At 43.5% G+C, this 288,358-nt stretch overlaps 1 protein-coding gene across 1 annotated transcript; it reads right to left on the bottom strand.

The window, feature by feature from the left end:
* Positions 1-103,052: 103,052 nt before the first annotated feature.
* On the bottom strand, positions 103,053-273,588 carry STXBP6 (syntaxin binding protein 6). Its single transcript, XM_084844330.1, has 6 exons — positions 273,370-273,588; positions 234,973-235,160; positions 135,970-136,100; positions 134,846-135,011; positions 113,864-114,021; positions 103,053-108,671 (listed from the first exon to the last, which is right to left on the bottom strand). The coding sequence occupies exons 2-6, from the start codon at positions 235,124-235,126 to the stop codon at positions 108,648-108,650; spliced, it is 633 nt and encodes a 210-aa protein (XP_084700456.1). The 5' UTR covers positions 235,127-235,160; positions 273,370-273,588; the 3' UTR covers positions 103,053-108,647.
* Between the last annotated feature and the right edge of the window lie 14,770 nt (positions 273,589-288,358).

The raw sequence follows: 288,358 nt of genomic DNA, 5'->3' as shown, positions 1-288,358 counted from the left end.
GTTTGTGTGTACCACTGTATATCAAGACAAGTTAAAGCACAATCCAAATTCTATGGTATTTAGGCAGATTAGACAAATATTAGGTGTAAATATAGAATTGCCTTATTTGAAGAATGCATTATTGAACCCAAAAGCAGAATTAATCTAAAAAGACACCAGTTACTATAAAGAATGCAGTAAATGCACCTTAAGAACAATCCCATTACACAAATACAGTGGGCTTATCCATGTGCTTTAAGAACTTATTGGGTCACTTACCACCTTGACCAGGAAATGGGAGTGGGAGGAGAGGGTAATTCGTCATGGATTCATTTGAATGTGTACCCCCTTGGCAACTGTCCTTATCTAGCATCATGGCTAAGCTGTTTAATAAACAAACAAACTATGGATGTTTGTTCCCAATATGGACAGATCAGGAGTAGCAACAACAATTGGGCCCCTTTAACCAGCAGTTGGCAATACAAAATGAAGAAGCATGTGCATACTGTAAATGAACTTCTCTTTGAAAAGTTCAAATAAAGAATGTAGAAGCATCATGTCTGCTTCTACGATGTGCAGTCATCAACACATTTCAGAACGTCCACTTCTGTTGGTGTTTATTTCTAGTGGTGTTTATTTTTGCAGTACCCCAGACTTTTTCAGCTATTGCACAAGAGATGGAAAAATGTAAGAGTTCTAGCATCATGCTAATGCCATTTCTGCAGCATCTTAAATGTGTTTACAATAAAATGTTGGTCGCTTCGAAAATTTTTAAAAAGCAGAGCCAGAGCATCCATTTTCTATTTCTGCCCTGCCATTTTATGAATGTGGACTCTCATCCTCACATGCACCAGCCAATGTGCCGCTGTGTAAGAGTGGAAGGGCCGTAGCTCTGTGATAGCTCACATGCTTTGTGTGCAGAAGTTCCCATGTTCAGCCCCTGGCATATGTCAATCCCTGGACAGAATGTAATATTTATTTATTTATTTATTTATTGCATTTATACCCTGCCTTTCTCCCTCTCGCAAGGAACTCAAGGCAGCTTACATTATCCTCCTCCTCACCATTGTATCCTCACAACAACAACCCTGTGAGGTAGGTTGGGCTGAGAGTCTGTGACTGGCCCAAAGTCACACAGTGAGCTTCCATGGCCAAGTGGGGACTAGAACCCGGATCTCCCGGCTCCCAGTCCGTCACTCTCACCACTACACTACACTGGCTCTGAAATACAGCCCAAACTTTCTGGAAGAGCTTTACAACCCAGTTGTGCAAGCGGTAACGAGATGCACAAGTGCGGGCGGCAGTGAGACACAGTAGTGGAGCTTGTGCAAGCAGCAACAAGATGCACTAACAGAGCTTGCGCAAGCAGAGCCCATTGCTCAAGTGGAGCACATTGTACTAGTGGAATGTGCTATAGTGCAAAGCAGAACTGAGATGAACTAGCAGAGCATGCACAAGCAGAACTGCAATTTGTTAGTGGTGTGGTTGTGCAAGCAAATCCACAATCAGGTATTGGAACAGTCGCACAAGCAGAACCACAATTTGTTAGTGGGGTAGTTGCGTAAGCATAGCTTTAGTTGGATTCCCCCTTGTGCATAGTTGCGCACTTAGCTCACCTGAGCTAGCAGAATGACATCACTGGATACTGCCCAATAATGGCTGAAGCGGCTGGTCATGAAATGTGATCTGAATTCTGAAAATTCACTAAGCAGAAACAGCTTTTAATTCGTTGATATATTCCCAGTTATGCTATGAGAACACTTCACTTTATGCATTTGTTTGCCACCAGGACACGTCTTGGGGATCATTCACACATGGGACTTAAAGCTTCAGCCTGGCTTTTAATACAAAATTAACATCTACAATGATCAGAATGCTCATTTGCATCACAAATGTGTCCCCTCTGCTTTCTCTTCTGCATGGACCAGACATAGTCATAAATAGTTTGAGAGAGGCTCAAAGACGATGTAAGCCTCACATATGTAAAATAAATAAATAAATAAATAAATCCTTAGATACTATGATCCTTAATGATGGCAGCTGTGGAGGTGAAATATATCAGCAATAAATAACTGGTATTTCATGGTTATACTCATGTTTCCCTGAAAGCTTTAAAGAATAATGAAAATGAGTGAAGAGCAATTAAAAACAAATGGCATTTTGAAAAATATATTCAGTTTGGCTAATGAGGTTTTTTCCCCGTGAATATATGAGGACATGCACAGGATTTGTAAACGATACAAGAACAGTATAACTAGCAGAAAAATATTCTCAGCTACTGATGATATCTGGAAATAGGACAAGAACAGAACGTAAGTAGTTACGGTAGAGGGCGTGCTGCTGCTGGTAAGCAGCTATTCGAATATCTGTTTTATGAATGGCAGCTAGAAGACAACTGTACAAAATAAACCTTGTATAAGATTCTGAGCAGCCTTTGTAAATACACTTGCAAAGAATGGGTACAGCCTTACCAGGCCTCCAAAAACAGCATGCTTTGAATTTACAGAAGGGACGTGGCCTAAAATCTCTGTGCTGCCACTGACAAAGGAACATGAAGGTGGCTGGCTATTATGAGGTTGGACACATGTGTAGCCTACATGAAAATATTTAGGGAGTGGTTAAGAAAAACTTCCATTGGGGTTACTGCATTCAGCACCAGGATCAGATCAGGTTTTCGCTCTCCAAGAGCTTCCCACATCCTAGGTTTTATGGAAGCAGGACCATTAATAATATTATAACAATAGTGTCACAGTATAATACAGAAGGGGATTATCACCCAGAAGGCCAGCTATAATACAGAAGGGAATTATCTATAACTAAGAAGGGAATTAGAAAATTCAAGAAAATTCAAGAAATTGCAAGTAGATAAATAGGTACCGCTTCGGCGGGAAAGGTAACAGCATTCTGTGCACCTCGGTGTTCAGTCACGCCGGCCACATGACCACGGAAGCGTCTTCGGACAGCGCTGGCTCTTCGGCTTAGAAATGGAGATGAGCACCACACCCTTGAGTCGGACACGACTGGTTGGGGACACCTTTACCATTACCACCTTTAAGAAGGGAATTAACTATAACTCAGAGGTGTACACTTTAATAAAATATGAAATTGTTAGAATAGTATGAGTCCTGTTTCTCACATCTTTACACGAGGAGCAATTTCTCAAATATTATTTCGCAAACCAAAAATATATTCGTGTTATAGAAAAACACACATGTGAAATTTAGAGGCAATGTAGAAGAATTTGAGTAATGACCCTAAGGCTCAGGATACTAGAATTACAGAAAGCTCAGCAACATCAGCAAGTCAATTTACCTCAGAAAATTCAGAAGTAAATGTATCAATCAATCAATCAATCAATCAATATTCTCTAAGGGCAATTCTACATCCATACCACTTGTATTTCAGGTTGTCTGTGTTCATTTCTGCTTGTTCTGGAACAACTCTGGTTAGGGCGGCCCCGTCTCCTATTTAACAGAGGACAGCTTCTCTATTTGAAGGCATACTCTATTTGAAGGTCTATCCAGTCCACTGAGGTTTAAATATTTTTTTCTAAGTTTGCATCTATGTGTATAGATTAGCATATGCATATTTTATGCAAATCTGTGCACACTTTTATCCTTTTTGGGGGGTGATGTTTAAGTGGCCAGCCTCATGATTTGTTTCCCGTATGTACAGGCAAAGACTGCAATCAGGAGGGCCCACTGCTGCCTCCAGTGGGTGATCCAGAGAGCCCTGCTAGCTTCATGGCATTTGCCACAGTGAGAGAGTGGCTAGTGAGGCTCTCTGGAGTAGCTGCTGCCCACCTTCTATTTTGCTCTGAGCCACCCACCCACCCTCTGGCTTGCACTGAGAATCCTCTCAGCATGATCTAGATGGTGGGCAGGCTCTCTGGAGAAAGCAGCTCTTCAGAGAACCAGCCAGCCAGGCCAAAATCCCTGGCTCTATGGGGGTCCTCCCTCAGAGCATGGCATTGTGGGAGGGATGTCACAGCACCTGCATGGGTGATCTGCTGGGATACTCCTCCTACAATATCTTGCTCTGAGGAAGGGCCCCCTCAGAGCCAGGCATTCTGGTCAGCTCTCTGAAGAATCGTACTGGCCTCTTCCTCTGGCTGACATGGCTCTCCAGAGGCCCCACCTGTCCTCTGTCTTGCACAGTGGCAATAAGAGCGTGGGAGGCACAATGCAGCAGTGGCAGTAAGTGTGTGGGGATGGGGCTGTGACACACTGGTAGTGTGTCACTGGTAGTACCAGGGTGATCGTGACATGGTGTTGGTGCATATGATCTCCTGCCTCAGGTGATGGGGCAGCTTGTGCCTGGGCTGCTTTGTAGTGAAATACCAGCTTTCATGGTACAAAACTTAAGTATGGAGCCTAATCAGATGCAAAACTTGACATATTGCATCAGCTATTTACTGGACATGTTTAGCCTTGAGAAGAGAAGACTGAGGGGGAGATATAATAGCGCTGTTCAAGTACTTGAAAGGTTGTCACAGACAGGAAGGCCAGGATCTCTTCTCTATCATCCCACAGTACAGGACACGGAATAATGGGCTCAAGTTACAGGAAGCCAGATTCTGGCTGAACATCAGGAAAAACATCCTGACTGTTAGAGCAATACGACAGTGGAACCAATTATCTGGGGGTGTGGGCCTCTCCCACACTGGAGGCATTCAAGATGAGGCTGGACAGACATCTGTCAGGGATGCTTTGACTTAGATTCTTGCACTGAGCAGGGGGTTGGACTCGATGGTCTTATAGGCCTAGGGATGTACGAAAATCACTTACCTTTCGGGGATTATGCTGATGGTGGTGGGGGGAGGCGTTCTGTCCCTCCCCCCAGAATCCTCGCAGGAGGGGAAGGCGCTCCGTTCCTCCCCCCCCCCCCGGAATCCTGGCCGGCCGCTGTGCTCTGCAGTGATTCTGCGGAGCCGCCGGCCGGCTCCGCCAGCAGCTGGACATCCAGCCGCTGGCTAGCAGGGACGCAAATGGCGGCGGCCGTAGCCGCCGCCGTTTGTGTCCCTGCAGTCAGCCATGAAAGCCTATCATAGCTGATTTTAAAAACAACAACACGCGTACGCAAATGGCGGCGGCCAAGGCCGCCGCCATTTGCATTCCTTATTTTGGCACGTCTTAGTCTACGTAAACATTTACGTAGACTAAGACGGCGAAAATAAGGGGAACGCAAATAGCGTAGCATCTACACTATTTGTGTTCCCCTTATTTTCGCCGTCTTAGTCTACGTAAATGTTTACGTAGACTAAGACGTGCCAAAATAAGGAACGCAAATGGCGGCGGCCATGGCCGCCGCCATTTGTGTACACATTTTTTTTGTGTTTTTTTTAAAGTCAGCCGTGATAGGCTACGTAAACATTTACGTAGCCTATCACAGTGTTTTTTTAAAATCTAGCCATGATAGGCTACGTAAATCTTTACGTAGCCTATCACGTTTTTTGTTTTTTGTTTTTTTTTAACCTGGAAATGGCGGTGGCGGCGGCCGGTCAGAAGACCGGCCGCCGTACCGCCACCAGAGCCATCGCCAGCAGGAAGATCCGCCCAAGGTAAGTCCCGTCCTGGGGGCGCAGGGCGGGCCGTTCCACCACCGATTTCGGGGGGCCGAATGCGCGGGCAGTTGGCCTCCCCAAGATCCGTGGCGGAACTTTCGTACATCCCTATATAGGCCCCTTCCAGCCCTACTATTCTATGATTCTATTATTCTATGGATATTTGAGGGCAGATCTTTTAACTAACAGCTGGTGCGGACAGACCTTTAAATACTGTGGATATGAAAATCACAATTTTTGTACCTTTTACTGTAAAAAATTTAAATTACATAATCCCAAAATTAAAAGATGATGACATAGATAGTCCTCATATATCTGATGTAAAGATGGAACAATAGGTAATTACTATTACTGTTTTAAAGCACCATCCTGCCTTTGTGTTCATTACTATTTCAGTTTTCTTAAAATAGAGCCATTATGTTACCATATGCATCATAACATAAGCCAATTGTCTGTTTCATCAGATATTGTTGTCATCCCATGTTCATCATATCAATGGGCCAAACAGCCCTGATACTAATGAATGAGTAAACATAGACTCGTGGACACACACTGCCCTATTTATGCGCAGATTTATTTTTAGAGGGGGAAATGACCAGTTCCTTTGGCTGTTTGTATGTTCCGTTAGTGCCCTCTGCAGTATTTTGCAAGAAAATACAAAATTTAACAAGCCCTAAACCTTTAAGGATACTGCCTATAAGACATGTATTCATCATAAAGCTGTACTACTTACTGTAACCTGATTCACATTATATTAGATTAGTATGTATAAGCAGCTCTTTTTTTATATGACTACATCCCTGTGGAAGTTTATTGGGACCAACACATAGGATATTAGTTCAAATAAATATAAGTGGTGTTCAAATGAACCCCCTACACATGCATACGGCACAGAGGAGTTAGTGGAATGTGCCCACTGGTACCACCTCCAACCAGCAGTGTAGTGGCAAATTCAGAAATACAGGGTCCCTTCGTGACAGTCACAGCCACGCCTCCTTCTAAGATTGTACAACCTTGTAAGATATACAGCCTTCAACTGGGATCCAAAAACAGTGCAGCTGAGAGTAAGGCAGGGGTATTTCTATTGGACGTCTGAGAAAAATGCAGGGGTGTTAAAAACTTTTTCACCCACTCACTCACTCAAACACAAACATTTTAGGTTTTTAAAATATGATACTCTACGGAAGTTTCACCCTCTAAACTCAGCCCTCATGGATGGATCCCTTCTCATTTAAACAGCCCCCTTGCACACTCCCTTAGCGCCCCAACAATACCCATTGGCCTTCCCTAAGCTCCTTCATTATATCTCCCCCCTCCCCCTCCAACAGAAATGTCCACACACCCAGCTGGATTGAAACACACACACACACACACACACACACACTGGTGTAGTGGTACATTTGGAAATGCAGGTGTTCATTGTGACAGTTTCCAAGGGCAGTCCAAAAATTTCAGGCAGCTGTGTCAATGTATATCAACAAACCAGGTCTAGGGGTTTTCATCTCCACCAGGAGCACATCTTTGGTAAAGCGAATAGGTCTTAATTGCCCATTCCAGACCACGTCATCCCAAATACTCTGCATTCCAACATGGAACCATATATTGTGGCTTGGAATATTCATTCCCCCCACAGCTACAGTGAAGATCACAGCTAAGCTCAGAGGGAACAGGGAATTCTGAGTGGGGTGGCAGGTGACATCGGAGTTCCTGCTAATGAAAAAGTGCCGGGGCTGCGTCCCTGCAAGCCCTGCCTCCAGTACACCACTGCCTCCAACCATTGGCCTCACCCCTGAAGACAGCTGTGTCTTCAGTGTGACTTCTGAAAGGGGGCACCTATACGCATGTTGCTGGTGTGCAGGGAACCCTCATCATGCAGGATTCCCATTTGTGCAGACAGCTTACATTCATACAACTTTATGTACATAGATTCCCCTGTCAGACAATGTGCCAAATGCATGGATATTGGGGATGAGGGCGGGGTGGTGGTGTGAGGCAGACATTTTTGGTAGGGCCAAATAGCATGGTTCACATCTTGAGTTTACATGTTCAGGGGTTTGTTTGAACACCCCTACAATTACAGCTCAATCCCAAGTTGGTTTGGATGGATGGATGGATGGATGGATGGATGGATGGATGGATTACATGTCTGTACCTCTCAATAGCTGAAGCTCTCTGGGTGGTTCAAAAAATTTAAACCACAAAGTACAGCATAAAACAATATGAAATATAAAAACTTAAAACTACAATATAAAAGTACATCCAGAATAAAACCTATCAGCAACACAGAGATTTAAAATACAGATTTAAGACAGCAGAGCTAAAGCGCTAGAATGTTAAAATGCCTGGAAAAAGAGTAAAACGTAGGTGCCAGGAAAACTTCTCTAGGGAGCTCATTCCACAACCTGGGTGCCACAGTAGAAAAGGCCCTCTTCTTGGTAGCCACCCACATCACTTTCTTTGGCAGGGGGTCCCATAGAAGGACACCTAAAGATGACCTTAGGGTCCAGGCAGGTACATATGGGAGAAGATTATCCTTCAGGTAACCTGGCCCCAAGCCATTTAGGCTTTAATGTTAATACCAGCACTTTGAATCAGGCCCAGAGATGGACTGGTAGGCAGTGCAGCTAGAAAAGTACTGGCCTAATATGATCACATTGGCCAGTCCCTGTTAATAATCTCATGGCCCTGTTTTAGACCAGCTGAAGTTTCCACACTGTTTTCAAAGGCAGCCCCACGTATAACACATTGCAGTAATCCAGATGAGAAGTTATCAGAGCATGTAACTAGGCTATCTCTGTCCAGATAAAGATGTAGTTTGTATATCAGCCTAAGATGATAAAAGGTGCTCCATGCCACCGAGTCCACCTGTGCCTCAAGTGACAGTTCTGGGTCCGAGAACACCCTCAAACTACAAACCTGATCCTTTAGAGGGAGTGCAACCCCCTCCAGAACATGTTGAACATCACCTAGCCGGGCAGACGAACCACCCACTAACAGTACCTCCATCTTGTCTTGCTTTAGTCTTGGTTTACTGGCCCTCATCCAGTCCATTACCATGCCCAGGCCCTGATTCAGAACAGCCACTGCCTCACCTGGATTTGTTGAAAAAGAGAGGTAGAGCTGGGTGTCATCTCCATATTGATGGCACCTCAGCCCACACCTCTGGATAACCTCCCCCAGCAGTTTCATGTAGATGTGAAACAGCATGGGGGATAAAATAGAGCCCTGTGGAACCCCATGGCATAGTTGCCAAGGCACAGACTAATAATCCCCCAGCACCACGTTCTGGAATCAGCCATCCAAGTAGGAGCGGAACCACTGCAGTGCAGTGCCTCCAACTCCCAACCCAGACAACCTATCCAGAAGGATACCTGATGGCATGGTGTTTGGTGGCATTTTAGGATATTCGGTCCTGCTTTTAATGGGATGATTGTTTTACAGCATGATCCTATGCATGTCCAGTCACAAGGAAGCTGTCTTGAGGCATATGCCAAAGGTGGGATATAAATTCCTTAAATACTTGAAACACATTGGATGGTATATCCCCATGAGAACCCATATTAACCTGCGGTAGCTGACAGAAAGGGGTTCTACTTCTATTACAGTAATTTCTATAATAAGAATAAGAATACATAGTACCATCCATGTAGATGTCATGCAGAGTATCATAAGGGAAAAAAACAGATAGGTCTCTGGTACAAAGAACTTACAATCTAAGTGTTGAGAATGGTGAAACAACAGAGATGGGAGAGCAATGGGAGAGGTAAATGTAACAAGGAAAAGGCCTGGAGCAAATGGGTCACACACGGCTAGGCTTTGTTTTTGCTGGAGATAAGGAAGAAAAGGTTAAGCAAAAGTTAACATGGAAGAGGTGGTATGAGTAAATTGTTGTTGTTGTTCAGTCGTTCAGTCGTGTCCGACTCTTCGTGACCCCATGGACCATAGCATGCCAGGCCTTCCTGTCCTGCGCTCTCTCCCGGAGTGTGCTCAAGTTCATATTCATTGCATCCGTGATGCTATCTAGCCATCTCATCCTCTGCCGTCCCCTTCTCCTTTTGCCTTCAGTCTTTCCCAGCATCAGGGTCTTTTCCAGGGAGTTTTCTCTTCGCATTAGGTGGCCAAAATATTGGAGCTTCAGCTTCATTATCTGTCCTTCCAATGAGCAGTCAGGGTTGATTTCCTTTAGGATGGACTGATTTGACCTCCTTGCAGTCCAGGGGACTCGTAAGAGTCTTCTCTAGCACCACAGTTCGAAAGCATCAATTCTTCGGCGCTCAGCCTTCCCTATAGTCCAGCTCTCACAGCCATACATTACTACTGGGAAAACCATAGCTTTGATTAGACGGACCTTTGTCGGCAAGGTGATGTCTCTGCTTCTTACTATGCTGTCTAGGTTGGCCATAGCTTTCCTCCCAAGGAGCAAGCGTCTTTTAATTTCATGGCTACAGTCACCGTCTGCGGTGATCTTGGAACCCAAGAAAGTAAAATCTGTCACTGCTTCCATTTCTTCCCCTTCTCTATGCCAGGAAGTGATGGGGCCAGATGCCATGATCTTCGTTTTTTTAATGTTGAGTTTCAAACCAGCTTTTGCACTCTCCTCTTTCACCCTCAACAAGAGGCTCTTTAGATCCTCTTCGCTTTCTGCCATTAGGGTGGTATCGTCTGCATATCGGAGGTTGTTGATAATTCTCCCAGCAATCTTAATTCCGACCTCTGATTCATCCAACCCAGCATTTCTCATGATGTACTCTGCATATAAGTTAAATAAGCAGGGTGACAATATGCAGCCTTGTCGTACTCCTTTCCCAATTTTGAACCAATCGGTTGTTCCATGTATGGTTCTGACTGTTGCTTCTTGACCCTCGTACAGGTTTCTCAGGAGACAGGTAAGGTGGTCTGGTACTCCCATCACTTTAAGAATTTGCCACAGTTTGTTGTGATCCACACAATCAAAGGCTTTAGCGTAGTCAATGAAGCAGAAATAGACGTTTTTCTGGAATTCTCTTGCTTTCTCCATGATCCAGCGAACGTTGGCGATTTGATCTCTAGTTCCTCTGCCTCTTCGAAACCCAGCTAGTACTTCCGGTAGTTCTCGGTTCACATACTGCTGAAGCCTAGCTTGTAGGATTTTGAGCATCACCTTGCTGGCATGTGAAATGAGCGCAATTGTGCGGTAGTTTGAACACTCTTTGGCGTTGCCCTTCTTTGGAATTGGAATGTAAACTGAGCTTTTTCAGTCTTGTGGCCACTGTTGAGTGTTCCAGATTTGTTGGCATATTGAATGCAGCACTTTAACAGCATCATCTTTTAGGATTTTAAATAGCTCAGCTGGAATACTGTCATCTCCGCTAGCTTTGTTGTTACTAATGCTTCCTAAGGCCCACTTGACTTCACTCTCTAGGATGTCCGGCTCAAGTTCAGTGACCGCACTATCATGGCTATCAGGGACATTCAGATCTTTCCTGTATAGTTCTTCTGTGTATTCTTGCCACCTCTTCTTAATCTCATCTGCTTCTGTTAGGTCCCTGCCTTCTTTGTCCTTTATCATGCCCGTCTTTGCACAAAACGTTCCCTTGAGATCTCCAATTTTCTTGAAGAGATCTCTAGTCTTTCCCATTCTGTTGTTTTCCTCGATTTCTTGGCATTGTTCATTGAAGAAGGCCTTCTTGTCTCTCCTTGCTATTCTCTGGAACTCTGCATTCAGTTGGGTATATCTTCCCCTTTCTCCCTTGCTTTTCGCTTCCCTTCTTTCCTCAGCTACTTGTAAAGCCTCATCAGACAGCCACTTGGCTTTCTTGCATTTCTTTTTCTTTGGGATGGATTTTGTTGCTGCCTCCTGAACAATGTTACGGACCTCCGTCCATAGTTCCTCAGGCACTCTGTCTATCAGGTCTAATCCCTGAAATCTATTCCTCACCTCCACTGTATATTCATCAGGGATATGATTTAGGTCATACCTGAACGGTTTAGTGGTTTTCCCGACGTTCTTCAATTTCAGCCGAAATTTTGCAAGAAGCAGCTCATGATCTGAGCCACAGTCAGCTCCAGGTCTTGTTTTGACTGACTGTATGGAGCTTCTCCATCGTTGGCTGCAAAGGACATAATCAATCTGATTTCGATATTGACCATCTGGTGACGTCCATGTGTAGAGTCGCCTCTTGTGCTGTTGGAAAAGAGTGTTTGCTATGATCAGCATGTTCTCTTGGCAAAACTCTATTAGCTTTTGTCCTGCTTCATTTTGTACACCAAGGCCATGCCTGCCTGTTATCCCGGTGATTTCTTGACTTCCTACTTTAGCATTCCAATCCCCTATGATGAAGAGGACATCTTTTTTTGGTGTTAGTTCTAGAAGGTGTTGTAGGTCTTCATAGAACCGATCAACCTCAGCTTCTTCGGCCTCAGTGGTTGGGGCATAGACTTGAATTACTGTGATGTTGAATGGTTTGCCTTGGATTCGTACTGAGATCATTCTATCATTTTTAAGATTGTACCCCAATACTGCTTTTCCCACCCTTTTGTTGACTATGAGTGCTACTCCATTTCTTCTAAGGGATTCTTGCCCACAATAGTAGATATGATGGTCACCTGAATTAAATTCGCCCATGCCTGTCCATTTTAGTTCGCTGATTCCCAAGATGTCGATGTTCAATCTTGCCATCTCATGTTTGACCACCTCCAGCTTACCTTGATTCATTGATCTGACATTCCAGGTTCCTAAACAATATTGTTCTTTACAGCATCGGACTTTCTTTTCACCACCAGACACATCCACAGCTGAGTGTCCTTTCGGGTTTGGCCCAGCCGCTTCACTCTTTCTGGCGCTACTTGGAAATACCCTCTGCTCTTCCCCAGTAGCATATTGGACACCTTCCGACCTGAGGGGCTCATCTTCCGGCGTCATCTCTTTTAGCCTTGTGATACATTCCATGGGGTTTTCTTGGCAAGACTACTGGAGTGGGTTGCCATTTCCTTCTCCAGTGGACCACATTTTGTCAGAACTCTCTGCCATGACCTGTCCGTCTTGGGTGGCCCTGCACGGCATAGCTTATGGCTTCACTGAGTTACGCAAGCCCCTTCGCCACAACAAGGCAGTGATCCATGAAGGGGATGAGTAAATACTTGAGAATAATTTAATTTTTATTTATTAACACTGATTCACATTCAAAGATGATGAGCTGATGGGGGAAAGGGAAAAATAAACAGCATCTTCCCTGTTGGCAGTCATTCTAGAGAGTCTGGTTTATTTTCTTATTTTGAAATGGAAATAATTGCCAATCCAAAGCAGCTGTTATGTAGATCCTACTTCCCTGAGCAGTTAAAAGTCCCAGGGACAGCACCGCCAGGTTTAGATTCACTTGGCTGAGAGAGCACTGAGGTCTTAAGGTGCCTCTGTAATAATTGTTTTATTTACAAATATAGAAGCAGAGCATAAGGGGAGGCAAACATGTACTCTTACTGCAGACAGCAGAAAAGTAAAGTAGCCAGTGCCTTTCCCCAACCTCAGTGGTACAGTTAGGTAACTGTATTGTTACTAGACTTACCATTAATGGTCTTACCACCACCACCACCACCACCTGGACTTAATTATCTTACATTAGATAAGATAACTTTAGATAATCTTTACTTTGTTGTTGTTCAGTCGTTCAGTCGTGTCCGACTCTTCATGACCCCATGGACCATAGCACGCCAGGCCTTCCTGTCCTCCGCTCTCTCCCAGAGCATGCTCAAGTCCATAATCTTTACTTTAGATCATCTTAATTATCTAAAACCTCTTTAAATGGTTTGAATGTACTTCAAAAGATGGTAAGCCAGCCCTGCTGCACCTGGGGGATCTCCTGCTCATCTGCTGAGTGGGGCCCTGGATGATTGCCCCAAAGTCCTGCCCTTAGGGCACCACTGCCCCATGCCAGGCTGCACCTCCAGTTAACTGCAACTAGAAATCCAGGGGCCGCGGTGGCTTAGTGGTTAAGACGCTGAACTGCAGACTGGAAGGTCGGCAGATCAGCAGTTCGAGACCCGAGTGCTGCGTGACGGAATGTGCTCCCGTCTTCAGTCCCAGCTTCTGCCAACCTAGCAGTTTGAAAGCAAGAATTTGCAAGTAGAGAAATAGGTACCGCCTCGGCGGGAAAGGTAACAGCGTTCCGTGTTCCTCGGTGTTCAGTCATGCCGGCCACATGACCACGGAAGCGTCTTCGGACAGCGCTGGCTCTTCAGGGATGAGCACCGCACCCTAGAGTCGGACACGACTGGTTGGGGACACCTTTACCTTTTTTTTTTTAGAAATCCATAGCTCTCTTTCTCTGCCCCTGGCTGTCATTAACACCAAAACTGCTTCTCTCTCTCTCTCTCTCTCTCTCTCTCTCTCTCATACACACACACACACACACACACACACTTCCAAGCCACTGATCAAAGACCCCACTGTACAAGTGATTTAGGGCACAATCCTATGTATTTTTAGACAGAGAAAGTCCTATAACTCCCAGCATTCCCCAGCCAGCCATGCTTCTCTCTCTCTCTCTCTCTCTCTCTCTCCCCGTTATGACCTACCTTTCACAATAAAAATCCTTCCAAGGCAATTTAAAAGTAATATCAAAATATATTAATAAGGTCACAGTAAACAATATTAACATATAAAAAGTCATAAGGTTCCATCCCACAGGGCAATTGATGGTGGATGGTCCTGTGCGTAGAGTCCAGCTGGAACAGGTGCAGATACCTGGGGTCTTCTTTACCTGCCTGCCTCTTTGTCCTAGAACCTTTCCCACAGGGCAGTGTTACCAAGTGTCCCTTTTGATGTGTATGTATGCCTGAGTGTATGTCTTCAGACATGAAACCCTGAGCTTTTCTACACAAGGCTGTTTATTGGCTGTTAATCTGCTGCATTGTCACAGAACTGAGATCCAAGCACTGCAGGAGGAGCATTTCCTTTCCTACTTTTCTGCTATATAACCTCTAGGCGGCACTGTGGCATAGTTTCAAATACACAAATAAAAAAGTGTTTTCTTTCACTTTCACGATTAAATGCTGCATTGTTCCTGCTCTAAAAAAAATCATCCGAAGTGCTCTTTAGACACTGAAGCGAAACTGGAGGGTTATGTCATTGTCTAAAGAACCTGTAAACTACTTTAAGTAGGGAATGATAGGCACATTATGAATGCCTCATGTAGAAAAGCCCCTTTATGTTTGGAGGGATGTTTTAACAGCTTTGAGACATTAAACCTTGACACTTGGAGGGATGCTTTATTTATTTATTTATTTAAATTTACTACTCACCCATCTGGCTGGTCACCCAGCCACTCTGGGCAATGTACAGCATATAATATAATGGCACAAGCTCATTAAAGAGGGGGCATGACAGAGTTCCTTAGGGAGGGAGTTCCACAGAGTGGGGGCCACCACAGAAAAGGCCCTCTCCCTTGTCCCCACCAGTCTAGCTGTCCTGGCTGATGGGACAGAGAGAAGGCCATCCAAGGCTGATCTTGCTGAGCAGGCTGTCTGGTGCTGCTGGAGGCGCTCCTGGAGATAGGCTGGGCTGGAACCATATAGGGTTTTAAAGGTCAAAACCAACACCTTGAATTTGGCCCGGAAAACAACTGGTAACCAGTGCAACTCTTTCAGCACTGGAGTGATGTGATCTCGCCGGCGGCTGCCTTTAATCAGGCGAGCCGCCGCATTCTGTACCAGCTGCAGCCGTCTTCAAGGGTAACCCCACATAGAGTGCATTACAGTAGTCTAAATGAGAGGAGACCAGGGCATGTACTACCAATGGGAGCAGATGGTCGGGAAGGAAGGGGCGCAGCCGCCGTATCAGATGGAGTTGATACAGCACTGTCGGGCTCACAGCTGACACCTGAGCCTCCATGGACAGCTGGGAGTCCAAAATGACCCCCAGGCTGCGGACCTGGTCTTTCAAGGGTAGCCGCACCCCATTCAACACCAGGTCAGCATCCCCCAGCCTCCTCTTGTCTCCCACCAAAAGTACCTCGGTCTTGTCAGGGTTCAGCTTCAGCTTATTCCTCCCCATCCAGCCACTCACCGTCTCCAGACATTTGGACAGGGATTCTACGGCCAACCTTGGTGAAGATTTGAACGAGAGGTAGAGCTGTGTGTCATGCGTGACATGCTAAATGTCTTTAGCATTGATCCTGAATTTCCCAAACCTTGGCTCCTTAAAGGTTTATGGGTTTTTGGAGATTAAAGACATAGCTGCTTAATTCAGGTGTAATTTACTGAAAAGAATTAAAACATACATTCAAAGCATCAGACTCATGCAATGAGCATTCTAGAGGGTTAAATTTCATTCAAACAAACTGATGATTCTTATTATCAAGACAGACACATTCAGAGTAGTGGTTTAATTTAATTGACTTTGAGGTTGTAGTGGGTGGAGGGAAAAGAAGCCCTGGCAGTGGCGGAAAGGAGGAGGGATATGTATGTGGGGAATGACAAGGGAGGGGGAAGAAAACAGGTAAGGAACAGATCTGAGAATGGCCCTAGCAAAGAGAGGTAGCTAGGAAGCTGCTTACTTCCCTGGAGAGACACAAACTTGGGGAAGCAATAAAAAAAGGAGCAGGGAATGACTATGTTCCCCAGAAAAGTGGGGTTAGTGAAGAGAAGGGGGCAAATTAATGGACTTGCTGGGGAGAGGTAGTAAAACAGGAAGTTGTATTTCCATTCCATATCTACACAGTTTCGGGTACAATGAAGCTGGAGGCAATGGGATGCCTCTTCAGCAATGCAGAAAGAGGGGAAAAGGGGCAGGGAAGGGTGGGTTTCCACAAGATTCCTCTTGTGAGAGAGAGGGAGGGTTTTTGGAGTCAAAGGGTCCTAAATATTGGGCTTTCAGGGTGCTACTTATGTTCCCAAAATGTGAGTTAAATTATTAAAACTCAAACACTGTCAAAAAATATATTCCTGTCTCTACTGGCTCATCAAAATTAAGGTATGTAGTAGTCTGGAGAGTAAACTGACCATCTTTCCTTCCTCCCAGCTTAAACAGGAAGGTAAAAATTAACAGGCTGCTGAGTAGATTTTGTTGTTGTTCAGTCGTTCAGTCGTGTCCGACTCTTCGTGACCCCATGGACCATAGCACGCCAGGCCTTCCTGTCCTGCACTCTCTCCCGGAGCATGCTCAAGTTCATATTCATTGCATCGGTGATGCTATCTAGCCATCTCATCCTCTGCCGTCCCCTTCTCCTTTTGCCTTCAGTCTTTCCCAGCATCAGGGTCTTTTCCAGAGAGTTTTATCTTCGCATTAGGTGGCCAAAATATTGGAGCTTCAGCTTCAGTATCTGTCCTTCCAATGAGCAGTCAGGGTTGATTTCCTTTAGGATTGACTGATTTGACCTCCTTGCAGTCCAGGGGACTCGTAACAGTCTTCTCCAGCACCACAGTTCGAAAGCATCAATTCTTCAGCGCTCAGCCTTCCTTATAGTCCAGCTCTCACAGCCATACATTACTACTGGGAAAACCATAGCTTTGATTAGACGGACCTTTGTCGGCAAGGTGATGTCTCTGCTTCTTACTAGGCTGTCTAGGTTGGCCATAGCTTTCCTCCCAAGGAGCAAGCGTCTTTTAATTTCATGGCTACAGTCACCGTCTGCGGTGATCTTGGAACCCAAGAAAGTAAAATCTGTCACTGCTTCCATTTCTTCCCCTTCTATATGCCAGGAAGTGATGGGGCCAGATGCCATGATCTTAGTTTTTTTAATGTTGAGTTTCAAACCAGCTTTTGCACTCTCCTCTTTCACCCTCACAAGAGGCTCTTTAGATCCTCTTTGCTTTCTGCCATTAGGGTGGTATCATCTGCATATTGGAGGTTGTTGATAATTCTCCCGGCAATCTTAATTCCGACCTGTGATTCATCCAACCTGGCGTTTCTCATGATGTACTCTGCATATAAGTTAAATAACCAGGGTGACAATATGCAGCCTTGTCGTACTCCTTTCCCAATTTGGAACCAATCGCTTGTTCCTTGTCTGGTTCTTACTGTTGCTTCTTGACCCTCGTACAGGTTTCTCAGGAGACAGGTAAGGTGGTCTGGTACTCCCATCACTTTAAGAATTTGCCACAGTTTGTTGTGATCCACACAATCAAAGGCTTTAGCGTAGTCAATGAAGCAGAAATAGACGTTTTTCTGGAATTCTCTTGCTTTCTCCATGATCCAGCGAACGTTGGCGATTTGATCTCTAGTTCCTCTGCCTCTTCGAAACCCAGCTAGTACTTCCGGTAGTTCTCGGTTCGCATACTGCTGAAGCCTAGCTTGTAGGATTTTGAGCATCACCTTGCTGGCATGTGAAATGAGCGCAATTGTGCGGTAGTTTGAACACTCTTTGGCATTGCCCTTCTTTGGAATTGGAATGTAAACTGACCTTTTCCAGTCTTGCGGCCACTGTTGAGTGTTCCAAATTTGTTGGCATATTGAGTGCAGCACTTTAACAGCATCATCTTTTAGGATTTTAAATAGCTCAGCTGGAATACTGTCATCTCCGCTAGCTCTGTTGTTGCTAATGCTTCCTAAGGCCCACTTGACTTCACTCTCGAGGATGACCGGCTCAAGTTCAGTGACCGCACTATCATGGCTATCAGGGACATTCAGATCTCTCCTGTATAGTTCTTCTGTGTATTCTTTCCGCCTCTTCTTAATCTCATCTGCTTCTGTTATGTCCCTGCCTTCTTTGTCCTTTATCATGCCCGTCTTTGCACAAAACGTTCCCTTGAGATCTCCAATTTTCTTGAAGAGATCTCTAGTCTTTCCCATTCTGTTGTTTTCCTTGATTTCTTTGCATTGTTCATTTAAGAAGGCCTTCTTGTCTCTCCTTGCTATTTTCTGGAACTCTGCATTCAGTTGGATATAACTTCCCCTTTCTCCCTTGCTTTTCGCTTCCCTTCTTTCCTCAGCTCCTTGTAAAGCCTCATCAGACAGCCACTTGGCTTTCTTGCATTTCTTTTTCTTTGGGATGGATTTCGTTGCTGCCTCCTGAACAATGTTACGGACCTCCGTCCATAGTTCCTCAGGCACTCTGTCTATCAGGTCTAATCCCTGAAATCTATTCCTCACCTCCACTGTATATTCATCAGGGATATGATTTATGTCATACCTGAATGGTTTAGTGGTTTTCCCTACGTTCTTCAATTTCAGCCGAAATTTTGCAAGAAGCAGCTCATGATCTGAGCCACAGTCAGCTCCAGGTCTTGTTTTTACTGACTGTATAGAGCTTCTCCATCTTTGGCTGCAAAGGACATAATCAATCTGATTTCGATATTGACCATCTGGTGATGTCCATGTGTAGAGTCGCCTCTTGTGCTGTTGGAAAAGAGTGTTTGCTATGATCAGCATGTTCTCTTGGCAAAACTCTATTAGCTTTTGTCCTGCTTCATTTTGTACACTAAAGCCATGCTTGCCTGTTATCCCAGTGATTTCGTGACTTCCTACTTTAGCATTCCAATCCCCTATGATGAAGAGGACATCTTTTTTTGGTGTTAGTTCTAGAAGGTGTTGTAGGTCTTCATAGAACCGATCAACCTCAGCTTCTTCGGCCTCAGTGGTTGGGGAATAGACTTGAATTACTGTGATGTTGAATGGTTTGCCTTGGATTCGTACTGAGATCATTCTGTCGTTTTTGAGATTGTACCCCAGTACTGCTTTTCCCACCCTTTTGTTGACTATGAGTGCTACTCCATTTCTCCTAAGGGATTCTTGCCCACAGTAGTAGATATGATGGTCACCTGAATTAAATTCGTCCATGCCTGTCCATTTTAGTTCACTGATTCCCAAGATGTCGATGTTCAGTCTTACCATCTCATGTTTGACCACCTCCAGCTTACCTTGATTCATTTACCTGTTGACTTTTCTGGGCTGGTGTTTGGAGTCTCATTGTAAATAATTGCAAATTTAGAAATGATCTCTAAGGAGGGGGAAAAGGCAAGGGAGTGAGTTTCGAAATAATGGTCATGCCAGGGGGCGATGGCTTTGTTTCACATACATTCTGCTTTGAGTGTCAGTCCTGGCTTTTAAGATAGCAGACTTCTATTCTTTCCGAAGAAGGAATGAAGCTTCCTTTTCCATGTCAAAAATAGCAGAATACCAAAAATAGCACTAACATGTCTAGCAACAGCAGTTAGTGACAGGTGACATAGGGTGGGGAAGTCCGGGCGGAGTAGGCCCCAAGGTCTTCTTTGCCTGCCTTCCTCTTTCTCCTGGAGTTTCTGGAATTTCCCAGTCCATCCACAGTCATTATAGGAACTTTCCCCAGAAGGATTGATCTATCGCAGCAAAAACAACAGCATTTTGTGGCACCTTAAATGCTAACAGATTTATTATGGCATAAGCTTTCATGGATTACAGCCCGCTTCACCAGACACACGAATGATCATTGCCTGTATTTCTGCCTTTCAGTTACTCTGACCTCAGTGTTTATAATCTCCCATCATGTGTGTATATCTGCTTATAACACAGGATAACAGTTCATGAATATGATGAAATGGGTTGTAGTCCATGAAAGCTTGTGCCACGATAAAGGTGTTAGTCTTTAAGGTGCCTCTAGACTCTGTTCTTTTTAAAGGAACATCGAGGTTCTTTTGCCTGGGTGGCTAAGCCACAGTGGTGATAACAGCAGTAGGAGCAGCAGCGGCAAAGGCAGCGTGAAGAAACTGGGCCATCACACAAGACCTGCTGAACAGCTTGGCTTCTACCAGCCAGTCTGACTGCCAGTCCAAGCATTGCCCACAGCAGAGGAGGAACTGCAGCTTATTGGGGGATCTGTGCATGCATGTGAGTGTGTGTGTAAGAGAGAGAGAGAGAGAGAGAGAGACGGACAGACAGAACACACTATGAAGTACTCTGCTGAGAATAAGAAGCAACATTTCCTGAAATACACTTTTTGAGCTACCTCTGATTTCCAAAACAAAAACAAAAACTCCACTGATTCTTTTGATCAGGCAGATTCCACAGCTTTGCAACAAACTCTAGAATTTATACCTAGACAGTCAAACCATGGTACCTTCAGGGAGGGGGCCATAGCTTAGTGTGACCTGCTTTGCATGCACAAGGTCCCAGGTTTAATCCCTGGCTTCTCCGGGTAGAGTGAGGGAAGAATCCTGCCTGAAACCCTTGAGAGCCACTGCCAGTCGCTGTCAACAATACTTGGCTAGATGGACCAATGGGTTGACTCAGTATAAGGCAGCTTCCTATGTTCCTATGTTCTAGTTGCATGATAGCTTCAGTTGCATAGAATAGGCAGTGTCTGTTCCAGTGAACAGACAAATAGGCAGTGTTTATTCCAGTGTCCAACTAATAGGCAGTGCATTCCACTGTCTATTTAATAGGCAGTGTCCATTCCAGTGAACAGACATATCTGGGACTTAGGTCCACCACTATGCCACTGACAGCCACCCAGCTCCAAGGTGAAGCTGGAACTAGCCACAGCATAGGATACCATACTATGTCCATCATACCTAAGTAAAACAACCGTTAAGGGCCTGGCCCTTAACAGCGGTCAGTTCCCAGCCTTTTGGAGCTTGAGCGAACATGGTAAACTCTTAACAAAACACGTTAAACCAAAAGGTTGTTTGTGAATTGAATCTGATTATGTTTGACAAGGCTATGCCTCTAATGTTCTGATCTGGCAAAACTGAAATTGAAAAATGAGAAGCAATGGGAAGAGAAAGGAAGAAATAACATAATAAGATATAACACACCATTTAGAAAGGTAAGAATTGACAAAGAGGCATTTTAACATACATTTTTAAAACACACATTTATTCCAACAAATAAATATCACAATGCATATATTTTAAAATAAACTGGTAAATATCATTTCAGGAAATTTAGCACTATTCTAAAAATAGCCAGAATTCTGAAAGAATACTTATCGTACTGGCATAAAATATGCTGGAAAATTGCATTTTTAATTAAAAAAAAATACAAATATGTTATGTGACTACTAGGGCACAGCACATACTAGACCTTCGCCCTGACATGAAACAACAAATCATTCCCTAAAATATGCTGTACAAAAAGAGCAATCAGCCCAGCAAAGGCTGTGAAAAGAAAACAGACAAAACCTGTCAGACAGCTGGAAGTCACTCATCAAACTTTAATCTCCCATGAATAAGCCATTTCTTACCCTTTCTGTCTCAAAATCAGCACAGACCATCCTCAAACCAACCTCTTCTATACTGCTACATTTCAGATCAATCATCTGAGCTGTTTTATTAATATAATCCATAAAACCTATTGCCTCCCACATTTCTGGGTATAATGGTAGAATGCAATTCATCTGACTCAGCCTTAACATAGGGCCATAACTGGGGACCTATAATATTGTTGACTCTTTCATGGAAAGCCCTTAACAAAACATGGTAAAACAAAATGTTTTTGTTGTTGTTCTTGTTAACTGAATATTTAATCCTTAGTTCACAAGCTTCGAAATCTCAAACTAATCTAGAAATCTAGACCCATTTCAGTCGGGCTTCAGGCCTGGGCATGGGACAGAAACGGCCTTGGTCGCCTTGGTGGATGATATGAGGAGGGTTCTGGATAGGGGTGAATGCTCCTTCCTTGTTCTCCTCGACCTCTCAGCGGCTTTTGATACCGTTGACCACGGTATCCTCCTGGACCGCCTGGAGGGGTTGGGCATTGGAAACACTGTATTGCGGTGGTTCCGGTCCTTCCTGTCCGGCAGGTACCAGAGGGTAGCACTGGGAGAGGAGGTTTCGGACCCGTGGCCACTTACTTGTGGGGTGCCACAGGGTTCCATCCTCTCCCCGATGCTATTTAACATCTATGTGAAGCCACTGGGGGCTATCATCAGGAGGTTTGGGGTGCAGTGTCATCAATATGCGGATGACACTCAGCTCTACCTCTCATTCAAATCTTCACCAAGGTTGGCCGTAGAATCCCTGTCCAAATGTCTGGAGACGGTGAGTGGCTGGATGGGGAGGAATAAGCTGAAGCTCAACCCTGACAAGACCGAGGTACTTTTGGTGGGAGACAAGAGGAGGCTGGGGGATGTTGACCTGGTGTTGAATGGGGTACAGCTACCCTTGAAAGACCAGGTCCGCAGCCTGGGGGTCATTTTGGACTCCCAGCTGTCCATGGAGGCTCAGGTGTCAGCTGTGAGCCAGACAGCGCTGTATCAACTCCATCTGATACGGCGGCTGCGCCCCTACCTTCCCGACCATCTGCTCCCATCGGTAGTACATGCCCTGGTCTCCTCTCGTTTAGACTACTGTAATGCGCTCTACGTGGGGTTACCCTTGAAGACGGTTCGGAAACTGCAGCTGGTACAGAACGCAGCGGCTCGCCTGATTAAAGGCAGCCGCCCGCGAGATCACATCACTCCAGTGCTGAAGGAGTTGCACTGGTTACCAGTTGTTTTCCGGGCCAAATTCAAGGTGTTGGTTTTGACCTTTAAAACCCTATATGGTTCCGGCCCAGCCTATCTTAAGGAGCGCCTCCAGCAACACCAGACAGGCCGCTTAACAAGATCAGCCTCGGATGGCCTTCTCTCTGTCCCATCAGCCAGGACAGCTAGACTGGTGGGGACGAGGGAGAGGGCCTTCTCTGTGGTGGCCCCCACTCTGTGGAACTCCCTCCCTAGGGAACTCCGTCATGCCCCCTCTTTAATGAGCTTCCGTCGTGCATTAAAAACGTGGTTGTTCAGGCAGGCATTTGGGGTGGGTTAGGGTATTTTTTTTAAAAAAAATTTATGGTAAAATTTTATTGTTTTAAATTGTTTATGGTGGGTTGTACATCGCCCAGAGTGGCTGGGTGACCAGTCAGATGGGCGATTAATAAATTTAATAAATAAATAAATAAATAAATAAATAAACTCTGATATCATCATGCTTTCTGATGAGCTGATGGACCTCATTGATTGTTTTGTCAGTACATAAATGCCAAACATTTTAGGACTGGGTCGCTGTTCCCCGGTTTAGGGTGTTGATTTGATTTGTTTGCTGCTATATTGAAGTCATAGAGTCTGAGAGTTCCATGCTTGTGAACCACCTAAGCGGATAGTGTGGGATAACAATGGATAGGATCATTATTTCGATCATAATGTGCATATTTCAGCCTAAGGGGGATGTGGAGCAGGCTGAGTCTATGTAAGGAATCCTAAAGGTATTATCTAGAGTGTACGGATTTTGTAAAATCCATTTTGTCTGCATTTTGCTTATTGTCGGGTGCCTTTTGTTCCATTGTCCGCTCATTGATGGAATTAGATTTTTTTCAATTTCCCAAATTTGCACAAATTTGCACTTGCAAAAATGCAGAGATCCACCCCCATGCACATTTTCCATGCTTTTGCCTGTGGGGGAAAGATGCATTTTTGGCCGATGTTTTTTATTTTACATATTTTTCTATAACTAAATTTGCATAACAATTCTAGAATTTGTTTGTTTTTGTTTTTTTAAAAAAGGTCCGCAAGTCCACAGAATCCGCTGCAGCATCCACCGGTCAGTTTCATAGAAATACAAACGGATTCCATGGCAGACATGTCCAACATCTCTATTACTAACTTCTGCTGAAATTGTGGGATGGAGTGCTGCTAAAAATGATACAATTTTAAAAGAGCATGTTTCCATACCGAGATATCCCTCCTCCCAGCAGTATACCTCAGTCATGTAGTACTTTGGGCAACACATGAAGAAGACTTGTTGTGTGACTTCACTGACATGTACATGTTTCACAAGTCAACCAGCCTTGCCAAGCTACCATGTGCTGGGACTGTGTAGCCAGTTGCATAAGCTAGGTACCACTTATTTGCAGTTCTGTTCCAGAAACCCCTATCTTGACATTAAGAATACAGAAGAGCAAGTATAGTATGAAATGTTGTACTTCGTTTGGGGAAATCTGGGTTCAGATCCCTGTGCCATTGTGAATGGATTACCTTCAGCAAGTCTAACCTCCAACACAGGGTTGCTGTAAGAATAAGATAGGATAAGCCCATATACAGCACCCTGAACTCCATGGAGGAGAACATGAGATTGGAACATAATGAATATATAAGCTGGGTTGGAGCTTTCACTTCCAGCACTGAATGTAATATGTTACCTGGTTGCTAGGTGACCTCATGGTGGTGGCTTATCCAAAGGTATGAAGTGTTTCAGCTTGTCTCTTCTGGAATGGCTGTCCTTTGGAGGGTTCATGTCAGATCGAGGCTCTTAATTTTATGAATAATACTTCCATAATTTTAATTCAATACAGAATTATTGCTCTAAAATATATCATGGTGAAATAGTGTGTTAATATGGAGCTTAGCATCCTATTTATGACACCTCAATGAGAATTCCATAATTCAGCATTAATTAGGTAACAGGGCATGGCAGGATGTGAGCTATGGTATAATTATTTATGTTTACTGAAGCTCAGCCTCATGCCATCTTTCTGCAACCAAACATGAGTAATTAAACTATAAATCAAGCCTTCTTTCAATAACGTATTTTGAATGCAGTCATAGGGGGGAAATATGCATTGGGCTGCTATTTCCTTAGTAATATTATCAAATTTACTATCTAGATGTTTAGTGTATGTGGTAACTGATCCTCGAATGTAGAACAAAGACAGAGAGTTTGAAATGCAAAATGTAAACAACACCCTTATTTCCACTGAACATGAGAATAGCATTACTTGGATAGACTCTCCAGCATTCTGTTATGGTAATTTGTAGCATATGGCATCATTTAGTAGTGACCCCTTGCGTCAAGTCTGTTGAAACTCAGACCTGATGGGGTGCACCCATCTGAGCAGGGCAACAGTTTATTCTTAGAGGATCAGCAGTGTGGCCTGCAGGCTGTTTTTGCAGGCCCAGTGGGGGGAAAGGACTAAGTTCAGGCTTGCCCCTTTACCATGGCAGAGTTGTACAGCAAAAGATAAACAGGCAATCTCTGCTGAGCTCCCAGAGGTGCCTTTATGATGAAAGGTTGATTCCCAGACTTGTCCTGTGGGTTGTGGGACCCAGGGATGGGAAGGGAACAGCCTTTGCGGCCTGCCCGTGGTCAGATGGACTCAAGTCATCAATTATGGCTTCTGGGGTGGCTCATCCCTAACCCCTGCCCCGTGCATTCCTGCACAGTTTTGTAGACTTCACTGGGGACCAATTATTCTGAACAGTGAAGTAAATTGTGGCCCCCATTTCCTCCAACACCTGTGCCTTGCCTCTTTATTCCGGATGTGTGCATGCAGTAGCATTTCTTGGATAGACTAGAACGTAAGAACATAACAACATAAGAAGAGCCATGCTGGATCAGACCAAGGGTCCATCTAGTCCAGCATTCTGTTCACACAGTGCCAACGAGCTGTCGACCAGGAAACCACAAGCAGGGCATGAGCACAACAGCACCCTCCCACCCATGTTCCCCAGCAACTGGTGTACATAGGCTAACTGCCTCTAGTCCTGGAGGTAGCACATAGCCATCAGGACTAGTAGCCATTGATAGCCTTTTCCTCCAGGAATTTGTCCAACCCCCTTTAAAGCCATCCAAATTGGTGGCCATCACTACATCCTATGGTAGCAAATTCCATAGTTTAACTATGTGCTGTGTGAAGAAGTACTTCCTTTTATCTGTCCTGAATCTCCCACCAATCAGCTTCATAGGATGACCCTGGGTTCTTGTATTTTGAGAGAGGGAGAAAAATGTCTCGCTATCCAGCCCCTTGAAAATTTTAGTTGCCCTTGTTCTGCACCTTTTCTAGCTCCACAATATCTTTTTTAAGGCGTGGTGACCAGAACTGTACACAGTATTCCAAGTGCAGTCACACCATAGATTTGTATAGGGGCAGTATGATATTGGCAGTTTTATTCTCAATTCCTTTTCTAATTACACCTAACATGCAGTTTGCCTTTTTTTACAGTGGCTGCACACTGGGTTGACATTTTTATCAAGCTGTCCACCACAACCCCAAGGTCTCTTTCTTGGTCAGTCACCGCTAGCTCAGATCCCACCAGGCTATACTTGATGCTGGGATTTTTTGCCCCAACGTGCATCACTTTACACTTGCTTACATTGAACTGTATTTGACATTTAGTTGCCCATTCTCCCATCCTTTTGGATCTCACAATCCCTTTTTGTTTTAAGCACCTACTGTATATCGCCCCGGCCGTGGACATTGAACTCTTAGGTTAGAGGTGCCAAGATAGCCATAAATCAGATTCAAAGGTTTACTTACAAGGATACTTTATTGGGTAACTTACAGCACACAGGCATATGCAATGTTTGGATCAGATGGCTTCTCTGAACCACAAGCCATTGGGTCAAATGGGTTTTGTACCATACATGTCAGCAATGAGGCAGCACGACACTATCAGGCACCCCTAGCGTTCATTCCCAGCATAGGCTAGAAGTGTTTGGTTCTCAAGCACAGCTATCTGTAGACAAACCTCGCTTCCCAGGCAGAGTGCTTGATAACACTCTCACTCATTAGTATGGAATATGCTAGGCCGCGCTATCGGCCCTTTGAATCATCCTCACATGGTCAGAGGCTTGCTAGCAAGGGAATTGCAACAATAATGAACTTAAGTGAGCATTTTGGATCTCTAGGCCCCTCTGTCACTACAAATGACTTGGCTACACTCCTGGGGCCAATACAGCACCCTAAATCATTTGGTGTCATCTGCAAACTTGGCCACTTCACTGCTCACTCCTAAGTCCAGATCATTTATGAACAGGCTGAAAAGCATTGGTTCTGTTTTGGTGCTTTGTGGCTACTGAACATCATCATTCAGTAGTGATCTCCTGCTGCATCATGTCTGTTGAAACATCTAAAAATATAAATGGAAATCCCTGAGAAATCAATGGCAGATTTAGTAAAGGGCAAAACTGAACCAAGCCAGTAAAAAAAAACTGAGATCATTTTAATATGCCCTGCATTTCCTTTATTATTATTAATACTAATACTAATACTGGGTAGAATATTGGGATTCCTTACAATTGAAAAAGAAATACTTTCTTCCAGTTGTACATTACCACTTTCCCTTTTCACATTTTATAGTCCTCTATTGTGAATCCCATTTGTTTGAGGTGCAATTTACACAGCCTTCTTTGACATGGAAAAATCATGACAACAGATGTTTTCCATTACATTTTTTATATGGTAATACTTCTGAATGTGCCACTATCTGTTGAGAACTATGATTACCACATCCTGGAAAAAGTTAGTTTTCAATTGTTTTAAAAATATAATGAAAAATAAAAGCTTTGGGGTTATAGCTAGAACCATGTACTACAAGAAAATAAAAGAAGCTGCCAAGTTTCTAGCACTATATGAATTCTAATGCAAGATGTATGTTGGCCTAGAAAGGGTCAGAATGACTGTTTTTCAGAATGCAATTCAAATACCCAGATTAAATGGGAATAAACATGTGCATCAGGCTTGTGTCCCATTTGCAGTTACATATCCTCTTGTTTGAGGGAGTGAATGTGTCTCTCCTTAACTTATGGCGATTGCACTCCTGGCTGAGGCATGCTGGGAGTTTTAGGACTTTTTTCTGTCAAAAGATGCATAGGATTGAGCCCTTAGGTTATTTTTTGGTTCACCTAGTAACAAAGGTTTTCTATGCAGCTTACAAAGTAGAGTTGAAAATTAAAATATCACAAGTACAACAAAAATACAATAAAACACAACAAATAAAACCTGACAATAGCTCAAAATGCATCACTTAAAAACAGAGAAGAGAGGGGGGAGAACACATGACACTAAACCAATTTAAAATAGAGAGCAAAGGAGTAAAATCTACTAAAACAATGTGAGAACTGCATCATAATTTATCAGGCTGGGCTGGGCTGGGCTGGGCTGGGGGAAGTATTTTGTTGTTGTTGTTCAGTCGTTAAGTCATGTCCGACTCTTCGTGACCCCATGGACCATTGCACACCAGGCCTTCCTGTCCTCTGCTCTCTCCCCGAGCGTGCTCAAGTTCATATTCATTGCATCGGTGATGCTATCTAGCCATCTCATCCTCTGCCGTCCCCTTCTCCTTTTGCCTTCAATCTTTCCCACCATCAGGGTCTTTTCCAGAGAGTTTTCTCTTCGCATTAGGTGGCCAAAATATTTGAGCTTCAGCTTCAGTATCTGTCCTTCCAATGAGCACTCAGGGTTGATTTCCTTTAGGATTGACTGATTTGACCTCCTTACAGTCCAGGGGACTCGTAACAGTCTTCTCCAGCATCACAGTTCGAAAGCATCAATTCTTCGGCGCTCAGCCTTCCTTATAGTCCAGCTCTCATAGCCATACATTACTACTGGGAAAACCATAAGCTTTGATTATACGAACCTTTGTCGGCAAGGTGATGTCTCTGCTTCTTACTATGCTGTCTAGGTGTGCCATAGATTTCCTCCCAAGGAGCAAGCGTCTTTTAATTTCATGGCTACAGTCACCGTCTGCGGTGATCTTGGAGCCCAAGAAAGTAAAATCTGTCACTGCTTCCATTTCTTCCCCTTCTCTATGCCAGGAAGTGATGGGACCAGATGCCATGATCTTAGTTTTTTTTAATGTTGAGTTTCAAACCAACTTTTGCACTCTCCTCTTTCGCCCCCAACAAGAGGCTCTTTAGATCCTCTTCGCTTTCTGCCATTAGGGTGGTATCGTCTGCGTATCTGAGGTTGTTGATAATTCTCCCGGCAATCTTAATTCCGACCTGTGATTTATCCAACCCGGCGTTTCTCATGATGTACTCTGCATATAAATTAAACAGGGCAACAATATACAGCCTTGTCGTACTCCTTTCCCAATTTGGAACCAATCGGTTGTTCCATGTCTGGTTCTTACTGTTGCTTCTTGACCCTCGTACAGGTTTCTCAGGAGACAGGTAAGGTGGTCTGGTACTCCCATCTCTTTAAGAATTTGCCACAGTTTGTTGTGATCCACACAATCAAGGGCTTTAGCGTAGTCAATGAAGCAGAAATAGACGTTTTACTGGAATTCTCTTGCTTTCTCCATGATCCAGCAAATGTTGGTGATTTGATCTCTCGTTCCTCTGCCTCTTCGAAATCCAGCTTGTACTTCCGGCAGTTCTCAGTTCACATGCTGCTGAAGCCTAGCTTGTAGGATTTTGAGCATCACCTTGCTGGCATGTGAAATGAGCGCAATTGTGCGGTAGTTTGAACACTCTTTGGCATTGCCCTTCTTTGGAATTGGAATGTAAACTGACCTTTTCCAGTTTTGCGGCCACTGTTGAGCGTTCCAAATTTGTTGGCATATTGAGTGCAGCACTTTAACAGCATCATCTTTTAGGATTTTAAATAGCTCAGCTGGAATACTGTCCTCTCCGCTAGCTTTGTTGTTACTAATGCTTCCTAAGGCCCACTTGACTTCACTCGCTAGGATGTCCGGCTCAAGTTCAGTGACCGCACTATCATGGCTATCAGGGACATTCAGATCTTTCCTGTATAGTTCTTCTGTGTATTCTTTCCACCTCTTCTTAATCTCATCTGCCTCTGTTAGGTCCCTGCCTTCTTTGTCCTTTATCATGCCCGTCTTTGCACAAAACGTTCCCTTGAGATCTCCAATTTTCTTGAAAAGATCTCTGGTCTTTCCCATTCTATTGTTTTCCTCGATTTCTTTGCATTGTTCATTTAAGAAGGCCCTCTTGTCTCTCCTTGCTATTCTCTGGAACTCTGCATTCAGTTGGATATATCTTCCCTTTTCTCCCTTGCTTTTTGCTTCCCTTCTTTCTTCAGCTCCTTGTAAAGCCTCCTCAGACAGCCACTTTGTTTTCTTGCATTTCTTTTTCTTTGGGATGGATGGAGTTGCTGCCTCCTGAACAATGTTATGGACCTCCATCCATAGTTCCTCAGGCACTCTGTCTATCAGGTCTAATCCCTTAAATCTATTCCTCACCTCCACTGTATATTCATCAGGGATATGATTTAGGTCATACCTGAATGGTTTAGGTTTTCCCTGCGTTCTTCAATTTAAGCCAAAATTTTGCAATAAGAAGCTCATGATCTGAGCCACAGTCAGCTCCAGGTCTTGTTTTTACTGACTGTATAGAGCTTTTCCATCTTTGGCTGCAAAGGACATAATCAATCTGATTTTGATGTTCACCATCTGGTGATGTCCATGTGTAGAGTCGCCTCTTGTGCTGTTGGAAAAGAGTGTTTGCTATAATCAGCGTGTTCTCTGGGCAAAACTCTATTAGCCTTTGTCCTGCTTCATTTTGTACACCAAGGCCATGCGTGCCTGTTATCCCGGTGATTTCTTTACTTCCTACTTTAGCATTCCAATCCCCTATGATGAAGAGGACATCTTTTTTTGGTGTTAGCTCTAGAAGGTGTTGTAGGTCTTCATAGAACCGATCAACCTCAGCTTCTTCGGCCTCAGTGGTTGGGGCATAGACTTGAATTACTGTGATGTTGAATGGTTTGCCTTGGATTTGTACTGAGATCATTCTATCGTTTTTGAGATTGTACCCCAATACTGCTTTTCCCACTCTCTTGTTGACTATGAGTGCTACTCCATTTCTTCTAAGGGATTCTTGCCCACAGTAGTAGATATGATGGTCACCTGAATTAAATTCGCCCATGCCTGTCCATTTTAGTTCACTGATTCCCAAGATGTCGATGTTCAATCTTGCCATCTCATGTTTGACCACCTCCAGCTTACCTTGATTCATTGATCTTACAATCCAGGTTCCTAAACAATATTGTTCTTTACAGCATCGGATTTTCTTTTCACCACCAGACACATCCACAGCTGAGTGTCCTTTCAGCTTTGGCCCAGCTGCTTCACTCTTTCTGGCTCTGCTTGGAAATTCCCTCTGCTCTTCCTCAGTAGTATATTGGACACCTTCTGAACTGAGGGGCTCATCTACCGGTGTCATCTCTTTTAGCCTTGTGATACGTTCCATGGGGTTTTCTTGGCCAAAATACTGGAGTGGGTTGCCATTTCCTTCTCCAGTGGACCACATTTTGTCAGAACTCTTTGCCATGACTTGCCCGTCTTGGGTGGCCCTGCACAGCATAGCTTATGGCTTCACTGAGTTACTCAAGTCCCTTCGCCACAACCAAAATGACGTTAAGGTATGTGCCAGGCAGGCCTCCCTGGGGAAGGCATTCCACAACCAGGGACCACCACTGAGAAGGCCCTTTCACTCTCTGGCACCTACCATACTTCACTAGGACTTCACATGATGACCTGTGCCTTAGGTCCTAATAGATTGTATAGGTACTTGTGGAAAAAGGGATCCTTCAGGTATTAAGGTCCCAAGCTGTGAAGGTCTTTAAAGGGCAAAAAGTACACTTTTAAAAAGACAATATGATCTTGAGTTGACAAATGTTAAAGTTGTTACTCTTTGTTAGCACAGTATATTTTAGGACTGGACAATAAATATCGTATATGATTCTCTCCTCGCCCCTCCCTTTTATATATCTTTTCTCTAAACCTTCTATATATCTTTATTCAACCGACATTTCTACCTCTTGCTCCCCCATCACATTTTTTTTTTACACTAGAATGTATTTTGTGTGTGGAATATTCATGTTTTGCTATCTATTACAGCCATAGCTTCAGCCTTCAGAGCTATGCAATGGAAGCACAAGAGGGCAGTATTTCACAGGAGAAACCGGCCTGCTTGATTGATATAAAGCGTCATGGTCATGGAGGATGCTAGCACAAGCTTTTCCACAGAAACAAATGGTTCACTGATTACATCAGGCCAAATATTTTAAATCCATTCATTCAGCCAATTTAATGGGTCCAGGAAACTGAGCAAATTAAGAACATCTTTTCCTGGGTTTCCAGTCTTCTTTTTCTACAACTTTTGTAGGCAATGTTGCAAGTTAAAGTAAAGAGCGAATTCTGCCCGCAACGACAAGAGCATAACATCATTGCAAGCTGCAGCCAATATTTGATCAGGGCAACAATTGACTCAGCACCATGTACCGGCTTTTATTCTTCAAGGTCACCTTCAGGCATCAGTAGCAGAATTTCTAACCATGCTCAAAGAATTGATGCAGGGCTTCCTTCCCCATATGATTTTTAAAAATGGTTTAAAAAGACATTGTACGCAAATATTGCAATATAATTTTGGAACTTTACTGATATGAAATATTTTCATGCTGTTTGGCAACACAGTTTCTACAGTGTGATTAACCCAACGTGCCCTATAATTGCCATCAAAGTGCCAATGGAATATCCTTTGTAAATGTTGGGTTAACTTTTTAATGGAAAATTATTTTTTTCCTATTAAAATGCACATGGAGAAAGGAGGAGAAGGAATAAGTATTTGATGAAGGGGTGTGTGTGTGATAATTAGATCCCATGTTTACATTCAAAATCCAGGTTCTAATATTTTCTTAGGTCACAATTAAATAGGGGTGCAGGTTATATTATATCTGACTTCCAGTGTTCCGGCTAATGAGTTCAAAGGCACTGGAATGTGTGACAAGCCATTGGGCGATTTTATTGAATTATATAAGTTACATTATATTGAATTATATAAGGTATACATTATATACCTTCAAAGGTGTTTGGAATCTTGTTGTAAGATTTAGGAACCAATGATACCTCATCCATAAGGTCAAATCATTTGTTTTATCAATATTATGAGTCATGATTTGTAATTTCTGGCTGCATATTTTTATGTATGTGTCATATTTATACTCTTCTATTTTGTACTTTTTTCTGTTCAGTGCTTTGTCTTGCTTGTACTTGCCTTTTTCCTTCTATGTAACAGACAGAAAAAATAATTTTAAACACATGCAGCTACTTTTATTTATCTGTGCACTGTTTCACATTACATTATAATGGCCCCCAGGATACCCGTAGGCTCCCCACCCAAACATATTAGGCTAGGGGTTGTTTAGGAGCCAGATTTAAAAATGGACAGTGAAGGAATGTGCAAATTATGCAGAAAGTTTTCCAAGATCACAGATGAGATTGTCAAAGTAGGGTAGGGAATGTGCAATTGTTAAGGTAGGGAATGTGCAATCAGTGCCAGTTCCAGGCCCTTGGGCAAGGCACCCTCAATGCCCCCCCCCCTCCATCAGTGAGTCTATCTTCTCACCACCATTGTCACCTGCTGCTGTTGCTCCTCTTCCACTTTCTCATCATTACTATCAGTATCACTTGCTTGTTTGACAAGCAGAAAGCCAATGAGCAATTAGGCAGTGGCATCTCCTCCTCCTCCTCCTCCCCGCCACTGTTTGGGCAAAAGGCAGGTGAACAAGCAGGTTACAATGGTGAAGACAAGGAACAAATCCAGGGGGCTTTCATCAGTGGGCCACTGCAGGGATCTGGGCCCTCGGCAGGTTCCAGACCATGCCTACCATCGACACCAGCCCTGTGTGCAATACATAGAGAATACTTGGCCAACTTAAAAGGAAAATAATGAACTGGAATCATGGCCCAGGCTATTAAATCTCCCAACATTTTGAGTTGTTAACTATTCTCACCATGATTTATTTATTATTATTATTAAATTTATTAATCGCCCATCTGGCTGGTCACCCAGCCACTCTGGGTGATGTACAGCGTATAATAAAACAGTTTAAAACAATAAAATTTTACAATAAAAACGTTTTCTAAAATACCCTAACCCACCCCAAATGCCTGCCTGAACAACCACGTTTTTAATGCACGACGGAAGCTCATTAAAGAGGGGGCATAAAATTTGATGAATTTCAAAGCTGCCCACGAATAGTGCAAAATGATCATTGACGCATGGCAGAGCATGACTGTACCATGATGATTTTGGCAGCTTAGAAAAGCTGGCTGTTTTGAAGCGAGAGATGATGCATGCCAGAAACTTTTGCCTGCTATCAACAAAGTGGCCTCTAGTCAGTGTGACTATATCTGGGATGAATGATATGGCACAGTGAGAACAGGCATCTATTTTGAACGGCAAAGATATACGTTAAGTGTCCTGCACGGAGGTAATTATCCCTCTCCACAGCTGCGTGCACAGCTGTCCTTTTCTCCCAGTTTCCACTTCAGCAGCTTTCTCCAGCCGATCATCAGGCCACTCCTTAACTTCACAACACATGCATGACCCTGAGTTTAAAATGTAGTCTGACAGTTCTGGAAGGGGCAGGAAGAGGACCAGCACAATATGCAAAGAAAATGATTAAACTTGGAGCTGGACTGTGGCTAATGGGATGAGGAACCATCATAACCCAAAAGACCAGGACAGGAACCATCGCTCAGTGGTAGAGCACATGCTTTGCTTGCACAAGGTCTTCCAGGGATCTTCATTTACAAGGATCAGGTAGCAGGTGATGGAGAAGACCATTGCCTGGGACCTGGGAGAGCTGCCCTCAGTGACTGTGGATGATACCGGGCTAGATGGACAAAGAGTCTGAGGCAACTTACACCTCTGGTGTAGGATTACAAAATCCTAACTTTTAAAATGTTGTAGAGTTGGCAGATAGAACAGGGACTGGGAAAAGCTTAGGCATAGAACAGTGCAAGCCGGTGGAGGCTGGTGGCTCCCATTTCAATGGGGGCTGTCAATCCCCTCTAGGTTTCAGTCAGAGCCAATCAGAACTCTAAAGGAGCTAGCCAAGGTGCTGAACTCATTTTGGAGACTGGGTTCAACACCTTGGATAGCTCCTTTAGAGTTCTGACCAGTTCTGACTGAAACCCAGAGCGGATTCACAGCCCCATTGCAATCGAAACCACCAGCCTCCACTGGCTTGCACTGTTCTATGCCTAAGCTTTTCCCAGTCCCTGTTCTATCTGCCAACTCTACAACATTTTAAAAGTTAGGATTTTGCAGAGGGGTTCAAGGTCTAGATGTTAATGCCATTCTTTTTTTTCTTTTTCTTTTTTAAAACTCTGTCCCCATGAACACTGAAGATGCTACCCAATTTAAAGGGGATATAAGACATCTCTCCACAGGTTGTCTCATTTCTTCAGTGCTAAATTCATCTCCCAGTGCAGGGCATCAGTAGCAGGACATTCAAGGCAATCCTGCATGATTTAATGGCATGGCCGTTGACCTCTAATTCTGAATATTGGCTCTTTCTGGATGGATGCTCATAAACTTTGCAGAGAGAAGGACAGTCCCCCCATTCAGTTCAATGGGACTTACCCCCAAGTAAGTGTGCATAGGATTGCAGCTTATATTCTTTCATCTTCTGCCATTGGTGTCAGAGAACTCAAATGTTTCCCCATGATCTTTCAAGTCTGTCTTGCCTCCACTTGTTATATATCTTCATGCTACACACGGTAACAGAAAGTGACAAATTGACCCAGTTTGCATGTAACAGTGGCAAATTGTGGGTTAATTCCATGGCCATTTTGAATAGTCAACCCCCAATTGGGTTAATTGGGGGTTGCTATGTGATGACTGAACTCAGACACTATACATTAATTGTGGGTTAAACAATCCACAGTTAACTTACAATTAATAGTTGCATCCAAGTGGAAATTCTATTGGGTTGGCTCTAGACTACCTGTCAGCAAAAGTCCACACATGGGACATGACATGGAAGAATGGGAAGTATTCTGATTTGCCTCTGCAGACCTCTGAAAAGCTGCTTTAGAGGGTTGGGGAACCTTCTGGAACAGTGTGGGCAGTGGTGCTGGGGGATGAAGAAAGAAGGGGGAATCTGTAAAAAACACCTCCTCTGCTTCCTCCAGCGAGGTGCCTCCACTGGATCGTGATCCCTTCCATTTGCAGAAGGGCAAGTCTGGATCGAACCAATTGTATGCATTGCTTAGACAAAGCCTGATTTAACTAGTGCTGTCTTCGTACTAGTTACAGAAGTGTCTGTACAGACGTGACACAGTGCTTGCTGGGAGATGTACTCCAACTGCATAGGAAACAGGAAATAAAAGCTGAAGATTAGACTCAGGTCTGTTTCCTGGTTTCCTGCAGGTTTTGCTTGGAATGTCCCTGGGCCAATCAGGGTTCTTTGCAAGGAAGAGCTGTATGGCCGTAGGGTCCTTTTGCATTAATAATAAACGTATGGCCACTGGGGCATTTGTGTCCAGCAGGTGCATCAGTATTTTGGCGTGGGGGTGGCCAGCAGCCATCAACCTGCTTTCCCCACATAGCTTTGCTGTACATGTGTGTGTGGGGGGGACATCTACACACCCCTAATCTGCAAACAAAATATCTGCAGAAACTATGCCCAGCACCCCATCCCAGTTTAGGATCAGCAACTTGAGATACAGACAGTCATGGCTAAAAGGGGTAGGACAGAAAGTTTTTATACATGGACTTGGGCTGAATCTACACATAGTAGTTTTACCATTATCATTTGTTGTTCAGTCGTTAAGTCATGTCCGACTCTTCGTGACCCCATGGACCATAGCATGCCAGGCCTTCCTGTCCTCCGCCCTCTCTCGGAGCGTGCTCAAGTTCATATTCATTGCATTGGTGATGCTATCTAGCCATCTCATCCTCTGCCGTCCCCTTCTCCTTTTGCCTTCAATCTTTCCCAGCATCAGGGTCTTTCCCAGTAACTTTTCTCTTTGCATTAGGTGGCCAAAATATTTGAGCTTCAGCATCAGTATCTGTCCTTCCAATGAGCACTCAGGGTTGATTTCCTTTAGAACTGACTGATTTGACCTCCTTGAAGTCCAGGGGAATCGTAACAGTCTTCTCCAGCACCACAGTTCGAAAGCATCAATTCTTCGGCGCTCAGCCTTCCTTATAGTCCAGCTCTCACAGCCATACATTACTACTGGGAAAACCATAAGCTTTGATTATGCGGACCTTTGTTGGCAAGGTGATGTCTCTGCTTCTTACTATGCTGTCTAGGTTTGCCATAGCTTTCCTCCCAAGGAGCAAGCGTCTTTTAATTTCATGGCTACGGTCACCGTCTGCCGTGATCTTGGAGCCCAAGAAAATAAAATCTGTCACTGCTTCCATTTTTTCCCCTTCTCTATGCCAGGAAGTGATGGGGCCAGATGCCATGATCTTCGTTTTTTTTAATGTTGAGTTTCAAACCAGCTTTTGCACTCTCCACTTTCACCCGCAACAAGAGGCTCTTTAGATCCTCTTCACTTTCTGCCATTAGGGTGGTATTGTCTGCGTAGCTGAGGTTGTTGATAATTCTCCCGGCAATCTTAATTCCGACCTGTGATTCCTCCAACCTGACGTTTCTCATGATGTCTCCTGCATATAAGTTAAATAAGCAGGGCGACAATATGCAGCCTTGTCATACTCCTTTCCCAATTTTGAACCAATTGGTTGTTCCATGTCTGGTTCTTACTGTTGCTTCTTGACCCTCGTACAGGTTTCTCAGGAGACAGGTAAGGTGGTCTGGTACTCCCATCTCTTTAAGAATATGCTAGAGTTGGTTGTGATCTACACAATCAAAGGCTTTAGCGTAGTCAATGAAGCAGAAATAGACGTTTTTCTGGAATTCTCTTGCTTTCTCCATGATCCAGCAAATGCTGGCGATTTGATCTCTAGTTCCTCTGCCTCTTCGAAACCCCGCTTGTACTTCCGGTAGTTCTCAGTTCACATACTGCTGAAGCCTAGCTTGTAGGATTTTGAGCATAACCTTGCTGGCATGTGAAATGAGCACAATTGTATGGTAGTTTGAACACTTTTTGGCATTGCCCTTCTTTGGAACTGGAATGTAAACTGACCTTTTCCAGTCTTGTGGCCACTGTTGAGTATTCCAAATTTGTTGGCATATTGAGTGCAGCACTTTAACAGCATCATCTTTTAGGATCTTAAATAGCTCAGCTGGAATACTGTCATCTCCACTAGCTTTGTTGTTAGTAATACTTTCTAAGGCCCACTTGACTTCACTTTCTAGGATGTCCAGCTCAAGTTCAGTGACCGCACTATCATGGCTATCAGGGACATTCAGATCTTTCCTGTATAGTTCTTCTGTGTATTCTTTCCACCTCTTCTTAATCTCATCTGCCTCTGTTAGGTCCCTGCCTTCTTTGTCCTTTATCATGCCCGTCTTTGCACAAAACGTTCCCTTGAGATCTCCAATTTTCTTGAAGAGATCTCTAGTCTTTCCCATTCTATTGTTTTCTTCAATTTCTTTGCATTGTTCATTTAAGAAGGCCCTCTTGTCTCTTCTTGCTATTCTCTGGAACTCTGCATTCAGTTGGATATAACTTCCCCTTTCTCCCTTGCTTTTTGCTTCCCTTCTTTCCTCAGCTTCTTGTAAAGCCTCATCAGACAGCCACTTGGCTTTCTTGCATTTCTTTTTCTTTGGGATGGATTGAGTTGCTGCCTCTTGAACAATGTTACGGACCTCCATCCATAGTTCCTCAGGCACTCTGTCTATCAGGTCTAATCCCTTAAATCTATTCCTCACCTCCACTATATATTCATAAGGGATATGATTTAGGTCATACCTGAATGGTTTAGTGGTTTTCCCTACGTTCTTCAATTTCAGCCGAAATTTTGCAAGAAGCAGCTCATGATCTGAGCCACGGTCAGCTCCAGGTCTTGTTTTTACTGACTGTATACAGCTTTTCCATCTTTGGCTGCAAAGGACATAATCAATCTGATTTTGATGTTGACCATCTGGTGAAGTCCATGTGTAGAGTCGCCTCTTGTGCTGTTGGAAAAGAGTGTTTGCTATGATCAGCGTGTTCTCTTGACAAAATTCTATTAGCCTTTGTCCTGCTTCATTTTGTACACCAAGGCCATGCCTGCCTGTTATCCCAGTGATTTCTTTACTTCCTGCTTTAGCATTCCAGTCCCCTATGATGAAGACATCTTTTTTTTGGTGTTAGTTCTAGAAGGTGTTGGAGGTCTTCATAGAACCGATCAACCTCAGCTTCTTCGGCATCAGTGGTTGGGGCATAGACTTGAATTACTGTGATGTTGAATGGTTTGCCTTGGATTCGTACTGAGATCATTCTATCATTTTTAAGAAGGTGTTGTAGGTTAGATGAGATTAAGAAGAGGTGGAAGGAATACACAGAAGAACTATACAGGAAAGTAAATTAGATGATATTAAGAAGAGGTGGAAAGAATACACAGAAGAACTATACAGGAAAGTTCTTAATGTCCCTGATAGCCATGATAGTGCGGTCACTGAACTTGAGCCGGACATCCTAGAGAGTGAAGTCAAGTGGGCCTTAGGAAGCATTACTAATAACAAAACTAGCAGAGATGACAGTATTCCAGCTGAATACTGATACTGAATACAGATACTGAAGCTGAAGCTCAAATATTTTGGCCATCTAATGTTAAGAGAAAACTCTCTGGAAAAAAACCCTGATGCTGGGAAAGACTGAAGGCAAAAGGAGAAGGGGACGGCAGAGAATGAGATGGCTAGATAGCATCACTGATGCAATGAATATGAACTTGAGCACGCTCCGGGATAGGGCGGAGGACAGGAAGGCCTGGCGTGCTATGGTCCATGGGGTCACGAAGAGTCGGACATGACTTAAGGACTGAACAACAAATGAGCTATCAAATTACCCTGTTGTGTTCCACTTGAATTTCCTCTGTCAAAAGAGTTAAAGCTGCAAGAAGAGGCGTGAGATCAATGACAAATAATAGAAGACTCAGATAAGCGGCAGGGAGGAGGGGGAAAGGGGGAGGGAAAAAGGAAGCACATGCAAAGGGAGTCAGTTGTGATCCTGCATTTAAAATGGAAGCAGAAAGTCCCATTTTAGATGCAGGATTTTATGCTGGTGTAGAAATGCCCAAAAATAAAGAAAGGAAGAAGCAAGGGTAACATTTTGTTTGTTCTTAATCATGCTTTAGGAAGAGAGGAAATTACAATGGAGCCTTCTGAATCCACTTTTGCAGGAAACAAAATAAAAAGGCAGGGCAGAGGGTGGCTCATGAATTTCAAAGAGGAGCTCATGAATGTGCAAATGTGCCTGTCAAGCACAGATAGCAGATACGCCTCCTCAGCCACCAGTTGGTATAATGCGCTTCAACACGGTTGCTCAAGAGGTAGTAAATGAACTACGGTCCTTGTCCAGAATGTTTGATCACGAAGAAGCAGGCACAGCTGTGCCAAGTTTAATTCATAAAAAAGTGGCCTCGAGGAAATTAAGGAAAGCGTATCTGCTTTCTAATAGGATTTTCTGAATTGCAGCAAAAGTGCAATCATTTGCAGGGCAAATAACCCAAACAGAAACCCACTTTGTGGGAGGGGGAATAACTAGTAGAGTTTCTATTGTTTCCAAAAACTGGCTGCAATTTACAAAATTTTGTACATAATGTTTAATCAGGCTGAAGATATATATGAGTGGCTAGCACTTAAGACCTCTTTTCACAAAAAAACCCAAGGTGAAAAGCCTTGTTTATCTTCTGGCTGGCTTTATTCAGGATATTTGTGCTTTAAAGTATGCAACAATGGTTTTGCATGCTATTCCAATGCCATATGTTACCTTTAAACTGGACAGATAAGCTGTGCAAGGATCTCTGAAAGCTAGAAGGTAAACTGGAAATGAAAAGGGTCAGGAGCTGCAGAGAAGATGAAGGGTGAAGTGCCAGTATTGATTTGAAATAACTATTAGCTTTGGCTGCAGTTTTATGGGTCCTTAAGGACTTAATACATTTATTATGGTGTATCTACAGTCCTGGCAGTGGGAGTATTTGTGTCCCAAATACTGCCCAAAATGAAATTGATGTACTTCAATTTAAATTGCTTTGGTGCTGTTTATTTCAGTGGGATTGAATCACCTCAAATCTAAATACATTGTTTACTTTGCAGCTTGCCCTGATGTTTGATGCTGCAAGCTAAAGCCAGCCGCAACCTACAATCTTATTACACTTGAGTTAAGCTTATTTAAGGCCACTTATTTCTATGGATTTAAGACCCTATTTAACTCTGTTTGGAATTGTGCCTAATGGCATGACTGGCTTGGGTTGCCAGCGTATACACAATTTATATGATTTCAGTCTTCAGAACTACACCTGCCTTGGAAATTGGTTCGACTGAATTTACTTTAAATGCCAGCGTTAAGGAACAGAGTGCTAGTTTCTACAATAGCAGAACCTGTGGTAAATCGCCAGAGCATGTATACGTGTATACTGTTGTCCTAACCACTATATATTTATTTCTTTGTTTGTTACACTTATAGCTTGCCTTTCCTCCAAGAAGCCCAAGTAGACAGTAGCCTACTGTCATCACAACAACCGTATGAGGGAGGTTAGACCCAGTGACTGGCGCAAAGTTATCCAGTGATGCCAGAGTGGAGACCAGAACCCAGGTCTCCCCAGTCCTAGTCTAACACTCTAACCACTACACCACAATGGCTCTCTTTCACCTCACGTTGTGGTGAAATGGGGAACTGTTGTTTTTATTAAAGTTCAGCAGCTTATATTTATTGCTGGGATTGGCTGTAGTGGTGGTAGAACTCCATGTTGATTGGGCTCCTTCACTGAGCTGGGATTGGTCAGTGGATTTCCCAGAGCAGTTATGATGTTGGAAGCTGGTGAGTGAGGGGCAAAGGACTTAGATGTATTTGTGGGTGCTGGTTTATTATTTTACTTGGCTTTGAAGAGTGTGAATTGCTGTTACTGTTACTTAATAAGAAAATAAACACATTGTTTATCTTTTATGGCTTAGTGGAGGCCAGTAGCCATGTGAACTGGAGCTGGCAGTTTATATGGCAGCAACATAGGTGCCCTGTTATTCTTGATGGTACTAAATGTAAAGAAAATTCCTGAAGTGGTGGTAGCGATAGACTTCTTATTTCTACAGAGTGAGGCATCATACATGTAACTTGGAAAATAAGTTAATGTAAATTCACTGAAGATATGTCTATGCAAATGTGTTTAGGAAAAGAACATCTGATAAATGAGGAAATGGAACATCCCCAGTAATTATGCTGGTTATTTCTCCCCCGTCTGTCTTTACTTTGAAACTGATGTGTGCTCATTTCTGTGTAGATCACATTTAAGGGCAACCCAAACCAAAATGTGTATTGAGCTCTAAAGCTGGAAACCCCCAATGTTAATGTTTTTGTACTCTAGCACTAAACTGGATGCCAATTAAATAGAAAATGCAGGTACTTTTTTCTCATGCACTGACTGGGTTCACATAATTAAGGAGGGAAAATAAGCCACTGTGGCTTATTCTCCCACCCTGCGCATGCCAGTTGCAAGCCATGTAATTACCCTTGCCAGGTGCGGGTCATCATGACGTCTGAACCTGATGAGGGTGAGTGGCGGGGATGATTTACAAACCACCCTGAAACCCCAGAACAACCATGGGTTCTGAGGTAGTTTGTAAACCACCCTTGCTGGGTTCAGACATCATAACAACCCACACCCACCAAGAGTAATTATCATTGGAGGCTGCTGGCTCTGATGTCAGTAGGCAGTGAAACTGCCCTGGATTTCAGTCAGAACTCTAAAGGAGCTATCGAAGGTGCAGAGCAAGGTGCTTTTCTGTGTGGAGTGGATTTTTTTGTCTGGGAGAGCATTTAATCACTACCTGTAGTCTGAAGTGCTATAGCTCAGTCACAGCTTTACTACCCCAGTGAGACCTAGGCCACCAGATGCCCTACCCCACATCCAGCTTGCCTGGCCGCAGGGGGGCTGTTGCGGGTGGGAGACGGGGGTGGCCACTGTTGGTGGATGCCAGTGGCACCACCAGGGGTGGGAGGGGACCGGAAGGCGCTCTTAGCTCTCTGGTGCCCCTCCTCAACACCTCTTTGCAGCGTGGCTTCACGGAGAGCGGCACGTGCTCCTGCAGCCAAGAGAGAGGTGGTGTCTTTTCTTTAGCACAAGGAGCAGCATCAGCGATGGGGAGCAGCTCCTGTGGCCACCACGGAGAAGGCATCGGCCTATGTGCCAGCCTTTCAAGCGGTGGAGGCGTCGGCCGGCAAGCTGCAAGATTTTCAGCCTGACGGCTGCTTGAGCAGCAGCGGCATTCCGTCTGCCAAGTGCCTCCCGGCTGGGCAGCCGCTTCTCAGCCTGGGTCTTGCTGCAGCTGCAGCAGCAGTGAGAGCAGCAGCTCCCAGCGATGGTTTTGGGGTGGTAGGGTGTCAACAGCGCTCCTGCTGCCTGACCCCCAGCTGGGGCTGGTGCGTGTGTGTGTGTGTGCGTGTGTGTGTGTGTGCTGGAGCACAAATAGGAGCTGCTGCGGCTATTTCAGCTCCTTCAGTGTTCTGGGTTGCCCCCCCCTTCCTTGAAGGAGCAGGGAGGGTGAATCTCGGCCTGTGCCACGTTTTGTAGAGGCCTGGCTGCCCAAAGTTTGGAGACTAGGGCATTTGAGCACCTCAAAGAGTCCCTGCTTTGTTTACAGAAGGTCCCAGTTTCGATCCCCGGCTTCCCTGGGTAGGGCAAGGAGTGAATCCTCTCTGAAACCCTGGAGAGCCATTGCCACCCCTCTGTGGAGAGACTGGTAGCCCTGGGGGTGGGGGTTCTTTTGGTGTCACACCTCTTGGGCAGTCTAGAGAGCCAGCATGGTGCAGTGGTTAGAGTACTGGACTGGGTCTTGGGACATTTGGGTTCTAGTCCCCACTCGGCCATGAAGCTCACTGGGCAACTTTGGGGCCAGTTACTGGCCCGCTGCCTAACTTGCCTCACAGGGTTGTTGTGAAGGCTTGTTCCTCTATTCATTTTGCTAGGCAGGGGCTTTGACATTTCCTCTGAGGGCACCGTCTGAAGGAACATGAGGCTTCTGTTTTGCTGAAGCTAAGCAGGGTTGGGTCTGGTCAGTGTTTGGAGGGGTGACCTGAGAATCCCATATATATATATATATATATATATATATATATATATATACACACACACACATACATACATATATACATATACATACACACACACACACACACACACACACACATGTATATAGTTCCATTTTCTGCTTGGACTTGAAGGGGTTATCAGGTGGCAAGGCCTGAACTGAGACCCCCCTTCCTTTTGTTTCTGTATTCCATTACCTTTGTGATGTGTGGGTTGTCCTATGGGGCCAAGTCACCCATCGTTTGTATAGGATGCCCCCCAAGAAAGGGCAAGGAGGAGAACGACAAAGCACCCTTCCCACTTGCCAAAAGGCCTTGGAGGAGGCGTTATTCTTCCTCTGAAGATGAGGCCCAGCTGGACTTACCTTAAACTAGGCTAGATTGGAGGTGGTAGAGAAAGACAAAGGGATTGTGCCCGCCCCTCTGTCCATTTCGATTGTGGTGGGAGGTTCCTGGCCCAAAACAAACTTGGAGACAGACCCACCGTAGCTTACGATTTTCTGTTACAGCATGCTTGGATGTGATCAAAGCTTCCTCCAGCATGACTCCGCCACAGGTTATTGGCCCAGTTCCTTCTGCTGCTGTTGAAGGATCAAGCCATCCTGTGCATTCAGATCAAGCGTCTGGATCAGCAACATCTGTGCTGGCTTGTGAGCATTCTATGTTAGGAATCCCAGACTCGGTGCTTGGACATGCTTCCAGCATGGCTCTGCCTTGGGCTCAGTTCCTTCTGCAGCTCTCGAAGGATCAAGCCATCTGGTGTCATTAGGTATAGTATCTGGGTCAGGGATATCTACGCCAGCTTTCTAGACCTCTATGTCAGTAATTATGGTCTCAGTGCACCTTGTAATATTAAAACTTTTTATAGTTTTGTATTACCTAGTGCTGTCAGCTTCAGTGTTAGTACCTGTAGGATCAACTCTCTCCCCCGCACCTCCCCAGTCATCTCTCAGGAGTCTGTAGTGGAGGAACCATGCCAGGCTATTTATGCTATTGCCACAGTAACTTAGGATTGAGGTGAGAAAGGTCACATGCTTGCATGACCTGGAGCTGATGTGGCCTGTACTCCACCTGGGGTGTATTACAGGGGGCTGTGGTCTAACAGAGGTGGATGTGCCCTGGACCAGTAGCACAATCCCACTCAACCTTAGGGAGGGAAGACCTGTATGTTAAGGTTGATAAAGATGCAATTCCAACTGTCAGTACTTCCACCTATGTGATGCTACTTACCACCAGCTATCTGAGAAGTTACGGAGGGGGGGAGTTGGTAGATGTACTTCTCCCTCTTTCTATGAAGAGGTATTGATGGGTAACCAGGCTGGAGGATGGTGGACAGGATAAGGTGAGACACAAGATGGTGTCACACAGGGACTACTTGATGTTCTCCAACAGAACTTTCTGTAGAGGGGTTGGATTGGCCTTGGACCCCTTCATTCAATAGTATCCTGCCTCAGCTGGGGACTTCATTTATGGGCTTCTTGTGCCCAGACCTGCTTATTATACTAAGAAGGCTCAAGAGGAAGTGAATTATATTCTTGCCCCAGTGGTCCCCAAGATTTAAGGGTTGCAGGGCCTTAGTTTGGATAGGGGGGCAGGAAGGCTGGCATGGGGCAATAGCCCTATCCAAAGGGGCCCTCCCCAGTTTGAACTGAGCCCCCCATGTGATTGTTGTGGTGTCCTGTGGAAGGAGGATGCAGTGTGCTTTGAACCGGGCATTCTGGAAGGGTTCTGGGATTCACTCCAAGGCCCACTTTTCTCTGAATCAGAAATGTATCAACAGCAGGTACATTTGTTAAATTAATATTGATAGGTAGGTGCAGCATGCTGGATTCTATGCCTGTTCGCGGCCTTGTCTGTTCTAAATCTTGAGAGTATCTTCCTGTGCGACAGTGCCTAAAGGGCGCCTATGGGGACGCAAATTAACTTATGATCCTTTTGACTCAGCAGTGGGCACCTTTCGAATGGGGGTGAGAGTCAGGATGGGCTTGCAGGGTATGGTCCATAATTCAGATGAGTTTTCTGTTACGGGCCCTGCAGGTTGCTGCCCAGTCTTTTCGTTTAATCTAAATGTTCTGAACAAGTGACCAAGGATCAGATGACCAAAGGCCCACCAGCCATTTTAATGTCCCTTGGTGATTGTCCTGGACTCTATTAATCAGTGCCATAAATTCCCATGGGGTAAGATCCAGGCTTCGAGTGAGAAGAGATTGGGGATCAGGTGCTCTCGTAACATCTCACTTCATGCCCTCTAGGAAGTGATGGACTCCTATTTCGCCGGCAGAGCTGTTGTCCCAGGCCGGCCTTTCAGTGGAGGCTGTGCTGTGCCACACAAGGGTTTTGGCTCCGGCGTCATCAAGTTAGAGTTTTTCCCTGCCCTAAGTGAGGATTTCTGCTTGGGCCAGAATTTTTTTGAACCCAGCATTTTCTTTCCAGAAACATGAGTTCGTGATCGAAGTGGAGCTGCAGGTATACTCTGATGCCACTAGTGGGCTGGGTCTTAGGATCAGTTAGCAGGATTGTTGTGTGCGGAGTGGCAGGCCCAAGGGTTGGCCCTCTTATCTTTCAGGATCCCAGTTACTGGAACTTCTCCTATACTTGGCAGCACTTATATGGGCCAATTTAATGCCCGATTCTTAAATTCTTTTGTGCGTGAACAGAAAGCCTCCATTCATGTCTTTATAGCAGTCCTCCTGCAATCCAAAAGTTATGGCTCTGGTTGTAGCGTTTAGTTTGCACTGCCTCCTGCACAATATCTGGTTTCTCTTGAGGCAAATAACTGACTGGGACAATGCCAGTGCTGGCGTTTTGTTGCATGGCTAGATGCAAATGTTATGGTAAAGGGGGCTCCCTGGGTGCTGGCACTTCCAGAGACCATGCCAGGGGTTCTCATGGAGAGTGGTGAATTTAAGCTGGGCAGGCCGTGGCACACCCCATAGCTCACAGTACAAGGTCCTCCTATACCTGGGTAGATATACAGCCCTTGGCATTTGGCCTGACAGTGGTGATCTGCATCTTGGTAGTTTACTGTTATAGTCCCTTGTCCATTCCTGGAGTGTAGGACTCCCGGATGGGACTATTGGCAGCGAGCTGGCTGCATTTGTCTTCTGGTCAAGTCTGAGGGTGGCTTGACATACACCACAGAGTTTAGGGTCCAGTGCACCCTACAGAGTTTGACCAGTGTGTGGCCTGCAGATCTTATTTAGGATACCTTGATCCCCACCCCCACCCCTGTATTTCATCACATTTGTGGAGTCAGCAACCCTCAGTGCAATTCCCTTTATGATCCGTTTTATCCCCTGCTGCAGAATTGACAGTTTTCTTGGGGTGGCCTATCTTTCCTAATTAGTGGCGGCAGCCAGAGACAATGTGTTGGAATGGGTCTTTTAGTTGGAACATCCAGTTCTCTCAAGAGGTCACACATGTCTGGCTCTGTTGGCCCAGGATCAACCTGTGGGGTACAGGTATAAGAGTGTCCTTTTTACCCATCCAGGTTATGGAATTGTGCACAGTGGAGGCTGTGGTGGCTTTCGTTTGTGTTATGGGGTGGGGACATCCCCCCTTTTTTCCTCACAACGGTTCCCCCCTTAACTGAAGTATTCATTTTGGTGATCATGAGGGTGACCTGGGAGGTGGGAGGCTTTGGAGCCTTTGCATTCCTTTCGTATCTGGACCACTTCCTCAGCCATCTCTCTTGGTTCATACTGGACAAGGTTCAGGAGGGGCAGGTGGTGCTCCAAGGCCTTTCAATTTTTACATGCAGTCATTCCCATAGTACTAAAGATGCAACGTAATGTAGTGTTCAGGCTCACCTGTTGTTGTCTTCCCTTAGATCATTGGATTGTTGGAACCAGTGCGTGTGCTCATACATGGGCAAAGCAGTATGTTTTGGGCCGGAAAGGGCATTTCCAGGTCAAGCTGAGGAGCCATTGTGGATGCAGATGGTGCCAACATTCAGTTGTTGGGCAGACACACAGTGGGGCCGGAGAGAGGGCTTCCAGGTCAAGCTGTGGTGTCAGCCTTGACTTTGCTGGTGCGCCAACAATCAAGTGTTGGGTGGACGTGGCGTGTGGTGGAAGAGCCTTCAGCCCAGTTTGCTTCCCAGAGTGGAATGGAAGAATGGCTGGGGCCAGCTGGCCTCGGAGCAGGCTCTGCAGGAAGGCCAACCAGGAAATAGCCATGGGACTATATCTGCATGGGGATGTGTGTATCCCTCTTCTGTAGATTTACGGACATGGAGGGAGCTTTACAGACAGGTTGGGTTCACTTGTCCAACATAGGTATTGACCGGTTCTTGTTCGATCTGCAAGGGGGCCTGTGGGAATTAATTCAGCGCAGGTGGGGGGGGGGGTTGACTAAGCATTAGGCTTGTCGACCCCTCTGTGGCTGTCAGGGATGGGCAATGGGAGGAGAACAGGGATGGTGAGCATTCAAGGGCACCATTTTTGTGACAGGTGATGCCTGGGGCTTCCTGCTCTGGGTTTCGTGGCCCATCGGGGGATAAGGGTTACCTGTGAGGCCAAATCCCCTCACCCACCTGGTGTTTTGTGGCCGGGAGGGGGTGACAGGGGAAGGCCTACCTCCCCCCAAAGGGGTAGTCCTGCGGGTGGCGATCCCTTTGACACCGCTCAGCAGGCTTTGAATGTTTTGTCCGATATAGTGCCTAGCTAGTGGCTGGCACAAATTCATTGCCTGTCCAGGTCTCCCCCTTTGCAGATCAATAAATAAATGTGGCCCAGTTTGACTTGTCTCGTCTCTTCATTTCCACCTTTACGCTTGCAATTAGGCTGCATCTAATTTCAAAATGCAAGCATCATTTGTGATTATATATGGGTGGCAAGCAAAGAGTGCTTCGTGCTCCTTCCCTCCGTCCCTGAAAAGGCCAAAGCAGACCACAGCAGAAGCTTTTGCTGTTACCCCTTGCAAGAATACACAAAAGCAAATTTAGCAGACGATTCTACCTTTTTAGAAATGGGTTGAAGGGGGACTAGGTAAGGAGGACACAGCCATGCCAGTATAATCAGTGATCCATTTCAGCTGGATTGGCCCAGGCCATGCTCCTAGAACCACAATGACCCTCATTTTCAAATTAATTTCAAGGCAATTTGACATGCATGTGCACTTAGCAGAGGCAGAGCAGAGGTCAACTCCATCACTCAAAGTTGTCCATGCTAGTCACAAATATACCTCGGTCTCTTTCACTGGGTAGGTCATCTTAGACTGCTGTGAACAGCATTCTAATGTTATCTTTTACGAACAAATTCTGGCAATGAAAAACTGAAAACAAATATATTAGAGGCTAATCTTGCACTATCTTAAACTGAAAATAAACAACAAGAAACCCAAACACATTCATTGGAACAAAGGCAAGAAGCCAACATGATGCAGATTTCCACCAAAAATAGCAACCCAATGTCTCCGTCTTCCCTATCCCCTGAAATGTCTAAGGATACCCAACGCAAGATATGACATCATAGTGCTGCACACTAGCAATCCAATTAAGTTGAGTAAGTGTGGGGGAACTGGCAGTATGATGACATCATGCCACAGGCTGAGTATCCCGGACTAAGTGCACTTCTGGAAAGAGAAGGAGACACAAGGCGTCTGTTTTCGGCAGGAGCACTATATCTGCTGCCATAATGTCCAATTTCTTGCTAATATTCTTCTGGAAAAAGGAAAAGGAGATGCAAGCCTTCTGTTTTTGGCAGTAGCCTTGCATCTGCTGTAACATCTAGTTTCCTTGCTAATATTATTGAAACATCTTAAGAAAAGTTAAGCACCACATTATCTTGGAATAGACTTAAATCCACTAGTATGACAGGGCTTTCTCCCTTTCTCCTCCCCCCTTGCTGTCTTCCACATTGCTTGAAAATATGTTCCAGAGGGTTTCTCAGCAGTCCAGAATGGATGTTGAGGGTGGTGCACAGGCGGCTGCAGGAGAAAGGGGGAATTGCTCCCCTTCTGGTTCTGCTGACTATGTCAGTTCCACTAAATGGTAATGCTAAACACTCCCTTCCAGTATGGCCATGAGGAGGGGAGCAGAAATTTTTGATTCCATTTTCAGTTAAACATGGTTTATCATTATGTCTGAAGCAGAAGCTCTGGTTCATCCTAACTATGTTTAGAGAAACAAGCCAGAATCTTACACCACAGTTTGAAGATGTCTTGTTTCCCTAAACCGTAGTGAAGACTAATCACAGTTTTCCTGCAACCACACATAACACTAAATTGTGGTTAGTTCAAAATGGAAGCAAAAGCTTCCAATCTCCACTTCGTGGATGCACAGCAGGAGGATGGGAGTGAATAAGCCTGTCCATATAATACTAAATTATAGTTCTGGGTTGCGTGGAGGCCTCCGTGGATACAGGAGGCTCTCCTCTCCAGAAACTCACTCTCCATGAGTGGAGGGCAAAAAATGTGATGGAGGACAAGGGTGGGACTGGAGTGCTGCTTCTCCTCACCTGTTTGTCCTATTCAGGTAGAGAATGCCTGAATAAGGCAGTTGTGACTGCTTATCCTGTTTTGATGGATAGATTTCAGGTTATTTAATCTGAGTAGATAGACAAGTTACTTGGGTGGCTCAGGCTGGCTACGTGTCGTCTCTATCTTTGCCCTTCCTGGCTAATCAAGGATGCCTGAAGAGGACTGGGTCGTCAGGTGGTGAGGACTGTAAATGCTTTCTTGAGGGAGAGTAAGGTTCCAGCTATGTTGTGGGAAGCATTTATAAGACTATTTTTGTTGTTGTGGGTGGGGGAACCCACCTTGGACTCCACCCTGCTTTTTTTTCTGGAGTATACCAATTTTTTTTGGTAAATGAATAGATCATTGATCTTGAATTCATAAAAATATGATAGAAGATTATGGTCTTTTGAGCCCATTTAAAACAAGACAAAATACTCCCACAAGAGCAACAATCCATTAATCTGGGCAGTTTACTGTAAAATTGATATCCAAAGATTTCTCTTGTCTGAGGAAAAAATGCGGACATCTAGCTGAAAGGCACTGGTGATCACTCACATGGGGATGAAGTGGGAAGGTCTGTTTGTTTCTCATCTATAGTTTGTATTGTTCTCATGTGCTACTGATAGGAAAATCAATGAATGCTTTTGTTACAATTATAGGGGTATTGACACTTCAGAAAGCTTGTGGCTTTGATGGAGGCACAGAACATTCGTACGAGATAGTTATAAAATAAACCATTGCCCATGGAAGATCACAGTAAGTTGCACTTCACATCTGAAAGATGACTGAAGCCCCATATACTATTTTTAATTTCCTCTGTCATCTGAGATTTCTTTCAATAGCTTTCCTTACATCTGGAGGTGGGGGGAGAAAAAAAAAAAGAGGAATCTCTCAAAGAGCGTTTGTAAAGGGAAGTTGATTTTTGTCAGAGATGTGTGAGATGCAGCACTGAACAGATATTATAATTAATTACTTCTATCATGCCCATCAATGACCAGGGCACTTCTGAGAATCCCATAGCAAAAGAGGCAGTCCCCTGCCAAAGAAGTTCACTAATAATTTCAACAGTGGGAGAGACAGCAGAGGGAAAGAATGGGAGAAAAGAAAGGTGAGACAAGGATAATAGGATGGATATGCAGTATGGAAATGCAGTGACACATGCTTGGGCTTACGTTTGATTGAGAGAAGGTGACAACTGAAGATTGCATGAATGTGTGTGTGTGTGTTGTCTGTTTATATATTTGTATGCATTTTTTAAATATTATGTTCAACATTGTATTTTTGAGGTTTTTAATCTTCGTAAACCGCCCAGAGAGCTTGGCTATTGGGCAGTTGTTGTTGTTGTTATTGTTGTTGTTGTTCAGTCGTTCAGTCGTGTCCGACCCTTCGTGACCCATGGACCATAGCACACCAGGCCTTCCTGTCCTGCGCTCTCTCCCGGAGCGTGCTCAGGTCCATATTCATTGCATCTGTGATGCTATCTAGCCATCTCATCCTCTGCCGTCCCCTTCTGCTTTTGCCTTCAGTCTTTCCCAGCATCAGGGTCTTTTCCAGAGAGTTTTCTCTTCGCATTAGGTGGCCAAAATATTGGAGCTTCAGCTTCAGTATCTGTCCTTCCAATGGGCAGTCAGGGTTGATTTTCTTTAGGATTGACTGATTTGACCTCCTTGCAGTCCAGGGGACTCGTAAGGGTCTTCTCCAGCACCACAGTTGGAAAGCATCAATTCTTCGGCGCTCAGCCTTCCTTATAGTCCAGCTCTCACAGCCATACATTACTACTGGGAAAAGCATAGCTTTGATTATACGAACCTTTGTCGGCAAGGTGATGTCTCTGCTTCTTACTATGCTGTCTAGGTTTGCCATAGCTTTCCTCCCAAGGAGCAAGCGTCTTTTAATTTCATGGCTACAGTCAGCATCTGCGGTGATCTTGGAGCCCAAGAAAGTAAAATCTGTCACTGCTTCCATTTCTTCCCCTTCTATATGCCAGGAAGTGATAGGGCCAGATGCCATGATCTTAGTTTTTTTAATGTTTAATTTTTTAATGTTTATTGGGCAGTATAAAAACGCAATAAATGAAATTTAAGTCAAAAGCTTCATGAACGAGGTGGGCTTTGATGAAAGAGATGGAGGTGGCAACACGCAGGTGCTCAGGAGGGAGTTCAAACCATTCTCAGGGAGCTGGAAGGTAGAGCCACTGAAGGAGTTGAAGTCATGGGTGGGATATTACGGGTTGAAATATAGTGGCAGGGGAGTAAATGAGAGCTTTTATTCTGTATGTTGCCCTGAGAGCTTCTGCTATAGGGTGACAAATTCATCAAATTCATAAATTTGATGAATTAATGAATAAATAAATCATTTAAAAAGTAAGAGACTGAGTTCTTTGAGAGTGTGAACAAGCATGACTGGGTGATCCAGCAGTCATTGGTTACTTAGACTTTCAAAAGGGTTTTGACAAAGTCCCTCACCAAAGACTCCTGAGCAAACTTAGTAGTAATGGGATAAGAGGACTGGTCCTGTTATGGATCAGTAACTGGTTAAAGAACAGAAAGCAGAGAGTAGGAATAAATGGTCAATTCATTGGAGTTATGTAAACAGTGTGGTCCCTCAAGGATCTGCATTGGGACTGGTGCTTTTTAACTTGTTCATAAATGATCTGGTGTTAAGGGTGAGCGGTGATGTGGCCACATTTGCTGATGACACAAAATTATTTAGGGTGGTGGTTGAAACAAAAAGGGACAGTGAAAAGCTCCAAAAGGATTTCCCCAGACTAACGGAATGAACATAAAAATGTCAAATGTAGTTCAATGTAAGCAAGTGTAAAGTGATCACATTGGAGAAAAAATATACACTGATGGCACACTGCCCCTACACACAACATTGTGACTCAAAGCACCTGTTATCAACTTTGGTTGATATACCAGCTGCAATCTAACATGGTGGAGATGGCCTGGCCACAATTACCATTGCCATTAGCCAAGGTGGCTGGGGATAATGGGGGCTGTGATCCAAAACATCTGGAGGGCACCAGGTTGGGGAAGTCTGACTTAGACTTTGTTGTTTCAGTTTATGATACACATTTCTGTTAGAAATTTTCTTAAAACAAGTCATTACAATGTAGAATTAAACAGAGAGAGAGAGAGAGAGAGAGAGATCAAACTCATTTTTCCAGGAGAAAAGGTAGTGTATGATTATGTAAGCTGTAAAAAAGAAGACAGGACATTGTAGTAAATAAACCAAGACTGTCAATTAATATATATAACAGAATCATTAATGAACAGAAGAGGTCAGCACCCAAGCTCTCTTTTCTTGAAGTGGCGTATTTATTACCACTTAATAGCGACCGCTTCAATACTTTCTTAACCACAGCCACTGAAACAATATAGTGGTAACAAAACCTTAAAATACAGAGCATGAGTAGGGAACAATGACGTTAATTTTTTGCTTTAAATCTAACCTACATTTTGTGGGATATCAGTATGATGTTTTGTTCTACTAAAAGTTGTTGTTGTTGTTGTTCTTTTAATGGGGAGGAATGGGTGGCTGTGGGTGGCTGACCTGTCAGGGAGAGGTGACAATGAGAGGAAGAAGCTGCCTGTTGGAAATCAGAACCTGCAAGTCACTACATAGCGCATTTCCAGAATACACGTTCACATAATGAATTCCATCCCTTAATCAAAGTATTGATCCAACAGTGGTACACATATACAGTAGATCCTTTTCACCCTGCCCCCAACCAGGGTGAATACTGCAACCAGGTGGGCAAAATGAATTACATTTTTTCCTCACCTGATTGACACCATGCCTGATATTATTTACTTCACACGAACTGGAACTGAGTTTTACCTAGAGCTTAATATGTGCCGTGGCTCACAGAGATCATTTCTGTACTTACTTATTTACTTACTGCCTAAAGCTTTCTAGGTGATGTAGAACAAGGGTGGGCAAAATTTAGATTTCCAGATTTCTTTGACTTCAACTCTCAGAAGCCACAGCCAGCATGGCCAATTGTCAGGAATGTTGGGAATTGAAGTCCAAAACATCTGGAGAGCTACTTTTGGCCCATCCTTGCTGTAGAATGGCTAAAAACAACTACAACACAGTCCCTGAACACAGGCTTCCAATCAAATAGACATGACACACAAGAGAAAAGGGATGAGGAGAGAACAGGAAAACAAGCAAATTCAGGCACTAATTCTTCACATAGCCCTGAAACTCTTTTCAGTGTCACTTTCTGACCCCACTAAGGAAGCACAAGCACTCCTACACATCTATGATTTGGTTTACACATGGCCCCAGAGTGTAGTTGTCCATGTAGCAGGGCAAGGAGAATGTGGGCATAGACAATGCGGTGTTTTATGCGTCCTCCCCCATCACATGTAGAACTAATGCTACTTGAACCTATGCATGTTACTAAGTCCCATGGTGTTCAATAAAGTTGCTCTCAAGTAAGCTTCCATAGGACTGCAGCCTTAAACAATGTAACCAAAGCATATACAGTGCGATGAAGCTACCAAAAAGCTTAATGATATTTCAGGTTGCATTAATAGAACCATACTGCAGTATCCAATTTGGCAATAGCACTAATGTAAATACATTGCACTAGCGTAAGCAACCTCTAGCGCAATGCCAATAGCTGGAGGATGCTTACGATATTGCAATGTAATTTATATTAGTGCTAGTGCTGAACTGGATACTGACCTTTGTTCCAAGTCATGGGTAGTAATAGTTCCACTTTATTCTGCCTCATATGGAGTAATCAGTAGTATCCTATTATGCCCATGCTCCCATGGGAGCGACTTCTAAAAATAACCTAAAATGGGCAGAAAAGCACATTTCTGGAATGGGGCAGGTCAGTGGAGCTACCTGAAGGAAAGTGTTTCCACTCATTTCTGGGGTTATCTTTAGAAGTGTGAAGGCCCCATTGTGGAAGTGGTCACTCCTGCGAGCACAATGGAACCAGCAGAGGTTGACTGGCCCTGTTGGATACTGCCCGCTGTGTCCAGCTTGGACCTTACATTTGAAGAAGGATGTGGACAAACTGGAACAGATTCTGAGGAGAACAATGAAAATGACCATCGTTATAGAAAATAAGTCTTATGAAGAAAGGTTGAAAGAACTGCACATGTTTAGCCTGGAGAAAAGAAGGCTGAGGGCCAAACTACACATTCTATTAATCATGTTGCTGAAGTCCAGCCTGCTTTTTTCCCTTTACATTTGTGTAAATGCATGTGGTCCCAATCCAGATCAGAACAATGGCTTTGGGTTTAAGCTTCCCCACCTGTTTTTAACCACCGGGGTGGGGTGGTTGGGGTGGGGTAGGGAATTAAAAAGAAGAACAAAAAATCTCCATTGGAAGAAGGGGTAGTTTGGCCCTGAGGGGAAAGAAACACCTGAAGGGCTGTCGCATGGAAGAGGACAAAGACTCATTCTTTGCTGCCCCAAGGGCAGGACTAGATCTAATGGCATACATTACGACAATGTAGATTTGGGCTGAATATTAGGAGAAATATCTTAATGGCATGAGCAAATCGACAATGGAACCAATTACCTAGAGGGGAGGTGGGCTCTCCCTTGCTGGAGGTCTTCAATCAGAGGCTGGACAGCCATCTGTCAGGGATACAGGGAGGGCCATAGCTCAGTGGCAGAGAACCTGCTTTGCATGCAGAAGGTCCCAGGTTCAATCCCTGGCATCTCCAGGTAGGGCTGGAAAAACTCCTGTCTGAAACTTTGAAGAGCTGCTGCCAGTTGGGACAGGGGGGTTAAAACAGGTGAGGAAGCTTAAACCCTCCATTCCAGAAGCCGTTGTCCTGAACTGGATTGGGACTGCATACATTTACACAAATGTAAAGAAAAATACATTCTATTGTACGGCAGGGTTGTATACTCTCACCCTACCTATTCAACCTGTACGCAGAACACATCATGCGACGTGCTGGGCTTGATGAAGCCAAGGCTGGAGTTAAAATTGCTGGAAGAAACATTAACAATCTCAGATATGCAGATGATACCACTTTGATGGCTGAAAGCGAGGAGGAGCTGAGGAACCTTATGACAAAGGTGAAAGAAGAAAGTGCAAAAGCTGGGTTGCAGTTCAACCTCAAAAAAACCAAGATTATGGCAACCCGCTTGATTGATAACTGGCAAATAGAGGGAGAAAACGTGGAGGCAGTGACAGACTTTGTCTTTCTAGGCACAAAGATTACTGCAGACACTGACTGCAGCCAGGAAATCAGAAGACGTTTACTTCTTGGGAGGACAGCAATGACAAATCTTGATAAAATAGTGAAGAGCAGAGACATCACACTGACAACAAAGGTCCACATAGTTAAAGCAATGGTATTCCCCATAGTAACCTATGGCTGTGAGAGCTGGACCATAAGGAAGGCTGAGCGAAGGAAGATAGATGCTTTTGAACTGTGGTGCTGGAGGAAAATTCTGAGAGTGCCTTGGACTGCAAGAAGATCAAACCTGTCCATACTCCAGGAAGTAAAGCCAGACTGCTCACTTGAGGGAATGATATTAAAGGCAAAACTGAAGTACTTTGGCCACATAATGAGAAGACAGGATACCCTGGAGAAGATGCTGATGCTAGGGAAAGTGGAAGGCAAAAGGAAGAGGGGCCGACCAAGGGCAAGATGGATGGATGATATTCTGGAGTTGATGGACTCGACCTTGGGGGAGCTGGGGGTGGCGACGGCCGACAGGAAGCTCTGGCGTGGGCTGGTCCATGAAGTCACGAAGAATCGGAAATGACTGACCGAATAAACAACAACAACAAAAGAAAAATATCAGGCTGAACTTCAGCAACACGATTAATAGAATGTGTAGTTTGGCCCTCAGCCTTCTTTTCTCCAGGCTAAACATATGCAGTTCTTTCAACCTTTTCTCACAAGACTTGTTTTCCATACTGACAATACTGGATGGATGGACCAATAGGCAGTTTCCTATGTTCCTATGATATTCTAGCTCTGGATTTCCTACATCAAGCAGTGGGGTGGATTGGATGGCCTACAAGACCCCCTCCAGATCTGTGATTCTAAGACGGCCCCTCTCAAGTTATTAGCAGGATCTACTCAGACAGGCGTTTCCATGTGTTAGCCCCAGATCACACATAAGGTTCTAGGCATGGTGGGAGAGAACACACAAGTGTGCTCCTGTGCTCTGCTGGATAGCTGGCCCACATTTTGGGTACATGTGTAAAATGGTCCTAACATTAAGGGAGGAAGACTTCAACGCCAGAAGAGGTTTTGTGTTGTTGTTGTTGTTGTTGTTGTTGAGCAACAACAAAGGCAACTGAGTCAGAAGGTCTGGAGTAGTAACTGGGGATTAAGAGCAAGGCAGCAAAATGTCAAGCAGTATTTCAAATCCTCACATGCTTAACTCAGCATAATGTCTTTTTGCCCTTAACTGAGACTCTCTCTCTCTCTCTCTCTCTCTCTCTCTCTCTCTCTCTCTCTTTAACGCCTAATGTCTCCTGAGGGTCTCCTCAAACATTTTTAGATAGAGCTTCCTAAAATATATATTAAAAATTGGCCAGGAGGCTGTGGTCTTTAATTTTTTATCTCTGCTTTATCACTTCCTTTATCAGAAGGAGGCAGATCTTTTAAAAATATATATTCTGAATACCTGATGGAATAGTGGGTGCCTTGAGAATAGATCATGGGTCCAAAGAAGACCCTGCCCAGATGCTAAGGTCATCGCCATATGCTTTGCTCTGTCAAATGTGCAAACCAAGTTGAAATGTGTTGCAAAGTGCATCATTTTAATCTACACAGTTTAGCTCTGAGAAGCCCAAAATCCCACAGCTAAAATGTCTCCCATCATATTATTACAGTGAAGTGAAACTGCATCTGCTGGACGTTGCTCAGGTTAACAGCTCTTACAGTACAATACTGTGCATTTCTACTCAAATGTAAGGCCATTGAATTCAGCGGGCCTTTACTTCCAGGTAAGCGTGTATAGGATTGCAGCCTTAAAGGACAGAAAGTATCCCTCCCCATTGTAGAATCTACTCTTACTGCTTTGAAAAGGTTGCTGTGTATTTATCTCTAGTCCTAACTCAATCTTTTTGGTTGTGTGTTTTAATTCTGCTTAAATGAGTGATGGGGGGAAAAATTAAGAGGTGTGTTAAAACCCCTTCAAAACCAGATTTGACTAGATAAGCAAAATATGGCTGTTTTGGTAAGGATTAACAGAACAACCATTTCCAGTTTCCTACATGCCTTCCAGGAAACCAGCTTGAGGCTTGCAAGCCTCAACTGAACATTACAGACTATTATAAGGATGAATTTTTAATGCCAGATAGTTCTCTGCCTTTTCATTGGTAGCAGTGAACAGCAAACAACATCACCAGCTACTCGGTTATCTTTCCTTGCCAGGGAATCTGTAGTCATGCAAGTATTTCTTGGCTCGAGACAATATTATTGCAACCAGTTCTCTGCTTCGGAGCATTAACCTCCCTTGTACATTCACCAAATTGCTGCATTTTTTGTTTGCTGACATAGAAAAATAACACTTCCCAACAGCACAACACCAGATGGTTATTGCATTCTAATAATAGAACAAAATAGTGAGATCGCCTCCTATTTAGTTGTGCTTTAACTGATACGACAGCAGAAAGTCAGGCACCTGGTAAATACGGTGAGAGGAACAGGATTTGAAAAAGCACAGCCCACCAGTTTAGAAACAAACAAGCAAGTGGCAGGGTGGCATTCAATGCATGAGCTGAAAGTGATACTGAGGAGCTTTTGAGCATGCAGGGCAGGTTCGCACCTGCATGTCCATCACTTGATGGGTGCAACATTAAGTGATGCTTGCATACATGAATGAGCCATCGCAGTTCAAGCAATACAGAACCTGCATGTCACCCCAAACATGCAGTCTTCAGTGCAGTCTGTTCACACAATGGCTGGGTTTGCACAACGCACTAACCCACCCACAGTGGTTGAGTTTGGGTTGTTGTTGAACTATGGGTTGTTTGTTGAACCGTAGGTTAGCATATTGTCTGAACCCAGGACATTTTCCACAGGATGGCTTGTTAACCTTGCAGTGTGGCTTATTTTTCTTCAACTAGCCACTTTGAGAATCCATGGTTTGTTGTTGGGTTGGTCAGGGTAGGCCCTGAACCAGGTGGACCCTGAGTCTGTTTCTGCCCCTGCCAAACAAATGGGTACTTAGGCGGGGCTGTCAGAGGCAGCGCCTCGGCATCGCTCCAAGTGCGACACTAAGTGCTCACTTAGCGTCGCACTTGGAGATGCATGGAGGATCATATGAAGGTCTACCCACCACCTCTCCAGAGATATCAGCAGCCAGAGATACCAGCAGCAAATAGCAGCAGCAGAGGGCAGCAGCATTAAAGACCAGAAAGAAAAGAGCAAACACAGATTCTACCTGCTCCTTTTTAGCTGCTGCTCTCTTTTATATATTTTTATACTCTTTTATATTTTACATCTTAACATTTTAATATGTGCCTGGGAGGTCCATTGAGCAACTCAGGGGGTCAGGGAAGTGCCACCAGCACTCTGGTCACGAGTAGGGGGAGGTATCGCATTGGGGGATTAACAGGCCAGATGAGGAGAAGAGGGGCTAGACACCTTACAGCTGTCCCCTTTTCTGGTTCTTCCCCCAACCTGATGGTTCCTGGCAGCCTTACCGGCTTGCCCTCAGGTCTGGTGCTGCTGCTGCTGAATGCCAGGTTGGCCCAAAATAAAATCTCCCTCATCCATGACTTGATTGTGGATGAGGGGGCTGACCTGGTATGTGGTACTGAGACCTGGGTGGGGGAACTGGGAGGGGTCACTCTCTCCTGAGTACTCAGTGCAGCACCAACACCGACTCAAGGGTTGGGGGGGGGGTTGCCATGGTCTATAGGAATTCAATCCGTCTCTCCGGGCTTCCTGCTCATTCAAGTGCAGATCTTGAGTGCTTGTACCTTGTGTTGGGTGCCTGGGACAGATTGGGGATTCTGTTGGTGTACCGCCCACCCCGCTGCCCATCAGACTCCCTGCTTGAGCTGACGGAGGTGGTCTCGGACTTGGTGTTGAGGACCCCTAGGATGATGGTCCTGGGGGATCTCAACTTCCATGCCGAGGCCGCTGTATCCGGGGCAGCTCAGGACTTCATGGCTGCCATGCCAACCATGGGGCTGTCCCAACATGTCATCAACCCAATGCATATAAAAGGACAGATGCTTCATCTGGTTTTCTTGACTAGGCAGGAGGATGGTGATCTGAAAGTGGAGGAATTAACATCTGTCCCTTTGTCATGGTCAGATCACTTCCTGTTGAGGTTTAGACTCCTGGCAGCCTTCCCCCTCTGCAAGGGTGGGGGACTTATTAAAATGGTCTGCCTCTGGAGGCTAATGGATTCCAATGGATTCCAGAGGGCTCTGGGGGATCTTCCTGCAGGTATGGCTGGTGCTCCTGTTAAAGCCCAGGTCACTCTTGTGAAATGCAGAGATGACTCGGGCGGTTGACACGATCGTGTCCAAGCGCCCTCTCCCTCTGAGCAGAGCCCAGCCAGCTCCTTGGTATACACCTGAGGGCAATGAAGCAAGAGGGGAGCTGAGGGCAATGAAGCAAGAGGGGAGACAGCTTGAACGCAGGTGGAGGAAAACTTGTACTGAGTCTGACCAAACACAGGTGAGAGCTCACTATCGAGCCTACTCTGTGGCAGTGAGGGTGGCAAAGAGACAGTTCTTTTCCACCAGCATTTCATCTTCTCAGTGTCGTCCACTGGAGCTTTTCCAAGTGGTTTGCGGCCTGTTACATTCTGGGCCAGGGAGAGAGACTGTGGAACCCTTGGTTGCACATTGTGATGAGTTTGCATGGCACTTTGAAGACAAAGTTGCTCAGATTTGCCATTAATTGGACACCATGATTAATGCAGTTCCATTGGTAGAGGCATTCAGAGCACCGTCTGGTCCAGTTTTATTGGATGAGTTTCAGCTATTGAGGCCTGAGGATGTGGACAAGGTGCTTGGCCAAGTCCGATCGACCACCTGTGTGCTTGACCCTTGCCCTTCATGGCTTATTAAATCAAACAAGGAAGGGATGTCTAGCTGGGTCCAGGAGGTTGTAAATTCCTCCTTGAGAGAGGGAGTGGTGCCGGCCACTTTAAAAGAGGTGGTAAGCAGACCACTCCTGAAAAAGCCTAACTTGGACCCGGAAGATGTTAACAATTATAGGCCAGTGGCCAATATCCCCTTCTTGGGCAAGGTGCTTGAACAGGTGGTTGCAGGACAGCTCCAGGCACTCTTGAATGAAATGGATTATATAGATCCCTTTCAATCAGGCTTCAGGCCTAGTTTTGGAACGGAAACTGCCTTGGTTGCCCTGTGGGATGACCTCTGCCGGGAGAGGGACAGGGGGAGTGCGACCCTGTTGATTCTCCTGGACCTCTCAGGAGCTTTCGATACCATCTACCATGGTATCCTTCTGGATAGGTTGTCTGGGCTGGGAGTTGGAGGCACTGCACTGCAGTGGTTCCGCTCCTACTTGGATGGCCGACTCCAGAAGGTAGTGCTGGGGGATTATTGCTCTGTGCCATGGCAATTATGCCATAGGGTTCCACAGGACTCTATTTTATCCCCCATGCTGTTTCACATCTACATGAAACCGCTGGGGGAGTTTATCCGGAGGTGTGGGCTGAGGTGCCATCAATATGCGGATGATACCCAGCTCTACCTCTCTTTCTCATCAAACCCAAGTGAGGCAGTGGCTGTTCTGAATCAGTACCTTGGCATGGTAATGGACTGGATTAGGGCCAATAAAATGAAACTCAATCCAGACAAGATGGAGGTACTGTTAGTGGGTGGTTCGTCTGCCTGGCTAGGTGATGTTCAACCTGTTCTGGAGGGGGTTGCACTCCCTCTAAAGGATCAGGTTCGTAGTTTGGGGGTGCTCTTGGACCCAGAACTGTCACTTGAGGCACAGGTGAACTTAGTCGCACGGAGCACTTTTTATCCGCTTAGGCTGGTATACCAACTACACCCTTATCTGGACAGAGATAGCCTAGCTACAGTTATCCATGCTCTGATAACTTCTCGTCTGGATTACTGCAATGTGTTATACATGGGGCTGCCTTTGAAAACAGTCCGGAAACTTCAGCTGGTCCAAAATGGGGCAGAAAGATTGTTGACAGGGTCTGGCCAACAAGCTCATATTATGCCAGTACTTTTCCAGCTGCACTGGCTGCCAGTCCATTTCCGGGCCCGATTCAAAGTGCTAGTATTAACATTCAAAGCCCTTAACGGCTTGGGGCCAGGTTATCTGAAGGATCGCCTCCTCCAATATGTGCCTGCCCGGACCTTAAGATCATCGTCAGCGGCCCTTCTCCGTGAGCCCCTGCCAAAGGAAGTGAGCTAGGAGGCTACTAGGAGGAGGAGGGCTTTTCCTGCTGTGGCACCCCGGCTGTGGAATGAGCTCCCTAGTGAGGTTCTCCTGGCACCTACATTGTATTCTTTCTGGCACCAGGTGAAAACCTTTTTATTTTCCCAGGCATTTTAGCTTTCTAGACTTTTAGCTTTGCTGTTTTAAATCTGTATTTTAAATCCCTGCATTGTTGCTAGGTTTTACTCTGGTTTTATTCTGATTGTATTGTTATACTGTGGTTTTAATGTTGTATATATTTTATATTGTTTTATTGTGTGCTCTTTGGTTTTAATTTTTGTGAACCGCCCAGAGAGCTTCGGCTATTGGGTGGTATAGAAATGACATGAATGAATGAATGAATGAATGAATGAATAATTCATGATGGTTAATAAGCCACACTACATGGTTAAGAAACTACCCCGCTGAAAATGTCTTGGGTTCAGACATCACGCAAACCCACGGTTCAACAAACAACCCATGGTTCAACAACCATCCATACTCAACCACTGAATGTGGGTTAGTGTGTTGTGTGAACAGCCCCATTCAGCTGTCTGACATCAAAGCCCTGTGCAGGCATTCTTTTGGTTATTTTTGAGTGCATGGAGGAGGGATTGCAATCATACCAATGGGCTTCATCCTCTCTACACTTTGCTTAGAATATCTGCATAAGGGGCTATGTGTGTTGACTACTGTGACTCAGTCAATCTACCCAGTCTTTCTGGTGTCCAAATCATGTGATATACCACTATGCATAGAGAGCCCTACACAGATGTCCCCACCAAAACATGAAGGACAAGTGCTCTGAGATGAGAGACATCTTGATCCTAACCTTGGCATGTACAAAAACTACCAAAAGTATATCTACACAAAGCTCATATATTAGGGAAACACACAATGACAAATCAAGCATTTCACATGCAAGTGTGAATCTGCCCTTGTTGTTCAGTCGTTCAGTCGTGTCTGACTCTTCGTGACCCCATGGACCATAGCACGCCAGGCTTTCCTGTCCTGCGCTCTCTCCCGGAGCGTGCTCAAGTCCATATTCATTGCATCAGTGATGCTTTCTAGCCATCTCCTCCTCTGCCGTCCCCTTCTCCTTTTGCCTTCAGTCTTTCCCAGCATCAGGGTCTTTTCCAGAGAGTTTGCTCTTCGCATTAGGTGGCCAAAATATTTGAACTTCAGCTTCAGTATCTGTCCTTCCAATGAGCAGTCAGGGTTGATTTCCTTTAGAATTGACTGGACCTCCTTGCAGTCCAGGGGACTCGTAAGAGTCTTCTCTAGCACCACAGTTGGAAAGCATCAATTCTTCGGCACTCAGCCTTCCTTACAGTCCAGCTCTCACAGCCATACGTTACTACTGGGAAAAGGGAATCTGCCCTTAGACAAATCTAATTTAAGGCCAGTTCAGGGCTGGTCCTACCATTAGGCAAGGTGAGGGCACCTTGGCAGATGCTGTGAGAGCAGCAACGAGGTTGGAGGATGGAGCTATGGATGTTATGCTGCCTACCCTGCACCTCCTAAGCTACTTTGCTGTCATCAGGTATGGTGGAGGATGCTGTCCATAGGGATGTCAGAGAAATCCTCAACAGAAACAAATGAGTTTGGATCTCAGGGGACCGGCTTTTCCCAAATCACATCGATTCTGTGGACTTGCAGACCATTTTTTTTTAACTTTCTGGAATTTTATGCAAATTCAGTTATAAAAAATAAAATAAAATAGCGAGCCAAAAATGTGCTTTTCCCCCATAGGCTAAAGCATGAAAATGTGCACTGGGGGGAGAGGTGGTGGTGTATTTGAGCATTTTCGCAAATGCGAATTTGCACAGATTTGGGAAACTGGAAAAAATCCAATTCCATCAATGCATGGACAATGGAACAAAAGGCCCCTGACCATCCACAAAACCCAACAGAGCAGATTTTCACAACATCCATTCATCACCTCTTTCCCATCACCAGCGTTGAAGTAAGATTCTGCTGTCACTGTGGTCAACTTCTGTGGTCCATTTCTGTATGTGAAATGGAGGGTGGGGGGAAATGCCACTTCCGTCACCTCAGGCAGCAGAAGCCTTGGGTTGGCCCTGGGTCTGTCAACACTTCAGATTCAATCACTTGGAGGCTGTTGTTACACATGGTGTGTACAACCAGGATAGGCAATTTTCTCCATGATGTTGAAAAAAATCTTTTGGGTGGACATTTGCTGTCATGGGGTTTATCATGTGGTGACTTGGAGTGATTTAAAGCGGTCTCACTCTCTAATTAAGAATATAATAGTATTTCCAAAGAACTGATAAAGAATAAGCTGTAATTTAATGCTGCAGTATTCATGCATTCAGCAAGGGATGAAGCCTGCAGTACTGTTTGAGCTGCAGACTTTAAAGAAGCAACTGGAGAAGAGGTTCGGGAATTAGTTGTTTGAAAGCATGCATCACTAGGTACTTATCTAAAGTTATTTCATGCAGACCACTGAGGAAATGAGAGGCCATAACAATTGTGAGCCTGCAGAGAAACCTTGCAGATCGGGCTGCCAATAACAGAACCCACTACATTCCTATTCTGCTAGACTTATAGGCGCTGGGCTTTACAGCAGCCACAGCACACTGAGCATAGAATGCTTGATAGTAATGAGATTGTTTTTCCAATAAAGCATGGCTATACTATCCTCACTTATTTGGCAGGAGTTTACTGTTAATTAACTTCGATCTATTCTACGCTGCAGCATAACGGCATATTTTCCTTTCCTTCTATGTACTCTTTTGGTGTTCCATGAGCTTAAACTAATGCATGTGATGGGCGGGGGCAGGAGGGACTGTCTGGATGCAACTTGCTTTGTCCCCTCACCTTTCTACATGTCATCTCTAACCCCCCTTTTCGGGGGGGGGTTGTTAATTGTTAATGGAGAGGAAATAGTTGGGGGGAAAATACCCAGATAGAAGGGAGGAAAATGCCACTTCTCCCTCACTTCTGGCTGGCTGGCAGGGGCCTGGCAGGGCATGGGATTAGAGATTTGAAGGACTGGGGGGAAAACTGAGAAAACTGGGGGAAATGGTTTTTTCCCATTTTTTTTAGAGGACAGGTTTTTTTTTCCAAAAAAAATGGGGGGAGAAAGGAACAGCTTTGGGTTATGAAATAATTTCTTTTAGAATTTAAGACAAAGTGTTCATGATTTCTAAAAACTATGTAATTAGAATACTGTTATAGAAAGATGAGAGATATGCAATGTCTGGAAATAATGAAGCCATGGGGAAAATGTTTTTTTAATCCTCCCTATAAGATTCCCAGCATAGTTAATCCTACCTGTAAGATTACCAGCATAGTTAGTTATTTCATTCCTTATTAAAATTATTCATCTAAAGTATATTTTGCTGATAGATATTTAAGCTCAGTTTCCAAACATGTGAGTAGAGTTACCGTTGTGCATTCTTGACAGTAAATGTGCATCCTTGACGGTTTGGGTTTTGTTCTAGAGTCCTGTTTTTCTGATGCTCTGGCAGTCATTTAATGTAGTTCTAATCTATTCAGACAATGATTACACATTTATTAACTGTGTTTACTTTTAAAAGTTTTAAAATATAATGATAATTTTATGAGCAAACTAAGTTACACATAAAATAACTTTAAGAACAGAAAGGCTGCTTTGTGTTCTTAAAACAGCCCTCCTCAACCTGGTGCCCTCCGGATGGTTTGGACTATAGCGCCCAGCATTCTTGACCATTGGCCATGCTGCCTGAGTCTGATGGGAGCTGAAGTCCAAAATATTTGGAGGGCACCAGGCTGGGGAAGGCTGTCCTAAAGCAACAAAGTGACTTTAGATCTGTAAAGAGCACTAAAAAAATAAGTATTGCTTATTTTTTTCAATATTTATTTATTTAATTTATACCTCCCAATAGACAAAGCTTTCCCAAAATTTCCATTAAAACAACAACAACAAGAGGGAAAAACTTTTTTTCCCTCATGGCCTCAAAATTTCTAGAAATGTTACATCTCTGCGTGGGATGTCAGAAGCTCTGACTCCAGAGTGTTCTGACTCTACAGGTAGGATCTCCTGCCCTTTGTTTTATTCTTTGTGTAAACCATCCTGGGAATATGATGGAAGGGTGGAATAAAAATACATATGATCTATAATAATAAGAAAAGATGTGTGTCTCTCTGTCTATCCATCCACCGGTCCTCGCCATAGCACCAAGACCATGAAACTTAGACACCTGAACTTTGGCATGCACACTAAGGGGACCCTAGGGGAGTGCACCTTAGGGTTATTTTGTTTTTAAAAACACAGTAAGGGAGAAATCCTAGGACCCCTAGACAGAGTCTGAGGGGCCATAGGATGATTTGGATTCCTGGATCCGAGGTCAGAGACAGCGCTCTGACTGTGGATCCAGGAATCTGCGCTCCCTGCCCCCTCCCCCTCATAGCCAGTATGGAAAGAACTGCTCCAACTGCCTCTCTGCGGTCGCAAGGGTGACCTCAGAGAGAGTGTAAAAGGGGCGTACCAGTGGGCAGGGAGGGGAGGGGACTGGGGAAGCCAGGATACAATGTATCCTCAGGCTTCCCCAGCCTCTTTCCCTCCCATTCCGACACGCCCCATCTAGACAAGCGAAAAAGCCCATCTAGCCAAAATTCAGAGCAGGAGGAGCGCAGAGGCAAGGATCGCCTCCACCACTTCTCCCACTCTACTTAGGATGCCTGTAAGCCTCTGAGTTCGGAGGCATCACCATAGGATTGTGCCCTAACTAACCCTGGAGAAGATGCTGATGCTAAGGAAAGTGGAAGGCAAAAGGAAGAAGGGCCGACCAAGGGCAAGATGGATGGATGATATTCTGAAGGTGACGAACTCGACCTTGGGGAAGCTCTGGCGTGGGCTGGTCCATGGAGTCACGAAGAGTCGGAAGCGACTGAACGAACGAACAACAAAATGTGGTTGAAGCCTGCAGTAACTCCTTCAGCCACTAGGGTCAGACTTCCCTAACCAGCACATAGCTTTACAGTCAATGGAATTGGAAACCAGGGGACATTAGTAGGCCAAGGGACGGAATTTGTAAGTGGGTTTGTAAGCCCCCTTGAGGGCGGTGCAGACCAATACTTTGACAAAGAAAAAGATGGCAATCCTACATGCTACCCTAAGCAACTATTAGGAACGCATGTGTATTTTGATGGAAGGAAAGATCTGCTCAGAAATTTGTTTGGTTTTTAAGCCTTCAGCATAGTTCTCATATTTTGTTCATATTTATTTACTTTTAGTTATGTGCAATTTAGTTGTATATATGGGTTCGTGCCCCTTAAAGATTTCATCCATCAATCAATCCATCATTCTGGCCACATAAATGGACCTAGCAGGAGAAAAGAGCTCAAGGTGGTAGGGGAGATAGAAGGGGAGCAAGGAGGAAACAGAATGTCAAAATACTGAACCCAATGAAAGAAGCCCTCCCAAATATGGGGAATGATATTTCATTCCTATGAACATGGATGGGGGGAGCAGCAGGAAAAGCAACTTTTACCTGATTCAGAAGCAGGTGTCTGATGTTGTCTTCTGGCTCTCTCATCGGGGCAATTGGTCTTATGTGGCCACTGTGATAGAGGAGGTACCACAGCTCATGGTGGAGTACACCCTTTCCATGCAGAAGCTCCCAGGAATCAAATCCTGGCATCTCTAATTAAAAGGATCAGATAGGACCTCTGGGGCCAAGGCAATAAATCCCCCCCCCCATGCAGATAGCAGGCATGGGGGCCTGACCTGGATTGGGGGCCTGATCTGGGTTGGGACTGTGGTGGAGGGCAAAGGGTGAATGTCTCCCTACCCCCATGCCAGAATCCTGATCTGTATTGGGCTCTTCTGCTAGCTGTTTTATTCATTCATTCATTCATTTTTGAACCCTGCATGCAAGTCCTAAGTACCTGACATTGTCATGTCTAGTTTGGGCATTAGTCTCTGAAGAGCTACTGCCATTCAGAGTAGACAATGTTAGCTTAGATGGCAAACTCATTTTTCTCTTTTTTAAAAAATACAAGTTTCTAGCTCTCATCATGCTTACTGACATGCTTACACCTGGATCAGCTGGACTAGGAACATAAGGTAGCTTCCTATGTTCCTAGTCCAACTGATCCTGGTGTAAGCATGTCAGTAAGCATGATGAGAGCTAGAAACGTGTATTTTTTTTTTAAATGAGAAAGATACTGTAAGTCTGCTAGTTTAGCACTGCTCCATAGACATGTTTTCATTCTGTTCTCCCATCACTTGAAAAGCAAACATCACTGAGCTTGGTGTGCGTTCATCTTACCTTCAGAGTGGAAGAAAGTAAATTTCTTCATGTCATTGCATCAAAACTACAGGAAAAATGTATATGCCCTCAATCCATTATTCTGACAGGTGTGACCAAGTGGGAATGCATGTTATTGTAAATAGCTGCAAATATATAAATACGTGTTTAAAATTTCATCTCCTTTGGTGCTGCTAACCTTCTCAGCACAACTCGCAAATGGGAAGAGCTTTGTCATGAAGGCAGGCAAAGTCCTTGAAAAAAGCCTTACAATCCCCTAGAGACCTACTACCATTCACAAATAAAAAGCTTCGTATAGTGACTATAGTATATAGTCATCGTGGTGGTGTTGTGTCCAGACCAAACTCCACTCCGCCAAAATGTAGCCACTGCCACACCGCCGAGCTGTGGTTCGATCAGGTGGTAGAAGGATTAGCTGGTGCAATACACCGTTACCAGGGTACGCCCGATTGTACAACAATCTTCGAGGAGGCTCCTTCCGTGCAGTATATAGTATCTGTATGATATTGAATGTCAGAAACTCCCACAACAGAAACGCAAGAGATGGCCTCCAGTAAAATCAAATAAATGCCAAAAAATCCATTGGCAAGTCAGTGTTGTCCAGTGAATGTTGATTGTTCACTCAGGCTCCACACAGGTATTGGTATTAATACTGCATAGTTGGTCTCTTCTTCTGTTTACCACCAGCCACGGAACCTGTCTGTTTCATCCAGGATGGAGGCAGCTTTGAGTTAACAGCTGCATTTTGTGTTTTCAAAATGGAGGGCCAATGCTTTTCTGCTACTTTCCTTTTCTCCTGGGGCCACTGAGACCATCACATCACCTGGCAGAACCCAATTTGAATGTCTGCAAACCCTCCTCCTCCATATCATCTTAAGACTATGCAAACATCCAGTTAGCCTTCTCCACTCCTATTCAGCCCCCTCCCCTCAACCTGTTTTTTTGTAATATCTTGCATAATGAAGAGATCTGGAGATCTGGAAAGCTTGTACATTTTTCCCCATGATCTTTGAGCTGGCCTAATAAAGCTATTATGCTATATGGATTTAGGCACGTAACAGGGTTATATTGAACTCCCTCAGAAGGCCCTAAATACACACCTTCTGTAGGGCTTTTCCTAATTCAAAGGGAGGAGAATGGGCTGTTCTGGAGCACAGTTAGTTTACCGTGCTTGAATACAACACAGAATCTGTTTATGCAAGCTTTTGCTCAGCATTTCAGGGTACAGCCAGAAATGAAAGGTCAAATAGTTAAAATATAGATGGGGGCATACTACCCCATCTACATATATACACATTAGACATATATATGTCATACATATATACACATTACATATATACACATCTACATATATACACATATATACATATACATACTACCCCATCTATATACATTAGGTACATCTACCTAATTCTCCTTCATCTGTATATGAAAGCACACAATGGAAGGCAGATCTCTAAGCAGCAGTGTACCCAGTGCAACCTTTGAGTTACAGGCAGGTAAGGTTAAAGGAAACAGCTGATCTGATTCCCAAGTACAGTGGAGATGATAAATTAAGCCAGATGCTCAAGACCATTATTTGTCAAATGTAGTGACTGCATCTAGTCAGTGGCTCTGGCATTAATTCTACAGATTGTGGGCCACAGGGACAGCCCTTACACATGTCAATGTTTTGCATGCTCCTAGTCATGCTTAAATGTATTTACCATATGCATTGCCCATTTGAGTGTTAACAGTAGCATGGCAGTGATCGATGGCTTGGGTGAATTGGCTACTGGGTAAGTGCACTTAAATGTCACTTGGTATGCATGGAAACTTATATGGGTAAGTCTTTCTCCATGATGGCACCTTATATAAATCAAGTCTCATTAGACTATTTATTTATAGAGCACCATTATAGAGCCAGTGAGGCATAGTGGTTAGGGTTTTGGACTGGGACTTGGGAGATCTGGGTTCTAGTCCCCACCTGGCCATGCAGCTTACTGGGTGACTTTGGGCCAGACACTGACTCTCAGTCTAACCTACCTCACAGGGTTGTTGTGAGGATAAAATGGGGAGTGCCCCTGCCACTGCGATATAAATCCCACCCATCATAATGACAGGCATTTTGTTAGTACATTAGGGTCTTCCCCAACTTAATGTCCTCCAGATGTTTTGAACTTCAATTGTCATTAGCCCCAGCCAGCATGGCCAATGGTCAGAGATGTATAGGGCTCAGGTCCTATACACATGTACCTGAGAGTAAATCCCATTGAGTTCAATGGGACATATTCTTAGTAAACATGCTTTGGTTTGTGGTGTACTTGTTACAGGGCTACCTGTGGATCACATTTTGCTGGTATTGAAAAAAGGCCACAGGACTCCTAAAATAGTGGATCTGCTTGTTCAGACTGGCTTATCTATGTCGGTTTTCCTCCCACTGAGTTTCCAAAATGTTGGCTGATCTGGGTATTTTGGAGGTCACAGTGAAGTGTCAGCCAATAGTTCTGGGTTCCAGCATGACAGAATGATGATGAGATGCAGCAGGAATCCGGGAAGCATAAGCAGACGGAAACGTATATGAAAGGAGACTGTTCTCATACACCGGGCGCACATCAAAAACAGCTGCTGCAATTAAAAAGTAATTCGGGGCATACTAAATAGAGTGGAAATGCTTCAAAACGTTCTTTGGAGAACACATGGGAGCTGCTGAATGACGCAGAGCAGCAGGGAACCAGAGTTATCTCATTTCTTAAAATGCAACGATATAGTTGTAAGACAACAAACTCCATTCATAATATTCAGTGCTATGTTAAGCGCTGCTAATTTAGACACACGCACACTTGTTGAGGGGCATTTCCACTATAGCTCAGAGAAGCACGAATGCAATGAGGCAGTTCTCCAAAAGACCCCCACCCCCCCACCCCAAACACTGGACCATGAATTTTATTCATGAGGCCTGGCTGCCTGTGTTTGAGACCTCTAGTTTAAACAATAGATGTGTTCCATGAAGGAAGTGGATTTTAATCTGTGGCAGAAAAGTGAGGCTATGCTATTTCTGCTTAACCTGGCAGCGCTCTTATCCCGTGTCTCAATGAGGGTCGATCAAAGAAAAGCTTGCAGTGGTTTATAGGGAAGGACATCATGGAGGTTGCTATCGTAGCCCCTGTGGAGGCGGTGGCTCCGATGTCAGTGGGCAGTGAATCCACTCCAGGTTTCAGTCAGAATCAGTCAGAACTCTAAAGGAGTTCTGATATCCAAGGTGTGAAGCCCCTCCTCATTATCAGTGGGAGCAGCACACTGCCAAAGGTCCCATCTCAACGCACAAAGCTGGCATGGCTGCTTTCCCTCCACCAATACTTCATCATGATATTATGCTGCTTGGGAAATATTTACAAACTCTCATTCCTCTTTCAGCTCCATGGTAACCCCCATTGCCAGTGTGTGCTCAGGTCTACAGGGCTGATTAAAAAGGAAAGCAAGCAGGGAGGGGCAAGAAAAAAATGTATTCAGTTCACTGGTGTGCTAGTCTAGGCCAGCCTTTCTCCACTTGATGCCCTCCAGATATTTTGGACTCCAACATCAACTCCCATCAGCCCCAGCCAGCATGGCAAATGGTTGAGGATGCTGGGGTTTGAAGTCCAAAACATCTGGAGGGCACCAGGTTGGGAGAAGGCTGGTCTAGGGTCAAGACCAGGAAAGAGAACAGCCACAGTAGCAGAAACAGCAGAATTCTGCCACTCCCTCAGCAACCTGTCAGCAGTGGCTCCATAAACAACTGTTAGTGATTGAGGCCTAGTACAGCTACTTCTGAGTCCCTCAGTTCTGCACTGCACAGCTGGAGATAGATCTTAAGAAATAATCCTACACTGGCGGACTGCACTATAGAACTATTGGCAGGGCTGGCCGGCCCATGAGGCAGGGTGAAACCCCCTTTTTGGGTGGGAGAGCAGGAGAGGTGGTGATTTGCATGCTCCCCGCACCATGCCTCGCCCCACTCCGCCAGGAGGACCTGACACTTCTGCATTCCCTCCCTTTGTTGCTGCCGCCACCATCAGCACCACCACTGCTGTGTCTCCCTCCCCACCCACCCACCACATTGCTGCCACCACCTGCTCTTCAGATCCTCTCAGAGTAAGCCGGCAGACAACCAAGCTCTCTGAAGAGCCACCTCGGCCAGCACAGCGGCCAGCACAGCCCCTCAGCGAGGCGGCCACATCCAAATGCCTGGCTCTGAGGGCTCCTTCCTCAGAATCAGGCATTGTGGAAGGTGGGGTGTTCCTGGAGACCACCTGCAGTACTGGTAGGGGAGGAGGAGAGAGACAGGCTGGGTGGGCAGGCGGGGAGTGACACTGACATAGCAGGCAGAGTGGGACACAGATGTGGGTCTGGGGATGGGAGGAAGCGGGCAGCACCAATGGCAGCCAGCACTGTGCTTTCTCTTCTCAGGTGGCAGGAGAGTTTGTTCCAGCATTGATTATTGGGCTCCTTTCCCTCCCTGTCATCATATTAAGTCTCACTTTAAATTGTTTATTCATTTGAATGTCTGCTTTACGTCATCCCTTTCCTTCCCTGTGAAATAGATCCTAGCTCTTGTTTTATTATCCCAATAATTTGCTCGCTGGTTTTTCTTCCATCCCTTTTCAGGGAGGAGGGGTTCTGGTCACCTGGAGGCATGCATGGCCTGCTAGTTTGGGATCAGCTTCTGTCTCCCTATAACTATGTCTCCCTGCTACTGTCTGTCTCTCTGCTACTCTGTCTCTCGACTGCTGTATGAACCCAGGTCCCATGGTTTCCACCACCCCGCAGGGTTGCTGCTTGGGAAAGTGGGGTTACATATAGAAACCTGGTGACTGTAATTTGGTGCAAGAGATGAGGAGGACCTGCCTTGGACTCTAGTTCCTAGGGTTCCCTAGCCCCCTACCCAGAACTTCCCAAGGTTCCCTGGGGAAAGGGAATGGCTGTCAAATGATTTAAAGCCAGTAGTGCAGATGCCCCAACAGTGTACCTGTTAGATAAAAAGTCCTTGCTTTCGGTTTAGAAGAAAAGAATGCCAGGCAGGCAGCAGTGGATCCAACACTATTTTATTGAACGTTTTGCAAAACGGGTGCAGAGCAGTCTGGACCCCGAGACACGTGTGCAAAAGCCTTTTATATCATATCGCTTCTATTGTTCTCACCAGTAACCAATGAAACAGTTAGTACATCGGCTCACTAAGTTAATATCCAATAAACAGTCACTATCAGCTTACCAAGCCGTTAGTCATGAGTGCGTCAGTATGATTCCCTTTTTGCTCCGCCTATATTTTCCCGCCACTCGGGCTCTTACGTAACTTGAGACGCCAATGGTTATGGAGTCTCCTTTTTTTCTAACAATTCCCTCCTTTAAGTCTTTATTCACGTCTTAAAGCATTTAAAACGGAGTTTCTTTATCAGCACAATAAAGCAAGAGCATCTGTTTTGACAGAGCGGTTTCAATTAACCGCTGGGATAAGCCTCTAGGGCAGGGGATAATGCAACAACCAAATAACACTAAAACTCCTATCATCACTACAAGCGAAATAAGGATTGAGGCTGCTAGGTGTTTCCATTTTCCAAACCATCTCTCCAACCAGTCAGTCACAGGGTTGTTAATCCCTGAATTCTCGGCTAATTCTTCAGACAAGGCGGTGAGACCCTGCAAAGCCCTTGTTACCGTGCCATCTGGGGCAGTGTTGTTAGGGATGAAGGTGCAACACCGTCCACCTAGCATGACACAAACCCCTCCTTTTTCTGCTAACATCATATCAAGAACACGCCGATTTTCCCAAGCCATTTGGCTGGTGGCATCTAGCTGCTCAGCCAATCCTTTTACAGCATCTCGAGTATAGTTTATAAACCTCTGCTGATAATAATAAACGTAATTGATCCAATCTACATTTTTGTTAATGGTCACCCACCAAAACAGGGTAGATTCAAATCCTGCAGAAATTTGATTTCTTCCTTTGAACTCATCTGGCACTCCCCTTGGTACTCCTATGGAGTCAATATATATTTGATCATCAAAAGGGGTTACTGATCGTTTCTGCCGGGGTTGGCCAGTCTTCTCTGCTGGATGGTATGCAATTGAAAAGGGGACTGCCAACTGAACTAACCCACAAGCTCCGGACCAATTGGAGGGCAATACCTCATACAACTCTAGGCCACCACAATACCACCAGAGATCAGCTCGTGGGATTGAAAGGGAATTATTCCTAAAGCGGGTAGAATTAACACATCTTACTTTACTCGTCAGGTTCCCTATACGCCCCTCTGTGTCTGCAAGGTTTCGGTGTATGCATCCGGTATGGTTTCTTCTTTGCAGGAAGACTGTGGAAGGTCTGACACGATCCTTTGATTTGAGTGGGGGGTATAATTTATTGAGGGTTTGGCATTCCTCCTCTCCCCATGCATCAGGGTGTTGGAACAAACGGATCACGCAGGTGAGGAGGGAAGGAGTGTCCCATCCCAGTGGAAAGGGCAGCACCTTTGCCACAGATCTCCCTGTGGCACAAACAAAACAGTCAGACTTATTTAAAGACTTGGCTGTATACTTTATCCACTCTAACCACACATTATCAGTTTCCTCTGTTATTGGGATCCCTAACCTGGTTCTCCAGGGACGCCTCTCTTTCTCAGGGATCTGTACCAGAAGTGGTCTGAGGGGTGTTGGTGTGACATTTCGGGGTTTTATCTTAAAGCTGTCAAGCCCAAGTCCTTGAGGTATCACCATCCACGTTAATATTTCTTTAACCAACATTACCAACACCACCCACAATACTTGCTTCATATTACAAGTTTTTTGTAATTCGAACCCGAGCTTTTCCCAGATGTTGTGACTTGTATATTACAGACGATTGTGGCTCCTGGATGGCTTCTTCGCCTGTGTCCTTGGCAGCTTCCAGAGGGGTGCCAGGGAGCAAAGGACCGTTGCCTGTGTCCTCCTGTTCTTTCCAAGTGACAGAAGGAAGCGAGGGTCGCTTAAATGGCTTTATCCGGCTGCAATGTGTCCATTTACTAGAACCCACAAGCTTTACACACGAGTGGCTGGTTGGTCCCACCAAATAAGGCCCCTCCCACCCTTCCTTTAAAGCTTCTTTATTCCACTTTTTCAGCAACACCTCGTCTCCCGTCTGGAAGAGATGGATAGGTGCATCTAATGGCAGTCTCTGAAACGGAACGGAATAAGCTCGTAGCTGTGAAAGAACAGACTGTAGAGAAGTCAACTGATCCCTTAGCATCTGATCACCCACCTCCCACTTGACTTCCTCCCTCCTTCCGCAGTGTACCCGAGGCGGGAACCCAAACATCAGTTCAAAGGGGGACAATTTTATGTCCTTTCTTGGCATCCTTCGAAGCTTCGTTAAAGCTATTGGCAGAGCCTCAACCCAAGTGAGCTTCACCCCTCGTTGGAGTTCGGTTAAAGTCTCCTTGAGGCTCCGATTGATTCTTTCAACCTGTCCACTTGCCTGGGGCCTCCAGGGGCAATGTAAATGCCACTCTACTCCCAGAGCTTGTGCCAGCCCCCGTGTAATAACTGAGGTGAAATGTGAGCCCTGATCGGACTCTATAACTTCGGGCAGGGAGAACCGGGGCACCACCTCCTGTAACAATTTAGCAACAACAGTTTTAGCTTGGCAGTTCCTACATGGAAACGCCTCTACCCACCCTGTCATTTGACATACTATTACAAGCAAATACCTGTAACCCCTACATGGTGGCATCTCAGCAAAATCAATCTGCGCCCTCTGGAAAGGATAGTAGGCCCATGGTCGCCCTCCTTTTGGAGGAGGGGGTGCCCTGGGAGGTTTGGTTTTCTGGCAGACTTCACAGGTTGCGGCTAGTTGGTGGGCGCATACAGTTAAGCCAGGGGAGACAAACAGCCTCTTGCAATAGTCGATCATGGCTGATGCTCCAGGGTGTCCAAGAGAATGGTGAACTTGCTCTAGAACAACCCTCTGCAGGGTCTGTGGAAGAAGCAGTCTTCCATCTGTCATCTGGATCCATCCGTCATCGCAGGGACTTATTCCGTGTTCTTGTGCCATCCGTAACTCAGCAGGGGAGTATGTGGGGCGCTCTTTTCTTTTGGGTAGAATGAGGAATGTTCCTTGGATTCCCTCTCTGGCTGCTCTTTTTGCGGCCTCATCTGCCTTCTGGTTTCCCTATCTCCATTTTTCCTCTTTTTCTTTCCCATGGGCTCGGACGTGGACAACAGCTACTTGTGAGGGTAGCTGGAGGGCATCTAGAAGATCCACTATTAGGTCGCCATTAGCCACTGGAGATCCGTTTGCTGTAAGGAATCCCCTCTCTTTCCACAGTTGCCCATGAGCATGCACAACGGCGAAGGCATTTTTGCTATCGGTATAAATATTTACTCGCTTTCCCTTGCTGGCTTGCAGGGCTCTTGTCAGGGCTACCAGTTCAGCGGATTGGGCGGAGAAATGAGGAGGCAGCCTTTCCTCACGCACACTCTCCTCTAGAGTAACGACAGCCGCGCCTGTGTAGCGCCTTCCATCCAGCATATAGCTAGATCCATCTACAAACAGATCTCTGGCTCCCTCTATTGGTTCATCCTCAAGGTCCGGTCGGCCTTTGGTGTCCAGGTCTAATACTTCAAGGCAGTCATGATCTGGGAGTCCTGATCCGTTTGTGCCCAGTAATGTTGGCAGCAGTGTGGCGATATTAAAGCTGGAGCAAGCCTTAAAAGTGAGGTTTTCGTTTGTTAGTAAACCTATTTCATATCGGGAATGCCGGGCTGGGTTGAGAAATTTGCTTCCTCCTCCTGATCCCAAAATTTGTGGCACTCCATGCAGCACCCAAATTTCAATGGGTCCTCCCATTGTCAATTTCTCCGCTTCAGCGCAAACCAGAGCCGTTGCCGCTACTGCCCTCAGGCAACTTGGCCATCCTCGCGCTACGACATCTAGGACCTTGGAGTAATATCCCACTGGTCTCCAAGAGGGCCCTTTTCGCTGGCAAAGCACTCCCGAAGCTATGCCCTTATTTTCATGCACATAAAGTCTAAATGGCCGGCTGGGATTTGGTATGGCTAGAGCAGGTGGTGACACAAGAGCAGCTTTAAGACTGAGAAAAGACTTATTCATTTCCTTAGTCCATTTCCATTTATCCAGTCTATCTTTCTGCAGCGCCTCATACAGCGGCCACGCTGTCTCCCCATAGTTTGCTATCCATAGTCGGCAGAATCCGGTCAACCCCAGGTAGGCCCTCAATTCGCGGGGGGACTTAGGGACAGGAGTGTCACGGATGACTTCAACTCTTTCTTGCCCTAGGCTCCGAGTCCCCTTAGTTATGTGGTAGCCTAGGAATTTTACAGTTGGTTGGGCCAACTGTACTTTTTCTTTTGACACTTTATACCCCCCCCCTGCTAGATAGTTGAGGAGGGAAACCGTCCCACTCAGGCACGCATTCTTGACCTTGGCTGAAATCAGGAGGTCGTCACAGTACTGGAGGAGATGCACCTCTGAGTGCTGCTGGACCCTGGGTTCGAGATCCTTTTGGAGCTGCTGGCCAAAGACCACCGGTGAGAGATTCAGCCCCTGAGGGATGACTGTCCATGCTAATTGAACTTTTGACCCCCCCCCCTGGGCTTTCCCATTCAAAGGCGAACAAAGGCCTTGAATCAGGGTGGAGGGGGATGCTGAAAAAGGCGTCTTTTAGGTCTATGACAGTGAACCAGGCGTGCTCTTCCGGAATTCCTACAAGGAGGGTGTGTGGGTTGGGGACCACAGGATGGGGGGCCTCGATCTGCTGATTAATGAGCCGGAGGTCTTGCACTAAGCGGTAGCCCTTGCCCCCCCCTCCCCTTTTTGGCACAGCGATGATGGGCGTGTTATAGGGAGACATTATCTCAATGAGCCGGCCTTCTTCTCAGAGCTTTGTTATTACTGGTTGTAGGCCCTCCTTTCCTTGGCGGGAAAGGGGATACTGTTTCACATGAACAGGCCTTGCTCCCTCCTTGAGGGGAATTTTGTATGGTGCTGCCGACTTGGCACGAGAGGCCCCTCCAATCCCGGCCCAAGCTAGAGGGTTGACTCTGTTTTCTATTAAGCTCCAGTCCTCGGTGGCCTCTGGGATGGATTCTTCTGCAACCTTCAAAAGGGCCATTTGGTAGTTACTACTCTGCTGTTTAGGGAGCCGTATCTCCATCCTTCCGTCAGGAGTAAAAGCAATCTCAATTTGGAGTTTAGTCAATAAGTCCCTCCCTAGCAATGCCACCGGACAGGAGGGGGTACAGACAAATGCATGTTCTAGGTGTGTTTTCCCAACCTTGGTGAACAGGGGACGAGAGAGGGGCACTTGAGTTGCCCTTCCCTCGACCCCCATTATGGTGGTGAACCCCCCACCTCCCGTTGGGGGCTCACTGAGGGGGAGGACGGACAGGGCGGCCCCTGTGTCCACAAGAGCTTTGTAGGAGTGGCCCCCAACCTTTATTTTGACCATGGGGTCCCGTCTTGCCTCAGAGATGGCTAAGAGGGGGCCGGGCCCCGGTCTGTCCTAATCTCTTTCCTGTTCATACAGAACTCTCTGCGCTTCTCCCGTATTTTCCCCTCTCTCTTTCTGCTTCAAAGCCTCACAGTCACGCTTCCAGTGCCCCATTTTCTTACAAAAGGCACATTGATCTTTCCCCAGGGGAGATCCTTTCCTTCCCCCTTTCCTCCCCTTCCTAGCTCCCTCCTTGTCAGGTTTAAGAACCGCAGCAAGGAGCTTGGCCTGCCTCTTGTCTTTTTCTTTTCCTTCTTCTTCTTCTTGCCTCTCATAAACCTTTTGAGCTACTTCAACTAAAACTCCTAAGTCAGCTGCCAACCCTCCTTCAACTTTTTGCAACTTCTTTCTGATGTCCTGGCAGCTATTTCCCACGAACTGAGTCGTGAGGATCCTTAAATTATTTGGATCATTCAAGTCAATGTCAGTATATTTAGCGAAGGCTTCCCTCAGCCTTTGGAGGAACACAGCAGGAGGTTCGTTTTTGTCTTGCTTTTGAGTCAGGACTTTTTGCAAATTGGGGGCCCTTCTCGCGGCTTGCTTCATGCCTGCTAAAATGAGTCGAAAATAGTCAGCATGTAAGCGTCTATGTGCCGCTGTGGCCACCCCCCAATTGGGTCGCCCTGTGGGCAGAACCTCCACCGTCTCCTCCTCAGTTGCTTGGGGATTTTCCTCCCTATACTTGGCTCGTGCCCCCGCAAGGATGGTTGGCTTTTGGCTGAGAAAACAGGTGTTCAATAGCATTTGTGTATCGTCCCATGTGGGGTTGTGAGTAAGCCTCACATTCTCCATCAGAGACAGGAGTGGCCCGGGATCCTCTTCAAAGGAGGGGTTAAATTGTTTCCAATTATACAAATCAGATGTTGTGAATGGGACATAAACAAACATCGTCCCTTGAGGATGTTGGGCGGTAGGGTCAGGGACTTCTCTGATGGGGAAGGTGAACTTCACCGGTGGTTGGGGGTCCTTTCGCAGATTGTAGTTAGGTCCCCCTTTTGCCTCTCTCTGTAGGACCTCCAATCTTTCCTCTAGGGAATATAGACGATCTTGGAGAGTGTCCTGGCATTCAACTAGAGGGGTGGGGTCCTCCGGTACTATTTCATGAGAGGGGTCCTTCTTGGGGGCATCTAACCGCTGGGCGGGCCCCTCAGGAGAGGGTGGTGGTTGCAACGAGCGCACTGCGACGGCTGTCCCGTAGGGAAGAGGAAGCAGTAGGTCCTCCGGTGCCGTGGCCACGACCCTGGGTGGTCCTTCTTTTGGTGGTTTCCTTTTGACCACCATGGGAAGGGCAAGGGACATGCATTTAACAACCCACGGAGCAGGCCTGCCGCCAAGGGGCACACAAGTTGCCCACGAATCAATATAAGGGAACTGGTCCCAACTTCCCCTCTGTGCTACTATTGTTCGCACATCAGATACCAAGGTTGGGTCAAAAGACCCCTCGGGTGGCCATTTGGGTTCTAATATTGGCCATTCCCGGGTGCAAAAAAAGACAAGACGATCCTTTGTCATCTTAGTTCCATAATCCTGCTTAAAATGTGACCAATTGCGCAAACAACACTCCAAGGGCGTATGGGACTTCTTCGCAGACTTAGATTGGGACCCGCCCATGACGGTGGGAATTTCAGTCAGCAATTCTTGCGCTTCGCCCTCCTCTGACCTAGCCCGTCTCCGGGGTAAGGAAATGCAGATCGGGGCTCCTCACTCGCTTCGCCCGTAGGCGTCTCACACAATCACAAACACACCACCGTCCCGCGTTTATCCCTTAATGTAAGCTGTTTCACTTACCCCAAAAGCCTCTTCTGTCCCGCCCGCAGCCGCGTCCAGCTGCTTTATTGATCCACTGCCGGTGCCTAAAAGGAGTGATCACGTCTCCCTCTTCCTCTGGCGTTGGTCCCCAGGCGCTTCTGCCGCCACCGTCGTGAGGAGAAGGCAGTATAAAACAACCGCCTGTGGCCACTTCTCCTCCGCGGCCCCTCGGCTCAGCGCGAAGGGGACGCGCCCCGAAGCAGGATCCGAGTCACGGCACCAAATTGTTAGATAAAAAGTCCTTGCTTTCGGTTTAAAAGAAAAGAATGCCAGGCAGGCAGCAGTGGATCCAACACTATTTTATTGAACGTTTTGCAAAACGGGTGCAGAGCAGTCTGGACCCCGAGACACGTGTGCAAAAGCCTTTTATATCATATCGCTTCTATTGTTCTCACCAGTAACCAATGAAACAGTTAGTACATCGGCTCACTAAGTTAATATCCAATAAACAGTCACTATCAGCTTACCAAGCCGTTAGTCATGAGTGCGTCAGTATGATTCCCTTTTTGCTCCGCCTATATTTTCCCGCCACTCGGGCTCTTACGTAACTTGAGACGCCAATGGTTATGGAGTCTCCTTTTTTTCTAACATACCCCCTCTTTTTTGTTAACCTTCAATATGTAACTAGGAAAAATATCAATTTCAGATTTATTGTCTTATGGACTTATTGTGTACCTAACAGAGAGTTTTGCTGGGGAACAGATGGTTTGTTAGAGCCAATTTAGAGCAAGTGTCTCTCAGGTGGCCAGACAGGTAAGTCAGCCGATCATTTTATTTATTTATTTTTTAAATGTTTTTGCTGCCAGTCCTCAGGAGGGAGTGGAAATCAAAGTGGCCATAACCAGAAACAAGAGCTGGTTAGTCCCTCAGTGTCAATAATATAGCTGGAAGGCCAGACATTTGCTTACATGAACATCTTTAAAAGTGAGTGGAAGAATTGTTTAGATATACCTTAAAAGCAATTAAGAGAGACAATTCCATAGGAAGGGAATTTATTTTGCCTTAAATGCTCTCCCTCTCCTCTCTCAGTTTAAAGAAAGTAAATAATCTTACTTCATGGAATGACTTCTCAGCCTTCAACTTTTTTCTGATTTTTAACAGAAGGTAGGTAAAGAATTCTGAACAGAAAAGTCAGAAAAGGGGAAGTTTTGGCCAGAACCAGGCCAAAGTGCACCCATTTTTCAGAATAATTCTAAGCAGCTAGGATCTCAAGGGCATAGTAACATATTAGGTTGTACTGTATTATATCTAGTTATTGAATGGGTGAAACTCTCTCTCTCTCTCTCTCTCTCTCTCTCTCTCTCTCCCTCCCCCCCCTCTCTCACACACACACACACATACACACACTTCAAGTTCACAGAGAAAGATTAGCAAAGAAGGACCCACAAGAGTCAACACAGCCTTGTTAATAGCAACTCTTGAACTTACCCTGACAAATCTTAATGAAAATATCTACAAATGCTGATGTTTTACAAAAATAAACATCAATTAAAAATTATTAAAAGAAAAAAATCCTTTAACTTATGTGAATAATGACTTTACCAATAGCTGCCAAGCAGATACATTTTTATTATCTTTTAACTTATAAGCTATAAATAGATATCACTTACTGTGATAGTCAAATCATAAGACAGTTCCTATCTTGAAGGGTGTTCGGCATCATTAATTCTTAACCTAGATCTATAATATGTTCAGAGCTTACATCAGGTCCGAGACATTTCAGTCATTTGCCTCTGTACTTTTTAAGAGATTCCTTTGTTTCACCAACAGGAAAAGAATTTGGGATCAGATAATTTGGGGATATCATATTGCCCTTACACAAATCTATGGTGTGACCACACTCAGAAAACTGTGTACAGTTCTGCTCACCACACCTAAACATATTGTCTGGAAATATACCTGGAAAAAGTGCAGAAAGGGCAACTAAAATGATCAATGGGCTGGAGCAACGCCCCTATGAGGGAAGGTTACAACTAGGGCTGTTCACTGCTTCGATCTGAAGCCCAAATAACAAGGCAAAGCAGGCTGATTCAGAGGTGCCTTGTCTTGCTATGAAGCAGATCAGAATAGCACCGAGTCTCCCCAAACCAAAGCAGGTGACCTACGAGGCGTCTCAATCCACTTTGAATATTCGGAGCTATTCTTATGCCTTCTGAGCAGCCAAGACAGGCTGTCTCCAAAATGTATCAACTTGTGAAAAATCATGCCGGAGGTGCCAAATATATCAATTGGAGAGATATCTGGCCACCGGGAGGAGCAGAAGATGAGGAGGGAGGGGGGAAGGGGGGAGGAGGAGGAGGAGGAAGGAGTGAGCTTTGCTGTGAGTCAGCCTCCAATTGCTCATTGTGAGGGAGGTGGTGTTACAGGAGAGGAGAGGACTGCCTGAACATTATTTGTCTAGAGCAGTGGTCTCCAAAGTGGGGTGGACAAGATGATCCATTGGGGTGTACAAGCCGCCTGATAATTGAGCAGTCTCCTGCTCCCCTGACAAGCTGCCACTGTGTACAATGATGGTGATGGTGATGGTGGCGGTGGCAGCAGGATGGGATGGGAGCCAATAGGGAAGCTCCATGGCATTTCTCTATTGGCTCCAGTCCTATCCTGCCTCTGCTGCAGCCACCGAGAGCAACTGTGCCAGTCTCTGCCAGGCATGGCAGAGGAAGCCTTAACCGTTGCCACTCTCCTTTGGCAGAATGAAGCCAAGAAGAAAGCGCGTGCTATGACAGCTATGTTAGTGTCCGCCCACCCACCCCACCCTTGTATAATAGGTTTACCATTCATTCTTGTTGTTTGTTCATTTAAAAATCCATAAAATTGCACTGTAGTTGCTTATCTCCCCCCCCCGCCCTGCCACACACATACCTTTTCAATTCTCTCTCAACCTTTAGTTTGCCCTTACTTTGATTCTGTCTAGTTTTTCATATATCTACATCTACAACTACATCTGCATCTATCTGTCTGTCTGTCTGTCTATCTATTTATCTATCTATCTATCTATCATCTATCTATCTATCTATCTATCTATCTATCTATCTATCTATCTATCGTACTTTTCTTTCCTTGTTCTTGGCTCCCTTCTACCTCCCCTTCTTAATTCCTGTATTCCTCCCCTTCCCATTTTTTATCTCCTTTCCCTAAAAAAAAAAAAAAAAATTCTTTCTCATCTGTTAGGATTATAGTTAGTCATCCCCCCGCCGCCGCCCCTTGTAGTTTAGTGTTTGCTTTTCTTTTGCTTGTGTGTGTATGCTTGTGCTGTGTAGACAAGCAAACAGTGTGTGTCAAAGGAGTACACACAGTCCACATTTCCAAAAGCAGTAGGCAAAGGACTACACACATTAACAGCTATTATTTAAATAATATAATACTATACTGTGTGTTGCAAAGCAAGCAAGCCTAATATGGGACATCTTCAGGGTCTTGGCAGGGGCAGAGGTGGGCAAAGTGGTGCTGTGCTCTCCTGGAAGGTTTGCTGTGTTGCTTCCTGCCTCTGTTAGTCCAGCAGACAACTCTTGTTGCTCTTCGTTCAAGTCAACGTGCCCACCTGGCAGGGTTGCTGTATTGGTTTGCTTCCTGCGAACCAGCCAGTGTTTTCCCAGGCAATTCAGCCAAACAGACCCCGAGGTTATTGACTGCGAATAGGAAAGTAGTACTATTTGCACTTCAAAGAAACCTACCACAGAGTTTAGGGATAATGACCTCCTCACCACTTCAACACCTAACTTAATTATCCCTTTATGAACTTTGGTTTGAGTTTCCGAGAACAGCACATTTTTCCTGCACCTTGCACAAAACCTAGTGGGCCAAACTGTCTGAGATTTGACAGGTGGACACCCCTCCAGGGGGGCTGAGGGTTTCCCAAATTTCATGTATGTAGCATGAAAAATGAAAAGGCTATGGTCATTTGTGTTTTCCCATACAAGCCAGTGGGGAAATGCCAAAATGAGTGATTTGGATGTCCAAATCTCAATTTGGATTTGGATCCAAGGTGAAGCAGATGGGGTCTGAATTAGGGATGTTAGAGAAATCCACCATGGATTCAAATGAGGCCGGATTCTTTGGAATCCAGCCTCCAGAATCCGCAGCGGATCGGCCCCACTTACCTCCGCTCCAGGAGGATTCCACACAGAACGGCTCCAGCTACTTGCTCCTGGACCCATCCCATTCACCTCCATGCCGATCACCATTTAAAAAATAAAAAAGGCGATCAGCAGGATGTGCCCATAGACTTATATGCAAACTAGAGCTGTGAATCTTGTGTATAAGTCATACGCAAGGTTCACGGCTCTAGTTTGCGTATAAGTCTATTGGCACATACTACCGATCGCCTTTTTTTTAAAAAAAAATAGTGATCGGCGCAGAGGAGCAGGGGACGAGTCCAGAAGGTAAGCAGCCCTCAAGCCAGGTGGCTCTGTGGAATTCTCATGGAGCAGAGCTACTCCGGAGGATTCGGGGGGGGGGGAGGAATGGATCGCATCCCCCGCCCTGGGTGGATTCCCCACCGGAACAGATGGTGGGGAATCCATACATCCCTAGTCTGAATCAGTCCAAAGTGAAATGGGGCCACTTCAGAAGATCCGAAGCAGCATCCGAAGTGAAGTGGGGGATCCATGCACAGCCCTCCTTACAACAGCTGGCATTGTTTAGCTTGGAAGAAAGGAGAGTAAGGGGAGACATGATAGAGGTGTACAGAATTATGCATGGTGTGGATATGGAGAGATTTTTCTCCCTCTTTCATAATACTAGAACCTGGGGTCATCCCATAAAGCTGATTGGTGGGAGATTCAAGACAGATTAAAGGAAGCACTTCTTCACACAGCACATAGTTAAACTATGGGATTCACTACCACAGGATATAGTGAAGGCCACCAATTTGGATGGCTTTAAAAGGGGGTTGGACAAATTCCTGGAGGAGAAGGCTATCGATGGCTACTAGTCCTGATGGCTATGTGCCACTTCCAGTATCAGAGGCAGTATGCCGATGTACACCAATTGCTGGGGAACATGGGCGGGAGGGTGCTGTTTCACTCTGCTTTAGGTTCCCTGTCTACAGCTGGTTGGCCACTGTGCGAAGAGAATGCTGGACTAGATGGGCCCTTGGTCTGATCCAGCAGGGCTCTTATGTTCTTATGGGGACAGTGAGGTTATCTGCTAGCAGTAGATCAGCAATGGAGGCCATGCTCCTTTGAGTGAAATCAGATACAGCTGCCTCAAATTATCTTGGAGAAGCTGGATACAAATGTATTAAATAAATTATTTCAGTGGTGCAGTTTGAACTCACATTCTTCTACTCTGAAAATGAATGGCTCTGAAAGTTGTGGATGTGTGATCAAGCCACATCTCGTACAGTTTAGACCAGGTGTGCACAACCTCTGCAGCTCTAAGGGCTCCTTGTGATACTGACTTGGGGGTGCACACCCCCTCCCGAGATCTGTGTGATGATCTCTGGGATGGAGGGGCAGGGAGAATGAAGAATATAGGAGGTGGAGAATTTGGTAGTAGTGGGGGGATTAGGAGACCCTTGAAGGGCCACAGCAGAGGCCTTGCAGGGCACATGTGGCCCCCAGGCTGCAGGTTGTACACCCCTGCTTTACACTGTCTGCCTATCTTCATCTCTCCTTTACAGAGCAATTCTATGCAAGTTTAGACAGTAGAAAGTCCTACAACTCCCACATTCCCTGGCCAGCCAGCATTCCCCAGCCAGCAGTTCCTATGACAGACACTGTCCTGAGAAGGATGCCATGTTCCATCCTTGTACTCTATTTGTTGCCAGGTTAAAGCATTAAGAAAAGAAAAGAAATAAAATCAGGAAGCCCTTTTAAAATAGTATTGCTGGATGGCAGAGTCAAAGTTTTCTTAAATGTGTATTTTATTGGTTCTAAAGTGCTGCTGGTTTTATATTTTGTTTTTAAGAGACAGGTTTTAATTCTTGGCTTTATTGTATGTCCCTTTGCACATTTTATAGAGAAACAACTAAAATGTTTTACAAATAAATAGTAAATCCAGGCACGTGTCAACTCTTCCTAGGTCTTTTCTGAAGTGGGGAAAAAGCCAGTGAAATTTTCAGGCTGGAAATAGGTGTGATGGCAGACAAGGGGCTGCCACTGAAAACAGCAGCCCTGTGCACTTTGGCCACTGCCTTTTACCATTGTTTCATCTCGTTCACTGTTGTCTACATGGACTGGCAGCAGCTCTTCCAGGTTTCAGGCAGAGGTCTTTCCTAGCCCTACCTGGAGATGCCAGGGATTGAACCTGGGACAATTTGCATGCAAAGCATGTGCTTTACCATTGTTATGTCCCTTCCTTGTGTCTTGTTTACACCCTCTCGTCCCACTAATATCTATGATACAAAACATGTAGTGTGACAAATTCATATTTCCTTGGCCCTGCAAGTAGAGACCAGTGACGCAGAGTGGGATTGAACATAGTTAAATCATGTTACTTTTTTTTTTATCATTGGACTTCACAGTGGATAGAGGAGGAAGAGGAGGAGACACAGGAGAGCTGCTTTCAGTGGCAACCATGTACCCCAAACATCTAATTTCAGCCTCTGTGGCCCATATAACAGCTCAGGAAAGACAGCTCCCAAATCCTAAACTGTTGTATCTGATGAAGTAGACTTTAGCCTACAAAAGCTTATGCCAGGGGTGGGAAACGACTTTTTATTTATTTATTTATTTATTTATTTATTTTATTTATTGCATTTATACCCCGCCTTTTTTCCTCTTGCAAGGAACCCAAGGCAGCTTACATTATCCTCCTCCTCTCCATTTTATCCTCACAACAACAACCCTGTGAGGTGGGTTGGGCTGAGAGTGTGTGACTGGCCCAAAGTCACCCAGTGAGCTTCCATGGCTGAGTGGGGACTAGAACCTGGATCTCCCAGCTCCTAGTCCAGCACTCTTGCCACTACACCACACTGGCTCTCACTTTTGGTCCGAGCTCCAGATTGGCTCTGGTTGAGGATGTCAGGGGTCACGTGCCACTGCTGTTATAAACCCCCATATTTTCACACACACACATTCACACACAGACACACACATCTCGTAGTTGCCAGCTTGGAAAATGGCAACTACAGAATTCATGCGCCAGAATGGGCAAGTCTGACTATTACATGTGTTCCTACGTGGGACTGAAACATATACAAACTTCAAGACTCTCTGCATACTTTTTTATGGGGGTCCATGGCAGGTACTGGACTACATGGCTTATGCCATAATATACTGGTTCGTCTTTAAGGTACCATACAATTCTTTGTTGTCAAAATAAATTCGAAGATTTTCTGACTTTCAAACTGATTTCATCATTTATTGTTCTTCCCATTTTTATTCTTTAGTATGTAAACTTAGCTACTTTTAAAACTTATGAATATATTTATAAAACTTGGTATGGTCCATTATAGCTGCATTAGACCAAATAACGTCCATTTCAGCAACTATGCTGACATTTACATTCAGTCAAGCAGGACCATTTTGTTGCTACAGATAAAGGAGAACATCTCTTCCATTGCTGAATTTCTTCTTTAGGAGTTCTTTCTGTGAAGTCTTTGAGGCGATACAGTGTCTGTGAGACACACCGATTTTCATCCTAAGATAACGCTTGCTATCTGGTGTCTTTAGAGGGTATAACTTTCAGCACATTTTGACTATCTGAGTAAAAGCAAAATGTGCTTCAATGACATAGGTTAAGAAAAACTTGTGGAATCAGGCACTTGTGACATGTTTAAAAGCTTAAATCTAATTAAGAAAGGCTTAGGATCTAAGCTTTGATGGCATTAAAAATGATTTCCAGGTAAATCCTCTCTCTCTCTCTCTCTCTCTGTCTGTCTGTCTCTGTATGTCTTTAAAACTTGAACTTTACATTACTTAAGCAGGTTAGTGCCTAGTGAAAGGATTAAAAGCACACACCGTTTTATTTCGTGGATCACTGTAAAGACATGGGAAGGTTATATGAAGAATGGATCAATATGACAGTATTCTCTCAGGTAAGTGGAGCTCTCGTAAAATGACATTTCAATCTTTTTTGACTATCTGAAGGCTTTTAATAAGAACACTGAACTGTTGTGAGAATTAACATCCTAACATTTCTAGTCACCAGCTTTAATTAGGAACAAAGGAAGAAGCTGCCTTATATTAGGTCGGACTATTTATCTGTCTTGGCCAACATTGCATACTCTGACTGGAAGTGGCAGTTTCAAACAGGAGCTTTTCTCATCATCTGTTGCCTGACCTTTTTAAACTGGAGAAGTCAGGAATTGAACCTGGGACTTCCTGTATGCAAACCTGTGTTCTGCTACTGAGCTAGGGCCCATTCCATTTTGACAGAAGACACCAGCCACGTAAAAGTGCTGTTTTACTGTTTCTTAAGGTCTGCAAATGTAACCTCCATTAACTGCCTGGTTTAGCCCCGTATGGGCAGGGTCATAATTCAGGGAAGAGCCAAGAGGAAAACAATAAGCTTATTCTGCTGGAGAGCTGAATAATAATTATATGCTCTTAACACCTTGTATAAAGTAAATTGAATTGATATGTGTACATGGTTGATGTGCAAGGGGATAGCAAATTGTTTTTTAAAAAAAATATCTGGTATTGGTTAAATTTGCATTTTTATTGCAGGCCTATGACCTTCAAGCTGCAATTTATAAGATATCATTTGCTGTTGTTGCCCTGTTGCTTTCAAACTAAAGTTGTCTGCAGAGGAAAAACTGAACTGTCCAACATCTTGACGAACCAAAGGAACGTTTGGACTGGCTGACTCCAGTTTGTAAGAAATGGTTACTTCATTCTCTTTGGACTAATAGGAACTATTGGCTGCATGGTTCTTATGTTAATAGATTACTAATGCATTTAGGGTGCAATCCTATGTAGGTTTAGACGAAAACGTCCTACAGCTCCCAGCATTCCCCAATATTTCAATTTCAATATTGTTGTATAAATAACTGTGGTTTTAACCAGAGAATGTTTTTCAGTTCAAATCCCTGCAAGCTTTATTCCAACTAACCTCATAGGACCCATACAGGCAGAGGTTACAAAGGTTTGCTGAAATGAATGGGAGTTGCACAGAACCACAGTTGTCATTCCCACCCCCAAAACAGGAGTCTGTGTCCATTTTCTGAAACTTTATCCACACAAAGACTTGGCTGTTTTGAAAACGTATTTGTGTGTACATGAGGTGGTTGCTTCTTAGAGACTAGTATGTTTATTGTGGGCAGGAGGACCTATGTATTTATAGAGTTCTTTTTATAGAGAGCCATATACATTTATTATATAGCTTTCATGGACTGGAACGAGCATCTATATATTTATAACATTTTACCATAGGCATTTCTAAGGGCACAGTACTAGGGGATGCCCCCTGGGTACTCATAAGCCTCCGAATTCAGAGGTTTACAGGTATCCAGTACAGAATGGGGGACACCTGGTGCCTCCCGCTCTGCATTTTAGCTAGATGGATGATTTCATCTGTCTAGCAGAGGCTTTGGGGGAGGGAAGGGAAGGAGGCCTGGGCAGCCATATGAATGCCCTCCTCACCCCGCCGCCAGGAATGCTCCCCCCCGCATCTCCACGCTCCATTTTCTGAGCAGAAGAGGTAGCCAGCACAGTTCTCTCCACACTGGCTACAATGGGGAGGGGGTGGGGAGTGCGATTTCCTGGCTATAAGCTCAGAGCCCTGTTGCTGAGCTCAGAGGTAGCAAACCAAAATATCCTATGTCCCCCAGATGCTGTCTAGGGCACGTAGGATTGCTCTCTAAGTGGTTTATGAAACCATAATGGAATATTAACCTATTCGATAAAAATACCACTATCCATAAAAACACTAACAAATCAAAGCATTGTTATTTCAATTCCTGTTTGCCTAAGAACACATGTAGAATTTGGTCTCTTGTGTTTTTGATTAGAACATTTTGCTTCTATGACATTGTTGTTTTCTGGCAGTGCTATTAGTTTCATATTGTTTTATCATTAGTTGTTTTACTGCGGATTGATAGCTTTATCCAGACACGTTTTGCAGACACATTGTGTCTTTTCTGTACCTCCGAATCATTAATTAAATTTTGGGAAGATTCAGATTTGATTTGGTCTGCTTTGGAGGACCCCTGCTTCGATCTGGACATCTCCCAGATCTTAACCATTCAGCCTGATTTGGTACTGGATTTGGGAATTCGGCCAAATCTGCCACAAAGGTCTACCAAAAACATTATAATTTGTTTTATCCTTAGGACTCCCTTTGGTAGGTCATTCTAAATCTCATTGTCAGTCCATGAATAAGACTTCAATCATACACATGTTTACTCTGAAGTAAATCCCACTGTGTACAAGGTCCTTGCTCTCTAGTAGGGATGTACCGACTGTGTAAAATTTACTCCATCTGTGTTTTGTGGATTGTCAGGCACCTTTTGTTCCATCCTCCATTCATAGATGGATGTTAAAAAAATCTTTTTTGTCATGTGGAAAAATATGCAAATAATTATGTAAGAGGTTTCGTAACAATTTACACAATTTACCTTCGTACGTAACATTAGCGTATTGTCCCCCATTCCATTCAACTTTTCCTCAGGAGAAACTTGCATATTTTCCTACAAATAAATATGCATACATTTTGGGAAAGTAAAAACAACGACAACCTGAAAGTCTATGGACTCTGTGCAGCCTGAGGGGGGTCACTCTGCAGTGGATTCTGCAGGCTGGATTCTTTGAAATCCGAGCTCATTTTAGTCCATCCTGAATTTCTCCAGCCTCCCTACACTCTAGTAAATGTATTTATGATTGCTGCCTGAAGGTCAAACTACATCTTACGTTAATTGTGCATTGTTTAGCTGAAGGTTATCTTTTTCTTCACTTTAGAGTAACTGCATGTGCCCTCAGTTTGGATCCTGCCGTCATGGTGTGCGCTGGTTCCAATCCAAATGTATGTGTTGCCTTTCAACCCAAATAGGACCCCTAAGGCAACTTCCAGTTTGACTCTGAGTGAGTGATTTGCCCACTTGGTTTGTCTGTGGCTGAAACAGAGGCCACATCCAAATCTCAATCTGCTGGATTTCAGTGCTTTGTGCTACCACTGGGCTGCCGCAGTATCAGATATCAACTGAAATCTACCTGACGTAAAACCATGAGAACCCCGTTTATTGTTCAGGGTTCCCAGGTTCTCTTTTCTTATCCGATGGGTCTGGGAAGGGAGAGCATCAGAACCCATGAGGTGGCAAATGACTTTCTCTTTGTGTATTCAATAATGTTTTTGTGCCAAAGGACACAGTAACCTTTCTCGTGGTGCTGTTGCATAGCAAAGCAGGACATAATAAATATGCTATCTCCAGCTTCGCCTTCCTGTTTGTTTCCCACGTGCCATTCCTTAGCCTTCCAGACAAGCTGCAAACAGGTCTGTTAAAAGCTGTAACACTCTCAGCCCTCTTGACAGCTACTATTCTTCACTGAAGCCATGAACGATTGTTGAGCTGCTGGTGTCTGACTGAAATAATAGCTGTACATATAGGATCATTTGTAAGACAGATGGTTTGGGCAGGTACCATTTATCTGCCAGCATCGTTTTCATCGCTCTGAACTTTCCCTACAGGAGAAAAGTGTTGCAGAAATATTCAGCCTTACTAATTACCCCAAAGCATTAGGAAGTGTTAGGTTTTATAAATGTCCCATCTTCATGGCTTATGGATTTACAGACTCTGAATCCACAAGTTGGATTTTAGATCAGGAGAGACAGACAGTTGCAGCTGGGAGCAAATTTGGTTACACGGTCACATGTCTAATTAAGCCTTCTATTTTGCTTGATGGGTCAGTTTGCTTATGGCTTCTCGTGCTTTCAGACTCTTCTCTGTCTGGATGGTATCCTTATTACATGGCTTACAGCTTTTCCCCATTTACTTGATGCTGCCAAGAATGGCATGTCATTCTCTCAGGTATGGTGTGAAGAGTGGTTTTTCGCCCACTCAGCTTTTGTAGTGGTATTCTTTTATTTTTAATGAGTCACAGTTCATCTGTAGTGACTTTTTTCTAGATATATGGAGACATGTATAGGGACAAGTGTCACGAAGAAGAAGAAGAAGAAGAAGAAGAAGAAGAAGAAGAAGAAGAAGAAGAAGAAAAGAAGAAGAAGAAGAAGAAGAAGAAGAAGAGCAGCAGCAGCAGCAAAAGAGAAATCACAAAAAGTCTCAGAAGTGGAGGAAAGGCTAAAGGCCCCCACACCAGTTTTGAGATTCCCAGCAACAGAAATCACATATTTTATCTAAAGTTACTTGTCTCCAAAATGGAGACACAAGCAGCACTACTATATTATGATTGCTGACAGCTGCAAGGTTGCAGGAAATAATGACAAAGGGTAGAAGAAAATTCTTCTGGCCTCCACACTACATGTTATCTCACCATATGTGTAACTCCAACCCCACATCTGTCATGATGATAATGAGGGGGGCAGGACTTAAGGGTGCTTCACCCCTCCTGCTCCTACCAGCTATCCCTGCAAATGCTCCTGAGGCCATCTCTCCCTGCCCGTTCACCAGGTTCATTCTGGTTTTGTAACCCATCTGGATGTTTGGTGTGTTGAACATGACCTATTGTGTATTTACAGGGGAAAACTGGTGGATGAAGGAAGGATTAAGCATGTCCTCCTGCCCATCAGTACTCCCCTACAGCCTACCCCCCCCAGCTGCCACTCCCATATTTAAGAAACCTCTGTTTCCCTTGTAGTATCTCGTTCTGCCCTGAAATCATCTGGAAAACTGCCAGTGATGTAAAATAGACTGTGGTTTTTGTGGTAGCCTTAAAGTTCTACATGTGAATCTCCTGGTTTCAGTGGTCACAACAAACTAGATACTTCCCTTCTTATGTGTAAGGGTTGGTGTAGCAGCTGTGGGAAATTTCTGAATATAAGCTCCCGAGAATTAAACAAGAGAGAATATGGAGTATAAAGAATAAACTGATGCTAATTCCTTTAGGTCTATTTCCAGTGTTCGGACTGCAATCCTCAGCACACTTATTATGGTCCAGGTACCAAGCCCCTTCGACTATTTTCTAAGAAAGGTGGAGTATAAGCCTTTTAAATAAATAAGTCCTATTCAACCCAGTAGGGCTTACTTCTGAGTAAGTATAGAATCATACAATCATAGGATTGGAAGGGTCCTACAAGGCCATCAAGTCCAACCCCGTGCTCAGGGCAGGAAGCCTGATTCCAAGGCAGTCCCCCATCCAAGTACTAACCAGGGCTGACCCTGCTTAGCTTCTGAAATCAGACAAGATCGGGCACATCCAGCCCTTGTGCTTAGGACTGCACTGTTAGAATCCGAAACACTACCTTCTGCACAAGTCTATGTTGCTTGCTATGAGCATTAAAATGCAGCATATCTGAATCTATGTGGTGACAACATTTTCATATCCCAGGACCAAGATGATCCTAATATCATTTCAAGGTTAATCCCAACCTCTAAGGCTGAGTAGAATCCTTTGCAAAGCTGGCTAACACATTCAGTGTAAGGTGGTTCCTGATTTTTTCTTGAATCGTAGAAACTAGAGCTGTGCGCAAATGGCCTCCACCTTACTTGTGGGCAGAGGAATTTGGAAGACAATTTCACTGAATTTCTCCAGGGGAGGAGGAATTCTCAACCGTTTCTCCCAAGTAAGGATCCCCAATGGCAGGGCTTGTAGCACAGCTTCTTTCTTTTTTTCCTAAGGGTTTTGGGGGGCTTCATGCTGCAGCACCATCAACTGTCTTGGCAGACTGGCCCACAATTTGCATCCACCACAGTGCAGGTAGGGGCAGTGTTGTGTCTAGCTCAAGGGATGAGGTGGAGTTAGTGCTCTGCCAAAACCTGTCCTCCAATTTCCTGAAAGTTTTCTCCCCCATGAAAGAGGCTTCCATTGTTCTGCCTCATTCAGGATGTTTCATCATTTATTTTTGTGGTGTTTTTGAGCTTACCTAATCACAGTTGGCCACATTATATCATGGTGTCTTAAACTGGGCTTTAATTGAAGTGTGGGAAGTTGAGCAGGCTACAGGCTGCCAGAGAGACGGTTGCACAATGAAAAACAGGACACTTGTGCTCACTCCTCGGCCACCTCCTAAGTAAGGTAAGCCCAAGAAACCCAACCCCGGCCCATGAGAATTACTCCTAAATTTCTTCCCCATTGAATTTCTTTTCAAAAGCAATTTCTCTTCTATCAAATTGAATGAGAACGGTCAAAAAATGTGGGAGAAATTTTCGGCACAGCACTAGTAGAAAGCTGATAAATGTCTTTGCTGGCGAAGCACATTGCTTCATTCTTCTTTGCAGCCAAGTAGCAACTGGCTTCTCATGTTATGGAAATTGGGGTCCTCAGAGATGTTAGTCTTGTGAGTGATTTCGGTAGTTCACAAAGGTGTCTTGATACTGCATTTCCTTAGTTATAAAAAGAACAGACACGTTGACCTGGTTCGCACATCATGCTGCAATTCCTGGGTTGTTTCATGTTGAACTATAGGTAGAAACCAGGGGCAGATTTTTTGGAGAATATGCATATCAAGAGTGTGATATTGTAAGTAACACAGAGTCTTCCATATTTTACAAGGCAGGAGGAATACATGCATACTGAAGCATTCAGTGTCCTGACTTTTATTACTGCCTTTAAACACAAAGTGCATTTTGTTACCATCTCCACTTTTTTTTCTTCGTTTTTATCAGAGTTAAAAGATGTTGTGTTTGCATACATACAATATCCACAGCAGCAGCAACAAAATTCTACTGCTCACATTTTGATTACTGCTCAATACTCCATTGGATAATTCTCTTCCACTGAAGCAAGCACAAACTTGTAAATTCATAAAATGACAGAAAGAATGAAATAGCTTACTTTTCTCAGTATTTATTTTAATCTTGTTTCTTAAAAATAAAATGTAAGGCAGTTTAAATTTAAGATTGTGTTGAAAAATACAATTCCTAGCAAGTAATAAACCAAATACAAAATATACAGAAGACCACCATATTACCAAATTTTCCTAATAAAAAGGTTTTCAAGTGCCTCAGAGAAACGGATAAGGCCCGTTTGCATGACCACGGTGAGGGGGGGATAAGCTACGGTGGCTTATTTTCCTCACCACACATACCAGTCACATGCCAGGGGGATTTGCATGATTACCCTCGCTTGTCATGTTGTGAGTACCTGGTGAGGGTGGCTTATTGCCATGGTTAACAAGCCACCCCAGAATCCTACAACAGCCCATGGATTCTAGGTGGCTTGATAACCAGGGCAACAAGCCACTCTTGCCAGGTTCTCACAACATGGCAAGCTGCACCAGTGAGGGCAGTTATGCAAATCTCCCTAAACCGTGACCGACATGCACGGTGGGGAAAATAAGAGATGATGCATTCTGCACCAGCTTAAATGTCTGAATACTAGTAAAGACCATCCTCATATAAAGTACATTGCAGTAATCAATCCTAGAGGTTACAAAAAATATGGATGCTAGTGGTTATGTCTATGTTTTTCAGGAAAGGTTGCTGTCGAAGTGCAATGTAGTTAAGGGTAATGTGAGTTGGTTGGCCAATATGCATAACAGTTGGCCATTCTGCACATTCCCCATGCTTCATGTTGAACTAGAGAGAGAAACCAGGGGCATGTTTCTTGGAGAATATGCATATTGACTGGAAAGTGTGCATATTGCTTAGAGAATGCACAAAATGCAGTTGCATATTCCCCAAGGCCTGTCGAGGGTATGTATATTGACCGGGAAATGTACATACTATATTCTTCATGGACAGATTATGTACACATTCTCCATGAGGCATCATGAATATGCATAATGGCTGGTTGTTATGCATATTAGTCATTCAAGTCACATTACCCCGAACATGTATGTATGTATGTAGTCTAGTGTATCTAAATATGCATACAAGGCAACCTGGTTTCCATCAGCAGTTGGGCATTCAGGTACAAACTAGAATTTAACAAAACGCCTGAAGTTCACTGTAGAACAACCTCAAGAGGGCAACACTTTTAGTGACAACTCTCATTCCCTTTGAACTCCAGAGAATACCTGTCATCTCTTCCACCTTCTTTCGATTTAACTGATGTCTGAAGACCCTTATCCAGTTGGTTATGGCTACTAGATACTTGCTTAAGATGGAGAGTATTGCTCTTTGAGCAGATGAAACCAAGAATTGGTGTGACTTTTCATGAGTGCTCCAGATTATCTCTCCTGGTGGTGACTGCCATATGTACACAAATACATTGGGTTATATCCAATGCTGTCCTCCTTTATACAGAAAGCTTTTTGACCCAGCAGAGGTGTCCATGAATAGAAGGAGGAGGGAGGAAATTTTCACAAATTCTCTCTTCTGCAGTCCCCCATGTCACCCTCCCAAACCTTCTGGAGATTTGGAGGGTGTGAAGGAATCAGCAGCAACTGACCACCTTCCATTCATGGAAGCCTGCACCAGATCAAGGGGCCTTCATGAATGTAAGAACACCATTAGATACGACCCATTGTCACTTTTGGGCACAGAACAAATTCCATTTCAAGAAACTAATTTGTCCATTTTATCACACAGCTCACAAATGCATATCACATTTCTCTAGCTAATTAAGTTAATGCGATCATATAGATAAACTAGATTAATTAGATGTATACATTGCATACCAACAATATTTCCCCCCCTTTCATATGAAATATGAAACTGTAGCCTGGCAATCTTACTCAGAACATATGCTAGCACTTTCAAGTGGCTCCATGTCTTTAACTCTCAAACCTAGTGCCACAATATTACTGTGAGAATAATCACACATTTTCCTTCTTGAGGGCACATGTAATGTCAGTATATACTTGGAAATCTGCAGCCATACAAGAGGCAAACATAATTTTAAGGAAAGGAAAGAAATAAAACCCAGGGCTGGTGGGGTGGGAAATATCTCCAATGCTTTGGGACAAATCCATCACTCCTCTTCAAACTGTGGGCTCCATCCAATGTCACACGAGAGGACTTCTACTCGTGCAGCAGAGCTCCCTCTTTCCCTCCTCCCCTGTACACCCCCAGAGGTGCTCTGGAGGGTCCCCCAACCCTCTGGAACAGATCTGGGGGGAGGGTTGTGAGTGGGGGGACTACATAGGGAAAGGAAATCCATTCTGACAGCAGTGTCATTTCCACTTGTGGACAGGCACCATTGGACATAACCTTGAGTCATACAGTTCTAGTAACCCTGTCATAGAAGTATTATGGAAAAATGTCTAAGAAGGACAAAGATAGTCAAACATACATCAGCGTCATCATAATGAAGAATAAAATAAAAGGACCTACATTTTTAGCTTAAAGATCTGCAGCATGTGATAGGAACTTAGCATGAATAATGAAATTAGAAAAGCGATTGGAGCTGCTCTTTACGCTTTCCCAAAACACAGGAACAAGGAGATGTTGAATAAAGTGAACAGACACTAGGCCTAATGTAAGAGGAAGTATTTTTCATGCACAATTAGCTTGTCGAATTCATTGTCCTGAATCTTGTGAGAGCTAAAAATAGCAGGGCCATAAAAGGTCAGATAAGTTCATAAGCACAGACCCATGAAAGTGAGCAGGGATACATTTTTAGTCTCAGGGTGTCTTCTGCGGCACTGCTACAGCAGGGAAGTGGCTGGTGCAAGTCACCAGAGAGTCTACCAATGCCTCGCTCTGAGGGGTCCTCAGTCGCATGGCATTGGTGGCTGTTCCAGAGAGCTCATTTTCACCCGCTTATTGGCTCACTCTGGGCAGTCCTCCTAGTGAGGCAATGAGCAGGCAGCTACCTTCTGGCTGCAGCATTTCCTGCAGTGGAACAGTGGCTTGTTGACCTCTCTGAAGCAAAGGGAAGCAGAGGCGGGGGCCCTTCCGATAGGTGGTGATGGGGTGCGGGGGGAATGCATGATTTGCTGCCCCTCATGCTCTGCTGCCTCAAGTGGGAGATTAACCCCACCTAATGGAAGGGCTGGCCCTATTTAGATACTGATTCTTATCTTCATCCACTTTTGACTGGGCAAAAGCTATAAATATTTCCCCATCTCCCCAACAATGCCAGTTTTGCAAATAAATTCTATTTCGTTATAAAGTCATAAAATGGAAATACTTCAAAAAGGAAAACAGAACTGAAAAGGAGGCAGATAAAATACATATCATTACATATACACACACTTCAGTTGTCAGCATACTTTGGAATGTCCCTAGATGTTCATTCCAAGTACTATTTACATTCTACACTCATCCTGCTCCTTCCCCTCTTCATTTTTGCCTTGCAGCAAATACCTAGTCAGAACAAAGGGCTCTGAAGCAGTAATCTCTCACTTTCTGGTTTTGTTAAGTGTGTTCTGATTCTTTCATGCAGACTAATGGCTTAATCCTGAATTTGTGGTCTAAAAGGGGTAAATTGATGACTAGACCATTTTACAGCCTCGATATGAAGCCCTGTGAGAACGTCAGCTAAAGGTCACCTGGACTTTTTCCTCGCACGAAGAGCCAAGCTGAATGGTTTTGTTTTACTTCCTAGCAGAATTGTGCTACTTTAGCACTGTGGTGCAAATTATTGCTTGCTTTGCTGTAACTAAGGCTGTAATCCTATATTCACTTACCTGGGAGTAAGTCCAATTGAACTGAATGGGGCTGACTTCTGAGCACACATGTAGAGGATTTCAGTGTATGGATTCAGTCCTATGCATACTTGCGTCCAACAACGAAGCCCTACTGAAGCCTAAAGATACCAGAAGTAGGCTGCTATCTTAGTAAGCTAATTTGTCAAATCTTTTATACATGGGCACAATTGAAATGGCCTGGTATTTGTGTACTTCTGTTTCCATTTTGTAGGTATGAGTATATTTCAAATTAGTACCCAAGGCATCTCTCTGCAGCAAAACAAAATAAATAGAAATGCTTCCTTGAGGTAATCCCCTTAATACAATTCACTTAAACATAAATCTTCATTTACCTCAAGGAAAACAAAGTCCAAGCACAAGACAGTTACCATGCTTCCAGATGGACTCCTCCAAGTGATACCATTCAAAAGACACCATGCAGCTTTTCCATCTTCTCCTCCTTAGTGGATTTTTGTGTGTGTGGAAGGGAAAAAGGGGGAAGAAACAGTGGGGAAAAACAAGAGAGTTGCAAGTGGAAGACAACATTGTCTGGACCCGCCCCCCCCCCCCCCTTAAAATTGTTCTGTGATTGAAGCAGGGTGATTGCCAGTGATTGCAGGGTGACAAAAGCATTGTCTGGAAGCACCCTTTGGTTCTGAGAACACTTAGGGTGGCTACTTATGAATCACCAAAAAAGACGAACTGCATCATCAAAAAAGTCATTTGCATGTATGTGTGTGTGCGTGCGCATGTGTGCGTGCGTGCAGATTTAGGAATAATTATAATTTAAATAGAAATACAATACATCTAACCATACTACAGAAGACTGTGACCAGGTGATCAGTGTACCTGCCTGTGCAGCCTGCTGTCCAGGTGCTAGCTGCTGATGGGCCACATGTCTTATGTTTCTTAATCCTTAAAGCAGACTTGGACCGGACAGCCCTTTGAATAGGGGATGCCTTCAGACAGAGGACAGTCCTCTGGCAGCCTTTCAAATAGAGGATTGTCATCTGTAAAAGAGGATACCCGTCTACCCTATGGCTCCCTGTGCTTCTTGTAGAAACTAAAGGGATTCCTTTCTACAATTCAATAAGCAATTACAAGCACCTCACACCTAGATAGTGCAGAGACGAGTACACCTGATAGGTATTTACTGGGTACAAGAGCAATAAATTAGCTCAAGATCTGTTTTATTGGTCCATTTCCATCTTGCTGTATGGCCTGCAATCAATAGGTGCCTAAATTAGCAAGTGAGATCACAAAGCAGCCAGAGATTTGGATACACTCAGCAGAAAAGTAAGGCTCTGGATCTCTCTAGAGGCTACAAAAGCAAAGAAATATTGAATCGTCTCTCCCATATGTCCGAGTTTCTACTATGGAAGCTGCAGCAATGCTAAAAATAGAGCATTCTCTTTAAGTGAAATTGTCCCCCTTGATGCATATATTTCAGTCTAATAACAAGCACTGGCCATTTCATTGCTCCTCTCCTTGGAATGTGTTACTCTGATAACAGCCATTAAAATCAGCTCTTGTAAATGAGCAGCATGGGATTTCTTTTAGGTGCAGCCTCTATTCTGGCAAGTTGCCAGTACAACTCTGTGAAGCAAGTGATTACCTGTGAATAGAGCCAGAGGGGTAACTGATGACTGCTTGCTGCAGGCAGTTGAGGAGGCGAAACAGAAGGGAAAAGAATAGAAATGCAGCCCATTAAGAACACTTCATAATAAAAATGTTAGGAGCCCTGCTGTCCTATTATTCAAAACCTTCCTTCAACCTTTGGCATGGCTTGGTCACGAACAACGAATGTTAACAGGCAATCAGTGATGCCGGCACCTACCTGTGCAGTGAGGCAGCTTTGGAACTGGTTCTCTTGGGTCTGTGCGGCCCGGGGTAGGGGGTGGGAAGAGAGAACTGAAAAAGGTTTGCATGGAACAGGTGGCAGAGTTACATGGGTGCCTTGTTCACAAGGACTGTGATTCCTGTGAACCTAGCACTGGCTGGGTGGATGGTTGCACCTCCCGACAATTGTAGTTGCCAGGTCACTGTCTGAAGGCACATAACAGGCAACATTGCTGAAACTATGCAGGTCTGTGTCAGGTCAGCACCTGGATAGGAGATCACTTATGTATGTCACCTTGAGATCTGTGGTAGAAGGGTGGCCTTTTAATGACTTAAAAAGACAATTCCATCTGCTAAATGTGTAGAGAAATAGTCTTAAGTCAAGGTTATTTGAAGGACTGCCTGCACCAATATGAACCTGCTAAGGCCGTAAGTGGTTTCAGAAGCCCTGCTCTCTGGCCCATCGCTAATGAAGGTTAGGTTGGCAAGAACCAGACACAGGGCCTTTATGATAGTAGCCCCACAGTGGTGGAATTCCCTGGGACCTCCATCAAGTAGATATGTACGGATTTTGCTAAATCCGTTCCATCTGTGTTTTGTGGATTATTCTGCTATGCTTTGTTCTGTTATCTGCTCATTGACAGACTTGATTTTTTTAACCAGAATTTTGTTCTACTTGCACTAATTTGCAGTAGCACTAATTCGCATTAGAGCTAATGTGCACTTCTACAAATCCACGTTAGTTATTTTGCCTTAACGAATGCAGTTAGTTATTAATGCAAATTAACTAACTAATGTGGATTAGCACAATTCTGCACTCGCACTAATGCAGTTTTGCTAATGCTCTAATGTGAATTAGTGTGAATCCCTCCTAAAAACAAGAAACCGGTCTGCAAGTCCACGGAATCCATGTAACTTAGAAAAAGCTGGTCTGCTGCAGAATCAGCAGGTCAGATTCATACAAATTCAAACTCATTTGAATCCATTCTGGATTTCTCTGACATCCCTGCCATCAAGCCAGTTTTTAGACAGGGCAAGTTCATGACCCTTTTGTGGCAGCTGTGATGAACTAAAATACAACCGCGAAAGGCAGGAGTCATGTGCTTACTAAAATCTTTATTATGAAAACAAAATGGTAGTTTTACAGTTTTATATTTATCACACACAAGAAAATTTCTCATACAATAATTTTTTTTTTGCCAGATTATCGTTTGTACATGGCCAACAACCAGTCCAAGAGTCCAGATATTTCTAGACCTGGAGGGAAGAAAAGTAGCCATTTATTCAAGGGATAAACTGCAACTTGCATTCATAACATTCAGCAGTGTCATGACCATTTAGAGCTACAGGGCTTTCATTCTTCAAGAGGATGGATTCAACTGCACTTCTAATGTCCATGTAGCACGCTCCTAAGTTTACCTTTCAGTAATGTGAATATTTACAGTATAAGTGTGACAGGAAACTACATGATGTGATGAAAAAGATGACAATTGTCAGCAGTCAGCTTCTCCCAGAAGAAACTACACACATTTCAGGCCACAGAATAGAGTCACATTCTTTGTAGGCAATCATATCTGACTGGAGTACATATTATATGCTGTTTAAATCATTTAGGGAGCAATCCTATGGCTGCTAGTCAGCAGCTAGATGGCCATAGGATATCTGGTTTTCCAGGAATTGACCTCGGAGCCCACGCTCCGAGGTTGGATCCTGGAGAACTGACCTTCCCCCCGCTTCTGTGCTGCCTTGCAGGCAGCACAGGACAGCCCCTCACTCCAAAGAGGAGCATGGAGCAGCCAAAGCATTCCAGGGGGTGTTCCAGGGTGGGGGAGGTGGAAATGCCGGTACAACACATCCTATGTGTCATCCAGCAGCCTCCTCCCCCACTCCGCCTTCCCGCAGCTAGACAGCCGCAATCGTCTAACCACAAATGCAGGGCAGGAGAAGCACAGAAGGAATGATCCCCTCCATGTTTCTCCTGCCCTGCCTTGGAACGGCGGTCGCATCTGAGTCCGGAGGCAGCCACCTATTCCCATAGGATTGCTCCCTTAGTTAAGGCATATATACAAATAAGTATGAGCTGTGAAACAGTCAGTTTGAATGGCTGATTCCTTATGGATCTCTAGTAGTATGTACGTATTTTATTAGGCACTTCTGCCAGTAAAAAAAGGAAGAAATATATGTTAAGGTCCAACAAGCTGCAGTCTTTGTGAAGATGAAAGAAGTGATGGGGAGAATGTGCATGGATGTATGCATGCACACACAGGGGCCTGTTCACACACAGAGTATGCATGCAGAGATGCAGATGTGCCCTTGTCTGCATAGAGCATACATGTGCTCATGCAAGCCACCCTTCTACTCTTTTGGAAGATATGCATTGCATGGGTAGAACATATGTAGGGGACTTGCATCACATTTCTCTGTATGAATGGTGTGTGCATGTGTGGAGGTGAGAAATCACTTCTGCACATGCGACCAGAGAGATCCTGTGGGAGGTGATCATGACAAAAGGGTTTGAGCACATATGTGCACACATAGAGTCACAGAAACATTTGTATATTAACCAGAGAAAAGTCTTGCCCCTGTTGGCTCTAAAGCAAGGTAAAGACCAAATCAACAGCACACTTGATGTACTTGACTGGGAACCAACAAGGGGAACTGTTCCAGTGGCTCCCATATGGTAGTTGTGTAAATAAGCCCATGGGGGTGGGGGTGGGGTTGAGCTCCCAGTTCAAAACATGCTTCCTACACAGGTTACTAGAGTTGGAATCCTTCTATAAGGATCTAGACCAAAAGGGGATGTATGGAATCAAAGGTTTCTTCTACAAGCTGCAATGTTCATTTACATCCACGTCTACCTCCACCAAATAATGTAGAAGAACAGTGTTTTGTTTAATGACAAAATCTTTAATGATAAAAAAATAGGGCTTGCAAAGATAAATCAATGGAGAAGGTCCCGTTTATTTTCGACTGGCACAAAAATGGTCTCTATACCCATGGAACCTTTGAAAAATAACAGCAAATATTACAGTTTTGGCATATTAAAGCAAAACAAACTTTAAGATCACTTATTTAGAGAGCAAGTTCTGTTAATATTTTCACATTAATGCACAACATTTTGCTAGCCACAGAAATAGGCTGTTAAGACTGAATTTGCAGGTATAACAGCCTTAAGTCTAGTAACACATGACTTTTATTCTTTGCAGAACTTTAAAAAAAGGTAATATCGATCTTCTTACTTTATGCAAATACATTTTTGAATATGAAATGTTAACCTGAATTACTGTATACGTTATGTACACAAATATCTAATACTAGAATTGTATGCTACAACTATTCTCCAGGACATTTTTAACACTATCATGTTTATCTTCAGAATTGGATGTCAGCACACTTGATTCTAATTATTCTAAGGAAAATACCATTTAACTTAAATTTACTCAAAAAAGAGCAGATCTAAAAATTAAGATCTACCTTTTTGATGTATCATTCATAAAAATTACTATGGGTTTGTTTGGCAGTTTGAAAACAAGCCCTGTATTGACAAGAAGCCAAATTTATCATAGAACTGAAATGCAAAAATGTGCAAAATAAATAGTGGCATCATAAAACATCTTAAATAATGATTCACAGTCCGTGCAATAACAGAAAATGGAACTTAGCAGTATACCCATGATCAGATATGGCCCATTACATGCAGCACCCCCATACATTCTGTATTACCTAATCTTTATTCATGGTCACTGTGAATTTCATACAGAGCCCCGCTTCACATGCAGCTGTGGCCATGTGGGAGCTGTTCTTCCATCATGCAATCCCACATGGCTGTGGGCTGCATGTGAATGATTGCCATGGGGAAGACTCGTATGATGGTCCTTCCCATGTGGTTGTGCCATTCACACATAACCCCAGGTACATGGAAGAGCATTACAGAAAACTCACTCTCACATGGCTGCAGTTGTAGGGCACCCTTCTGATTGCTCTCAGTGTTATCAATAATCTAAGATAACAACATGGCAAATCTTAACTTCAGCCAAACTGATATTGTGAGTGTATTACTGGAACATTTGCAACTTATATTCTCACTAGCTATAGTTTTTCATTCTAACCCTCAGAGAAGCAAGTAAGAGTAACGAAAAATATGATATGAACTTGCTTTGGGAAAGATGTAAGTAATGTTTATACTGGAAGAAGCTTCATTCTTCAGTCCGGTTTCAAAGGGCAAATATCTATTGGGGGGTCTCATTAAGTCATTTGCTTCTTGAGAGGTGACTGAAGCAGGGGAGTCAATCGTTCAAAATGCACCTTGGATGAAAGTGAAGGCATTATATTTCACCAAATTACTTTGGTTTGAAAACTGGCTGGCTGGCAGGCTTGTTCAGTTACAGCTTCTAAGGCTGCTCATGAAGACGCTCTGATGGTTCTACACAATTTGTATTATGATGGCAGACAAATTTAATGTGCAGTTAATCTAATGAACTGGATGTCCTCCCAATGTTGATTTAGCAGTTCATCAGTATTAAAGCTGCTCATTTGCTTTGCTTGTGTCTATGCAAAAAGAAACAAACCACACTCTGTGGGAGTTGCTTCACCCCAGTATTGCCACGCCTCCTATATTATCCCTTCAACTGCTTTATTAGAAATCCATTAGCTGTTCCAATTGCCATCTGTAAGGTGATAGCAGCAAAAGAACATTAAATTCAGCTTACATAGGCTTTTTGGAACTAAGTATTCAAATTAGGAAAAATTTGAAACATAGAAGAAAGCTGAAGTGCATTAGAAATTCTTTAACATTTGCTGGGAATTTACTAGGACATGTGGGAGTGTACTTAAGAGGTAGGCAACTTCCTGGGATTGGTGCCTGCACTGCCTCCCGAAACCACAGCAGCCTCATCCTAACCTCTGCTACCTTGTTGCCCTGTTCCTTGCAAAATTGCTTTTTATTTGGCAGGGGTTATAAAAACCACCATGGGGCTGTGTATTGCCCATCCCTGGGGTACATTTTGATGCCAATCCTGATTTTCATAGGGGCTGCCCACACACTGCTTGTGGATATATCTTCCTACACCTAAAGTATGTTCAGTGCTATCAGAAGATTGGCTGATCTAGGCTCCCCATTCAACTTCACTTCCTGAAAGTTAGGGGAGAATGGCCTGGATTCCCTGCCCCAACTGCCCCCCCCCCCCTGTGATTGATGCTGGCAAAGATGACATAATTGATCACATGTTTAATATATTTTCTTTCAGTGTTGGGACCTGCAGATGAATCCCTGACCCTGAACATTCAAGCAAGAGCTCCAATGGTAGGAAATCTGGGTTGTATTCCTTCCGCCAGTGGGCCAGACACGACTGGTGGATCAAATTTTCCCCTCCTCCCCTACACAGAAATTCTGTGTGCCTCCCAAATGTGCTCGAGGATTGGGGGACCCTCTGGAGTGAATCTGTGGTGTGTGCGGAGGGTTTCAGGAGCAGGAGAAGAAGGGAAACCCTATCGTGCGAGCAGACATCTACACACATTAATGTTGAACTTAGCCCTCTGTGCACAACTTCCTTTTGTGCAATTCCCCGTCCAAGAGGTTTCTGTGCACGTATTAGCCTTGTTAGATCAGAAAGCATCACTTCATAACAAAGGTGAAATAAGAGACTTTTGGCAAGCAATTCTTTCTACCCTACAAAGTACAAGCTGGAGAGGCACATTTTATTTTAAATAACTCTACATCTACTATGACCATGACCAGTGACTGCAAAAGCAACTGAGTCTTGTTCTTCCCTCACAAAGAATGGCCAGAATACAATGTTCGAATAACTGTACCAGCCTTACTCAAACCAGTAAAACTGAAGCATGCCTAAAAGCAGAACTGCAGAAATTCTGGTAGTGTTTGTGGTTACATTAAAATACTGGAATGCTCCCTGTATAATATGGATTTTTAAAAGAATCATTTACAAAGGGAAATGCTGTTTTATAATTTGACAGCTAAATTCCAGATTAAATGTAGAGGCATTTAGAGATTTCATCATCAGAATTTTCTTAGTTCTTAACATCTGAAGTGTGCATTCCTGGTGGCATTATTATACAGTCCAAATAAGAAATCCAGAAAGTAAAGAAAAAAAAGAAAAAAAAGAAAAAGGGGAAAAACGTTATTTCGAAAGTGTAGTGTTGACAGTAGGGTGACATTTCACATTCAGATTTGCACCGCAATGCTTGTGATGGCACATGCAAAATCTGTTTACTAAAAATGGCAGAAATGAGAAGTGTGGCTGTTTTTCATAGGAAACCATTCTGTTTTGCTCAGTGACAGGAGGCATGAACCATAAAACTCCAAAAATGGTTCTAAGAGGCAATCATAAAACAATTATTTGGATTTTATTTTTATTTGGTAATCTTTCTTGTAGCTAAATGTATTTCTTCCTGGTTAATAATGGGAACACTGGGGTATTGCAGCTCAATGCGGTTCAGTATTTCCTTTGGTCCTTGTTAACATCACCTCTTAACATGATTTTTTTTTAAATTGGTGATATTGCTGAATGGCTTAGCAATAGAAAAGATAGGAATGCAACTCATTTCCCACATAGTAACTGAAATAACTAGGCTTCACTGAATTGTAGGAAAAAGCAGACATGAGGTTGTATCTCCAGTAAAAATGGATGACCCTCGCTTTTCAGTTCCTCTTGGAAAGATCTCTACATTAGGCATTTTCAGCACTTGTGCTTCATGGCAAGCTGGGAGTAAAAAGAGAGAAAGAGATGCATTAAGGTACTTATTTGCAATTACAGCAGGATGTTGATGAACTAGGCTTAGAGAAATGCTATAAACAGGATGCAAACACATGTTTACTGGATTGATTTACAAATTAAAGTTTCTGCTGGTGTGTGAGTCTATACTGCCTGCTTGCTACATTAAGACATCACCCCATCAATATGGAAGGGAGATATCTAGTTGGTTTCACTCTCTTTGAATGTCACTTCAAGGAGAAGGTGCTGAAGCTCAACTAAGGCATATTTTAAAAATCTATTTATTTGTACTAAACAGTAACAGATTTTGAAGATCACATACCGAATTTAAATACAATGACAGCTAGACATTCTGTAACAAATTCTGTAAACTCCCCCTCCCTCCACTGGAACCACTGAACCAACAATCTGTTCTTTGAGTGATCCCTCCAAACAAGCAACCCCAAATCAAACCATGGTTTGCCATCCTAGTCTAGAGGGATTTTTCAAACCCCAGCTTGCTATTCTGATGTCATGGCAAACTGTGTTTTGATTAATGCAGGAAATAAAGAAATAGGCCGTGTACGCAAAGGAAGGAGGAAGCATATACAGCAGGGGTGGGCAACATGTGGCCCTCCAGCTCTTTTGGCCAAGTCCCATTAGGCTCTCATCACTGCCTTGTCCTCGGCAGCCAGCAGGGCCAATGATGAGGGATCTTGGGAGTTATAGGCCAACACATCTGGAAGGCTACAAGCTGCTCATCCCTGAAGTACAAAGTCTTACTCACAATCTTCCAAAGCATCATTTGGAGGAGTGTATGAATGCAGCCACCTAATATCCTAATATGGATAGATGTGATCCGTACCTCATGCAGCAAAGATAAAACCAGCTGTCCATCCTGTCAGCTGTAGTGGAGATAATTTGGTACCCTGATTCTCTCTTTACTCAGCTTGGACCGATGCTTAATATTTGGCCCCAGCAGCAGGCCTGGATTATGCCGGGAATGACTGGAGGTGCCACTCCTTATGATGACCAACCTGTGTCATAGGAACATAGGAAGGGGCCTTGTACCTAGTCAGACCATTTGTCCATCTAGCGCAGTATTGTCTACATTGAACAGCACTTTCATGGTTTCAAGGCACAAGTTTTTTCCATCTACCTGGAGATGTCAGAGACTGAACCTGTGGCTTTTCCATGCAAAGCATGTGCTCTACCACGATGATGGCCCTTTTCATCCTCCACAATATATCCTACTCCTGTTCTCAAACATTTTTTGGAATACTGGGGTAGGCACGTAAACAGCTGCATCTTCCAATTACCATCTCTCAACTGGCAAGTTATCATCTGGCTATTTTGGAACATACCCGGCAAGGCCTACTCTTGAGAAGCGCCAGTAAGCATCTTTCACCAAATCTCCTCTGGTTAAACAGTGAAGAACAGCTCAATATCTAGTCACATCTTGACAGCGCTATCAGAAGCTAAGGATATTTCACAGCAACCATGCCACTTCTTTTTTAAGTGAGGTCTTTGAGTGGACTGTGAAATGCAGCTTAAAAATGAAAACACTGAAGCACTTTTTTTTTTTTTTACTTAAATCCTTTTAAAAAATGTTAGGGGACATAAACATTAGGATTTTTGCCAGTACAGGATTATTTTATATTTCAAGCACTTCGATGATAAATTGACCAGGAAATAAAAAAGTTGGACAGTCCCAATATTGCATCATACAGGAATCACAGAATAATTCTATAATGAGAATATCCCAACCTTTTAAGTCCTATTTTAACTATGCTTACTCAGAAGTAATTATCACTGATCTATATTGATTTACACCCATATAAATATAAATATGCTTTGGTTTGGAATAAAACATGGCGATGGGGGCAAACCAGGGAATGACGATCAATCATTTGGATGTAAAGGTTATGATATGTGTTCAAGGGTAGGCAGAAGGATAGATATCTAGTGAAGAAGCCAATTATGTGGGGAAAGGTTGAGGCATAGGGAAGATGGCTGCTAGTGCAGGTTAGACACATTAGCGGATTGAGGTAGGCATGTAAGAAGAGGCTTGCGTGATGTCTTGAGGATAGGGGGAGACTGGAATCAGCACAACAGAAGTATGGGAAGGCGAGCTGTGTGGTAACCAGGGTCAATCTATCCTGCCCTGAAAGGATGGCCAGTCACACAGACTAGTGAAATATTCTGCAGAGGGAGGTTTTATATTTTATATTTAAAACTAATCCAAGCAGGTAAAAATTCCTAGGAAAACATTATCCCACCTCACATTTGATATCTAGGTAGATACAAATTATCCACTGTCTTTTACTTTATGAACAGCAGTTAGTAATTTTAGATGCTTTAAGAATATAAAATGTCAAAAATGCTATAAATTATTTTCACAGTTTCAACCCGACACCACCTAAACATATGCCAGTCTGCCTTGAGCAACTGTCATCACCAATACTTAGGGATTCAGGCTGGGATCTACATATTAAAAACGCAAAGAAAAGAACTATATTTATTCATCAGAAAACTTGACGAGCAAACAACTTTAGCAATGTACTAAATAAAAACAGGGGCCTGAAGTAATTCCATTTTAATTCTGAGATGTCAATGGCTAATAGAACACTCATATTTTTCAACTGTACTTCACATAAATAAGTCTCCAGAGATGCTCAGACACATTGTACAGAAGATAATATTGACTCTGGGCTGTATCCAATATTAGTCCTGAAATTAGTCCAATATTAGACCTGCTGAAATGAATGAGACTTAAATTCGACTAACATTTGATGCAGCCCACTGGATACAACCTTCCATCATCAACTGATGTGCATTGTGAACCTGTAACCTCATTTTTGGGAGAATTCTGTTTAAATCCCAACAGACTTTCAAGTTTTGTTCTGGATTGGGGGGAAAATAAAGTTTTAGTTCAGGTTTAATTCCTTGTTTATATGCATGGCTTCTTCTTTTATAGAAAGCTTAAGGCACCTTTTGTCCTTTAAGTTAATGTTCCACTCCTCATGTATGTCTCCAGCAGTTCCTCTGGAACATTTCAACCAGCAGTGAATCTGCTTGAAACTCCACTTACTAAAGGATGGGTATATAGTCTAAAGACATCCCTGTGCTAGTAACTGTTAGTGAAGGTTGCAAGTATTTAATTAATATTATCCAGACTGGTTAAGATTCAGAAAGTAAGATAACCACTTCTGCCAAAATTAGTAAACCCTTTGTTTAAATCAATGGTTGCTCTATAAGAAATTCTTCATAGCCAATGAAGAAGAAAATGCCACCAGTGGTACTTAGTAGCAACCATGGGTCCAGCAAGAGAAGTATCAGGAGTTGAAACCCTTTGTTGGGTCAAGGTTATTCAGATAAATTTCTTAGTAACTTTTTAGTAAACTCCCAGGAGTTTCTTAACTCCTAGGTCAAAAATTATATTCTCTAAAACGAGCAAGCACCCATCTTGTGCAAATAAGAAAACAATTAGCATCTGTAAGCACTGTTAGAAAGATAAGCTCTTCATTATAATGTGAGATGCACTGAATAGCTTTAAGCCATAGTAATACCCCATCAAACAAGACTGAGTATGAATATATAGTAGGTAAAATGCTAAAATTACTGCAATCCAAAAAGATTGCAAGAGTGCTGGTGGCAACCTTCCTCTTCTAGTCCTAACTGTATCATAAAGGAAAAGAAGAGATTTAGAATGGAAACATAAAATAGGATCTTACTGCATTGTTTGTTTGATGCAACCCCTTGGTTGCAATCTACAATAAAGAACTCAATGCAGCATAGGGGGGAAAAATATAAAACTGATTTAGAGAACAATCCTGTGTCCCCTAGACAGAGTCTGGGGGGCCACAGGATACTCTGAATTCCTGGATCTGAGCTCAGAGACACAACTCCGATGACAGACACAGGAGTCCGAGTTCCCTGCCCCCTGCCCTCGCATCCGGTTGTGGAGAGAACTGTGCCAGCTCTGACCTCGGAGAGGGCAGAAAAGGGATGTTCCTATGGGTGGGGAGAGGAGGGGACCGGGGAAGCAGAGATAGCTATCCCCAGCCTTCTTCAGCCTCCTTCCTTCCCCCTCCATGACGCCTCAGCTAGATGGGTGAAAACGCCTGTCTAGCAAAAATGCAGAGCGAGGAGGGTGTGGAGGTGAAGATCGTCTCTGCTTCTCCTCCTGCTCTGCACTGGATGGCCGCTTATGGCCATCCCCATAGGATTATGTCCTTAAAAACACAAACCATTACAATGGTAGAAACAAAAACAAAATAGCAGCAGTTCATTTAAATTTTAAATAGACCCATTAACAGTTAGTATGACTCCATAAAAGCTAAATAAACAAATGTTTTTAGCTGGCAGTAGCAGGGATACAATCTCACACAGCAATACGTTCCACAGGTTGGCTGCCGCTACTGAAAAGGCCTTGACCTATTCCTTAGCAGTCCCATTATCTATCCATCTCGCCTTTCCACCAAAAAATATATTCAAAAATGGCACTCAAGGTGGCTAACAATAAAATCCAGATTAAGAAAAACTTAATTAAAATATAGTATAAAAACAAATAAATTTAAAATAATTAAAAACACAAAATAAAAGAAATAAACAGGACCAAGCAATTAAAAAAAACCCTTCAGAAACAGACCAGCTTATATTCCAAAGGCCTGCTTTCACTGTAAAGTTTTCAAACTGTGTTCTGAGGAACCTCACAATCTCTCCTTCAGTGAAGGATTAGCAGTAGTAAATAAGTTTCCTTAAAAGACAGCATGATCACAGTTCATCAAATTCCTCTGCAACGTATAGCTGCAAAAGTGTTAGATATGTTCGAGGTCTTCTTCTCAATTCACACAGGGCAACTATGATGCCCACCAGGCAACCCACTTCTGTATGTCAGCTGAAGGTATGCCATAGATCTGCTAATCCACTGGGGTGCCTCGACATAGAACTTGCTGTGGAAAATGGATCTTGAGAGCCAAAAGTGAAGTGATGCAGACCCACATCAACTGACCTTAATGCCCAGGGAGGAAATAATTAGTTTGACAGAACTAATAAAAGATTAACGCCAATGCATGAAAGTAATGTTGCATATTAATATCAGGAGTTTCCTAGCAACCTGCTCCTCATAGAAGTTATTGTCGCAAAAAGGTAGCTTCTCCCTGCCCTTTTCCTTAAGCTGCGTTTTATTAATTTCATACCTTGTGTGCAGTTTCTGCAAACTGCTGAGCACTGTTCTTCATATCCTCTGTCTTTTCTTCTGCTCGACCTAGCCTTTCCCCACGCTCATTCAAAGCCTGACTTGCCTTCTGTACTGCACTGGTCACGCTGTCTGCTGCCGAATGTAGTATGCTGTTTCCTGCAAAATTCAGCACGTTGTTAGAAGCTCGAATGCAAAAGTGGGAACCATGAGCGAAAAATCAAATGCATCACATTAACGCTGGTAACTCTCTGTTTAAAGCCAACCTGGCGTTGCATCCAGTCGTATCCTACCTCCAGTGGAAGCTGGTGGCTCTGATGTCAGTGGGGCGGTGAATCCGTTCCAGGTTTCAGTCAGAACCAGTCAGAACTCTAAAGGAGTTAGGTTCCTGCTTCTGACAGGAACCCGGAGCAGATTTACTGCCCCACTGACATTGGAGCCACCAGCCTCCACTGCCTGCCTTCAGAGGAACCAACCACACTGGCGGATTGGTCTCCCCTTCCCTCCGCTGCCCAAATCTTCTCTGGAGCATGAGGGTCCCCTCCAGAGCAGATCGGGGGTTACAAGGGAGAGGAGGGGAAGGGAAACGTCTGTTGCGTGAGTGGATGCCCACTCACGTAGTGTTAGATTTTGCCGATAAGAATGATAGGATCATAGGAAGCTGCCTTATATTGCATCAGACCACTGACTATCTTTCTCAGTATGGTCTGTGCTGACGGGCAGGAGTTCTCCAGGATTTCAGGCAGGGTGTTTCCCAGCCTTATTTGGAGATACCAGGAACTGAGGATCGTTTGATTTTGCAAAACAAGCGCTCTACCCCTGAGCGATGGCCTTTCAATGTACAAGAACTGCAGAAAGAATTCTGCCCATCAAATAGGGCTTTGTCATCTGCATCTAGCTATAGTCCCATGAACAGCTGATCCCGATTGCTGGGGCACCCTTGCAAATGATGTGGGATGGGGCAGGTCAAGCTGCAGCTGAAGGCAAGATTCAGCAAAAACTGGGGCCTCACCGGCACAAGCAGCCCTTTGGGCCGAGCCCAAATTATGCGATATATTAATGTTCACCCCCAATTACAAACCAGAACAAAAATGTGCTAATATGAATAGTAGGTTGATATGAGGAAAACCTCTATTTCCCCTACCAAAAGTCTACTCCTACGTCATACTCAATAACCATGTCCTTTGGTACTCTCTTCCCCCATTTTAAGGGACCACAGATACAGTTCCATGTATAGCAGGATTAACAGCACAATCCTATCAAGATCTACTCAGAGGTAAGCCCAGCTAAAATAAATGGGGCTTACTTCCAGGTACATGGGTATAGGATTGTAGCCTACATCTACAAAGCAAAATCTAAAGCAAATGTTTTATGTTCCCAAATACTTACTCATTGGTCTCAAACTTTTTACAAGCTAAAACAGAATGCTTAAGTGCAACATATGGTAAAAAAAACCAGAGGCTGTTTATGTTAAACAGAGGCTGAGGACTGCATGTGTAATTTTCTTTTTACTATTATTGTTTTTCAGCATAGGCCTTACAGGAAAAGATGTCCTTCCAACTTCATATATTGATAATAAGAGTCCCAGTACATAGTAAAGGGAGCCCATTTTGGGGGCTTAAATTTGTCTAGACACATATACTTTATATAAATAAATATATCCCCATTCTGCAATTCCCCAAGGCCTCGATCAGCCATTCCTTACTTGTGGCATATGTGGTTTCCTGATATGGCTAAAAGCCCCTGCCAGGGGTTGGGTTGTAGGTAAGGTGACCTACTTTCTACTCTCAGGTCTGATGGAAGCATTTGATGTCACTACTGATTGCCTTGCTTCAGTAAGCAATTGGGTAGCTAACTCAGTCTTCAAAACTGTGGCAATTGTATAGGCTCTTTGATAACGGTTGACCTTCTGGGACAAGCTGGATTACACCGATACTTGTGTTGACATCTCCCTTGTCCTAAAATATTTAACTCCCACAGAGGAAGCATTGGCCTGATATTCATACATACCATAACTGTAGTATTACAAAGTACTTAATCTGGAAAACATATGTATGCCCTGGCCGTGGGCTGCTAAGGTTTGGAGGTGCTGTGGAAGTGATAAGCCAGATCCAGGTTTACTTACAAGGAGACTTTATTGAGAACTTACAGCACATAGGCATTTCCAATGGTTGGATCACACAGCTTCTCTGAACCCAGAGCCATGGGGTAAGATGGGTTTTATACCATACATGTTAGCAGTGAGGCAGCATGACAGCAGCAAGCATTAATTAGCGTTCATTTGCAACTTTCCCAGCATAGACTAACAGTGTTTGGTGAGGAGGAAAGCAATCCGAACTTTCCCAGCATAGACACCTGTAGCTTAGCACAAACAGAGCTCCACCTGATAAGATACCAGAGCTCATTAGCATGGAATGTGCTGAGGTGTCAATATCAACCTTTGACTCATCTTACCAGCCAAGAGGCCCACTAGCAAGAGAACTGCACTAATAAAGCATTATGGATCTCTAGGCCCCTCTAAAACTACTGGTGACTTGGTTACAGGCCTGGGGCCATTACAGCATATTATTCTTTCTTTCAGTTTAACTATGCAATTTATTCAGAAGCTGTCCAAAATATTCTGAGACAGGTCAAGATCTTGCACTGGAATTACTCAGGAAAATCTCTTTTATAAATTTTAGAAAAACTGTGACTGATTTTGTCAGCAGGAAACAACCATTTTCTCCTTGGCTCTGACAGTACTGCTTTTGTGTGACTGTCTTGGCATGTTGTTTCTGGATATCTGTCTATTTGCAAATCACAGGAGGTTGCTCAGGAGTTTGGCATGGCTACGAAACCAAATTACTTAAGAACCAGCGGCTCATTTCAAAATGAAATGGTATACGCCTGCCTGAGACAGACGGTATCAAACCGGAAGTTCATTCATTAGCAGATCAATTTTGTTTATTTCTTGACAATTGACTCTTGAAAACGTCAGTTCATGTCCTCTCAAACCACTTCCAAAAGAGATAGAGATGTCACCTTCATTGCTTCCCTGCCATTCTGGACAGCAAGCTGACATTGCAGCAACATCTGGACTATTGCCCCAGACTCGAAATGTTGTGTTGAAAATACATGGGACCATTAAATTAAGTAGTTCTTCAACATCACATTTGGAAAAGGAATATTTCTTAGAGCCTTTGCATTGCATAATTATTTTTGAGTTCATTAAAAAGTGCTATATCAATGACCTCAGCAACTTAGGGCTCTCAATGTATCTATGGTAATAATAATGTAAAAGTAGGGATAGACACCATGTGTAAAGTCTTCTAGCATTTATTTATTTATTTATTATTAAATTTATTAATCACCATCTGGCTGGTCACCCAGCCACTCTGGGCAATGTACAACATACAATAAAAACAGTTTAAAACAATAAAATTCTACAATAAAAACATTTTCTAAAATACCCTAACCCACCCCAAATGCCTGCCCGAGCAACGTTTTTAATGCACGACGGAAGGTCATTAAAGAGGGGGCATGGCGGAGTTCCCTAGGGAGGGAGTTCCACAGAGTGGGGGCCACCACAGAAAAGGCCCTCTCCCTCGTCCCCACCAGTCTAGCTGTCCTGGCTGATGGGACAGAGAGAAGGCCATCCGAGGCTGATCTTGTTAAGTGGCCTGTCTGGTGCTGCTGGAGGCGCTCTTTAAGATAGGCTGGGCCGGAACCATATAGGGTTTTAAAGGTCAAAACCAACACCTTGAATTTGGCCTGGAAAACAACTGGTAACCAGTGCAACTCCTTCAGCACTGGAGTGATGTGATCTCGCCGGCGGCTGCCTTTAATCAGGCGAGCCGCCGTGTTCTGTACCAGCTGAAGTTTCCGAACCGTCTTCAAGGGTAACCCCACGCAGAGCGCATTACAGTAGTCTAAACGAGAAGAGACCAGGGCATGTACTACCGATGGGAGCAGATGGTCGGGAAGGAAGGGGCGCAGCCGCCGTATCAGATGGAGTTGATACAGCGCTGTCCGGCTCACAGCTGACACCTGAGCCTCCATGGACAGCTGGGAGTCCAAAATGACCCCCAGGCTGCGGACCTGGTCTTTCAAGGGTAGCCGTACCCCATTCAACACCAAATCAACATCCCCCAGACTCCTCTTGTCTCCCACCAAAAGTACCTCGGTCTTGTCAGGGTTCAGCTTCAGCCTATTCCTCCCCATCCAGCCACTCACCGTCTCCAGACATTTGGACAGGGATTCTACGGCCAACCTTGGTGAAGATTTAAAAGAGAGGTAGAGCTGCGTGTCATCCGCAAATTGATGACACTGCACCCCAAACCTCCTGATGATAGCCCCCAGCGGCTTCACATAGATGTTAAATAGCATCGGGGAGAGGATGGAACCCTGTGGCACCCCACAAGTAAGTGGCCACGGGTCCGAAACCTCCTCTCCCCGTGCTACCCTCTGGTACCTGCCGGTGAGGAAGGACCGGAACCACCGCAATACGGTGTCCCCAATGCCCAACCCCTCCAGGCGGTCCAGGAGGATACCGTGGTCAACGGTATCAAAAGCTGCTGAAAGGTCGAGGAGAACAAGGAAGGAGCATTCACCCCTATCCAGAGCCCTCCTCATATCATCTACCAAGGCGACCAAGGCCATTTCTGTCCCATGCCCAGGCCTGAAGCCCGACTGAAATGGGTCTAGATAATCAGTTTCTTCCAAGTGTGCCTTCAACTGCACCGCCACCACCCGCTCAATCACATTGCCCAAAAATGGCAGATTTGAGACTGGGCGAAAGTTGTTCAAAACTTGAGGATCCAAGGAGGGCTTCTTTAAGAGCGGTCTTATCACTGCCTCCTTGAGGGCTGATGGCATCACTCCCTCCTCAAGGGAGGCGTTCACTACTGCCTTGATCCCCTCACCCAGTCTCTCTCTGCAGCTCATAATGAGCCAAGATGGGCAAGGATCAAGTAAGCAGGTGGTCGGCCGTACCGATGAAAGCACTTTGTCCACTTCATCAGGAGGAAGAAGCTGGAACCGATCCCACAAAACCGGTTTGCCACAGGCCGCCTCTTGCTCACTAACTGTATCCACAGCGTGCAGAGTAACACACCTAATCTGATCAATTTTATCTGCAAAGTGCCTTGCCAAGGCCTCACAGGAGGCCTTAGAATGCTCCAGTGGTTCCGGAGCCACAGGACCAACCAGGCTCCGGACCACTTGGAACAGCCTCCTGGGACAGCACTCTGCAGACGCGATGGAGGCAGCATAATATTCCTTTTTTGCTGCCTTCACCGCCACGTGATAGGCTGAAGATACAGCTCTAGCCCGTGTCTGATCGTCTTTGGAGCGAGACTTCCGCCACCGGCGCTCTAGCCGTCTCACCTCCTGTTTCAGAGCTCGTAACCGCGGATTGAACCATGGTGCAGTCCGAGCCCTGTTCAGGGGGAGAGGGCGTTTCGGAGCCACCTGATCTAATGCCCCAGTGATTGCGGCATTCCAGCCACCCACCAGGGAATGAGCATGGCTCATTTCTGTGCTTTTAACATCTGTATGGCAAGCAGACATTCAACCTATGGAGCTTTCTCCAAAACAGAAATGTAATGGAGGCAGAAACTTTCTCCTGATTACTTCAGGTTTCATTATTGATCAAACTGCTTCTTGTATTATTTATTTATTTCTAAAATTCATTAGTTGCCTTATGGCTTATAACTGGGGAGACAGACAATAATAAACAAATAAAATCTACATAAACACAGCAACAGCATAAGAAAACAATGATTTAAAAACAACAAGAAACTAAAAGCAGCAGAGGCTAAAAACCGACAGCACAAGAATTACTACAAATATCAAAGAGAGAACTACTTTAAAACATAGTGTAGCAGCAGAAAGATAGGGTTAAAAGGCCTGAGAGATTAACAGGCCTTTGCCTGGCACCAAAAGGGTAACAAAGTAAGTGCCACACGGATCTTTCTGGGGAGGGTATTTCATACCTGGGGGGGGGGGCTACTAATGAAAGGCCTGTTCCTGAGTAGCCATCCACCATATTTTGGCATGTCAGGGCACTTGGGAGCAGAGCCTCTGATGATGATTTCAGGGCTTGGGTAGGGATATATGGGAAGAGGCACTCCTTCAGATACTGTGGCTCTATCCTGTGAAGGGCTTTCTAGATTGACACCAGCGTTTTGAATTGGGCCCACTGAAAAGCTGTACCACCCACACCCAACTCAGACAACCTCTCTAGAAGGATACTGTAGCTGATGGTACTGAAAGCCACTGAGAGGTCCAGGAGAACCAATAGGGCCACACTCCCCCTGACTCTCTCCTGGCAAAGGTCACCCCACAGGGCAATGAAGGACATTTCAGTGCCAAAACCAGGTCCAAACTCTGATTGAAATGTATTTGGAAAATCTGTTTCAGTTTTTGGATCTGATCAGCCACTACCTGCTCAAACATCTTGTCCAAGAAGGAGACGTTAGCGTATAATTGCTCACATCTTCTAGGTCCAATGATATTCTTTATACTAGTGGTCTCACTACAGCCTCCTTTAAGGAGACTGGGACCACTCTCTCTTGTAAGGAGAAATTTATAATCTCCTGGAGACAGCAGGTCATGCCCTCCCTACTAGATGTAATAAGCTAGGAGGGGCAAAGGTCAAGCAAACATGTGGTTGGTCTGTCCATATCCAATCAGCCAGTGCCCTGGACACTTTCATAGACTGAGCAGCCTGAACAGTAGAATTTAAGTCGTGACAATATGAGCAATTTTATCTTATAGTCCTAGTAAATACCCATTTAATAATAGCAGGACTCACATATCTTGCTGGAGTCTAAATGCTGGCCATTATCAAGTAATAGAAGCTGTGAATGATGGAACAGCTGATTACAGAGCTAGCTTCCTTTCTACTAAAAAGAAATATTGGTTCGTGTCCAGAATTACATAAATCCCATATATTATCTGCACTTCTGATTTTATGCTTCCTAAGGACAACATATCAAAACCTTCTAATATCATGGAAGAAAAGTATTAGTTACAAGGAGACACAGATGGCTGTCCTCATAGGTAATGGTGACCCATGTTAATGGGGAGATAAAAGTTAAGAAAGAAATCTGGATATTTCTGAAGTGAAAATGCAACTATAGAACAATGCAAGAAAACTATCGTGAGCTCAGCAGAATTATGTGGTGCAATTCTTGGTAAGACAGGAGGGGGCAGAAGGTAGGTCAGGATCTACTGGTAGATTTCTGGCTGGTTTGCAGTAGATCAGGAAGGGTTTCTGACTCACAACTGTCTAACAATATCACCAACTAAAATGCCACCCCCTCCAAATTAGGTTGCTGAAAAAGAAAACTTGGGGGAGAACCATGAGTAGATTGCTGTGTGACAGGTGACCCTGGTACTGAACACAAATTCCTGGGCTAAGCATTTGCTCAGAGCACCCTGTCCTTTAATGTTTAGCACATGCCTGCCTGCCTGGGCCCCTATTTTGCACCTGGCTCCAGTTGGTGGATTTCAAGGTTCTGGTAAAAAACAAAGTAGATCCTGGAAGACTGAAGCACCCATCCCTGACATAAGACAGCAGGAAGGGGTCTCATATGCTCCTCAATATAAAAATGTCCTCTCTGTAGAACAAGTATGTCAGAGAAGGATTTAGTCAAGCTATAGCATCTGAAATTATTTTCAACATTCAGTGACTTGATCACTGAAGTCCCTCATACATCATCCCTCATACAGCATCCCTCATATATCAGATTTGTGAACAGTACATAACACTGCTAATGGCATAGAGTGATCAGCAATTATTGTTTTAGTTTAAGTGATGCAAAATTCATAGGTAGTATAGCATGTATTGATACCACATAGCTTATTTTGATGTGATGAAATATTCAAAGGCACATATGGACCTTAACATGTGATCTCCTAATTCAATTGTGGTCTTGAATTACATGGTGTTAAGCTTAAGCATGCAAACACTTAAGTTATGGTATGGCAGAAGGAACAGAAAGAGACCTATATACTCATCCAAAGGAGTCTTCCATGTTTCTCCTTAAAGATAGCCCAAACTATAACCTCTTGTCACAGTTTTTAATGGAACTAAGAAACAGATAAGTACTTAGATACTGATTTCTGTTAAATCTACATAAACCTAATTAAAGGTTTAGTGTTTATGCACCACCAGCTGTAACCGTCTCTCTCAGCAGGTTACTTGCTTTAAAAACTGGGATAATCATTTCTTTATGCACATATTTTCAAGCCCTTTAACACATTCACTTTTAAAAACCTTATGTTATACTAAAAAAAAAAAAAAAAGTAAAAGTGTCCCCAGCCAGTCGTGTCCGACTCTAGGGTGTGGTGCGCATCTCCATTTCTAAGCCGAAGAGCCAGCGCTGCCCGAAGACGCTTCCGTGGTCATGTGGCCACTAAAAATATTGTTTTAAAATATTATCTTATAAACTAACTTGAGGAGGCGTCACAGCAAATGGCACTATAACAATATTTTAAATAAATAATAAATTGGGGCACTTCCATTATTTACTATGAGCCTACTATTTTACCTAGGCATTTTAGGTTTCTGCTTTGCTTTCTCTTCTGTTTTCTCCTTCACGACTTCCTGATAGCCCCAAACGGATTGCCTAATTGTATCTTTTCCCCAGTCACATGTCATGGGTTTGTTTGCTCTTAACAAAGCAAATAGATAGTCATGCATATTCTCTGTACATATCTTTTTGTTAAAAAATGAAGTTAACATTAAGATGATGTTTTTGGAATGTAGTATCAATAACATCTATTTTTATGTTAAACTAAAGTCATTTAGAACTCAATTCATATCTTTATTTTCAGCTAGAACTTTAAAGGGGTCTGTGGACCCCAACAGTGGACTGATACTGTCCAAATAAATGGTGGAGGAGGGTTACGAGATAAATATTAATTCTGGGAGAAATATATGGCCTATATGGCCTATTACATGAAATCTGAAATCAACAGATATAAATCATATGCTGCATTTTAGCTATTACAATTAACTGAAGTTGATCTATTTGGACTCAGCTTTCACCCTTGTTAATTGATATATTATAGATCTAGTTAGACACATCTGACGGTTGCTAACTGTATGATCATGCCTGTAAGAGATAGAAATAACAGCAAATTGCTTCATTAAATATTCACTTAAAAACTCAGTGTTCCAAGTGTCTGTCTGTCACCATTACAGGTGGAGGTTACAGATAGACATTTTGCCACACTTCTGGGGGGTGTAGTGAAATTTCCCTTAACATCTAGCAGGACAGTATGGATAATTAAGCCATCCGTAGTTAGTTTGGTCATTCCTAGGCTCCCAGAAACACTTCATTCCACAACATTAGATCTGAAAATATGACAGCAGTAACTAATAGAACTGCTGACTGACTAGGGGTGATAAAATGAATTTTGTAATTTTCAATCACCTGAGAGATAGACCTAATTTATGTACATTCAAATGTCTCCTCCAGCAAGATGGGAAAGGCTCAGGCCCAAGTAACAATCCGGATATATCCAGAGAAACTTCAAACCATTAATCCTTCTACACATATCCAGCAGCCACCCAAAATATTCTTTAAAGCAGGTTCCCTCAACCGAGCACCCCCTAGATGCATTGGACCACACACCCATTATCCTTATCCAGCACAGCTATTAGTCATATGGGGAGGGGATGATGGGAGTTGTAGTCCAAAAAGATCTGGAGGGGTCGAGGTTTGTGATGGCTGTTTTAAAGGATGTCATTTATAGGCAGAAACGTGCATCACCACATAAATAACAGACAACCTTTTAAAATAAAATGGTTTTGGCATACAGATCTAGTACTGAATAAAGCAACAATTTAGGATAGTAAACAAAATACAAGTTGGATAATATCTGTAAAATCATGTAATTAGGACTTGGGGCATTGCAGCTGTACCATGATAATAAGCTGCTATTTTAGTTGAGAAACAATTTCCTTTAAAAAAAGTTTATTTTTTTCCTCCAATGGCACACCACAGCGACAGTAACTGCAGTCTGTGCTGTAATCCAACATGTGTACAATCCTTTCTCCAAGCATGGCTTCTTCACAGAGTTATTTTTTGACAGCTTTTGTTTCTTAAAAAAAAATCAGACTATTCCTTTCAGTGATAGTAAAGGGAAGTGGAAGAATTTGATTTTGAAGAAAATAAAGAGGTCCTACAGACAGCAAACTCAGAAATTAATTTAAATGGTAAAGACACAACTTGGGCGTTGATATGAACATGGAGGGCATGGAAATGTGTGAAATCAACAGTTTTAGCTTGAATTAAAGAAATTATACTCGTGGCAATCAACCAATGATAAAATGGAAAACCTGGGCAAAAAAAATGTTGCTTGCACAGAGTTAAAAAGCGTCCAAAAGAGGACAAGGGAGCAGTACATTTATAGGCATGATCATGTCCAGGGTGAAGTAAAAATGACGTAATTTTATAATGCAGTTGTACTATCTGATTAGTGATACTCAAGTAGAGCCAATTAAAAACACACTGGCTGTATTCCCAACTCACTCTATCTTCAGAGTGTGGAATCAACTGACAAGCCTTCCATAGTGGCTGCATTCCCTCATTAATTCTGCACTAGGTATCAAATAGCCCAGGCTAAGCAGTACAGACAACGAGAGGCTACAGAGAGCTTCATTTTTTCCCCCACCACTGCACAGATCTTCAGAGACACTTCAAGAGCAGCCATGCTTCAGTACTGCCTATTCTGAATAGCCTTGTAACACTCCAGCAGTTCCCAAGTCATGAACAATGAAACCACACTGCAGTTGTCTCAGCTTCTCACCATCCTTCTACTGAAGCTTTCAATGGAACACAGAAGGGACGATATCACGGGCAAGTGTTTTTGGAAAGGGACAAGAAAACTGCTACAATACTGGATTGAGACATTTAGGCTGCAATTCTGTGGTTCTGGGGGGCAATATCAGGGGCAATATGACTTTTTTTTAATCTCCCCCTCTTAGGGTGGAGAGGGAGCTTTGCCTCAGAGAGAGGGAGAGACTCGGCCTTGCAAGCCTCCTCCATGAAGCTGTAGAAAGGTCCACGGCTGGTGCTTCTCCAACATCAGAATTCCAATGTCGGAGAGCACAAAAAGGAGACATTCTATGGATGTGCTGAGAGAGGCTGTGGATCATGCTCCAACATGCCCCTAGAACAGGAGAAGCTGGAATACTTCATTTCCTTCCCACTGAAATTAGTGGGCAGGGAGGAGAAAGAAAACAGCTCAGAACAGAATGTCAAGGGCTCCTTGGAGGTCTCTCTCTGTCTAAACCAGTAGCCAAGTCCAGACACAGACAAAGGAATTCCTTTCAAAGCTTTATTCTTCTTTTACAACTTAACAACTATACTGATTGCAACTAGATCTGAGCAGCACAGCACCTATGCCCTAAGTTGGAACAGTTGGTCCCCGTTTGAAAGGCAATTACTGGCAGACCCCTGAACTTAAGGACTAGGGAGAGTCCCTCCCTTTTTCCCTTGGAGCCTCTGGGTGCAGCCGTTGTTTGCGCGCCAACCTGGCATTTCGCCTCCTTTCCGCACCCTCCATCTGGCGCCGCTCTCTGCGTCTGCGTCGCGCATCCACCAAGTCTGCTATCTGTGCTTGGTCACTCCCTGGACTGCTAACTAAACTAGGAATGCTGGTGGGAGGAATCTCCGTCAGCTGTTGGTCCTGGGAAAGAGGAGCGCGCTCCTCTCCCAGGAGTGACTGCTCTTCCTCAGAATCAGAACTACTCTGGGATTCTATGGGCTCAGTGTCCACCCTGACACAGAAGGGCTGCCAACAGAGCATTGGGAAAAGCAGTTCAACAACCTCAGCTCATGCCTCTTGCTCCCTCAAAGCACTGCTCTGCCCAGACATTCATTTTGAGGACACATCATCCCCGAATGATAAAAAAGAACATGTTGTTGTTGTTCAGTCGTTCAGTCGTGTCCGACTCTTCGTGACCCCATGGACCATAGCACGCCAGGCCTTCCTGTCCTGCGCTCTCTCCCGGAGCGTGCTCAAGTTCATATTCATTGCATTGGTGATGCTATCTAGCCATCTCATCCTCTGCCGTCCCCTTCTCCTTTTGCCTTCAGTCTTTCCCAGCATCAGGGTCTTTTTCAGAGAGTTTTCTCTTCGCATTAGGTGGCCAAAATATTTGAGCTTCAGCTTCAGTATCTGTCCTTCCAATGAGCACTCAGGGTTGATTTCCTTTAGGATGGACTGATTTGACCTCCTTGCAGTCCAGGGGACTCGTAAGAGTCTTCTCCAGCACCACAGTTCGAAAGCATCAATTCTTCAGCGCTCAGCCTTCCTTATAGTCCAGCTCTCACAGCCATACATTACTACTGGGAAAACCATAGCTTTGATTAGACGGACCTTTGTCGGCAAGGTGATGTCTCTGCTTCTTACTATGCTGTCTAGGTTTGCCATAGCTTTCCTCCCAAGGAGCAAGCGTCTTTTAATTTCATTAAAAATTAAAGAGAGAGAGAGAGAGAGCCTTCTGATACTATACTCATCTTCTCCCTTCATACAAAATTGCAACAAGACACCCATTGGTAAATGCTTTAAAAGTGGAAGAATCAAATCCTTCCTATTCTGAAGTAAGGGAAATGACACCTATGATCTGATCTCTTGATCTCCTGCACTGTGTGTAGTTTGAGTCAAAAACAGGAGAAACACACAACCCCAAATTCCACACTCTCAAGAGGCACTTGAGCAAGGGCCATTTACCTTTCCTTAGGTAGCATAATGTAGAAAAACCAGAGCCACAGAGCTAGAGCTCCCTCTCTTCTCCCCACTCCCTACGCCAAGGACAACAGGACAAAAAAGAACTTCAGAGGAAGGGTGTACATTCACGCTGCATCCCACGACTCGACCCAGTCCAAACAGAACAGCCTGGGTCTGTGCAGTTTCTCAGACCAGAGTCCTGCTTTCTGCAGTGAGGTACAGTGCATGTGCAAAACAGATTTAAAATAAGTACTTTTTTTTTTTTTAAGCTTGCTGGGGGATGGGCATGGGGAGAGCCTAAGTCCTAGCCATACCCCTTCCTTTTCTGGCAACCAGAAGACCACAAAAAAGAAGACAACAAACAAACAATTGCCAGGGACATTTGCAGAGAGGTAGCCTATGCATGATGTGGATGCCCATGGGGCAGGGCCAATGGCATGCCTGATGCTGGGCACAGGCACAGGGCTGGTGGTGCAATGGCCCACTCTGCAGCCATTGCGTGGAGCTCAATTAACATGATTAATATATGACAAGGGCTAGAGATGGTTAAGCCAGAGGTGGCCCTATCATGAAGCAAGGTGAAGCGGGTTTCTTCAGGCTGCAGATTATGGGGAGCAGCAAATGTTCATTTCTTTATTTTAAGGAACACTGCTTCTAAAATAGCGCCTGTTGGGGCTATGTAGTGCCACAAGCAAGTGTGCAAAGCAAGACACATGCGGGGGTGTGTGTCTCTTATAAAGATGGGCATCTGCTGCTGCTTCTATTATCAAGCAGCGCTGGCAGTGCTCTGCCTAACTGATACAGAAAGTTAGTAGAATTGCCAAACGACCAGGAAAAAAATCAGTGCTCATGCCTTTTGTTTTTCAGTAACTGGTTGCCAGAAAAGGAATGGGAGAGGCTCTCTCTCTCCCTCTGCCCCCCCAGCAGGCTGTTTTTAAGTTTATTTGTTCTGAATCTTTCTTGCACATACACTATGACAACAGAAAAGTGGACTCTGGTTTTAGGTACTGCACAGACCCAGGCTGCTCAGTTTTAACATGCTCCAGAGTCAGGGGATATATGGCAATTAATGAGTGAAGGGAGCTCTAGTTTTTGGTAATGTTTATTATTACATCATGCTACAAACTGTTACACTACAAACATGTATTCATTCCTTGCTGAGAAGGACAAATCACTATAGGATGTCTGGCAAACAGTTCACAGATACATGCTTCAGCATTAACATTATATCACTAAGTGCACAAAATCTGAGAATCTACAACATTTAGAGTACAAAACAGTGTGAGTTTGTTACACTAGAAACAAAGCTTGATTTACAAGAACCTGGCCCTTGTGTAAACAACTTACGGCTGCTGAGTTCCTCTACCAATCCCTGTGCATGTCATGTTCACATGCCAAGGTGCCATCCCTCTACATCATGGGTGGGAAAAAAAGTAGATCTCCAAATGTTCTGGATCTTTGGGTGGGGACTTCTGGAAGTTTAAGTCCCAAACACGTGGAGATTTACCTTCTGCCCACCCCTGCTCTAGGTTATAGATTGCTAGAATGCAGCATAGAGAAGTGGCCAGTACATAGTTTAAGAGTCCTTTAAACAAGATGCCCGGCTGTGTGGAATTCTGGATGTACTAAGTACTGACACAGTGTAATGTCTTGGCTAAATCAGGCTGAAGTGTAGCCGTTCACCAAGGAACCATTAGAAGCTTCAAGTAGTTGCTTGTCCTCTCCCATAAGGGGTTAAGACAGGAGATTCCCCACTGCCACCCCTTACAGCATTAACGGAATTATTTTTTTTAGCATGGTACTTACCACTATCAAATGCAAACATACTGTGAAGGGGTACTTACAGTGGTAATAGCATGCTCCAGTTGAAGTAAATGCCAGTGCAGGCTCTAAGGGTTTAAACAGTTCTTCTTGCCCAGTAAATAATTCAGTACTGATTAGGATTTTTTTTTAAATGGTAGTAACTAACACTTTTCTAAAGAAAGAGGTCATGGTAGCCTAGGAGAGAATTAATGTGGATATGATCGCTTCTGATCGCTTAGAAACCGGAAGAGTCTGAATTGAAGGCATTCATTCTACTTTGGACTGAAGCCTCAGTGATCTGCTTTTCCCACATTCCCTCCTGCCTCTGCTGTTCACTTGGTCCCAATTCCACACTCCTAGTTTCCTCTGTCCAGTTCCCAAACCTTTGCAAAAGCAAACAAACACCCAAACGCAAACCCTTGCAATTGTTTTTGAACATTTAGAATTTTAGAACTGGAATAAGTTATGCAAAATAAAAGTGAATGACCAAAGAGTAAGGTTCAAGATTGTTAAATATTTTGGCTTCCACCTTCCTCGATAACACAGCTGAATTATTATAATAATAATAATTTGCTTACTTATATCTTATAATTTAGTATTTAGATGTGACAGCATCCTTCAAGATCCTTCAGAGTCTACTTGTTTGCTGTGTTGCACCCTTTGCACAAACCTATGCATGTTTAGACAGAAAAAGTCCTACAATTCCCAGCATTCCCCAGCCAGCCATACTGGCTGGGAAATGCTGGGATTGTAAGACCTTTTTCTGACTAAATATGCATAGGACTGTGAGATTAGTTGCCTTATAGAGCAATCCTGCACCCACTTACCTAGAAATAAACCTTATGGCACTCAGTGGTACTTACTTCTGAGTAGATGAGTACAGGATTTCACTGTTAAGGTTATATACATATGTGTGTGCGTGTATATATATATATATTTATACACACACACACACACACACATATGTACATCAGTGTATACACATGTTCATGCACACGCATTTATCTCATACACTGACACACAAAATATATGTATATTTTATTCATCTCATAAATTATCCGAAATACACAATTTAGATTTAGTTGGAGCAGAATACATCAAGCACTCACACTCTAATAAGATTAGTCATACATGTTCAGAAGGATAAAAGCAGAACAAATTTTCTGCTGGGCATTTTCTTTTTCTTAAACACTTGAACAAATATCTTGGCTTCTGTAAGTTTTTACAAATTCTACATCTGAATAGTTTTTGTTTGTTCAAATGTGATCCATGACACTATTGACATCACCATGTGAATTATTTACAGAATACCTTGCTAATCTCAACCAATACTTGGCTGGAGAAAAGCAAATGACTCATTACAGTGATCTGAGTGGCCAAGTATTATCTGAGGAGACAGAATGGGATAAGCCATTAGTAACTCCAGCCAACCGTCCTGGAGAAAAAGTTACAGGAGGCAAAGATACTGATATATAAATTTAAACCTAAGCAGCTGAGTTCTTTAATTCAGTATTGCACATTGATGGTCTGAGGATAGAGAACAGAGCACGTAGACCTCTGTCTTTAGAATCCCCGATCATCATCCCTACATCTTTTGCCTTCTCTCTTCCGATCTCCCTTCACTAAAAACTTCTGCAGTTCTAGCTTTTCCCTTTAGATGTCAGCAGCTATGTTATATGTAACATACACCTCACCTCATGCTACCTTTACTGAAACAATCCAAAGATAAATGGTAATTCTGGTCAAATCAGATGCAACTTTAGGCACATCTTTGAACCCATAACTGAGATTTTCCTCTTCTTTTAAATAAACACCACCCACAGGAGCTCTGATCCACTGCAGGACTACCAACCAGGTAGAGATATTTTTTTTTAACATTTCCTCAGCCCTTGCTTTGTTTCCTCATTAAAATCCCCTCCACCCCCAAAGCTATTTGCTGCAAAGTGTGTTTAGAGGGACAAAAAAATTAACAAAAGTTCTGGCATTACTTCAGAGAAATAAAGAATTGATTCTACCCAACACAAGCTGCAGTGATTTGGATAGAGTTGTGAATTATTTTGGAAAGAGCATTTGACTGCAGTCCTATGCACACTTACTCGGAGTAAGTCCCATTGAACTTAGTGGGTCTTTCGTCTTGAGTAAACATGTTCAGAAACATGTTTGTTGACTTCGGTGCTTTCCAGAGAAATACACATTTTGGAAAAGTGCATTAAATAAAAATGTATTTATTTATTTAAAACGTTTAAATAAGGATTCACTATTTTAAGAAACTGGGCCCCAACTTATAAGAAAATAGATAACTCTTCTTCAGAGCAAGGAGAAAGAATCAGACCAGTTCAGAAAGAATCAAAGGCTCTTGACTTTCTTTATGAACTGTAATGGTGGCATTTTCAAATTTGAGGGATTTCTCTCAGAATAAGCCTAGAGAGTACTTGTGTAAAGAGATTATCCATTATATCATCTCCTCTTTCATGATAGGGGAAAACTACCAGTGACTATGTGCCAGTTTTAAAACCAGCTATAGTTCTTGGACTGTGGAGAACCTATGTAGTCGTGCTGATATGGCAGTGCATAAAACTGAGCTGTAAGTCACTGGTGAGAATATTAAAGAAAGAGACCCTTGCTTGCCTTCAATGATTTATTAAACACTCTCTCAAAATGAACTATAACACTGTCCCATAATAAATCAACTACTAACTATATAGCGCAGGTATCAGTCTTCTTAGAAATAATGTAAAATAATTGATTACACCAATTTTGCCTAAAGTGAACCAGAGCAGTTCAAAATCAAGTAATCAACACTTGCCTCTTGATTCCAGCTTAAATAAAGAATCACTGTTCCGCTTGCTATAATATTCCATGTAACTGCAAAATTATTTACCTCCGAGATGTGCAGAAGCTTAATGATTTATTTATTGACTGCTGAGTTTTAAATGATTGAATAAATGGACTCAGCTGGGAATAATTAAATGACAACAACTACTAGTTTAAATGGAATGAAATACTGGAAATAAAGTAAAGGCTCTTCAGATAAGAGTCTGTCGTGGCATTTGTTGGCCTTGTTGCTAATTTTTCTGTCTTGCAGTATTCTCACCAATTACTTGTACCAAGATGTGCCAAGAGAAAAATATCATGAACTCAATCAGCAGAAGAGAGCTAAAATAAGAGTCTCAGCAGTTACCAATGCTATCAGTTTTACAGCACCCTGTCCAATAATTAGCTATTGTAGATAAAATGTAAGGAGCAACAGGGGAATCACCATTTTAGTATCAGGAAAACATTATATTGATTTGCACACTTAATTTCTATTTTGCGGAAATTCTTTTAGCACAGTTTTTAACATTTTCGGTAATATGAAAACTACTCCAGAGTTTAAAATTGCCCCATAATGAAGGGAACATGATGAAATGCTTTACTGGCTGCTAAGCAACAATCAGCTGCAAAATGGGCTAAAAACAATTTTGCTCTATTATTTAATGATTAATGCAGAACTGCAGAGAAACATTCACATTCTCCAATGGCTATTGCATTTCAAGAAGAGATGCTTCTTTTTTAGCATTACCAAGACTTGGTCAAAAGCAGGAAGAAAATGCTTCTCCAGTCTGATTAAGGCAATAGCATTCTACACTACAGGAGTGCCAATTTTGCCCCCTTTATTCTCAAAACCATGAAAATGTTGCTTCTGAGTGCCAAACAAATATAAGCAGAGGCTGTGAAATCTATCTTATGGTACCACAAAAGATGTCTTCGCTGGGCCTCTTGAACTTTCAGTGTTCACAATTTAATGGTCAATCTATTTAGGGACTTATATAGCACTTCAGTTTGTCAAATGTTTTACTACATCAGAATATCCATATGGTGAATTGTGGTTGACAAATTGTGGCTTTACCAAACCCACTCAATAAATCAATGGGATGGTTTACAAAATTCTGCCCACTGGGTAACACTGCTTCATCAAAATGACCAGAATGATCTCTCCTTTCTAATTTAAAAACAATACAGCTACACATGCATTTTCATTATTTATTTGTTTTATTTATAGACCAATACTCTGAGGAAGGTGATGCTGAGAGATAGTTAATGTACCAAGGGCACCCAGTGAGCTTTGTGCCAGAGCAGGGATTTCTCTCCATGGCCCTCACCAAGGAGGAGCAAAGACTCACCGAAGACTCCTTAGCAAGCTTAGTAGTCATGGAATAAGAGGACAGGTCCTCTTATGGATCAGTAACTGGTTAAAAAATAGAAGGTAGAGAGTAGGAATAAATGGTAAATTCTCCCAATGGAGGGATGTAAATAGTGGGGTCCCACAGGGATCTGTATTGGGACCAATGATTTTCAACTGGTTCATAAATTATTAGGAATTTGGAATTAGGAATGAGCAGTAAAGTGGCCAAGTTTGCTGATGACACAAAATTATTCAGGGTGCTTAAAATGAAAAGGGATTTTGAGGAGCTCCAAAAGGATCTCTCCAAACTGGGAGAATGGGCATCAAAATGGCAAATGCAGTTCACTGTAAGCAAGTGTAAAGTGATGCATGTTCAGGCAAAAAATCCCAACGTCAAGTATAAGCCAATGGGATCTGAGGGATGGTGACTGACCAAGAAAGAGATCTTAGGGTTGTGGTGGACAGCTCGATGAAAATGTCAACCCAGTGTGCAGCTGCAGTGAAAAAGGCAAACTTCATGTTAGGCATAATTAGGAAAGGAACTAAAAATAAAACTGCCAATATCATACTGCCCTTATACAAATCTATGGTGTGACCACACTTAGAATACTGTGCACAGTTCTAGTCACCATACCTAAAAAAAATATTGTAGAGTTGGGAAAAGTGCAGAAAAGGGCAACTAAAATGATCAAGGGGCTGGAACAACTCCCCTACGATGAAAGGTTATAATATCTGGGACTGTTTAGCTTAGAAAAAATGGTGAGTAAGGGGAGTCATGATAGAGGTGTACAAAACTATGCATGGTTTGGAGAATGTGGAGGAGATGACATTTTTCTCCTGCTCTAATAATACCAGAACCAGGGCTCATCCCTTGAAGCTGATTGGTAGGAGATTCAGGTCAGATAAAAGGAAGGACTTCTTTACACAGAGCATAGTTAAACCATGGAATTCACTTCCACAAGATGTGGTGATGGCCACCAATTTGGATGGCTTTAAAATGGGATTGGACAAACTCATGGAGGATAAGGCTGTCAACGGCTACTGGTCCTGATGGCTCTATGCTACCTCCAGTATCACAGGCAGTATGTGTAAGTACACCAGTTGCTGGGGAACATGGAGGGGAGTGTGCTGTTGCACTCATGTCCTGCTTGTGGGTTTTCTGTGGGCAACTGGGTGGCCACTGTGTGAACAGAATGCTGGACTAGATGGACCTTCCATCTGATCCAACATGGCTGTTCTTATGTTCTTATGTCCTAATCCAATACTTGAATCACTACACCACACTGGCTCTCACCTAGCACATATGACATTGTGGGCTAATACTTGAAAATAGCTTATCAGGAACACATTAATAGAGAGATGCAGAGATGTGCCACTGGAGTTTTTGCAAATCTCTGAACTTCAGTTGGCCCTAAGTTACAGCAGCTTTGAAGCAGTTTTTAATTATGCTGCAAGATCTATTGTCTTTGGAAGCCAGGGGACAGTGATTAAGAAAGAGATTTGGTGCAGAGCATACAGGCAGCACATTTTATACCAGCTCTAGTATTTTGCTTTAAAACCTTCAATGACCAATTCAATTAATTAAGAGCGAACACATGTAAACTACAAGAATTTTACTGGAAGCGACAACAAGATTTTGGAACACAGTCATCACAAATACTGGGAGAGCCACACAAAGATTTCTGTTATCTGAAGCAACTCACATGCTCTGCTGACATCAATAATGCTGGTACATAAACGAAGATGTTTTGGCATAATAAAGCAGTGCATAAAGGGAAGGTGCTATTGTTCAAAAACAGCCATTCTAATTTAGCTCTTTTAGAAATACTGGCAAAATCAATGTTTGCTAAATGAGGAAGAACAAAATCAGCAAAGAAAGGAATTAAATTTGGAGGCTTCTAAATCAATATCTGGAAGAAGTGAGACATGTACTGGAGGCAGTATTCTCGTGCACTTAAAAGTACAACAGATTAAAACCCAAGAAAGAAGTAATTATATAGGAAATACTTCTTCTGAGATGTTACAGCTTTTTTCAAGAGATGGTCAAGCTAGCTAGGTAATTAGAATAATAGGAAATCTGGGTTCAAGGCCCACCAGATAACTTTAAAAACACAATTTTATTTTGATTAAATTTGGTTGATTTCATGTAGGCTACTATGACATCATGTAACTCAAAATGCAGTTGAACTGGTACAGCCATTGTACTTTTTTTTTTTTAAATGGTAAAACATTTTAGATGAAATGACCTGAAATGGGTTGAGTCATTCATATGAAAGCACATACACTTACCTCCAACAATTTTAGACTGGCAATTAACAAATTCTGGCTTTTTGTCGGTAAGGTACCGCTGACAGGTGTGATGGAGAATTTGAAAGAATGTACATTTTTCAGAGGCTGTGCTTGCTACCCATTGGTCAAAAGCATTTTCAAATAGTAGATCAAATTCTGGAGAATCCTAGAAAGAATAATATAAGAATTACTAGATAAATAGTTTAATCTTATAATGCTGCACTTGCTGAGTTAGACTTTTTTTACAGAACAAAAATCTCAAAACATTGTGTAAACTGATTATTTGCATCCAAATTGGCTTTAATGTTGAAAATGTCTTTAATCCCATCATTATAATATAGAATATTATAGTTACAACTGCTGTTAAATCCAAGAAAATTGCTGAAGACAATTCAACAGAAGATGGAGGGGAGAGCAGGCCAACTCCCATCCCATGTAATATGGGGACAGACACATACTGAATTTATCTGGATCTGAAATCACCCTTAGTGAAATTATGGTTGCATACACTTTTGGTTCCCATACTTCCTCCTATCCAAGAGGGTAGGAGGAAGAATTCTGAGAAAAAATGTACATCTTGCTGTAACAAGGACTAAACCTTTATTGTTTTTAATGGTTCTGCTGCTCCTGAGTTGCTTACCGTAAAGAGAAATGTTTATGCAAGAGGAAATGTTTTCTTGCTTGGGGAAATTCATTCATTCCAAATGTAACATTGGGACTAAGTAGTAGCACAAATTATTACAAGAGTCATTCACTAAGGAAGTTAGCTGAAGCAAAGAACATGAAGGCCTATGAGGGATGAGAACATTTAAAATTATAGACTGAGATGACGAAATTGTTTTTTTTAATATAATAAAGTGAAAAGACAGAAATGTTGTGAAATCTACAAATATTTAGGAAGGAAGTTGGTAACATTTGGAGTGCGTACTTAAGATTTTGAAGGGCTGAAGTTATCAGTTAAAACCATCCTGGGCTTAAAAAATAAATCAAACAAGTTAATTTTCTTTTGCAAAACAAGATCAAAGAAGGGGAAAGGATATATGATTGGAATACTAACAATAAGCATTACAGAAAAGAAAAAGAACAACTCTAAATGAGAAGCACCCATGTGACAATGTACTCACCCGATGAGGGTCTATACCGTTAACCTGGCGAAGTTGTTCAAGCATCCACTGTGACCTTCGTACAAAAGATGCAGAACCTTCAAACTGTTTGACTTTTGTAATAGATGCCTGTGCAGGTTTCTTGTTTGTCACTGTACACATAATACAAAGGAGACTGTGTATAAGCATAGAGATAGGTTCTATAACTGCACACATGCTTAAAGGAGTCTTGCTTAGAGCTGACAGTTTCCCAATTCAACAAATCATACAAATGTGTCTGAGCATATAGAAATAGAACGTGTGTGTGGGAGGTGGGGAGGGGGGAGAGAATTGGAATCTAACAGCACAATCCTATGCATGTCTACTCAGACATAAGCCCCACTGAGTTAATTGGAGCTTACTCCCAAGTAAATGCATATATTACTGCAGTCTAAGAGAATGATCTCATTTTAGCAAACTGCAAAATAAAACAGAGCCCTGGCCTCACCTGATTAAAGGCAGCCGCAGGCATGATCACATCACTCCGGTGCTGAAGGAGTTGCACTGGCTACCAGTTGTTTTCCAGGCCAAATTCAAGGTGTTGGTTTTGACCTTTAAAACCCTATATGGTTCCAGCCCAGCCTATCTCAAGGAGTGACTCCAGCAACACCAGACAGGCTGCTCAACAAGATCAGCCTCGGATGGCCTTCTCTCTTCCCATCAGCCAGGACAGCTAGGCTGGTGAGGACGAGGGAGAGGGCCTTCTATGCGGTAGCCCGCACTTTGTTCCCTCCCTAAGGAACTCCACCATTCCCCCTCTTTAATGAGCTTCTGCCACGCATTGAAACCTTGGTTGTTCAGGCAGGCATTTGGGGTGGGTTATGGCATTTTTAGAAAATGATGTTTTAATGTTTAATTTTATTGTTTTAGACTGTTTGTACTGCTGTACATCACCCAGAGTGGCCGGATGACTGGCCAGATGGGCGATTAAGAAATTTAATAAATAAATACATACATAAATACATACATACTGAACAGCAGTATGGTTATTTTATTTAGTTATTTAAAAAATATTTATACCACCCTTAATTCTATTTAAAATTTTAGTACGGTACAATCAGTTATCACCACATTATAATAACAACCGATAAAGCCATCAATAACTGAAACATGCACAAGTTAAAATGCCTGGGTGAACTGAAACATTTTAGACTGGCAACGTGGGCACCAGGCAGACCTATGTAACAAGTACATTCAATAATCGGGGCACCACTGCCAAAAAAAAATCCCTTTCCTTTGTTGTCACATATTAATTCATTCATTTCTATACCATCCAATAGCCATAGCTCTCTGGGAGGCTCACAACATCATAAAACATAATATAAAACCTTTAACATTCAAAAATTTAAACAAGTTAAAAGCAATTGACAATAAAACTACCAGGACCTGATTAAAAACACACAAAAGCCCCATGAAATGCCTGGGAGTCTTAACCTGGCAAAGTCTTAACGTGGCAACAAAAAGATGACAGTGTTGGTGCCAGACAGACCTCACTGGGGAGAGCATTCCACAATTAGTATACATCTGCTAAAGGCACTGGAAGAAGGGGGAAGAGGTATCCTTCAGGTATTTGGTCCCAAGCATCCTGAACAGGGTCCAGAAGCAAGTAAGTAACCAGTGAAGTTCTTTTAAAACTGGCATGATACTGGCTGTTCCAGACAAAGTCCTGGCAGTTGTATACTGCACCAATGGAAGGTTCTGAGTTGTCTTCAAGGGGAGCCCCTACACATTGCAGTGTTACCAGAGTATGGATCACCATGGCTAGACTATCCCTGTCCAGAAATGGCCGCAGCTGATGAGCCAGCTGAAGATAGCAAAACGAACTGCATTTCATTGACATGATAAAGCTGACAAAATGTGGTCCACTGGAGAAGGAAATGGCAACCCACTCCAGTATTCTTGCCAAGAAAACCCCATGGAACGTATCACAAGGCTAAAAGATATGACGCCAGAAGATGAGCCCCTCAGGTCGGAAGGTGTCCAATATGCTACTGGGGAAGAGCAGAGGGTATTTCCAAGTAGCACCAGAAAGAGTGAAGCCGCTGGGCCAAAGCCGAAAGGACACTCAGCTGTGGATGTGTCTGGTGGTGAAAAGAAAATCCGATGCTGTAAAGAACAGTATTGTTTAGGAACCTGGAATGTCAGATCAATGAATCAAGGTAAGCTGGAGGTGGTCAAACATGAGATGGCAAGATTGAACATCGACATCTTGGGAATTAGCGAACTAAAATGGACAGGCATGGGCGAATTTAATTCAGGTGACCATCATATCTACTATTGTGGGCAAGAATCCCTTAGAAGAAATGGAGTAGCACTCATAGTCAACAAAAGGGTGGGAAAAGCAGTACTGGGGTACAATCTTAAAAATGAAAGAATGATCTCAGTACGAATCCAAGGCAAACCATTCAACATCACAGTAATTCAAGTCTATGCCCCAACCACTGAGGCCGAAGAAGCTGAGGTGGATCGGTTCTATGAAGACCTACAACACCTTCTAGAACTAACACCAAAAAAAGATGTCCTCTTCATCATAGGGGATTGGAATGCTAAAGTAGGAAGTCAAGAAATCACCGGGATAACAGGCAGGCATGGCCTTGGTGTACAAAATGAAGCAGGACAAAAGCTAATAGAGTTTTGCCAAGAGAACATGCTGATCATAGCAAACACTCTTTTCCAACAGCACAAGAGGCGACTCTACACATGGACGTCACCAGATGGTCAATATCGAAATCAGATTGATTATGTCCTTTGCAGCCAAAGATAGAGAAGCTCCATACAGTCAGTAAAAACAAGACCTGGAGCTGACTGTGGCTCAGATCATGAGCTGCTTCTTGCAAAATTTCAGCTTAAATTGAAGAACGTCGGGAAAACCACTAAACCATTCCGGTATGACCTCAGTCATATCCCTTCTGAATATACAGTGGAGGTGAGGAATAGATTTCAGGGATTAGACCTGATAGACAGAGTGCCTGAAGAACTATGGACGGAGGTCCGTAACATTGTTCAGGAGGCAGCAACAAAATCCGTCCCAAAGAAAAAGAAATGCAAGAAAGCCAAGTGGCTGTCTGATGAGGCTTTACAAGTAGCTCACGAAAGAAGGGAAGCGAAAAGCAAGGGAGAAAGGGGAAGATATACCCAACTGAATGCAGAGTTCCAGAGAATAGCAAGGAGAGACAAGAAGGCCTTCTTAAATGAACAATGCAAAGAAATCGAGGAAAACAACAGAATGGGAAAGACTAGAGATCTCTTCAAGAAAATTGGAGATCTCAAGGGAACGTTTTGTGCAAAGACGGGCATGATCAAGGACAAAGAAGGCAGGGACCTAACAGAAGCAGATGAGATTAAGAAGAGGTGGCAAGAATACACAGAAGAACTATACAGGAACGATCTGAATGTCCCTGATAGCCATGATAGTGCGGTCACTGAACTTGAGCCGGACATCCTAGAGAGTGAAGTCAAGTGGGCCTTAGGAAGCATTAGTAACAACAAAGCTAGCGGAGATGACAGTATTCCAGCCGAGCTATTTAAAATCCTAAAAGATGATGCTGTTAAAGTGCTGCATTCAATATGCCAACAAATCTGGAACACTCAACAGTGGCCACAAGACTGGAAAAGGTCAGTTTACATTCCAATTCCAAAGAAGGGCAACGCCAAAGAGTGTTCAAACTACCGCACAATTGCGCTCATTTCACATGCCAGCAAGGTGATGCTCAAAATCCTACAAGCTAGGCTTCAGCAGTATGCGAACCGAGAACTACCGGAAGTACAAGCTGGGTTTCGAAGAGGCAGAGGAACTAGAGATCAAATCGCCAACATTCGCTGCATCATGGAGAAAGCAAGAGAATTCCAGAAAAACGTCTATTTCTGCTTCATTGACTACGCTAAAGCCTTTGATTGTGTGGATCACAACAAACTGTGGCAAATTCTGAAAGTGATGGGAGTACCAGACCACCTTACCCGTCTCCTGAGAAACCTGTACAAGGGTCAAGAAGCAACAGTAAGAACCAGACATGGAACAACCGATTGGTTCAAAATTGGGAAAGGAGTACGACAAGGCTGCATATTGTCACCCTGCTTATTTAACTTATATGCAGAGTACATCATGAGAAATGCCGGGTTGGATGAATCACAGGTCGGAATTAAGATTGCCGGGAGAATTATCAACAACCTCCGATATGCAGACGATACCACCCTAATGGCAGAAAGCGAAGAGGATCTCAAGAGCCTCTTGTTGAGGGTGAAAGAGGAGAGTGCAAAAGCTGGTTTGAAACTCAACATTAAAAAAACTAAGATCATGTCATCTGGCCCTATCACTTCCTGGCATATAGAAGGGGAAGAAATGGAAGCAGTGACAGATTTTACTTTCTTGGGCTCCAAGATCACCGCAGACGGTGACTGTAGCCATGAAATTAAAAGACGCTTGCTCCTTGGGAGGAAAGCTATGGCCAACCTAGACAGCATAGTAAGAAGCAGAGACATCACCTTGCCGACAAAGGTCCGTCTAATCAAAGCTATGGTTTTCCCAGTAGTAATGTATGGCTGTGAGAGCTGGACTATAGGGAAGGCTGAGCGCCGAAGAATTGATGCTTTCGAACTGTGGTGCTGGAGAAGACTCTTACAAGTGCCCTGGACTGCAAGGAGGTCAAATCAGTCCATCCTAAAGGAAATCAACCCTGAGTGCTCATTGGAAGGACAGATACTGAAGCTGAAGCTCCAATATTTTGGCCACCTAATGCGAAGAGAAAACTCCCTGGAAAAGACCCTGATGCTGGGAAAGACTGAAGGCAAAAGGAGAAGGGGACGGCAGAGGATGAGATGGCTAGATAGCATCACGGATGCAATGAATATGAACTTGAGCACGCTCCGGGAGAGAGCGCAGGACAGGAAGGCCTGGCGTGCTATGGTCCATGGGGTCACGAAGAGTCGGACACGACTGAACGACTGAACAACAACAACAAGAGTATTCATAAACTGCACACCTGCTCTATCAAAGGGAGCACAACTTCCAAAACTGGAGAAAGATCAATTTCCTGGACCTGGGAACTATCCACACACAGTACCTCTGTATTGTCATAGTCAAAGAGCACGTGTCAAAATATTTATGTCATAAGATGTAAAAGGGTTGACTATCTGGGCATCTTACAAAAGTTGTGGCATCTCCAAAACTACCAGGATTAACGTTTTAAATGAAGAAATCTTGCTCTCATCATTTTAGACCAAGTGTGCATTCATGCAAAAATTGTGACGGAAAAAAATCCATGGTTGTTTTTGTTTTTTTAAATAGCCTTTCAGTCACATGTGGAGTATGTCTAATGAAGGTTTAAATAACTTCTTTGGAAAGTGCCCAAACATACATTTTAAAGCCTTAAGCAGTGTATACACCATATATAAATAGGATTAAGAGATCAGAATCCTTATGAATATATAATGCACAACCTGCTGTAGGGTCTTCAAATTAGTTTGTATATTCTGGTCCCATGTGACATTTTATTTTGTAGTTCCTGGCTAATTCGATTCATTTTGGTTTTGAGGTCTACACACAGCAGTAACCATTGCATTTTTCTTGAACAAATTATTCATACCTACAGTGAGTTATTTTAATAGGGAAAAAAACTTCAAGTGGCATAACTATTATCCCTAAGGTAGTCCTTTTAACTAAGCACCATGTTTACTATCATCTGGAGAACTATTTAAACTAATTCTGTGACTATACTCACAATAATTCCTTTTCACAACTATGCCTTTTGCATAGAATTTTTTCAGATAGAAAAGCTGTGGTATACTCTAGAGTTCCATCCACAAAAGACTACCTGTGATGAGCAGACACAACATGGACTGAGGTCTGACCTTTCTGGGGCAAATGTTTTTGCAGCTTGTGTCAATACCTTGCAAGTCTGCTCTGTAATTTCACAAAGGCATGAAGCTATGCAACAACCTTCACTGTGGACTGGTATCGATTGGATGGCATTTATAGTGCCACGTACGCATTGCAAAAGAAGAGGACAAAAGATTTGCATAAAATCTGCATGTGCTAATTTATGTGTACACATACAAAATTAGAAATAATTACTATATTTTAAATAGAAATACATACAGGTTATTGCTTTTTAGCCAATCAAGCCATCCGCACACAAAACAAATAGAATTCTCACATCAACCAAAAGGGAAACTGAAAAATTATTAATAAAATAACTAACAAGAACAAGTTAAAAACATTTTAAAACCCTAAAACAATATTTGCCAGAATGTTATTACCATGTTTACAGATTTAGTTTTTTAATAACAGTCAATGACTTTCGCATCTCTAGGGCTCGAGTGACAAACTTAGCAGTCCTATATGATGTATAATGATTTGTTCCAGCTAATAATAACTGAGTTATGCTTGCACTGGAAGTATCCTCAAGTGCAGCTAATAGGGGCTCAAGGTATTGCTTCCTCAAGTCGATGTACAATGGGCATTCTGCTAGAAAGTGTACCATCTACCTTGGGGCAACCAGCTGGGCAATCTGCACTCATGCCATGATGGGTCCTATAACGTGCCTTCACCTCCATCAATCGGAGTGAGTTCAGTCTGCACCTAGTCATGAGCCATCTCAATTCATGTGAGGTGATGGAAATCAAATATGGGGGAACCTTCCCCGGAGAGGTCATTATGCTTTTATAGAACTTGTTAGAGCGACATTCAGCAGCAACAGCCATTGTTGTTTAAATATCAATATCTTGTACCCTCTTTGAAATCTCATCCCTAGCTCTATCATAGCCCTTCGCAAGCAAATATGATTGTGAAAAGCCCAACTCAGAGATAGATGTGGTTATCTTGTCTGCCCATGAGCCCCTTCCCATAGCTTCAAATGCTAATAAGACCAAGGGGGAGGGCAGTTGGAACACTATCTTTAATCAGAAGAAAGTGGCAGCTTTTTGGACAAGCATTCCCACTGAGTGACTGTCAGGGCGGACACTGAGCCCACTGAATCCCAGAGTAGTTCTGATTCGGAGGAAGGGCAGTCGCTCCTGGGAGAGAAGCACGCCCCTTTTTCCCAGGGCCCGCAGCTGACTGAGATTCCTCCCACCAACATTCCTAGATTAGAAAGCAGTCCAGAGAGTGACCCAGCACCGATAGCAGACTGGCTGGATGCGCGGCGCAGACGCAGAGAGCGGCGCCAAATGGAGAGCACGGAAAGGAGGCGTAGCGCCCGGTTGGCGCTCAAAGAATGGTTGCGCCCAGAGGATCCAAGGGAAAAGGGGAGGAATTCTCCCTAGTCCTTATATTCAGGGGTCTGCCAGTAATTGCCTTTCAAACGGGGACCAACTGTTCCAACTTAGGGCATAGGGATGCTGCTGCTGCTCAGATCTAGTTGCTACCTGTAGAGCTGTAAGTTGTAAAAGAAGAATAAAGCTTTGAAAAGAATCCCTTTGTCTGTGTCTGGACTTGGCTACTGGATTAGACTGAGAGAGCCCTCCAAGGAGCCCTTGACAGTGACAAGCTGTTTCTAGTCGGACAATGGCCTTAGAAGTGGATCTGGGAACCCCGAGTACTCTGGATAGAAATTTATGCTGCACTGACTCCAATGAAGCAATGTTAGCATGGGTCCAGGCAGGTGCCCCATATAATATTTGGGGAAGTAATTTGCCCTTGTATAGCTCTATTAAAGGGGCCACCATCTTACCACCTGGTCCAGCAGCAAAACAAAGAATGGCATTACTAGTTGCATTAGTTGTCAGGGCTATTGCTTTCAAGTGCTCAGACCAAGATCCTGAACTTTGAAATGTCACTCCTAGGTATTTATATTTGTTAACCTGATCAAGCAGGTGGTTATCCAGCTGCCATCGGTATTTTCCCCTCCTTTTGCCAAAGACTAAGATTTAAGTTTATTCATAGGTGACCTGAAGGGCTTCTCTCACATAATATGAGCTTAGGGCTCTTAAAAGCCTATGCATCCCCACCTGGGTGTATGACAGGAAAACAGCATCATCTGCATATAATAACACTGAAATACTCCTGTCCTTTAAAAGAGGTGGGAAAAAGTCTGGACTTGATAAGTAGGGAACTATATCATTAAGATATAGATTGAATAAAAGAGGTGCAAGCAAACATCCCTGGCGTACTCCTTTGTTAACAATAATGGGGTCTGAAAGATTACCTGAAGACACTCCCACACGCAAGATAGAATTCTCATTGAGAATCCCTTGTATTCTCCTGAGCAATTTATGATCCACATTTAAAAATGTAAGCTTCTGCCAAAGGCGGGGTCTAGATATAGAATCAAAGGCTGCTTGAAGGTCTACAAATGCAACAAAAAGTGAGTGATAACGGGGAGATGTATCTTTCCCAGCCAAATATTTTAGTAGAAAACAATGGTCTACTGTAGATCTGCCACACTGGAAGTCTGCTTGTTCTTCAGCTAGGAGATTCTCCCCGAGCACCCAATTTTCCAGCTTATCTAAAAGATGTCTTGCATGCAACTTACTTATAACATCCAGTAGGCTTACAGGGCGATAATTCTTTGGGTCTGACCGATTGCCTTTTTTATAAATACGCACTACAATAGCCACTGCCCAATCTTGGGGAAATTTCCCAGTTCTATCAATAAGTGTAAATAAGGTTGCTAACATTGGGATCCACCAATGAGGATAATCAATCAAGAAATCTGGTGAAATGCCACTCCTTCCAGGGGCCTTTCCATGGGTACACATTAACTTCCAGGGGCCTTTCCAGGGTACACATTAACTTCCGTATCAGCATAGCTATTTCCTCACAGGTGACTAGGGGCCAACTAGGTGATTCTGGGTCTTCCTCCTGCAATGGGGGAAGACAGGTCATCTCATCATAAAAGAGGGAATGGAAGTGTCATTCCCATTCATGTGTCGTAATAACAGAGTCAATCGATGGAGTCCCAGAGTATCTTAAATCTGAGGTAAGGTGCCAAAATCTAGGTCTGTCGTTTCTTTCGAGTGCTGATGCTAGTTCTACCCATTGCAACCTGGCATGCTCTTGTTGTTGTTTTTTAATTGTATTTTTATATAATTTACGCGGTGCAAAATAGGACTGTGGTAAAGGGACTATACCTCTGTCTCTTAGGAATTTATGTTGTCTTTTGATTTCCTGCTTAAGTTTCCTACAGTCCACGTCAAACCATGGATTGCCCTCTTTTGCCCTCCTGTTCTTTGACTGGCCTTTCTAAAATAAGAGAGGTTTGACTGCTGCTATAATCTCGGCATAACATTCTAGTACTACTTCTATCTTTTTGGAAGAGGACAAGTTTTCAGCAAGAGTTGTACATTCTCAGAATGCCATAAGCATTCCAAAGCAATAGAAATACAATACATCTCACCATAGTGCGGAAGAATGTGACCTGTATGCTTGCTCAGTCTGCTGATGGGCAACTTCAAGGCCCCAGCTATCCCTTCTTGTGGTTCGTTATCTTTAAACCAGACTTGGACTGGATTGTCCTTCAAACAGGAGATGCCTTCAAAGGGAAGACTGGCCTCTGAAAGCCCTTTGAATAGAGGACTTTCTTCTATAATATTGTTACATTGGCAGGTAACACCAACCAACACCAGAAGTAAACCAAAATCAGAAAAATGGGTTTCCATTTTTGAGGAGGGAACTGCTTGGGTCGAGTACCGTGAAAGTGAATGCGGGGCTGGGTATCCCATTTTGGCAGAGGGGATACTTTTGCCCATTAAAAGAACAGTGACCTTATATGCCAGGGATCAGTGAAAGAAGCTCTATTACGGGTGGAAGACTATGCAAGACTGCCAGAAGGGGTTTGATTAAGGGCAGGGTAGGTGGCATATTTCCATGATTCAGGACAGAGTTTCTCTTTGGGGTATGAGTTTCTGAGTGAAGCCACTACGCTTTATCCTAGTTTACCATAGTTTTACTTCTATGAAATATTAAATATGTATTACCTATCCATGGGGTCACGAAGAGTCGGACACGACTGAATGACTGAACAACAACAACAACAACATCCTGAATGTATCAACCTTGTATAAATAAAGAACAGATAACCTATGGGGGGGGGGGAGGCAGAAACCAGTTGAATCTTCTATGTCTACCCCTGTCCTCCACATATTTTTCAGAAATCGGTACACCTTAACTGTTCATTGTTGTTTACTCGGTCAGTCGCTTCCGACTCTTTGTGACGTCATGGACCAGCCCACGCCAGAGCTTCCTGTCGGCTGTTGCCACCCCCAGCTCCCCCAAGGTCGAGTCCGTCACCTCCAGAACCTTAACCGTACAAGTGTAAAAAGGACTTGAAGCATCAAATAGGTATAAGTAAAAATGTTTTATAAGGTGCATACATATTTATGTGTAAAGATTTCAAGTTTCCATGACAAGTATGACAGCATCAGTTTTTCAGAATTCAAATGCAAACTCACTGATGGTTTAAATAAGATATTCAAAGAAAAGATGAGGATGGGCTGTTCGTATTAAACCAGAACAAGTTTATTTTTGAACAAGCGAAATAACAGTTATCTGTACTGAAAAGACTTAAACTTAATCCAGAGAAGACAGAGGTGTCCCGATGAGTAGAACAGTCAGTCTAGAAGTAGGGGTTCAGCCTGAGCTCCCTCTTGGAACACAGTTTTGTAATTCATGTTTCTGGCTGTAGCCAGATTTAGGCTGGTGTGCTGGCTGTGCTAGTGCTGTGCCAACATTTTTGATTGATCTCTCTCTTTTTGACCAATTGAAGGGGCGGGGGGGAGAGGGTCGAAAAGAAATCAGATACGAAAATTGTAGGAAAGTGTGAGAATTTTTGGAGAAATTTTCGGGGGCGTGGGACTTTGACACATTAATACTAGGAGCTGGCTGAGAGGTGTGTGCTTTTCCTTCCCTTTGCATTCCACATACCATATACCCTGTGCTTAGAAACACTCTTCTCTTCCCTCTTGGGCAGGGAGGGGGTGCTGCTGCTTCCCTTCAAGCGGGACGAGTATTTTGCCAGCGTGGGAAGCCAGTGCCCCTGTGCTTGTAAAGGCTCTTCTCTTTCCTCATGGGAAGGGAGGGGGGTGCTGCCGCTTCCCTCTGAGCAGGAATATTGCAAACTGCTTTGCAGGCATAGGGCGTCATCTCTCCCTTCCCAGGCAGGGAGATGGTTGCTGCCACTTTCCTCCTGAGTTGGAAGAGTATTTTGCACGTGCAGGGTATGCTGGCGATCAGTGCTGGCAAAGGCTCTTCTCTCACTGCTTGGGAGGAAAGCGGCAGCAACCACCTCGCTGCTTGGCTGGGGAGAGCGTTTGGCAAGCTCAAATCACGTTGGCTATAGGTAGCTACTGTCGCTCGCCTTGGGCTTTCTGTGATAAAAACACAGAGCTTTTATCCTGCTGTTGAGATGGCTCTCTCATGGACGTTTGCAGGCTCTTTACATGACACCATGATCATTCAAGGTGTCTCCTGCACTAAATGCCCCTTGTGCTGTTTTTAAATAGATCACAGATAATGAGCTATCAAATTACCCTGCTGTGTTCCGTTTGAGTTCTCTCCATGAAAAGAGGAAAACCAGGAAAAAGAGGAGAGAGATCAATGAAAGATATGGAAGACTCAGATATAGGGAAAAGGAGAGGGAAAGGGGAGGGAGACAAGGAAGCGGGCAGACAGCCCCGTTTTAAATGCAGGATTTTAGGCTGGTGTAGAGATGCTCTTGCTCTCCCTGCTCTGGCAGTAAGGTAGCTGCCGCTGCCACAGCTTCCCTCCTGAGCAGGGAGTGTGCTTTGGATAGTTTGTGACTTGAGTTGGGAGGAGGGGGAGTGCAGAGTGTGTGTGTGTGTGAGAGAGAGAGAGAGAGAGAGAGAGAGAGTCTTCGCATGAGGTTCTTGAAATGAGGGAGAACACTATTTCATTTTAGTTTTTAAATACTCTCTGTCATACCCTCTATTAGCTGCCTTGCCTGACAGGCAAACATAGTGGAAATGGGAACTGGTAGGTTTCTAATGCTGCAAACAAGAGTTTCCAGTGTTGCAAGCAGGAAAGGGAGATTTCAAAAGTTTTATGAGCTTGCAAACAAGTCCCATTGCCAACAAGTCCCATTCCTGCATTGTCCCATTCCTGCTTGCACAGAACTTTAAAACGAGTCCCATTTCTGCTTGCCGCAATTCGGCAGCACTTCCTGGAATGGCCATGTGACCATGTGACGTTTGCTTTTCCAGGGGCTGCTGCTCAGCTGAAAGCCGACCGTGAAGAGCCCCGTTATGCTGTGAGTGCAGGGGAGACATTTTAAAAGTAAAAAAGCTATGGCGATGTCTCCACAGCCACCTCGTGCACTAACTTAGACAGAACCCCTGCCTTCCCACTCCCAGTCGAAAATTCTCAGAAATTCTCCCCCTACCTGCGAAAGAGGCAGAAAAAACAATGCCTCTCTCTCAGAGAGGCAAGTATTTCTCGGAAGTAGGGGGTGGGGTTTGGCAAAGCTGTGCTCATTTCTGAAGAAAGCAGATCTGGCCATGGTGACACATGCCTTAGTTATGTCACAACTGGAGTGCTGCAATGCACTCTTCGACCCGGTTCACATGTAATGGCGGCAAATCCTGGGTTAATTAATGCACGATTTGCCACGGCGCATGCCGCCACCATTTCGCATATGCAACCTCCAAATGGAGGTTGCTCCATGTTGTCCAAACCCTGACACTATGACCCAGTTTGCACGAGCCATTATTTTAATCAGTGGTGTGTGTCAGCTGCCATTTCCCTAATTCCCTGCCCTGGTTCAGCTTGTCTTACCATCCAAACCTGGGCAACATAGCTTGTTTGAGGGGGAAACAACCCTCAAATAACCCATGGCCTATTTTAGGGTCATTTGAGAGTTGTTTCCCCTCAAACAAGCCATGTTGCCGAGATTTGGACGACACAACAAACCATGCCCGAGTGGGTAAATAGGGAAATGGCATCTGGCACGCGCTGACAATTAAAATAAGCCACCATGGCTTATTTGTTCATGTGAACCAGTCCTATGGGTTAATCATGGCTTAAACAACTCACAGTTAACCGACAATTCGTTGTTAGTTTGAATAACAAACCGTGGTTTGTTTAACCCACAATTTTCCACCATTAAGTGTGAATGGTCCCTATAGGGGCTGCCTTTGAAAGGTGTCCAGAAGCTTCAGCTTATTCAAAATGCAGCAGATTGTTAACTGGAGCGGTGTATAGGAAGCATGCCACCCCATTGCTGAAAAAACTGCATTGGCTCCCTATTTGTTTCCAGGCCCAATTCACACTGCTAGTTATGACTTTAAAAGCACTATACAGTTTAGGACCAGAGTATCTGATGGACAGCCTTTTCCCATATGAGCCTGCCCACTTATTAAGATAATCTATGGAGGCCCTCTTGCCAGTTCCAAACCTACATTTTGTTGGGATGAGGGAGAGGGCTTTCTCTGTTGTTGCACCCAGACTTTGAAACTCCCTTTCTATGGAGGTTTGTCTTGTTGACCTTCCTCTCCAATTTAAGGCCTTTGGCCTTTAGAGGCTGGCTTTTATTGCTTGCCTATCAGCAATATATGCAATCCTTCTGGAGTTTTATTCCAGTTTTTCACTCTGGCTTTTTATATTTTATGATGCTTGTTCCTTTCTGTACAGTCCTGTTTTTATTGTATTTTGTTGTTTTTATAAACTGCCTTGAACTATATGAAGAATGGCGGGGTATAAATATTTTAAATAAAGCTCATTTGGAATTCACTTTCACCGATTGGACATGCGCTGTTTCTGTACTACAGCTCTATTTTTATCTGGCTAATAATTTTGAAGGAATTATTGAAAACTATTTTCTTAATAAAACATAAAATTAAAAAAGCAATATGATGGTATCCTAATCTACAAACATATTATGGATTTGTGTACTTGGATCTAATTTGACATTGTTTCAGTATCCTTAGTGAAACTAAATGTTAAAAATCAATTTAGGGTGCAATTCTATGCATGTTTAGACAGAAAAATGTCCTACAAAAATGCCCATGGCTAGCTGGGGCATGCTGGGAGTTATAGGACTTTTTTCTATCTAAACATGCATAGGATTGCACTCTTAACTGGTTTATAGACTCGGTCAGTAGTTATTCAAACCCTTTATTTACTCTACTACGGGAACAGGTGGGAGGGTGCTGAGGGGCTGTTGGATGTAGCGGACCTCCCTCTCTGCCCTCAGAAGTCCTTCCTGGATGGTGGTGGAAAGCTGCTGCTCCTGCAGTAGAGGGTAAAATGGCCTGTGTTGGGGGCAGCCTTGGATTCACTGAATCAAAAGCCCTGACCACTTCTAGAAAGGGCAAAAACACATCAGCCAACAGAAAAGAAAATGAAAATAAGGAAGAATGGGCAGGAAGAGAAAGGAATACCTCACCACCATCCTTTGTCCTGGCAACTGCAGGCCTAGCAGGGCTTAGGAAGTTATGGTTGCTCTACCATAGACTTTCCTCTCATGCATAGGATTGCTCTGCCCATGCTGCGAAACTGACTTTTCTTTTTTAATGACAAAGCTTTTTAGTAGTTCTGATGTTAGTTTGTTTATTTAACGTAGCTGAGCTATCACTGTAATCTTGTGTTATGATCACATTTTTCCGGATATGGAAATATGTTTCCAATTCATGTAACAGTAACAGAAACAGGGGACTTAACTTGCTATGGTCATATGTTGCCTTTCAAAACAGCCCACCATATAATTTTTGCATGCTATTCCTTATATAGACACACATTTACCAGTAACACACTGAAGTATTATCTAAAGCCTCAAGTCAGCCAGATTTTAAAATACACTCAAAATCCCAAGTGTCTAGTCTTCGATCAAAGTATGCTAATCAAATCAATTTAAATGCAGGTCAGTAATAAGGCACTGAGTAATCACCATTTTACTGCTTCAACATCAATCAGGAAAGAGGGATTAGGTCTATATTAATTAATTGGGACAACAACAAAAAAGTGCATGCATATTAGAAGCTTGCTTCAGATTGGTATCAGGTTGTAAAAATAAGCACCTTTGCTGGTGCAGCTGAACAGGAACTAAAGATTGTAAACTCACTATATTTTGTCCCTTTAATATTGTCCCTTTAATATTTAATAGTAATATAAGTTATTTTGTCCAATAACTTATATTACTATATTGTAGGCTACCTATAGCTGTGGGTTCTACTACTGTGGGCAAGAATCCCTTAGAAGAAATGGAGTAGCACTCATAGTCAACAAAAGGGTGGGAAAAGCAGTACTGGGGTACAATCTCAAAAACGATAGAATGATCTCAGTACGAATCCAAGGCAAGCCATTCAACATCACAGTAATTCAAGTCTATGCCCCAACCACTGATGCCGAAGAAGCTGAGGTTGATCGGTTCTATGAAGACCTACAACACCTTCTAGAACTAACACCAAAAAAAGATGTCCTCTTCATCATAGGAGATTGGAATGCTAAAGTAGGAAGTCAAGAAATCACCGGGATAACAGGCAAGCATGGCCATGGTGTACAAAATGAAGCAGGACAAAGGCTAAAAGAGTTCTGCCAAGAGAACACGCTGATCATAGCAAACACTCTTTTCCAACAGCACAAGAGGCGACTCTACACATGGACATCACCAGATGGTCAATATTGAAATCAGATTGATTATGTCCTTTGCAGCCAAAGATGGAGAAGCTCTATACAGTCAGTCAAAACAAGACCTGGAGCTGACTGTGGCTCAGATCATGAGCTTCTTATCGCAAAATTTGTGCTTAAATGGAAGAACGTAGGGAAAACCACTAAACCATTCAGGTATGACCAAAATCATATCCCTCATGAATATACAATGGAGGTGAGGAATAGATTTCAGGGATCAGACCTGATAGACAGAGTGCCTGAGGAACTATGGACGGAGGTCCAGAACATTGTTCAGGAGGCAGCAACTCAATCCACCTCAAAGAAAAAGAAATGCAAGAAAGCAAAGTGGCTGTCTGATGAGGCTTTACAAGTAGCTGAGGAAAGAAGGGAAGTGAAAAGCAAGGGAGAAAGGGGAAGATATATCCAACTGAATGCAGAGTTCCAGAGAATAGCAAGGAGAGACAAGAAGATCTTCTTAAATGAACAATGCAAAGAAATTGAAAAAAACAACAGAATGGGAAAGACTAGAGATCTCTTCAAGAAAATCAGAGATCTCAAGGGAACGTTTTGTGCAAAGACGGGCATGATAAAGGACAAAGAAGGCAGGGACCTAACAGAAGCAGATGAGATTAAGAAGAGGTGGCAGGAATACACTGAAGAACTATACAGGAGAGATCTGAATGTCCCTGACAGCCATGATAGTGCAGTCACTGAACTTGAACCGGACATCCTAGAGAGTGAAGTCAAGTGGGCCTTAGGAAGCATTACTAACAACAAAGCTAGCCGAGATGACAGTATTCCAGCTGAGCTATTTAAGATCCTAAAAGATGATGCTGTTAAAGTGCTGCACTCAGTATGCCAACAAATTTGGAACACTCAACAATGGCCACAAGACTGGAAAAGGTCAGTTTACATTCCAGTTCCAAAGAAGGGCAATGCCAAAAGGTGTTCAAACTACCGTACAATTGCGCTCATTTCACATGCCAGCAAGGTGATGCTCAAAATCCTACAAGCTAGGCTTCAGCAGTATGCGAACCAAGAACTACCGGAAGTACAAGCTGGGTTTCGAAGAGGCAGAGGAACTAGAGATCAAATCGCCAACATTCGCTGGATCATGGAGAAAGCAAGAGAATTCCAGAAAAATGTCTATTTCTGCTTCATTGAATACGCTAAAGCCTTTGATTGCGTGGATCACAACAAACTGTGGCAAATTCTTAAAGAGATGGGAGTACCAGACCACCTTACCTGTCTCCTGAGAAACCTGTACAAGGGTCAAGAAGCAACAGTAAGAACCGGAAATGGAACAACCGATTGGTTCAAAATTGGGAAAGGAGTACGACAAGGCTGTATGTTGTCGCCCTGCTTATTTAATGTATATGCAGAGTACATCATGAGAAACGCCAGGCTGGATGAATCACAGGTCGGAATTAAGATTGCCGGGAGAATTATCAACAACCTCAGATACGCAGACGATACCACCCTAATGGCAGAAATTGAAGAGGATCTAAAGAGCCTCTTGTTGAGGGTGAAAGTGGAGAGTGCAAAAGCTGGTTTGAAACTCAACATTAAAAAAACTAAAATCATGGCATCTGGCCCCATCACTTCCTGGCATATAGAAGGGGAAGAAATGGAAGCAGTGACAGATCTTATTTTCTTGGGCTCCAAGATCACCGCAGACGGTGACTGTAGCCATGAAATTAAAAGACACTTGCTCCTTGGGAGGAAAGCTATGGCAAACCTAGACAGCATAGTAAGAAGCAGAGACATCACTTTGCTGACAAAGGTTCGTATAATCAAAGCTATGGTTTTCCCAGTAGCAACATACGGCTATGAGAGCTGGACTATAAGGAAGGCTGAGTGCCGAAGAATCGATGCTTTCGAACTGTGGTGCTGGAGAAGACTCTTACGAGTCCCTTGGACTGCAAGGAGGTCAAATCAGTCCATCCTAAAGGAAATCAAGCCTGAGTGCTCATTAGAAGGACAGATACTGAAACTGAAGCTCAAATATTTTGGCCACCTAATGCAAAGAGAAAACTCTTTGGAAAAGACCCTGATGCTGGGAAAGATTGAAGGCAAAAGGAGAAGGGGACAGCAGAGGATGAGATGGCTAGATAGCATCACCGATGCAATTAATATGGACTTGAGCACACTCTGGGAGAGAGTGCAGGACAGGAAGGCCTGGCATGCTATGGTCCATGGGGTCACGAAGAGTCGGACACGACTGAACAACAACAACAGGTTACCTATTTCTGGTAGCAGATAGCCAGCAGTGAACAGCCACCCATAGCTCCATATTTAGGATTGTCTTCCTATGAATTAATCAAGAACGAGGAAAGCACAATCAACACTGAACTCATTCAGTGGGGTTTATCAACATGGGCAAGACCTGCCTGCATATCTTAGGGTGCAATCCTATCTAGATAGGCGGCTCTCTCCGTGTAATAAGAGTGTATAAAACTGCTTGGAGGTGCATAATTCTGAAACTCTCTTCCTAGAACAGTTATCAGAGCAAGACATTGTAATTGGTTTTAAAGACAGGCTTAGGTTTACAAACATGAAAGCGACTGGTTCTGATTTTCACAAAAAACAGCATGCAAAATATTTTATGTTGTTCAAGATGGTGCATGATTAGGGCTTCCACGGAGTCAGAAAGGCTTTTTCCCATAGATCAGAGATGGGCAACTTCAGGCTCTCCAGATATTTTGGCCTACGACTGGCCATGCTGGCTAGGGCTTATGGGAGTTGTAGGCCAACAGATTTGGAGGGCCACAAGTTGCCCATCCCTACCATTGATGTTGTTCACCCTTCTGCAGATGCTTCAGAAACTGCCATGTCCATAAAATAAAGTTTCATTTGCAGAGGTACTGGTGGATGGGTTAGTCCTCTACCTATAGTCATCCTAACCACCAGCTTTCCTGATAAATGCTGTTTGCAAGAAAGCAAGTTGAATAAATGAGCTTTTTGCATGGGCCTGCACAGACAGTGCCTGTTTTTTTAAGGCTTCCCTAGAACTCAATTCCTTCAAGCCTGCATTCATGAACTCTCGATTCAGGGACTCGATCCCTTCATGACGTGCTCACACTATCATCTGCATTTTCATTTGAAGCTTCAGATCTTCGAATTTTCAAATCCTCGAAGATCATGCCTAAATTAGGAAAACAAATTACGGGGAAGCCACGATTCTTCGAAGATAATGCCTTAATTAAAAAAAAAATCCAAAGCGGGGGATAGGAGGGGGTAAAACTTAGTCTCATTTGAAAGGATAGAACAACCCCCTGCTCAGTGCAGGAAGCCTGATTCCCAGGCGGTCGCCCATCCAACTACTGACCAGGGACAACCCTGCTCAGCTTCCGAGATCAGACAAGTGCGTGCACATCCAGCCCTTTGCTTGTTGCTGAGGAAACAGGGAGTGCTGAGGAACCTATGCCAATAGTAGCCGGAAGACGAAATGGGGCCATCAAGAGCTGTGACTGGACAGGAGGGAAATAAAAACACCCCTGTATATGGACAGGCAGGGGAGGGGACTATGACCAGATACAGTAGCGAAGGCAGAAAATCAGAGCACATTAAGGGGAAATACTGGGATATCAGGGTACTGAAAGCGGGAGCACGGGAGCGGGAAATTCTGGTTCCAATTTGAGGCGGGTACTGTGTAGTGTGAAAGATAGGCGGTGAAACCTTATTGGAAGCAAAAAAGACCCATAAGTGTAGATGGGCCCATTGTGACCTTTTTTATGCTCTCCCAGGTCATCTTCCCACTGGTTGAGCTCCCTTAACCACCTTTCCATTTTCAAGATAAAGACAGGGTGATACCATATAGATTTTGTCATCTTCACGTAGAAGATTCTTGCCATTCTAGCATGTAAGTGCAAAACCTCTTAGGCTGCTGAAGTTCAGGACTACCTAGATGCTAAGCTTATGTTTTATTTTGCCCTGTACTCTGCTTGTTCCTCTCTCCCCCTTCCTTACTCCTTCTTTTAAAATAAACTCTGTATAATTTGGAATACTAGATTTTGGCTGGTTACTTTAGAATACCCTATGGCTTATCTTTCACAAGCTTTTGCTGCTCAGGCTGTACGTGCCAGGATCTGGGCAAATGGGGAATAAGGGGAGGGCAGGCTGCATCTTCCTCCTAGCAGCACCTCGAGAAAATCTGCTGGCAGTTTTCCAGTTCCCAGGGTAAGAGCCCAAGGACTGTGCATCTCCCTGCAATCCACCAGCCAGGGGCTTGTATGTAGGGATGGTAGCAGAAACTCCTAAAGGTTAGAGTCAGTGTGCACCATGGGGTCTGTGACAGAGCTGTTTAAAATGTGTGAGAGAAACAGGCTTCGGCTCAGTGGAAGATCATTAAACATAGGTAAATTCAGAGGGCAATTTTACTTAGTGACTGCAATGGTCACATAATTGGGTACACTGAAAATTGCATCACAGCTCTATCTCAAATTCAACCCCAGATGGAATCACCAAACATTAGTTCACAAATAGAAAGTAAATAGCAGCTAATGAAAAAGGCATTTGCTAAAAGCCTGAATTGATTAACATCACAGGGACCCCAGAATAGTTCTGTGAAGTGCTCATAAGTAAGTCTACGTGTAGCAGGTCAAATATCTGTGCAATTACTACTATTGTTACAGCACTTATGCAGCTTCATTCGGTGCTGCTTAAGTGCTGTAACAATAAAACTATGATTTATTATGTGAACAAGTGTCAAGCTTGTCAGCTCCCTTCCTCACTCCTCCCGCTCTGTGATGGTATGGTGGAGATGGGAAGCTTTTGCTTCTATTTTTAACTAACTGCAATCCAGTGTTAGGAACATAGGAAGCTGCCTTATACCGAGTCAGACCATTGGTCCATTTAGCCCAGTATTGTTGGCACTTACAGGCGGTGGCTCTCCAGGATTTCAGGCAGGACTTTTTCCAGCCCTACCAGAAGATGCTGGGATTGAACTTGCTAAGTATGTGCTCTATCACTGAGCTACAGTCCCTCCTAGGGTTATGTCAGAACCCAGACAAACTGTGGTTAGTTTTAACTAGGATTTACTGAAACAAGCCACCATAAAACCATGTTCCATTAAGCTGGTTTCTTTCAATAAACCATAGTTAAGAGGAGCCATTATTCGGCTTCAAACACAATGCTAAACTGTGATTAACTGAAAATGGAAGCAAAAGCTTCTAGTCTCCTTGTGGCCACGGCAGAGGGGGAGAAGTGGCATTGCACGAGCCTGTGGCTTGTTCACATAGTTTATTGTGACATCTGAATGCAGTTTAAGTGACCTTTCTGACTCACCCTTGTGCAACACTACCCTTATAAGACAGAGGAGGAGCTAGAGGAGAAAACAGAGCTTTTAAGCGACTCCACTTCTTCTCGCAGCAGGGAGGCTAAGAAGCAATTCTTGTCCAACTGAACATTCCTCTTCAATTTATTTTTCATGATTTTATAATGTAGATATATCCACTGTGATGTGGAGAGAAAACACCCACTAGCCCTCAGCTGCTGCCTCAGTACATTTCAGGTGGGCAGCGAGCTATGTTCTGTTTCCCAGCTTGTCTTGTGATTGCTGGAAAAGATCACATCACTCCGGTGCTGAAGGAATTGCACTGTTTACCAGTTGTTTTCCGGGCCAAATTCAAGGTGTTGGTTTTGACTTTTAAAACCCTACACAGTTCCGGCCTAGCCTATCTCAAGGAGTGCCTCCAGCAACATCAGACAGGCCGCTTAACAAAATCAGCCTCGGATGGCCTTCTCTCTGTCCCATCAGCCAGGACAGCTAGGCTGGTGAGGATGAGGGAGAGGGTCTTCTCTGTGGTGGCCCCCACTCTGTGGAACTCCCTCCCTAGGGAACTCCGTCATGCCCCCTCTTTAATGAGCTTCTGCCATGCACTGAAAACTTGGTTATTCAGGCAGGCATTTGGGGTGGGTTAGGGTATTTTTAAATAATGTTTTAATGTAAAATTTTACTGTTTTAAATTGTACCATTGTACATCGCCCGGAGTGGCCAGGTGACTGGCCAGATGGGCGATTAAGAAATTTAATAAATAAATACATTTAATAAATAAATTCTATGATGGGCGAGATTCACCAGTGGTTATTCCTATATCACACTGAAGTCTGGTTTTAAAAATGCAACCATATTTAGAACTTCAGATTCTTATTTTTTATTTAGAAATTTCTGAGTGTATTTCTAAAACTTTATCACGTATCACACCCAATGTTATACCCAGCGGCATATTTTACTTTAGCCTTTTGAACAGCAGATGCCACCCACCCATCTACCCCCATTCACATGCCTTATCACAAACTATTTTTCAAACTTTTGTCAGTTTCAAATGAAGTTTGCCCAACTGCTTGGGACCTGCTCATCTAAAGCTTCCTTTGTTGTATGGAACTAGTCACATGATTCTCTGGTTCCGGGCCAACCTAGAAGTTCAAATACAGAATGTTGAAAATTAACAGTCTGCAATGTAAAACTTTTGCTAATCAGAAATCTTTTGACAAATGGCTTGATTGCTTCCCTAGAAAAGTCTTCCATGTATTTATAAACTGCTGAAGGCATCAAAATGTGAACTGATGCACAGAATTAAGTGTTTGATGTCTCAGAGCTGTTATAAAAAGGAAATGATTACCACAATTGTTTACATTTTAGCCACCAAAGACTTTTAGGTTGAACGACTGAAATCAGGAAAGCTTCCCCACAGTGCCCCAGGAATTTAGCCTTTGTTTTTCTTTACTTCTGAGCAGACTGCAATTGGTGAAAAATCACAGTGCTTTGCATACATGGAAACTGAATACAGACATTCCTACAACCACCCAACTACTTGGCAGCTTTAAACTATTTTTATATGTATATTAATTCATGCAAGGCATAAACAGATTTTTTTAAGCTATATTCTTTAACTTCTTGATGTGCTGTTCATCGTCATCAATGGATAAGAGGAGTGCATACCTGTGCACACTTAAACCCTTTTGATTTGAAGAAAAAGGGTTGGGAAGGACATAGGAGCAGCACTGCTACACTAAATAAATGCTTTAAAAAGCTCTTTAAGATCTCATCATAGCATTGCATTATCATATGACAAAACACACTATGCTTATATTTTTAGTCTTCTCACAAGCTCCTGGTTAAAAAGGAGACACCCTCAGTGAACAATGAGGGTAACGCTAATCAGTGAAACCTGACATACAGAGCCATGTGATGCAGTAATTTCATATGAATAATAAAACTACAATAAGATGGAGTGGAGTAAATACTTGAGAGTATCTGTGAGTTTAGAAGTTCACTAATAACCAACTCCCTCCATGGTTTTTTAAAAAGGCATTGGTAGCTAGTGTGATTTTCCTTGATCACCAACTAGATGGAGTCCTTTTGTAGTTCTGCATCAGTTCCCAAGAAGTCCTTTCAGAACAATAGTGAACTTTGAGCATGGCTTCTTATGAAGCCAAAATGGCACCATTCATGCATAAGAGGGAGGTATCAGTAGGCTTTAGATAACTACAAGGTTTGCAGGACTACCATTAAACACAAAACAAAACAATAAACACCAACAACCCAAGGGGGGAAATCCGCAAATCAGCCCAGTGAAGACTGGGCAAACTCAGCGGTCATAAAAGCCAAATTTAGGTTGCTAGACAGGAGGTTGAAATCCAGGACCACCAAGGTGCTTTCTCTGAAATGCTACCTGTTCCATGTGTGGGGCCAGCTAGACAGGCAAAGCTGAGGAGTCTAAAATGTTGCACCAAATACCCCTCCTTGTTTCGTAAGGAGAGAATCGTTCTTTACTGTGCTAATGGGTAAAACACTGACAGACAGATGTTTACATAGGGGAGAAATAAAATAATGAAAACTACCTCTTCATCAGTCATTTCCTATCCCCACCCTGAAATTCCACACATTCTCAAATCAGTTTGGCCATGCAACAGATGCAATAGGTTGAAAAGCAAACTCATTATCAGTACCATTTGTGAGTGATATAATCTACAACAATTCTAGCATATACTGCATGAAAAATTGCATTTAAGCAGAAGTTATGTCTCCACACAGTGGCTCATCCACACACAAAGTAGTGATTTATATTTATTGGCGGGGTGGGGGTGGAGGTATGAGGAAAGTAAGAAGCGGTGGAGTGGGGTAGAAGAGAGAGGAAATTCCATTTCCAGATACAACAACAGATACAGAGAATTTCTGGCAAAAAACCTTAACATTCTTCCTTTCCACATCCCTTCTCAACAGTACAACTGAAAACAAACTATCCCATTAATCTTTGTCTTCATTGGCACACCGTAGCTTTTCTGTTATCTGCATGTCAGGTTTTAATTCCCATGTTCACAGCCGTCAAGATAAAGTACACTGGAACAAATTTATAATTTCCAAGATGTGGTATCACTCTGCACGCTCTACAGCCGTTGCTATATCTGAGACTGAGCTCTTTGCTTGTTTCCACTTCTGTTTAATGCTTTTCAGAGAAAAGGGCAAAACCAAATATGAAGTTAAAAATAACAAACATTCCCCCAAAGGTCAAAGTAAACATATATAGCTTCAATTTATGTTACTGCCCCAAAATTATAGAGCTAATACTTGAATGCTTTTTATTATCATCATCTGCCTGTGGAAACGTATGACAGGTGTAAGAAATGTTCAGGTAATGCAGCCACCAACACCAGAAATGTCTTCATTGACAAGTGCTTTAGTCAAGTAGCCCACACTGTAGTCAGGACTTCTCATTACAAGAGAAAGCGCCACAAACTAGGAATTTTCAGTGCACAGAATATGCTGCAGAACATAACAGCAATGGAAAAGAAGCCTTGCTGGAAGCATCCTACTTCCCACAGAGGCCAACCAAATGCCCTAAAGCATGTTGCTTCCTAGCAACTGGCATTCACTGGTATACTGTCTCTATACACAGAGGTTCCATACAGCCATCATGACTAATAGCCTCTGATGTACCTATCCTCCATGATTTTATTTCCTGATCCCATTTTAAAGCCACCTGAGAGCCAAACAATACATTCTATTAATTGTGTCAGTGAAGCTGAGCCTATTTTTCTATACTTTTTGGATAAGTGCATGTGGTCTCAATCTGAATTGGGACCATGGTGCTTTGGGAGAGGAGGGTTTACATTTTCCCTCCACCCATTTTTCCCCAAAATTCAACCCTGCCCTGGGGGGGGGGGAGTTATTAAAAATAAAAGAGTCTCCATTGATTGATTTTTCCTTCTCTTTTAACCCCTGGTGTGTGTGTGTGTGTGTGTGTGTGTGAGAGAGAGAGAGAGAGAGAGAGAGAGAGAGAGAGAGAAATTCTGGGGGGAAATGGGTGGGGGGAAGCTTTAACACTCATCTCCCAAAGCACTGAAATGCCACGGTCGCAATACAGATTGGGACCACATGTGCTTACTCAAGAGTAAAGAAAAACAGTAGCTTCCGCTATCCTGATGTGATTAGTAGAACATGTTGTTTGGCCCTAGCATATCCTCGAGCTGTAAATTCCATGAATTAATAATGCACTGAATGAAGAAGTACTTGATTTTGTTTGTTCTGATTCTACAGAATGCAGCTTTCTGTAAAATGTCAGCTTTTAATTGAAAGGAAAGCTGGGGAGAGGACAAAATATGCAATATTTCTGTCTCATGACTGTGGAGAAGTTTGAACAATGGTAGTCAGTGTTTGTGGTGTACTGGATATTGGGCTGGACCCTAACAGCCTTCCACAAATGGAAGGGCTCCCTTTGTCCACAGAGAAATTTGGATCCAGTGGACAATTGTGCTAGGAAAGGGGCAGGGGGGGAGCCCATTTCTGCCGATTTCTCCTCCACCTGCAGCCCCCCCACTCCATTACTATAGGATCCCCAACCGTCCTGAATAGATTTCTGGAGGCTGCAAGGCGCTGCAGGGGAAAGGGGGAATAGGCAAATATGGCCTCTGCCCTTCTGCTGGCAGGACTAAAAGCACTCTGCCCAGGACATGCTCCCACTGGCAGGAGCAAAGTCTGGATCCAAGCTGCTATAGCTGAGTTGGATGAAGGATACAGAGTTCAAATCTCCGCTCCCCTTCAACAATAAAACTCACTCTGTGACCAATCACTCTCTTTTAGGGGTGCGTGAGTGTGTAAAGTGAGACAACACCCCTGTACATTGCCTTGATCCATTTGAAGGAAGGGGGAGACACATATGAAGCAAAGTAAAAACTGAAGGATCAGAAAGGAGGTGACCTTTTAGTTGTCATAAAGTGTGCTTTCCAACTTCTTCACATTCTTCACTAATTCAGCTCAAACCAAATTGATTTCTGCAATTTTTTATATTTTGTGTTTGTGTGTAAATGTAAGAACATAAGAAGAGCCATGCTGGATCAGACTAAGAGTCCATCTAGTGTAGCATTCTGTTCACACAGTGGCAGACCAGCTGTCCATGGGAAACCCACAAGCAGAACATGAGTGCAATAGCACGCACCCACCCATGTTCCCCAGCAACTGGTGTATATAGGCATATTGGAGGCAGCATATAGCCATATTGGAGGCAGCATATAGCCATCAGGACTAGTAGCCATTGATAGCCTTATCCTCCACAAATTTGTCCAATCAATGCCATCCAAATTGGTGGCCATCACTATGTCTTGTGGAAGTGAATTCCATAATTTAACTATTTGCTGTGTGAAGTACTTCCTTTTATCTGTCCTGAATCTCCTACCAATCAGCTTCATGGGATGACCCCAGCTTCTAGTTTTAAGAGAGGGAGAAAAATGTCTCCCTATCTACTTTCTCCAAACCATGCATAATTTTGTACATCTCTATCATGTCTCCCCTTATCCACCATTTTTCGAAGATAAGCAATCCCAGATGTTGTAACCTTTCCTCCTAGGGGAGTTGCTCCAGCCTCTTGATCATTTTAGTTGCCCTTTTCTGCACTTTTTCCAGGTCTACAATAGCCTTTTTTAGGTGTAGTGACCAGAACTGTACACAGTATTCTAAGTGTGGTTACATCATAGATTTATATAAGGGGAATATGATCATGACAGTTTTATTTTCAATTCCTTTCCTAATCATGCCTAACATGGAATTTGCCTTTTTCACAACAGCCACACACTGGGTTCACATTTTCATCGAGCTGTCCCAAAATCTATTTCTTGATCAGTCACCGCTAGCTCAAATCCTATCAGCTTATACATGAAGTTGGGATTTTTTTTAAATCACTTTACACTTGCTTACATTGAACCACATTTGCCATTTTGATGCCCATTCTCCCAGTGTGTGTGTGTATGTGTGTGTGTGTGTGTGTTACATAAAGGACACTCAGCCATGCCTCTGCTGTTTAGCAGTGGATTTCCTGCATCATCAGGGGGTTGAACTGAAGGATGAGAAACTAGAAGGCAACCTCCTAGTAGTCGGGAAGTGAGCTTTCCCCATCTCCTGACCTTTGAGATTCCTTTCAACTCTATGATTCTGGTATCTCATAAGAATTATATTAGGAGGCAAAATACAGTCAGCCAAAAGTTTTTTTGTTGCCCTGAAACTTCTACTTGAGATGCATTGCTTTTCATGTTTGAGATACAGGGCTAGCCTGAAGTTAGAAACAGTAGGGTAGCCAAAGGTATATGGGAGTTTTGTTTCCATATCAGCAATTAAGCCGAATTCAAACAAGTCATTAAATTTAAAAAGGTTAAAAAACAGATGAAACAGCTGGAGCCCAGAGGGATATTTCTTCCTTGGCAAGCAAAAGCTTCCTTCCTGAAGCTAGCATACAAAATAAGATGCTACAGCAGGTATTTATCAGAGTAAATCATAAAATGGAAGTTAGTAATGATTCAGATATTCTTCAACAAAACTTAGCTGACGTTGTATAGCTGTAAAGACCTATGAAGAAGAAGCTCCTAGTTTAAATCTCTGCTGTTACCATCAGTATTACATTTGTTACTGTACATGTTTGAAACTAAAAACTATTATTGTACATGAATAATTGTATGAATTATTGTATGAAATATTGTAGGCTTTTTCATTTACATTTTTCACAGTATAAATAGGTGTACAAGAATTCCTACAGGACTTTAAAAGAAATTATTGAGTGTACTTCTTTTAAGTTACTGTTATATTACTGAGATTACCTTCCTCTTTTATACAGTATTTTATTAAATCTCAGCACTGTTGAACTTACAGGAAAGCCTGAGCTCCCTAACCAGGTTGTTGAATGGAATAAAGGAATACTGATATATATGACACAGTTTTGCTACATAGAATAACCGTGCATGTCAATATCAAACTCCCCCCCCCCCGCCGCCACACACACACCATATTAACACAGAATATTATTATAAACTATTGGCTAGCCCTGGGGTGTCCTTCAGCAGTTACAGTCAAGGGTAAGGGTAGCATATTGTCTCAATATTGTGCAAAGGTAGACAGAACCAACTTGCAACTCCCATGCTAAGGGAGGAATTGGAATTGGTTGACTAGGTAAGAACTGCAGGGGCGCCAGCTGGCTTGAAAGTAAAGTTAACTGCTAGCATGACAATTTTATTTCATGAAAACTCCCTTGTGAAAGCTCCATGGTAGCCCAGTTACAGCCTTTTTTATTCACTATCTCAAACGCTTGTTTTACATAACAGGTCTTATTTTGACTTTTCTATTTTTTAATTTTTCTATGATTTGTGTATTCTGTAATTTTAACCGTCCTGCTAAGTTAATCTTCTTTGCATGATCTTTGGCATTTTATATATTATATATTTGCTGTTGTTCTAGTAGTTTATAATTACTTAATGCTTAATTGTAATTGTTGAGAGTGATTGTTTAATTATTATTTGCTAATATTTTGTTTAGTTGATATTGTGTTATACTGATTTGGCGATTACTTTTGTTAATTTATTTGTTTTTAGTTATACTTTTCATTTGGCTTGGATTGTTTAGGATGTGATTTTGGGGGGTATATTTTTGTCATCCATATGTGTTATAAACTGCCTTGAGTAGAACAATGCAGAATTAAATGCCCTATACAAATTAAAAATAAACTGAAATGAAACATGACAGATCCTGTGGAACAGGCCATGGACCTTTCTCCCCAAGTAAAATCAGTATTCTGATCTAGAAAACTATTTCAGAACGCTGTTTTGGTGGTATTAGTATAAATGCAATGTGCCTCCACTTTTCTAAAGTCAGCTGAAATCCAGCATTCCACATATGCTCTGCAACTTGCACAAACTTTCCCTGGGATGTATGGAAAATCTGACTTGGGTTTTCTGTGGCCTTCCACTGTATGAAAAATGCTCCAGGCAATTTCTATTAATGTAGCCCAGTTGTGGCCAATCTTTTTGTGTAAATGTAACACAGGTTAAATCCAAAGTAAGAAACAGTGCCATTCTGACATTCACCATTGTACATCAGCAGATCCTTTGTGCCATGGTGTTGTTTCTTACCAATTTTAGGAATAGGGACCAGCACAAGGGAGACAGGAAGGAATTCTGGCCCAATTAGAACATAAGAAGAGCCATATTGAATCAGAACAAAAGCTTATCTACTCCATGCATTCTGTTCACAACCAGCTGCCTGTGGGAAGCCCGCAAGGAGGACAGGAGTGGAGCAACACCCTCCCATTCCTGTTCACCAGCAACTGGCATACAGAGGCATACTGTCTCCAATACTGGACATAATATATAGCCATCAGGACTAGTAGCCATTGATCCCTTATCCTCCATGAATTCTACGTCAAGAGTCCTGTTTGGGTGTGCCAGAAACTCCTATGCTGAAGGCTACCAGTGATGTAGGCAACTGTGTGTTCATTTGATGGGCACGGTGGATTCCATCTTCCTGAAAAGTTTCAGACATGCTTCTTTGTTAGGGTCTGATGACTCAATCAACAACATAAATTTGGTTCCCGATTCTTCTACGTACTCCCTTGCAGTCTGAACTGTACAAGATGATATTATTTAATTGCTTGTCAAAATGTGTGGCATTATGTGGTGTTCTATCTTTTCTGCTATTAATTTACTATAGTTCCAAGACAGTGGCCTTGTTTTACCTCTAGGAAAAGAAGCATGTAATTAGAGGACTAGCTATTAAAGAAGGTTTGCTATTTCTCACCCCATACAAAAACGTGCTAGAGAATGTGGCCCTCTTCACATGTTATATGCATGAAGAGGACTCTATGTGCCGAAGGAGCAGTGAGCCTACACTGCTGTCCCTCCCTCGAATGTTGCATTGCATCACTTCCTGGCCCAGACATCCATGTTCAGTGTGCGGATGGCAGAGACGGGGGAGACTTGCGATACTGGGGGCAGGGCCAGCAGCACAGACAAAATATGTTAGGGGGGCTTGTACACTTAGGGATTTTTAGCATAAACCTGTATTGTGCACCTGAGATGGTGTTCACTATAGTAGATTTACTGTTGGAAATAGCTCTAAAGTGTCCCCTATCACTGTAGAACACCTACTTTAACCATAGTCATTCAATAATGACTGCTACAGAAGTTACCACTACAGCAATGGGTGCATTTTGTATCAGCCATTTTCCATGTATTCATTATTTACACCTCAATCTAGGTGTTTTTTCCTATTCTAATCAAGTCACTTTATTCATAAGTGCATAAGATTGTCATCTTCTTGTTCCCCAAATCCGAGCAGTCTAATCTGCATATTAGTTCAAAGACTTGGTAATAATAGAAATCAAGTACAGTAATTTGGGCATTTTCTACCAATTGCTTTGTGTATGCTCCTGACACATACCACTAACTGATGGACAGAAACCACTGTCAGTATTAATGTATAGGCAACAAGCAACAGATCGACTTGTCGGTCAGAATCTAGCAGAGGAAAGCTGGATCACAGCATACAGCAAGGGGTAATATCTCTGGATGGGCAACAATCAAAGGCAACCCTCAAAATCTTTATGCAGTATTTCTGGAGCCATCTAATATTATTTCCTTGTTCTGGCACTTTCCTATTTGTTTATGGCACCCTGTGGGTCTGGATTCTGTGACTTTAACAGGGAAAGCTGTTTTATGGACAGACTTTTCAGGGGACAAAGAGATTGCATCTGGTAGCCCAGGAGTGGGCAACTTGTGGCACTCCAGATGTTTAGGCCTACAACTTCCATCAGCTCTAGCCAGCATAACCAATGGTAAGTGTCAAGAAATCCATTCTATGTATACACTGGATGGCATGCACATTACACGGTAAAACCAAGCTATCCAGACCATGTTGCAACTTTCTTTGGGCTGATCTACACTTACAGGTTTTTTTGCTTCCAATGAGGTTTCTCCGCCCGTCTTTCACATTACGCAGTACCTGCCTGGAATTGGAACTGGAATTTCCCGCTCCTGTGCTCCTGCTTTCAATACCCTGATATCGCAGTATTTCCCCTTACTGTGCTCTGATTTTCTGCCTTCACTACCATATCTGGTCGTAGTCCCCTCCCCTGCTTGTCCATATACGGCGGTGTTTGCATTTCTCTCCTGTCCAATCACAGCTCTCAATGGCCCCATGTTGTCTTCCGGCTACTGATCGCATAGCTTCCTCAGCACTCAGTGTTTCCTCAGCAACCAGCAAAGGGCTGGATGTGCGCGTGCTTGTCTGATCACAGAAGCTAAGCAGGGTCATCCCCGGTCAGTAGTTGGATGGGCGACCGCCTGGGAATCAGGCTTCCTGCATTGAGCAGGGGATTGTTCTATCCCTTCAAGTGAGACTAAGTTTTACCCCCTCCTATCCCCCGCTTCGGCTTTTTTTTTAAAATTAAGGCGTTATCTTCGAAGAATCATGGCTTCTCTGCAATTTATTTTTTTCTCATTCAGGCATGATCTTTGAAGATTCAAATATTTGAAGATGTGAAGCTTCACATTTTCAAATCTTCGAAGATCATACCTGAATTACAAAAAAAAAAAAAAAAACGCAGAGAAGCCACGATTCTTCAAAGATAATGCCTTAATTTTTTTTAAAAAAGCCAAAGCGAGGGATAGAAGGGCGTAAAACGTAGTCTCATTTGAAGGGATAGAACAACCCCCTGCTCAATGCAGGAAGCCTGATTCCCAGGCAGTCGCCCATCCAACAACTGATCGGGCAGACGTGAAGCTTTGAATCTTCAAAGATACCAGCAGACCCCCCCCAAATGTGAGTGCTGGGTGCCACCGCCACTGCCCCTCTTCCTTGCGCCAGCTGTCAAGGGCTGGCGTGGGAAAAGAGCATTGGCAGACACCCCCAGCCTCTTGCCCTGGCCCCCAGCAGGTGGGGGGGAGAAGAGGATAGGTGCCTCCTTCTTCCCTCGACCACTACCTGCTACAGCAGCGGCAGTGGAAGCAAGGGACAAGCTGGTCATTCTCCCCAAGGCCAGGAAAACATGTGGAAAACGACAAGCCTCTCCCGCACCACTGCCGCGCGGTGGGCGTGGAATCAGCAGAAACAGGAAGGGTTTCTGATCCTCCAATGAGAGCTGCCATCTTTAAGAGCAGGAAAACAGCACAGCGCTCAAGTGTAAACCAAGCTTGCGCATCCGATGAAGCACTGCAACGGGGAAAATGGCTGAGTGTGGATAATCATGTTTTAATGCGAAAGGGTTTAACCCGACAGGACACCAAATTCGTTGCGATGGCGGGTGCAATGGAGATCGGCCCTTCCTAAGCTTTCCCTCTTCCATATCTTCAAACTCCCTAGTCCAAATTAAGCACTGGTATATAGTTTAAAATTTATAGGTGCAGATAATATTGAATTTGTGATTGGGAAAAATATAGCAGGAAAGTGATAAATTTATAGCAGGTAATGACCTCCAATAGCCAGAAAGTGGAGCGCAAACAGCACATGTCAGTTCTCTGTAGATTTGCTCTGCATCACAGAATCCAATTCCATAACAGCAGTAAGTTAATACTTCTACATCAGCTAGCTCCTTTTCTTTCTAATGCTCAAATTTAAATATAGCACAGCTTACTGCTTTTTTTTTTTTAACTGTGTGTGTCCAAGAGTTTAGGTGGTAACTCATGAAAAGTTTCCTTAGGAGAAGTCTACTTTTTAAATGTCACCTACAAGGTAGGTGACATTTGATCATAATATACTGGCAATAAATGGGCACTTTATGGAGATGGTTCAAGACCACAGTCACTCTACCCAGGAGCAGTTGACCTACCAAAATCTCTCCATGAACAAACAGGCGCATCATCCAGGAAGTAAAAAAGAACCCTAGCGTAACATCCAAGGATCTGCAGGCCACACTCGCCTTGGCTAATGTGAGTGTTCATGACTCAATGATCAGAAAAAGACTGAACAAGAATGGTGTTCATGGGAGGAGAGCCAGGTGGAAACCACTGTTCTCTAAAAAGAACATTGCTGCCTGTCTGAAGTTAGCTAAAGATCACACAGATGACCCCCAAGACTTCTGGACAGACGAGTCAAATGGAGAACTTTTTGGCCTCAATGAGAAATGTTATGTCTGGCAAAAAACAAACACTGAGTTCAAATAGAAGAACTTCATCCCAACCTTCAAGCATGGTAATGGGAATATGATGGTTTGGGCCTGCTTTGCTGTCTCAAGACCTGGACAGCTTGCCATCATTGACACAACCTTGAGATGTGCAGTGTGTCAGAAGATTCTAGAGGTGAACGTCAGGCCATCTGTCTGTGACCTGAAGCTGAACTGAAAGTGCGTCATGCAACAAGTAATGATCCTAAACATGCAAGCAGATCTACAGAAGAATGGCTGCAGAAGAAGAAATACCTTTTTTAGAATAGCCTAGTCAAAGTCTGGACCTAAACCCCATTGAAATGTTGTGGCGGGACCTGAAGTGAGCTGTTTATGCATGGAATCCCTCAAATGTCATGGAGTTGAAGCAGTTATGTAAGGAAGAATCAGCCAAAATTCCTCAAAACTGATGTGAGAGACTGACCAACAGTTACTTGACATCATTGCTGCTCAAGGGGGTGCCACCAGGTACTGAATCTAAAGGTTCACAGACTTTTTCACACATGGATATTGGATGCTGAATCAGTTGTGGATAAATAAATGTTGAAAAAGCATCATGTTTGTGTGTTGTTTACTCAGGTTATCTATTGTTCTTTATCTAGGATTATGGGGTTAGACTAGGATCTCATAACATTTTAGGTTGGGAATGTGTGACAATCCTACGGGGTTCACAAACCTTTTCTTGCCACTGTAATTTGCAATTCCTTTTGCGACGGGGGCCAGTGTCAAATGCCTTAGAGGTTCACTGAAAACATTTTAGCCAAGACTCTAATTAAAACGTAGCAAAAAAAAGAAATAAACATACTACTTAAAGTAATGTCAGTAACATGAGCAAAAGCATACACCTGGAACAGGTTAAACACAACTGTGTACAACTAGAGAAGATATAGGCGAACAATAGTTGTGACCTAATCATATACAAGTAAGCGCCTTCTTTCAAATGGTGCAGACCAGATCAATCTTTTAACCAAAACTGAATCAAACTGGATGGTTTATTGTAGGTTTACCATGCAGTGGCTTGAAAAAAAGCTATTACTTTTTTGCCCCCTATTCTGAAACATAGCCTTATTATATCTTTTGCTCTGGGCATTTTGCAGGAAAATAGATGATGCAGAACTGCTGATGTAGAAACATTTCCTGAATAAAAAGGTTTTTGACTAGCTTCTTTACAAATGGCTGGGAAAAAATGGTATCAAACATATGGCTAATATGCTGTACCTAAATTAGAGTAAGAGATACCTCTCTGGTAAACTAAACCCCCATGTTAAAAGTCACACTTAACATTTAAATAACATAATACTAAGATAAATACAGCATTATTTCTGTTTCTATCTCAAGTTCTGATTTTTTTTAAAGGTGTAAAATATGGCTGAGAACAAACGGAAGGTGTTTCTTTTGCATCATTCCTCCCCTAGCTGGAGATGCTGTAAGAAGTGAAGGTAACATGACACAGGCATCATTGGCTAGGGTGTACATTGTTTTTAGGGTGCAATCCTGTGTATGTTTAGACAGAAAAAAGGCCTACAAATCCCAGCATGCCCCAGACAGCATGATTGGCGGGGGCATACTGGGAATTGTAGGAGTTTTTTCCATCTAAACATGCACAGGATTGTGCCCTTAAATTTTTTATTTTGACCCACTATGACAGGGGTGCAGAACCTCAAGCCCGAGGGCCAAATCCAGGAAAAGAGCCTTTAGCATGGTGGCCCCTTCCTGTGGAACGCTCTACCTTTGGAGATCAGGCAGTGGCCAACGTTGTGTTGTTTCTGGTGCCTCCTGAAGACACTGCTATTTTGAGAGGCTTTCCCTGAGTGACCAGCTGCGGTTTATTAAGTTCCGAATCTGTTCTTTTAAAACGTTTTGTTTTACTTATGGAATTTTATTCTTTTGTTGTTCACCGAAATCTTTGATGTGGAGCAGTATATAAATGTTGTAAATAATCTGGGTCTCCAGGGTTGGCCAGGGTATTTACACAGTTAAATACTGCTACTTGTGTAAGCAAAATTTGCCATTTTCCCCCTCATCTCTTCTCTTCAGTTTTTACTGATCAGGAAATTATCCTCACAATTTTGTACACATCAAGCTGTATTTTTCCTAGTCTACTTAGTTACTGGCATTAAGATCTTTGGCCCTGCCACGTTTTGCATTCACTCCCACCCACTGCTGGAATGTGGCAACATAACAACCAGCTCATCACCACACAACAGAGCTCAATGTGTTGTGGACTCAATCCATAGTTTCTGAGTGTGGGTTGTTGATGAGGGTTTTTTTGGTCATCTGATATAGTTTAGTGCTATGGGTTGGTCCACTCAACTCCACAATGAATATAAAACAATATATGGCAAATTAGATAGGAAAATGCTAGATGTTCTGTAAAATAATGCTGTAAAATGGTGGTGGATGTAGTCAGCATCTGGACTAACACATTAAGGCTTCCCCATCCTGGTGTTCTTCAGATATTTTAGACTATAACTCCCATAATTCTTCACCAGTGGCCATGTGTGCTGGGGCTTATGGAAGCTGAAGTTCAAAACATCTGGAAGGAACCAGAATGGAGGAGTATGGTTTAAGATGCAAATACTTTCAAAGGTTTAATGTGTAGTAGGACTGAAGGCACAGCTGTAGAAACACTGATTCAAATATATTGCTGAGGGTTTGCTAATTTGTATATCATGGAATTCTTATGAAGTTGCTGACAGCTCAGATCTGTATCACGTATATGCACAGTAAGTGTAGTTTTATTACTGGTAAAACCTTATGGACAAATGACTAATTTTTGTCAAAACTGTCACAATGGGAATCATGCGAGATGTTTCCCATATTGGCACTGCACTTTAGTAAGGGGTAGTGGGGCTGATATAGAGATTTCCTTCATGGTAATGTCCCCATTTATGGTAACGTGTGCAGCAGGCATAACTACTGAAGATACAACCTATCTGTAAAGAGAACTCAAACTACACATATACTAGCTTTTAGGTCAAAGCATAGAAAAAACAGATTCAATAGCCCTGTTCAGGTGTTCTGAATAGCCCCAGTGCTCTCCCTCTGAAAAATCCCTGTTCTTGCTCTTGCGGAGAGCCTCCATGGATACATGAGGTTCTCTGCTTCAAACTGTCACCCTCCATGAACAGAAGGCAGCAGATGCGATGAGGGGCGAGGCTGGAGCATTCCTTCTCCTCATTCATTTGCCCTATTCAGGTTCAGAATGCCTAAATAAGGCTAATAACTTTAACAAGTACATAGACTGACTGAGTACAACAGTAGAAAGGGAGACATGCTTAGCAGTGCACAGGAATGCTGTCTTCTGCCATTTACTCCGCTGGTCCAGTTACCACCATAGTCTTCTTCAGATGGTAGATGCTTTAGAGCATCAGGGCCTCCTTCCTGCTTCCCAGATCTGGGAGAGATAGAGCTGAGCAGAGAACCCAGGGCAAACCCAACATGTATAAAAATCCTCTCAAGTATTGGTTCTTAATAGTAAAAGTAAGCAAAAAAGAAAGCCAACACTTCCTTGAAATAATTGTAAAGACTGCTATGCAGTGGGCTATTTTGAAAATAAAATTAGTTGTATATAGTAGTTTTGGATATTTTCCTCTTCTCTTTGTTGTGGATTGGTGCAGCTCTTTTGTCTCCTACACTTGGTTGGGGCCAGTATATCACTACACGAGGATTGTTTAGTCAATCCTTTTTGGGGGAACACTTTAAACTGATTGTCAAGTTAAGGTTTTGTTCTAGCTCATAGACAAGTGAATTACAACACACTTCTGAATAATGGGTTGGGCTCTGTTCCAGTTCAGGAAAAAAAAAGTTCAGTCCGGTTCATGGTTCAGATTTAACTTTCTGTTTAAATTAAAAAGCCAAAGTAGGTTATTATGACTGATAAGCATTTCATAGATCCCTGAAGGGTGGCAGTGGTAACATTAGAAAATTAAACTATAATCATTTTCATAACTTTTTTGAAAACTAAAACAGACATCAGAAACATTAATATATAGGCTGACCATACATACCGTTTTAAACGGGACAGTACCGTTTTTTTCATATTTCCCGACCGTCCCGTCGTTTTAATATAAATGTCAATTTTATCCCATTTTTAATTTTTTGTAAAACACTGAACGCGTTTATCATAAGGCTCTATGCTAATCAATGCGTGCAGTAAAACTACTAGTGTGACAAAAGAGGAAGTTCCCTTTTCTTTATCCAGTCAGGGCCAGGCGTCTTGAGCTAGCAACGATCAGATGCCGTCCCCTTGCTTGTTTGCAGTGGCGGGGAATTCAAGAGGCGGTAGCTAAGCCCCATTCAGCATGTGGGAGCCAGGAGGGTGAGTCTTACTGTTATTTCTACCATTATTCCGCCCATAGAGATTCTTTCTGCCCTACATTCAGTTTGAGTCGGACTTTTCAGACTCATATTTCGGTTCAACAGGCTGTTAGCTATTTTTTTATTACAGCGGAACTCTCCAGTGGGACATTATTTATTTATTGCATTTATATCCCGCCTTTTTTCCTCTTGCAAGGAACCCAAGGCGGCTTACATTATCCTTCTCCTCTCCATTTTATCCTCACAACAACAACCCTGTGAGGTAGGTTGGGCTGAGAGTGTGTGACTGGCCCAAAGTCACTCAGTGAGCTTCCGTGGCCGAGTGGGGACTAGAACCCGGATCTCCCGGCTCCCAGTCCAACACTCTCGCCACTACACCACACTGGCACACTGGACATTAGCATATACCGGCTTGTGATAGCAGTCGGGGTGTTCGTTTCTTTTTTTCTTTTTGGTGTATGTTTATGATTTTTTGCAGTCTGGCCACTGCAGTCCTGCATTAGAGTGTTCAGTGTGGTATGCCATACAGATTTGTTTACTGCTCATGTGATATTTTATAAGTATTTTATATATGTATATTTGTGAGTGGTTTTTTTGTGTATATGCAATACATTTGTGTTATTCATTTGCACCCCTTTCCATGTTCTTTTGCAGTAGTTTAGGTGGTTTTTCATGAATATGGAATATTACATAACCCCGTCCCGTTTTTGTCATTCCAATATCCCGTTTTTGTCTCAAGGAAATATGGTCAGCCTATTAATATAGCACTTTATTTGTGGGGGCAAGGGGAGGCAATACACGAGTGACAGGGTTTTTGGAATGCAATCCACAGGCAACCATTTGTTCATTTGAATTTCTGTAACACTTAACAAAACAAACAAACAAACAAACAAAAACCAACCCAAAACAGCAAGCTCTTTTTATTGTCTGAAAATGCAAATTACTCAACAATGCTCACTGAAGAACGCATTAGTCTGGATGCTAAACAACAATGCAACATTAGAAGAGTTCTTATTTAAAAATTTGCATGTAAAAAGGGAAAACTAATTGCCTGGTTGAGTCCACAAGCTTTTATCAAAAAAACACGGTGTACTAAAAGTGACTTTGTGAAAATATTTCATTCAATATCCGTAAAACCAAAAAGCCTATAAGCTTAATTCAGTCAATCAACTGTTCCGCTGCATTGCAATTTTAAAACAAAACAAAGAAGTACATTGCATTTGCATTTGAAAACTGCACCATCATATTTTGGAAGGCATGATTAAAGAGTGGCTCATCTTCAGGCTGCAAATCATTATGGGTTCCATTAAGGAAACCAGACATATGAACTCTTCAATTCATACATGCGCAAAGCTAAACAAAAACCAAAAAGCTCAGTTGTTATTATATTGTATTTTGTTATTTTGATGTTATAGTGTATTGCATTTGTTTTTAATTGTTGTAAACTGCCTTGTTGTTGAACTGCAGGGTATACATTCTTAAAATGAATAGCGACATTGTATAACGCTATCAGGTGGGCACATTCAGCATACTTTGTAGTTCTGATTACCTCATTTTTAAATGTACTGAAAGTAAACTAGAACAGCTTCAGTTCCGATGATAAAGTGTGTGTGCGTGTGTGCGCGCACCCACACTACACATGGTGCTTTTTAAAGGTATATAAAATGATGTTACCTCTTCAGTAGATATAGGAGATGCCTATGCTTGGAGCACCTTTCTATGGAGACCAGAAAAACTATCAGTTGTACCTTCCTATCCCTCTCCATTTGTTCCTCCAATTGTTTCCTGGGAAATCTCTTTTTCCTGTCTCTCAAGGGTTGGAGCAGTTGGACCATCCTCAAATGTTCCTCATGAACTTCTGATTTTTGAACCATTTTTGAACCAATTAATAGTTCACATGTATAAGGGTTTAGTTCCAGCTTAGGTTCAATACAACGGAAAGATTACAGCTTTCAGTTTCAATCACGATCATGCCAGAAGGGCATCTTAAAATCAAATCCCAAAAACGCAAGGCACAGCTAAGGTTAAGACAATGGACTGTATCCAGAATACGTTAGTTGGAAAGTCAGCCTTGACATAGTCATGACGGAAGGACAGCTAACAAAGCAAGCCTACTGTTCTTGTTGTGGTGCTGGGATTTCTGTGATGGAAGAACTGCCTGTTCCTATGCTCTGCCTGCTCACTTTGACCTATTCTCCCCCTGCCTAGCATCTTTTAATCTCTCCCACTGACACCAATGAGAAAGAAAATAACTACCAGTTCCAGGCTGGGATAGTCCAGGGCCCCAATCCATGTCAGTGGAACAAGAGGGCTTTGGATCCTGTTATCAAAGACCACCCAATGTGCCCCCCCCCCCAATGCATTTCAGGCCCTACCACTGGCAGGAATGCTGCCAGCAATATTACTAGGCCCATGGACCTTTCCATGGGCATAATGGGGGGTCCTCCGGGATAGAAGTGCCATCCCACCACAGAGCAGCAGTTCTGTCACACCCAACGAATCCTCAGCCAGCCTTTGCTGGGGGTTTGGATTGCTCTGCTAGTCTGAAGAGAGAGAAAAACCAATGAATGAGAACCAAGGCCAGAGCTATATGTGTACTATTTTTCATGTATATGTATCATTCATATATATGTATGTAGGTATGTATGTATGTAATAAATACTAGCTTACTTCATCATCTTCTAAAGCTATTTCTTAAATGTATGGCATATGCCTCAGAAAATGGAGGATGCTTCAGTGTTAGAGGTTTTTAAGCAGATGCCTATCAGGGATGCTGTTGAACTAGATGGCCTTTGAGATCCCTTCCAAGACAATTATTCTAACCTACATCAGCACCACTGAAGTTTAGTTTAGGATTCTGTTCTATCTTAATGAAAGACCTTAATGAAAAAACAAAAGGAAATGGTGGGGGTGGGGAGCCTAACTGTTTCACATATGCAACTCTGACTAAACTTCAGAAGTTGTTAACAGAAATATAACATTTCACAGAAGGGAAGATGGAATAGTTCAGATAAGGACAGGATGTCAAGGATTGATTTCACTGGCTAAATATTATTTTTTCCCCAGGATACACTCTGGAATAGGAAGAAAGGTTTGGTCTAAAACAAAATGTATTTTCACATTACACAATACTGACTGTGGAACACGCATTCAGTGAAAAAGTATGAGACTCAGTGATATAACTGGATTGAAAAGAATGTAGGCGAGGCAAAGAGGGTAAAGAATAATTTTATGGAAGGTGTAATGTTGATAACAAAAATTACTGTATAACCTTGAAGCTATTACAGAAGGTGAAAGAGGACCTTGCATTAATGGGAATGTCTAGGAGCGTTATTATTGCACCTGGCACAGCGACAGCATGCTAGACTGAGGCCCAGCAGGGAAAGGGAAGCTGCTTGGAAAGTCCTCAGAAAACGTTTATACAGATTTTCCTCTACACATGTGCAGGAGGGAATACGGTGCTAACTTATACCAAGTCAGACTAATCTCCATCTAGCTCAGAATTGTCTACAGTGACAGGCAGCAGCTCTTTGGCTTACTTGGAAATGCCAGGCACTGAGCCGGAGACATTTTGCATGCAAAACCTGTGACCTACTGGATCATGCCAATGATTACAACATCTAGAGGGGTTTTTTTGCACTTTTGAAGAAATGTACAGAGGTGGGTTTTTGTTTTTTGTTTTTACTTTTGTAGATTATCAGGGGTTGGATGTCAAAAAGGTAGGTCCAAATAACTCGTTGTGACTAAGTTGCTTTTGCCACGATGATATGTCCTCATTCTAAATTGAGATCACATCGCATCCTTTGACTAATACATTTTGTGGAGTCTTTATGGGAATACAAAAGTGCCAAGAATATATATGCGACAGGAAAGCTGTTCTTGGTAATCCTTCAGTAGCTTGGAAAATCTCTTAACTTCTAAAGGTTCTGCTTATAACTCACATGGTCTGGAAAGATTTATCATGATTAATCAAATAGGTTCTGCACCTAAGCATTTCAGTGCAAACAAGTGCACATGCTAAATTAATTTTAGCTCATTTGACAGCTCATTCTGCTTTAGTGAGCGGCAGTGCAATCCTATACACAGATACTCACACATGAGCCCCACTGAATTCAAGTGCCCCCAAGTAAGTGGATATAGGACTGCAACCTCAACTGTATATTAGGGAAGAAACTTGTGAATTTTCTTTGCACGTCTTTTGATTCCTAGTTTGAACAAAAGTTCAGTAGTCATCTATATACAGTTATTTAGTTGTAACAGGCTATCACTTCATTCTGGTCCTTTGTGAATACATTCTCATTTTCTGATAAAATGCCTCATTTGTGCTGCATCCACTGTTTACCAACCCTATATTTAAACCTTCAGTTAGATTCAATAAAATACTAGGCACTGTCATAGAATACTGCACACAGGGACAAAGCAGACATTACATTCAAGATGTAGCAGGCAACATCATCTTTTGTTCTTTTTTCTCTAGTGTAAGTGCAGGAGCCCTGATCCAGATTGGGACCCGAACATGGGAGGGTGGGGGGATTTAACCCCTTCCCCCCACTATGGGCCTGACCTGTTTTGTGCCCCCTGCCTGCAATTTAAATGGCAAAATAGTGATTCAGTTCATGGATTGGCCCCATAGTGGGAGGGAGTTTAAAGCCTCCCTACCCCACACATTAAGAGTTCCAGTCCGGAAGAGGTTCAGGGCCCCTGCACTTAACACTAGTGTAATGCTTTGGTCCTCCGACAGATCAATGGTTAGATACTCTATGCAAGCCACAGTCAGTGACCCATTATGCATGTCACGATTAGCCAGGGTTCCTTATGTATGAGCAGGGTGCTCGTGCAGGCTGTCTGATCACTGCCGCAAGCAGGAGCGGCTCAACAAACCACAGACCTTTGTTCTGTGGTTTGTTTAGGAAGACAAATGAATCCAGACCCCAGCAAGCTGAAAAATAGCCCTCAGTTTGTTGCTGTCTTATTTTTCTGGCTTGTCTAGGGAGAGACAACCCAGTTCTTTGAATCTGACATAATGATAAATAAGCCCCAGACCTGATTAGCTGTTCCCGCTTGCAGTGGGAGTGATCAGGCAGTGGTTATGAGCATGCTTATTGTGATGTGTGAACCCTCCCTGTAATGCTTAACATTTCACAATTATTTAGTACAGGATTCAGTGTATTGTGGGAAGCAGGGAGTGTTAAATCGCAACAAAAATGTTAGCAATCATGCGCTTCCATCAATTAGAGGGAAAGGAGTATGGCAGGGTTGTATACTCTCACCCTACCTATTCAACCTGTACGCAGAACACATCATGCGACGTGCTGGGCTTGATGAAGCCAAGGCTGGAGTTAAAATCGCTGGAAGAAACATTAACAATCTCAGATATGCAGATGATACCACTTTGATGGCTGAAAGCGAGGAGGAGCTGAGGAACCTTATGACGAAGGTGAAAGAAGAAAGTGCAAAAGCTGGGTTGCAGTTCAACCTCAAAGAAACCAAGATTATGGCAACCAGTTTGATTGATAACTGGCAAATAGAGGGAGAAAACATGGAGGCAGTGACAGACTTTGTCTTTCTACGCACAAAGATTACTGCAGACGCTGACTGCAGCCAGGAAATCAGAAGGTGTTTACTTCTTGGAGGAGAGCAATGACAAATCTTGATAAAATAGTGAAGAGCAGAGACATCACACTGACAACAAAGGTCTGCATAGTTAAAGCAATGGTATTTCCCATAGTAACCTATGGCTGTGAGAGCTGGACCATAAGGAAGGCTGAGCGAAGGAAGATAGATGCTTTTGGACTGTGGTGTTGGAGGAAATTCTGAAAGTGCCTTGGACTGCAAGAAGATCAAACCAGTCCATAGTACAGGAAATAAAGCCAGACTGCTCACTTGAGGGAATGATATGAAAGGCAAAACTGAAGTACTTTGGCCACATCATGAGAAGACAGGATATGCTGGAGAAGGTGCTGATGCTAGGGAAAGTGGAAGGCAAAAGGAAGAGGGGCCGACCAAGGGCAAGATGGATGGATGATATTCTGGAGGTGACGGACTCGACCTTGGGGGAGCTGGGGGTGGTGACAGCCAACAGGAAGCTCTGGCGTGGGCTGGTCCATGAAGTCACGAAGAGTCGGAAGCGACTGAACGAATAAACAACAAACCCAGGTGAGAGCAAGTAGTGCAACTAGCACAGCCTTGTGAAATTCCAGAATCTCAAAAAAGACCGGCAAAAAGCAAGGAGAGAGAAATACAGCGATTTGCTAAAGTAACAGACCGTTAACCACCAAGGGTAGTCAGAACTCAACAATTGCAGTTAGGTATTATTGGCTTTACAAAACTGAAGTGGTGCTGCTTGGGTAGAGACAGATGCTGGTTTTAAAGAGACCTAAGATTGATTATATTATATTATATATTACACGCCATGATTGTTGGTGGCACAAACTCTCATTTATTTTGCCCCATCATAGAGTCTACTCAAATTGGTTTTGCAAGTTTTGGGAGCACTACAAAAATCCGACAAAATGCTGGCAACAGTTGGATGGATGGTATGATAGGCAATAGTGGTTCTGTTATGTCACCAATTCTTTGAAAAAACACTATTATATCTCTGGAGCCTCTGATCAGTTCAACCTCTTTTTATAATGCAGAACACAACACATTACTAGTACAAAATAATAATACAAAGCTAAGTGATAGGGGCGGGGAGCAAGCATGAATGGGAGGGAGCATGAAAGATAATCATGGTTAAATGCCTTAGGGCACAATCCTATGCATGTTTAGACAGAGAAAAAGCCTACATGGGTGGCTGGGGAATGCTGGGAGTTGTAGGCCTTTTCTCTGTCTAAACATGCATAGGATTGCGCCCTTAGAAAGTTACTGCTTCAGCAGCAGATTAATTATCCTTTATTTTCATTGATCTGGAACAAAAAGCTCTAATTGCATTGATTTTTGGGATGACCTTCTGCATCAAATACCAAGTTATCTAAATCCTTTAAACTCACTATTTTTGAGCTAGAATCTTAGCGTCATTTTTGTAGTTTAGGAATTTAACGTATTATAAAATTTGCTAGCCTAGATGACTAGTGAGGAGGGTCTAGCTTGTTTCTGTTTTCTAGAGGGCATGCTTTTATGTACCTGGGGAAGAGCAGCACCAAAGTCTGCCAGCACCAAAGCCTTATACCTACGAGATAGGTAGTAATGAAACCAACATAATGCAGCACCCTCTAACTTTGCCACACAACTCAGAACTATACTATGGCTGATGCTACTGAAAGCAGCCAAGAGATCTAGAAGAAGCAACAGGATCTGCCTATCTTCCAGTGACCAATAGTGCAGGAACATAGTGCAAAAATAGTATTCTCTTGGATACCAGCTGCACATTTCAGTTAGAAATTGTATGCATATGGAAATTTGCAATGTGAGTCATTCTCACATAGCCCAGATGGAGCGGGTAAGGTTCACTGGCATCAATGTGACTACCCATGAGTAAATGTGAATAATAGCATCTTTATGGTATATTTGGGATATTCAAATATCTTCCTAAAGGATCTAGGCAAAGCCCATCTCAAGCTGTATTATTTTCACAGGCATCCCATAAGGTATTGTGGATACCCCCTTTAGAAGCAAGCAGAAAACTCTCAGCCAATTTTATCCTTATGAGCATTTGGGATAGATGTGAGAAGTTCTTTTAGCTTCTGAATGTGGAGGTCTCTAGCAGAACTGAGAAATCCAAATGGAGAAAAAAATGCAGAGCTGTTCTTCTTGAAATGTGTAAGGGTCCAACAGTTGTCTACATGCATGACATGTAGATATACAACCTCAAGTCTCCCACTTCGAAGTTATGAGACTGTGTGACACTTGTTCGTGACTTATTCTAGAGTTTAGATTTGGAGCAATCAACAGAATCAGTCTGAACAAACAACTTCTTGTATTCATCTTAGGTCTGTATGAAGCTAGTACCAAGATGTGCACAATGCCATATACATTGCCTGTGAAAATAATGCCATCAGTGATGTGATCTGTCCAGCCTGTGCAGCACAGATTCTTTGGAAAGATCTGTTTGATGAATATCTCATGTTTATGGGTCTTACAGCATAAAAATGCCAATTATGCAAATGTACTTATGAGTAGTCCTAATAACATTCTCCCATTCTAAATTTGTGACGTGTCTCCCGTGTGATTTGAAAACTTCCATATGCATATAACTTCCACATGAAATACGTAGTTGAAAATGCATTATTCTTGTGCCTATCTGGCACTAAAATAGTTCGGTAATCAAGCCTGAAACCAAAACAAAGTTAAGTATTACGTCTGGAGATCTCACTGGTGTTCCCTATATACATGGCCAGGGCGTAGCTTAGCAAGCTACACCATGGAGTCACTCTACTTGGTTAAGCATTATGGGCAATATCCAATAGCACCAGTGTGCTTCTGCTTATTCTGTTGCACCTGCAAGACCCACCGCTAGTGCAATGGGGAGTTAGCACTTCCTAAAGCAACCCTGGAAACTTCCAGATTGCAACACGTCAGCGGAGCTCCCTTCTGCGAGCTCAGCTGACTTGCGCTATTCTGGAAACAAGTGTTTGCACTAGTGGTGGGTTCCGCTGGTAAACGGGCAGCATTGGTATCCAATGGTGCCATTCCTTTAGCACAATGATGTTGTGCTGGCAGAAACTAGGTTGCAAAGTATGCACAAGAGGGGAATCCAACTAAAGTTAAGTTTGCGCAAGTGTGGTTATGCAAATGGCTGCACAAGTGGCTGTGCATTCCAGCTGCGCAATCCGTTGTGCAACCCATTCTGCATTCCACTTCCACAACACATTGTGCAACCATCTGGGCATTCTGCTTGCACAATCCATAGCTTGTGCAAGTATAATGGGCAACCACTTGCATAATGGAAAGATTTGGCGGAACTTCACTGCTGCTATTTGAGTATATGGAATGACACCCTTGGATACTGCCCTGTGTCTGCACCAGACCTTTGCGTCATGTCTGCCACGTCCACATCCAATCTTCCTTTTAGTAATAAAGATAAATAGTCTTATTCCTAAATCTTGCCAAGGGAACAAAGAGATTTCATAATGGAACGATCTCCCCGATGAGGCCCACCTGGTGCCAACATTGTTATCTTTTTGGTGCCAGGTTAACAGCCATCTCTTTTCCCATGCATTTGGCTGCATGTGATATGTTTCAATTGGTCCCGGATGTGCTTTTAGTTATGACTGACTGTTCAAAGTTGTTTTTAGTTATATGTTGTTTGTGTATATTGTCTGTGGGCTTTTATATAAATGGATTTTAAACTTTGTATATTCTATTTTAATGTTTTAACTTCTGTAAACCACCCAGACAGCTTCAGCTATGAGGCGGTATAGAAATGTAAACAATGACAACAAGTGAACTGGGCATGAATGAAGAGGTCCAGGCTCTGTTCATGACAACCTCTCACTAGGCAAGGAGCTTTTCCAGCTACGCTCACTCCAAATAATGTTGTTCAGCTACTAATAGGGCTAAGCTGAAGAAAAATCCACTAGCAAAATGAGGACGAGTCACAGCTTCCCCCTCCCTCTAATTAGAGTACACAATCCCCCTGATGACTAAGAAACCCTTCAGTCCATGGAACAATTAGCCAGAATACTGGTTAAAAATAAAGGCTTCTAAAAGCTACTTTTGTTCCAGATTATCTTGCATTCTACAAAACCAATTAAACTTTTAAAATATTTAAAATTGGATTTATAGCCTCGGCTAAGAACTTGCTATCATGTCAAGAGCACGCATAAAACAAGGGTCCACAAACAAACAAAGGGCAATGTTGGTTATAGATGTGTACTGGTGAGTTTTCTGCTTGATCCGTGTTGTGCTGGTGGCAGGGATTTCTGGGGGTGGGGTTGGGGTTGGGATTTGAGATGCATCTGTGTTGCAAAGAATTTTGCCTCTTTCAGCTGTGTTTTGCTGGCTGGCAAGTGTCCTTGAACTGTGGTGGGGTGATGAAGACTTATTTCTGTTGCATGCCTGAGATGTGTCCTTGTACTGAGATAATACGTCTTGCTAGAGAAAAATTTAAGCAGAACAGTAATATCTTTGTCTGTCTTCTTAGAACACTCAGAATGGCATCCTCAAAAACAGGGAGAAAAGTAGATTCTGAGGGTCATGCTTTTAATGAACAATGGACAACTGGTTGTGGGCAAGAGGTGTGGATGCCAAAGCCAAGCTGATTTGCCTCATTTGTGGTGAATCAGATGCTGTGATAAAGAAAGCTAACGTGGAAAGACATTAATAGTAAGCAAAACGAATATGACTAAATTAAAGGCCACATGTGTGCAAAAACAGTACCAACGCTAAAGAAGAATTGTGATGCACACAAAGGCATTTTCACAAAAGCAAAAAGGGAGATGGCCAATGTGATCGAAGCCAGCTAGGTGGTTGGTCAACTTATTGCAAGAAGACTGTGCTCTCACTCAGAAGGGAAGTTTGTATTGAAGTGTGCCTGGCTGCAACTGTCTCTCTATCAGCACCTGAAAAACTTAAATTATATGAAAATGTCAGCTTATCTCAGGGGACAGTGCTCAAACATAAGAACATCTGAGGCAAAGTTTAAGTTGTGGCAATCACTGTTGGCAAAAGACAACGCAACACATTTTCCACCCTTCTGGAACATACACCTGAGTCAACTGCAGCGGATGGTGCAAATTTCATTACTTGGAAATTCAGTGAGCAATTTGAAGATTTACAGGTGCAGAAAATGGAATTAGACCTTTCTGCCACACCAAAGCAGAAGTTGGCAGTTCACCGAAGTTGAAGCAAGTGATGCACCAGCATAATTTCAATATGATCTCATAGCACCACAGAATGATAGTGAACTGATGGCTATGTAAAACCACATGACTGTTTTCAGATTCTACAAATGATGAGTAGGTCTGAAGAATTTCCAGCACTCCAGAGACACCCCAGGCACACTTAGAACAGTATCTCTGGAACTGCCTACTGCTATGAGCAGTTCTTCTCAAAACTAATCCTTTCAAGGAACTAATATTGTGCTAAGTTCAGAGATGACAGTTTGGAAAGACAGTTCAAAGAGGCGGTATCATCAGTACAAGCAGATATACCCAAGTTCACCAAAGAAAAGAGACCACAGCCATCACACTGGAGGACAGGGCAGAACTAGAAGATTGAGTGGCTGGAAGAAGTAGACACTACCCCGAGCAGAAATAACTATCTACTTTAAAAAAGACTCACATTTCTCTCCCCCCCCGCCCTGCCCCAGACCTTTCCCACATTGTAATATAGACTTTAGAGGAAAGTACACCCACAAGTTGGGGCTCCCAATTTTCATCCCCCCCCCCCCCCACACACACACACTTATTGTAATCCTCTGCATGATATTCTGTTCTGGAGGAATCCCCAATCCTCAAGAGTAGCTTTTTGAAAGGTGGGCAGAGGAACAAGTGAAAATTGGGTGCCCTGATTTACATAAGTGGAAGTGCTTTCAGCTAAGATCCCCATTGGACACAACCCATTGAGATGTGAAGATGCTGCACCAGTAACTTGAGCAAGGGCTGAATCCCAACGCCAGTAAGGAAGTATCCCTTTCCCTTGACCTACTGAACTGATGAACTGCAGTTTATGCAGTTGCTCATAAAATGGCCCATTAGTCATATTGGCTTCAATGTGATAGGTAGCCCAATCCACATCTGGCAGGATAGAAATTATTTGTGCTTGATTTGGATGCCCCCATGCAGCCCATTGGCTTGATTTTAACTACACAAGACTGAATCAGTTGAAATCCAAATAGCTTAACTTAACCAATTTGCATATTGACTCAAAAGTGCCCATGGTCACTGCTTGAGAACTTTACTTGATAATGAGGCAGTTTTGCCTATGCCTGTAAGACTGCTGCTGTAGTACATTTCCCCAAAGCATAGCTTTAAATTATACTCCAGGCCTGATTATATTCAATCAAAAGAGAAAAACTTGAGGCATGTGTTCTTTTTGGACTCTGTAATAACACACACACGAACACACACAACCACAAGACACATGTTATCGTGTTTATTTTACACTTCAACTATAATTTCTCTTATGCAGAAACCAATTTGCTTAATTGTTTTTGCTTTTATTAAACGGGGTTTTTGTTTTGTAGTGTGAATCCTTCATTAAGGTAAGCAACTGTGTGCATTTTAATTGAATCAAATTCCCAAACCCATGCAATCTAGCAAACTATGTATAGTGATTTAATTATCAGGTACAGAAAATCACTTTCAAACATCTTCTGAATTTGAAGAAGAGTTTACTCAGTTATCGAAATGCTTTAAGTTTGTATAATCAAGGGTTTTTTCACCTCCTGGAAATAGCTCCCCAGTAATTCTGGAGCATAGGAACATGATGTTGTATGTAATCTTACAAGCAACTCAGAACATTTTATAAATGAGAATGAATTCTCTTATTAATACTAGCAATAATAATAGCAGCGTAGCATTTATAGCACATTTCAAGTGTTCGAAGACATTTGCATACATTCACTGCGTAATCGTTATAATGACTTTACAAGACAGGCTATTATCGCTACTGCCACTACAGTGCATATACCACGCTTCAGTAAAAGTGCTCAAAGTGGTTTACATTAACACACTAGGTCCCTTCAGGCATTGCCCCCACACAGTTAACAACTGTGTGAGGGAGAGAGTGGAGCCACTCTGGCTGGCTTTTCCTCCTTGTTCCTCCCTGCCAGCCACAGGTTGGGAGAATGTCTACAACAGGGAAAACATATCTAACATACATGATCTGGAACACTCTACAGTCAAGGTTCCAGTCCATGGGGAGAGGCTAAGCACATGCAACAGACTTTCCCCCAGTGCTTGGACCACAGAGTGGGGGAGGTGAGGGGCAGCATCACTCTCCCGTTCACGCAGTTGTTAATCACAGAAAGGGGAGCATCTTAAGGCGGTTGCTATAAAGCATTCATTGAAAAAAGAAAAGGAAAAAATATGTGAAAAATCAACAGCATTCTAGGGAAGACCAGTCTACTAAAAACATAGTAATGAGGTTAAAAACTCAGTCAAGGCAAATGCCCTCTGGAAAATATCACTTTTTGCCTGCCTCCTTAAAGACAAACAGAGAGGGAGCACAAAGTATGGGCAAATGAACATTCCATACGGCAGATGGTGGTGCGAGGCTGAGAAAATAGCAGCTTTCCTAAAATCACCTAGTAAGATTTGGACAAAGTATTCCCTGGTTCACATACCTCAATGCTGTTTGTCATTATGCTATATGACTTCTTGCTATATAAAACACAATTCTTTAAATCAAGCTTTTTATTTTACTGATTTTAGAAAGAGTGACGTTCTTGTTTTCAAAATGGGTTTTATCCCTCTTTTGTATCAAGAGATGCTGCAAATTTTCTAACATGCATTCAGCATTTTTTCTAATATAACTACTTGCAGTGACAAACATTTTATATCATCTGAAACAGGAGGGTGGGAGCGGTTCTATTTTTTTTCCTACAGAACATCGGACACTGAGTGACGCATTCGTATCCCTTGCCCCAGCTTTCTCCATTAGCAGTCGTCCGTATTTATCACATTACTGGGGTCAACAGTGTCCAATCTGAGCGGGTGGGGATAGGAAGTACAGGATTAGAGCAATTTATCATTGTTTGTCAGGGTTTGGCTGAACTTCACATTTGTATTACATGCCACCACTGTCTGCGGAGGTCAGACTTAGAACTCTTTTCTTTCCTATCAGAGCCCTGCAGCAATGGCATGACAATCTTCCAAGTCAAGATAAGAAGAAACATGACAAGGAGGCTTGGCACAATTCACCCCCCTCTAAATAGCCTCCTCCTGCACTATTAACAACCAGGCAACATCAATAGCTAAACTAGCTATCAGAGTTTTATACTTTTCAGAACACACTGTTTAAAAGGATAGGTACAGTTTCAAGTTGTGCTGTTAAACCCATGTCCTCAAAACAGTGGCCCCAGGGGTTAAGATACTGCAGTGTTGATGTAATAGCAGGTTTATGAGACTGTACTGGGCATACCAGTGGTGCATCCCATTCTGAGCACTTAAATGCTGGTGCAGTACATAAGTGCTGGAGCCAGGGGCTTCAAAATCTGTTGAGAACTCACTCCATTAGAAATATATGAAAGACTCTGAAGACAATGGGACAACATGAGTCATGCCTAGGTACTCAGCAGAGTGGTTATGAAGCCAGGGACACATCTGTGGTTAACTGAGCAAAGTGGTGGACTAGAAAAAAGGAGTCAGCGGCAGCACCTGAAAATGATGTGGAGTGTGGCTAGGTGTTCAACCTATAGAAGGATAAATCAATAGGAGCTTAGAGTACTAGTAGATAGCAGCTGGAGCTGCTGTGACAGGCAGTTATCTGAAGCAGCCAACACAGGGCTCAGGGTACAGAATACATAGGAACTACAGTGGGCCAAACTTTCCATCCTACACCTTTCCAATCTGTTGTTGTTCAGTCGTTCAGTCGTGTCCGACTCTTCGTGACCCCATGGACCATAGCACACCAGGCCTCCCTGTCCTGCGCTCTCTCCCGGAGCATCTTTCCAATCTAGTGTGCTCTAATTATGGGCCTATCGGCGTGGCGATATTGCAGGCAGCTCCTTTTATCACCATAATCTAAACAGTACTACTCAGGTTCTACATGGCTGTCAATGAGAGCTTTGATTGACCTAACAATCAAAAAGTGAAACCTGGCCTGTTTTTTTGGTTTGGCCTTGGGCCAGGAAAGCAAGGGGCAAGGCTGTCCCCGCTCCCTCCACTGCCTCTCCTTAAAAAAACCACCCTATAAACCTTGTATCACGGCAGGCAACGTGGTGCCCGTGGGCACCAATGTTCCCTCAGTTACCTTTCTTGGTGCCCACCATGGTACCTTACCCCTCCCACTTTTTTGTTGTTAATTATCACATTTTCTTACTGGCAGCTGAGATTGCTGTGAAACAGGTTTCTGTTGGTGCTGTAAACTGTGGACTCAAAGGAGTTGCTGAGTTTGTTGGGGCTCAGGCTACTGCATTGTATCCAATCTTTTGGGAAGCTTACTTGTCCTTTGCCACATCTCACATAGCAGCCATTTTGTGGTGCTGCCCAGGGCAGTTTCTTACATTGTTGGGAATTATGGGAGTTGAAGTTCAACACATCTGGGGGGCAGCAGTTTAGGGGAGGCTGACCTGTACTCTATGCATTTCAAAATTGTTTGTGCATTCTAGTTACCTTTTACTGCACTGAGCATCAAGACATAGAATATACTGGCTTCTTCACAAAGTGCACATGAGGGAGTGATATCAGCAGTATACATCTAGCCACTTTGGCTTCACCCTGTGGACTGGATCAAAATCAAGTCCATGTGGATGGGAGGCAGCTGTCCATGAACAAAATTACAGCCGAGATGAAACATATAAAGCCATGCAATTAACTGCAAAATTAGAATGCTTGAAACCCATACAATGAACTGCAAAATTAGAAAGCCAAGACACCACTTTTTTGTGGTCACATTAAACACCCAGCTACAAAACACACACATGCACCACAAAACACTGCCATTACATTCCCATTGTGCTCAGGCACTGAAAAAGTTTTCACCCATGAGCTGAGGAGTTAGGTACAACCACTCCTAACTGGGGACTATCAAACAGGAAGTTTCCTTACCTACAGAGGAAGTGGTGGAGCTAGTCATAGAATCATAGAATAGTAGGGTTGGAGGGGGCCTAGAAGACCACTGAGTCCAACCCCCTGCTCAATGCAGGAATCCAAGTCAAAGCATCCCTGACAGATGGCTGTCCAGCCTCATCTTGAATGCCTGTAGTGTGGGAGAGCCCATCACCTCCCGAGGTAGTTGGTTCCATTGTCGTATTGCTCTAATAGGATGTTTTTCCTGATGTTCAGCCAGGATCTGGCTTCCTGTAACCTTAGCCCATTATTCCGTGTCCTGTACTGTGGGATGATCGAAAAGAGATCCTGCCCTTCCTCTCTGTGACAACCTTTCCAGTACTTGAAGAGTGCTATCATATCTCCCCTCAGTCTTCTCTTCTCAAAGCGAAACATGCCCAGCTCTTCCAGTCTCTCTTCATAGGGCTTTGTTTCCAGTCCTCTGATCATCTTTGTTGCCCTCCTCTGAACCCTCTCCAGTCTGTCTGCATCCTTCTTAAAGTGCAGTGCCCAGAACTGGCCAAAGTACTCCAGATGAGGCCTAACCAGCGCGGAGTAGAGGGGAACTAGTACTTCCTGGGATTTGGATGCTATGCTTCTATTAATGCAGCCCAAAATAGCATTTGCCTTTTTTGCAGCCGCATCACATTGATGGTTCATATTCAGCTTGTGATCTACAACAATTCCAAGATCCTTCTCAGTTGTAGTATTGTTGAGCCAATTTTCCCCCATCTTGCAACTGTGCATTTGGTTTCTTTTTCCTAGGTGCAGAACTTGGCATTTATCCCTCTTATGTCTGTACCATTTTTAAAACCCTGTCAAGAATGCTCCTGGTTGTGCAGAAGTTCAAGCAAATGCACAGAGCTACTCATATTAGGACTTTTTGATTAACAGATATGTCAGGGATAGCTCTACTAATCTTATCTCCACTGCTTGCAAAATAGTACATCCAATGCTACACTGAATGGGGGAATCTTGTGCTTGCCAGGAGCTCCCACACAGCTCTATATTGGGTGAGCATGCAGCGACCTTTATTGCAAGCATCCCCTCAACACCCCACTAATCCAGCCATGCTTACTTCTAATTTTGGATTGTTGAATTTGAATCCATCTCACCACTATCCGTATTTTAGCTCTTTATCTACAGCTTTATTGAGAAGCCATTATTATTATTATTATTATTATTATTATTATTATTATTATTATTATTAAATTAAATTTATTAATCGCCCATCTGACTGGTCACCCAGCCACTCTGGGCGATGTACAACCCCCATAAAACAATTTAAAACAATAAAATTTTACCATAATTTTTTTTTAAAAAAAATACCCTAACCCACCCCAAATGCCTGCCTGAACAACCACGTTTTTAATGCACGACGGAAGCTCATTAAAGAGGGGGCATGACGGAGTTCCCTAGGGAGGGAGTTCCACAGAGTGGGGGCCACCACAGAGAAGGCCCTCTCCCTCGTCCCCACCAGTCTAGCTGTCCTGGCTGATGGGACAGAGAGAAGGCCATCTGAGGCTGATCTTGTTAAGCGGCCTGTCTGGTGTTGCTGGAGGCGCTCCTTAAGATAGGCTGGGCCGGAACCATATAGGGTTTTAAAGGTCAAAACCAACACCTTGAATTTGGCCCGGAAAACAACTGGTAACCAGTGCAACTCCTTCAGCACTGCAGTGATGTGATCTCGCCGGCGGCTGCCTTTAATCAGGCGAGCCGTCGCGTTCTGTACCAGCTGCAGCTTCCGAACCGTCTTCAAGGGTAACCCCACGTAGAGCGCATTACAGTAGTCTAAACGAGAGGAGACCAGGGCATGTACTACCGATGGGAGCAGATGGTCGGGAAGGAAGGGGCGCAGCCGCCGTATCAGATGGAGTTGAGACAGCACTGTCCGGCTCACAGCTGACACCTGAGCCTCCATGGACAGCTGGGAGTCCAAAATGACCCCCAGGCTGTGGACCTGGTCTTTCAAGGGTAGCTGTACCCCATTCAACACCAGGTCAACATCCCCCAGCCTCCTCTTGTCTCCCACCAAAAGTACCTCGGTCTTGTCAGGGTTGAGCTTCAGCTTATTCCTCCCCATCCAGCCACTCACCGTCTCCAGACATTTGGACAGGGATTCTACAGCCAACCTTGGTGAAGATTTGAATGAGAGGTAGAGCTGCGTGTCATCCGCATATTGATGACACTGCACCCCAAACCTCCTGATGATAGCCCCCAGTGGCTTCACATAGATGTTAAATAGAATCGGGGAGAGGATGGAACCCTGTGGCACCCCACAAGTAAGTGGCCACGGGTCCGAAACCTCCTCTCCCAGTGCTACCCTCTGGTACCTGCCGGAGAGGAAGGACCGGAACCACCGCAATACAGTGTCTCCAATGCCCAACCCCTCCAGGCGGTCCAGGAGGATACCGTGGTCAACGGTATCAAAAGCCGCTGAGAGGTCGAGGAGAACAAGGAAGGAGCATTCACCCCTATCCAGAGCCCTCCTCATATCATCCACCAAGGCGACCAAGTCCGTTTCTGTCCCATGCCCAGGCCTGAAGCCCGACTGAAATGGATCTAGATAATCAGTTTCTTCCAAGTGTGCCTTCAACTGCACCGCCACCACCTGCTCAATCACCTTGCCCAAAAATGGCAGATTTGAGACTGGGCGAAAGTTGTTCAGACCTTGAGGATCCAAGGAGGGCTTCTTTAAGAGCGGTCTTATCACTGCCTCCTTGAGGGCTGATGGCATCACTCCCTCCTCAAGGGAGGCGTTCACCACCGCCCTGATCCCTTCACCCAGTCTCTCTCTGCAGCTCATAATGAGCCAAGATGGGCAAGGATCAAGTAAGCAGGTGGTCGGCCTTACAGATGAAAGCACCTTGTCCACTTCATCAGGAGGAAGAAGCTGGAACCGATCCCACAAAACCGGTTTGCCACAGGCCGCCTCTTGCTCACTAACTGTATCCACAGCGTGCAGAGTAACACACCTAATCTGATCAATTTTATCTGCAAAGTGCCTTGCCAAAGCCTCACAGGAGGCCTTAGAATGCTCCAGTGGTTCCGGAGCCACAGGACCGACCAGGCTCCGGACCACTTGGAACAGCCTCCTGGGGCAGCACTCTGCAGACGCGATGGAGGCAGCATAATATTCTTTTTTTGCTGCCTTCACCGCCACGTGATAGGCTGAAGATATAGCTATAGCCCGTGTCTGATCGTCTTTGGAGCGAGACTTCCGCCACCGGCGCTCTAGCCGTCTCACCTCCTGTTTCAGAGCTTGTGACTGCGGATTGAACCATGGTGCAGTCCAAGCCCTGTTCAGGGGGAGAGGGCGTTTCGGAGCCACCCGATCTAATGCACCGGTGATTACGGCATTCCAGCCACCCACCAGGGTCTCGACCGAGTGGCCGTTGGCATTCCCCAGAGAATCCCCAAGCACGTTCAGGAATCCATTTGGATCCATAAGACGCCTGGGGCGGACCATTTTAATGGGTCCTCCACCCCTGCGGAGGGGTTGTGGAACCGAGAAGTCCAACATCACCAGATAGTGATCTGACCATGACAAGGGGGTGGTGGATATACCCCCGACTTCCAGATCACTCCCCGCTTCTCCAGAAACAAACACAAGGTCTAGTGCATGACCGGCTACATGGGTGGGCCCAGTTAGAATATGGTGCAGCTCCCAGGAGGCCATGGTCTCCATGAAGTCCTGAGGTGCTCCTGTGAGGATGGCCTCCGAATGTACGTTGAAGTCCCCCAACACCAGTAAGTTAGGGGACTGTACACGCACATCAGAGACCACCTCAAGCACCTCGGCCAGGGAGTCAGTCGTGCAGCGGGGTGGACGGTACACGAGCAGAATCCCCAGACTGCCCTTCGGGCCCAACCTCCAGTACATGCACTCAGCAACCTTGGTCTCCCGGAGAGGGGGTCTGGTGAAGACCAAGGACTCTCGGTAGATAACAGCCACTCCCCCTCCCCGATCCCCAGCCCTCGGCTGCTGTGCATACGAAAATCCAGCTGGACACATGGCTGCGAGGGTTGGAGCAGCAGCCTCGGCCAGCCAGGTCTCCGTAATACATGCCAGGTCTGCACCCTCATCCAGGATCATGTCATGGATGAGGGAGGTTTTCTGGGTAACAGACCTGGCATTGCAGAGCAGCAAACGAAGGCCAGAAGATGGGGTCACGCCTCTCCCAGCCATCCTTTGGCTCTGGACAGGCCCGGAGCAGGGGACAGATACTACACATCTCTCCCTTGTTCCCCTTACCTGGCATGGCCTGCCCCTAGCACTCCGCCAGCGCCTGCCGCCCAGCCTCGGTATGTTCTGGCCCCCAACACTCCCCCCACTGCCTCCATCAGGTGGACACATGCCCCCTCGCTCCCGCCTATCAGGCAGGCTACCCACCCCTAAAAACACAACAAAATCCCTCCCCACAAAATAAAACAAACAAACAAAACAATTAAAATTCCCTTAAAAATGCCAGGCAGGAGTCCACAGGGAAGGCCTGGTGGCGGTGGTAGCGGCGGCAGCAGGCCCAGCAGCAGCAAGCACGCCTCTTCCCCGGTGGTGGTGGTGGTGGTGGTGGTGGCTTCTCCTGCAGGCCCTGGCTGTCCCAGGCCACCTCAGCCAGCCAGCTTATGTAGCCCCTCCAGGGAGGGGCAGGTGGAGCAGCACAGCTGGCTCGGTACCTGGGGGCCTGGTCCTGCAGGGACTGGCGGTCTGCCAGGCAGAAGTCCACAGGGAAGGCCTGGTGGCGGTGGCAGCGGCGGCAGCAGCAGGCCCAGCGGCGGCAGCAGCAGGCAATCAGAGCATTGTTGCTCTAGCTGCGCTTTCCCCCATGCAAGAAACTTGCATCAAGAGGAATCAATCACACACACTTTCTACGGAGACAAAACTCTGATACTCAATTCCACCCCCCCCCACAAGCACACACAATTTTCATTAAATAGTATTCCTCTAAATTCTGATCAGTCAAACTCTCCTTATTTCTCCCTTGTCATGTGGCTGAGGATTATTGAAAGAATAAGTGTTTTAAAGCCACATTGCCAGAAGTAGACTTTTTTGTCCTTATAGTTTGTCAAGTTTTGTCTATATTTAAGACATTTTAATTGTTTTTTTGTTGTTGTTGTTTTAAAAAATAGTCTTCCATGGTAGGGTGATTTTAGCATCCTCTGAGAGATAATGATCACCTTCAAGCTTTGGCGCTATTATTAACATTCATACATTAGGAAGAAAGGGAAGTTATCTGAGTTGGTGCTTTCATCCAGGGAGGCAATACATCTCTCTTAAATACTTCCAGGGATTTTACAAGAACGCCATAAAAACCAGCAGCGGTGATTTCCAAACACAAAGAGACAGTTTTGTTCTCTCCTGCTGTCCTATTTTAAAATATAATTTAGGGGCTTTTTCCAACTAGAGAGGTATGTGTGTTTGGTGTTGTTTAAAAAACAAAAACAAAACTATGTACAGCTATTAAAAATAAAGTTGAAGTACTGAATAATTATATGATGCTGGTGTTCACAGGATTTCAATCAGAAATAATGGTAATAGTTGTTATGGTTTAACTAATGGGCACTTAAATTTCCACTGCATGAATTATAAATAGAAGTAGATTCCTGCATATTTTCTTACGTTTGGAAATTGTGCCGATATGCTGAAGGCTCTAGGGTTTGTATCCAACTCTCATCCACCCACAGAACAGATTCCTCTTCTCTCCTGCACCCCTAATTCTGCTCCAAAGGGTTGGAGGACCCTCCGAAGCAGAAGGGTGGGGGAGGGATGCAGGGAAAGGAAAGGAAGACATCAGGTGGACCCCTAGCTGTTCAACATTTTCTCTATGGCTTTAAGACCCAGATAAAGCTACGACATAGATACTAGTATTCAAATGTAATAAACAAACAAACATCCAGTTCATATGTAAAAAGAATCCACCATGGGTGAGTTAGCCAGTGGGCTTTTTCACTGCAGTGACAGCCACCATTCTGAGTATTTGGGGTGTGGTGGGCATGTGCCGTAGCTTCTCATTTCATGCGAACCTGGCAAGGGTGGGTTGTTGGGGTGGTTGACAAGGCACCTGCAATCCTAAAACAGCCCACGGGTTCTAGCTGGCTTGTCAACCACCTCAACAACCCACCCTTGTCTGGTTTGCGCCTAACAAGAAGCTGCAGTTTGTCCCCACCATGCCCTGAATATTGAAAATGGACACTGCTGCTGCAGTGAGAAGCCCCACAGGGAAATTCACCCATGGAGGATTCTCATTACATGTGAACCAGGCCATATTTTCATCCTCAGTTGTCTGCAGTTACCTAGTGCCTGGACATTTATTGCGTGTCTGAGTAAGTAATGTAACTTCCCATTTTCCCTTGCTGTCAGTACTTCTCGTTTCACATGTGCCTATTTCAAAAAGCTAGTACTGCTACTTACCACTGTATTCTACACTAGTTGTGCCACATCTGGAGTATTGTTTCAGGTTCTGGGTGCTGAAGTTTAAGATATAGACAATTTGTTATGAGCTCAGAGAAGGATGCCAAAGATGATCAGCAGTCCGATAAGGAAAGGTTGAAGGAACTGGTTTATATTTAGCCTGGAGAAGAACAGATGGGGGCGGGGGCAGTGTGGAATGGCATACTATCATAGCACTCTTCTAATACCTGAAGGCTGTCATGTAAAGGAGGGCAAAGATGTCCCCCAAAATCTAATGTGCTTAAGCTACCAGAGGATAGATTTCAGTTTAACATTAGGAGCAACATCTCAACTGGAAGAGCAGTTCAACAATGCAACCAATTACCTAGAGGGGTGGCGGGTTCTCCCTTGCTGGAGGTCTCCAAGCAGAGGCTACACAGCCATCTGTTGGGATGTACTAGTCCTGGTTTACCTGCATCCAGCAGGAGGCTGTATGAGATGAGCTACAAGGCACCCTCCAACTCTATGATGAGAAGAAAACAAGTTTCCAGGTGGCAGATTTCATTTGACAGGAAATCATTACTCTTATATTCCAGTTATCTTCTGTCTCACTAAGCAGATACCCCTCTTCTAGAGTGAGGTTGGGGAACAAAGGATTATTATGTGATACATTGCCCTTATTTTCTATGAGAAACCTCTGCATAGTACTGGGGTATTTTCAACTAAGTTTGAAAGTTGTGATGTTTCAAATCTCTCATAAACCAAACTGGGTGAGGAATTCTAGGATTAAGACATGTTCTCTGAAAAGTTTGAAATAGCAAACATACCACTAAGGTGAAATTCTGGCAATCTCTTAATGTGACAGTGAGTGAAAAGCATACAAGACTGCCGAATGAAGCTGAGAATATCAACGCCTTTGGGAGTAATAGGAGCATCCATCAGGAGAAAAGGCAGAAGAACGGGTTCCTCCACAAACTGTTAAAACTGCCTTAACATGCATATTCAGTAAGCCCCACTGAACTCAATGACACTTACTCCCAGGTAAGTGAGTCTAGAATTGCAGCCTTAGTATCTCAAATTCTGCAAGGCGGAAGCATCCTACTTTGTAAGATCATCCTAGCAAGGGACTCCCATTCGCTGTTCTACTGACCACGTTTCAACCCTAATCCAGGATCTGACAATTCACTGAGGTGGGCATTTAGGAAGGGGCATGACTTCAATTTCCTTATGGAGGAGTTTTCAAACTGCTTGGCAATAGAAAAAACAATGTAATGTATTACAAGGGCCCATGCAAGCAAGTGGAATAAGGAGGAGTGTGTGTGTCTATAATTGGCCAAATACATATAAGAACTTTAAGCACAGATGGTATATACACAGTGGGATGAAAGCAGGGAAGCAAAAGAACTATGACAGGAAGGTCTGTAATTAAGGCCTTTATGCATGAACTGTGTTGTAAACGAGCAACTTAAGTCCATGATTCTCAGTTAATTGACAGTAACCAAAGAAGCGTTCCACTGACTTCAGCATTAACTGTCCTAGACTAAAGCACTTGAGGGATTGAAGCCTGTTCTCATAAAGTCTACATAAAGATGCACAGTTCGTTAAGATGAGATGCACTGAGGTCCTAGCACTGGGTCTGCCATGAATAGCGTATCAAAGATTAGAGGCACCACCAGCAAGCAGCAGATCACAGCTTTTACATTTAATTGTTGTTGTTCAGTCGTTCAGTCGTGTCCGACTCTTCGTGACCCCCTCCGCTCTCTCCCGGAGTGTGCTCAAGTCCATATTCATTGCATCAGTGATGCTATCTAGCCATCTCATCCTCTGCCGTCCCCTTCTCCTTTTGCCTTCAGTCTTTCCCACCATCAGGGTCTTTTCCAGGGAGTTTTCTCTTTGCATTAGGTGGCCAAAATATTTGAGCTTCAGCTTCAGTATCTGTCTTTCTTTACATTTAATTACATTTCCTTTTACCCTCTGTCTATTTGTAAAGCTCTTTCTGTTGCTCTGTAGGAAGAATTTTAAAGAACAGTAAGGTTGTGACACTGGCCGCAAGGAACCATTGTGAAATTGCAAACCTCTCTGGAATTAACACGTATTGTCATTACCTGTAGTGGCGGCTGGGAGCCTGTGCCAATGCACTCAAGGGAAATAAAGCAGCAGGATAATTTTAGCTCAGAATCCACATTTCAGAATAAAAACTTGGTTATTCAGGCATGCATTTGGGGTGGGTTATGGTATTTTTAAATAATGTTTTAATGTATAATTTCACTGTTTTAAATTGTACCATCGTACATCGCCCAGAGTGGCCGGGTGACCGGCCAGATGGCCGATTAAGAAATTTAATTAATTAGAAAGGAAGGAAGGAAGGAAGGAAGGAAGGAAGGAAGGAGAAAATGTTATGTTCCCAGCTAGAATGGGATAACATACTTTTATGCCATGGAATATTAAACCACCACCCTTCCCACCGTTGTAACATCCAGCAATTATCATCCAAAGTGTTTTTGATTTTTTTGGCTAATACATCAATTTCTCTCTCTTTAAAATGATCTAATGGACTTGTGTAGACATAACACTAAACCATGGTCTAACGGTAAAAGAACAAACCTCAGCAAGACTTGGACTTGTGTGCTTGCCCCCCTTCCCCCCCTCCAGGGCAGCTGTGAGGAAACAAACAGAAGCTTCTGGTTTAGATTAACCCCAGTGTCATCCAAACCCTAAACCGTGGTTGATCTTAACTATGGTTAGTTAAAATAATCAAGCATCATAAAGTATGGGACTGTTCACACATACTGCTAACCCACTGGTTGAAAAATTGATCAGTTTCTGGGGATGAGCAGGAGAGAGCAGGTGTGCCTCTTCTGATTTTAATCAGCAACCCACAGATCAGCTTCTGCTGAGCATGATGTCCAAACCCAGACCCCTGGGTTTTTAAAATTAAATTTATTTGTTATGTTTATAACTCACCTTTTCCTCCAAGGACCCAAAGATGGTGTACATGATTATCCTCCTCCTCCTCTCCATTTTATCCTCACAACAATCCTCTGAGGTAGGTTACGTTAAGAGTCAGTGCCTGGCCCAAAGTTACCCCAGTGAGCTTCATAGCTGAGTGGGGTCTAGAACCCAGATCTCTTGAGTCCCAATCCAACACTCTAACCACTACACCACACTGGATCTCTACACCACAACAAACCATGGGTTAGCCCCTAGGTTGTTTAGCCTCTAAACAACCCAGCGGTCTAGGTTTGGATGTCATGCTCAGCAAGAGCTACTCACGGGTTGATGAATAAAAGCAGAAGAATCAGGCAGCATGCCTGCTCATGCATAACAACCCATTGTTTTTTCAAGCTGATGGATTGTCGTTACGTGTGAACCACGTCTATGGTCTATGGTTTGAAGCTGGCTTGTTTCAACAAACCATTGTTATAATTGATCACTGTTCGTCCAGGTTTGGAAGACATGACAAGCGACGGTAATCAAAAGTGAAAGCTTTTCACTTCTGAAAGGAAGTGAAAGATTCCAGATATGCACACACAACCACCACCCTTTCCTCAACCCAAAAGGAAATGAGATGTGAAAGACAGCTCGTTAACTTAAAAAAATTGCAAGTACCTGGAAATTGAAATATGTGTGTGCACATTTTAAAAGGTGCTTGAAATCTGAAGCAGTCACTGAATTCAGTGCTGACAGCTTATTTCTTAGGAGACACATTTTCAACTACAGTTAAACTTTTGGGCATACTCTAAACTTGAGGCATTTGCTACTCAGAAAGGAAAAGGAAAGAAAGGAGGTGGGATGGAAAGGACCATGAAACACTACACTAATAAGCTGTTGGTGCTTGGTGATCAACTCTTCATTGGGAATGTTTAAGAACCGTCGCAAAAGTTGCCCCTTAAAATTTACCATATGGCATCTGCTTTTTGGTGAGAGAATCTCACATAGCTGGAAGTTTTCTATGAACAATACCCAGGCTGCAGGCCAATGGGAGGGTATCACAAAAAAGCAGCCCCCACACAGCTGTGCATCAAGGGCATCAAGGTTATAGCATTAAAAGTAAAAAATGAAACTCAGTCTGACAAAGCACACATGCTGTTTGGTGGGTAGTTTCTGTCTGTTCGACCCATGCTGAATTCTTTTTTAATCTATTTTTATTTTATTTTTACAAATAAAATAAACACTACCAACAATATAATCAAAATCTTCAGTTTCCAACATTACAATATTCTAAAAAAAGAAAAGAAAGGGAGAATAGCAAAAGAAGGAAGAGGGAAAAAACAGAAAAAAACAGAAAAAACCCCCAGAATTATATTAAACTTCAGTAAAGACTTCAAATACAAACAGTCTTCTAGCACAGAAATAGAAGTAAACAATCCATTTCCAATTTCCATAAATTACTATTTGGTTAACACGTATTAATAAACATTAAAGGTTTAACCAGCAAGGAACAGCAACCACAATAATCCCATAGTGATAATACTAATAAAAAGGGGGGGAAAGAGAAGTTTAAGAGAAAGACAAAAACAGTAACAAGTCATTTGTATATTTTAAGTAGTATCATATCTAAAAATAGATTTATATGTGTACTCACACATACACACACAAATATGCAGTTTATTACAATATAACACAAAAAAAGAGAGAGAAGAAGAAAAAATGCAAACATTTATCTTTGGCCACTGCTTGACCAGGGATCAGCTAAAACCCAAACAACACTTCAAAAGAACAGTAAAAATGGCTAAGTTCCAACTCCAGAGGCTGAGAGAGCTGGTTCCCTGAATTTAATTTTAATACCAATTAAAAATGTTTCTGCAGCGCCAGGATCCAAGAATCTCTTCATCTGATCTTCAAAAAGAACACAAAACGTAGCCAGATATTTAATATGATACTGCAGGTTAATTTGCTTTGCCAAACTTCTTGCCTTGGCAAACTGCCTTCTTCTGTCAGCAATTTCTTTAGTATAATCATGAAAGAGCATACATTTGCTGGTCCCCACCGGAGCTCACCTCATTCTCTTGCCAAACGCATAAGGTAGTTTTTTGTGGAGACGCATGAAAATTGAAAAATAACGGTTCCAAAAGTCTCTTTAGTGCCATGTCTTGAACCAGGAACACGATATGCATGCTCAATATCAAGAAAGAAATCAGATGGAAAGCAAATAGCTCATGCAAAAGTTTATCCATAAATTCCACCGAGCCTATATCAGTAGCCACATCTTTAATACCAAGGATAAGTACATTCGCTCTGCATTTGAAGGCCTCCAGTTGAGAGATTCGAGCAGACAAAACATTATGGGACACTTTCATGGCCGTTTCATGCGCAACAATCCAATCTTCAAAATCATTAACCTTCACTTCCATCTTTTGAAAAGAGATATTAATTAAATCCACAGCCTCCTGAAGGGCAGTTATTGAGTCCTGAATTGTTTCAAGTTTCTTTGACTGCTCTAATAGCTGCAAAGACATAGTTTTTATCAAAGCAAGCAACTCCTCTTCATCTCCGGCATTTCTAGAAATCTTTGCTGGGGGAGCCACTGGGAGGGTAGGTGGCGTTTTCAAGCCTTTCCTTTTTTCCTTTGGTTCTGCCATCCCCTACTTTCCAAAGCAAAACAAGCAAGTATAATTGCAGGAACAAGAAAAACAAACTTGCACAGATTTAATTACAAGTCCTCAGATATTGCTGGTAGTTTAAGTTCAGAGATGTTGGTTGGAGCCGTTTGTCCTTGTGTTTCCTGATTGCTTAGAACTTTCAAACAGTGTGCAGTGATGACACTCTGGCATCTATTCTTAGATTTCAGCCCCTCTGTTTCTTCACAAAAGCAACTGTTCTTCCAAGACTTCATCCGGATGGTACTGTAAGCTTCCCCTTTTAATTCCAGGGGAAGATAAAAAGATTTCTCAACCTTTTCCTCGCTGTTTGAAATAAGCAACCTGCAGAACTCTACAAGTCACTGCCAGGTGCCATGGCTCCAACCAGATGTCTGCAACCCATTCTGGATTGAATGGTACTCCCCCAGAGGATCTGGCCTGTACCTGGAGACACTGATCATTCCTGCCCCGTCACTGGAGGCCCAAGTGGCTTCCATGCCATGGAGCATCAGTTGGACCCCCTTCTTGACAGAGATACCCTGGCCAGTTAATGATGCTCTGCTAACCTCTCGATTAGACTACTGCAATGTGTTGTATGTGGAGCTGCCTCTGAAGACTAGAATATTCAGCTAGTTCAGAATATATGTTAACTGGGACTGGCTGCTGAGAACACATCTCACCAGTTCTAAAACATTTTCACTGGTTGCCAGTCCGTTTCTCAGCACAATTCAAAGTGCTGGTACTTCCGTTTAAAGCTCTTTACATTTTGGGCCCCAGGTACCTCAAATAGCACCTTCTTCCACCTGAGCCTGCCCGTATATTAAGATTGTCATTGGATTCCCTTTCTTTGAGAATGATCACCAGCAGGACTTCTGGTCAGAACCAATGTCGCCCTGGTAGTATTCTGCGGAGTCTCTGCGGGTCTCAGCTTTTAAAAGGTTCAAAACCCTTTTTATCTTCCCCTGGAATGAAAGGGGGAAGCAAGAGCAGCATTCTGGATGAAGCCTTGGAAAAACACCTCTTTTTGCAACGCAGCAGACAGGCTGGACTAGAATCAGAGAATCATAGAATAGTAGGGTTGGAAGGGGCCTACAAGGCCATCAAGTCCAACCCCCTGCTCAATGCAGGAATCCAAGTCAGAGCATCCCTCACAGATGGCTCTCCAGCCTCATCTTGCATGCCTCCAGTGTGGGAGAGCCCACCACCTCCCTAGGTAATTGGTTCCATTGTCATATTGCTCTAACAGTCAGGAAGTTTTTCCTGATGTTCAGCCGGAATCTGGCTTCCTGTAACTTGAGCCCATTATTCCGTGTCCTGTATTCTGGGATGATCGAGAAGAGATCCTGGCCATCCTGTCTGTGACAACCTTTCAAGTACTTGAAGAGCGCTATCATATCTCCCCTCAGTCTTCTCTTCTCAAGGCGAAACATGCCCAGTTCTTTCAGTCTCTCTTCACAGGGCTTTGTTTCCAGTCCCCTGATCATCTTTGTTGCCCTCCTCTAAACCCTCTCCAGTTTGTCTGCATCCTTCTTAAAATGTGGTACCCAGAACTGGACACAGTACTCCAGATGAGGCCTAACCAGTGCTGAGTAGAGGGGAACTAGTACTTCCCAGGATTTGGAAGCTATGCTTCTATTAATGCAGCTCAAAATACCATTTGCCTTTTTTGCAGCCACATCACATTGTTGGCTCATATTCAGCTTGTGATCGACAACAATTCCAAGATCCTTCTCGCTTGTAGTGTTGTTGAGCCACGTATCCCCCATCTTGTAACTGCATTTGGTTTCTTTTTCCTAGGTGCAGAACTTGGCATTTATCCCTATTAAATGTCATTCTGTTGTTTTCTGCCCAGCGCTCCAGTCTATCAAGATCACTTTGAATTTTGTTTCTGTCTTCCGAAGTATTAGCTATCCTGCCCAATTTTGTGTCATCTGCAAATTTGATCAGCGTTCCCTGCACCTCCTCCTCCAAGTCATTAATAAAAAGATTGAAGAGCACTGGGCCCAGGACTGAGCCCTGCGGTACCCCACTCATTACCTCTCCCCAGTTTGAGAAGGTCCCATTGATAAGCACTCTTTGAGTCCCAATCTGTAGCCAACTGTGGATCCACCTGAGAGTTGTTTCATCTAGCCCACTTTGAGCTAGTTTGCTCATCAGGATATCATGGGGCACTTTGTCGAAAGTTTTGCTGAAGTCAAGGTATATGATGTCTACAGCATTCCCACGGTCCACAAGGGAGGTGACTTGATCAAAAAATGAGATCAGATTTGTCTGGCAGGACTTGTTTTTGACAAATCCATGTTGGCTTCGAGTAATCACTGCAGTGTTTTCAAGGTGCTTCCAGATGGATTGCTTTATCATCTGCTCCAGAACTGATTTATCATCTGCTCCAGACTACGAGGCAAGTATGCCAGAGCTTAATCACCACTCAAGTTGTTTTGAAAACTCCTATCTAATTAGGAGGAACCAGGGCTGACATGCCCCAATGTAGGTTTTAGTGTTTATGGACTAAGGAATACCAGCAATATTCGAGGACCTACAAGATTTGTTTAAAAAGAAGGATGGCAACACCAAGGAGGAGAAAAGTGCCATCGACCCCTCCCACACACCCCTTGGCAAAGGCTTTGAGAAGCGATGAAAATATAGAGCAGCTACTTGCTCTGATAAAACTTTTGCCTTTGCAATCTGCTGAACAGGCTAAGAGACTGGATTCAATCCAAAATTCCATCACCACCCTGCAAGGGGCTGTGGATTTAATTAACAACTCTTGGCAAAAAATGGAGCAGTAGGTTAACGAGCTGCAAGATTGAGTGGTAGCACAGGAGACCATCTCACAAGCTTTTCATAATAATTTTTCTGCAAGAATCTCACAATTGGAGGCTTTCACATGCAGAGCAAATGTACGTATTATTGGTATCAAAGATTTATCTACTGATATAAATTTCTTTACTTTTGCAGATAACCTCCTGCATGAGATACTTCCTTTGTCATCTGATTATGTACTTGATACTGAGCATACATTCTGTGTACCAAATGCTAAAGGGACTGACTATACGATTATAGTTCAATTTGCAAGAGGCCCTACAAAAAAATCATATTCTGCGTTTGGCAAGACAGGGGGGAAATCTTTTTTGGGGATCAAAACAAGATAGAGTTATGTTATTTCTGGATTACACCGAAGAAGTTGTTGATAAAAGAAGGCTATTTACCAAGGCGAGAAATCTGGCAAAACAAATGAATCTACAATATCATTTAAAATATCCTGCTACGTTTTGCATTTTCTCTGAAGGTCAGATGAAGAAGTTTCTAGTGGCTAATCGGAAAAACACGTGAGACTTTTCCTCCAGCTCCATGAACTGGAATTTACAAACATGTTTTATCAATTGGCTATGTTTAGTTTCTAAGGTCAAAGATAGCTGATTACATATATCAGTTCTTTTTCTTTCATCCTTTTCCTTTCTTCTTCTTCTTCTTCTTCTTCTTCTTCTTCTTCTTCTTCTTCTCCTCTTAAAATGGATATGATAGACTGTATTTAAATCTTCCGTGTGAGGGTGTACAGAAATGTGCACACTTATTTATATATTTAGAAATGATACTATCTAAAATATAGATAGTATAAAATATATTAGTGATTGTTTTATTTTTTTGTTATTTTCTTTTATTCTTTATAATCTCTTTTCTTTTTAATTATTATTATCAATATTATCAATATTACGATACTAGGATTAGTGAATATTTTTCGCTGGTTGTTTTTAAGCTTCATCATTATATAGTAGCTAAAAGGCATGATATGGCCAATGGAAATGAATTCTAAGCTTGCTTCTTTGTTATAACCCTGAAGACACAATATTTAAATTGATTATTTATGCTGTATTGACCTGTAAGATTGATATACTCTTTAAGTAGAGTGATATTTGAAATTTATGTGTAATGTAGTTTAAATTTAAGTTTGTTATGTAAATTTCTGTTTATATTTTGCTTTGTTTTCCCCTCTTTTTGCGTTGTTTCTTCTTTTTTGTTTCCGTCCCCTTCGCTCTTCTCTCTCATTTTTATATTATCCCCTTTCTTCCTCTCTTTTTTTCTCTCCTTATTTCATTATTGAGGGGTCCTCTTAAGAATACTGTAATGTTGGAAACTGTAGAAGATGATTATGTTGTTGGTGTTCTTTGGTTCATTTATAAATATAAAAGTAGAATAAAAAGTATTAGAGGAAAAAAAGAGAATGATCACCATCAGAACCAAGGCAGTTGGTCACTGAACAAGGGGTCTTCTCTGTCACAGCTTCTAGACAGCCCTGCCCAGGCAGGCTTGGCAGTGGCACCTATTCTGATTAAGTACTTTCAAAGAAAAACCAAACCAAAACAATCTTTATTTAAGCTGGTGTGGAAACCAGCTTTGGTTTGTCTTTGAAAGTACTGATTCAGAGTCGCTCCTAAGCACATCAGGCAATGAACTGATTTCTGCATATCTTTCAGGTCTTCTCCCCTTTTGGCTCCTGCATTTGGTACCTTCCTTCCTTTCCTCCATGTATATCAATTCAGACCATAGTTTCATCTAATCACATCTACTCTAGACTGGCAGCATCTCTCCAGCATCTCAGGCAGTCTTTCCCAGCATCTGCTACTAGAGTTCCTTTAGCGCAGGGGTGAGCAACTTCCAACTGGGAGCTGCACCCCTACCCCTGCTGATGCTGTGCTGCCAAAATAAAGTCAAAGGTCCAATACACATTCAGAGATACATTTAGGGTGCAATCCTATGCAAGTTTAGACAGAAAAAAAGTCCTACAGTTCCCAGCAATCCCCAGCCAGCAATGCTGGGAGTTGTAGGACTTTTTTCTTGCCCATCTTTGAATTTAATTGCCCAATCTTTGAATTTTAATTAATTGCCCATCTTTGAATGTTAAAAAGCCATCTTCTATTTGTCAAGAGACGCCAAGACTATAAATTTGTCATTTCTAAACATACTAGATATTTTAATGACTCGAAGTAAAATTACGTGACTAAGGGAGAAATCCTATGGCCGCTAGTCAGAGGTTTGATGGCCATAGGATATGTGGCTTTCCGGGAACCAATCCCAGAGAACTGACCTTCCCCCCCTGCTCCCGCGCTGCCTCACAGGCAGCTCGGAACAGCCCAGTGCTCCGCGCTTGGAAGAGGAGCACAGAGTGGCAAAAACAGGGCGTTCTGGGGGGTGCTCTGGGGCGGGGAAGGCGGAAATGCCGGTACGACACATCCTATGTGTCGTACCAGCAGCTGCCTCCCCTGCTCCACCTTCCCATGGCTAGACAGATCCCCTCCATGCTTCACCTGCCCCACATTGGATAGGTGGTTGCCTCCGAGTTCAGAGGCGGCCACCGACCCCCATAGGTTTGCACCCTCAAAGGGTTTCAAAGACAAAGTGGACTTGAGATCTAAGAATTGAGGAAGGAAAATAATTAACAGCTTGGATAAATCCAAGGATAAGGATTTGAAATGATACTTGCCATCTTTTCTTTTTAGAAACTCTCCCTACTGTAAAGAGAGGGGGGGACAGGGAGGAGAGAACTATGAGGCAGAAAGAAAAATACTGAAAGTGTCTTACTGGAGCTCAAAGACATGAGGAAAATATATATTTAATGAGTGGATTCAAGAAGCTACTGAGAACTGTGTCAATAAAGACTTTATAATAATTAAAGTTTTTTAAACACAAAAATTCCCATTCTTTGTATATGTTGAGCTTAAAAATTAGGCTAGTTTTATCAAAATTCTGCCTACATATAAAGAGCTCAGACTTATATTGATCATCTATTTTTTTTAGTTTTGCTGATGCAGGAAGCCTTTAGGAGACTTTTCTGATAAATGCGGCTGGCTGAAGAATGGTAAGTAGAGCAGCTCTATTTTTATTCTTGTGGAAGTCAGGCACAGGTTGACCCTATTCCAGACTATTCTGAGGCAATAACTGAGCACAAAGACAACTGAAAGCAAAACCCAAATCTAGCATGAGATAAAGCAGCATAAAATGCTGGTCCTAAACCACTAAAGACTGAGCTGTTTAAGCCGCTTTTCAAATGAACTTTAAAATATTGGAGGGATACACCTCACTTTGACTCATCTGCCCTACATTACTACAAATCCATGGTTTAGATCCATAGGTACCCTTCTACCAACAGAAAGCCTTCCCTACTCATGGAAATGCCTGTTTCTGTCCTAGCGGAAGAGCGTTGTGTAAGAAAAGTGACTCCAAATCCATAGAAGTTCTTCCATTTGCTCTTTTCAGGATCTTTTTATGGCCCACTAAATGTTATATGCCCCATCACTATTCTAGGCAGAAAGAAAGAAATCTCAGTCACAGGATGGAAAGGGAAGTTTTAAAAAGAAGGCGAGAAGGTTATTAAGGCTAAATGCACCATCTAAGGCTTTACAAACATTGATTTTCTGCCACTGATGCCTGCAGCTTTCTATCACCTATTAGTGCTGGGCAAACATTCTTGGCATAGGTATGCTATACTGGTATGATTTGATCCATGACTTTTGCATGGAAATGGCTTGGGGATGTCTATGAGAAAAGGTATTGAACATGTTCACATGTAACACCTAACCATGGTTTAGTGTTACATGTTCAAGCTTCTGCAAGCCATGGCAGATCCTTGAGCTCACATGCTCCCTTTCCCCTCTCCTCTTCCCACATGGTCAGGATGAGGAATAAACTATTATTCAGTTTCACTTTCCTCAATTCCTGGCTTGTTGTTACATATCAACCAGGAATCATGGTTTAAAACAAGCTATAGTCAATAGATCAATAGGCCAACAACAAACCTTGAATTATTTTGCTGGTTTATGTAACAAACTAGAGTTTGTTTTAAACTATAGTTCCTGGCTCTTCTGTAATGAAAAGTCAGAAAACAGGGAAAAGGTAAACTACAATCTGCAGGTGTCCTCTTCCTGTCTGCGTGGGAGGAGGAAAGGGTGCAAGACGACGGCTTTGCTCGGGTTCAGAGAGGCTGACGCATGTAACACTAAATCTTGGCTTAGCCATGTAATGCTAATCCAGGATTTAGCATTATGTGAGAACCAGCCCATTGAATATATGCTTTTTCCTTAGGGCCACTTCACAAGTATCAGATTTTATACATGAAAGTGTATCATTGCCAAAAACTTAAGTGCCCTTTGCTAAAACTGCAAATTCCAATGTGTGTGTGTGTGTGTGTGTGTGAGAGAGAGAGAGAGAGAGACAGAGCGCTGTTATTGTTTCAAGCAATGGTTACAACAAGAATACAAAAAACATAGATACATTAGAAATCAGATAAAACATATGTTACAAATGTTTAAACATTCTGCAAGGTCAACAAATTTATTCTATACTTTTGGGCTACAAGGGGAAAGTTGGCCAGTGCCAGGAGGATTGTCTTATTACAGCATATAAACAAAAATTTTATGCTCTCCGAATCGGACCAGATGAGCTTTTTCTCAAAAATTGGATCTAAATACTTGGAACACATTTGGAAAAAGACAGGGCAATAAAACAGGTGATACTCTGGTTTCTTTTCATATCATGTGTGTCTGTCTGTCTGTCTGTCTGCCTGCCTGCCTGCCTATCTTTCTATCTATCTATCTATCTATCTATCTATCTATCTATCTATCTACACACACACACACACACACACACACACACACACACACATTCTGGCTTACTGTTATATTATCTGTTACAAATTCAGATACCATAATAACCAGTCAAATTTGATCTTCATGTTATTTGACTGTGTGTTTTCACAAATTGAGACATTTCCAGGTAAAATTTCTTTATTTTGATTCTGTACACCTCCACCTATTAACACAATCCAACATGAAACATGTTCTCTGCTTTTTCACTTTATGCAGTGTTTACATAAAGGATGCATAACAGAAACAAAAAAACCAACCCACATACTAAACATATATCAATGGATAAAGAACTATCCAGTGGTCATGGGAAAAAGGAAGCATATGCATTTTAAACAGGTTACAATATTTAGTATTTGTTTTCACATGTCAAGGTAGAACACAAACAAAAACTATTGAGGGTTTTAATGTAGGATGTACATACAGCCTAGATTCTGTACTTTAAGATTTCATTCTCATGGACTCCTCTCAATACAATGTAAGTTCTTTCAATGCACACACAACGCAAAAGCCCCCCCCCCCCAATTTATGGCTAAATCACTTATTCCCAATCTTGCACTAGTCTGTAATAGGCTATCTTGACCACAGCATGGTATGGTGCTGAAGGGTGGATTAGCTGTCTTGCAAGGGCCTAGCCTGCTCAGCACTGTTTTAAACGCGGGAAATACAGTATGTATTCCAGTCTTAGAATGGGAGAAATGTTCTGTCTAGAACTAAAACAAAAAAAGTGGGGAGAGAGGAAGGGAGTCACAAAACAATAGGGCATTAGAGTAAAGGAATGAGCAGCTTTATCTTGGAATGCTATGAAAGTGCACTAAATTGATACAGTAGGAATGTTCAGGCTCTAAGCATTTTTCTTTTTCAAATATAATGATGGGGAAGAGGGCATGACAACGGCATTCACAGCATTCTGATTCCATTTGAGTTCTTCGAAATGCAATTTTCCCCACATCAAAAGAATTACTTTGGGGAAAAGGCATTTGGGACCCTTGAGAAACAACTGCATATTTACTGTACAATGCAGTTCATCTAGTAAGGAGATATTTTATAGCCAAAATTAAAATAATAATTTTCAATCTACTTTTCCATTTTATCTTGATGGATTGTTTTCCGATAAGCTGAGTTGACAATATTCACTAGTTCATTGACGACTGAGGGAATGGTGTTATTTTAACCACATAGTTTACTTACTTCATAGTGTTTACATCTGCTTACCACCAGCATATTAGTCACTGTGAAAAGGCCATAGAAATAACTTATCTTCAACTATATGCTTTCCTGAAAGGTAGCTCATCTACCACAGTGAACTGGGTTTGTTCTTTGATGCCCTCAGCAACATCCTCTCCATAAAAAGACTCCACTAAGGAAACTAGTTACTTTTTAAAAAAATAATATTAACATCAATATATAGAGTCGGGAGACATTTGAATACATTCCCTCGCCCATACCTCACCACAGGAGACCGGAGAAACTAACAGTGTAATCCAATACATGTCTACTCAGAAGCAAACCCCCCCATTGAGTTCAGTAGGACTTACTCCCAGGTAAGTTAGTATAGGATTGCAGCTGAAGCGTACACTTCTGGCCAAATACCCATGCAAAAGGAAGTGGATAAACCAGATCCTCAGTTCATAAAGGACAAAGTTCAGATGGAGAAAAGCAAAGCAAATGGGTGGGAAAGCAGAGGGGAGAAGCATCATCAGGGCCCTTTAAGCTACCGGTTCTACTACTCTTACAGCAATTAAGGTTGGAGGTAAACTGAAACATGCTGCCAGTAAACAGGTCAAAGTAGGGGGAATCAGCTAGAAAGAAACAGCTTTGGACAAACAAGCAAACACAGATTTTGAAATCGAAGTGGCTGTCTTAAGGTTGGTGGTGGAAACAAAACTAATTTGGTCTGTTTCAAGATAGGAAAGGAGGATGGAGAGATTCTAGACATGTGCTGCACTGTCCTTCCCTAAATGTGCATATAATGATTATATCCATAAGGAGAAATAATCTGTCCATCATGACCTGCCACTAAACATCGAATATGTAATTTCAGGCTTCCACATTTTCACTTGCCCCAGTGTGTGTTCTGCTGCCCTCTGGTGAATTTGTGACAAGGACCAGCCTACCCCTCAACCCTGGAACTGCAAAGGTGAGTAAGGGTGATCCTAACAGTTGCACGGCGATCCCCACCCACTTCCAAGCTCCAGGAAGGAGAGGAAGGCTGGGGGTTGTTCAGCCGCAGCACTGACTGAACTGCTCAGTGGCCAAACAGCAAGCAGGAAAGGGTGGCCAGGGGCTTCATCACCCCTGTGTCGCTGAGGAGCCTGGAACATCTTGGCTGTGCAAGCTCCACACCATCCCTTTCAGCTCTGAAATTGGAGCTGGGGAAGGGAGCGGGATTGTCCCTGACCTCACAAACAGGCACAACATGAAGTCGGTGATAATGGGTGAAACAGGCTCCTAGAAACCACAATGTTTGGCTTGGCTGTCAAGCCCAGTCAAAAATTGTAGAGCCCTGTTTAATTTGCTTTGGAGCAGTACTCTCAGCTTCATGAAGAAGATTAAGCCCAACCTAAACGCCTACTCTTCATTCTGTTCTCCCTCACGACGACGGACCCTCCCAGCAAAGTCAGAGGCAAAGCCTGGATTGGATTCACCGTATTGGTCTATGAGATGTAACCTGACCGTAGAGCACTATCCAAGTCTCCTAGTAGAACCCTGACAGGAAAATACTGTCCCAAATATAGGCCCAATTCAGATCCAATGGAGACATTTTTTCTCTTTTTTATTCTCCCCCATGGGGGGAGGGGTGGAATTTCAGGACAAAAATGGGAAGGGGGAGATTAAATCACCCCCTCCCAAATCATCATGTTCACAATCTGAATTGGGCCCATGGACACTTATGCTAAAGTAAGTAAACAGAATGTTTTGTTTGGCCTTGAGATCATAAAACAGGAGTGTTTAATTTGATTATAGGAAATAATACTTAGGGATGGATGGACTCACTCAAGTCCGTCATGTGTACTGCACGCTGCACACCAGCCCCCTGCTGGCTGCCTGACCCTGCTCACCATGCGTGGTGAGCCACCAGGCAGTATGCAGGCGCCCGGCAAGCAGTATGTCGCCACCCAATCCTTCAGCAAGCCGCCATTTTGTGTAAAAATGGAGGGTCGTTCTTTTACAAAAAGGGCCTTTTACGCAAATGGCGGCTGTAAAGTGGCCATTTACTCAAGATTGCAGGTGTAAATGGTCCATTTATGCCTGTAATCTTGTTTTTCACACAAAATGGCAGCTTAGCAGAGGCTGAGCAGGGGGGAATCCGCCAGTCCCCCTCTCAGACTCCTGCAACATCCCTAATAATACTACCCCTGTAACTATATACCTCAGTATTTGCTGACCTTCATCCCTTGTTATCCTCATTTCTCCATTGTCTTCCCTGATATCAAATTTAGTTGCAAGGTCTTCGAGAGGCTGGAATCTATATGTTCATATGAAACTCTTCAAAGTACCATGTACGCTGATGGCATCAGCAGCTTGCATGCACTGTTTTGTTGAATTTTGGTTGGTCCTAATAAAAGTATTGCCCAACTGTAGATTCTGGATGTTTTTTTCTCATGGATCAACACAGGTACCTTTGTTTTTTATGTTCTTTGGAAAATACTGTAGTCAGCAGTTCAGGACAGACTCTATCACCAGAGGAATATTTTCGATCACCTGAAAAAGGACTTTGCAATGTGAGTTCCACCCCTCTAACTACTAGAGCAGGGGTCCCCAACACGGTGCCTGCAGGCACATCCAGTGGTGTCTGTAAAGCTCTTCATTCCCTGCCCCCTTCAAAAAAATATTCTAATTTTAAAAAATGAAAAATATTAGGGTGCCAGGTTCTCCTTCCTGTTCCTGAGCTTGCCGCAGCAGGCAGGAAGAGAATGCAAGAAAAGGGTGGGAGGGGAGAGAAAGAGCAAGGCTAGAGGTTAGGAGAGGGGAAAAACAGCGAGGCGAAGGGGCTTGCGTAACTCAGTGAAGCCATAAGCTATGCCGTGCAGGGACACCCAAGACGGACAGGTCATGGCAGAGAGTTCTGACAAAATGTGGTCCACTGGAGAAGGAAATGGCAACCCACTCCAGTATTCTTGCCAAGAAAACCCCATGGAACGTATCACAAGGCTAAAAGATATGACGCTGGAAGATGAGCCCCTCAGGTTGGAAGGTGTCCAATATACTACTGGGGAAGAGCAGAGGTATTTCCAAGTAGCGCCAGAAAGAGTGAAGCCGCTGGGCCAAAGCCGAAAGGACACTCAGCTGTGGATGTGTCTGGTGGTGAAAAGAAAATCCAATGCTGTAAAGAACAGTATTGTTTAGGAACCTGGAATGTCAGATCAATGAATCAAGGTAGTTGGAGGTGGTCAAACATGAGATGGCAAGATTGAACATCGACATCTTGGGAATCAGCGAACTAAAATGGACAGGCATGGGCGAATTTAATTCAGGTGACCATCATATCTACTATTGTGGGCAAGAATCCCTTATAAGAAATGGAGTAGCACTCATAGTCAATAAAAGGGTGGGAAAAGCAGTACTGGGGTACAATCTCAAAAATGATAGAATGATCTCAGTACGAATCCAAGGCAAACCATTCAACATCACAGTAATTTAAGTCTATGCCCCAACCACTGAGGCCGAAGAAGCTGAGGTTGATCGGTTCTATGAAGACCTACAACACCTTCTAGAACTAACACCAAAAAAAGTCCTCTTTTTGATGTCCTCTTCATCATAGGGGATTGGAATACTAAAGTAGGAAGTCAAGAAATCACCGGGATAACAGGCAGGCATGGCCTTGGTGTACAAAATGAAGCAGGACAAAAGCTAATAGAGTTTTGCCAAGAGAACATGCTGATCATAGCAAACACTCTTTTCCAACAGCACAAGAGACGACTCTACACATGGACATCACCAGATGGTCAATATCGAAATCAGATGGATTATGTCCTTTGCAGCCAAAGATGGATAAGCTCCATACAGTCAGTAAAAACAAGACCTGGAGCTGACTGTGGCTCAGATCATGAGCTGCTTCTTGCAAAATTTCGGCTGAAATTGAAGAACGTAGGGAAAACCACTAAACCATTCAGGTATGACCTAAATCATATCCCTTATGAATATACAGTGGAGGTGAGGAATAGATTTCAGGGATTAGACCTGATAGACAGAGTGCCTGAGGAACTATGGACGGAGGTCCAGAACATTGTTCAGGAGGCAGCAATGAAATCCATCCCAAAGAAAAAGAAATGCAAGAAAGCCAAGTGGCTGTCTGATGCGGCTTTACAAGTAGCTGAGGAAAGAAGGGAAGCGAAAAGCAAGGGAGAAAGGGGAAGATATATCCAACTGAATGCAGAGTTCCAGAGAATAGCAAGGAGAGACAAGAAGGCCTTCTTAAATGAACAATGCAAAGAAATCGAGGAAAACAACAGAATGGGAAAGACTAGAGATCTCTTCAAGAAAATCGGAGATCTCAAGGGAACGTTTTGTGCAAAGACGGGCATGATAAAGGACAAAGAAGGCAGGGACCTAACAGAAGCAGATGAGATTAAGAAGAGGTGGAAAGAATACACAGAAGAACTATACAGGAAAGATCTTAATGTCCTTGATAGCCATGATAATGCGGTCACTGAACTTGAGCCGGTCATCCTTGAGAGTGAAGTCAAATGGACCTTAGGAAGCATTAGTAACAACAAAGCTAGCAGAGATGACAGTATTCCAGCTGAGCTATTTAAAATCCTAAAAGATGATGCTGTTAAAGTGCTGCATTCAATATGCCAACAAATTTGGAACACTCATCAATGGCCACAAGACTGGAAAAGGTCAGTTTACATTCCAATTCCAAAGAAGGGCAACGCCAAAGAGTGTTCAAACTACCGCACCATTGCGCTCATTTCACATGCCAGCAAGGTTATGCTCAAAAACCTACAAGCTAGGCTTCAGCAGTATGCGAATCGAGAACTACCGGAAGTACAAGCTGGGTTTCGAAGAGGCAGAGGAACTAGAGATCAAATCGCCAACATTCGCTGCATCATGGAGAAAGCAAGAGAATTCCAGAAAAACGTCTATTTCTGCTTCATTGACTACGCTAAAGCCTTTGATTGTGTAGATCACAACAAACTGTGGCAAATTCTTAAAGTGATGGGTGTACCAGACCACCTTACCTGTCTCCTGAGAAACCTGTACAAGGGTCAAGAAGCAACAGTAAAAACCAGACATGGAACAACCGATTGGTTCAAAATTGGGAAAGGAGTACGACAAGGCTGCATATTGTCACCCTGCTTATTTAACTTATATGTAGAGTACATCATGAGAAATGCCAGGTTGGATAAATCACAGGTCGGAATTAAGATTGCTGGGAGAATTATCAACAACCTCCGATATGCAGACGATACCACCCTAATGGCAGAAAGCGAAGAGGATCTAAAGAACCTCTTGTTGAGGGTGAAAGAGGAGAGTGCAAAAGCTGGTTTGAAACTCAACATTAAAAAAACTAAGATCATGGCATCTGGCCCTATCACTTCCTGGCATATAGAAGGGGAAGAAATGGAAGCAGTGACAGATTTTACTTTCTTGGGCTCCAAGATCACCGCAGACGGTGACTGTAGCCATGAAATTAAAAGACGCTTGCTCCTTGGGAGGAAAGCTATGGCAAACCTAGACAGCATAGTAAGAAGCAGAGACATCACCTTGCCAACAAAGGTCCGTCTAATCAAAGCTATGGTTTTCCCAGTAGTAACGTATGGCTGTGAGAGCTGGACTATAAGGAAGGCTGAGCGCTGAAGAATTGATGCTTTCGAACTGTGGTGCTGGAGAAGACTCTTACGAGTCCCCTGGACTGCAAGGAGGTCCAATCAGTCAATCCTAAAGGAAATCAACCCTGAGTGCTCATTGGAAGGACAGATACTGAAGCTGAAACTCCAATATTTTGGCCACCTAATGCGAAGAGAAAACTCTCTGGAAAAGACCCTGATGCTGGGAAAGACTGAAGGCAAAAGGAGAAGGGGACGGCAGAGGATGAGATGGCTAGATAGCATCACCGATGCAATGAATATGAACCTGAGCATGCTCTGGGAGAAAGCGCAGGACAGGAAGGCCTGGCGTGCTATGGTCCATAGGGTCACGAAGAGTCGGACATGACTGAACGACTGAACAACAAAAGAGATGGGAGGGAGAAATTAAAAAAATAGTGAGGCTAGAGGCTGGTAATGGAGAAAAAAGCAAGATAAAGGGGTGAGTGGGAGAGAAAGAACACGGCTAGGGGCTAGGAAGGGAGAGAAAGTGATGTGGAGAGAGATAGCAAGGAAAGGGGTTGGGGGAGAGAAATTGTGAGTCTGGGTGTGGGAAGAGAGAGAGCACGTGCAAAGGGGAAAGGTCGGTGTGAATGGAAGAAGATTGGGCAGGCCAGAAAGCAACTCTTTCCATTTTCCCCTTCCACCCAGCTTCTAGCCTCACTATTTCCCACCATCTCACTTCTTGTCTAGCCAGCACCCCACTGTAGCCATTATGTAAGTAGCCACATGCTCCATGGGAGCCATTTTGTGGTGGGGACCACAGCAGTTGCTCGAATTCCCAAATGTGCCCACAGGTCCAAAAAGGCAGGGGACCCCTACACTAGGAAGTTTTCATAATTTGGCCTCAACTGACTTTTTTACAAAGTGCACCACCTAAAATTAATCTCCAGCTTAATACAATGACAATTATGTTTCTCTACCCATCTGCAAAATGCTACTTCAGGAATCTGTGTGTTTTGCCCAAAGCAACAGGCAAATCAGATTTAGAAGTGGCCTTTGTATTTTAAGAAATGGAGATGGGCCATTACTCCTGCTTCTCAGAGTGCATTGCTAGGTGTAATTTGATAACTGCGACACCTACCACTGGCTAATTCATTCAGACTGCAAGGCCCTGTTAAGACGTCATGCTAAGCCATGATGGTTAGGTGTTTTTTGCTAACCACAGTGGCTTAATGTGTCATGTGGTGGTAGAAAACCACGTTCCACATGGTTAGTGAGCCACCCCAGCTAACCACCTCCCTGCAACAGGGTTAGGGGCTCCCAGAGTGGCTTACCATGTTGTCTGGAGGGCTCCCCGGTGGCTAAAATGGGCTCCAGGGGACTTCCAGGCCATGACCATAGAGTCTGCCAGCTAGAGTGTCCACCACTGCCAGTGATGATTTAGCTGCCACAGACTTTCTCTATAGTCACACAGCCATTTCAGACACTGGAGTGGCTGCTAGGAGTCCATTTGCACTGTGAAGGGCAATGGGATGTGCAGTAACCACCCCAGGACAATCGCTGGGTATCTATGGAGGGGGGGTCAATAGCGGAACCATGCAGCACCATGTGGTTCCACGATCGTCTGGCAGGCCCACGCATCCTGGTTTCGCTACCCTGCCCCCCGCCATAGTTACCCTAACCATCCTCTCCCCAAGCATGTCTGAACAGGGCTCAAACGTCCATTTTGAGACTGGGTCTCTCTAAACTACAGACCTCATAGCCAAAACACCTGATCAATTTTTTTATTCTTTGTTTCTTGCCCTATCTCCTGCTTTTTTGCCCAAATGACAAGTTCTGAGGAACTCCTAAGTGTGCACAATTTTATGAGATTTTTTTCTCATGGACCAACACAGCTACCTTTGTTTGTTTGTTTTTATTGATGGCACTGTATATATAATAAATAGGAAACAAGAACTACAAAATAGCTATGGCTTGATAATGTGGCATAAACTGTCATTAGTAGCTCTTTTTATTTTAGAATTTGTATGTCATGTTTCCAGTGTATACTACATCTGATCAGTGTGTGTAAAAATACTTTCTTGACCATATTATAACTGTGCTTTACTGTGTAACCAGTACCACGTGGTCATATGGTTCTATTCCTCTCAGTTTTAACGTATTGTTAATGTTTAAAATTGTATTGTTTTTAGATGTTATGTATACCATCCTGAAATCCATTTTTGGATGTAGATACAGTTCATATTTATCTTAGAACTTTTTAAATAACTGATTTCATACACCGGCAGCATCCCTAAAGTTCTCATGCTGCTGAAAACAAGATCAAAATAAATAACAATCTTTCCCGAAGAACTTTCCAGCTCTCAGTCATGTGCCCTAACTCATCTGGAAGTACAGGAAGCACGCACGAGTAGGTGTGCCTTTAATGTATGAACCTTATGTATGGGCCCTGAGGCACTGCAGCTTGTCTTCAGATTTATGTCAGCTTAAAGTCAGGTCACACACACAGAGCCATAAAAAGATCAACGGAAGCTTCTCATTCCTAATCCGTCAAAAGAGAAAGGTCTGAACTTCCCATGTCTAATGGTGAATGTGGGGCTTTTCCTCCCCTCAAAGTGTGTGTGTGTTTGCTTTATACATTTTTTTTTAAGTCTATCATTTGGGTGCAATTGAACAAAATTGCATACACCTGCTACTTCAATAGATACTCATGCTAAGCAGATTTATTTACAAGGCTTCCAATTCTTGTTCATATTCCAGAAAAACGATACTTGCTTTGGTCAGCTGAAAACACATGCAATGGGAGAACTTCTCCTTTGAGGGGTGGGGGAAGTTTGCTGCTTTGCTCCTCCCAGGGGCTAAGCACTTTCTCCAACGGTAGGCAATAGGCAGGAGATCAGCATCTCCCCCTACCCCATGCTTGGCTCAAGGAGGAGCTCCTTGGTTAAGGAAGCAGTACTTTGGTGGGGGCTGTTCAAACCTTTCCTCCATGACAGTTTCCTGATCTAAATCACCCCCTGCCCCCAACAAAGAGCATTTACTCCACTGGGGGAACCACTACTATATTTATATTTTCCAGAGACATAGAGCAAATGGCATCTTTGGAGTGGGTGATATAGAACAGAAAATGGACATGGAGGAAAAGTTTGTGCCCCCCCCCCATTACTGCTGTGCTGAGTCACTTATCAAATTAGCAGCAATATATACACATAGACACAATGAGCCAGTTCGCACATAACAACAACCCATGGTTTAAATAACCCATAGGTTATTGCCTTACTCAGAGTTAACCCACATATTGGCCATCAGATGATCGACCACATTGTGGCTTGTTTTCCTAATCCGAGGGCTGTTTTGTTCTGCACCCCCTGGAATGCTCCCAGCCTGTATCCTGGGCAACTGCTGGCAAGGCTTCATTACATCAGCAGCTTCTTCACCATTGGTCCGCTCTACATTCTAGATGTGGAATGGTCATACAGTCCTGATAACCCCCCTCCCCTCCTCCCACTTTCCCTATGGGAGCTTGAAACCTTGCACTGTGCAAACGGTGAAACATCCCTACCCACCACATTCATGATCAGTGCTGGAAGGAGTCACTTGACTCACCTGTGCTTGCAGGCACTGGCCAAGCCCCTTTTAACCCCACTCCCTCCTCCTGTAGGCTCTGTAGATGAGGAGTCTATGGAGCTGGGGAAACCTTCCACACTTCCCCGCCCCCACTCATGGCTATCATGTAAAAGTCCCCACCTTTATGTTCATTCCCAGTCTTCTATCCAATGCCTCTCCCCGCCCCCCGGCCTCTGTCTCCTGGCATAACATGCAGTTTATCTTTCAGATCTCATTAGATGGTTTAGGTGTCCACTGTCGGAATACTGCCAGTGTGGGCGCTCCCATGGGGGTGGCGGAAATACATAGACTAGAGCTATAAGTTCACTTCTCCCTGACCCTTTAGACCAGGACTAGACAACTTGGTGCCCTCTAGAGGTTCTGCTCTACAACTCCCATAGGTCCCAGCCAGTATGGCCAATGGTCAGAGATTAGTAGAGGTGGTCAGATTACTTTGGCTATTGGGTGGTATAGAATTCAATAAATAAATAAATACATAAATGATGGGCACTGTAGTTTAAAACTTTAGGCTGAATAGTTATCTTCAACCACATTTTGTCTTTAACAAATTATTCCAAACATTCTTTAAATGCATTCATTTCATGCCACAACTATAAAATGTGTATAATACTAGTGGCGGTATTACAATTAATCACAACCCCACATCTCAGATTCAGCTGAAGAACTGGTTCTAAGAGCACCAGTCATCCATCCACTACAACTTTACCAGTGTATCACACACTGCAGCTTGGGGATTATTCCTGCAGAACTGGTTATATCAGCTGACATTACCGGAAGCAGCTGCTTCCACGAGTGCGACTAGCCCTAAAGGCATGTTGACACAGAGAATTCATAATGGAACATAAAACTCCAGAGGAAGGTAAACAATAAAAAAAAAAAATCAGGGCTGGGGTGTGTGGGAAACACTGGTCTTCAGCTTTTTCTTTAAGCCTATCTATATTTACATCTATATTAAGACTTCAGACTTGCAGAACCTACTTTGTTTTTTAGTAGAATACCCAAGTTCCACCAACCACAACCAAGTGCAAAAGTGTGTGTGTGTGTGTGTGTGTGTTGGGGGTGGGGGGGTAGGGTTGTTGGAGAAGAGAACACACAGAATTAAGGAACAGGGTGCATATGCTCAGTCCATAAATTTGTTTTTGTATCCAAACTGAGCTTACTTAATTTCAACAGCCTAATTTATTGGTGAGGGACAGAGTCTGTTCCTTGTTGCTATTGCTAAACAACTGGAAGTCAGAAATGCTTCCTAATCTACTGCAAATCACCCCACGACCTACCAGTAGATCCCAATCTACCTTCTGCCCACCCCTGATCTAAGCAATAACCATTTGAGAGGTGGTATGGTAGTATGCATGTCTACTCAGAAGTAAGGCCCACAGATTGCAGTGGTGCTTATTCCCAGATGTAGACAATTGTATATCGTATCAGCCTAAGAGCATGATGGCCTTGGTTCAAATCTGCCATAAACTCAGTAGGTGACCTTAGGCAAGCCACGCTCTTTTACCTTCCCATCTACACTATTGGGATAAAGAGACTGGCCTAGTCCTACATGGCTATTTGAAGGATTGCTGAGACAATATAAACTGCTCTGAACATTTAAAGGTGCAATCCAATGCATGTTTAGACTGATAAAAGCCCTATAAACCCCAGCATTCCCCAAGCAGCCAGCTGGCTGCGGAATGCTGGGAACTGTAGGACTTCTTTCTGTCTAAACATACATAGGACTGTGCCTAAAAGCAGTCTATAAAATATCAATTATTTTTATTATGATTGTCTAAAATAGTAAGCATGTAGTCCGGTCTTCCATACTTGCTCCTAAAAGTGAGGAAATAAAGTTGTCTATGATGAACCAATTATGCGTTCTGAAAACAAGAGTTTCATTCCCAGAATTTCCCACCCACCATCAACCATTTTTCATAAGGAACAAAAATGTGAGCACACTTAAAAGTAGAGCGGTGACAGCAGGACAAGGGAATTTAATAAAAATATTCCAAATTAATATGCCTACCACCGTGACATAACATCCTCTACACCTAGACTTTTCTTTCTAAAAAAAAAATAATATATTTCAACCAGACCTTTACAAGTCATTACAACAGGTGATAATGCCAGAGAATTTCTGTTCATTATTTGCTAGATATTCTCATTCTGAGCAATAATTGCATAGTTTGGTTAACAGTAAAAAGAAAAACTGAATTATTTAAGATAGTGCATAAAGAAAGGAAATCAGGGATTTAAAAGGTGTATTATTAGGCAGGGGCGAAGGGGTGCCAAATCATGGGAAGTGATGGCTAAACCTTCCTTTGGGAAAGAGGATTCAGACCAAAAGATCTTCATGTTCAGCGTACAGACTGAGACAACAAGAGAAAAAAAAAAGCTTGCAAGTGCAGAAGGATAAGGGTCTTATTACCAGAATGATATCATCAAGAAATATGGGAGATATGAAAAATAGTAGTTCTAAATGGGTTATATTTGTACCCTGGCAGAGGACCATGACATGACGACTTTGCGTTATGTAGCACATGTCAGAAAGTATGGCTTTACAGACGCTTCTTTTTGCTTAGCAAGACACGAGTCTCTTCCCTTCTTCTCGAGAGACCCATGTTACACAGAGCCATGTGAACAACTCAAGGTCAGCCTGAGCACTGGTGTACTCATCATGCAATAGCATTACATGAAGTTTCATCTCTGAAAAATTCAGAACTGGTTTTTTATGTAATGGCCAATTTTACTGAATCATTGAGGCTCCAGAGACTTTCCAGTTATGCTATCCTAGTATTCATATAGCAATTTTTATCATCATTATTACACTTATTTCCTGTCCTTTTTCCTCCTGCAAGGGTTTGAAGGCAGCTTACATGGTTCTCCTCTCCTCCATTTTTTTTATCCTCACAACAACCCCTTTGAGGTAGGTTAGGCTGAGAGTCAGTGACAGGCCCAAAGTCACTCAGTGAATATTACGGCTGAGTAGAGACTCAAGCCCAAATCTCCCGAGTCCCAGTCCAACACTAAACACTAATAAGCAATATGATAGTAATCCCAACCCACCTTCAAAAGAGGATTTGGGTGGAGTGGGCCTGCACCTCATAAGAAGTGTTAAATGCGTTAAAATCTGCTATATTGAACTTGCATATCTAACCTCCCTTCAAACAATATATACCTGGATTTGTTTACTGGGCATTTGATATCATTTAATAGCAGGAAATGTCAATATACAGCATGTTTAGTTTTGGTTTGGTTTCATGTGATAACTATTAGCTTAGACATAATAAGCTCTAACAATTTAAAAGAATGCGAGAAGGTAGATTTAAAGGTCACATGCAGGAAGCATTGTGCAATACTCACATTTATTCATTGTGCACAATTTTAATCACTGCTGTCCTTTGCAAGATGTGCTACTGGACACTACCATTCCCTAGAGAAAAGCAAACATTGCCCACATACCATAATGAGCAATGGAGAGATAACAAATCATCAACATGTAATACGAGCCTTTCACCACTAATTCTTCTAATGCCAAACAAGTGGTTTATGAAGGCAGTGTTGGCAGCAACACCGCTAGCAACAAGTCTTGGGACAACTGACCCAAGGAACTAAAAGGGTGGCTGAGATCCTGGACAAACCAACTTTGATTGAGTGTTCCTGGAGGAAGGTGGGTGAGCGAGATCACAACCACATTATTTATTCATTTTACTTCCCACCTTTCTGCCAAAAACGGCACTCAAGGTGGCCACTTCCAAACAAGACTTATCCTATTCCAAACCGGACTTTGGGCCAAAGCAGACATTACTTTAAGGGCAGTACTCAATTCGACACTACTGTCAACATAAATTGCGTTGCGCTAGCATAAGTAACCTCTAGCACAACGTAATTTACATTGGCGGTAGTATCAAAATGGATCCTGCCCTAAATCCCTATCTACCAGCTTCATATCTACAGGGAGACCAATTCAGATTTAGACCCAAGTGGTGGGAGTGGGGGCTCTTTAGATCCAGATTGGAGCTCCTGCCTCTATTCTAGAGTAAAAAAAGATGTCACTGCTAGCTATGGATTTAAAGTAATTTCTCTTTTGTCCCTGTGTCTGATTATTTTGTTAAAACAAGGCCCCTTTAAGACCTTGAGTGAGCTGGAACTGGGGCCCAGGAGTCACCCTGATTATTAACCGATGGACTTCCTCCTTGTTCCAGGTCAATTGGGAACAAGTGCCCTCTCCCTTGCCCTCCTCCCTCATGGAATTGGCATAAAAGTCTATTGTAGTCTTGCTTCTGGAAGACTGGGGGGTCTGTAGATAGTGGAATGACCTTGATTCCAAACCCTGGCTCCCCTCATGGTGGTGTGAGAAGAGGTGTCTCTTGGAGTCTGCTGAAGAAGTTATTACTGTAAGCAGGATATACATAGCAGAGATAGGTTTGTTATGTTTGTAGATTTGATCCTCTGGTTTTCTTCTGTATTTTGTACTACTGTTATATTAATAAAGGATTGTGTTCTCTAATTTGGTGGGTCTGAGCCTGATTTCCCTAACCAGTACCCCAGGGAAAATAATTTCTCCCTCCAATGTGGCCTACCCCCTTGAAGGCTATTGCTACTGTTGGCTGATAAGAATTGGTAAATAGCAGATGGCTTCCCAGAGCAGGGGAAGAACATGCCTGGTGTCACATGGAGGCAGTGGAATAATAAGAACAAAACACCTCCTTCCATTGCAGTCCTTTACCCCAAAGCTAAAGCCGACTCAAATATCCATTTATCAGGCTACCATCACATTTTGCATGGTACAGGTTTTTTTTCCAGTGTATTTTAAGACATGGTAATTTATGATTTTATTGTGTGGGTACATTTTTAAAAGACCACTCTGCCATGTGAAAAACACAGGTAGAAGCTCCTTGCATGGTGATTCATCCCACACAATGGGTTGTATGAATTAGTCCTCAGTCAGCTTTGAAAGCAAAAAAACAGTGGCAACACAGAAAACAAGGAACTTGCTAATTTAAGTGATTAACTTTCTAGTGTTAACGATGACACTTTACAGTGTCATTTCTATGTGACAGTGCCTTGGGGGAGTTTTCAGGAAATTGTGTGTAAGTATTTAAGTACTTGTCATGTACACTTTAGAAACAGGTAATCCTTCTCTAACTCACTCACAAATAAGTATAAGGAAGCTTGGCAATAAATGGTGATAAAGATGTCGCATCTTTGCTACGCGCACATCATGTATAAATGATGCTTGCGGGATAGGCATAATCTTATTGGAATCAATTTTGTATCTTTAAAATGGCATCACCCTGTCATCTGGAACTTTCTTACAACTTATAAATACTGAAGTTCTCATCTATTATGTAAAATGCATAATATTCTACCATAGTATTGCATATATATTTTTATAAATGTGTCTGAGGATTATTTACAAAATGATTGATAGGTAGGAGATGTGGAACTTGGAAAGTTAGTTGTGGTATTTTGCACAAATCAAAAACAAATTTCAAGTGAAAGAAAAAGGGGAATCCATTTGATGATTTGTTGATATTTATCAACAAACTGCTTACGGAATGTAGAACAAGAAACCACATCCTGAAATATATATTATTTGCTGTGGTTTCACTTTTGAGCTTAAAATGGCATAAAGTTGCAAAATCAGTGAGGTGGTTAAGTTTCCAAATTATTTTTGGAAAGACTCCAAATTATTAGACTCCAAGTTATTCAGAGTGGTAAAAACAAAAAGAGACTGTGAGGAGCTCCAAAAGTCTCCAAACTGGGGGAATGGGTATCAACATAAGCAAGTGTAAAGTGATGCCTGTTGAAGCAGAAAATTCTAACTTGACATATATATGCTGATGGAATCTGTGTTTGTGGTGACTGACGAGGAAAAAGATCTTGAGGTTGTGGCAGACGGCTCAGTGAAAATATTGACCCAGCGTGCAGCAGCTGTGAAAAAGGTGAATTCCATGTTAGGAAACAGATCAAAAATGGAACTGCCAATTTTGTAATGCCTTATATCAGAGGTGAGGAACCTGTGGCCCTCCAGATGTTATTACCCCGCAGGTCTACTCTTAAAGGAATAGAGTTCTGAAAGACTTGAGTGCTGTAGTCGTCTTCATTTGCAAGTAAAGTGAAGCCATCTGGTTGACAGCCACTTAACTTTGAAGAAGTTACCACACTATCTTCAAAACCATCAGCAGTCAGTCAGATTTCATTATAACTCTTCTCAGATACTGCATCACCATCCATAATGTATTAGTTAAACTAACTATGCATGATGCTGTTGGCTACTTCCTAATATCCCAAAATTTGGCCAGGACATAAAGGGCAGAATGAGGCATACTGCCCACACACAATAGGGGTTTTTTGGCTCACCACAGCTTACCTGAAAAGCCAGTCCTGAAAGACAGCAGGTCAGCAGATATTACACGGGTAAAAGAACTGTGGTCAACTGACTAGCCAAATATTGTTAAGTAATGGTCCAGTATTTCCAAAGTGTTACAGCCATGATGGTATGGTTCTTGGGAGGGTACCCCAGGGGCCACAGAATGGGGCTCATCTCCCTGTCCCCGGGAGGCCTGCCCTTGCAAGCCATCCTTCTTACAGGTAGTAACACCAAAAATGAGGTGTTCAGGGGTCATGCAAAGGCAGATCAAGAAAGGCTTTGGATCTGCTGGAACAGGGGGAAAGCAGTGGAGGCTGGTGGCTCCAATGTCAGTGGGGCAGTGAATCTGCTCCGGGTTTCAGTCAGAATTCCAAAGGAGCTACCCAAGGTGCTTCCACACCTTGGATAGCTCCTTTACAGTTCTGACTGGTTCTGACTGAAAGCCAGAGTGGATTCACCACCCCACTGATATTGGGGGAAAGTATGTCAGCCCTTAAGGTCGTTTATATATTTCTTCTCCTGCTGCCCCACATACCTTTACCCTCTGCAGTGCAAGCCTAATAGGGCTTGGGATCTGATGCCTCCTCCAACACAGATTCTCTCTCCCCTTCCCTCTTTGGATTGTTCTGTCCCTGTATTAGAACATTTTTTTAATCATCAGCAGTTGGATACTTATGCTAATTACAAAACCAATTAGTTAACTGTTATTGTGAAATACAGACATTAACTTTTTGTTTAAAAAATGAAATGAATTATGATAAGTTTTAATGATGTTAAGGAAGGTTTTACAAGTGTGAACAATTCACTGAACAGTTACTCTTTGGCTTTTATACTGTTTGGAACCCCAGGGTCAACCTATAGTTTAAATTCAATTCAATAACAGAAATAAATCAAAGTAACAGCAACTATTAAAATAAAAAAATAAAATAAAACCATTAAAAAACAGCCATGAGGATAAGCTGCCACTTAGTGATATTCTTGGCTTCATGCAATATTGGACAGTATTTGACTGCGGTGAAATAACAGGTGGTAAACTGACAATATTTGACTGGTCATCTGACTGGCATGGCAGCCCTACTGGACACCCACCAGAGCAGTGTTTGATTCAGTATGAGGGCTCTACTAGAAAGGAAAATGGATCCGTATATCAATGTGTACGCAGAAGTACCTTAAGCTCGCACATGAGAATGTCTGGATTTCAGCCTTCAAATTTCAGCTCTCTTACTGATGCAAATTACTTTCTTGTAAAAAAGATCTCCCCTGATATATACATTGGAGAGTTCTTTACAAAACCATCAGTCCTTGCTCACTTTGAAAAGGGTGCAAGACTTTAAATAACTATGAAAATAACAATTTTTTATTTTACCAACATTGACCTGGTTCGCATGATCACAGTGGCCACAAATGCTGGCATGTGCCAGCTGGTTTTTTTTTTTTTTAATATTCATGCTGTGTCTCTTTGTGTACTCTGAACCTGGGCAGCAGGGGTTCTGTGGGGGTTGTTTAACCCTAGAACAGGCTATGGGTTATGTGAGGGTTGTTTAACCCTCGCACAATCCCCACTGCCCAGGTTTGGATGACATGACAATTTGGGGCCACAGCCTGAATATTCATCATGGCTGCTTGCACATGCCAGCACATGCTACAGCCCACCATGGCTTAAATAAGCCATAGCGGCTCAAATAAGCCATGGTGGCTTATCTGATCATGCGAACCAGCCCCATTGCTTTTCATTTAAAGGCTGATTAGCAATAAAGGATGGAAAACCTAATTTTAATAAAACCACTTTCATCATGAATTCACATTTACTGCAATTTTTGAACTCACAAGAACAAGTGCTATGCTATGTTAATAGTACAGCAGTTTTTAATTAAAACAGAATGTCATATTTTAACTCCTTCGAAGAAATCAGACTATCAAGTGCTTGTTTAAACTATTGGTCAAACCACAAGTAAATTACTATTATTTCCATCCATTCCATGCAAAGCCTTATAGTTTGGCAATAAAGTCTGTCTGCAAGTCTTCAGCAATTGTCAAAGTTTGTTTAAAGCCATATGTCAATCTAGTTGCATTGTCATCTATTCAACTTCACCCATAAAAATCACCAGGAAAAGCTATCAGCATGAACCACTTTCTATTATTTAGAAAGCCATGACAATTGGGGAATAGAAAATTATATTTCACAGTAAGCAGGGAAAAAAGGCTTTTTTTTAATTTCAAGAACTGTTTTTAGGGAAAATTAAAAACAGGCATACCAGAACAGTGAGCAAATATCCTGCTGTTAATCAGCTGCTAGACTGGAGACAGCAATGACAGATGATATTTTGGCAACAGATACCAATTTTGACTGACATGCCTACAAGCAGCAGTCAGTCTCTTCCAGCTGTTCTTGAATCTGTAAGTGCTGGACTAACTCACAGCATGAATACTGTTATTGCTGCATTATCCATGACATGGCTGGAACCAATTAACAGACTAGAAAACAGGCAACTGGGTTCTTACCTGAAAGTTATCTCAGAGAGTATGAGATGGCTCCTAGACGGTGCCTGGGGGGCATAGGATCATTCAGATTCCTGGATCTGAGGTCAGAGGCAGTGCTCAGACCCAGGAGTCCAAGCTCGCTGCCCCCTCTCTCTCACACCTGGCATGGAGACAACCATGCCAGATGCCTCTCTAAGGTTGCAAAGGTGACTAAGAAGATGGAAAGGGAGTGGTTCTGTGGGTGGGGAGGGAGGGGACTGGGGAGGCCAGCTTATGAAGAATCCTCAGGCCTCTCCAGCCTCTTCCCTCCCACTTTGCAGAGTCCCAGAAAGATGGGCAAAAAAATCCATCTAGCAAAAATGCAGAGCAGGAGCAGCACAGAGGTGAAGATCGCCTCCGCGCTCCTCCTGCTCTGCATAGGATACCTGGCAGCCTCCAGGTTCAGAGGCTGATGGGCATCCTGATCGGATTTTGCCCTCAGTGATAACTAAGTTATTTCTGGTGACGTTTCTTTTTTTGGTGTCTCAGCTCAGGATAGGAAAGCAGATGTAGAAAGAAGAAAAGACTTCCCTTAGTAGTGCTCCACCCCTTTCTATAGTCCCCGAGGATTCGATTGCCTATGTCTTTAAATTTTGTCTAATAGCAACATGCCAGATCCTGATCTGGATTGTGCCAATCTGAGATGAGGCTAACCCTTCCCCCAGTAACTTTCACCTGCTATTTTTCACATTAGAAAAATCTTATGTGTACAGTGAGGCTACTTTTACCAGTGTGAGGGGAAGGGATTAGCCCCCCAGGCTGTGCTTGTGACCTGGATCGCCGCTTCCCCACAGGCGCTGCTTTAAATGTTTTAAAGAGATGACAGGTCTTATCCTGGATGACCCTGCTTGATCTCTGCGATCATCAAAGGGAGCACTTTTGAGGGTGCCACAGGCTCCTGAAGTTCACCTCAGGAGCACCTGCAGGACAGTGTTTAGTGTTGCAGCACCCAGTCTCTGGAACACTTTACCAACTGTCATTAGACATGTCCCCACAATTCTGATATTTAGATACCTTCTCGAGACCCATCTCTTCACACAGGCTTTCCCTGAAGTGTGACCCAGCCAGCTATATTCTGTAGAACATAGTAAAGTGTGTGGTTTTACTGCTGACTAACTTATTTATTATTGCGTTGTTTTACTGTTGTGTTTTATTGTTGTTTTGATGGAACCACATTTTATGTTCACCACTTCAATACCTCTGTAGAAAACAGTATATAAACCTGAGTAATAAATAAATAATGGATCTCCGCCATCTTATCTAGTTAGGCCTGAGACTACGTAGAACCAGATGGTAGAGTCATTGCATCTCCCCCTTCCTTATGCTTCCTATATTAGGAAAGGAAATATTTATTATTTCATCTTACACAAAAATATAAATAGCGAAAAAGACACTGCTTTAGTTTTGGTTTTGAAAATATCTTTGTTCTGCATGGGTGAGTTGGAGCATCATCACAGCTAACTCTCTTGTAAGACTCCCAGCTGGCCTTTCTATCATTTCTCTTTGGTGATGCTCCATATTTATGTAATGTACCAAAGCGTACAACTCCAGGAACTAAACTGGGAAAGGAATTCCTGAACTGCTGTAAGATTTCAGGAATGCAAACTGTTATCCGTACTGAATTGGATGCTGTCATGCCTTTTCTGCCCTTGTCAACTCTGGCATCCTTCAAAATGCCAGAGCCATTCAGAGCCAAAATGCTTCAGCCCATTCCTAGAACTCGCCACACAACCGCAGCATGCCATACCTTCTCCTGTAGGTGACTAGGCTTTGGGCAGATGGGAAGCAGCACTAATTCCTGGTAACTGTGGCAGAAAAATATCACTTTTGTTTTAAGGGCTGAATCTACACATCACAGTTTTACCGTTATCATACTGCAATGATAACTACTGGTGTACATGACACCAAGGGGCACCAATAGTTATCACTGCAGTATGATAACGGTAAAACCTCTATGTGTAGATTCAGCAAAGGGCTATTCCATTCTTGCGGAAAATACATATATTGGCTTGAACAGTTCTGGCACACATAAGCAAGAGGGTTAGGGACTTGAAGAGATCAAACACCAAAAAAGAAGGGTGTTTGATGCAATAGCCATTTGTTACAATCTGCTGAGGCTGCAACAAAGGGTAAAGTGCTCATAGAAGCGGTCCTTTCATTTTACAGGTCTACCTTCCTATCCTTGAGGTGGGAGCACAGCCCATAAATACGGAGCATCACATTACTTAGAGAAATGAAGAGAGTTCTGTAGCACCATACCACAAAGTCATTCTTTCATTATTTCTTAAATTGCATTTAAGGTATTCTCTTCTTCCTTTCTCCCCAGGTAGGTTGGCAAAGAGCATACAAGAAATTAAATATCATTAAAAAGAACACAATAAAACAGATAGGGATGTATTAGAATTTCGTTTCTGGTCACAAATCATGTAAACATGTCCTGTTCGCAATCCCAAGTGTGAATGTGAGGTGGACCAGTTTTTTTAAAGAGATGTTTGCAATTTCCCAAATGTGTTAAAAATGTGTTTTTTAAAAAAAAAAATATATGCATTTTCACACTTTAGTCAATGGGGGAAAAGGGCACATTTTGAAAAAATACAGAAATGCATACTTTTCTTATTCAAAATGTGCATTTTTCCTGTTCGAACAAACAGAAAAACAGGGTGAAAATGAAAACAGGAGGGAGACGAAATGTGCTTCAAGTGATTTGCAGACAATTTAGGCAAGCTCGAAAATCATGGGTCCTCCCATTCCTAAAAACAGATTCAAGGGCAAGTCTGCACTTTGCCTTACCAAGAACCATTGGTGCAGGCTGTACGACAACATCCCACAAGCGAGTACCTCTTTACTGAACATGCTTACTTTCCCTTGACAAGGAACCTTGACACCGGACATGGCAGTCTGGAAAGGTTCGTTCAGAAAAAGGTGCACTCATAGGAGCCCCCATCTGCTGCTGTTCCAAGGAGCTGGCTAGAAACCTCCCATTCTAGCATCAGTGCTCAGGTGGAGAAAGCATTAGAACCTGCTTTTTCATGGATGGATCCTTTCACCCCAAGCCAGGTACCCTTTCGGGGAAAGCGGTAGATAAAAAGGGGACTTTAGAGTCTAAAGTCTTTAGAGTCAAACCGTCTAGACCAGAAGACTGCAGAATGCAAGGAAGGCCTACAGCAGTCCTAAGCTTTTGAAAGGTAAAATATAAATTGATTAGGTAAGAGTAATGGGTTTTAAACCAGTGGACTGACAAGCAAGTTCAGCTCTAGCCTGATGCAGCAACCTGATGTGCACACTCACCAATAATTCCTGCTCTTTGCGCATGTAGACTGCAAATTCATGAAATAACATGTGGTACCTCCTAAATGTCAGCTTAGCTTTAAACTCTAAATTCTCAATATTGCTGGCCTAGAAACTCCAGGAATATCCTCTCCAGTGTCCTTATTGCAATCTAACAAGCCGTGTCTGTCTTCTACAATATGCTTTTCAATAACACAATACGCAAGTGGGTCCCCAAACTAAAAAGACTCTTAAGCTGACAATCACCAGCTGAAACTTCCCGTGTTTCTTTGCAGCTCAGTAACATACAGCAACATCTCAAAGGAGATGATTGTTTAACTGGGTTGGGGTCTGCAAAAAACATATTCTTTCTCCATCTTCTTTAAAAGCTATTCTAGCTGACAGCCAATTTTAACATACATAAAAACTGAATGACTAAGATAGGCCAACTCTGCTGCAACATATGTTTGGAGCTCAACTTTGCAGTAATCAAGTAGGAAACAGTTAAAAGTAAGTTAAACTGAAATTTTAGTTTTGACCTGGATTTAGTTTTAGTTGGAAATCAGAGCTAAACCATAGATAGCTAACAAATCCAACTCAAATTTCAGTGTATGTAGCCATTATCAGACATTGATAGCCTTTCAGTTTCCATATGTATTTTTTTAAAAAACTAGGTATAAGTAATCTAAATCAGCCAACGTCCAACCCTTCAACGGGTGGTGGAAATTCACTTCTGGTTTTCTTGGATGAATGTAGTCATTTGGATCCCTCCCAATCTGATAATACCCAGCTCTATCTCTCTTCTTCAGCTGATACCAAGGAGGCTGTAGAAATCTTGAACTGTTGCCTGGACACAGTGATGGGTTGGACAGAGATGGACTGGATATGGACTAACAAATTGGGGCTCAATTCACACAAGACGGAGGTTCTGTTGTTCATACATCAGAGGTTATGATGGTCAGTAGACAAACTAATCTACGATTGGGAATACAGCCTGTTCTCGACAGGGTTGCACTTCCTCTGAAGGATCAGGTTTGTGGCCTGGGGGTACTTCTGGTCAGTCATTGCTTCCGAATGTCCAGTTGGCTGCTGTGGCCAGGAGTGCTTTTGCCCAGCTTCAGCTGGTGTGCCAGCTGTGCGCCTTCCTGAAGAACATGGGTCTGGCCACAGTGAACCATACCTTAAATCACTTCCTGTTTAGATTACTGTAATGCATTTACTTGGGGCTGCTCTTGAAGTGTTCAAAAACTGCAGCTAGTGCAAAATGCTGCAGCCAAATTACTTTTGGGTATGTGTTTGCAGAACATAGTATACTGGTCTTATATGACTTGCACTGGCTTCTAATTTGTTTCCAATCCCAATTCAAAGTGCTGGTTCTATAGTCTGGGGCCAGGATATCTGAAAGCCCAACTCCTCCCATGTGAACCTGCCTGTAGTTTACAGTCCTCTTCAGAGGCCCTGTTGTATGTCTCATCACCTCAGGCTAGGTTGGTGGGAAGACAGGACAGGGCCTTTTACGTGACAGCACCTCAAGTGTGGAATTTCCTCAAGAGGGAGTTTAGATTGGCCCCAAGTCTGTTAAGTTTCAGTCAGGTGGTTAAAACAATTCTGTTAAGCTTTTAACGGTTTTTAAGATGGGGTTGATTCTGCGGTTGGGGTATTTTAAAACTAGCTCTCCTTTTAAACTGGTTTGTTGGTGAGGTTTTTTAAAAATGTTTTATACATTGCCTTGGAGGCCCTCATTAGGGTAGAAAGGTGATTTGTACTTTTTAACTAATAAATAAATAAAATCGCTACCACAGGAAGCAGAACAGAGCTAATCCTTGTGAGAGACCCTCTTCCTCCAAATTTGAAGTAAGGATTTCCAAAGACAGAGCAAAGTGAGAAGGTAACGCAACAACAATACTGTTGTGAGAATTTAGCACAGAGATGGCAACATATCCCCCCCGCCCCATGGCCACAACTGAAGGTCCTTTGTCCCTGCTGCCAAATTTGCTGCAGTGGTGGCAAAAATCACAGCAATTTTGCAAGGAAATGAGGTGCGTGGGGAGCAGGCACCTTGTCTGCAAGCAGAATCGTGCTCCCATAAATTTGACAGGGATGGTAATTTTAACAAGGGTGGGGGAGGTCTCAGTGAGTTCCGGGGTGGGGTAATGCAGCCCCCGACTTCGGGAAGTTGCTCACCTCTGTTTCGAACAGAAGAGAGAGGGGGGCCATTTTTAGGTGATTTAATGGCTATGATATAACCTCCAAGGGTGATTTGGGAAGGTTAGATGAGGTTCTCATAACAGGAAATCTGGATTGTCAGAAATAAAGACAGAATGCACTGCTTACTTAGTACAAAGGTTGATGGCATTATGAGTTGTCTAAATAATGTCAAGAAGCAGGCTATCTAGATATCCTGTAAGGCAATGTGGGAGGAGGCCAGTCAGTCTTGGTGTATGCAGAAAATATAGTACAGAATACTTTCATTAAAAGGGGATGACAAATGAAAGCAAGTATTTATTTATATAATGCAAAACCAAGTGATGGAGTTCATTGCCTCTGAAAGTTGCAAGAGCCACCAGCATGGATCTCTTTATAAAAAGATTAGACAAAGTTGGGCAGGTTTGTCAGAAATTTCTAACCATAATGACTAAATGGTATATTATATTATATTATATTATATTATATTATATTATATTATATTATTCAACAGATTTCTAGCCTGCTTTTCCGGGTAAACCCCCACAAAGAGATTAAACATACTTTAAAATACAAACTAAATAATAAAACCATAAAATAATATTTTAATGATTCATGTGTTGAAAAACAAATAAGATAGCAGCAGCTGATAAAAACCTCTCCATTAACTAAATACTTTTGAGTAGACATAATACTTATGCTTACTTCTCAATAGATATGCAGAGGCTTGGAGTTTGTGTTGTTGCTTGAACGTGCTGCTGAGTGTTTCTTTCCTGCTTACTTCTGAGTAGACATGCAGAGGCTTGTCTTGTTTGTGATTAAACATGCTGCTCATGCTTACTTCCAAGTAGACATGCTTCCGACTATAAACTGATAACAGTGGAATTTAGGGTGGGGTTGGTTTTCAGCCCCACCCACATTTGCCTTTGGCCCCACCCATGACTGGGATGCCTCCGCCCCAAGAACTTCCCCTAAATGGAATTCAGCCCTCTGGTGAATTCCATTTAGGGGAATTTAAAAGCCCTGGCTTAGGACTTTAAAAGGGTAATATTCGCACCTTAAATAGGGCATCATGCGAACACCTAACTCCTACAAGCATTCTGGCTGCTGCATTCTGCAACAGTTTTCATTTCTGGACTGTTTTCAAGGGCTTTTTTTCACTTTCTCGCTAGAAAGGGAGACAAAGTACAGGGATGGTCTCCATCATGCCCTACTTGTGAGTCTCCCAAAAGCAAAACTGACTAGCCACTACAGGAGGCAGAATGCTGGATTACGTGGAACTTTGAACTGACCTAACAAGGAAATATTTAAGTCTTTTCTGTGTGATATTTCTTGGGGAGGGGGGAGAGAAAGGGCAATTTATTTCCTTGAGGTATTTGAAGGCCATTTTTAAGACCACAGGAAACATATACATAAATTCCTTAATGCCATATCAGAAAAACACAAATATATTTTATCTTGTGATAATATAATAATGTCAAACACACCAGAAATATCTGTGAAATTCTGAAAAAGTGCACCACTGACAGCATAGGATGCTATAACTGTCCATACATTTACTTCACATATTCAAACCTATCATTGTTCATCTATTTGTTTGATTAAAATGCATGATACTACATTATTTTTAGCAATGGGAAACATCCAATCAGTTCATCAAACTTCAACAATAAACTGAAAGGACAGCTAGATGTCAAAATCATTTATCTTACCTGACAAGCAGATGTAGGTTAAATATTCACCCTGACCCCCAGTTGCCAGGAAAGGAATCTTTTTCTTCGTTCTCCTTTTTACTTGGACTGCTCCCAGCATCCTTTCATCATGTGGAGCAAAAATCTCTTTGCTGATAGCAGATTTGGCACTCATTGTAGATCAAACACACAGGAGATGGGTGGTGATCCTAAAATAAATTTGTATAGTAAACCTTAATTTCCCTGAGAAATGTCATTTATACAGCAGACTCATTTTCTTTCCTTTCCTCCTCCTCCAAAATAGGTACATATATACACATATGTAAGATAAGAACAGATAACATATTTGGTCTAGGATCCTTCACAACCAGGTCAGCAAGACCATTGCTGTAGGCCTGTTGGGAACTACCGCCAGCCAGCTCCTTCCCTCTCAGATTCCATCAGTGGGTACCTGACAGAGGAGAGGGTGAAATAACAAGGTCATTCCCCTTGGGCCACTGGGATGTAGTACCACCAGTCATTCCCCTTCCAGAACAGAAAACATCTGCAGCTGGCAGGAGAGAGAGGGAGAGTGCACACACAAGCCCATAGCTCATTCTACTTGCCTGTTTTGACCCATAAGAAGATAAGAAGAGGCCAGCTGGATCAGACCAAAGGCCTACCTAGCCCAGCATCCTGTTTCCCACAGGAGCCAACCAGATTCCTCTGGGAAGCCCACATGAAGGCCATGAGGGCAACAGCCCTTTCCTGATGTTGTTCTGCAGCAACTGGTGTACAAAGGCATACTGCCTCTGAACCTAGAGGTAGCCATGATTAGTAGCCATTGATAGCCGTATAACAATACATATAGCCACATCACAATAACTTTGTGTTGTTATACTTTCTGCATTAGCGACCCCAACTTTGTTTTTAAAAAAAGGCAGGATGTAATGGTGAAAAAATGACTAATTTAAATAGATGGCACTGAGCCAAGATTTCCTTCCCTCTAGTAAAAGACAGATAATGAAGCTGAAGCTCCAATATTTTGGCCACCTAATGCGAAGAGAAAACTCCCTGGAAAAGACCCTGATGCTGGGAAAGACTGAAGGCAAAAGGAGAAGGGGACGGCAGAGGATGAGATGGCTAGATAGCATCACGGATGCAATGAATATGAACTTGAGCACACTCCGGGAGAGAGCGCAGGACAGGAAGGCCTGGCGTGCTATGGTCCATGGGGTCACGAAGAGTCGGACACGACTGAACGACTGAACAACAACAACATTGAAAACTAATCACACACACACAGTGACTCAGCGCAGACATACCACCAAGCTAAGATATGGTGACTGGAAGCATCCTGCCAACTTGCGCATTCCCTGCCCCTATCAGTTTTGGAGATAAATTATGGTTATCATTATGTGTGCAGTGATGCTTTTACTAATCACAGTACCTTCCCAATCACTGTTTGGAATCATGGCCAGAAGAAGGTTTACAAAGGATTGTTTGGCTCCAGCTAGGGTTTGTCAACACTAGTGAAATTTCCAAAGCTGTAAGAGAAGGACAAATGGCTGTGCAAGAGGTAAGGAGAGAGGCCAGGGATGAGGCATGCCCAAGGTATTTCTGATTGTCAAACTTTGGTTTGGTAACTGGGCAGCATTATATTTGGCCTGGCCCAGTAAGACTAATTTTCCCTTCTGAAGTTTACTAAAAAGTGCTCGGATCTTACCTGAAGAGCATATTCTAGCAGCAGGAGAACAGAAGAGATAATTCAGTTCTTTGCCACACACTCCTTCAAATTTTCTAGTCATAGAAATAATTGGAATATCAATGAAATTTACTCATCTTGCCTAATTTAGATGTACATTTATGTGTTGACTCTGCAGAGTTATGATCACCAGGAATAAAAAAGCTCTCCTCTAACTGTGCTTCCACTTTGCATTGATGAAATGTAAAAGCTCATCATATGATGTGTTACTTCACATGTCACACCACATCTCATCAGGCCTTAAATTGCCATAGTCACTTAACATATTATGAAGGAAAAAAATAGCCTCTGCTTCAGGGTGTGTTGCAAATTATGGTGAAGCTGTTATAGTTATCCACCAAAGTTTCATTTGGCTTTTGTACAGGAAGAGAGCACACAGAACAACAGCTCCTTAAACAGTACATGTTTTATTCAGCAAACTCAAGAGAAGCCAACATCAAAACTGAAGTGCAAAATATCTGTGTTCTTTTATCTAAACACATGCATTATGACCTTGAATCCACAGCATTTCACAAGTTTCTGAACTTGGCATTCATGCGGCTTATTAATTTATGTGACTGACAGCTAAATACTGGCATTAACTCATTAAAGATGTATCTACCATCACATAATCTCATCTAGCAAGTGATGCCTAGAGTAGTAGACCTCTCCATGTGCATCCTTTGCTCATATGGATGCTGTTCCTTCACTAACTATCACGGTAAGCATGTGGCCAAGACAGGTAATCTAGCACTGTGCCAATTTTTTTTTTATTGGTTTTCGACCATTTGTTGGGGGGAGGGGCAAAAAGAAATTACGCCTGAAAACTTGTGGGAAGGGGTGAGAATTTTGGAGAAATTTCTCAAGGTGCAGGGCTTTACTATTTAGTTTTACCTTACTGTAAGGAGGTGGCTGAAGGGCAGGGTGTGTGTGTACCCTTTCTTTTACCATTTTCCCCCATTCTGCCCTTGCAGCCACTCTGGCTGCTTGAGCTTCTTGGAAAGCCGCCTTGGGGCTTTCCAGTACTGCTGCCTGCTGAATGTCTGAAAGCTGAGAGAGGAGCTGCTGCTCTTCTTCTTCTTCTTCGGACTTTTAATAACAACCAAGAAAAAACCAAAAATGCCTCATTCAGCTTTCAGGCAGAAAGGAAAGAATGGGTGAAAAAATGGTAAAAGAAAGAGCACACACACCCCTCAGCCACCTCCTTACAGTAAAGGAAGCACTCAGGCCTGATTTCACCCTGAGAAATTTCACCCTGAGAAATTTCTCCAAAATTCCCAACTTCCCAATGAAAGAGACGGAAGAACTATCACCTCTTTCGCAGCAAAATGAAGAGGCTGAGAAAGGGCAGGTGGGGTTTTGGCACAGCACTAAGGTAATCAGTGCCAACAGCGCTAACTCTTTGGTGAATGGGTAAGCCATCACAGATACTTGTGCGAAGAAGCAGTTCACTTCTATGCACATGCACCATGACCACACAGTGTAGTTGTGTCTTCAAAATATCTAAACCAACATTATGAAGTATAGGAAAGGAAAGGTTCCTCCTGTGCAAGCACCGGGTCATTGCTGACGCCTAGAGGGACGCCGCTTACGCTGGCGTTTTCATGGCAGACTATATGAAGTATACATACTATTTAAAAATAAAAATAAAATAAAAATGTGTGTGTATGTGCATACGTGTACACATTCATACTCTATTCACTTGTGGAGAGAGTCGTGAAGAACTATTTTTTCTTACTTCTAATTTGATTATGGAAACTGTCCCCCACATTGGTTTTAATTCTCTCTTTACAGAATAAGAAAAATACTTGTTCCATGACAATGCATTTTGAAGGTTATAAATGGGAAAAGATTTTAAAGAGTTGAGGGAATCCTTAATATGGAGTTTCATACCATCATACAGTTAAAACATGCTTTCTACGAAGACATGAGGCAGAGGTGACTGGACTATAAAGGAACAGCATAGTTCAATGGAAGATGTACATGTACAAGGCTCTAAGTTCATTTGAAGGCAAAAGAAGCGGGACGGCAGAGGATGGGATGGCTCGACAGCATCACCAATGCAATGAATATGGACTTGAGCACACTCCGGGAGAGAGCGCAGGACAGGAAGGCCTGGCGTGCTATGGCCCATGGGGTCACAAAGAGTTGGACACGACTGAACGACTGAGCAACAACAACATGTCTTCCTAAAACACTGAGCTGTTCAGCTATTCACACTTGCCAGCACTCTGATAGATGCACCTATTAGTGGTCTCACTGCCTATCTTGGAATTTAGTATCATTGTTGAGCTTTGAGCATAAACATCAGTTATTGATATTTCACTTCTAGGTAGACAGCCAGTTTGACCAAGTCTTTCTATTAGGAGTCTTCTAAAACTGAGACCTTTCTATGCCAGGGACAGGCAGAAGGCTGATCTAGATCTGGTATTATCTCTCTGGGTGATTTGCAATAGATTGACAAAGATTTCTAATTCCCAATCGTTTAACAATAGCAGCAACAAAATCTCTCTCTCTCTCTCTCTCTCTCTCTCACACACACACACACACACACACACACATGCACGCACGCACAATCACAGCCCTAAATTATACTGCTGAAATGAAGAAAGCTTGGGGTAACCAGGAGAGGACTTTTATGTGAACACCTGTCAGCTCTGTTCAGCTCTCATACTCAAAGCAAATTCCTGGGCTCAAGAGTTCCTCAATTCTATGTCTTTTACCACAGACTCCAGTTGGTGGATACTGGGGTTCTAATAAAAAAGTAGATCCCACAAGCCTGAAATCTGTTTGTTCCTGTTCTATGACCAATGTCAGAGCTCTCAGAAAAATTAGTAATTCCATCATGAATCTAGCTCCTCATACAACCGAGTAGATTATGAGCAGAAAGAAAGATAATTCACTGCTGTCTCCTTATTTTATGATTTTAAAAATGCCACTTCTTGCCCAGAATGGCCTTGATGTAGCTTCACCTGCACTACAGCATGATGCAATCACACTGTACTGGTGGGGTAGCACCAACTGGCATTCCCTTCCCATTTACAGCAGCAAGCCACATTTGCACGGACTCTCTGAGAACAGTTCATTTGTTCAGTGACAAGATGGAAAGCTATACTTCCAACAGTATACCAAAATATTTTTATTCTATTGTTTTCAGCAACACTGATCTTTGATTCGTCATCTCTCGGTGTCTTTCCAGGAAAACCCAAATGTGTACATTTCAGACATGCCTTTTTTTCATATGATGCCACTGTGGTACGTGAACATCTAGACATCCTAAGTGTTCCTATAAGCTACAGCTCTTCAAAGTACAGCCATTTCAAGGCATGGTCACAAGCATGTGCAGTCATAAATGTATGACTTTTATACTTTTACTTTTATGACTTTTTTTTTATCAGGAAAAAAAAGTTACATTTTTCAAAAGAAAAATTCTGATGCCCTAAATCAACTGTCATCTGATTTAGCATGACTGACGTACATTTAGTAAACAACAATTCTGCATGGCCCACCTTCAGTTCAGACTTCCTCTGTGTGTGAACTGCTGCAAGAGTTAAAAGATTTTTGTGCTGTTTTCAAGCTCAGCAGGGAGGATTAGACATGCGCGGGGGGGGGGGGGAGGGAGAAGACAAACAAAACAAAGAGATTAAGGGTGCAATCATATCGATTGTGGATTGTGCCTCGATCAATGATCTTAAGCCCCTGAACTTGGAGGCTTACAATCATCCTTTGCAGGGTGGGAGGTGTGGAGGAGGCAATCTTCACCCCCCTTTGATCCCACCCTGCATTTTTTGCTAGATGGGCTTTTTTGCCTGTTTAGCTGGGGTACTTTGGAGGGGGAGGGAAGGAAGCTGGAGAGGCCTTGGGATAGCTTGTATCCTGGCCTCTCCAATCTCCTCCCCTCCCCCAAGGTCGTCTTTTCAACTGGTACAGTTCTTTCTGCACTGCCTAAGAGGGGGAGCGGGGTTTGGATCAACGACTCCCCCTTCTGAGGTTGGAGCACTACCTTTGACTTTGAGGGGGGGCACTCAGAACAATCCTATGACACTATCTAGGCCCTGAAGGCACAATCCTATGCATGTTTAGACAGAAAGAAGCCCTACAACTCCCAGCATTCCCCAACCAGCCACGTGGAGCGGGGAGAAGCATGATGAAGGTGATGGAGGTGCAGAGAGATAAAGGGTAACACAGGGTGCGGAAAACTATGTGGGGTGGGTAAACAGTGAAGGGGGACAGCTGAGAAATGAGGGGGCAGAATAACCCATTGGTGGGAAAACAATGATTGTGTAAAAGATAGACCTTGTAGCAATACAAGGAAGGAAAGAGAAAAGACTACTGTCAGGGCCCAGCTTCAGTACTGCAGTGGGCCTTGTAGATTATAGCCAGGATTTGATTATAATCCAGGGAGCAGCAAGGCCCCTGTCTAAACAGGGCATCACTGCTCAGCCCTCCAGCAGTGACGCTTCGACCTGGGCAACCCTTCTGCAAACCCCACCCCACCTCTGCCAGGTTCTCATGGACAGCTTCCAGCCTCCCTGCCTGCCAAGGCCAGACCAGCAGGTAGACAGGGAGTTGGGTGACTCCCCCTGGCTCTGCTCTGGGAACACTGACAGAGATAAGGTCACACAAACTCTGACATCCCAGAGGCTGAATAGCCCAAGCACTTTCAGGCTACTTCTCATCAAATCTTGGCGATAACCTACAAGGCCCACTGCAGTACCGAAGCTGGGCCCTGACAACTACATTACGAGGCTCAGAGAGAGAAAAGGAGGGAGGATCCCAGGAAAAACTTAAGATGGTAAAGTGAAAGAAGAATGTGTGTTATGGGAACAGAGGTGGTAGTGGTGGCAGGTTAAAACAGAAGTGTTTTAAAAGAAAACATCAAGTTAAAAATGGTAACAAACCATTTTTCAGTTAACCTGGTGTTTCGTACATTTTTACTAACTGAAGCAGCCCTTAGAGCTGTATATCCCTGACCTAAACCCTTGAAATGATTATTTTCGAGTGCAGCCTTGGAGAACTCAGGACTTAGTTTCTGAATAGGTAATACTTGCTTCAAGCTGTGAAGGCGTATTTTCCTTCAGGTGTAGTTCCTTTGTTCCCATATCAACACCCCTTTCCAAACAACTTAATGGATTACCTTGAAAGTCTTGACAGTTAGAGAAATTCACTCCTAATTATACAGTTTTGTTTGTTTTACTTAGAAAAGGTTTTTCATTGCACCCAAATAAAGATTCCTTACACAGGGGAGGAGGCTGAACAAAAGACTTCATACCTGAAGGAGGATTTTAACCTAAGTTGTTCACACCAGCCAACTAAATGTCCCATGCTGCATGCTCATTATTTGCATTTAAAAGTTTAAATATTGAAAAATAAATGCTTTAAAAAAATACATATCCACAGGCTTTCCTGCTCTGCAAACACATTTTTAAAAACGTTTTATGTACATCTTAAGCCTGTTTTGAAACATATTTTATTTGGTCTTTTTCTCAGGAAAGCTTTCGTTCACGTTGCTCACTTGGGCTGAGTAGCAAATGTTTCTGGGCAAGTTCCTGGACTGCAAACTATGAAGCCTCTGTGCCTTTTATGGGGGGCACCCTCCCAATGTGGCATACAGGATAGAAGAAACAATACAGGACAACAGTAAAAAAATCAATAAAAACAGCAATTAAACATAAATCAGCGGACCAAAAATACAGTTAAAGAGAAAAACTAATCAAAAATAAGTGGGTCTTCAGAGCTTTTGAGAAAGCCCACAAAGACGGAACCTCATGAAACCCTGATGGAAGTTCATCCCAGAGGCACAAAGCCATTACCAAAAAGGTCCTCTCCCTTGTATTCATGAATGTGACTGCCCTTAGGAGTGGACAAGTGAGAAGGGCCTCTGCTGATGACTTCATAATGCAAGCAGGCTGGGATGGGTGAAGGCAGTCCTTCAAGAAACTTGGGTACAATCTGTTAAGGCTTTAAAGGTTAAAACCAGCACCTTAAACTGGGCTTGGTAATACAGTGTTTTCTATATGAGAAACAGCAACTCACACCAGATGTCTTCAGACTCAACAGCTATTTATTATATTACAGAAACACAGAGCAACCTTCTTTGACTTGTAAGAGGAGCATAACCAACTTAGCTGAACGATTGTCCTTGGTAATGGGCCCAGGATTGTCCTGGCCACTTAGGAGATTGCGTGGCCCAAAACAGCTCCTAGTCATGCCTTCCCGAAAGTGAAAGCATTCCTTGTGTTCCTCTCACATGGCCTGCTAACACTGAGGCCTTCTGGGCTTACCTTTTAAAGAGTCCACAACACCGTGGTTACCAGTGCAACCGCGTTAATAAGCACCCTGTCCCTACTAATATCTAGGCAGCTGTTTTCTGCACCATCTGAAGTTTCCAAACAGTCTTTAAAGAAAGCCTCACACAGAACACATTACAGTAGTCCAGCCTGGAAGTCAGAGCATGAATAACTGAGGCAAGATCAGCCCTCTCCAGATAGCATCACAGCCAGCATATCCCTATCCAGATTTTCCTACAGAGTACCTCTATATTTTCTGGATTACAGTCTCAGCTTGTTTGCCCTCACCCCTAAACTGCCCTCTAGACAGTGATTCAAAGGCTCTACAGCCACCTTAGGATCATTACATGGGAACAGAAGTAGAGCTGTCACCTGCATATTGATGGCATCTCAACTCATATCTCTGAATGACTTCCCTCAGTGGTTTCATGCAGGTCATGGATGGGGAACCTCTAGCCTACAAGCTCAATACAGTCTGCAGTAGGTCCCCATCCAGCCTGCCAGCTTCCTTGCTGGCTTCTCTCCAAGCAGAGACTGGAGATAAGGGATTGCCCCTCCTCCCTCCCATGCGGCAATGAGACATAAAAAAACCTAACTGCAGTATGGGGGCATTTTTTAAAGGGTTCACTGCTGGGGAGGCAATGTCTAACCCTAACACTATGCTCCACCCCCCCCCAGCCCCCACAAAAATGGCTTTTCCCTGCTGCAACGAGACTTTTAAAAAGCCTCCAATGGTGCCAGCATAGGGGGCACTCTGAGGTGGGTTACTGCTGGGGAGGAAAGTCTTACCTGCCCTGTCAGGGGTGCCTCTGAGCATAGGCAATGGCAGAGTAGCTCAGAGTCTGAAGAGGAACCGCAAAACGTGGGGGAGAAACTTTCCCAGACTCTTCCAGACAGGGAGAGACAGATTCCTCAGGTTTCAATTGTCCAGCTGGATGGAGAGAGCCTCTCTTCACACACCCCCACGAGAGACAGTGAACAGGGAAAGGTAGGGCTTGGACAGCCTGAATTCTTAGACACCGGGCACAGATGCAGGGCCAAGACAGAGATGACAGGAGCTTAGATGGTCTGCCCTACTGGCCCAGCGGGAACAGCTGCACTTAGAGTCCTCAAGAGAGAGAGGGAGATCCCCCCCACCCCTTAAGTTAGGGAAGCGTGCCCGCCTTTTCTCAAAAGGTAGGCAACTTCCAATCTTCCTGGTTATCCTTTGAACTCCCTGAAGGCTTTTCCTTTGTAGACTGTGAGTTACTGACAATTAGCATCTGTGTGACCCATTGAAGTAAAAGGATTAAAGTGTTGTGGATAGAAGCCTGTGTTTTCATTTTGCTATTGGAGTTCAGCAGGGACAAAAGGGAAACCTGACACTCCCCAACACTGCAACTCCCCTGAAAAAATCATCCCTCCCCCACTGCAACTTCTACATCAGGGGTGGGGGACCTTTTTTGGTCTGAGGGCCAAACTGGTTCTGGGCAAGCAGGTTTATGGGCAAATATGCCAACAGTGGGCAGGGATAAGGAGGTTGTGGTCCAGAACATCTGAGGGCATCACCTGTACTAGCGTGAGTTTCCAGAGTTGGGTTTTGGGGGTGTTAACTGGGAACCTGACCGGATAGGTCATTTCACTGTAAGAGGTAGCAGTACAAAACATGTGCTTTGTAGCATAAAACTATTACAAAACTTTTGCAAAGTTTTTGAGGGGATACCAAATTTTGAGGTTAGTGGCTAATAGAGCTTGACTAGTTGCCACTCTGGTGAGATCCATCTCTGACTCGGCTAAAACAATGACATCTAAGTTTGACGCCGATATAAGCACCTTCATCTGCACAACATCCAGCAAATTGGTCATAGCGAGCTCTGCAGAGCTTGAGTAGTTGCTTCCCAGGGCCTACCCCAAGGAGGCCCTTTGCCACCTGAGAGAGTTCCTCTGGGTGACATTGAGAATAGACAATGGTGGCAGAGAAGCAAGATTTCTTCATTGCCATCACCACTGTGCCATCACCACTATGGTAAAACTGCCATCACCACTATGGAATAAAATCAAAGATGGATTCTTAACCGTGTTTAGTCATACTCATTATGAATCTTTCACCATTTGCACTGTAGTCATCAACACTGTTATTTCATTGCCCTCAGCTCTCCAGAATACCAGGGAGCTAATGTAGGTCTACAACAGGGCTGAGGACATCTGGGAGTGATTGTATCAAGAACAGGTCATCCCCTCAGCCAGTTAAATCTGGAGGAAAGATTACACAGGAGATCAAAACAGACTCAGTCAGAAGGGTTGATATAATGCTTTAGTACACAGTGGATTAGAGAAGGTGACGAATCCCAATCTTAAATACTCCATCTAAATACCAAAGTATTTTTTCTAAAATTTCGAGGCCAATGTGGCAGAAAATCACCATAGGCAGTGCTAAGTCATATAACCTGAGAGAACACTATGTATGTGCTCTCAATGCTAATATAATTCACAGATTTGTTCATTACTGTGCTATGACAACAATAAAAATCTGGCAAGAATACGGTTTGATATTTTCTGTATGCACATCCATCAAAGAAAACCTGAGACTTTAATTTAGAAATGGCTGTCCCTAGATCACAGAGCCCATAAAAAAAACTGAACTCTTTATATTTTCCTTGCCATGCTTCACAGAACTTCACTTTGAATACTTGGACAAAAGGCATTTCAAACCATACCTTTAATCTCTCTGCAATTTTCTCATGATGTTCTCTGTGTTTTGCATCACTGATTGACTACCTATTAAACATTTCTTTTGAACGATACTTCCTTTCTTGAACAGACTGACCTGAATGTGCCTGGAGAGCACTGTAATAATTCTGGCACGATTTAAAAAGTCTAAGGAAATCAGGGACTGAAATACTTTTAAGTTTAGTCGTGCACTGCAGATATTTAACTATTTCTGAAATATTATAAGCTAGATGCATATACATTAATATGGCTGGCAGTGCGGAACTATGAATTCTTCCATTTTCCTTTCAGTACATTACATGCTTTGGGATCACTTGACAGTCAAATAAATGCCTGGGAAAACCCCCATTTAGGTATCACTTTGGAAAAAATGCACTTACAATACTGATAAAAATGTTCAAGTTGATTAAATTATCTCTCAAGCCAGAAGCATTTTGCATTTCCCCCAAAAAGAACTGCAAAGACAATAGAATAAGAATATAGAATAAGATAGTTGTAAAAAGTTGAAAGCAGCTTTTGACTGGCCTGTCTTGCAAAAATATTGTGTCATCCTTGCAGTATTATTCAAGGAACGGGGTTAACACAGTCTAGGAAACTGTTTTGTAAAATGTGGCTTAAATCCCTTCAACTGAAAGAGGAAATACAACAAAAGTCATGTTGTCCATTATGTGAGGTTAACCACTGGAAAGTTTGGGAAAGGTTTCAGCAGCAGGTCCTTCAGCATTTGCTGAAGACTATTCACATATAGTTCTTAATGCCTTGAGTAAATATGCATAGTATATTAAATTCACAATGCCTCTGCTTCCTTATTTCATTTATAAACATAGATAGGGATACCATACATTCCAGTTTTAGGTATTTTAAGTGTGAATGAGACAAACAAGTGTTTCCAAACATTGTATCCTATGTCAGAGCACTGTGACTAGTAGCAGCTCTCTACTGAGTGTATATTTGGTGGCAAACACGGGTCTGACTCTGCCTAATGTGTAAAATGAAGATTAAAACACAAAAGGCAAAAGTCTCAGAGTGAATATGACTGAACGCAACTGAAAGCACATTACTGTGGCAGTAGTCATGGTGAAGTGGTGGTGCGTCACCTCCACTGCATCCTTGAGTGGTTGTAGGGCAGAAGGTTTTTCCAGGTGGAGAATACATTGTTGAAATCAGACCTAGGTTGGGATATGGAACCCTCGGAGGTCTGCTGTGACACATCTGCAAGGCACTTGGAGGATAAAGTCACTCACATCTGCACTTTGCTTGATACCATCATTGCGGCAGTTTCAGTGAATGTGTCCAGATCTCCATCTGGTCTGGTTTTGTGGTATCAATTTCCACTGATACAGCCTGAGGATGTGGACGAAGTGCTTAGAGGGGTGCAGCCGACTACCTCTATTCTTGATCCTTGTCCATCTTGGCAATTAACAACTAGCCGGGGGGGGGGAGCACACGACCTGGTGGGTGGGTCCAAGAGGGAGTTAATGCCTCCCTGCAAGAGGGGTTGGTGCCAGCTGCCTTGAAAGACTGTTGTGCATCCACTCCTTGAGAAACCTTCTTTGGACCTGGGAGATTTTAACGACTGTCACCCGGTCACTAACATCTCTTCTTGGGCAACTCTTCTTGGAGTGTTTGCACCTCCACTCCAGATGCTTTTGGAAGAAGCAGATTATCTACACCTATTTCAACCTGGCTTCAGGCCTGGGTTTGGTAGTGAAATGGCTCTGGTCACCCTGACAGATGACCTTGTTGGGAGAGAGACAAGGGGAATTTGATACTGTTGATACTCCTTGACCTCTTAGTGGCTTTTGATACCATGGAGTAGATCTGTGGTTGGGTGTTGGGAGGCATGGTGATATAGTATTGTTGCTCCTACCTGTAGGGTGGGTTTCAGAAAATGGCATTGGGGAGTTTTGCTCAAACTCATGGTGTATATGAATTTCTGAAGGGGGGGGGAATGGGTGTGAGTATGGAGTGGCTCTGGCCCCAATCACTAGTGGCAGGCAAGCCCTGGAAATATTTCTCATGAGGGAATCCTTTGGGCCCCCAAACATTATCTATTTCTGGTCTAAGGGACAACATAGTCGATGTCAGGGTTGCCTCTGAGCATATAGAGTGCCAGAGCAGTTCAGATTCTGAGGAAGAGCTGCAACACATGGGGGGAAGGAACTTTCCCAGGCTTCCGAGGCACAGCTGGACAGAAAGGCCCTCCCTTCACACTTCCCTGTGACAGCGAACGAGGGGAGGGGAGGGAAGGACAACCTGAACTCTCAGACACAAGGCGCAGACACAGGCACAAGCGGGAAATCGCAGGGGCTGAACTTAGGTGCTCTGCCCGATTGGCTCAGCATCAACAGCACAGGAGAGGGGGAGAGTTTCCCCTCCCAGCCCTTAAGTTAAGAGAGTATGCCGCCTTTTCCCAAACGGAGACCAACTGTCGTAGCTCCCCTTTGAACTCCTTGAAGGCTTTTCCTTTGTAGTCTGTGAGTCTCCAGCAATTTGCATCTGGAAGCCTCATTAGGGTAAATGAAATTAAAGCCTTAGAACTGCAGCCTCTTGTCTGAGTGTTGATTTGGCTATTGGGAGTTTTCAGCAGGGCAAAAGGGGAATCCTGACAGTCATAAGGTATTTCTGACTGTAGTAATGTGGACTATTCCATTTCCACTCTTTGATGTCTCATTTCAAAGGGTGACTACTATTTCAAACTGCATTAGCCCAAGAATAGTTTTGAGAAACAACAGGATCCCTCAGCTTTGATCATTCAGTTCTATGCATCAAATTTAATAAGTATGTTTATGTATTTTTCAAAAAATGCTGCAATGTATCCCTAGCAGCTAACAGGACTGCTTCTGTTCAGAGCTCCAACCAACATGGAAGAGGTCACCTGAAGCACTATTTGGGTTTGCTGGAGGTGGGGGCGGGGGGTTCAGAGGGCTATCTCTTCCCACCCTCTCCAAACCACCTCAATATAGTACAAGGGACTTTTTAGACCACAACATGGCACACACATCCTCTCTTACCCTAATCTCCACCTCCAAGGTAGTGTTGGGGCCTACATGAGAAGTCAATTTATTCTCTTATTTACCTTCCCCCACCCCACCATGGCACCCGCAACATTCCACAGATCTTGTAGTCCACTGAAGATGCTCAGTTCTCCGGTCGTTGTTTTTTTCTTCTTTTCTTTTAATTTATAAAAAAATATACCTCTGCATAACTGGGGAGTCCCTTAACCATATTGAAACCAGCACCCTGTGAGTGGCACTGTTTCGCAGCCAAACCAACAGTCACGTGACCACTAAACTCAGCACAGAAGGAATGGTTTAAGGAAAACTAAGAGAAGACAAATCAAATGAGAAAAGGCTGTTGGAAATATATCTGTAAGCCTACTGAAAGAATGACTTGGAGAATACATTATGAAACATTCAAATGTTTAAAAGGATGGTGTGAGCAGAAAAGAGAGCAATTACTTACCACATCCAGTCAATACCATTCTACACACTGGAGATTAATCCTATGGGAGTGAAAGATTCTCAGTTGTATAATCACTAATGGAGAAGTACTTTTTGTGGTATTGCTTAGTGCTGTGCTGAAACCCTACCGGTCCTTTTGCAACCTCGTCATTTCCCTGTGAAAGAGGCTGTCATTTTTCTGCCTCTTTCGTTGGGGTTTCGAGAATTTCGGAGGAATTTCTCAGGGGGCAGGGCTTGGAAAGCCCCTTAGAGGTCTCAGCCAGGACTTCCTCCCTTAGGGCTTTCTAGCGCTGCTGCCTGCTGGGTGCCTGAAAGCTCAGAGACACATTTGTTTTGTTTTATTGTTATTAAAAGTCCTTTTAACAAGAAGAAGAAGAAGAAGAAGAGTTCTCACTCAGCTTCCATGCAGTCCACAGGAAGCAGCACTGGAAAGGCCCAAAGACTTCATCCTATGTCCTCTAGGGGGCCAGGGCCAGCCCTACCATTAGGCAGAGTGAGGCTGTCACTTCAGGAAGCAGATGCTGGGAGGCAGCAGGAAAGTGTTGGGAGGAGAGAACTGTGGGCCATGTGGCTTGCCTTGCACCCCCTAAGATAGCCTGCTGCCTTCATTTGCAGGGGAGGAACCTATCCCATTTCCACTACTGACGTAAGATTTATCAGCTAGTCCAGTTGGCTTTTGTACACGGAATGGAAGAGGGTGCCATCTTGTTCTTCGCCTCAGACAGCAAAAGAAGCTCAAGCAGCCAGAGTGGCTGCAAAGGCAGAATAGAGGAAAATGGCAAAAAAATGAGCACACCCACCCACTCGGCCACCTCCTTACAGTAAGGAAGCCCTTACTGAAGCCCTGCACCCAGAGAAATTTCTCCAAAAATCTCACCCCTTCCCACAGTTTCCAGGTGCAGTTTCTATTTTTGACCCTCCCCCCAAACTGAATGGTTGGAAATAAAGCGATCAAAAAATTCAACTCTGTGCTAGTATTGCTATGCAAGCTTCTACCAAGGCTTCAGAACTCTGGAACTGCACTTGGCTTCCTCCCAGCCTCCTGAGCATGAAACTAAGGGAGCAATCCTATCCAGATAGGTGGCTGCCTCCGAACTTGGAGGCCACTGCCTATCCAAAGCAGGGCAGGAGAAGCATGGAGGGGATCATTCCCTCCATGCTTCCCCTGCCCTGCTTTTTCTGCTAGACAGCCGACTGCAGCTGTCTAACCGCAGGAACATGGAGCAGGGAAGGAGGCTGATGTATGTGGATGTGTCATACACACAGCTACGCCCTCCCCACCCTGGAACACCCCAAGCCACACCCCTTTCTGGCCCCTCCGCGCTCCTCTTGTGAGCGCAGAGGACAGGCTGTTCCGTGATGCCTCAGAGGCAGCGCGGAAGTGTGGGGAGGTCAGTTCTCCAGGAACCGACCTCGGAGTGCAGGCTCCAAGGCCAGTTCCCAGATAATAGCATATCCTATGGCCATCTAGCCGCTGTCTAGCGGCCATAGGTTTGCTACCTAAGATAGAAAACTAATGTCTTGGTTTCTAGAAGTGACGGGAAACCAAATATGGAGAAGCATGGAGTTTACGAGGGTCAAAGAAACCCACTGGCGAAGGGAGAAAAGCATCCACATCTCTTCCCACCACAGAGTGCAGTATCCCTCTTATTTCAAGGTAAAGATAATGAACAGTGCTTTTAGTCCTTTGCTATAACGATGGAAGTAAACTATTCATTCTTAAAGAAGGGGTGGGTCTTTCTCCTACAGCCCACCTAGGAGATCCTCCTAGAGAACATTAAAGTGGGTGGGGAGCACAGCTAATATTCCCTATGCTGTGAACAAAGGAGGCAGTTTATCCCAGTGAGCTAGAGTACATCTGTGAGATTCAGCCAGTGTTCCATGTGCCTTGTTTATAGCCCTCTTAGTCAAATTGTTGCATCAGTCATGGCACAAACACAATTTTCTTACAGCATATAGGGATGAGGTAACCAACATTACTTCGTGTAGACAGAATGCAACCAGCTATTTCATAAGTCACAGACACATGAGGCTGCAGTTGAACTGCTCATCGTGTTAGCAGCAGGAAATAATTCATGTGAATAAGTAGATGGAGACTAATGGGAAATGATGACAGAATCATTTTGGAGTCACATGTGATTGTTGTTCAACAAAGAATACTACTACACTCATGAAGCCATCAGCCTAGTTAGGTAACAGAATCAGTCTTATTTTTCTTCTGAGCCCTTATGCATATCAAGATCTCATGAGATTGAAAACTTGCAACATTTTAAAAAGCAACCAACTGCTCCCATAAAAATCTAATTTCAACTTCAGAGAAGTAATAATTAGCAATAGCAAAGGGCACCTGGGGTGATTCGTGATGACATACAAAAGCAATGACCAACTATCATGAAGCTAAATATTGTGTTTTTTAAAAAATCAACTGCCACTAGGAATTGATTTGGAACACATATAAATGTAGCAACCACCAATGTAGCTGTCAGGATTCCCTTTGTCCCTGCTGAAAACTTCAAAAGCCAAATCAAAACACAGACAAGAGGCTTCAAATCCATGGCTTTTAATCCACTTACTTCAATGGGTCATACAGATGCAAATTGTCAGTGACTCATGGTCTACAAAGGAAATGCCTTCAGGGAGTTCAAAGGAAAGCTAGAAAGCTGCCCACAGTTTAAAGAAAAGGCAGGCTCACTATCCTAACTTAAGGGGGAGGGGGAGATCTCCCTCTCTCTCATGCGACCTCTAAGCGCAGCTGTTGACGCTGGGCCAATCGGGCAGACTGTCTAAACTCCTCCCCTCCCATCTCTCTCTTGGTTCTGCATCTGTGCTGGCGTCTAAGAATTCAGGTTCTCCAACCACCGCCTCCCCCTCTTCGCTATCTCTCACAGAGGGGTGTGTGAAGAGGGGCCCTCTCCATCCAGCTGTGCCTTTGAAGCCTGGGAAAGTTCCTCCCCCACGACTTGTGGCTCTTCCGCAGAATCTGAACTACTCTGCCACTCCCTGTGCTCAGAGGCAACACTGACAGTATTCTCCTTGGAGACTGCTGCCCAAAATTGCTGGAAGAAAAGCTGCAATAATATATTAAATGGCTCAGTAATTGCAATAATTGACCAGAAAAAAGTAATGGCTTTAATTTCCAATCCAGTTTGTGTGTGTGTGTACACACACATGCACACCTACACACACACACACACACACACACACACACACACACAGTTCCTTATAATCATTTTCTGATAATCACCAGTATGTGAATTTCTAAAAATAGAGATTTAGAAGGAGAAAAGATTGTAGGATGATGGACACTTTTCACAAAACTTCATATGCATAAGAGCAATGCCATACTTGGGAAAGCATCCAACTGGTTTCAAGTTCTGCCAGGTTTTTTTGTGTGAAACTCTGTACGAATTAGCTGCTGTGAAGACTAAATGATGAAATTACAGAATCCCTGGGGGCCAAGGGTAGGCAGGGACATCCGTTGGACCAAAGCTAACTTTTATTATCTTTCTGCTTTGTAGTTCAGTTACTTAAAAAGTGAAGCCATTAACAGTCTCACATACACAAACAAGTTATTACAGAAACGCAATTTTTCAAGTCAATAATATTGTTTTCACATGAGCTTATTCAGCAATGTTCACCTGCTGGCACAAATTGTTCGGGCCATATGGGCCATTACTAAACATATGCACTAAGGCGCCTATCAGCCTAGAGGTTTCCAGTACACATTTTCTGGCACACTAACAGGAATTAAGCACCAACATACTGGTGCTCACACCAGCCAGAAAGGGGAATGGAAGAATCCTTGATAAAGGATGAAACAGGAGAGGGTTAACAGATACCAGAAAAAAACAAAATTGAAGTTATTTCAAGGATATGGCCTTCTCAAAGAACACACGGCACTGCTATATATGGATGGCTTTACAATCTGATCCCAAGTTTTCAATCCAGCCTATAAATGGTACCCCTGATAACTTGATAGAAATGGTAGTAGCCCACACATATGACGCAAACACATCTGATGTATTCACAACATCATCCTTAAAAAACACTTCTTGAGAGGAGATTTTAAAAGGAAAAAGTCACATGTATTTATGAATACAATTCATTCACTGTGTCTTGATCACAATCTGCCATCTCCATGCCCATGCCTAGTACCAGCACACGGGACTGTAGTTAGGCATGTATGAAACGACTTACCTGTTTCGTTTCACAACATCCGCAGTGAGGGAGAGGTGCTCCGTCCTTCCCCCCGAAATCCTCGCTGGCCAGCTCCACTCCGTGGCGACTCTGCGGAGCCGCCGGCTGGGGCCACCTGCAGCAACATCCGGCCGCTGCTGGACTGCACAGGGACGCAAATGGCTGCCGCCGTAACCGCTGCCATTTGCGTCCCTTTTTTTGCTGTGATAGGCTACGTAAATATTTATTTACGCAAATGGCGTCCCTGCATTAGCCGTGATAGGCTATGTAAGTATTTACATAGCCTATCACGGGAAGAATCGTGAAGCAAATGGCGGCCGCAGATGCGGCCGCCATTCACAAAGCAGTGCGAACAGCACCAGGAAGGTGCTCCGTTTCGTGCGCCTTTCGCGGGGTGGTGGGGCGGAGGGGCTTCGTTCCACCATGGATTTTGGAGGGCGGAATGCACTGGCATTCGGCCTCACTGATATCCGTGATGGAATTCTCCACCATCCCTAGCTGTAGTACATCAATGAATATATTTCCCCACTTTATCATAACAATGAAGATCATTTTAGGGATAAATACCAGGGCCATAGCTCAGTAGAGCATATGTGTTGCATGTACAAGGTGCCAGTTCAATCCCTGGCATCTCCCAGTAGGGCTGGGAAAGCCTGTCTGAAACCCTGGAGAGTCACAGCCAGTTAATATAGCCAACACTGGGCTAGATAGGCCAATGGGCTAGAAGGACTCCGTATAAGGCAGCCTCTTATGTTCCTAGGTGCATTCTGAAACGGTACCGTTCCAAGAGAGCTGTGCCACATCCTTTTCCCGAAGAACATCAGAAGCTCTTGGATGTCATCACAACTGATAACAAGAGAGGCTGCTCTGCTGAATCGCCACAATCTCCAGAGGAGTAGCCATGTTAGTTTGTTGCAGCAAGAACAAAGGCCAGGTTCGCATGACATGCTAAGCCACCCTGCAAATAAGCCGCAGTGGGTTAGTTGTTCACTGAAAAACCAACAGTACATCCAACAGATGATCGGGCTTGTTGTGACTTGTTCACACCCCTCCCCTTCCCCCTCAGTCCTCCAGCTGGCTCTGGCACATATCTCAGGCACCTCTGCCACAGAACCCGTCTTCTCTCCTCATCCCAGCCTCCTCCCCACTCTGATCACTACTGTCACAAATCTCTTGGCCCCCTCTATCCTTAAGCACTCTCACACACACAAGTAGAAAGGCTTCAGTCTCATGTCTTTAAATTCATTATTCACAGGTTCATTACAGATGCAAATCCACGAAGACTCTCTGGCTACAAAGGAATGCCTCCAGGGGATTCAAATGGGATCACTGAAAGTTGCCCACAGTTTGAAAGGGAGGCTTTCTGGCTAGGCTAACTTAGGGAGGGAGGTCCCACCCCTTGCGTGCTGCTTCCCTGCGTAGCTTCTCACGCATCGCTAACCGGGTCGACCATCTGAGCTCTGCCCCTGATGTTTCCCTCTTAGCTCTGTGTCTCCGCCTCGCGTCCCTTGGGTCACAGTCCTCAAGCCTCTCCTCCTCCTGCTTGCTGCTTCTCACAGAGGGGGCAAGGAGGAAACTTTATGCCCGGCCATCTGGGAGTTGGTAACCTGAGAAGCAAGCCTACCCATATCTGAACTGGCTTGAGAAAATGCCTCCCCCAGTTCTGGCTGCTCCTCTTCTGAATCTGAGCTGCTATCTCCCTGCACTCAGAATCAATCCTGACAGCTACTCCTTTTCATTTTCCACCTTTTTAATTGGTGGGGAGGGTGCTTCAGGATTACACAAATGTGTTGTGTTTTTTTGGTGTCAGTTTTTCCCAAGAGTGCAGTTTCGCCTGTCCAATATGTGCAGTCTTCCCTGGTCTATTTCTTTGTATGTGTCAGCTGTCCAGGGAGCGCAGAAGTGGCATAGGTAATGTACAAGGAAATTGTCTAGATGATGCTGCATATAGGCTCCTTTGCACACAGTTGCGAAGGAGGGATCCAGTAATGCAATTCAGAAGCACCAAAAATGGGAAGAGGGCACTCACCAAAGTGAGTGCACCAAAAGGGAGAGGAATGATATCTCCCCCTCTCACTTTTAAGTGTTGAACTGACACTTCTCAGTGTCCTCTGCCTTTTCAACACTTCTTCAGGTCTCCAGCTACTCCAGAAAGGGAAGATATTAACTCCCCCAAATTGTCGCTGCTCCTTTTGCAGTTACTGCAGGTGCTCAGATTTCCCCTCCATTTACTTCCCAGGCTTCAAATTTGTGCAAATATTCCCAACTGATTTTTAAAAATCCTTAGAAGGTGGCTGAATGGGATGGAGCAAATGGGGCACTAGCAGTACTTACACCCGTGCCCCCAATGGGGCCCCATATACTCTGCCCCATGGAGCCCCCTTGTCAGGTTTAAAAACTCTCAGGGAGATTTGCTCACATCGACTGAAGCGCAGTAACTGCAGCAATAACTATTCTGAAAAGCAGCAGAGAAAGCGGGGGGGGGCTTAATATCTCCCTTTCTGGAGCAGCTGGAGACTCAGGGAAGTGTTGAGAAGATGGAGGACACTGAAAAAATGTCAGTTCAACACTTGAAAGTGAGATGAACACATTGCAAAGCAGGAGATACTGCCCCTCCCCTTTGGTGCACTTACTTGGTTTGCCTTTTCCCCTAATTTTCAGTGCTTCTGAATTGTGCTACTGGGTCCCCCCTTTTTCTTACTGCTATTGATTCCCTGGTTCTTTCCAGCTGTGCTTAGGCAGGCACTTTGACAGCTGAAACATACAAGGAAATTGATCAGGAAAGGCTACACGTATTGGACAGGCGAAAGGGGACTCTTGTGCGCTTGCAGAAGACCAACCAAAAACAAACAAACAAACAACACCGTACAACCCTATCTGCACAATTTGAGGCACCAAAAAAGTTTTTTGTTTTTTTTTAAGTTGGCCAATGAGTGACGGTCCTTCCAAAGTGCTGTTCTGGCATTGGTAGAAGAGCAGACACTGATGAGGGAGACTGGAAGCACTGATGAGATTGTGAAGAGTGGCACAGGGTAACTCCGGATAACCAGTCAAGGACCTGATTAAATGGACTGTAGTCCATGAAAGCTAATGCCATAATAAAGTTGTTTGTTTTTTAATGTGCCACAGGACTCTTGGGTTTTTTTTAAATCTCTAGAGAGACCTAATCAATAACCAGTTTTTAAAGTCCAACATATAAACAAATCATGACGTTTTGCCGAGTTCTCATGTGGAAAAATGTTACAAAACTATTTGGAAAACATGCATGCAAGAAGTACTGCTTTCTCTTTCTCTTCTGCTTTCTCTTTGATAGTTTTGAGCAAATAATATAAAGAGCAATGTACAGAAGGTTCATTTCGCAATCACAAAGTTAACATTTCATATTCTGTTGCAGCATGATCAGTATCTGTATATCTGGATCCAACAGTGGCATTGAATGGGGGATTTACCCTAGGGGAAATGGCATGAGAGGAAAGGGTTCAATATCCTCTCTAGGAATACCACTTCCCTAACCTTTAATGCAGCCCCAATGAGCTCATAATTAGCAGAACAAAAATTATGGGAAATTTTAATCATTGTTTTCCTCTAGTATGTCCCTTTGTGGTTTTCTTTTCCCTGCTATAAATGTCATTTTTTTGCTCTGCTCATAGAAGGCAGATTCCCTGAGGTAACACAATCAGTCAATACTTCCCGGTCCCCTAGTAGTGTGCAGCAAAAAGTGACCACAGCTTTTTATACCATGAGATATCCCTCAAATCACTGCCACAAACACAACTAAAGATATACTGGGTAACATCTGTATGCAAAAGCCTTTGGAAGTGAAAACTATACTTTCCAGCTTTACCCTGATAACTTAACCTAGGTCCATTACTAGTTTTTCTTTTGTTTTCCCCATGCCTGGACAATACACCAAATTCAAGCATAACTTATAAAAAAGTCCAAAAGCATCTCCAAATTCTCCAGTAGCCAATTATTCAGGCTGCTTCAAAAGCCCTACACAGAAAGCACTTCACAGTACAGGAAAAGTATGACATCCTCAGTATAGGAATTTGTATGAAACCAAAGCATAGAGCAAGATGTCTGATGCTCATACGTACATATGCATAATGACTGCATTCTCATAAGGTCAAACCATGGTTTGGTATGTCATCTATAAGCAGAGACTTGGGTTCATATACTCTCTCCTCCTCAATTTCTAAATTTCCTTTGTGGAACACAGCAACAGCATAGCCAGGATGTCAAACCATGGGCAAAATATGGTTTGCTCAATCCACAGATCAAACATTCAGGCGCAATGGCAAACTATGGTTTGTGGAGCACCCAAAGGGATGTTTAGAATTTGGAGGGGAGGAGAGGGAAAAGGAGAGGGCACATGTGAGTCTGAGGCACTGCTTCTGCACCGAGTGCCATGATTTCGTGTTCCAAGTCAGTGCACCCAATATATGAACAATTGCCAATGTGATATCCTACACAATGGGTTATATCCAATATTAGTCTAACTTAAGTCCCATTCATTTCAATGGTTCTACTCTAAGTAGGACTAACACTGGATACAACCCACAGGTTACAGACTAATTTCTACATAGAAGTACTTTCTGTATAAAAATTCTCAAATTCACATAGGTGTTAGAAAAGTTATATAATCAGGTTGTCAGTGCTTCTTTCTATCCTCTCAAAACTACACACCATTTCAAGGTCAGCCATGTCACAAAAGGTTGATTCAACCAGTCCCCCCTTTCCTCCCACCAGCAAGCACTAACTTTGTTATAGTTATCAAGAGGTAGGAATCAAGCAGAATTAGACTACCCGAAGGGGTCCAATGAATTCTTCAGCCACCACTTGCTGGACAAGCTAAATTTCTATGGATTGTCTAAACAAGAACTGGCTGCAGAGTCTATCAAGAATTTAACATCTTCTGTTTACAAAGCTGGCATGTTAATAGCAGAAGCAAGTATTTGGGGTTCTGCAGAATCCTGGTTTACTATGAACAAGGTGTGCATTGGTGCATGCAACTTGTTCACACTTGCTTGTTTCCTCCTGCCAATGCGACTGGATGAACAAACCAGAAACTGTTTTGCATGTCATCCAAACCTGTGCTTCAGGTTTATTGTGCCTTTTACAAGACAGAATCCCCAAACATGGTTTGTCCTTGATTTACGATTCCTGGCTTTGTTTAGTTGGTCACACTAGCAGGAGGAGCCAAATGGGCTGGGTGCACTAGCACACAGCTCGTCCTCAGCAAACCATGATTCTCCAGAATTGTGGGTTACCATTGCATCTGAATACACCCCTTACAACTCTTCAGTACTGTACTGGACTGGACTACAAGCCTATATCTTTGATGTATTTCTCATCTCTGTATTCCTAGGCTCTCTTTATGATGGAACTGAGCCCTCAATGCAAAGCAAGCTAGGGAGAGTTTCAGTATTCAGATTAAAAGAGAAATTAATTTAAGACATCATAGAGTTCTCTGCTATTATCAGCAAAGGGCAATCTGACCTTAATCTAGTTAATTATTTAGAAACTGATCCTTAGAAAAAAAGCCACATACTACCACATCACAACATGCCCAGTACCAACGTATAAGGCAAGGATGTGGGTGGCTTTTATTAATTACGCCACCTGTCAAGCTTTGAACACAAACACATAATTGCTAGAAACTGCTCTGGTTACACCAAACAGCTCTGGCTCCATAAGGAAGAAGAAAACTAAGTCAGGGGCTTATTGCCTCTTCTGCTGACAAAGTATTCCAAAACTGGCCAATGCAGCAACTCATTCACTCTTGACTCACATAGAGTAGTATTTGTTTATCTCAACAGTGAAATAGCCTCTTTCTTCTCTCTCTAATGGACAAATTACACCTTATGTGAAATTCCACGATTTCTGCCCCCAACATGCACTTCAGTTGGGTTGTGTTTTTAAAAAATCTAATGCAGTCATGAATGGCTTCAATGATGAAGACTAGTGGGAGAGGAAATACTCAGTCCTTCCAGCCATTTGTCTGCTCAGTATTCCCCTCTCCCCTGCTTTCCCACCCAAAAGGGGAAAAGTTATGAAGTCCATAAACCTTTTCCCACCACAAGATGGGGAGAGGGGGAAGCAAAGGGGAATTCTGAGTGAATAAATGGCTGGCAGCTCCTTCTACCTCTGGGCTATCCATGGCTGCACTGTATTTGAAATTTATTTGAAATGAAATAAATAATAATATTAAAAAAAAAAACAGGAAAAGAAAGTAAAAAGCACTAAAAAGGCTAGAGGTGAATATTATGGTTTGGTCAGTTTGTAGGAAATGTACAATTGTGCCTGAATGGTCGTAGCACATCACAACATACCGCACAATCATATGCATGTCTACTTGGAAATTAATCCCACTAAGTTCAAAGGGCTTTCTCCCTAGTAAGTGTGCGTAGGACTACAGCCTTAGTTTAACTCTAGAAAGTATTGGGGGGATGGGGTGTTCTAGAGTCAGCTTTGTGGACAGATGGCTTTTGCTTAAAACTTGCAGAACCACTAATTATTCACAGCTCGACCCTGGAGACCAGTATTTTTGATGTGAACAGGGGAAAACCCCATCCAGCCTAGCTACTACTTGATTACTTCGTTATTCACCCATACTGAACTTTTAGGCAGTCCCTAAAACTATGTTTGTTCTGGGGCAAGTCAAAGGTAGAGCAGCAGAGATCGGACTAGCACAAAACTAGTTGACATTTTTAGCACCCGCTGGCTTAGAGGAAAGAGGTGTCCCATTACATGGCTATAGGGTCCTCAATTGCAGCAGGCCACAATATAAGCACCAACATGAGGCACCAAGCAATCCACAAACAGCTAGGGGTGTATGGAACTCAACTTTCCGAGTCCGCCATGGGTCCGCAGGGGGGGAGGAGATCCGTTCCTCCCCTCGGAATCCTCCCCAGCCGGCTCCACTCTGCAGCGAGTCCATGGAGCTGCCAGCCGGGTCCATCCGCTGCTGGACTGCCGGTCTTTGGACGCAAATAGCATCGGCATAGTGGATGCCATTTGCATTCCTGCCTTTTGCCGTGATAGGCTATGCAAAGATTTACGTAGCCTATGACAGCAAAGAGCAGGGACGTAAATGGCGTAGCAGACGCTATTTGCGTCCCTGCTCTTTGACGTGATAGGCTACGTAAATATTTACGTAGCCTATCACGGCAAACGGCAGGGACGCAAATGGTGTCCGCTACATCAGACGCCATTTGCGTCCGAAGACAGGCAGCAGCGGACGGGTCTGGCGGCAGCGGATGGACGGTGGCAGGTAGGATCCAGCCAGCGTGGATTCCCCGGGGTGGCGGAGGTGAGTCTTTCGTTCTGCCGCGGACTCTGGGGGGCCGGATTCTTAGAATCCAGCCTCATTGGAGTTCGTGGTGGAATTCTCCTCCATCCCTACAAACAGCCACATAAGCTTCATAATGCTTGCTGTCTTCCAGGTGAAAACCTATGGCAAAAGGACAAAATCTGAAGTCAACAAGAAACAATCAGATTGATCTAATAACACCTAAGAAATTTGAGCATATGCACTTCTTTGAGGAATAACAGTTGAAGTAAAATATATGTAAAATTAATTTTAAGTGTTTTCTAATCTTAATATTTACATATCTCAATTGCTGGATTTTTCAATCAAATTATGGATTCCCCAAGTGGGACCGACAACACATTTAGCAATGACAGAATGAAAAAATTTCTATCAGTCTAGGTAGAGAAAACTGAAGAATCTATTCACCCCTAATATATACATTAACTTTCTTCTTAGAGGAGACTATTAAATCAAATCTGATGAAGTGGACAGGGTCCACGAAAGCTTATGCCAGAATAAATTTGTTAGTCTTTAAGGTGCTACAAGAATTTTTGTTGTTCTTATTAAATCAAATAGAACCTTGTGAATAATTATATGCAAGGTTTCCCCTGTCTCATGTGGTGTAACAAAACAAGTACAAACTTATAAATATACTATCAGAAGAAGCATACTTTAGCCTTCCAGAAGTTTTTTTTCCCTCTCTCCCTGCTCTAACAACCAAGGAATAAGAAAATATACATTAAGTTGGTGTTGTAAGGCCAAGCTCTTTCTACATGTCCTGGGTGATAATGCAAACATGGATCCAACATTGTTCCTGAGAGCATTTTGGCAGCCAACATTTCCTGGATTTATTTGAGCATTTTCAAATTAATGCTGGGGTTTTGCCTTCTAAGAAAAAACAGGTTCTAAGGCCTGTGAAGGACTGTGTGCGCCATTCAGTTCTGGTACTCAAAACAAATTCCTGGGCTCAAGAGTTCTGTAATTCTAAGTGTATGTCTTTTGTACCTGGCTCTGATTTGTGGATCCTAGCGTTCTAGCAGAAAACACACATCTCACGATCCTGAAGTATGCCCACCCCTGATTTAAAATACTCCATTTTGTTCACTGGTTGGAATTCTAGAATTAGAATTTTCATTTCTGCAGAAGCAAAAAGCTGTCAAAGTATAAGACTGCTTCACAGACTACGCAGTGGCAATTGCAAGAGAGTCCTAAAAGAAGAGACCAAGACAGGAGCACACAAAAAGGACTCTGAAGAAGTTAATAGTCAGAAGGACCCTTCATTGCTAAAATATTATCTACATTTCCATGAAAACTTTTGGAAAGTTATTAGATGCTTAATGTTTGTTAAGTGTTCAGAACAAACATGCATTTCCCCCCTCAACATTGCTTTCACTCATTAAAATGATCACTGATGCATGATGCAAGTTTCCTATCACAATGCTTATCACATATAAGTGATGGGCCCAGTTCAGATATTTTGGCTCATGGAAGCTTCCTTTATATCAGGGCTGGGGAACCTGTGCCCTCCAGCTCTCGCTGGACTCCAATTCCCTTCAGCCCCAGCCAGCCTGGCCAGTGTTGAGGGATAATGGGAGCTGTAGAAGACTCTTACGAGTCCCCTGGACTGCAAGGAGGTCAAACCAGTCCATCCTAAAGGAAATCAACCCTGAGTGCTCATTGGAAGGACAGATACTGAAGCTGAAGCTCAAATATTTTGGCCACCTAATATGAAGAGAAAACTCTCTGGAAAAGACCCTGATGCTGGGAAAGACTGAAGGCAAAAGGAGAAGGGCCGGCAGAGGATGAGATGGCTAGATAGCATCACCGATGCAATGAATATGAACTTGAGCACGCTCAGGGAGAGAGCAGAGGACAGGAAGGCCTGGCGTGCTATGGTCCATGGGGTCACGAAGAGTCAGACACGACTGAACGACTGAACAACAAGAGGGCCAAAGGTTCCCCAACCCCTGCATTTTATGATGAGGACAGGACTCAGAGCAAACCAGCCTCCAACACCCAAAGAATACTGCTATATGTCTGAATCAGGCCTACATTGCACAAGACCAGTGATAGGTACAGGCTTCCTAGTTCTGAATTCAATCATGACAACAGAGCCTTAACTATTGAACTGACAACCAATTCATCATTATAACAAAGATTATGACTTCCATGTTTGTTTCCGTTTGGTTACCTTGCAGAAAATACGAACAATAACTTGAGCAGCTAGTATGGCAAAGCTTCAAATCCCCCTAATGTTGTAATGGTCAGTTATTTTACTACTGTCCAACTGCTGAATATACACAAGGATTAAGGAAATAAGTGAAAATCATCATCTGCCATCCACTGGTATTATTCTGGAACACAGAAGTATGAAAGCCCTGCCAGTAAACACCACTGTCAACATGCCACCACAACTTGACACAGATAATGTGAGAAGGAAGCCATTGACAGATTAGTGTTGCCTGTCAATAATTCATGTATAGAGGGAAGATTTAATATGGATGGAATTAAGCAGTCTAGCACAGCCACAGTTAGCCACAGACATACATTTGAGTATGAGGGAAGATTTATTTGTGTGTGTGTGTGTCCCCACCCCAATGTTTTGGCAATAGTGATAGATTTCTGTGGGGTGAATGGCTCTGCAGAAAGAAAATGGTGGAACAGAAAACAAAGTGACAGGGTGGAGGAAGAAGAGAGAAACTACTTGGAACACCTCAGCTTTTAGAAGTCTGGTGACTACCTACTCAGCTTCCAAAACATTTAATGTTAAAAAGATACTCCTAACACATTGTGTCCTTGTTAGCTGCCCACTTGAAACCCCACTTGCTAACCAACACATCCCCTAGCTATTAGCATTGTGGCACACAAGTAAGCCCCACAGACAATCCAGTAGCAAACCAAAAGATTCTGAAAACCAATAATTTGATATAAACAGATAAGAACCGTGGGCCCCAAGTTATCTATCTTGCTCCCAACAGAGCAGCTGATCTCGAGAACATCCCACCTCGTATAGATATCAGCCACTTTAAGAGCCTTTTGCCTGTGTCCCAAAATGAAAAACAAGGAACTTACCAAGGAAAATATGTCAGTGGTGTGGACCACAAAAAAAATCCAACTGGAAATGTTTTCAGTGCTTTATTTTTCCATGGAAAGTTTTCCATTTCATATATTCATTAATAACACTGAACGGATGCCAACTGCAAATACAATATTAGGCAAGCATGTCAGTATCAAAGTTGTGCTTAATGTGTTTTTTTCAAGTGATTGCCCCAGTAGCAAATATATGACAGAATATTTAAGTCATGGAAATACATACATGTTTGTGTAGAACAGAACTAACAGGTAGTGACAGTGAAACTGAAGGTGCCCCCAAAAACTCAATAGAAGAGAGTTGAACTCTGTTGAAATAGATGAGTAGTTGTCAGCATATCATGCACTGCTCTCTGGATTGCTAAAATTTATTAGTGTGTCAACAGTTTTCAACACCTTTGGGGGTTTTACTTAAATTTAAACAGTGTAAGGGAAGTTCATGCTAATGGCTTTTAATAGTTATAACTATTCCATTAAAAATGTTTACATAACATAGCATTTAAATCACATTAGGCATGCTTTAATTTCCACCCTCAAATATTTCAGTTCAAATACTGAACTGAAGTATTCGTTTACCTAGCATGGGAGTTAGGATAATTAACATGGGAGATAGATGGATAGATAGATCCCAAGTTTTGTGTACTAATTAAAAGTAAAATAAACATGCTACATTCAATCACTCTAGGGCCGCTTTCCCCAGATATTTTGGCCTTCAACTCCCATTAACCTCAGCCAACATGGCCAAAGGTCAGAAATGCTGGGTGTTGTAGTCCAAAGCACCTCAAGGACACCAGGTTGGGGAAGGCTGCTCCACGGCATCAGAAAATTTCCTGATGCATGTTACCCTAATTAGCACAGGAAAAGTTTCCAATTTGGAATTTTCTGGAAAACATCACTAGAATATCCCAAACCTCAAGTTGCTGTCAGTATTGGGGGGGAAAGCATTAAAGAACACTTTGCCTGCATCTCGGCTCACAGAGAAAGGACTCTTGAGTGGAATCAGTATTCTTAGACTCAAAAATGAGCCCAGTTCCGAATTTCTGGCCAGGGATGTACACGCACACTGAAGAGTGTCACGATAAATACTATACAGACAAGGATGTTTTGCTCAATACATGATATGGTGGGGATCTCTCCAATTAAGCATGTATAGTTAATGTCCTTTTCTTTTATGTGCAGCTGGGCTGCTGAGGAGTCAATGACTGCTTTGCACAAGATATTTTAAGTCAAAGAAATTAAAACTAACATTCCTTGCAGTCTTCAGAGAACAGGAAGTCATGAAGGCATCCACCCTGCTGGAATATAAACCATGCTGGAGTCCATGGCATCATATGGGAATATTCCTGATTCTGTTTAATTTAACTGGCTGTAGGTTTGCTTAATGTGCAAACATTTGTTTCTTTTTCTGTTTACTTTCCATGGCCTTGGAGATTTATTTGGAACACGAAGCCTACTGTCAACAGCATTTGAACGAAATGAAATTAGTCTACAGACTTTTTTATGCAGGCGGCATTAGGTGACATTTATGGATATTGCTAAAACACCAACTTGCATCAAATACTGTGAAGCGTATGAATTGCAGCAGTTTCTCTAATCGTGGGCATAAAGAAAGTTACTGAAATGTGTAATTTGATATAAGGTGACCATTTTCAAGTAGTCAAACTCAGTAGGGAGTCTTAAGCCTCTCTCAGCCTCAGTCCCACCCATCTGCAAATATGGGGCTACCAGTGACATACCTTGCAAGGTTGCATAAAGAATTATACCAAGCAGAAATACATGACATACTTTGGACAGTCAAAATCAAGTGCCAAATGTCATAATGGGTGGTCTCAAGCATAAGCGTTTGGGAATGGCACAGGACCACCCAGAAATACAGTAGTGGTTTCTGCATACTTAGAGGATGCCCTAGGTAAACAGCAGATATCTTGTTAAGTTAGAATGATTTTCAAAAACCCCAAAACATCCTCACAAGAACTTGTGCTCAGTTCTTCCCAGGATTTCCAGGTTCAGCCATGGAACATTTAGGGTGTCAGTTGGAGAGGAGAAGAAATGGCCTACCTAAATATTTTAGTATCCTGGAGGGGAGATTAGCATGCTATGAGGCTAAAAACACTCTCCACCCCATGCTATATGAGTAGGTTTCATGAGGGAGAAAAAGAATGGTCACCCTCTAAATCTGTTCTCTGTTCTAAAGAAATCTCCCTCTCCCCACGCTGTACAGTAATACAGTACTACGGTTCAGGGATGGCAAGTATATAGAACAGAAACATACAGTCATATTGTTCTATATAGCACAGCAGGGAAAGGTTTCAGGAGAGCATGAAAGAAAAAGAAAATATGCCTCTTTTCCTCTGTCCCCTCCTAACACTCCTCCCTTCTGCAAACCCCAAGCAGTTCTCCCAGGGGCTTGCAAAAGCAATTCCAGGCTTCCTGGAGCTCTGAAAAGGAGTAATCCTGTTAGGGCTGGGCCTGACAGCCAAAGACAGCCAAAGCCAGCCCTCCTGGGGTCCCAGTCTGGCTCTCTTGGGGTCCCCAAATGCCACGCTCTCTACCCACAAACATTTTCCCCTCACCACCAATCATTTAGGGGTTTCTCAGCTTTTGTGCAGTTTCTTCCCCATTCTAAAAGCTTGGAATGCCTCTCAGCTCAGTTACTGGCTGTAAGAGTTTCAAGCTACCGATATTTTTTATATTTTTGTTATTCTGACCACACTCCTTTTGCCTTTGGCCGCTTTGCTTTCCCTTTGGACATTAGATAGGTCTTCAGGCTGAAATAAGTTCCCAACGCCTGTGGTAGAGGGTAGGGATAGAATTCAGTGTTTTTCTGCAGGCTCTCACTGGTTCCTTCCAATACTGAACTTAGCGGTCCTGTGCCGATCAGCTTCAGTGATATGGGACGGGGGGAATTTCCACTGCTTTTATTTTTCTGCGGAAATTTTTCCGTTGCATAAGTCCATTAGCAAAAATGAATGTATGACCATTGTAAATACAATATTAGGCAAGCTTGCCCATTTCAAAGTTATAATTAAAGTTTTTCAAGTGATTATGCCTAGCATTCATATGTCATTGAAATACATATATGTCTCAGATTGAAGTGGAGCTAATGAATAGCAACAGTGAAACTGAAGGTGCCCCAACAACCTTAGTAGAAGAGAATTGGACTCTGTTAAAATAGATGAGTGGTTGCCATCATATCATGCACATTTCTTTGAACTGCTAAAATTCATTAGTGTGTCAACAGTTTTCAGTACCTTTTCCCCCTAAAATTTAAGCAATGTATGGAAACTACATGGTACTTATTGTCTTTAAATGTTTACAAACATTCCAATAAAAATTTCTACATAATATAACATTTTTCCTCAAATATTTCAGGCCAAATACTTTTGGGGTATTGGGACCAAAAAATAACATGGTGTACTTTTTTTTTTAGCTTACTAAATAGAAGTAAAATAAAAATGCTAAATTAGATCTCTCTAGGGCAGGGGTGGGAAACTTGTGGCCCTCCACATGTTTTGGTCCATCAGCCCTAGCCAGCATAGCCAATGGTGAGGGATGATGAGAGCTGTAGTCCAAAACATCTGGAGACCCACAAGTTGCCCACCTGATTTCTGATTGCTCTAGGGCATCAGAACATTTCCTGATGCAAATTCCAATGCAAATTAACCTAATCTGAATCAGAAAAAAATCCAATTCAGGTTTTTTTTGGAAAACCCATATCACTGAATAGCTCAGCAGCAAACAGGGCTGCCCATAACTGAGGCTGGAATTTCTGCACACTCAGGATCTCACTAGGTATGTTAGAATCATAGTATAGTAGGGTTGGAAGGGGCCTATAAGACCACTGAGTCCACCCCCCTGCTCAGTGCAGGAATCCAAGTCAAAGCATCCCTGACAGATGGCTGTCCAGCCTTGTCCTGAATGCCTCCCCTGTGGGAAAGCCCACCACCTCCCTAGGTAGTTGGTTCCATTGCTGTATTGCCCTAACAGTCAGTAAGTTTTTCCTGATGTTCAGCTGGAATCTGGCTTCCTGTAACATGAGCCCATTATTCTGTGTCCTGCACTCTGGAATGATCCAGAAGAGATCCTGGCTTTCCTCTCTGTGACAACCTTTCAAGTACTTGAACAGTGCTATCATATCTCCCCTCAGTCTTCTCTTCTCAAGGCGAAACATGCCCAGTTCTTTCAGTCTCTCCTCATAGGGCTTTGTTTCCAGTCCCCTGATCATCTTCGTTGCCCTCCTCTGAACCCTCTCCAGCTTGTCTGCATCCTTCCTAAAGTGCGGTGCCCAGAACTAGACACAGTACTCCAGATGAGGCCTAACCAGTGCTGAGTAGAGGGGAACTAGTACTTCATATGCTTTATTTGTGTGATTAAAAGAAGAAGCAGACAGCCAGAGGAGGGCTGAGCATGTTCCCTGTCCTCTAAGAAGCTATGATTGTTGCGGTTAGAAGTATCCTGGAAGAAGCTTAAAAGCTTCCTGGAAAAAGGAGAAGTCAAAAGCCTGGGAATGTGCACATATTCATTTTATACCACCCAGCAGCAGAAGCTCTCTAGTCAATTCACAACAAGTCACAAAAATTACACAATGTTATACAATATTACATGATACAACATTATAATAAAACATAGTACAACACTTTTAACGTACAATATTTAAAAAAATTAAGCAGCTAAAAACAATTTCAGTAAGCAATTTCAGTACCAGACCTGTTCAAGATAGCTGACATAAATGCCCCATAATATGCCATTAAATGCCTGGGAGTAGAGGGCAGTCTTAACGTGGCACTGAAAAGATGACAGTGTTGGCTCCAGATGGGTCTTAGTAGGGAGCTCGTTCCAGGATCAGGGGGCCACCACTGAGAAGGCTCTCTCCCTTGTTGCCATCTTCCAAGCCTCCCTTGGAGAAGGAACTCAGAGGAAGGCCGCAGATGTTGATCATAGTATCTGGGTAGGTTCATGTCAGGTGAGGCATTCCATCAAGCATTGTCGTCCTGAGCTGTATAAGGCTTTATAGGTTATAACCAGTACCTTGAACTGGGCTCAGTAACATACAGGCAGTTAATACAAGTGGGCCAGAATTGGTGCTATATGCTCAGACATTCTGGTCCCAGTTATTAATCTGGCTGCCACTTTTTGCACAAGTTGCAGCTTCTGAACAGTCTTCAAGGGCAGTCCCACATAGAGTGAATTGCAGCAATCTAACTTGAAGGTTATCAGAGCATAGACTACTGAAAACAGGTTAACCTTGTCCAGATAGGGGCATAGCTGGGCCACCACCTTACCCATCTCCTGAGAAACCTGTACGAGGGTCAAGAAGCAACAGTAAGAACTGGACATGGAACAACCGATTGGTTCAAAATTGGGAAAAGAGTATGATAAGGCTGTATATTGTTGCCCTGCTTATTTAATTTATATGCAGAGTACATCATGAGAAACGGCAGGTTGGATGAATCACAGGTCGGAATTAAGAATGCCAGGAGAATTATCAACAACCTCAGATACGCAGATGATACCACCCTAATGGCAGAAACCGAAGAGGATCTAAAGAGCCTCTTGTTGAAGGTGAAAGTGGAGAGTGCAAAAGCTGGTTTGAAACTCAACATTAAAAAACCTAAAATCATGGCATCTGGCCCCATCACTTCCTGGCATATGGAAGGGGAAGAAATGAAAGCAGTGACAGATTTTATTTTCTTGGGCTCCAAGATCACCGCAGACGGTGACTGTAGCCATGAAATTAAAAGACGCTTGCTCCTTGAGAGGAAAGTTATGGCAAACCTAGACAGCATAGTAAGAAGCAGAGACATCACCTTGCCAACAAAGGTTCGTATAATCAAAGCTATGGTTTTCCCAGTAGCAACATATGGCTGTGAGAGCTGGACTATAAGGAAGGCTGAGCGCCGAAGAATTGATGCTTTCGAACTGTGGTGCTGGAGAAGACTCTTACGAGTCCCCTGGACTGCAAGGAGGTCAAATCAGTCAATCCTAAAGGAAATCAACCCCGACTGCTCATTGGAAGGACAGATACTGAAGCTGAAGCTCAAATATTTTGGCCACCTGATGCGAAGAGAAAACTCCCTGGAAAAGACCCTAATGATGCTGGGAAAGATGGAAGGCAAAAGGAGAAGGGGATGGCAGAGAATGAGATGGCTAGATAGCATCACCGATGCAATGAATATGGACTTGAGCACACTCCAGGAGAGAGCGCAGGACAGGAAGGCCTGGCGTGCTATGGTCCATGGGGTCACGAAGAGTCGGACACGACTTAACAACTGAACAACAACAATAAAAACAACAATGGATATACTTTGCGACAAAGCCTGGGTTAATTGAGGTAAAGGGAAGAAGATGAAAGGAAGAGCAAGACACTTATAAGTGTATGATGAAACTTTTCCTGTGTTTTAATAACTGTTACCTAGAGTGATGTTTCAAACTAATAAAACTCCCCAAGGTTCAGAGTATACTGGCTGATCAAAGAACATTGAGAGGGGTAGGTAGAGGAGATAATGCATGATTACTGCAAGTCACACTTTAAAGATGTTCCTCAATTCCACCGATGTCTGTTGTCCTCTGTGCATGCATGCACACATTTTGTGAAAATCCAGGAAGCCAAAAGCCAAATTCTATTAACCTGTCCTACCTCACTGCCATGAATTATTTAAAAAAATACTTTCTCAGAAAACATAACATGGGGTGAAATCCAACATCATGTGAACGAACTCCTGCTTGCATGACAGGACTTTCCCTTCCTCTTCTCCCCAGTCCCTTGTGCCCCACCTCCCAGATCTGCTCAAAGGTCCCTCAACTCTCCAAAGATTTTGGGGTTGCAGGGGGACGGGGAACTGCCTTCCTTCTGTTTCCGCTGACAGAAACTATTCCGTCTGCATGAGAGCGTAATTGGATACAACCCATAAAGTTCTCATCATTAAGTATTGTTCCTTAGTAGGTTCTCTTACTCAAATTACTGTGCAATGCTGTTACAGAAAGAAAAATCGGGGATTGTCAACCAAATAATTAGCTGCAAATTCTACTTTGTATTTCAATCCACATGTGCTGACAGAGGCAGACAGACTATTATAAATAATGTTTTCCTGCCAAAGTTTTTGCTCAGTTTAGGCTAAACTCCAATTGTGTCAACAATTCAGTTCATTGAAAAGAGGCCTTTTCCTGAGCTTTTAGTGGGCCTCCTTTGAACTCCCAGAGACAACATCCACGTTCTTCAAACACATGCTTCATCTTCCCTCAGGCAGCTGATAAAGTATACTAAGTAGCAGAAAAATCACTTTCCTTTAAGAAAAAAGTCTCAAAGCTGAGATGCTGAGAGAGGATTTAGATAATGAAACAGAAAAGGGGAGGAGTAGCTCAGAGGTGCAAAACTGTTTTGCACCTAAGCAGCACAAAACAAAAGACAAGACAGGAAAATGGAGGAGACAATGGAAATGACAGCTTGCTTGTCATCCTGCTGACCATCTCCCAGTGGAAGGAGGCAGGAGGCAATTTTCAGGGATTCCCTCCCCCCCCACAAATCTGCTCTGGAAGATCCCCCTGGAGCAGATTTGGGGGAGGAGTAGGGGCTGCAGGGGAAAGAGAAATTTGCCTCCCTTCCCCTTCTGCTCATTGATACCTTCCTCAGCAACCCTGGATGCAACCCTGAGAGTTCCGAAGGTCAAAAATGTCCAATGTAGCTCTTTTACTTTGGTAAAGCTGCAGTACTCTCTCTACTTTTGACACTTAAATATGTATTTAAAATGTGGCCATTAGAAGAAATATGTTTCCATGGTTTCTGGCCATGTCTTAATGATGAAAGTCAGGATTATGGACTGTTGTCTGCCGGTATTTTCAACAGGAGGCCTATTCGTCACAGCAGAGCATAACAATATGTCTGAAGAAATGCCAGCATTGTTCTTGTCACCTCAACTAGGATTCCTAGGAGTGTTGTAAGAAGCATTTGTTTGAAGGGTGGAGGTATATTGCTGTTGCTGCTATTTCAGCCAGATAAACGTGAGAGAAACCCACTTGGGTCTCAAAATAAATTGAGGGAATAAAAAGGCACACTAAAGTGTTGTGTGTGCATGTGTGTGTGAGAGAGAGACTTGCAATGATAAATGCTTTGGGGGGGGATGGAAGAGAAATGTAAATGAAGACATGTGTATTTTAATGTGATCCTTTAAAGGCATTTATGTTTGCATGCTTCTTTTAAATCTAAAGCACATTAGCAGAATGGGATGAAAGTCTATACCCGAACTAATATTCTTGATATGCGACCTCTAATTGTGACAACATGATCCAAATGAAGTAAATCGAAAAATTAGGTGTGGCAACATATTGGCATCTGGTGATATATCCTAATTAGAGCTGGGCAGAGCTTTGGGGAAGCAAGTCTCATTGAACTCAGTGGGACACCTGAGAAACATGACTAGTGTATTTACACCCCAGTCCTCAGCCTGCTACTTGCTTGCACGTTCCATTGCTCCCGGTGGCATGGGTGTGCTCTGGGATCTCTTCGCTTGATATCAAGGAGTACAACAATGAACCATCTAACAACTGGAGGGGTGGGTGGGTGGGTAAGGGAGCCTCCATTTCTAGACCGCGTTAGAATTCTCGGACCAGTTCCCACCACAGTGCCTTCTAAGAGGTCCCCGTCCAGCGTCTGACTAATTCTGCCACTGCGTGTCAACACCGACGGGGGAGAGCGAGGAAGAAGCAAAACAAATCGCGAACGGCCGAGAGGAAATGCAACTTCTTCCAAGAGCGCAGGAAAGCTGGCATCGCCTACGCTCCCGAAATTTCGCCATGTCCTGCGTGACTGAACAAAGCCTACGGTCGGGGAAGGGTTAATCCCGAAGCCGGAGCACCTTCGGGTCCCAGCGGCACCGCCCCCCCCCCCCCCAAGGCCACGGATCGACAGCCTGGCCGGATTCCAGCCTCTTGCTCACTTCGGTCTCTCCGGGGCAGCCTCGCCGAGTTTGTCCCGAGCGCTCCAGGAAAATGGAAGCAGCTCAGTCCCGGGAACGCTCCTTGTTTGGAGCTCCCCTGGAGCTCCAGCCACCCCTTGTCCGCGCAGGAAAAACAACCCAAACGCCTCCCTCCGACGTCCCCGAATGCCGTCTCGAAGGGCCCGAGCGGGCCGGGGAACGTGTTGTTGTCCTGCCCGCAGATACGCACCTCCACCCCGCAACAAGAAAAGCGGGAAAGAGACGGGATTCGCACCTGCTCTCTCCCGACCCGGCCCGGCCCCGCGCGCAGGAGCCCGGCCGTCAGGACCGCTCCCGCCTCAGACCTCCCCGCCCCACCCCGAAGAGATCCCGCCGGCCCATCCCGAGCAAGTCCGTCTCCTCCTCCTCCCCGCCAGCCAGGGGCGCGCTCGCCTCCAACGGGCGGGCTGGACGGGGCCGGGGCCGGGGCCGGGCCGCCGCGCGCGGGAATCCTCCTCCGGGAGGGGAGGCGAAGGGGCCACGGGAGCGCGCGACGCCGCTCCCCGGCACAGCCCCGCCGCGCGCGGCGTCCGCTCGCCTGAAAGCGCCCCCCAACTCGGGCGCGGCGGGACCGCCCGAGCCGGGCAAGTCGCGCGCGGGGAGGCCCGCGCCTGAGAAGGGTGCCGCCGTGCGGCAGCGCCGCCGCCCCCCCGGGACCTACCGTCTCCTTGCGGCCGGATTCGTGACCGGGCTGGAATGCCCCGGGCTCCCGCTCTCAGGACGCCGCCGCCGCCGCCGCGAGCGAAGCGTCCTGCCGCGCAGCAGCAGCTCCGGGGCAAAGAACACGAGGCGCGGGAAAACTCTCCGGCGACGGCCTCGCCAGGCTCTCCGCTGGAGCGGCTCGCGCTCTCCCTTCGCTGCCAGCAGCAGCAGCAGCAGCAGCAGCGGGGCCAGCCCGCTGCGAGCCAGACGCGGGAGAGGCACGCCACGTGCCTGGGCAGGGCCAATGGCAAGAGGCAGCCGCGGAGCCCGCCGCGCTTTCCCCGCCTTCTCTGCCCTCCGAGGTGAGCGGGCCGAGCGCTTCAGCTCAGGCTTTGCGACTCTCCCGGGGAAGGCAGCTGGAAGAAGCGGGCACGTATCAATCCGGCGATGAATGGGAGGAGTGCCTGGCGCCGGCGGCCTCTCGCCCCGAGTACGTTCGGAGTTCGACTGGGAGCAAGAAGACAGCTGGATAGGAAGGAAGGAAGGAAGGAAGGAAGGAAAGGCTCGCAAGCCCAATGGAAAGGGAGGGAGACAATTTTATTGCGTGCCGTTTGTTTTTGATTTTTGTGAACCGCCCAGAGAGCTTCGGCTATTGGGCGGTATAGAAATGAAATAAATAAATAAATAAATGAGGGAGGGAGGGAGGGAGGGAGCAATCGGGTTAGAAGAAGAAGAGCATCTGAAATAAGAGGTTCTATAACACGTCGGTTTTGCACCATACGGCCCAGCCCGTATCTACTTAGAAGGAAGCAGCGGAGGCTGGTGGCTCCGATTTCGGTGGGGCGCTACATCCGTTCTGGGGGGTTTCAGTCAAAGCCAGCCAGACCGCTAAAGGAGCTATCCAAGGTGCTGAACCTGTTTTTTGGGGGGGTGAGAGGGATCAATACCTTGGAGAGCTCCTTTAGAGTTCTGGCTGGCTCCGACTGAAAGCCAGGATGGACTCACGGCCCTGCTGAACCAGGAGCTTCCAGCCTCCGCTGGAAATAAGCCAGTTTAAGGTTGCCACCATGGCATGATGGGGCTCGTTCATGCAGCAGTTTCCTCTGTGGCAGATTTGTGCCATAATGTGTGGGCAAAGAGGAGGTTCTGTCTAGCAGACTTCCCCAACTTAGTGCCCCCCAGAAGGGTTGGACTATAACTCCCATGGGTGGCTGGGGGATGTTGGGAGTTGTAGTCTAACCCATCCAGGTTGAGGAAGGCAGCTTAAAGGGTGGTTGGCACGGCACAGCAGCAGCATTCCAGCAGTGAAGCTGCTAGTGATCCTCAGTCTACCACCTGGACTAGCCTTCCTCAACCTGGTGTCCTCCCAGTGTTTTGCCTAGAATTCCCAGCACTCCTGACTATTGGCCATGCTGGCCAGGGCACGTGAGAGCTGAAGTCCAAAACAACTGGAGGGCACCAGGTTTGGGAAGGTTGGACTAGTGAGTAATCAGCAAGATCCCTATGTGGATCTTCCACTCTGTGGAACTCCCTCCCTAGGGAACTCTGCCATGCCCCCTCTTTAATGAGCTTCCGCCGCGCATTAAAAATGTGGTTGTTCAGGCAGGCATTTGGGGTGGGTTAGGGTGTTTTTAGAAATATGGTGTTTTTACTGCAGAATTTTATTGTTTTAAACTGTTTTATTATACACTTTGTACATTGCCCAGAGTGGCTGAGTGACCGGCCAGATGGGCAATTAATAAATTAAATAAATAAATAAATGTGGGTGCTGGAAATACTTTAGCAGTGAACCCCTAAGCATGTGGTTAACATAATGTAAAGTGTAGTTTAGCCTAAGAAAGTGCTTCTGAACACTCAGCCAGCCACCCTACTGTGGCTATGTTTCCATAGTTGGGGAAGAGGAGGGAGTCCTCCTGAAATTTATTCTATGACAGTTGGAGATTTCTGAATAAAGTATGTTCTTTTAAGATAAGGGATGTCTGGTGTATCTGCAGAGGAGATTGGGGGTGAGGGTATTGCATACTGAGTTATTGCATATTCCACTCGCATAGGATCTTCTATTCATATTCCTAAAGTCAATATAGAGAATAACAGGGCCAGCTCAAACTGCATTATGTGGACAATCCAAGGTATAAACTTGTTGTGAGATTGCCATTTATTTATTTAAAATATTTATAGGATGCCTTTTAAGGCATTGTGCTCCGAAGATGGCATACATGAACAAGACACATCAGAGACATCAAATCGTAATACAGTCCAGAAATTCAAAAACCAGCAGCACAAAAACTGTGTTATGGAAAGGAAGCCTGGAACAGATAAGATTTTAGGGCCTAGTTAAAGTCAGAAGACTCTTACTTGGTACTAAAATGAGTGAAAGTAAATGCGACTTGAGGGCCAGGTCTGATAAAGCATTTTCCTCCATCACAGTCCATTTTGAATGATTTCTATGGAGGAACTTATGCCAGAATTGAAACTCCATGTGGATTTCTCAAGATTTCTAGGAGCCAATAGTGATGACCGATTATGCTGAGCTCACAGATATTTTGCCCCAAAATCTTGGTAGACTTTAGTTTACAACATAGCATGTTTCACATGAAGATGAACATGTGAAGCCCCATATAGAATTGTTTCCACTTAGGATCATCCTATGTAGCAACCTATAAAGAGAGTTTGTTAATGGCAAAAATGCAGTCCTGCTCATTACCAGCAATGTTTTCAACTTATTGAGGCTTACTTATTACTTACTTTTTTCTCATTGTAAAGATGCGGTCCTATCCATGTTTGCATAGAAAAAAGTCCACAAGTCCTACAATTCTGGCTGGAGAATGCTGGGAGTTGTAGGACTTTTTCCTGTCTAAACATGCATAGGATTTCACCCTAATATGTTTAGTATTTCCATGTAAGAACTCTGAGGTTCATCAGGTCTCAACACTGCATGTTTTAGATATTTACTAAAGTGCTTACTTTGGATTTTCCCCAGCTATGAGCCATCTTGAATCAACCTCTAATAGAATACTGTTGTTTATTTTATACATTCCTTTGAAAACTGCTTAGGAATTTTTTAAATGAGAAGTGGTATTGTTGTTGTTGTTCTGCATAGGATTGCAGTCTTTGAAAATGGTTTCCTAGGTCTGTTTGTAGAAAAAATGAGCTGTCTCCATTAATTAAAGGACTGAACACAATTCATATCTGTATTTATTTAGTGATTTATACCCCCACCCTTCAACAAGTTCCCAGGGCAGTTTACAAAAAGCTAAAATTACAGTAAAAACAACTTAAAACAAAAACATTAAAACACCTCTATTTAGAAGAACAGAAAAAGTAGCCTGTAGAAGTGAAAGATTACAAACAGTGTAAAAACAGTTTGATAAAAAGACTGAGAAAATAAAAGGCCTGGCCTTGAAATGCATCAAGGCAGGTACTAGGCAAGCAAGCCTCCCTGAGGAGAGCATTCCACAGCCAGGGTGCTACCACTGATGAGGCCCTTTCCTGGCACACCTGAAATAGCAGGGGTACCATTGAGATGTCACTTTCTGTGGTCCAATTATTTTAAGTGAGGGTTGTATATATATGCCAGAAATTGGCCTGTCCTTGTTGATACAATAGTTGTCTAATCAAATATTACTTCCTAATATATATGTGATCAGCTCTGTAGTTTCCTTGTTATAGTTTTAGACCATGCCAAAGAGCCTGCTCCTACAAATATACCTGAATGAGTATCCCTGTACTTCCAGGGTAAAATCCAGACAACTGAAGTCAATAGCAAATTTCTCCATTGGTTTTAATAGAGCCCTTCAGTATTCCATGCAATTCAGTTGTGCTGTTCAGATCGTTATGGCCCAGTCCTATGCCTGGATGTTTGGAAGTGCCATATAATATGTCTGTCTCTGTATTGCTATACTATGCACACACCTCTCTGCTATACTATGCACACACCTCTCTGTGATGACTAAAAGGAACAGAGTTTATCTTTTAACACTCCTATATAGTAGTAATTTACGGATAAGGACAGAAGCACAGGGCAGGTTGAATGAGTCTCTTGGGGTTATAACACACACACACACCAAACTGACTAAGTCATAAATTGAATTTCTTAACTGAGGTGAGTGCTTGATATTTTGGTCCATGGCTTTTAAAGGCAGTTAATGTTAATATGTGATTTGTTCTGAAAGTGCAATAATGGGAGGAAAATGAAGAGCGGGAGGCAGATTTGTATCATAGTGTTAAAAACTTTGAAATTTATTTTGGATAGCAACCATTCAGAAATCAGCATGAAAGAACTTATTCTATTCAGCCTGCTGCAGTGATAAGCAGTACCTAACAATGTAAAATTTGGAAATGGCAGTAAGTACAAACTAGGAATACTTCCAAGACTGTCATAGCTACTGAAAAAGTGAAGGTAGCTGGTTGGCCAAAAGAAAAATGCTAAAATCCACATTAGCTTAATACCTTCATTAAGCCAACTCAAAGGTCACAAAATACCATGCAAGCTTATGAGTTCTTCAGAACTCTTCATCAGGCAAGACAGTAAACAAAGCAAAGTGTGTGTGTGTGTGTGTGTGTGTGTGTGTGTGTGGTGGGGTGCTGGGGGAGTCTGCATTTGGTTACAGTCTTAAGGTAGAAAGTGGAAGGGGACTGCAGACATCTAAATTCTGGAGGTCAGGCAGGCACCAACACTGGGTTGTTTTCAGCACCTCCTGAAAACAGTTCTTTTGCAGGAAGCCTTCCTTGGTTAACCAGCCTCGGTTTTATTGGCACTCTGTTTTTTAAAGAATAATTGTAATGGCATGTTTCATTCTTTTTATCTTTTGTTCATTTTCTCTCTTATTGTTCACTGTTCCAGAAAATATTTAGATGTGGAGCGGTATACAAATGTGGTAAATAAATAAATTAGCTACCTAAGGGTGCAATCCTATGCAATCCTTAGACAGAAAAAAGTCCTACAACTCCCAGCATTCCCCCAGTCAGCATGGACTTTTTTCTGCCTAAACATGCATAGGATTACACCCTAACTTTACTAACTTGCCAGTTCTATGCTTAAGATGGTAGGGCAACTGCCTTCCGCTTTGAAGGGCTATATATACCACTTTGTATTTTGCTTTTACACTGATACATCTCATTTCAGTGTTGACTCTGTTTCCCTTCTCTAAAGTGTGTTCAGTACCAGATTTACTGGCAATTAGAATAAGTGAGGCAAGCTTACCTTAATGAATGTTGTTTACTCATTTGTTTTTGGATTTTTATCCTATGAGCTCAGGACAAGTTCTACTGTACTGAAAACTGACATACTGGCCTTCACAATAAAAGCATCACAATAAAAATGCCACATGATCATCTGAAGTGCCACATGATCATCAAATGCCACATGATCATCAAAACTTACATACTGACCTTCACAATAAAAGCATCACAATAAAAATGCCACATAATCATCATAAGATTTAACTTCCCTGTTTTATATGTAATAGAGCAGAAATGTGTGGTGCTTTTCAGATTCATAAGCCAATCTGTCCATTTTCTAATATTTATATTTGGGCATGAACCTGCCATAAGTACTTTTAAGTTTTGCTTTCAGTTTGAGTGGGAAGCACATATCTAAAACTGGAATCCTGTACACATTTACTTGGGAGTAAGTCCCACTGAACTCAATAGTATTTATGTTATGGATTGGAGAATTGCATAGCAAAAAATACTTAACTGTAGATGTTTATGGCCATTCTTCATATCCCCAAAGCTGAGAAATTTGTGAAACTGATCTTTGCTATGGAAATTCACTTTAGCTCTAACATCATTCTTCTGAGTTCATATGAGTGTTTTGCTTTTGTGGGGACAGTGGGACTGGAGAAGGCATATTCACAAACAAGTGATAGTACTGCAGAGAATATAGCAAGTGCTTTGTCGTGCAATTCTATATCAGAGTCAGAAGCAAATAAGCAGCCATGTAAAACAAGACTGCTATTCAGTCAAGGGAATCTGGTCTGACAGCATCATAAAACAGAAGACAGAAGCTTGAGTCGTTTTCAGTGTCAACACAAATCTTAATATACCAAGGACACCATTTTATATATTAATGCTTTCCTCTGGACTAACCACCCAGTACACAAGTACAATTATCATTCAAGAACAGTCTCCGTCTAATTATTTTGTCCTCTCATTATTAAATGGGGTTGTCCTATTGGGTTTTGCTTGTTTCCGTTGGCAGGTCTCCTGTGCCTGTAACAGCTGTGGAACAGACATAGGATCCAAGAAGTTTCGCTTTTTCTTAGATGGAGATAGAATGATGAGAAAAGCTGCATTTGTTACACTTGTCAAGTAGCAGTTTAGAAATGAGTACAAAACAGTGAGGAGACTTATCTGTGTTCCAAAAACACCCATTCTTAAGAGGGCATGGTGTAGTGGTGAGGGTGCTGGACTGGGAGCCGGAAGATCCAGGTTTTAGTCCCCACTTGGCCATGGAAGCTCACTGGGTGACTTTGGGCCAGTCACAGACTCTCAGCCCAACCCACCTCACAGGGTTGTTGTTGTGAGGATAAAATGGAGAGGAGGAGAATGTAAGCTGCCTTGGGTTCCTTGCAAGAGGAAAAAGGTGGGATATAAATGCAATAAATAAGTAAGTAAGTAAGTAAGTAAGAGGGGATAGTGCTGACTGCCAAAGCTAAGACCAATGTGAGTACCAAAACATTGTCATAAGCCTAAGAGAACTTTTTTGCCTTTTGGTATGCTAATATAGCACCACCTTTTACCCATGGTGATAACCAGATACACAAGTTAATTGTGGGGGGGGGGTGCTTTCAAACTGGAGGAAGCTTTCACACTCTCGCCTGAAGCTGATAACTTTGTGTTCAGGTGGTGATACTATTCTGCTGGGCTGAAGTGGACAGTTGCACTCTTTCTAGGAAGTGGCGGGGAAATAAAACAAGAATGAGATAAAACAAAGAACATAAGAAGAGCCATGCCGGACCAGACCAAGGGTCCATCTAGTCCAGCCTTCTCTTCACACAGTTGCCAAATGGCTGCCCACAGGAAGCCCACAAGCAGGACATGAGTGCAACAGCACCCTCTGCCCATGTTCCCCAACAACTGGTGTACATAGGTATATTGCCTCTGATACTGGTGGAAGCATATTGTCATCAGGACTAGTAGCCATTGATAGCCTTCTCCTCCAGGAGTTTGACTAACCCGTTTTTGAAGTCATCCAAACTGGTGGACATCACTATACCTTGTGGTGCTTGAAAGCTCATGTAGAAATTGAAAACTCCCCCCCACCACAAGCAAAACCCCAATTACCTCATTAGTCTCCCTGCCTTTATTAATTTTATTTATTGCTTTGATTTGTACCCTGCTTTTCTACCAAGGAAAGTGGCACTCAAGGCGTCTTAAAATCATAAATAAAACTTGATTAAAACAAGAATGTTGCTGTACATGTCACAAGAGGCTAAAGATGGAGTATCTTCTCATACCATGAACTACTCTGTAATCAAAAGCAAGTACTTTCTAGAGCTAAACCATCAAAGTACTGCACTGACTGAAATGTAAATGAAACAAATTGGTGGTGCACCAGCATAACAGTTTTGATACTGGACACAAAGCTGTCCAATATATCCCTCACAAGAGTTTTACTTTGGCATAACTCTGTAGATCTGCTGATGTTGCTATACAAAATCCCTCTGGATTTTGGGAAACCAGTCTTTCAACTGAAAAATCTGGAGAAGATGAAATATGATTTGGACAGGGATATGAACATTGCAGGGTTGTGGCAGGTTGCCAGCAACTGGAGGTTTTCAAATAATTTTATTAGTTCCTTGGCTGTTGGAAAACCTGGCTTAGCTCATATTTCAAATTGTATAACAAATTCCACAGTCACAGTTGCGATTTCATGAACTTCCTCAGTACAATAGTGTTTACAACCTGAACCAGGATTTCTAACCCGCCAAGTGGAAAGCAGTGCTCCAGCTGTGTATGGAGACAGATCAGGGGCTTAGTAAACCTGGTTTTGCTACTTGCCTAGTGCTGAAGAAAAAAAACAAGCATACGTATGTGTGAAGTTAAGAGGTTATCTGAAGGGCCATAATCCATGGCTGGTGGCTGCATTTGGTTTGGTGGGTGACAAATGAAGACCTGACCACACACATTCTAGTGTGATGTCTAAGTACACACCAGCAAAGGGCTGGATGCTCCCAATCTTGTCTGATCTTGGAAGCCAAGCAGGGTCAGCCCTGGTTAGTACTTGGATGGGAGATCGCCTGGGAATCAGGCTTCCTGTATTGAGCAGGGGGTTGGACCCGATGGTCTTGTAGGCCCCTTCCAACCTATGATTCTATGATACTAAAAAAGCAAGGGAAGAGCAACATAAAATATTATGTGTCATTTGTCTGGCATCCCTTGCTGTTAAGTATTAGCCAGTGATTATTATATTAGGCACATAAAGAGGCTAATTATGAATTACTGACTAGAAGCTAAATGTAAGTACCTGACACTGGCAGTGTAGATTTTTCCTCTCCAGTTAGGCTGGTGCCTGAGGAGCCCTTACATGGCAAGAGAGACCAAATTAGTGTAGATACCTTGGGAGCAGGGGGAGATGTCCACAGCACTACCTATATAGTTAGTGATATGATTTACCATCTGATGTGTATGTGGTATAATACGTCATACTCAAATTTTGTAATCTAATAATTCGAGTTATTATAAACATCCCTGCTAGTAAACAGTGGGGTAAAAGCTCAAAGTACTACAGAGCTTTAAGCAAGTGAGAATGTTAAATGTTTGACTAATTCCTAGAATAAACTTTCTCTCCCTCCCCATCCCTCTTTCAAATGGGTTTCAAGAGTATTATAAAAGCCTTCTTTAAGAGGGAATTGGAAAATGATCATTCTGAATGGTAATAAGAACTTCAAAAGTCTGATGTATATCAGAAATTGGCCTTCTTTCAAAAACCAGTGATTTATTATTCATATATATATATGAGAGCCAGCGTGGTGTAGTGGCTAGAGTGTTGGACTGGGAGTTGGGAGATCTGGGTTCTAGTCCCTACTCAGCCATGGAAGTTCACTGGGTGACTTTGGGCCAGTCACAGACTCTCAGCCCAACCTACCTCACAGGGTTGTTGTTGTGAGGATAAAATGGAGAGGAGGAGGAGGAGAATGTAAGCCACCTTGGGTTCCTTGCAAGAGGAAAAAAGGTGGGATATAAATGCAATAAATAAATAAATAAATAAATAAATAGTGCACCTTCCACCTTTGGCATTTTTATTTTACTGAGTTACATAAGGGTATAAAAGGCTATTCGAAATGTAATCGTTATAAGCTAAAGGAGGAGCTTAAAATAAGGTCAGATGACACCAGATACACAGCAGCATAACTTAAATGGGATAGACACTCATGCCTATCATTTAGTAATAACCTCCTATTAGTGGTGCAGTGGAGCAGGCCTGCACAACCAGCCATGTGTGGAAGCTCACCAAGGGCTTCATAATGTCCTAGTTTTGCCTGCCTGGGATTGCAAAATGGAATAGTGAAATATCTGGCAGTCCACAGTAGGAGTGCTGGACAAATTTGAGACAGATAAAAATGAGCTCGTATTTCCAAGAATCCGACCTGTGGAATCTACTGTGGAGCGGCCCCCTCAGGCCATGCGGAGTCTGTGGACTTTCAGATGATTTTTTTACTTTCCCAAAATTTATGTATATAAATCCACAGAAAAATATGGAAGTTTCTGCTGAGGAAACGTTGAATGGAATGAGGGACAACCCACTAAATGTTATATACTGAGGTAAATTATGTAAATACATAAATATTTTCATAATTATTTGTGTATTTTTCTGCATGATGAAAAAAAAATTGCATCTGTCTGTAGGCAGACGATGGAACGAAAGGCGCTTGACAATCCGCGAAACACAGACGGAGCAGATTTTACACAGTCCGGACATCCCTAGTCCACAGTGCCTGGCTGGTGGTCTGGTACAGCTTGGTGGGTCAGAGGTTGTGCAGGCTTCCAGAAGATCCTTCACTTCTGCCTAGTGAAAATAAGTGTTGTTTTTCTTTTAAAGAAAACCTGGTTCTGATATATTTCTCCTGAATTTAACCTGGGTGCAACTTGGTGGAGCTGCTGCGCTGTTGTTGACTGGGTGCAATGTTGTTATGGGCAGCGGTTTATTACCCATCTACTTTAAACCTGCATTTTTTATTATATGCCATTAAGTTAAAAGGTTTTAATTACATGGATTAGTAAGGGGGATAATCCTATTGATTTCAATGAGATTTGCTTCCATGAAGCGTTCTTACAATTAAGCTCCAAGTACTATAATATCCCTGGGTTACAGAGGCTTCTTGCCAATTTTTAACTGCTGTTCAGGGCTTCCACTCCAGTAATGCTTTTGGTGCCATAACAACTTACCTTTGCTCACCTAAGCCTAAAAAAGGCAGAACTCTTTCAGTCCTGCCTGGCACATTATGCTAGATCCTTGAGGAAGCATAGCACTGGTAACATGTTTCCTGGGCCCTCTGTCTCCAGGGCTGTGTTTCTAGAACAATGGAAGGAGAAGCGAATGGATTTTTTAAAAGGAATCAGCTTTGCTGTGCTTTGGTCCATGCAGGGCTCCACGAGCAGGTTCTCTGCACCAGTAAAAATCGCTTAACAGAACATATTTCCTGGTGGGGGTGGGGGTTGCAGTGAATGCCATCTGACTGGCAGGGGCTGCTCAAACAATAAGAGAGGCTCCCTCTTCTTCTCCCGCCTTTTCTCCTTTCCCCTGAAAGTCCAGATGCACCTGCATTTCAGGAACAAGCCTCACTGAGCATAATGGGAGTTACTTCCAAGTAGACACACATATGCTTGTGCTGGGAAAGGTGCAGGGGGGAGAGAACACAAAGATGGGAAACCAGCCCCCATTTTAACCCACAGGATCTCTATAAAGAAGGGTCGAGCTAGTTTCTTCCTAAGGCAATAAACCAAACAAAGGAGAATTGGAGCCTCGAGATAGTGCTTTACCGCACTTAGATTCAGCACAATGGGAGTTACTTCTGAAGAGACACTAATTGGTTTGTGCAGGGATGGGAAACACACAGGAAACACCCCTTGACTGGGGTCATGGTGAAAGGCACACACCTGGGCAGGGCTAGCATACTGGAGGTCAATGCTGGGGTTCGGGCACAACAGCTATACCGCTGAGAACCTGACGTAAGGAAAAGATCGGGCTTTAAGCAGTCTCAGGAAATCTGGTTTTCCCCTGATAAGCTCTGGGGTGGCTGCTGGATGGCCACGATATCATGTATCCCTAACGACCTCAACACGCAACCAGCTCAGAGTAAATCGCAGGTGGAAACGCACACCCCCCAGCACTCTTGCTGCATCATTTCTAAAGTCAGCTTCCAAAGACTCCTGCTACCTGCACCTGAAACAAGTTGAGCTAGTCCAGGGGACGTATTAGTACAAAATACAGCTGTGAGACAGTTAACCTGCACTTTGCATTAAGAACATATTAAGCCAGTGCTTTTAGAATTGTACTGGCTTCCAGGTCATTTCAGGGCTCAATTCAGTTGTGGGATTTGCCCTTTGAAGCCCTTCATGGCTTTGGACTAAGGTACCACTTGTCCCTTTCTGTACCTTAGGATCGTCAACAGAGCCCTTCTCCCTGTCTCTGTGGGTAGCTCCCAACTGTGTTGGCTCCCCAGCTGCAGAACACGCTTCCCACAGAGGCTGGCCTGGCCCCTACTTTGCTATCCTCTCACCACCAGGCAAAAACTTTTACTATTTTCCCAGTTCTATGTCTGCTTATCATTTTTTGTGCTGCTTTCAATTTGTTTCATCTCTGCTCGTTGCTTTAATGCTGCATTTCTAAAATATGTTGCTTTTTACTGTTTTAGTTTCAAATTGCATTTATTGTAATGCTAATGCCTTTGTAAAACCCCTGGGTACATGTTGCAGGGAAAGATATAAATCCTTTAAGCGCACAGTCCTATGGCCACTAGACAGCGCGCAGTCCTATGGCCACTAGACAGCTGGCCATAGGATTTTTCGGTTTGGGGGAAACGACCTCGGAGCCAGCGCTCCGAGGTCAGTTCCCAGAAAAGTGCCTCCCTGCCACCTCTCCACTGCTTTGTAGGCAATGTGGATTGTCCCAACCACCAGGCTCAGAACAGCAAAGTGGAGCAGGAGGAAAAGGGGTGTTCCCGGGGGTGGGGATGGCGGAAGCATCATTACGATACTTCCTATGCGTTGTCTGACCACTCCCCCCCAGTCCAAACTGCTTTGGCTAGACAGCTGAAATCAGCCATCTAGCCCATAATGCAGGGTGGCTGGAGCATGGAGGAGAAGGTCCCCTCCACAATCTGCCTACCCTGCCTGGGATAGACAGTCACCTCGACGTTCAGAGGCGGCTGCCTATCCCTATAGGATTGCTCTCTCCATAAATGTGGCTCAGCTGTGTTGGATGGTTAACTCTCTATCAACATCACCACCTAAAGCAGGTCATGTGGCCTTCCAAATTTTGGACTGCAACTCCCATCAGCCCTACCCAGAATAGCCAATGATGAAGGATGATGGGAGTTGCAGTCTAACAATATCACCATCCCTGTCCTAAAGAATAATTCCATAATATCTCACACATTGTACAATTGCACCTGATGTTCCCCCAGAAGCACAGGGATTTCAACTTGCAGACATTCTTTGAAGATCATATCTTCCCCTGCCTGTAGAGACTGCCAGATGTCTGACAGCAAGAATTATAGAAGTTTCCACCTGTTCCTGATGACTGATGGTGTAAAATTGGAATTTATTATTGTGAAAGATTCTATTTTCTTCTTTCAGAATTGCTCGGATCACACTTTTTTAGGGTCGGGGAAGAGAGGCAGGGGAAAAAAGTAATCACACTGCACAGTTAAAAGGAGAGGAAAGCATATTGCACAATTGAAATTCTGGAACTCACTATCAGCTTGGGGTTTGAGGGAATAATTTAATACTCATTATAGTTAGAAAGCATATATGTAGCATTCTTAAACTGGGAACACCAAGGTCATGTCCACATCATACTTGCAAGATGTACTCCTGCTGATACCGGTTGGAGACCTGGATGTAGCTACCCCATTAGATTAGCAGAGACTTTCCTTACATTGCATTCATTTTAAATCACATTAGATTTGTGTTAAAAAGTTTCTTTTGCTGCTGTCTTTTGGAACAGAAAAGAGAAGCAGAAAGATACTACCTTTCACATTCAGTGAATGCTACAGCAGTGCTCATTAATTCTCCCTCTAGGATTCTGTCCTCAGGGCAAGGCCTCTTGCTTATAAAAAGCACAAATTAGTGAAGTGGTGCTTCTGTGTATGGTTTGCCTTTAAATTATTGAACTTGGGAGCTACTGTGAGCAGATTCTTCAGCCATTTTGAAAGCTTCTCCCTTGAGGCAGCAGGAGACATGGTACCACCACCCCAGAGGAGATGGCAGGATGGGAGGGCGGGAAGCTAGAAGCCTGGGAAACTTAATTATTTGATTAACATTCCAATCCCAGCTTTGTTAACTCAGAAGTAAGTCCTATTGTAGTCAGTGGGGCTTAGTCCCAGGTAAATGTGTATAAGGGCATCTCTACACCAGCCTAAAATCCTGCATTTAAAATTGGGCTTTCTGCTTCTGTTTTAAATACAGGATCACAACACCTCCCTTTTTCAACCGCTTCCTTTTCCCCCTCCTCTTTCCTTCTCCCCTTCTCCGAGTCTTCCAGATCTTTCATTGATCTCTCTAGGGATGTCAGAAAATTTCGCCACGAATCTCGGGGAGGCCGAATGCCAGCGCATTTGGCCCCCCGAAATCGGTGGCGAAACGATCTGCTCCCCCCACCCCCCGGGACGGGACTTACCTTGGGCGGATCTTCCTGGCGGCAGCGGTTCGGCGGTGGCCGGTCTTCCGACCGGCTGCCGCCGCCGCCATTTCCAGTTAAAAAACAAAAAAAACACAAAAAAACCGTGATAGGCTACGTAAAGATTTACGTAGCCTATCACGGCTAGATTTTTAAAAAACACCGTGATAGGCTACATAAATGTTTATGTAGCCTATCACGGCTGATTTAAAAAAAAACAAAACGCGCGTACGCAAATGGCGGCGCCCATGGGCGCAGCCATTTGCATTCCTTATTTTGGCACGTCTTAGTCTATGTAAACATTTACGTAGAATAAGACGTGTAAAATAAGGAATGCAAATGGCGGCGCCCATGGGCGCTGCCATTTGCATACGCGCGTGTGTGTTTTTTTCTTTTAAATCAGCTGTGATAGGCTACGTAAACATTTACGTAGCCTATCACGGCTGACTGCAGGGACGCAAACGGTGGTGGCTACGGCCGCCACCATTTGCGTCCCTGCTAGCCAGCGGCCAGATGTCCGGCCGCTGGCAGAGCCAGCCAGCGGCTCCGCAGAATCCCTGCGGAGCGGAGCCGGCCGGCCAGAATTTCAGGGGGGAGGGATGGAGCGCCTCCCCTCCCGGCCAGAATTTTGGGGGGAGGGACGGAGCGCCTCCCCCCCCACCTCGAATCAATTTCGCTAAAAGGTAAGTGACTTTCGTACATCCCTAGATCTCGCTCATCTTCTTGCCCTTCCTCTTTTCACGGAGGGAACTCAAGCGGAACACAAGGGGGTAATTTGGTAGCTCATTATTTGTGATCTATCTAAAGACGGAACAAAGGGCGTTTAGTGCAGGAGACGCCTTGAACGATCATGGTGTCATGTAAAGAGCCCGCAAACTTCCATGAAGGAGCAATCTCAACTGCAGGATAAAAGCTCCATGTGAAGAAAGTCTAAAATTGCAGCATAAGTATAGTTCAGGGTTGGGTAATGTGTAGCCCTCTAGATGTTGTTGGACTGCAACTGACATCAGCCCTAGGCAGTGTAGCTGATGGTGCTGCATGATGGGAATTGTAGTCCAGACACATCTGGAGGGCTACACATTGTCCAACCCTGGTATAGTTGATACTATTTCCAACTGATGCTTGCAAGCCCCTGAGCTTGATCTGACCCTGAGCTTAATCT

The sequence above is a fragment of the Heloderma suspectum genome, chromosome 1, assembly GCF_057233095.1.
Source record: "Heloderma suspectum isolate Gila_16-S chromosome 1, 16-S_ref, whole genome shotgun sequence".
Lineage (NCBI taxonomy): Eukaryota > Metazoa > Chordata > Lepidosauria > Squamata > Helodermatidae > Heloderma > Heloderma suspectum.
This window is presented reverse-complemented; position numbering and strand designations above follow the sequence as displayed.

Bases quoted from the DNA above. Each gene is read 5' to 3' on its own strand.
- STXBP6 (XM_084844330.1), bottom strand. From the start codon at position 235,126: ATGAGTGCCAAATCTGCTATCAGCAAAGAGATTTTTGCTCCACATGAT. The intron at 136,101-234,972 runs GTAAGATAAATG...TTATGTGTACAG, and splicing joins AACCTACATCTGCTTGTCAG to TGACAAACAAGAAACCTGCA. The intron at 114,022-134,845 runs GTAAGTGTATGT...TGAATTTTGCAG, and splicing joins CCAGTCTAAAATTGTTGGAG to GAAACAGCATACTACATTCG.